The 288,358-nt window shown below is 45.0% G+C and overlaps 7 protein-coding genes, 1 long non-coding RNA gene and 1 pseudogene across 33 annotated transcripts; 4 read left to right on the top strand and 5 right to left on the bottom strand.

Annotated features, from left to right (window-relative positions):
* Positions 1 to 5,854: 5,854 nt before the first annotated feature.
* OR1J6 (olfactory receptor family 1 subfamily J member 6) lies at positions 5,855 to 6,790 on the bottom strand. Its single transcript, NM_001391774.1, is given in 1 exon segment — positions 5,855 to 6,790. A coding segment is annotated over 1 exon segment (936 nt).
* Positions 43,887 to 44,819, top strand: OR1L12P (olfactory receptor family 1 subfamily L member 12, pseudogene; annotated as a pseudogene).
* On the bottom strand, positions 69,509 to 91,556 carry PTGS1 (prostaglandin-endoperoxide synthase 1). Of its 5 annotated transcripts, none has more exon segments than NM_001434768.1 (11): positions 69,509 to 70,646; positions 71,933 to 72,080; positions 75,389 to 75,675; positions 78,099 to 78,345; positions 80,552 to 80,635; positions 80,761 to 80,942; positions 83,262 to 83,405; positions 83,604 to 83,744; positions 84,186 to 84,302; positions 90,525 to 90,611; positions 90,705 to 90,759. In NM_001434768.1, coding segments are annotated over 11 exon segments (1,800 nt in total). In that variant the 5' UTR covers positions 90,712 to 90,759; the 3' UTR covers positions 69,509 to 70,290.
* A 25,681-nt stretch (positions 91,557 to 117,237) lies between these two features.
* LOC111770586 (uncharacterized) lies at positions 117,238 to 122,389 on the bottom strand. Its single transcript, XR_002803874.2, has 3 exons — positions 122,255 to 122,389; positions 119,333 to 120,376; positions 117,238 to 118,074 (listed from the first exon to the last, which is right to left on the bottom strand). It is a non-coding gene; the product is annotated as an uncharacterized lncRNA (long non-coding RNA).
* A 5,547-nt stretch (positions 122,390 to 127,936) lies between these two features.
* On the bottom strand, positions 127,937 to 183,210 carry MRRF (mitochondrial ribosome recycling factor). Of its 14 annotated transcripts, none has more exons than XM_070251422.1 (9): positions 183,017 to 183,061; positions 182,263 to 182,480; positions 181,705 to 181,796; positions 178,175 to 178,386; positions 170,192 to 170,347; positions 164,329 to 164,447; positions 158,511 to 158,602; positions 136,956 to 137,115; positions 127,937 to 128,887 (listed from the first exon to the last, which is right to left on the bottom strand). In XM_070251422.1, exons 4-9 carry the CDS (start codon positions 178,356 to 178,358, stop codon positions 128,810 to 128,812), a joined length of 789 nt encoding a protein of 262 aa, XP_070107523.1. In that variant the 5' UTR covers positions 178,359 to 178,386; positions 181,705 to 181,796; positions 182,263 to 182,480; positions 183,017 to 183,061; the 3' UTR covers positions 127,937 to 128,809. The 14 variants fall into 14 exon arrangements, with proteins under 14 accessions (XP_070107523.1, XP_070107524.1, XP_023484580.1 ...); XM_070251423.1 differs by having other exon boundaries at positions 178,175 to 178,383; positions 183,017 to 183,058; XM_023628812.2 differs by lacking the exon at positions 181,705 to 181,796 and having other exon boundaries at positions 183,017 to 183,064.
* Positions 183,102 to 205,309, top strand: RBM18 (RNA binding motif protein 18). Of its 2 annotated transcripts, none has more exons than XM_014736021.3 (6): positions 183,102 to 183,240; positions 186,173 to 186,301; positions 194,746 to 194,872; positions 198,070 to 198,156; positions 199,849 to 199,934; positions 203,271 to 205,309. In XM_014736021.3, exons 2-6 carry the CDS (start codon positions 186,189 to 186,191, stop codon positions 203,428 to 203,430), a joined length of 573 nt encoding a protein of 190 aa, XP_014591507.1. In that variant the 5' UTR covers positions 183,102 to 183,240; positions 186,173 to 186,188; the 3' UTR covers positions 203,431 to 205,309. The 2 variants fall into 2 exon arrangements, with proteins under 2 accessions (XP_014591507.1, XP_005605826.1); XM_005605769.4 differs by having other exon boundaries at positions 183,103 to 183,240; positions 186,183 to 186,301.
* A 9,654-nt stretch (positions 205,310 to 214,963) lies between these two features.
* LHX6 (LIM homeobox 6) lies at positions 214,964 to 239,287 on the top strand. 7 transcript variants are annotated; one of them, XM_023628809.2, is made up of 10 exons: positions 214,964 to 215,242; positions 216,409 to 216,480; positions 216,873 to 217,055; positions 217,413 to 217,534; positions 226,409 to 226,629; positions 228,551 to 228,651; positions 228,865 to 228,960; positions 229,176 to 229,350; positions 232,497 to 232,600; positions 237,128 to 239,287. In XM_023628809.2, the coding sequence occupies exons 1-10, from the start codon at positions 215,159 to 215,161 to the stop codon at positions 237,146 to 237,148; spliced, it is 1,179 nt and encodes a 392-aa protein (XP_023484577.1). In that variant the 5' UTR covers positions 214,964 to 215,158; the 3' UTR covers positions 237,149 to 239,287. The 7 variants fall into 7 exon arrangements, with proteins under 7 accessions (XP_023484577.1, XP_070107519.1, XP_023484578.1 ...); XM_070251419.1 differs by lacking the exon at positions 214,964 to 215,242 and adding an exon at positions 215,377 to 216,091; XM_070251418.1 differs by lacking the exon at positions 216,409 to 216,480 and having other exon boundaries at positions 215,020 to 215,242.
* Positions 239,288 to 241,535: 2,248 nt separating this feature from the next.
* On the bottom strand, positions 241,536 to 274,498 carry MORN5 (MORN repeat containing 5). 2 transcript variants are annotated; one of them, XM_001501458.6, is made up of 5 exons: positions 274,298 to 274,498; positions 270,876 to 271,023; positions 269,066 to 269,177; positions 265,341 to 265,472; positions 241,536 to 241,735 (listed from the first exon to the last, which is right to left on the bottom strand). In XM_001501458.6, the coding sequence occupies exons 1-5, from the start codon at positions 274,342 to 274,344 to the stop codon at positions 241,656 to 241,658; spliced, it is 519 nt and encodes a 172-aa protein (XP_001501508.2). In that variant the 5' UTR covers positions 274,345 to 274,498; the 3' UTR covers positions 241,536 to 241,655. The 2 variants fall into 2 exon arrangements, with proteins under 2 accessions (XP_001501508.2, XP_014591505.1); XM_014736019.3 differs by lacking the exons at positions 241,536 to 241,735; positions 269,066 to 269,177 and having other exon boundaries at positions 265,347 to 265,472; positions 274,298 to 274,453.
* Positions 274,499 to 274,535: 37 nt separating this feature from the next.
* Positions 274,536 to 287,809, top strand: NDUFA8 (NADH:ubiquinone oxidoreductase subunit A8). Its single transcript, XM_001504714.4, has 4 exons — positions 274,536 to 274,688; positions 280,373 to 280,536; positions 283,640 to 283,805; positions 287,490 to 287,809. Exons 1-4 carry the CDS (start codon positions 274,638 to 274,640, stop codon positions 287,625 to 287,627), a joined length of 519 nt encoding a protein of 172 aa, XP_001504764.1. The 5' UTR covers positions 274,536 to 274,637; the 3' UTR covers positions 287,628 to 287,809.
* Positions 287,810 to 288,358: the final 549 nt, after the last annotated feature.

Here is a 288,358-nt window from a genome sequence, read left to right as displayed (position 1 = left end):
TAAAAAAGAACAAATCAGAAATTAAGAATACAATACTGGAAATGAAAAATGGCAGAGCAGATGATACAGAAGAATGGATCAGCGAGCTGCAAGCAAGACTAGAGGAAATAACCCAAGCTGAACAGATAAAATAAAAAAGAATTAGACAGAATGAGAACAGTCTAAGGGAACCCTGGTACAATATCAAGAGCACTAACATTCATGTTGTAGGGGTCCCTGAAGGAGAAGAGAAAGGTAAAGGGACAGAGAATTTATTTGAAGAAATAATAGCTGAAAACTTTCCTAACCTAAGGAAGAAAAGAGACACCCAAGTACAGAAAGTACCAAACAAGATGAACACCAAGAGGCCCACACCAAGACACATTATAATTAAAATGTCCAAAACTAAAGATAAAGAGAGAATCCTAAAAGTGGCGAGAGAAAGGCAACAAGTGACATACAAAGGAAAGCCCAAAAGGCTGTCAACAGACTTCTCAGCCAAAACCATACAGGCTAGAAGGGAGTGGCATGACATATTTAAAGTGCTGAAAGAAAAAACCTACAGCCAATAATAATCTATCTAGCAAGATTATCATTCAGAATGGAAGGAAAGATAAAGAGCTTCCCAGACTAGCAAAAATTAAAGGAGTTTATCACCAAGAAACCAGTTCTACAAGAAATGCTAAAGGGACTTATCTAAGTGGGAAAGAGAAGAACACAAATAAGGATAAGAAAATTGTCAAAGAAAATAGGTGAAAAAGCACTGGTAAATGGAAAAATATAGTAAAGGTAGCAGATCAACCACATATGAAGTTAAAATGAAGGCTAAAAGACGGAAGTCCTAAAATTACCTATGTCAATGATAAGAGAGTAATGGATAGACACACACAAAACAAGAGATTAGATACGATTTTAAAAACATAAAATGTGGGAAGAGGGATTACAGTGAGAGCTATTATAGAAAGAGGTTCAAGCTAAAGAGATGATCAACTCAATATAGATTGCTATATACGTAGAATATTATATAGGAACCTCATGGTAATCACAAACCAGAAACCTATAATAAGTAAACAAATAAGACAGAGGAAAGTAATCAAACATATTACTAAAGAAAGCCATCAAACCACAAGGGAAGAGAGCAAGAGAAGAAGAAACGAACAGAGAAGAACTACTAAAACACCCAGACAAAAAGTAACAAAATGGCAATAAATACATATTTATCAATAACTACTTTAAATGTCAGTGGACTAAATGCTCCATCAAAAGGCATAGGGTGGCAGATTGGATAAAAAAAAAAACAAGACCTATGTATATGCTGCATACAAGAGATGCAATTCAGACCTAAAGACACTCACAAACTGAAAGTGAAAGGATGGAAAAAGATATTCCATGCAAATGGCAAAGAAAGAAAGCAGGGGTAGCAATACTTACATCAGACAAAATAGACTTGAACACAAAAACTGTAACAAGAGACAAAGACGAACACTCCATAATGATAAAAGGAACAATCCAACAAGTGAATATAACACTTGTAAATATCTATGCATCCAACATAGGAGCACATAAATAAATAAAGCATTATTAACAGACATAAAAGGAGAAATAAATAGTAACACAACAATAGGAGGGGACTTTAACACTGTGCTTATGCTAATAGATAGATCATCTAAACAGATGATCAATAAGGAAACGCTGGCCTTAAAGGACACATTAGACCAGATGGACTTGGTAGATATATGTAGAACATTCCATCCAAAAACCACAGAATACACATTCTTTTCAAATGCACATGGAACATTCTCCAGGATTGATCACAGATTAGGCCACAAAAGAAGCCTCAATAAATTGAAGACTATCGAAAAAATGCCATGTACGTTTTCTGACCACAAGGTATGAAACTAGAGATCAACTACAGGAAGAAAACCAGAAAAGACACAAAAATGTGATGATTAAACAAAGTGCTACTGAACAACAATTGGGTCAATGAAAAAATCAAAGGAGAAATCAAAAAATTCCTGGAAACAAATGAAAATGAAAATACTACATGCCAAAATCTGTGGGATGCAACAAAGCGGTTCTAAGAGGGAAGTTTATAGCACTTCAGGCCTACCTCAACAAACAAGAAAAATCCCAAATAAACTATCTAAAAGCACATCTAAAGGTACTGGAAGAAGTAGAAAAGAGAAAGCCCAAAATCAGCAGAAGGAAGGAAATAATAAAAATCAGAGCAGAAATAAATGAAATAGAGACTGAAACAACAATAGAAAAAATTAATGAAACCAAGAGCTGGTTCTTTGAAAAGATAAACAAAATTGACAAACCCTTAGTGAGACTTACCAAGAAAAAAGAGAGAAGACTCAAATAAATAAAATCAGAAATGAAAGAAGAGAGATTACAACGGACACCTCAGAAATACAAAAGATAATAAGAGAATAGTATGAAAAGCTATATGCCAACAAATTGGATAATCTAGAAGAAATGGATAAATTCTTAGAAACATACAACCTTCCAAAACTGGATGAAGAAGAGAGAATTTGAATAGACCAATCACCAGTAAGGAGATCAAAACAGCAATCAAAAACCTCCCAAAAAATAAAAGTCCAGGACCAGATGGCTTCCCTGGTGAATTCTGCCAAACATTCAGAGAAGACTTAATACCTATCCTTCTCAAACTCTTCCAAAAAATTGAAAAGGAGGGGAGGCTTCCCAACTCCTTCTACAAAGCCAACATTATCCTGATACCAAAACCAGACGAGGACAACACTGAACAACAACATTACAGGCCAATATCACTCATGAACATCAATGCAAAACTCCTCAACAAAATACTAGCACATCAAATACAACAATACATTAAAAAGATCATATATCATGATCAAGTGGGTTTCATTCCAGAGATGCGGAGATGGTTCATCATCCACAAATCTATCAACATGATACACCACATTAACAAAATGAAGAATAAAAATCACATGATCATTTCAATAGATGCAGAGAAAGCATTTGATAAGATACAGCATCCATTTATGATAAGAACTCTAAATAAAATGGGTATAGAAGGAAAATACCTCAACGTAATAAAGGCCATATATGACAAACGCACCGCAAATATCATTCTTAATGGAGAAAAACTGAAAGCTATCCCTCTAAGAACAGGAACCAGACAAGGATGCCCACTGTCACCACTCTTATTTAACATAGTATTGGAAGTCCTAGCCAGAGCAATCAGGCAAGAAAAAGAAATAAAAGGGATCCACATTGGAAAAGAAGAAGTGAAGCTGTTGCTCTTTGCAGACGACATGATTTTATATCTAGAAAACCCTAAAGAATCCACTAAAAAACTTTTAGAAACAATAAATGAATACAGTCAAGTCGTGGGATGCAAAATCAACAGAAAAATCGGTTGCGTTTCTATACACTAACAACGAAGAAGCAGATAGAGAAATTAAGAATACAATCCCATTTACAATTGCAACAAAAAGAATAAAATACCCAGTAATAAACTTAACCAAAGAGGTGAAAGAGCTGTACACTGAAAACTATAAAAGATTGTTGAAAGAAATCGAAGACACAAAGAAATGGAAAGATATTCCATGCTCTTTGACTGGAAGAATTAACATCCTTAAAATGTCCATACTTCCTAAAACAATCTATAGATTCAATGCGATCCCTATCAAAGTTCCAAGAACATTTTTCACAAAAATAGAACAAAGAATCCTAAAATTTATATGCAACAACAAAAGACCCCGAATAGCCAAATGATTCCTGAGAAAAAGGAACAAAGTTGGAGGTATCACACTCCCTGATTTCAAAATATACTACAAAGCCATAGTAACCAAAACAGCATGGTACTGGCACAAAACAGACACACAGATCAATGGAACAGAATCGAGAGCCCAGAAATAAACCCACACATTTATGGACAGCTAATATTTGACAAGGGAGCCAAGAGCATACGATGGAGAAAGGAGAGTCTCTTCAATAAATGGTGTTGGGAAAACTGGACAGCCACATGCAAAAGAATGAAAGTAGACCATTCCCTTACACCATGCACAAAAATCAACTCAAAATGGCTTAAAGACTTGGATGTAAGACCTGAAACCATGGAATTTCTAGAAGAAAACATAGGCAATATGCTCTTTGACATCGTTCTTAGCAGCATATTCTCAAGTACCATATCTGACTGGGCAAGGGAAACAAAACAAAAAATGAACAAATGGGACTACATCAAACTGAAAACTTTCTGCACAGCAAAGAAAACCATCAACAAAATGAAAAGACAACCTAACAATTGGGAGAAGATATTTGCAAGCCATATATCAGATAAGGGGTTAATATCCAAAATATACAAAGAACTCATACATCTCAACAACAAAAAAACCAACAATGCAATTTAAAAATGGGCAAAAGATCTGAACAGAGATTTCTCCAAAGAAGATATACAGATGGCCAACAGGCATATGAAAAGATGTTCAACATCATTAGCTATCAGGGAAATGCATCAAAACTACAATTGGGTATTACCTCACTCCGGTCAGAATGGCTATAATTAACAAGACAGGAAACAACAGATGTTGGAGAGGATGTGGAGAGAAGGGAACCCTTGCACCCTGCTGGTGGGAGTGCAAACTGGTGCATCCTCTATGGAAAATTAAGAATAGATCTACCATATGATCCAACTATCCCACTGCTGGGTATTTATCCAAAGAACTTGAAAACACAAATGCATAAAGATACTTGCACCCCTATGTTCATTGCAGCATTATACGCAGTAGCCGAGACTTGGAAGCAACCTAGGTGCCCCTCAAGGGACGAATGGATAAAGAAGATGTGGTATTTATACACAATGGAATACTACTCAGCCATGAGAAATTATGAAATCCGGCCATGTGTGACAACATGGATGGTCCTTGAGGGTATTATGCTGAGTGAAATAAGTCAAAGGGAGAAAGTCAAATACCATATGATCTCACTCATAAGTAGAAGACAAAAACAATGACAAACAAACACATAGCAACAGAGATTGGATTGGTGGTTACCAGAGGGGAAGGGGGGTTGGTGGGCAAAAGGTGTGTGTAGGCTCACATATGAGGAGATGGACTATAATTAGTTTTTGGGTGGTGAACATGATGTAATCTACACAGAATTTGAAATATATTATGATGTACACCTGAAATCTATATATTGTTATAATCCAATGTTACTGCAATTAAAATAATAATAATAATAAATCTTTTAAAATATAGGGAACAGAAAAGGGGTAGGGATCATGGAAATCAAACAGTTTGGAGAGTATCAGGAACAAGGGCAGTCAGTATAACAGTTAGCTTTTGCTGCATAGCAAACTATCCCAAAATGTAGTGGCTTAAACTACAACTACTTGTTTATATGACAATAATGTGGGCTGGCAATTTGGGCTGGGACTGTGCTGAGTTGGATGGTGCTTCTGATCTGAGCTAGGTTCAACTGATCTCAGCAGGGGCTTACTTGTGCTTCTGCAATCACCTACCAGGTCACCTGGGAGCTGGTGGATTATTAGCTGGAGCATCTTGGTTCTCCTCCATGTGGCCCCCCATGCTCATGCAGTCTAGCTTAGGCTAGTTCACATGGTGGTGTCAAGGTCCCAAGAGCAGCAGGGACATAGTCTACCCAGGCTTGGAACTCTCCAACATCACTTTCACTAAATCTATCAGTCAAAGCGAATTGCAAGCCCTGCCCAGATTCAACGGGTGGGGAAATAAACTCCATACTTGCAAGGAGGGGCTGCAAAGTATTGTGATGATTTTTGCAATCTACCACAGTCACCTATGCAATTTTTCAAGGAAATGTCTCTGGAAGCATCACTAGGAAAATTAAGAATGTGAGTGAATATCTGTTACGTGGCAAAAATAATTCCCCTCCTATAAAGTACCCCCAGAGCCAATTTCATGTCTCTGTTCCTCAGGCTATAGATAAAGGGGTTTAACATGGGTGTCACCACCGTATACATAACTGAAGCAATTATGTCTTTGACTTTGAAACTGTTTGATGAAGGAAAGAAGTAAATCATCGCAAGAGTCCCATAGTACAAAAACACCACAAACAGGTGGGATCCACAGGTAGACAAGGCTTTACAGATCCTTTTGATGGAGGGAACCCTCAGGATGGTGACCCCAATGCAGATATAAGAGCCCAAAATAGTAGTGAATGATAAGAAGGCAAACACTCCCCCCTCAATGAAGATAACTAGCTCATTGAGGGAGGTGTCTGAGCAGGTCAACTTCAAGAGCACAGTGAGATCACAGAAGAAGTGGGGAATGGTATTGTCGGCACAGAAGGACAGGTGAGAGAAAAGGACTGTATGCAACAGGGCATGGGCACAAGAGAAGAACCAGGATCCAGCCACCAATAAGACACACAGCTCCTTCCTCATGACAGTGGTGTAGTGGAGTGGGTGACAGACGGCCACATACCTGTCATATGCCATGACTGCAAGAAGGAAATTGTCAAGACAAACAAAAAGTATGAAAAAATACATCTGGGAAACACACCCCACATAGGAGATGGATAACTGCTGAGTCTGCATGTTCATGAGCATCTTTGGGACAGATGAGAAAGAGACATGAGAGAGGGCCAAGTGGCTGACGAAGAAGTACATGGGAGTGTGGAGGTGAGAATCCAGCCTGAGCAGCAGGATTATGAGCAGGTTCCCCAGCACTATGGTCAGGTACATGCCCAGGAACAGGGCAAAGAACACACTCTGCTCCTCTGGCCGGATGGGGAGCCCCAGGAGGAAGAATTCAGACACGCTGCTTTGGTTCTCGCTTCTCATTCTCTTCTCAGTTTCTGCTGGGGATAAAGGGGGTAGGAAATGTCAGGGACTGAGATATGGCAGTTATCATCACCATGTGTGCATTACAGTCACAAGCTGTTTTTTTCCTGGAAACTGTGTCAAAATTCAAACAAACTGCACATTTTGCTGTCTGATTCTTCTGCCTGCTACATTCTAGTCACAGAGTGCATCAGATTTCCAAAGGCAAACAAGATTCCCCTCAAAGGAGATCAGTGTTAATTTCTACACTTATTCAACCATGTCCCAGATGCTGCTCTTGGCACTGCGCGTAGAACAGAAAATAAAATATCTGATCTGCTTCCCTCTTGGAGCTCACGTTCTATGAGCACATTATAGAGTACTCACCAAGAGCTGGGGCTTTGTAGCCAAGAGGCTTGCGTTGTATGCCAACAATTTACTACCCGGATTGCCTTGAGCACTTTCTCTATGTACCTCGGTTCTTCCTCCATAAAATGAGAATAATATTATTACCTAGTTATGGGGATGTTGACAGTATTAAATGAGTGAATGTATGTAATAAATTTAGAACACTGTCTTGCACACAGTAGGTACTCAACAATGCTAGCTCTTATTATAGTAGGACATGTTCAACAGATAAATCTGGCATCAAACTCCAGGAACTCAATAGAACAGAAAAGTGATGAGCATCAGACAAGACCCAGATGCTGGCCTAGAAAAATTGTTAACCTTCTGGACTTTCCCACTCCCTGGGAAAGGGGACAGGCTCAGACCATGGGCCCTAGGGAGTAATTTCCTGATGGCAATGATCTTAAAAATATAATTTCTTCTTCACACCACCCAACTCAGTTATTCTACGTCTCCATCTCCCTCTCCCTCCCCTTCTCCCTTTTCCTTTTCTTCCTCTCTCTCCAATATAAGCATGCGTAGGCAATCAGAGGCTTGAGAATTTACCCAGGGACCTTCCCAGAGCCCTAAGAACTTGCTGATAATGTAGAATGTGAGATGTCTGTTAGAATTCATAGTCATCTGATTAACTATGACTAATTCCCAAAATTTACCTTAGCATTGAGCAAGGTTAATATTTAATGACTTCCTACTAGGACATAGGAATTAATAATGGTAAATTTGGGTTTCAGGACACAATCTTATGGTGGTTACATAATTAGGCCAAAGTCACAATAGTAATACCTGATGCAGTCACAATTCTAATCTATGTTTGTGTGAACAGAGGTCCTATTCTTCACCATTCCACTAGTCTTGCCCCTCTTTCATTTGGAGGAAATCTCAGACCTTGTTTGAAATTGTTTCAGGGCTTCCAAATTACCCCAGCCACCGGCTTGATTATCAACAACATTCATACTTACACATATGATGACTCTATATTTTATTATACAAGCCAGGACACTTCTAAGAGTGAAAGAGAAGTTATATAATAATCATACCAGGACAACAGATCTACAGCATGACTTTCCTGGGATAACCAGAAAGCATGGTCACCTACTTACACTACACTTTCTAATGTGCAAAGGACTTTTACATGCATTTAATTACATTAATTATAAACATTTATTGAGTGCCTACAACTCCTTCACTGGGAGTTAAAGAGTTAGAGGTCACATACAGAGGCCCTAGAGAGGGAATCCAGTGAGAGACATCACTGTAAGGCATCGGTATCTGATAGAAGTGCCTCTTCAAAGAACAGAGAGAAGCTCAGCCAAGCAGGTCAGCTCAGTCAGTGGGGACCAGGAGGAGGGCAGTGGCTTAACCTTCTGTTGAGACTTGGCTGCCCACTGGCATTTATCAGATCAGACTTCTCCTTGGAACTTAAGAATCTCTGGGGGGAAACCCAGAAGTTATGTGTCAAGTAGGATCTTCACATTCAATGACTGGATTGGGAGGAATAGAATCTTGATGCAAGCCACCATCTACATGAAAGAGGCAGCTGGATACACGCTCAGGAAGGAAGAAGGGAACCTGTCAGCTGGAGTTTGAAAGGGACTCTTTGGATGATTCCTCTGTGTTCACACAAAATACTCTGCCTTGAGCAGTCAGTAAATGACTAGCAAGTTGAGAATTTCATGCATTTAAGGAATAATCATGATGCTAGCACTCATTTAGTACATGCTTATAACATGCCACACACTGGGTTAAATACTCTCATCACATATAACAGTTCAGGCTTCTGAGCCTCATGAAGGTCGAGCCCAAGGTGACAAAGCTATGAAGTGTCAAAAATAGGAGATTTGAATTAAGATGTGTGTGACACCAGAACCTAAGCACTTAAGCACTGCTGTATTCCCAAGAGTAGAAATATGGCATTGTTGAAGGCCAGTGTAGACAAGGGCCCTCACAGCACTGTGGGACCTTCAGCCCACATGGACAAATGGTTTACAACTTGGCTTGAGGAGGACCCTGCACGGAGCTGCCTGTCTCTGTCTGAAATAAGAGAAGATAAGACATAAAAGGAGAATGTAGATATGAGTCTATTTAGCCAACATACACACACACATATGTATTGTCCTACCATGGTTTTAATTTCCTCTCTTCTATACCCGTTCTATGTTAAAATAGTCAGAGTGTGAGTGTTTTATACATAAAAACACACTTGAAGCCACACACACATACACACAATCATAGACCTCAGACCTATACTCATTCTCTTTAGGACCTATACTCATTCCAGGTGAAAAAGAAGTGAAGGTTTGTGTTATCTTCACACAAATTTACATACAACTGATAAATAAAACACTGTCACATGCAACACAATACATAAACAACACACCTAGTCATCCAGACAAAACAAAACCCACATGAAAAGGCACATACTATATACACACAGACACACATGCAGCCATGCACTCAAACACAACACACAAACATAAACCTAAACAGCACATGCGTGTACACACACACACCCTACAAAGAAGAGTTTTCCAGCCCTCCATAATCTATCTAAACCTTTCCTACACGAAGAGAGTCAGTACGTGAGTCAATTGCCTACTAAATACACTGGGTTATACAAACAACACGAAAAATACACACAGAGCCAGCGCTGATGGCCTAGTGCTTAAAGTTCAGCACACTCTGCTCCAGCATCCTGGGTTCAGTTCCCAGGAGTAGAACCACACCACTCATCTGTCAGTAGCCATGCTGTGGTGGAGACTTACACAGAAGAACTAGAAGGACTTCCAGGTAGAATATATAACTGTGTATTGGGGCTTTGGGGAGGAAAAAAAAAAAAGAGGAAGATTGGCAACAGATGTTAGCTCAGGGCGAGTCTTTCCCAGTTAAAAAAAATGAAACAAGAAACCCACGTGTATACACATTCTTGCACCACACATCAGTGCCAAGTGGTGATTCTCCGTCTTCCTCTGACCTGAGACAATCCTTGGTGAGCTCAGACAACTGTGATCAAGGCTGTTTCCTGAGTCTCCACTTTCTGTTCAGGAGACCTGGTATCCAAGGAAAGAAGAAGTTCCAAGGAAAGAAGAAGTTCTTGTGACCTAAGGGTCTTTTGAACGTTTCATGCCCATTTTTAAGCAGCAGAAAAAATGGGCAAGAAGATCCCCACTTACCAAGCTTAATACCCAGAGGAAAACAGCCCAGAGCTTCTGATTAGAGAAGGAGCATGCATGATCTAATTGCCCGATTTCTTGCCTTCCCCTTGGGAGGTAACCTGAGAAGGGACTAGAGGGGCCGAGCCAGGAGTCCCAGGAGAAGGTGTCCTCGATGCTGATGTTGATGTCATGGAAGGCAGAAATGACTGTGGTTACCTTGGCTTCTGAAGTAAGCATAGCATGGAGTTGGCCTCTCCACACATCACAGAATGGCCCAGATAGGGTAAGGCCTGGCCCTCACAGACCCCCACATCACTGACCCTGACCTCCAATAGAGCATATGTTCCACTGCCTCCTGAGAGCTTGCAGGTCTGCCCACTCCTCTGAGATACACTGCAGAGCAGGGGTTGAGGCTTGTTCAGGAAGTATCAAGTGGTGAGGTTGATCCCAAGGGTATTAGACACAGACTGACCTGAGACCAGAACTAGCTCTGCGACTGGGTTCCCTAAGCAAGGGGCTGAAGTTCTATTTCCTCAGATCTATGGTGGGTGGTAATAGTACCTTGCTATTAAGGTTATTGTGAGGGTTAAATGAGATACTGTATGTTAAAGCACTAAACCCAGCCAGTTTCCTGAAAACCTGTTGACCTAAGGGACTAATATCCTAATCAATTTGGCAAATGAAATATTTGCTTTAATAATTGTTCCAGTAACTACTACTGTAGAACACACTAACCCAAGTCTTCACCTAATTTTAATTTATGACTATAACTAACTAAAAGCACACAATGGATGGAAATAGAACGACAAGACTCTTACTCTTCATTTTATACTTTTGATAGTGGTTCTTCTTTCCTCTGTAAGTCAGACTGATGGTAGGACATGCCATCACATAACTCAGCTCACTGATAGCAATGAGAATGACAGAGTCCAAGGGACAAACCTAAATCATAAGAAACCAAATAGATCCGACTTTTGTAATAAGCGGGGTATCAGTCAGGGTTCTCCAAACAAGAGAAGAATAGGAGGTAGGTAGATATATAGATATACAGATATCTCCTATTATATACATACATACATGTATGTGTATATTTTTATATGTTTATATATTTTTATATATTTATATATGTATGAGAGAGAGAGATTTTAAGAATTGGCACATGCAGTTGTGGGAGCTGGCAAGTCTAAAATTCACAGGGCAGACCTGCAGGCTGGGAACTCAGGCAGGAGTTGATGCTGCGATCTGGGATTCAAAATCCATAGGATAGGCCAGCAGGCTAGAAACTCAGGCAGTCTTGAGACAGAATTTCTTCTTTTCCAAGAAGCCTCAGTTTTTGCTTATGCTCTTAAAGTCTTTGATTAGATAAGGGTAATCTCCTTTATTTAACATTACTTGTTTTGCTTACACTATTTTCTACTTTATAAAATAATATATTTTTACTTTATTTACTTACTTTATACTCCATTACTTACATTATCGAGGGTAATCTCCTTTACTTAAAGTCAACTTATTGTAGATGTTAACCAATCTGCAAAATACCTCCACCGCAACACCTAAATTAGTCTTTGGTTAAATAACTGGGTACTTTAGCCCAGTCAAGTTAACACATTAAATTAACCATCACAAATGGTGAGGTCAGAGTGGCAGTACAGGAATCCTTACCTGGAAGAATTATGGAGATGGTGTTCCTAGGGACAAGTAGATCAGCAACCAATAAGCGGTACTGCTCCATCTCTATGAACAAAGGAGATCAAGGATGAATGATGGAGAGACTAAGTGTAGTCACTCCAATAAACATTCTAATTCCTTGCCCAGTTTTTAGACCTGAGATAGTTTTCAGACCCAGAATTCACTGACTGATGGAGAGGCCAGGTCCCAAGGAGGATGGGCCATGCAACTCCACAGAAAGTATACCCATAATGATTCCCACTGTCCTTCCCCAGAGGTACCTACGGCCATTTACTTGTGTAACTTTACATGGGAAAATGTCATCATGGCCCCATCATGAGAGAGGATGCATATGGGGACAAGGTATTAAATGAAGTATGGCCCAAATCTGTTACACAGTGGGTCCAGTTAATCTGCAGACCTTCTGTGAGATCATTTCACTAGTCTCCAAATATATCATTACAAAGATATGCTTGGCAGTTCACACAACCCCAACTTTGGATCCCTGGCCTGTGGGAAGCCTCTGAAACTGCCCATCCCCCAGCCAGGATAATAAATGAAAAACAATATCTTATCCCAGGATAATGGCAGAGAAAGCATGCCAGGGTGAATGCCCCTGTCATATCTCTCCTTAACTCACCAGTCAAGTCCCTCCAAAAACCAGACAGGTCCTGGAACATGACAGTGGACCACTGAAAATTCAGCCAAGTAGTATCCTCAATCTCAGCCATCCTGCCAGATGTGGTATATTTTCTTCAGAAGACTAGGATGTGGCCACAGGTGCATGGTTTGCAGCCATTGATCTGGTGAGTTCATTCTTTTCTACTCCTACTTCCACATAAAAGGATCCGAAACAGTTTGCATGCACTTTGAATGGAAAACAGTATGTTTTTCCCAAGGGATATGCTGAATTTGTTGAATTCCATCATAATTTAGTTTCAAAGATGGAGACAGTCTCAACATCCCACTATATGAATGGCACTATGGTTGGACCAGGTAACCAAGAAGTTGCTGTCAAGTTGGAGCCTTAGAAAGACACAGACAAACCTGAGGGTAGAAAGTAAACACTACAAAGATGCAGGGGATCCTCTACATCAGTATCATTTTTAGGAATCCAGTGATCTAGGAGAGGGATCATAGAATATTCCCTATAACCAGCTGAAAGAGTAGGGAAAAGGCTGAGCATGGTTTACAGGTAGGTCAGCTCGCTGTGTAAGTGTAGGTCAAAAGTGGGTAATGGCTACACTGTAGCTGATCAAGGGCTGCCTTGTAAGACAGTCCTCAGCTTTAAGCTTTCTTTGGAGATGGCCTCCACTAAAAGATACTACTTCAAAAAGCATCCTTCCTTACAGGGATAGCCTACATCCAATGACCAACATGGGTGTATAAAGAACCATCTCCCTTGACATCCTAGCTCCAGAGTTCCCAGTAGAGTCCACTGAGACCTTCTTTGGGACAGTACCACAACCCAAATTCTCCCTCTGCCCAACTCTTCTTCCTTCCTCTCCTTCCACAGATGTTTATCCCAACAGCACTCCCTAATACACATCTTTTAGGCTAATCTCCATCTCAAAGTTTCCTTCCTGGAGAACTCAAACTGCAACACTCCCTGTTCACCATACACACACACACACACACACACACACACACACTCTCACACACACACACTTTTCCATCACCCTTGATTACCCACAGTTGAGGAAACTAAAGCACGCCCTGGAGATGTTATGGTAAGTTTGAAAGGCTCCGAATATAGCCTCAATCTTCATAAGGAGGCTTCAGGAGTTCCCTGCCTCCTTGAGGGCAGCTCCACTCAATTCTGCTTCCCATTGTGGTTTTTCTACCTAGAGAGGTCACAGAGAAAACTCTCTTGAGGGGTGAGGTTGGAATGAGCACTCCATAGCTCCCTCAGCCCAGCAAGGATCTGAAGGAGTCAGGAGAGCAGAGCTCAAATCCATGATAAGCTGACAGAGTTTCCCCAACCAAGGTAGTTCCTGCTGCAATGAGTCTGGGCATCTCTGCCTTCTACAATGGGAAGAAGAGAAAAACAGAATAATTATGAGGGACAGAGGTTGAGAAAGAGACAGAGATGTGAGGCAGTTTCAGGAAAATGCTTTATCCCTCTAGAAACTAAAGCAATCTATCTTCTCTTTCCTCCTTCCTGCCAACTCTTCTTGCTTATCACTGACTAGAAGGTCAAAAAGGTCAGCTTTGACTGACATGTGAACTTAACCAATTTGGAGAAGCAGTTCAGGAAGGGGAACAGATTTCTTAAAAACTGGGAAAGATGAGGAGGTATATGGATATGGAAAGTGAACATCAGTACTGGCTGCCCACCTGACCATCCACCTCAATCAGGTACTTATTTCTGCCTCCTTGGCAGTTCCAACAGTCACACGGGCACAGTATATCACAGAGTTCAGCCTAACATTTAAGTCTAGCTTTGTATTTTATGACCACCCTATTTGATCACTGGGCCAGTGTGTGTCATCCTACAGTTTTTGAAGAATCAAATTACCAATAAGTGGATGTGGGAAACTTAGTAGAAAAGGCACACATGATAAAAATTCCCCCAACCCCGACACATTCCAGGCTTTTATAATTATTCCCTCAGATTCTCGTTCCAAAAGTTCCTTCCATTTTCCCAAGTACTCAGCATAGATGAGACACAGGAGGATCCAACCTTACTTGATCACTTCAAATCTTCTTCATCTCCAGGCATTTTCTTCACAAATTGTTTACTTTCACTGATGTGTGTTTCACAAACTGCACTTATACATGACATATTCCATTAGCTCTTTAGAATATCTAAGATCACTCAGTGAACGAGTAATGGAGATCAGGTCCAAACCCACCCCCACTTCTGCTTCCAAGTCCAGTACACCTTCTACCACAGTCTCAACTCCACACACACGTAATGCCCCAGCCATCCGAGACAAATCTCCCTTTATTGTTGCTAGTGAATCAGGTATATTAGAATTTTCAAATTCTAAAATCTGTTCAACCCAGAAAAAATAGACATCCCCTTGTAACAACAAAGGTTTGTTCTTAGCGTGAGAGGAAAATATATAAGGAAAAATTGTGTGTGGGGGGTGTGTGTTAAAATAGAAAATGATCAAATTGGAAAAAATAATAGATCCTGTGCATGATTGTTCCAGACATACTTCTATAGCTTTACAAAAATATGAGAAGATGCACAGTGGTTAAATCTTGAGATTCAGAATTAGTCCTGAATTTGAATCTTGTTTCTGCTATTTACTTGATGTGTGACTTTAGCAAATTGTTTTAAGTCTCTGTATCTGTTTCCTCATCAGAAAAAAAAAAAGAGAATAAAAATAGCTTATGCTTCATAAGGGTGTCGTGAGGATTAAACAAGGTACTGCCCATATAAGGTAAGTGCTTAATTACTGATTAACTCTCTGATTACTCAAAGAACAGACAAATATTCCATCTAAAAAAGCTTTGTAAGTTCATAATAAGGTTAATTTGACCATAAGAGCATTACAGTGTGAGGGCTAAGGTCATTTTAATATTCAGATTCATTACTCTTAAGAACATATACAAATACCTGTTTCAGGAAAAAGTCATTGGCAATGATGATGACAGGCAGGAGAAGATAGTGATATCAATTATTTGCTCTGTCCCTGGAACAAATTAATGCTTTAAGTATCATGAAAATCTCATAAAAAATCTTCTAGGGTAAATAATAGTATACCCTATTCACAGATGAGAAAACTGAAGTTTAAAGATATTTAATAACCTGCCTGATGTGAATATAGGCAGTACACTCTTTGATATCAAACTTAAAAGGATCTTTTCGAGTTACCATGTCTACTCAGACAAGGGAAACAAAAGAAAAAATAAACAAGTGGGACTTCACCAGACTAAAGAACTTCTGGAAGGCAAAGGAAACCAAGATCAAAATGAATGGGACAATTTTGTCTTTTTTATGGCTGAGTAGTATTCCATTGTATATATATACACCACATTTTCTTTATCCAGTGGGCACTTGTGTTGCTTCCACGCCTTGGTTATTGTGAACAATACTTCAATGAATATAGGGGTGCATAAGTCTCTTTGAATTGTTGATTTCCAGTTCTTTGGGTAAATACCCAGTAGTGTGATAGCTGGATCATATGGTATTCCTATTTTTAATTTTTTGGGAGATCTCCATACTGTTTTCCACAGTGGCTACACCAGTTTACATTCCCACCAGCAGTGGATGAGGGTTCCCTTTTCTCCACAACCTCTCCAACATTTGCTGTTTTTTGTCTTGGTGATTATAGCCATTCTAATGGGTGTAAGATGGTATCGAAGTGTAGTTTTGATTTGTGTTTCCCTGATGATTAGTGATGTTGAGCATCTTTTCATGTGCAATAGGCATCTGTATGTCAAATAACTTTCATCATCTGTCATTTGTCTTTTTACTCTATGATGTCTTTCGATAAACAGAAGTATTTAATTTTAACATAGTCCAATTACTATTCTTTTCTTTTATGGTTAGTGCTTTCTGTCTGTGTTTTATTTGAGAAATATTTTCCTACCTCGAGGAGACAAAGATATTCACCTATATTATTTTCTAAAATATTCATAGTTTTTGGTTTTCATATGTAAGTTTATAATTCAGCAGGAGTTAGTTTTTGAGTATGCTAAGTGGTTGGGGTCCAATTTCATTTTTCCATGAGGATTCTCAACTGTCATTTCCATTTATGAAAAGATGTTCTCTAGTGCCTCATTCATAAATCACTTGACAAATGACAGATGATGAAAGTTATTTGAAATTCATAAAACCAACAAAAGGCTCAAATTAAGAATACATATAGGACCAAAGACTTGAAGGTAAGACCCGAAACTATAAAACTTCCGGAAGAGAATATAGGCAGTACACTCTTTGATATCAAACTTAAAAGGATCTTTTCGAGTTACCATGTCTACTCAGACAAGGGAAACAAAAGAAAAAATAAACAAGTGGGACTTCATCAGACTGAAGAACTTCTGGAAGGCAAAGGAAACCAAGATCAAAATGAAAAAACAACCCACCAACTGGTAGAAAATATTTGCAAATCATATATCTGATAAGGGGTTAATCTCTATAATATATAAAGAGCTCACACAAATGAACTACAAAAAAACAAACAACTCAATCAAAAAGTGAGCAGAAGACATGAGTAGACATTTTTCCAAAGAAGACATACAGATGCCTATTGCACATGAAAAGATGCTCAACATCACTAATCATCAGGGAAACACAAATCAAAACTACACTTCGATACCATCTTACACCCATTAGAATGGCTATAATCACCAAGACAAAAAACAGCAAATGTTGGAGAGGTTGTGGAGAAAAGGGAACCCTCATCCACTGCTGGTGGGAATGTAAACTGGTGTAGCCACTGTGGAAAACAGTATGGAGATCTCCCAAAAAATTAAAAATAGGAATACCATATGATCCAGCTATCACACTACTGGGTATTTACCCAAAGAACTGGAAATCAACAATTCAAAGAGACTTATGCACCCCTATATTCATTGAAGTATTGTTCACAATAACCAAGGCGTGGAAGCAACACAAGTGCCCACTGGATAAAGAAAATGTGGTGTATATATATACAATGGAATACTACTCAGCCATAAAAAAGACAAAATTGTCCCATTCATTTTGATCTTGGTTTCCTTTGCCTTCCAGAAGTTCTTTAGTCTGGTGAAGTCCCACTTGTTTATTTTTTCTTTTGTTTCCCTTGTCTGAGTAGACATGGTAACTCGAAAAGATCCTTTTAAGTTTGATATCAAAGAGTGTACTGCCTATATTCTCTTCCGGAAGTTTTATAGTTTCGGGTCTTACCTTCAAGTCTTTGGTCCTATATGTATTCTTAATTTGAGCCTTTTGTTGGTTTTATGAATTTCAAATAACTTTCATCATCTGTCATTTGTCAAGTGATTTATGAATGAGGCACTAGAGAACATCTTTTCATAAATGGAAATGACAGTTGAGAATCCTCATGGAAAAATGAAATTGGACCCCAACCACTTAGCATACTCAAAAACTAACTCCTGCTGAATTATAAACTTACATATGAAAACCAAAAACTATGAATATTTTAGAAAATAATATAGGTGAATATCTTTGTCTCCTCGAGGTAGGAAAATATTTCTCAAATAAAACACAGACAGAAAGCACTAACCATAAAAGAAAAGAATAGTAATTGGACTATGTTAAAATTAAATACTTCTGTTTATCGAAAGACATCATAGAGTAAAAAGACAAATGACAGATGATGAAAGTTATTTGACATACAGATGCCTATTGCACATGAAAAGATGCTCAACATCACTAATCATCAGGGAAACACAAATCAAAACTACACTTCGATACCATCTTACACCCATTAGAATGGCTATAATCACCAAGACAAAAAACAGCAAATGTTGGAGAGGTTGTGGAGAAAAGGGAACCCTCATCCACTGCTGGTGGGAATGTAAACTGGTGTAGCCACTGTGGAAAACAGTATGGAGATCTCCCAAAAAATTAAAAATAGGAATACCATATGATCCAGCTATCACACTACTGGGTATTTACCCAAAGAACTGGAAATCAACAATTCAAAGAGACTTATGCACCCCTATATTCATTGAAGTATTGTTCACAATAACCAAGGCGTGGAAGCAACACAAGTGCCCACTGGATAAAGAAAATGTGGTGTATATATATACAATGGAATACTACTCAGCCATAAAAAAGACAAAATTGTCCCATTCACAACCACAGGGATGAACCTTGAGGCAATCATGTTAAGCAAAATAAGCCAGACAGAGAAAGACAAACACCATGTGATTTCACTTATATGTAGAATATAAACAAACTTACGGACAAAGAGAACAAATTAGTGGTTGCTGGGGGAAGGGGGGTGGAGGGTGGGCACATGGGGGTACCCCTGTGAAGTATACCATACAAGGGAAGGGGCATACTTCACTTATATGGTATATGACAAACGATAATGTACAACTGAAATCTCAGTATGTTATAAGCTATTATGACCATGATAAAAAAAAATTAATGAGAAAAAAAAGCAGATGGGACGCAGGGGGGGAAAAATACATATAGATCCCCAGAAATCAGTGAGGAAAAGACAGACAGAGCCAGGATGAGAAAAACTATGAAAAAGAATTAAACACTTCACCAAAAAGAAAGAAATCCAACTGACCAATAATTATATGAAAAGATGCTGAGTTTCATTAATAACCAGGGAAACTCAAATTAAATCACAATGGGAACCTACTGCACACCCACGAGATAGACAAGTGCAGGCAAAGATGTGGAGAAAAGGAACCCTTTTGCACTATTGGTGAGAATGGAAATTGATGCAGCCACTATGGAAAGCAGTATGGAGTGTCCTCAAAAAGTTAAATATAGAACTACCATAGGATCCAGCAATACCACTTCTTGGTATATATCCAAAGGAAATGAAATAACTAGCTCAAGGAGATATCTTCACCCCTATATTCATTATGGTTTTATTTATAATAACCAAGATGTAGAAACAACCTAGGTGCCCACTGGTGAATGAATGAATGAATGGAGAAAATAGGAACTATATCTCGAGATATACATATATATATATATTCAGCCGTAGAAAAGAAAGAAGTCTTGTCATATGCAACACCATGGATGAACCTTGAGGACATTATACTAAATGAAATAAGTCAGACAGAAAAAGACATATACTGTATATTCTCACCTATATGTGGAATCTTAAAAAACAGCCTCATAGAAAGAAAGAGTAGATTGGTGGTTGTCAGAAGCAAGGAGTGAGGGTTGGGAGAAATGGGTGAATGTGGTCAAAGGGTAAAACCTTCCAGTTATAAGATGAACAAGTTCTGGGGATGTAATCTATAGCATGGTGACTATAGCTAACAGGACTTTGTATATTTCTCTTGTAGTGTATATTTGAAAGTTGCTAAGAGAGTAGATTTTAAACGTTCTCACCACAAAAGAAATGTTGTAATTCTATGAGGTGATTGATGTATTGACTAAAATTATTGTTGTAATCATTTTGCAATATATACACGCATCAAATCATTGCATTGTACACCTTAAACTTACACGATGCTATATGTCAATTATATCGCAATAAAGCTAGAAATAAATAAATAAATAAATAGATACTTGAATGAATGAATAGAAAGAAAGAAAGTCACATTAATAGTAAGTGGAGGAGGCAGGACTCAAACCCAGGCCTTTCTGTATATGTAGAACTTACTATTAATATAGATTTAAAATTTAAAAATTACACTCAAGGCTAAGGAAAAAGACACACGTGTTATGTGAGACGGCGGTTTACACTGAGGGCAACAGCAGAATGTGTTCGTATTTCCGATAATATTGCTGTGGATGAGGTTCACCATAATACACAATATTCTCTCTATAAAATTCAAAAGGACATTTTCTCTCTGGTTTCAGTGCCAGGAAAAGTTGTTATCCTCACTTTTCAAGTGAAGAAACTGAAGCTTCTAGAGGCTAAGAAACTTTTTAAAAGCAACTGAGTCACAAGGCCAGGAATCTAATAAATCTTTCCTTGCTCAACACCAACCCTCAGCACACTGCTCTGAGCCTAAACACTGAAAACACATACATTCTTTTTCCAAAGCCCCTTTGCTAAATATGACAATAACCTCTGCCTGACCCTGTGCTTTAAACACGCACAAACTAACATTAACCTAATCCCACAGAGAAAAAATCTAATTCACATGCCTCCCCAGACACTGGAATGCACGTACATACCATTGATTCATCCCCACTTAATCCCCTGAAAACTGCAACCTCCTCATATTGAGTTATGACCTGCTCAATTCTAGAGTACACCCCAGTCCACATCTGAATCACCAATCATAAAAATATTCACCCACATAAATATTTGTCCATCCTTGATAACCCATAATTGGCGAAACTGTAGCACGCTCTTGAGATGTTGCAGTGAGGTTAAGAAGATCTGAGATTAGCCCAAACTTCTGAACAGGAAGCCTCAGGGGTCCCCTTACCCGCTTGGAGTCAGCTCTGCTAACTGTGATTCCCATTCTACATTCTCTGCTTAGAGAGATCACAGGACAAACTCCTCTCAGAGGCCATCACACCACAACTCCCTCCACCTAACAAGGACCCCAGAGGCCAGCAAAGCAGACTCATGAGAAGCTGCCTGGGCTTCCACAATCAAGAGAGTCCTTGCCACCGGAGTCAGGGCACCTCTGCCTTCTGAGATGCAGAGCTAGGAGAGCATCACGCTGGGGACCAGATGTTAGGAAAAAACAGGGATTAAGGCCAGTGAAGGGAAATGTGTTATCCCTTTAGGACAATGTATCAGTTCCTCCCTTCTTTCCTATTCCTCTCCTTGTTAATCAGCCCAGCATTTCATGGAAGAAACATGAGAGAGTTGAGCTTTGTCTGAGAAGCAACTTGGAGCTGATTAGCAGATGTAGCACAGATCAGCTTCTGGAGAAACTGGAAAGGAAAGAAAAGCATCTGAATATGAAGATGAGCTTCAGTAAGCTGGCCACCTGCCTGGCTACTCCAACCCAGTTTGGTACTTGCTATTTCCTCCCTGATAGTTTCAAATATTTCTTGGATTAAGAAATCATAGGGTCCAACTAAAACTTCCATCTGGCTTTTGGTTTTAAGTCCATCCAGTTTGACCTCTAGGCCATCTACTCCAACTGTTTTTGGTGGACACAAAACTCCATCAGTAGAAAAGAAAACAAAAACTCTTGTATTCCCAGTCTCATCCACTCATCTGGTGCTTTAGAACTTTTTTTCCTGATTCTCAGATCTAAAACTTTCTTCCCTTTTTTCTCATTATCAGAATGGGTGATCCACGTGTCTACAACCAGGAGTATCCAACCTCATTAATTAGCTAAGGCATTAAGTAACTAAGGCATAATTAATTAATTAAGGCAGCTCTTTCACAAATGACTTAGTTTTGAATACTGATCTGTGACTGACATGGTATCTCACTTGTTATTCATATAACATCAAGAATCTGTTTGTGAGCAGGTGATGGAGGACAAATCAAACCCCCATCAAAAGTCTTATGTCCAAAGCATTGTCTGTTGCACAACCACAACTCCACACACCAGACACACCCCAGCCATGCACTGCCAATTTTTTTCCACCTGATTTTGGCCAGTTAATCATGAATATTCAATTTTTCAAACTCCACCATCTGTACATTACAGAAAGATAGCTCACCTCTCTTGCAATTACAAGGACAGATTCTGAACATGGGAGAAGAACGTTTGTCATTAAGGGGGATAGAAGGGGAGTTCATGCAGGAAATTATCACAGTGAGGAAGACAATACCTGTACACAATTGTGATAGACAATACATATACCAAAACAGGAGGTGAAGCATAAGGGTTGAGAGCATGAGCTTCAGAGTGAGTCAGCATGGGGTTCAAATCCTGATTGCTATTCACTTCCTCAGTGACCTTGAGCAAACCACTTCCCCTCTCTTAACCTCAGTCTCCTGATAACAACACATGCCTCATAATCCCTTATCATGGGATTTAATGAGATGCTTAGCACAGGCTTGACATGTAATAAATTTTCAATAAATATTGATTATTATTAGTTTAAATTACTGACTCACTCAAATCATTCAGTGCACAAATCAATATTCCTTTATTAAATCTTGCAAAATCATGAAATTAGTCTGACAATTTGGCAGTAAAGGACATGATATTTTAAGCATGTGAATTAATTGATTTTGAGAACATTCAGGAATAGAAGGTAAGAGAAGATGACACTGGGATTGATGAGGATCAACAACTACTCCTGAGTGTTTACATCATGCTTGTCTCTCTTCCAAGTGTTTTAAATGCATTATCTCACTAAATCTTCATGAGACTGTGGCTATTTGTGTCCAATATTACACACGAGGAAACTGAGATTTAAAGATGTTTCGTAACTTACAAATAAAAGGTAATCATTTAATTGATAAGTGAGTTAATATATTAATATATACAATAATATAGATATAAGATTTTTTTAAGTGCATGAAAATTCCAATGTAATAGACTCATTCAAAATGTGTGAAAGAATACACTGCCTCTAAAGAAATTATTTTAAACACTTTGATGACATGAGTATGTTCATTGTAGAGATTTTTATGGTAACCAAGAATATATAAATAATCAACATGTCAAAATGTTTGAAAATATTTAGATAATATGTCCATTCACAAGATATCGATGAATATACTGACTATAAAAAAAATCGGGTTTAAAACACTTCACTGGTACAAGCCCTCTTGTTGCAGAGTTTTTTGTAGTAGCACTTACCCCTGAGAGAGAACTGAAAACTGCATAAAAAGAACCCCCACAACAAGGGACAGTGCTGACTGAGGTGGAAGTGGCAGAAATTCCTTTCAGGAGAGAAAAATGCCACCTTCTAACTATAGTACTTCATGGCTAACAGGGAGCAATCTTAAGGTATGAAACCTTCCCTGAAGGAGTGGGGGATCTGAGTGAGGGAGCATTACCACTATAAGCAGCTTTGGAACTTAGCACAATGAAGACAACTGTCATAATATCTGGGTTTTTTGGCTATTAACTACAATGGGGTATACCCCCAGAACAGCTATTGGACATGAGGGGAGGGGAAAACCAGTTCTTAAATGGCCCACACACAAATTCACCTGTTTCAGAAAGCAACCTAAAATCACCAGAAAAAAAGGTGCATAGGCCTTTGGTGAAAAGAGACTCACTTGATTGGCTCTGGGCACATCTCAGTGAGAGGTAAGACCCACCCCAGGCTGGGACCACCTCCCCAGGGACTGAGACATTAGCAAAAGCCACTATTGTTACCTAGTACAGGTATGCTGACTCAGATGCTGGCAGACACCATAAAGTTCTTCCTTTGGCCTATTAGCACAGGGGTCTGCCCCACCCACTAGTGCACCAATTTAATCCAGCTCAGTCAGGGCTGGCAGCTCACCCTAGGGATGGGCCCCACCCAACAGCAAGCCCTCAGGCAACTTGTCGGCCACATAGATAGGGTGCCTGGAACCTCTGCAGCAGGCAAGTGGGTCCCCCTTTGTGAGGCAGGGCATACGCAAGGGGTGGGCCTGCATTGGTGGAGTGTGTGGGGCCTCTGTAATGGGGCAACTTGGTCCACTTCAGTGGGTTGGGACGTGTGCACTGGGAGGACTATGTTGATGGAGTATGTGGGCCCTATGGGCATGGGGGGGGGGGATGTCAACTTCATCAGACTTGTGCTTCTCAAACAGCCACATAGTGGATTGGCCCAACCTTCCAAAGCCTGAAACAATTGGGTGCTCCCATGCCTGGGGATGGCCCCATTCAACTGAAATCCTGAGAGAGCTGAAAAGCCTTGCAGGCCAGAGGCCTACAGCAATTCTAAGCCCCTGAGCCTAGCAGAGTGAGCCCCATTCTGGGGGCCTACTCACTTAACAGAAAAACAGCAACAGGAATGTACCATTTGACCTTGCAGCAATGGTGATGGTGCACCTGATATCTGATGAAGTGACTGAAGGGATCATAGCAGACACACACAGCTAAGCATTACAACCAGCCAGCCATGAGGACAGCCTAGCCTCCCTGGGCAACAAGAACAACACTGCCACAAAAGAAGGAAGCAAAGACCCCACACAGGGAATCCTCCTAGAATATTCAGAGCTGGTGATGAGAGAGAAGAACACTGCTGGGCCTCATAAAGCATCTCTTACATTAAGCCACCCTCACAGATCAGGAGACAAAGCTGACCCACCTAATACATAGATATAAGCACAGAGAAAAAGACAAAATGAAAAGACAAAAGAATATGTTCCAAGTAAAGGAACAGGAAAAAAAAAAAAAACAGAAAAAGAACTAAACAAAATAGAGATAAGCAATCCACACAAAATCAGTACAAACTAATAGTCATAAGGATGCTCACTGATCTTGAGAGAAGTATGGATGAACTGTGTGAGAACTTCAACAAAAAACTGGAAAATATAAAAAAGAAACAATCAGAATGAAGACTACAATGCTGGAAATTAAAAAATTCACTAGAGGGACTCAATAGCAGAGTAGATGATACGGAAGAACAGATAAGTGAGCTGAATGAAAGACTAGAGGAAATCACCCAAGCTGAATAGATAAAAGAAAAAAGAATTTAAAAGAACAAGGACAGTCTAAGGTACCTCTGGGATAACACCAAGTGTACTAACATCCGTGTTATAGGTGTCCCAGAAGGATAAGAGAGACAAATGGGCAGATAATCTGAAGAAATAACAGCTGAAAACTTTCCTAACCTAAGGAAGGAAACAGATATCCAGGAAGCACAGAGAGCACCAAACAAGATAAACACAAACAGGCCCACAGCAAGACATGTTATAATTAAAATGTAAAGAATTAAAGGTAAAGAGAGAATCCTAAAAGCAACAAGTGACACATAAATGAAACACCATAAGGCTATCAGCTGACTTCTCAACAGAAACTTTACAGACTGGAAAGGAGTGGCATGATATATTTAAAGCGCTGAAAGGAAAAAACCTACCTGACAAGGTTATCATTCAGAAAGGAAGGAGAGATAAAGAGTTTCCCAGACAAGCAAAAACTAAAAGAGTTTATCTCCAAAAACCATCCATACAAGAAGTGCTAAACGGACTTATTTAAGTGGAAAAGAGAAGACCACAAATAGGAATAAGAAAACTACCAAAGAAAAACAATAAAATCACTGGTAAAGTAAATCTACAGTAAAGGTAGCAGATAACCACCTATGAAGATAAGATGAAGCTCAAAAGTACCAAAATTATCTATTTCCGTGATAAGAGGGTAACAGATCCACAGGCACAAAAAAAGAGGTTAGATAAGATGTCAAAAACATAAAATGTGGGAGAAGGGGAGTAAGGGGCAGAACCTTTAGCAAGAGGTCAAACTCAAGAGACCATAAACTTAATATAGATTGCTGTGTACATAGGTTATTATATGAAGCTCATGGTAATCACAAACCAAAAACCTATAATAAGTACCCAAAAAATTAAGAGAAAGGAATCCAAACATAATATTAAAGAAAGCCATAAAACCACAAGGGAAGAGATCAAGAGAAGAAGGAATGGAGAAGAACTAGTAAAACATCCAGAAAAAAAGTAATCAAATGGCCGTAAGTACATTCTTATCAACAGCTACTTTAAGTGTCAACATACTAAGTGCTCCATCAAAAGGCAAAGGGTGGTGGACTCGATGAAAAATGAGATCCATATATGCTGCATACAAGAGACACACTTCAGACCTAAAAACATTCACAAACTGAAAGTGAAGGGATGGAAAAAGATACTCCATGCAAATGGCAACAGAAAAAGCTGGATGGCAATACTTATATCAGAAAAAAATAGACTTTAAAACAAAAACTGTAACAATAGACAAAGAAGGGCACTATATAATGATAAAGGGAACAATCCAAGAAGAGTATACCACACTTGTAAATATCTATGCACCCAACATAGGAGCACCTAAATATATAAAGCAGTTATTAACAGACAAAAGGAGAAATAGACAACAGCACAATAATAGTAGGGACTTTAACACTCCACTTATGTCAATAGATGGATCATCCAAACAGAAGATCAATAAGGAAACATTGACCTTAAATGACACATTAGACCAGATGGCCTTAGTAGATATATACAGAACATTCCATCCAAAAACCACAGAATACACATTCTTTTTGAATGCACATGGGATATTCTCCAGGATAGATCACATATTAGACCACACAAAAAGTCTCAATAGGGGTGACATCAGCATCATGGTGGAGTGAGCTTGCCTGGGACTCTCTCCCCTCCAACATACAACAAAAAGGAGCAACCATATTCCAACAAAAAATATCCTAATGGCACAGGAATCCTCCGAGACTCACAGCAGCCAAACGACGGAGGGTTGAGAGGCTGGAGCCCCCCTCAGAGGAGCTGGAACAGGGTAAGAGAGAACTTCGCTCCCTCCCCTAAAGACTGAGATCATTGCCGTGGGAGGCTCCATGAAAGAAGGAGTGGGGAGGGGTCACACATCTGCAGGATCACCAGGAATCCCTAGCACCCTTGCAGCCTAGAGGGAAGCCCTCTAACAGAGCGAAAGTTTTTGCATGGGGTGACCTCATCAAGCCAAGACCCCAGAAGACCAGATAGCGAGAGCTTATCGGGAAACCCAGGTCTGCACATAAGAGAAAGCACCAACCCCCAGGACCCGTGCTGTGCCGCTCCATCTCGGCTGAAGGCAGAGGGCTCAGAATACGTGGCTCTTGACCCCCAACTAGTGGCAATAGGCTATAACTGCAACCTAATAATATCACAATGGGGAAAAATCATACTTCCCAGGTGTGGACATGGCACCGCTTGGCAAGCCATGCTGTGGTAGGCATCCCACATATAAAGTAGAGGAACATGGGCACAGATGTTAGCTTCGGACCAGTCTTCCTCAGCAAAAAGAGGAGGATTGGCAGCAGATGTTAGCTAAGGGCTAATCTTCCTCAAAAAAAAAAAAAAATGACCATACTTCCTAAAGGAATCTTAGATTCAATGCAATCCCCATTAAAGTTCCAACATTTTTCACAGAAATAGAAGAATCCTAAATTTACATGAAACAACAAAAGACCCCAAATAGCCAAAGGAATCCTGAGAAAAAAGAACAAAGCTGGAGGTATCACACTCCCTGATTTCAAAATATACTACAAAGCCATAGCAACCAAAACAGCATGGTACTGGCACAAAAACAGACACACAGATCAACGGAACAGAATTGAGAGCCCAGAAATAAACCCACATATTTATGGACAGCTAATATTCAACAAGGAAGCCAAGAGAGTACAATGGAGAAAGGAGAGTCTCTTCAACAAATGGTGTTAGGAAAACTGGACAGTCACAAGCAAAAGAATGAAAGTAAACCATTATCTTACACCATGCACAAACATCAACTCAAAATGGATTAAAGACTTAAATGTAAGACAAGAAACCATGAAACTTCTAGAAGAAAACATAGGCAGTACTCTCTTTGACATCCGTCTTAGCAGCGTATTTTCAAGTACCATGTCTGACTGGGCAAGGGAAACAAAAGGAAAAATGAACAAATGGTACTACATTAAACTAGAAATCATCTTCACAGCAAAGGAAACCATCAACAAAATGAAAAAACAACCTAACAATTTGGAGAAGATATTTGCAAACCACATATCAGATGAGGGGTTAATATCCAAAATATGCAAAGAACTCATACAGCTCAACAACAAAAAAACCAACAACCCAATTGAAAAATGGGCAAAAGATCTGAACAGAGATTTCTCCAAAGAAGATATACAGATGACCAACAGGCATATGAAAAGATGTTCAAAATCATTAGCTATCAGGGAAATGCAAATCAAAACTACCATGAGATATCACCTCACTCCAGTCAGAATGGCTATAATTAACAAGACAGGAAACAACAAGTGTTGAAGAGGATGTGGAGAGAAGGGAACCCTCATACACTGCTGGTGAGAGTGCAAACTGGTGCAGCCACTACGGAGAGCAGTATGGAGAATCTTCTGAAAATTAAGAATAGATCTACCATATGATCCAGCTATTCCACTGCTGGGTATTTATCCAAAGAACTTGAAAACAAAAATGCATAAAGATACATGCACCTCTATGTTCATTGCAGCATAATTCACAATAGCCAAGACTTGGAAGCAACCTAGGTGCCCATCAAGGGACGAATGGATAAAGAAGATGTGGTATATATACACAATGGAATACTACTCAGCCATAAGAAATTATGAAATCTGGCCATTTGTGACACCATGGATGGACCTTGAGGGTATTATGCTAAGTGAAATAAGTCAGAGGGAGAAAGTCAAATACCATATGATCTCACTCATAAGTAGAAGATAAAAACAAAGCCAAAAAAACACACAGCAACAGAGACTGGATTGGTGGTTACCATAGGGAAAGGGGGTGGGGGGAGGGCAAAAGGGGTGATTAGGCACATGTGTGGTGATGGTCTATAATTAGTTTTTGGGTGGTGAACATGATGTAATCTATGCAGAATTCAAAATATATTACAATGTACATCTGAAAGCTTTATAATGCTAGAATCCAATGTTACTGCAATAAAAATATTAAAATAAATAAAATTAAATAAAATAAAAATAAATAAAAAAGAATGTAAAATTATGCAATCACTTTGGAAAACAGTTTGGCAATTCCTAATAAAATTATGTATACAACTAACCCAAATGTATAAAAAAAACTTGTACAAAAAATTCATAGCAGCTTTATTCATAACGGGAGAAAGTAAAAACAACCCAAAAGTTCATCAACAGGAAATAGATAAACAAATCATCAGTAAAAAGCTATACACTTAAGATTTGAGTCATTTTACCAAAAGCAAATTGTGCTTCAGGTTTAAAAGAAGTTGGATGACCTGGAGATAATGAGTAAGGCTTTTGGAGCTATTCAACACTGGTGCACAATATAGATTAACACCAGGCAAACATGTGCCATCTGAATATAAGGGCTAGTATAAGGGGAACATAGTTGGTAATTTCAGGAGGTGCAGAGGTGGGAATGAAAGGTACAGGGATGATGCTACCTTTCACCTCACAAAAATTATCTCCAACTCACAGAATTTCTTTTTGTCTTGTGAATCCAATTGACTTGAGTCTAGGATAACACTTGCATATCCAGACAGAACACATTGCTGCTCAGAATTCTATTTAAATTTCTCTAAATTTGACTGTACCTATTCCTAAAGGAAAAATTGACTGGCTAGTGACTTTTCCTCATGGGGCTAAACTAAGACAGACCATAGGTGATGCCTCACTCCCTCCTGGTAGAGATGCCCCCACCATCCTTTGCCTTTCTACTTCTTCCTAGAAATGAATAAAGCCTAATCCCGCTACATACCTGCAGAGGGCAGTGTAGCTAAAGCAGAGACATCTATCCAGAGAAGCCTAGCCTGGGTTGAGGAAGGAACTAACTGGAAAAAGCGGGAGAACTGTGGCAGTTGAAAAGAGAATCACATAATGGAAAATAAAGGCAGAAAAGGGAGTCGTCATTCTTTCTGTAAGAAACTACTTCAGAGCAAGAGAGTAATATTCTTTTTCTTTTTTTTAAAGATTGGCTCCTGGGCTAACAACTGCTGCCAATCTTCCTTTGTTTTGTTTTTTTCTGCTTTATCTCCCCAACCCCCCCCCGTACACAGTTGTATATCTTAGTTGCATGTCCTTCTAGTTGTGGGATGTGGGACGCCATCTCAACGTGGCCTGACGAGCGGTGCCATGTCCGCGCCCAGGATCCAAACCCTGGGCAGCCGCAGCGGAGCGCGTGAACTTAACCACTCGGGCACGGAGCCGGCCTCGAGAGTAATATTCTTAGCTGTTTCTCTCATATAGGGTGCTGAGTTATGGTCAATACAGGAAGATGCCCCAGGATTCATTTTCCTCTGAGAAGGAGAATTGGACCAAAGCTACACTATAACAATTTCTTGAGACCTTAAAAATACAATTTGGAAAGAAGACACCAGAGTTTCTTAATGATCTGCCTAGATAATAGTAGGTTGGGATTATCATTTTAGTCACATTTTGTTGTTATGTTTATCATGCTGATTCTCTGTAGCCCTAAGAAAATTCCTGCCTTTGAGCCTCACTGGATATATTGTGACTGTCAGCTAACAACTGCCAGCTTATGTTTCTGTAAAGCAGGATGACACCTGGTTAAAGCAAGTACCTGAGTATGAGGGAGATGCATTGCTGTTGTCTGCCAACTATGTTCGAATCTAATTTGCTCCTTTAACTACACCAGATATGAATGTAGAGGGAAAACTATACCAGCAGGATTCAAGGAATCACAATGATGTCCAAGAGGGGAATATTGGCATGAAAGAGTTGTCGCATATTAATGATGATTTCACTCTGGAACTTCCAAGAAATAATGATTTGGGGAAGGCTTTGGGATACTTGAACTGAAGTGCACCTGCTTAGTGAATATGCTCACCTGGCAATCTCTTGAGGAACACAACACATTTTTGGTGCACATGGTGTGCTTGAATTAGTCTCACGCCACGAATACTCAGGGCAACAATTTTGATCACATAACATTGACCTAGAGGACTAAGAAGGACTTAGGCCATTAGGAACTTGATCAAGTGTGTTGAGTTAAGTAGAAATTACTTTCCTGGAGACTCACTATTATAGTCTAAATGGCCACTAGAGGGAGTCCTCTTCCAGGAAACTGGCTGAACTTGGCACCTGGCCCAGATATATGATGAAGCAATATTTGAATGGAATATGCATTTACTAAACTAACTCAGGATCTTCCTTGTCAATAACTATTGGAGAGAACGTATATCCTCACCCAGGGAGGAACAAATGCAATGTTGATAGCAGTAGCATCTGATATATTTAAATAACAGTGGCCAGTTGCCTACAGGTGCAGCGAAGAGGAGATTCATTTGTGGGAACACCATGGCCAGTCTAAACTATGCAAAGATTTTACTGGTAGGCATGAGATTTACTGATACTCCTTTAGAGCCACAGTGTCAAAAAGTAGAAAGGAACTTAGCTTTCTGTGATACAATTGGTAGAGTTTGAACAGCATAAGGATCAAGCTTGGATCATCCCCATGGAGACAGATGGGCAATGCTCCACAATGATACCGAAATCCTGAGTTAATATAAAACTTGTTCTTTGTTGCATGAAGTACAAGCATTCCCCCAGACCAGATGGGACCTAGAGTTTACGGAGCAATGACCTTTAGTAATTATGCCAATAATGGGAAATAGATGGCAAACGAGAAAGTGGTATTTTTGCTGGGAAGGTTAGGAAATTGACATTGTTATAACTCGTGTGGATGTGTTAAACATTATTTAGTCTCTCTGCCACAGTATATGGCATAGTAAAGAATTTTTAGACTGTTATAAAGATAAATGAAAATGGAACATAGGTACAAAGTGGTTGCCAGAATTAAAAGATATTTGGGGAAGTCAAACTAAAGTTTCTGATTGATATAATACCCATGGAGACTTATCGACCAGAAAAAGAAGTAAATTTAGCTTTGGAAAAGTTACAGATGCAACTCAACGCCTCTGTTGAAGCCTATAAAAAATGCAAGTGATAGTGAAAAGGAAAAGCCCAGCTGAAAAAGGTGTATTAGAAATCTTGTGAGGCAATATAGTGATAGTTCAATGTGATTATTGGGAAGGAATTTGAATTCTTAATTGGATGATAGAGGTCCTAGTGTTTCAGAGTTCTGAACGTCTATTTTTGTACATAAAATAATGTAGAAGTTACTATATTAATTACTTTTAAATGTCTAAGGAATGTATGGCAAGGAAGTATTGACAACTGTCTGAGGAAACCGGAAGGAAGAATTAACAGGTGGACTATAATCATTTCTTCATCCTCCAGAAAATCTGAGGATTTGACTCCTGGTTCCACATCTTGCAACAGTAATTCAAAGAATGTATAGAAGGCTACCAGATCCAAAACAAATTAGGATCCTACTGTGTAGTAAACCAGCAGCTGTGCCTATTTGTTAAGATTGACTATTGGGTAACCAGTGATTGACAAGAGGCAGCTGCACAGAAAAATAGGAGCTAGAAATACATCCCACAGAGGGCTACATGATAACCAAGATATAAAAGCCAAAGAGATCCCAGATCTGGTGCAATTCTTGACCTGAGATAGTCCGGCTCATCTTTCACCACCATTTACATTCTAGTGTGAAATTATTGTGGACATAGGAAGATGCACAGAGGATAAACAAGACTTCTACAGCTCTCTTGCAGCGCATGATATATTGTCCATCATTTATCTTATTGTAAAGCTTTGTCAATTTGGTGCTGGGTGAAGCCTCTTGTGGGTCACAAATTTGATTTCTATCTAAGACCCCACCATGGTGGTCATGCAGAATAGGCATTGCAATACTAAAACCTGAAAAGTGCATTACAAAAAAGGAAAATTAGAGCCCAATGTTTCTCATGAACATCCTAAACAAAACATTAGCAAATGAAATACAGCAAGATATAAAAATTAAAGTATATCATGGCATGTAGATTTCTTTCAATAAGGCATGGTTGTTTAAACAGTCTAAATCAATCAATGTAATTTACCGCATTAATAGAATAAAGAAAATAATAAGATTATCTAACAAATGTAGAAATAACATTTGATGACATTTAATGTCAGTTTATAATTAATAGAAAGCAAAAATAAAAACTCTTAGCAAACTAGGAAAAAAAGAGAACTTCCTGTATTTGATAAAGAGTACCTACAAAAACTATAACAAACATCACACTTAGATGAAATATTTAATGCTTTCCCCCTGAGATTTGGAATGAGACAAGAATGCCCACTATTACAACTTCTACATTGGAATTCCTAGTTAAGGCAACATGGCAAGGAAAAGAACAAAAGGCATAAATATTTGAATGGAAGAAATAACTGCCTTTATTCACAGGTGATATTGTTATAAATTTATTAAATCCCAAAATTTTGCACATGACTCATTATAATTAATGTGAGTTTTGCAGAGTTGCTGGATACAAGGTCAAGCTACAAAAACCTATTATATTTCCATTAAAGCTACAAAGATGAGTTTTTTAAATATATCATTTTAATTAGCATTAAAAGTCAAATACCTAAAGATAAATCAAATGAAGATGTGGAAGACTTCTACACAGAAAATTATAAAACTTGATTGAGTGAAATTTAATAAGACATATATGGATGGAGGGATATACACAAAAGTTCACAGATTAGAACATGGAATATTTTAATGATGCCATTCTCTCCAAATTAAAGTATAGACTCAGTAAAATCCCATTCAAAACCCAAGCAGATATGTTTGGAAGCATTTGTAGGCTAATTCATAAACTTACACGAAAAGGCAAAAAGCCAAGATTAGCCAAAACTGACTTGAAAAAGAAGAACAAAGTGGGAAACTTATTCCACAAGATATCCAGACTTATCATAAAATGACAATCATTAAGTTAGGGTGATAATGGCTCAAAGGTAGTCAAATACACCAAAGGAATAAAATAGGGACACCCAAAACAGACCCTCACATATGTAGATGCTCAGTCATGACAAAGGTGGCCCTGCAAAGCAACGGTCAGAGGACACCTTTCCAAGAAAGGGTTCTGGGTTACCTGGATATCCATGTGGAGTCGGGAAGAATCTCTATCTCACACCATATAAAATAATTAATTCACACTTGTAGACCTAAGCATAAAAAGTAAAACAACAAATTTTATAGAAAATATCAGAATATCTTTATGACCTTGGAATAGGAAATTTTTTCTTAAATAAGATACAAAATGGAGTGACGACAAAGGCGAAAAAAATGATAATTACTCTACATTAAAATTGAGAAATTAGGGACCAGCCCCATGGCCTAGTGGTTAAGTTCGCGCGCTCTGCTTCAGTGGGCCAGAGTTTCACCGGTTCGGATCCTGGGCACAGACATGGCACCACTCATCAGGCCATGATGAGGCGGTGTCCCACATGCCACAACTGGAAGGATCCACAACTAAAATATACGACTATGTACTGGGGGGATTTTGGGAGAAAAAGCAAAAAAAAAAAATTGAGAAATTCTATTCGTCAAAAGACATCACTGAGAAAATGAAAAGTCAAGCCACAGAGTAGAAGAAATTATTTGCATTACATATAACTACAACACCGTTGTGGATATATTTTATCCACTACATATTTTTTTTTAAAAACTCAACGGTAAGAAAAAGACAGGCCACCCAATAGGAAAGTGGGCAAGGGACTTGAACAGGCTCTTCACAAAAGAATTTGTGAATGGCCAAGAAACAAACGAAAAGGGACTCAATCTCATTAGTTTTCAGAGAAATGGAAAGTAAAATCACATGTGTTGATGAAGAAAGAGCACTAGAACTCACAGGCTACTGATGGGAGGCAAATTGCAACAAGTCCATTGGAAAAATGATTTGGCGCCATCTACTATAATTGAGTACATGCATATCCTATGACCATGGTATATGCCCAACACCAAGGTGTAGAAATGTGTTCCAAACATTTGTAAGAATGTTTATAGCAGCATTACTCAGCAGAATCAAAAACTGAAGACAATCCAAATGTCTATTAACAATACCATCATTAATGATATTGAAATATATCAATACAAGGGAATACTATAAAACAATGAAAATGAACTAGCTAGGGCTACATAAACCAAAAATCTGAAAAAACTTTTTTTCTACTAAAATCTCTGAAACATAATCTTGAACAAAAGAGGCCAGGCACAAAAAAATGCATGTGATATGATTTCATTTATATAAACGTCAAAAATCGGAAAACCTAATCTGTAGTGTTAGAAGTCAGGATAGGGAGTAGAGCAAAGGACAGTGATGAGAAGGGGGCATGGGAAGGAGGAGCCTCTGAGGGGCTGGCAAGTGTTCAGTAGGGGTTAAACGGGTGTGCTCATTTTGTGACAACTCAAATCTCCTGTGACTCGCATGATTTTCCTTATGTGTATCACACTTCTATAAAATCTTTTTAAATCAACAAATTATTTGGAAATTATTAAAATAATTTGGCAAAGTATGTGCCCTCCAGCTTGTAATGATTTGTTAAGCAGTGCTGTGATATTTATCAGGGTTCAGCAAACTTATTCTGTAAGGGGCCAGATAGTAAATGCTTTGCAAGTCATACTGTCTCTGTCACAAGTATTCAGCTCTGCCGTTATAGTGCAAAAGCAGGTATAGACAACACATGAGTGAATGAGTGTGCTGTGTTCTGATAAAACCTTATTACAAAAACAGGCAATGGACCTGATTTGGCCAGCAGGCCATAGTTTACTGACCCCTGATGTATACAGTTTAGTTGAGTTATAAACTAAATGGAAATGTATTTTGTTTTTATAAATTAATTTATATTAGTATTCTAGTGGTTAAATATTTTTAATATCAGTGCTGTCTATATACACTGATACAATATTCTATAAGCGGAAAAAGTTGCAGAACAATACAAATAGCACAGTTTCATTTGTGTATGTACTAATTTGTGTATAAATGAAAAGTTCTATTGGGATTGGGAAGAGAGACTTTCACTTTTACTAATTAAATATCTGAATTATTTGAATATTTTACAATGAGCGTCTACTACTTCTGAAATTTAAAAACAGAGCTACAAAAGGAAAGTTCTAGGCTAACATTATGGTGGCCCTGCTCTTTGGCATAGAAATTTTGTGGCCTTGATCATTTGTTAGAGCAGATTCCAGAGTCCTTTTCTATGGGAGGCTTGGTTTTACCAGGGGAACTTTCCAGGCTCACAGCCAAGCAGAGCTGAGCTAACTTCCTAAGTTGGCAGGGGTGCACTGTCCTACTCCAGGATGCCAATCACATTAACTAGAACGTGCAAAGTCCCCTGTTCTCATTAGGCTCCTCAACCTCCCCAGGCAGATCTCATTCCCAGCCCAGTATGGCTGATGGCAAAAACTAATTGCTCTGCCCTTAGAAAACACTCAAGGAGTGACATCTGAGCACTTGCTAATCCAGAACTCATCACCACCAACACAACTGTCAAAACCTAATGGAGATAAATGACACCCATAGAGGACATCCTAAGCACCAGTCCTCTGCACAGATGGCTCAATCTATTTTAGGATCCATGTGAGAATCTACTGAAAACACTGTCTATCATCCCCAGAAGATAAAAGCACATTTCTACATGTATACAAAAAGTGCATTCCATGTCAGAGGGTACACAGTGCCCTGTAGCCCATCTGACAACCCTCTGGGAAAGTCAGGGGCATCGCTACAGTAAGAACCACTGTCCTAAGTAAAGACTAACACTGAGGTAATCCACGTCATCAGAGAGCTGCATACCTGCATGTTCTATGGGCTCCTTTACGATCACTTGGGCTAAATTGGATCTTGGCAGGATGCCCCCTAGGCCTCCACTGAGGTCAGAAGAATTTGCTATGTTTCCTCTAAGGACCTTGTTGAGAAGGCTTTTCTTTGTATTGCACAATACTCTCTTCATGAAAACCCACATGAGATAATTCTCTCAGATCACAGAGCCAGAACTGATGATGTATCCTAAATAATCTATTTGTTTTTATGTCTTGGATACTGAGAACCATACAAATGACCTTCTCACCCCTCCACTTTGGTTATTACTGAGCTCAGAGTTAAATGAGCTTCTAACAAATGTGTCAGAACTGCCGACTGATTTTCTGCCCTCACCTCAAGCTCACCATCATCTTCTTCCTAACACTTTGCCTTTTTTCCTTCTTGTCCCTTAGCTATTTTTAATTTATTTTATCTCCTTTGTTATATTTATCTTTCTAAACAACTCCATTCTTTTTAGAAGAGGATAAGGTAGAAAAAAGGAAAAGAAGAGAAGGAAGGGATGAAAAGAAGGAGAGAGCAAGGAAGGAAGGAAAGAGGAAGAAGGAGTGGAGGGAAGAAACCCAGCCAGCCAAGCACTTGGCTAGTTCTTTTTCATGTGAAACTGGGGTGTCTCAGAGTTCAACTTTCAGGAATCTTAAATATAGCTTAACAGAAAGTCTAGCCTCTCCTGAATATGACCCACTTCCTTTGATATGTACAGAAATTCTTGTGGCTGGTTCCCATCATCATATGTGCAAGAGCTGCATTCTCCTCCTTGACCTACGAGCCAGAGGTGCTCCCTGGAGGACAGATGACTCCACATCAGTTAACAGAGGCCAGCAACTAGAAGGAGCTGCTGAGCCACCATTGCAGCTAAAACTGGAACGATTCTAAATGCTTCCTCAATGGATAAAACATATAAAACGTCATTCTTACTCTATACTGAAAATCCAACACTAGTGAGGCCCTGACATAAACATTCCTTAAACCCAAAGAACCTGATACTGCCTCATAAACCAACTTAAAACTCTAATCTACCTTTATCACTTGCCCCTGGGCTAGCACGTAAACACACACACACCACAAACCACATCTTGCCATTGCCTCAAAACTGTCGTTCCCCCGTATTAATCTATCCCAACCATACCAAAATAATAATAATAATAATAATAATAACAATTCACCGCTATTGACACCACCTTCTTCCAAAATACCCACCATTGTTCCTCAACCCTTAGTTCCCTACAAATGGGGAAGTTGAGTCGCACATATGGGACATGACTATGAGTCCGAGGAGACCCTGGGAATATTCCCAGCACCAAGTATGACGCACCTGACATTCTCTATCCCCTTGGGCTGTGCTTTGCTTTCTAAACTTGGAGAATACAGAGAAGTGTTCCTTGAGGGAATAGCAGGGAGAGAGAACCACCTGTTCCCTCAGAGCACAAGGGGTTCCAAGGGGGCCTGGCAAAGAGAAGTTAAACTATTACAGGCTGGGAGAGGTCTCAGGACATGTAAGTCCTCAGCTCAGTGACTCTGGGTAGCTCTGTTTTCTGAAATGAGAAGTTAGGATGGGGTTAGAGATCAGAGGTGGGGAACGAGAAAGGAATTTGAAAGAGTGTTGGGGAACTCTGTTGCCCCTGTTGACCGTGTGTGCTGCCCTTCCTTGTTCTTGGTTTCCTCTGGCAGAGATGAGGGGGCAATGGAAGGAGGCTGGAGCATTTAGCTGAAGTATGGATTCTGAATAAATTTACAGACATGATGCAGACAAGCCTTCTGCATCTGGAGATACAGCAGTGGAGAGAAAACATCTGGAAGTAGGAAGCCACCAGGACTCAGTAGTCCATGTTTACCATCCACACCTATCAGGTATGGCTTCCTCCCTGCCTGCCGTCTGAGAACAGTGAGTTCCAGAGTGTCCATAAATCAAAACTTGTCAAAAATTATTTTGAGCGTTTTGATAGCATATCAGTGAATCGGGAAAGGGTTATCCATATGTTATTGTCAAAATTAACACAATGAAATAAGTTGCTATCTATGTTTACAAAACGGAATGGGTGGTCACTATGACTAAGCCTCCGGTTTTCACTTGTTTGGTCAACCTAAGTGCATATCGGGCAGACTTCCAAAATTTAACCATGTGTGGTTACTTCACCAAAATATTTTTCTCTGCTTCATAGTATCAATAGCTAACTTTGGGGGGCGAGGGGGTGCTGACCCCCTGCCAGGCATTGTGCTCTCACATGCTTTAGTTCCTTAAGTCCTCCCAACAAATCTGTGAGATAGGTACTCCTATTACCTCCACTTAATGGATGGAGAAACTGTGTCACAGAGAAGTTAAGGAACTTGCCTTAGACCACTTACCTGATAAGGGACAAGATTCCATACCTAGAAAGTGGGCCAGAGCCCATGCTCTTAGCCTCCATGCAGAGTGACCTCCGTAATGGACAAAACATTTCTTTTCTTCAGGGAGAAAGCCAAGAGGCGTGGGTTCTAACAATAAAAATGTCATGATAATTAAGGTCCTTCTTCCCACCAGGGCTCAATTTCCCTTCTCTTTAAAATAAGGGAATAGGATTACATAATCTCTGAGAGTTTCTCTAGCTCGGAGTTCCTAGGGGTTATTTTAAAGTTGACCCAATAAGAAACCAAGAGTCACCTTCCAGGAGAGAAGGCTCCTGCCATTCCTGGCTGGTCTCTGCCCCACACGCAGTGAATTAAATGGAGTGCTGCTCTTGAGACAGCGGCCTGACTTCCACCGCATTTCTTCCCTACATCTGTTCAGAATCCTAAGTGACCATTCAGGCATTCTTTCATTCCACAAATATTTATCAAGGGACTATTATGTTCCAGGCACTGGGCCAGGTGGGATGGTGTAACAAAGAACCAGATGCAGTCCTCATACTTGGGCAGCTCAAGTAGGGAAGATAGCTTTGTAAGTACTAGGATTCACTTCCATACTGTGTGTGCAAGAGAGGCACCTAATCCAGAACTTGTGGAAGAACAGCAGGTCAGTCTTCCAAAAGGATGTGATGTCTATTGTGAGCCTGAAGAGTGAGGACTAACCACCAGGGCTAACAGACAGGGTGAACGGGCATTTCAGAGAGATGGAACAGTGAGTCCATAAGGCAAGAAGGAGCAAGAAATGTTGGGATGCAAGAGGGCAGGGAAGGAGGCAAGAGATGGGTCCTAATCCAACATGACTGGTGTCCTCAGAAAAAGGGGAAATTTGGACACAGAAACATACATGCGTAATGCAAGAGGATGTGATGAGACAGAGGGAGAAGACTGCCGTTTACAAGCCAAGGAGAGAAGCTTGGAACACACCGTTCCCTAAAGCTCTCAGAAGAACCAACCCTGCCAACACCCTGACGGTGGACTTCTAGCCTCCAGAACCGTGAAAGAATAACTTTTCGTTATTTATGTCATCCACTCTGGGGCACTTTGTTACAGCAACCCTAACAAACTAATATGGTGACTTCTTCAAATTCACATTTTAGAAAAATTGATCTGCCTACAGTGCAAAGAATAAATTGAAAGGGGACAAGAATGAGTGCAAGGAGGCTATCTTGGAGGCTGGAGTTGATATAGGTCTTGGTGAGGGCAGTGATGGCAGCGACAGAGAGAGGCTAACAGGCTGAGAGATTGGTAGAGGCAAAATCTCCAGAATGTGATCATAGGTTGAGGTGTGAGATATGAGAGAAAGTGAGGATTCAAGGGCAGTGTCTGGCCCATGTTTGTAGCTCAGGTGAATATGTGGCCAGAGCAAAGTTTAGTCAACCATTTGATAGGGAATCACAGGCACAAATTCTATACCTACACGCAACTTACAGACATGCTGCGGAGTCACCTCTTCCAGCTTAACACCCAGTTCTGACTTTTATCTTGAGGTGTCCCCAGCTTCAATGCCAGATGTGATTTAATTTTCCCCACAAATATTTATTGACCACTCACGATATGCTGGACAATGTACTAAGCTCTGGGGATATAATGGTGAAGTAAAGGAAACAGGATTCCTGTGTATTATGTCAAGAAGAAGACAAATATTAATCACATAAGTAAATGAATAATTACAGACTGTGATAGGTGCTATAAAGGAAGGGAGAAGAGATCTATAAGAGCATAAAAGAGAGTGACTTGATCCAAGAAAGTATTGGCTGAGCTGATATCCAAAGGACAATAGACATGGAAGAAAAGTGTGCAGGACGAGGGCCATCATGAGCCAATGCAGGAAGGAGCCTGACACAGTTGAGGAACTAGATGAAGCCCCTGGGGAAAGTAGACATTTGAATGGCCAGAGAGGAGTAGTGACTCAATATATTAAATGAAGAGGGACTTTGTGCTGGGTTGAGCAGTGTCTCCCCAATATTCATATTCACCCAGAAACGCAGAGTGCCCTTCTTTGGCAATAGAGTCTTTGCAGATGTCATCAAGTTAAGATGAAGTCATACTGGATTCAAGTGGGCCCTAATCCAATGCCTGGTGTCCTTATAAGAAGAGGGGACTTTGGACAAGGACAGAGAGAGGAGAATACCATGTGAAGAGACAGAGACAGACACAGAGGGAAGACAGAAGAAAGACAGCCTTGTGAAGACAGAGACAGAGACTGAAGAGATGTGTCTACAATCCAAGGAACACTGAGGATCGCCAGCAAGCACCAGAAGCTAAGTGAGACACATGGAGCAGATTCTCCCTCAGAGCCTCCAGAAGGAAACCACCCTGCCAACACCTTGATTGTGGACTTCTAGACTCCAGAACTGTGAGAAAATAAATTTCTACTGTTTTAAGCCTCCGAGTTTGTGGTACTTGCCCATGGCAGCCCTAAGAAACTAACACAGACTTTAACCTAAAGAGTTAGGTGACCAAATTTTTACTGTTTGAAGATCACTGTGACTGCAGTGCGGAGACGGATGGAGGAGGAGGTCTCAAGAGGGGATGTGAGAAGCAAACACATCATTCGGACGATCCTGTAATAGTCTAGGTGGGAAATGATGGCTTTCATCAGGCTGCTGGTGAGGAAGATGAAGAGTTATAAGGTTCGAGAGATATTTAGGAGGTAAAACCATGGAGGTGTTTGAAGAAACAAAGCCCGTGCTGATGGATACTAGATAGAATGGGAAAAAAATGGAAAAATCATTCCGATTCCAGCAACACTACCCTCTGCATGCTTCTATCCCTGGTTCCCTCTATCCTCATAGCCCAAAGTTCTTTCCCTTACGTCTGCATTTAGGTTTCCCCTCTCCTTCCCCACTGCTAGCTTCTTTACCAGACATTTCTTAGTCATCTCTCTGATATATATTGTTTGTGGTTTACAAACTTCTTTAACATATATATCCCTAGCTTTTCTCTTGAGAGTAGGTTTTATTTGGCCTTATGTATGAAGAAAGTGAAACTCAGAGCAGTGAAGAGATTTTTCCAAAGACACATTGTGAGTAAATAGTGGAGCCAGGATTCGAAGCCACATCTTCTGTCTGTATATCTGGAATGTTGTCCTCTGCCCTGCCCACAACAGCTCCAGGAAAACACAGCCCTTAGTCAACACGAGACTTGAGACAGATCCTGTCTCTAGCAATTAAAGTAGGGGACTACACGCAACATTGATTTTGAAAGCCTGTCAGTCCTGAAATAAAGATTTTAAGGTAGAAAATTTCCACAGAGAAAAATAACGTCTCTGCACATTTGATTCTGGCATAAACTTTTGAAGCTTTATTAAAGTGTGAAGAGGTGCTCTTTTGGTTTAAAACCATCCGGGTTTGGATCCAAGATCTGGCTCTTCCAGGCTGCATGATCTTGAGAAAAGCATTTAACACCTTTAACCTCAATTTTCTTATCTGTTTAAAGGGAATGCTATTGAGAGCCAGATCAGAGATGTTTTTTGCACAATATTCATAAAGTATGCAGCTCAGCGCCTTATACGTAGCAAGGGCTCAATATGTCTTAGGCATGACTATTATTTGCCTTAATTACATACTCATTTTCAAATCATCCAAATAAATACGTCTCCTACAAAATCACAAACTCAGGCAAAGTGTGGCCAAACAATGAAAAGTATGAAGGCTATTAGGTTTTGCAAAGAAATACAGAATTATTGCTTTCAAGAGCATCCAGGAATACCTGAAAGAGAAAAGGATTTGGGTGGGAAGTAAAGGAATAAGTACAGCATTGGTGGTGAAGGAGGAGAAGGAGAGGTGGGGCAGGGAGGTATTTACTATCCCTGTATTACAGACGAGGACACCGAGAATCAAAGGTCTTGGTAGTCAGCCCAAGACCACACAGCCCGAAAGTGAAGGAGCTGATTTCAAAATGTGTGCTCTGAGCAAAGACACCACACTGTGCTTGTTACTTTCCAGTGCTTCTATCCCCACACCTGTAGCAGTTCGGGTGCATTTATTTGTTTAAGTTTGTCTTCCCCACCACACTGTAACCACCTTCAGAATAAGAACTGAGAGCCATTCAACCTCCTAACGTCACTGTTGGGTTCCTGGTGAGTATTTAATACAGGAAGATATTGAATAATTGTGAGAGCACAAATCTCCAGTGTCTGAGGGTTTTAATAAATAGGTTCTTATGTAATACAGCTTTTTTCCATGTTTTAATGAAAATGTTGGCTCTGAAACGGCAACTAAATACAGTGTGGCTGTGTCAGCATTCGTCTTATTTACCTGATCCTCTTAGTTGTTTGAGTTCTTTGTTTATTTGTTTTGTTTTGTTTGCAAGGAGAGTAGAGAAATGAGCCTCAACCTGACACATTTGAATAAATATTTATGGGGAACTAGAGAAATATGCATCCCTGAGGTACACCTGGGGATCTTTCTGAAAGGAAATCCACTCCCTGATGTCCCCACATTTAACACAGGTTAAACTTTTATTGTTCAATTTATTTTTATAGACTGTGGAAGGGAACAGAATCATGGACCATTTATAGGAATCCTAGGGGAGACAGGAATAAATTTAAAATTGTTGAATTGAAAATTCTAGAATTTTCTATATTCATCAGTGTATGTAGGGTCATGGAGAGAGTCAACCAAACCAGCAGTGTCTCTGAGTTCATCCTCCTGGGACTCTCCTCCCGCCCTGAGGACCAGAAGCCTCTCTTTGCCCTGTTCTTCATCATATACGTGGTCACCGTGGTGGGAAACTTGCTTATCATCCTAGCCATCCACTCTGACACTCAGCTCCAGGCACCAATGTATTTTTTCTTCAGCATCTTATCCTTCGTTGATGTTTGCTACACAACAACCATCGTTCCCAAGATGCTGGTGAACTTCTTGTCAAAGAAGAAGTCCATCTCCTATGCTGAGTGTATGACCCAGATGTATTTCTTCTTGGCTTTTGCCAACACAGAAAGCTACCTCCTGGCAGCCATGGCCTTTGACCGCTACGTGGCCATATGTGATCCCTTCCACTATGTCACCACCATGAACCACTACCGCTGTGTCCTGCTGCTGGCCTTCTCCTGGTCCATCTCTCACCTCCATTCCCTCTTACTGGTTCTCCTGATAAATCGCCTTCTCTTTTGTGACTCTAATGTTATCCACCACTTCCTCTGTGACATCAATCCTCTGCTGAAATTATCCTGCTCCTCTACATTTGTCAATGAAATTGTAATTAACACAGAAGGATTGATAACCTTGGTAACCCCCTTTATATGTGTTATCATTTCTTACCTATGAATCCTCATTACTGTTCTTAAGATCCCCTCAGCTGCCGGGAAGAGTAAAGCTTTCTCTACCTGTGGCTCCCACCTCACCATGGTGGCCCTCTTTTACGGAAGCATTATTTACATTTATTTCCGACCCCTGTCTACTTATACTATCAAGGACCAGGTGGCAACAGTCATCTACACCGTTTTATCCTCCATGCTGAATCTTTTTATCTACAGCCTGAGGAACAGAGACATGAAGCGGGGCCTGAGGAAGCTGATGAGCAGGAGGAAGTCCTAGGCAGTACCTTCACTGGCATACTCAGGAATGAGTCTTTTCCTGTAAGCCTTTGTTTCTGCTGATTCCTGGTGTATATATCAAGCTACTAGAGGTTAGTACACCTAAGCCAAGTGTTCACAGAAAATTGTATAGATGATGAGACCAGAATATGATACCCAGTCTTATATATTTATAATATATATGGTAAAAATGTCTTATATGTATACCCACCAATTAAGCTCACCTTATTAGGGCCCCCTTATTAGGACCCAGGGTCTTTGCACCCATTCTTCATTCCTCCTTCTCATTCTCTTTTCCTATCAACTCCTTTCAAGTGCAGCTGAAAACTAATATTTTTCATTAATTTTTCTTGATCAAATTTTCCTTGTTCAATAATTTTGAGTTCCCAGTATCCTTACTTATTTCAAATAACAGCTTCAGTCAGTTATTCAGTTTGCAGTGGTTCCAATGTCTCCACAATTACTTAAGGTGGTAGTGTGTCTGTGTGCATGTATGTGTGCATGTGTGTGCAGGTAGATATACATGGCGTCTTCCCCATAAGATTATGACCTCTCTAATAGCAAGGACAGTTTGTTACCCACCAGGCAGAGAATAAATGTTGTTTCCTCCTTTTTTTTGGAATCCCTCTCAACTACTGTGTCCTGGGTCCTGAAGACAGCATATAATCAAGAGTTGGCGCTCAGGAGCTAGTTGACTTAGCAGTTCAGGTCCAACACTCCAGGTGACCAGCCATATGCAGTGGAACTAAAGTCTACTTCTGTATCTCTGCCCTGACTTCCTTCCCTTTGTCCCTCTGACAGCTCTTGGTCTATCACTCTTCCTGAGCTCCTTTTTGGTGTCATTCACCCTAGAAGTATCTATATTTCCAACATTGTTCACATCCATCAGTCTGCCTATTTTCTAAGAAGAGAAGACCATTTCTCTGTAATGACGTTTATTCTGAGTGGCTTTTGAAGACATAACTAGCCCCAATATGAGTATGAATTGGGAAAGTAATTCCTGGAGCAGGATAAGGAAGAAACTCAAAAGTCAAGAGTTTCTGAAAGGTGACATCCTCCCTCACTAGAGAAGGGTATCGCAAACACAGTTCATATATGAGGCAGGAATTGAACTAGATAATATTTGAAGTCACTTCCAATTCAGAGAAATTGTTTAATATTAAAGAGCTTCAGATACCTTATTTTCAAAACTGACAAGAGCAATATTTTGCAATAAAGTGTATGTCCAAGAAGACAGACCTTAGAAAAGGCACCAGCTTTAGATATTTTGCTATCATTTTATTGGGCCATAGGTCTTAACATAAACGTCATTCTCTCAATTATCTTGGGAAGGTATTGATCATGCGGCAAGAAATGAAAATTCAGAATATAATAGAAAAAATTTGATATTATAATTGAGCATTTAAAAGTAGAAAGTTAAACATCAATTGTTTAGTGGTAATGCTTCTTTCTCAGTCTCAATCTTTCCTTCCACATGAAGAGAGTCTAGCCAATATAATACCTTCATTTTTTTTTACCCTATTACTATTTCTGCCCCAGGGAAGATGAGCGTCTTATCTGACTGGTAAATTTGGTGCACATATATTAGACATGTATCAAAGAAAAAATTGCACCAGGAGAAGTTAAACAGGCAAAGAAGACTTTATTCAAAGCTATTGCAATAGAGGAGAGAGGCCAGAATGCAGTCTGAACTCAAGTCTGGCAGATAAAAGGGTGGGAGGGCTTTTAAGCACTGGGGTGAACTAGTGGAAAAGTACTGGAGGACATTAGGGTGAAGTCATAAGACATCTGTGTTTTCCAATTGGCTTTATCCAAAGGTAAAATAAACTTCTCATAAATTTATGACAGGAGGTAATTTCGCAACTTGGAGCAAAGCACCCACAGAGCCTGGGAGACACAAGAACTACCTTCCTTAATGATCACATTGCAAAAGATGGCTCCCAGGTCCTTGATAAAGATATCCTTAGGTTGCAAAACTGGTAACAGATTTTTTAAAAGATTTAGACTCCAAATGGCAGAAAAGGAATTTACAATTATAAGTTTTCCAAGAAAAGGGAGGTCAGGGGTCTGGAGTCAGGAAGAAGCTTAATGTTTAGTCACGCTGAGGGAAATGTTAAGGCTGTCTTGGTCACCCGCTTGGCTCAGTCCTCACTCTTCTCTGATTCTCTGTGCCTGGGGATGAGACAGCCCAATTTTGGCTCTTTGGACATTCACTTTAAGATATGTCCTCCAGTGTTGTCTCTACCAGTGTGGCCTTCATCTGTCACCACATTGTCCTAGTTCGCATGCCTCCTCAGAGAACCCCATAATCATGACTAACCCCTCCTAGTTACAGGGAGCTTCTTGCAAACTTTTCCTTGAGACAGAAGCATACTTGCCCAAACATGTCTCCAGGAGCTTTTCAAAGTCCAGCTAGCCAGGCTGTGAACTTTCTAGGCTGTTTATTAGAACATATTTCAATTCTAGAATATAAATTTTGGCATGAGTTTCTGATAATTTGTTGAATTTCTTGTCATGTCTTCAGATGTTTATAAATTCTACTGATGAATTGTGAAACTTGTAGCTGGTTGTTTACCTACATATAAATCTGTGCCTTACAGACTCCTTTCAGAGACTTCCCTCTAGTCAGCCTCTAATCCTTCCCTCAGAACTGTAAGAAACTGATCACAGGCGTGTGTCAATTAATGACGGGGCTATGTTCTGAGAAATGCATCGTTAGGAGATTTTGTCATTGTGTGAACATCATAGAGTGTACTTACACAAACCTAAATGGTACAGCCTACTACACATCTAGGCTATTTGGTACGAATCTTATGGTACCACCATCTCATATGAGGTCCATCATTGACTGAAAAGTCATTATGCGGTGCATGACTGTGTAGATGGCTGAGCACATGGGAATGTGGGGCCTAGAGAGAGATAAAAGGAAAACCTTCCCCTTCTAGGGGTCTTGAGAGCCTTTTCGGCTCTGACCCTAAGGCTTGAAAAGGCCTCTGTCTCTAGGGTGGGGCATCAAATGTCTGTCTACGTGGAGACAGGCTACCAGCTGGCCTGATAAGAGTTTTCTGGAAAGTTTGGGCCTGAGCTATACTCGTAAGTTAGTTTCTGTGGTGTAATTCCCTTTCAGTATTCCTGAATCTTCAATAAAATATTATTAACAGTTATAGCCTTTTCTTTACTGTACTCTAGCCATCAGGGAAATGTTCTGTGCCCTTACCTGAAATGAAATGGAGTGGGATACAGAAGTGTTTCCTTCCTCCTGACCAGACTGGGAGGTACCAGCAAAAGCCACTGGCCAGGTCACATGTGTCAGAACAGCAAATCCATGAGGATCAGTCTCATCACTCAGAGGCCTCGGCATAGAAGCATGTCCCTCATCTATGGGGCAGTACCAGCAGAAATAATCAGAAAGATCTGGAAAACAGAGAAATGCAGACTTCTGGATCCCATCCTGGACTAGTTGAATTGAAATCTCCAGGGGAGAGGCTCAGGGATTTTAGTAGTCTTCTCAGGTGATCTGAGGCAACTGGCTCTATTCCATGTTGTGGAACAGCATTTAGGAATGACAACTCTGTGCCAGGACATCTACAGCTACATGGGCAAGGGAAGGAGCTCTGTAAGATACAGAAAATAGAAGGTATCTGAACTCAGTAGCTTTAACTCCACCTTAATTACCCCCCAATAGCCCCCCCAATTGCTGTCACAGTGTAAAACTAGACCTGGATACACCTCCCAGCACCCAGGGGACATGTCCAGTCTCCTCCCATTTGCCCTCCCAAACCTGCCTTCTCCATCATGATTTCTTCTCCTTAGATCCATTTTTTACCCTATCCTCCACTGGGGCCACTCATTTTAAGTGCAAACAGCCCAAAGATTACATTCTATTATGCCCTGAAGAAGGATGGGCATTCATAGACCTTGACTCATCAGAAAAGTCAAATTATATTTAATACCTGCTCTTTCAGAAGAAAAAAAAATCTATAAGTCACTTTACAAAGATTGTTTACAAAAAATAGTTATGCTCGTGCTCAGGAGTAATTAGGAAAACAGAAATCAAAACCATATTGAGATGATATTTCACACACAACAGATAGATGAGAAAAACAAATATTTCTGACTTCCAAGTGTTAGTGAGTGTGGGGAACAATGAAAGTTTCCAACAGTGGGCACAGGAGGGTAATGTGGTTTAGTCACTTAGGACAACAGCTTGGTATGTTTTTTCCATACTAAAATGGAATATGTACTCACATAGTGAAATGACCATTTGAGCTCTAGGTATAACATAATAGTTTTACTGCCCTAAAAATGCCTTATATGAGCCAGCCCAAGTGGCCTAGTGGTTGAGTTCAGTGCGCTCTGCTTTAGCAGCCCAGGTTCAGTTCCTGGGCGTGGACCTAAACCACTTGTCTGTCAGTGGCCATGCTATGGCAGAGGCTCACATATAAAAAAAAAAAAAAAAGAGGGAGATTGGCAACAGATGTTAGCTCAGGGCAAATATTCCTCAGCGAAAAAAAAAAAAAAAAACAAATGCTCTGTATGATTACCTATTCATCTCCTCCTCCCACCAGCAAAAAAAAAAGAACCCTGGCAACCACTGATCTTTTAACTGTCTCTATAGTTTTGCCTTTTCCAGAATATCCTATAGATGTAATCATTGAGTATGTAGGCTTTTCAGACTGACTTCTTTAGCTTAGAAATATGCATTTAAGTTTCCTCTATGTCTTTTCATGATTTAATAACTCACATCTCTTTATTGCTCAGTAATATTCCATTGTATGGATGTACCACAGTTTGTTTATCCATTCTCTTATTGTTTCCAGTTTGGGGAAATTGTGAATAAGGCTTCTGTAAACATTCACATGCAATAAACTTTTGCTTTTAATAGTCAAAAATTAGAAACAGTCCAACTGTCCATCAGCAAATGGATAAGAAATTGTGGTATATCTATACAATAGAAGACTATTCGACAGTAAAAAGAAATGAACTAATGATACACTGAACAACATGGATGAATCTCAAAATAATTAAGCTGAGTGAAAGAAGCCAGACCCAAAGAAGGGTACATACTCCAGGATTTCATTTACATAAAATTCTAGAATATGCAAACAAGTGTATAGTGACAGAAAGCAAACCAGTGGTTGCCTACAGAAGGACATTGGTCAGGAAGAAACTACTGGGGCGATGGAAGTGTTCATTATCTTGATTAGTAGGGATAGTTTCATGGATGTGGATGTATTTCAAACCTCATCAAATTGTACACTTTAATATAATATATACAGTTCGTTGTCTGTCAATTATACCTCAAAAAAGCTGGGGAAAAATTTATGTGAAAGTCACAGCAAAGGTAGTAGAAAAAGTTCGGAATCCCTCCCTCCCAAAATCAATATAATTACTGAGTCTGGCGATAGGTCAGCCCCTTTGTAGAGGATTTGCAGTCATTCTCACACACACTATGCAGCTAGTGTCACGTATTTGTCCCACCTAGTCTTTTTCCCACATCCTAAATTTCTCTTCCAGATCAGAGCATTAAGCTCCACCTTGAATCAGAGGAGATAGTGGAAACTATGCCCTGAGCCCAGGGCTCTCTTTCACTTCCCTGAGCCTGTGGTGGCTAATTAAAAGATCCATCACCTAATAGTTATTTGTTTTGTGCATGTGAGAACAATTAATATGTACTCTCTTAGCAAATTTCGAGTATATAACACAGTATTATTACATTTAGTTATCCTGCTGCACATTTAGTTCTCCAGAACTTATTCATTGTGTATATTTGAAACTTTGTACCCTTTGACCAACGTTTCCCAATTTTTCCCACCCCCTAGTCCCTGGCAACCACCACTGAATGGTTTCGTTTAAAACACTGACACTACCAAGCATCGGTGAAGATGTAGAACAATGGAAACTCTTACATATTACTGGAGGGAGTATAAATTTATTCAACCACTTTGGAAAACTCTTGGGAATTACCTACTACAGTTTAAAACAGTCATACCCTCTGATGCAGCAAACCCACTCTTAGGTATACACTCAATGAAAGTGGGTACATGTGTACATTTTTCACCAAGGGATATGCCCAAGAATGTTTAGATCAGGATTATTCATAATAGCCAAAAACTGGACCTACCAAATATTCATTAACAAACAGGTGAATGGATAAATAAATTTTGATACAGATACACTTCTGTATACTCTGCAGCAAAGAAGAACAAATTATAGCTATTTGTAAAAACATGAATGAATCTCATATTGCTGAGCAAAAGTGGATATATGTATTTCTTCAGCTTCAATCCACACCCACTGTACAATGTAGGGCACTGTTTTAAGCCCTTATATAGCAAGTAGCTAGAAATATATTGAAAACAAGTTGACCTTGCTTTATAAAACTAGGAGAAGTGAGCCACCTCGATATTAGCTGAGACATGGGCCCCTATCAAGTTCATGCCTCAGATAATGCAATGAACTGAATGATTATGTCCCCTCCCCAAATTCATATGTTGAAATCCCAACCCATAACATGATGGCATTTGAAGGTGGAGCCTTTGGGATGTGATTAGGTGATGAAGGTGAGCATTCATGAATGGGATTAGTGCCCTTATAATAGAAACCCCAGAGATTTTCCTTCCCCTTTCTACCATGTGAGGACACAGCAAGAAGATAGCCATCTATGAACCAAAAGGTCAACATTCTTGGACTTGTCAGCATCCAGAACTATGGGAAATGAATGTTTGTTGTTTAAGCCATGCAGTCTATTGCATTTTTGGTATAGCAGCCTAAATAGACTAAGACAGAAAAGCATCCCTAGAATCTGTCCATGCCCGATATTTCTGTCCCAGCTGAAGAAAGCTTGAAAATCTGAGAGAGAACCCCCGCAATGGATCCAAACAGCTCAATGAAAACCAAGTAGGATAAACATACAGAAAACCATATGTAGGCATATCATAAACTGCTGAAAACCAAAGATACAGAGATAATCTTGAAAGCAACCAAAGGAAATAAGACATGTCCCATGCAAGGAGAAAAAAGGATAAGAAGATAAGACTAATTGCTGAGTTTTTATCACAGACATCAAGAGTCAGAAGACAAGGGATTGTCAACTTTAAAGTGCTAAAAAAAACTTTCAACCTAGAATTTTATATCCAGCAAAAATATCCTTCAAACTTGAGGCAAATGAAGAGATTTTTTACATGGACAAAGGCAAAAATTATTTGTTTCCACCAGACCTGTGCTACAAGAAATGCTAAAAGAAGTTTATTAGGTCAAAGGGACATGACATCAGACAGACACCTGGATATATAGGAAGGAAAGAAGGGCCCTAGAGGGAATAAAAAATGTAGAAATATAAATAATGAACTTTTTTTAAAAGATATAATTATATAGAGGTAAATTATAAATATGTTAATTATATATAAAGTCTTTAAATCTCTCTTTAGACAACAGTTGACTGTTGAAAGTCAAACTAATAACAGTGGATTATCTGGTTTACAGCATCTGTAGGAGTAAAATATACGACAAGACTACAAAGGATAGGTGGAGGAATTGGAGGTATATTATTATGAGGTTTTTATGTTATTTGTTAAGCGGTAGAATGTCTTTGGAAGGTAAACTGTGGTAAGTAAAAGTGCATATTGTAATCTCTAGAGTAACCATAAACACAGAGGCATAACTAACAAGTGAAAGAAGGAAAAAAACCAGAATACTAAAAAATAATCAATCCACCCAAAGGGAGGCAAGAAAGAAAGAACCAAAGAACAAATATGGGACAAATAGAAAACAAACACCAAAATGGAATGGTGGTTTTAAACCCAAAATTATCGATTACTTTAAATGTAATTATACTGACCATCTCCTCCCAGAGATTTAAAAGACAGAGATTGCCAACCTGGTTTTAAAGAGAGCCAATTAAATGCTTTTTACAGGAAACACACTTTAAACATAAAGATAGAGAAAAAATATAGCCAATGCAAATATGCAGGGCTTTTTTTACTTTTTACTAAAGACCCATGAATGCTTCATCATGGACCAATACTGATCTACAAGCTAACATTTGAGAAGCATTGGTGTGGAATACATCAGAACCTAGAAGGTAGTTCAAAAGTTATGTAGTCTAAGGGGAAGATTTTATGTTTGTCCTGGAGCATGTATGATGGGTGCTACCTCAGCTCACCTCGAAGCAGATGTCTGACAACATTCTTTTCTTGGCACAAGTCCTTGTTAAGCCCTTTGGCTTTATAAAGGGATAATAATAATTACTAGCATTTACTGAGCATTTACTATGCACTAGTTATTGTGTTAAATATATTATGTATTTTATCTTTTTTAATTTCCACAAGAACCCTATAATACAGGTACTAATGTTATTCCCATTTTACATATGAGGACCCTGAGACTTGGTGAAATTTTATAATTTGATTATGACCACACATTTAGTTGAGTTATGGAGCTAGGATTTAAAATATCTGTCTGACCCAAAACCCTGCTCTCAGTGCTACCATGTGTGACTTGATTGCCAACTCTAAACAGGAGTTATCTGTACTCAGTTGACCATAAACACCAGTCATAGCTGAGACACTAACCAGGGAATAATATTTGGAGTTCACAGATACCCAATGTTTATCAAAAGTCTAACTAAAGGAAAAATTATTTAGAGAAGGTTACCCAGAGGACATGCATGTCGACCATATTTCCCTAGAAATCTAAAATCCTATATATTGTCAACACAGGTCCCTGGAGACCTGAGCACCTGGACAGCATTGTTTTTGCCTCCAAATTATTGCTTATGGAAATTTTTATGCACCAATGTGATTGCCAAAAGCCTATTTTCAGGCTGGTTAAAAAAAGCCCATGCAACGTGTCTGTTCTTCGAAACACAGAAGTTAGTATTTCACCTAAGCAAATGGTTTAATTCTATCTTTGGTCATAGTGAACTCTGTGACTGACCAGAAAGCTTGGAGCCAAGTCTGAGGCCCACCCATAATGAGGGTCACTGCAATCTGCATTTTCAGAGTCATCCCTGCCTCAATTTTATGGCCCCACCCTTGTTTATTCCTTTTTATGTTCTTCTCTAACTTCATGTTCAGTGTATCCTATCTTGTATTTTATATGTTCATCTAAGCTGCCTTAAACTCTTCAGAAATAAAACTTAGAATAAATATAAATAATTTTTAAGTCACAGAAGAAAATCTACCAAAATGTGGAAATAATGATTATCTTTGGGTAGCAGAAATATAGGTTATTAAAATTTGCTTCTTCATGAAGAGTCTCAACTCTCTGACCATAAACATTATTTTTTTATAAGTATGAAAATATATTTTTTAATTACAAACTGTAAAATTCTATTTATTTTTTTTTTGTTTTGAATATTGGTAAAAGTGTAGATCATTTGTGAAGGGTGAAGGCGAAGATGGAGATATTTGTGGGGAGGGGGATTGTGATGTTAATTTTATGTGTCAGCTTGGCTGAGCCATGGTGCCCAGATATTTGGTCAAACATTGTTCTGGATGTTTCTGTGAAGGTACTTTTTGGATGAGATTAATATTTAAATTCTGGACTTTCAGTAAAGCAGATTATCCTCCATAATGTGGGTGGGTCTTATCAAATCATTTGAAGATCTTAATAGAACGAAGACTGACCTCCCCAGAGCAAGAAGGATTTCTGCCAGCAGACTAACTGCCTTGGACTAGAACTGCAACTCTTCCCTCAGTCTCCAGCCTGCCTATCAGTAGAAGGAAATAAAATAAATCAGAGCAGAGATAAATGAACTAGAGACTGAAAAAAAATAGGAAAAAATCAATGAAACCAAGAGCTGTTTCTTTTAAAAGATAAACAAAATTGACAAACCATTAGCTAGACTCACCAAGAAAAAAAGATATTCTGTGCTCTTGGATTGGAAGAATTAACATAATTAAAATGTCCATAATTCCTAAAGCAATCTACAGATTCAATGCAATCCCTATGAAAGTTCCAACAGCATTTCTCACAGAAATAGAGCAAAAAGCCCTCAAACTTACACGGAACACGAAAAGACCCCAAATAACCAAAGGAATCCTGAGGAAAAAGAACAAAGCTGGAGGTATCACGCTCCCTGATTTCAAATATACTACAAACCTATAGTAACCAAAACAGCATGTTACTGGCACAAAAACAGTCACACAGATCAATGGAACAAAATTGAGAGCCTAGAAATAAATCCACACATCTATGGACAGCTAATTGTTAACAAGGGAGCCAAGAACATACAATGGAGAAAGGAAAGTCTCTTCAATAAATGGTGTTGGGAAAACCAGACAGCCACGTGCAAAAGAATGAAACTAGCTCACTATCCTAAACCACACACAAAAATTAACTCAAAATGAATTAAAGGCTTGAATTTAAGACTTGAAACCATTAAACTTCCAGAAGAAAACATAGGCAGTACACTCTTCTACATCAGTCTTAGAAGTATATTTTCAAGTACCATGTCCGACCAGGCAAGAAAAACAATAGAAAAAATAAATAAATGGGACTACATCAAACTAAAAAGCATCTTCACAGCAAAGGAAACCATCAACAAAATGAAAAAACAACCTAAAAATTTGGAGAAGATATTTGCAAACCATATATCAGATAAGGGGTTGATATCCAAAATATACAAAGAACTCATACATCTCAACAACAAGAAAACTAACAACCCAATTAAAAGATGGATAAAAGCTCTAAACAGACTTTTCTCCAAAGAAGATATACAGATGGCCAATAGATACATGAAAAGATGTTCAACCTCACTATCAGGGAAATGCAAATCAAAATTACGAGATATCACTTCACTCCCATCAGAATGGCTATAATTAACATTACAGGAAACAATCAGTGTTGGAGAGGATGTGGAGAGAAGGGAACCCTCATACACTGCTGGTGGGAGTGCAAACTTGTATAGCCACTAGTTTGGAAAACAGGATGGAGACTCCTCAAAAAATTAAAAATAGATCTACCATATGATCCAGCTATTCCACTGCTGGGTATTTATCCAAAGAATATGAAAACACGAATGCATAAAGATATATGCACCCCTATGTTCATTGCAGCATTATTCACAACAGCCAAGACTTGGAAGCAATCTAGGTTCATCAGTAGAAGATAAAAACAATGACAAACACATAGAAACAGAGATTGGATTAGTGGTTACCAGAGAGGAAGGGAGGAGGGTGAAAGGGGTAATTGGGCACGTGTGTGGTGATGGATTGTATTAGTCTTTGGGTGGTAAACATGTTGCAATCTACACAGAAACACAAATATATAATGATGTACGCCTGAGATTTATATAATATTATAAACCACTGTTACTGCAATAAAAAAGAATAAAAAATCAAAAAAATTGATAAATTCAGCTTCATCAAAATTTAAAACTTCTGCTATTTGAAAGACACTTTAGAGAATGTAAAGATGCCACAGTCTGGGAGAAAATGGTTGCAAAACACATATTGATAAGGACTTGTATCCGTAACAGATAAAGAACTCTCAAAATTAATAATAATAATAAGACAAACAACCCAGTTAAATAATGGGCAAATGGTCTGAACAGACACTTAATCAAAGAAGACATACAGATGGCAAATAAGCACAATAAAATATGTTCAACATCATTAGTCATTAGGGAAATGCAATTTAAAACCACAATGAGATAGCACTACACATCCGCTAAAATGGCTAAAATTGAAGAGACTGACAATACCAAGTCCTGGTGAGGGAAGCATCTGGAAATCTTATCCATTGCAAACTGGAACGGCCACTTTCCATTGCGCAGTTGCTTAAAATGGTTTGACAGCTTCTTTAAACATTTGAAATACACCTACCATACAACCCAGCAATCCCAGTCCTAGGTATGTACCCAAGAGAAATGAAAGCACACGTTTATGCAAAGAACTGCACGCCAACATTTACTGCAGCTTTGTTCACAGTGGCCAAATATTGGAGACAGTCCATCAACTGATGAATGGATAAACAAATTTTTGTACATCCATACACAGAACATTATTCGGCAACAAAAAGAAATGAACAACTCATATATGCAATGACTTAGATGAATTTCAAAAACAGTATGCTAAGTGAAAGTAATTAGATCAAAAAAAAGGCTACATATTGTATGATTCTATTTATAAAACAATCAGGAAAAGGGAAGAGGAAATCAAATCAGTGTTCTCCTGGAACTGGCAGTGGGAAAAGGGTAGTGGGAAAATGACTACAAAAGGGCAAGAGAGAAATTTCCAGGGTGATGGAAATGTTCTATATCTTGATTGTTATTGTTACATAACAGTTGTCAAAACTCGTTGAAGAGAATATTTAAAACAGATAAATTTTACTATATATAAATTAAACTTTCTGTACAATAAAATCTGACCTTAAAAAATAAAACACTTTGTAGAAAATAGAGGTAGTTATATTTTAGACCTAGGATTAAGGAACTGTTTCTTAACTAAATGATTAACTAAAATCAAAATACATTGACAAAAAAATATTGATAAAGCTCGTCATTAATTCCAAAATCTTTGCAATGGTCTACAAGGCCCTTCACAAACTGGCCCTCTGACTTCTCTGGCCTCATTTCCTGCCTCTCTCTGCTCATTCAGTCCAGTCCACTCGCCTTGTTCTTATGCCTCAAACACATCAGGTACACGCCTGCCTCAGGGCTTTAGCCTATCCCATTTTATATTGTATCCCTCCTTCAACACAAAGGACGTTACTAGGGATGACTATAGCCGTACAAGACCCAGCCTGGAACTTGGTGCCTCAGTTCCAGGTGTAATTCCAGACCAGACCCGGGTAGGCCCTGCTCGTCTGATTGGGAAGTGGGGCCGATGAGCCTGAGAAAGGATCTCTGTTCCTACACTACTTTGAGTTGGTGACCAGGCCTAATTCATAATCACTGCTCACTTAGGAGAAGCCAAACTTTTAACCACAGATGTCACTTAATTAAACCACAAAGAACTTCTCCAAGTGGCTAATTAGTGCCAAAGCAGGGGAGCCAGGAGACCCACCAATGGAGATTCTCTGGGGCCTCATTTACAAGGTCATGGAATAGACCAGGCCCCACAGAGGCAGCTCTTAAAGTGCTCAAACTTTTCTGATATTTCACACTTGAAGGCTCCTGGCTTCCTCAAGAGGTTATGATCGCCGTCGCCATTATCAAAAGCATCTTCCCAGCCTGGGTCCTGCCTAACTCCCCAGCCTCATTTCTCTTCATGACTTATCATTCTCCCTACTCCCAGAATAACAAATAGGTTTCATGACTTATGGCACCACTATCTAATTAAGAGTAGCTGTTGAGAGTGCCTACTTGAGAATGATTCAAAGACTCTGCTCAATCCCAGTGAGAAATAATGCTCTGTGATAGACTAGCAATGTCTGCCATGGACAGAGAATGGGGGAGATTGTAGCATACAAGCTATATATTCACCATCCACGCCTATACCAAATCCTGAACCATGCTGCATTCCCCAAACACTTACCACTTTTTCATACACCCGTGTCTTCCTAGGTGATTGTAATATCTTTGCCTGTCTTCTCTGTTTAGTTAATGCCTAATCGTCATCCTTCAAGGCCTGACTTCTCTGTATCTTTCTCTGAGCATTCTTCTTTATCCTTGAGTCCAAATGGGATTAATAACTCTCTCCACTGTGCTTTTAACATCAGTTTATCATTGCAATTATTGTGCAGATCAGGGTAACTGGAGTAGCTGTGCAAGAAGAACTTCTCTAGAAAAGTTCTTGGTGGATGGGCTGAGAAGACAGGCCACAAAGGAGACTGGTAGTGACTCTGGTGAGAAAAAGAAAACAAAAATAATAGAGATATTTATATGGGAAGGATAGGTTGACAAAAAATAGAACCCATAAGAATAGTCAAAACAAAAAATTGAGAGACCCTCCCCCTTAAACATACCAATGAGGGTTTAGCTACACAATAGCCCAGGATATTGATAGCAGAGTGAGCAATCAGTGAGGAGAAGAGCATAATTATACATTTCCAGAAGTCCCACACCAAAAAGAAACATTAAAAGGAGAAGGAAAATGATCCAAGATGAAAGCACAAAATGCAAGAAGAAGTGAAATGCAGTAGAAAGGGTAAAAATATGGGTAAATCTAAGTGAATATTGTCTGTTTAAAGCAATAGTAAGGATGTCTTAAGAGGTTTAAAATGCATGTCAAATTAAAATATATTACAACTACAGCTCAAAAGGCAAAAGGGGGAAGGAAAGGAGATCAAGTGTTCTAGGGTTCTTGCCTTTACAAAGATATGGTAAAAAATACTAATATACATTGGACGTTAGTAAGTAAAGGATGTATATTGTAAAGTCTAAGGTAATCACTGAAAGAATAGTTTAAAATCTATAATTAATAAGCTAATAGAAGGGCAAAAATTAAATTAAAAAAATTATTAGTTTAAAAGAATACAAGGAAAGAGATAAAAAGGAACAAAAAACAGTCAGGACAAATAGAAAATATATAACAAGATGGTAGAATTCTGATCCCGGTAGTGGCAAAGCAGCTTATCTCAGATTGACCCTCTTATGTTAATAATTATAAATTATTGAGAAGGAAATTCTGGGAAAAACATATTTGTTTAAAGGCTTTGGAAAGTGAACAAAAGCAGGTAGAAAATGAAGAGAAATTAACTTTGCAAGAAGGGACCACATTGGGTGAGATTCATATTTAATTGTTTTTTCTCCTAAGAGCACTCTCCAGATTGCACTAAGCACTACGACAATAACCAGAATGATGGAGGAGACATCACTACGTGTCCTACAGACGTTAGAAGTAGAGTAAAGGAAGATCAGGAGCAACATTATGCTGACAAATTCATCAACCTACGGACAAATTCCTTGAAAACACAAATTATGAAAACAAACTCAAGAAAAAAATAGTAAATCTAAATAACTCTGGATCTCTTTTAAAAGTTAAATGCATAATTTAAAACCCTCCCAAAGTAAAACCTCCAAGACTAAATGACTTCATTGATAAATTCTATCAAACATTTAAACAGGAAACAATACAAATCTTACATAAACTCTTTCAGAAAATAAAGATGTGACCACTTCCCAATCTGTTTTATGAGACCAGTATTATCTTGATACAAAAACCAAAGATATTACAAGAAAATAAATCTGCATACCAACATCTCTCATTAATAAACACACAAAAATCTATATAAAATATTATCAACTTGAATCCAACACCATGTAAAAAGGATAAGACCTCATGACCAAGGTTGGTTTAACCCAGGAATGCAAATTTGGTTTAGCATTCAAAAATCAACCAATGTATTTCCCCATATCATCAGAGTAAAAAAAGAAAAACATGATCATCTCAATAGATGCAGAAAAAGCATTTGACAAAAATAAATTCAATAAAAGAACTCTCAGAGAGCTCAAAGTAGAAGGGAATTTCTTCAAACTGATGAAGGTCATTCCACAAAATACTTAACAGCTTACCTCACACTTAATGGAAAAGATTAACTGCAATCACCCTAAGATGGGGACAAGGGAAGGATGGTGTCCTTACAGATTCTATTAAATATTGTACTAGAGGTCCAAGCCATACAGCATGGCAAGAAAAAGAAGCAAAATAAAGGAAGAAGTAAAATTCTTTTTATTCAAATATAACACTATTAGCGACAAAGAAAAGCCTACAGAATCTGCAAAAATGTCTACTAAAACCAGTAGGTGAATTTATCAAGACTACAGAATCCAAAAATCAATTGGATTTCTATACACTAGCAAAAGGAAAATCAAGTCATGCCTTTTTATTCTCTTAATGTGTCATTTCTAGGCATTTCTGTCATTTAAGACAGTCCAACTCAATAATCTTTGTTTGGTGGTGAATGCTTTTGATATGCTGTTCAAGATAGCTTTCCTTATTCAAAGCTGTGCAGATTTACCTTTCCTGTTTAGATCTGCAATCTACCTGGACTTAATTGTTTGTATACGGTGTAAGGTATGGGGAAGTTCCGTTTATTCCATATGGATGTACAATTGTATATTGGCCCAGTATCGTTTATTACAAATACTGTCCTATTACCACCAACCTGTAGTACCAATTTTGTCATGAATAAAGCACATATGCACGGGGAAAAAATCCAACCAAATTAAATCTAAAAAATAATTCCATTTAAAATATCATCCAAATCTTTTAAATACTTTGGATGAATTTAACAAAATTGTGCAAGACCTGTACATGGCATGGTATAAAACAATGCCAGAGAAATTAAAGCCCTAAATAAATGAAGAGATATACCATGCACCTGAATTGGATGGTACTACATTATTAAGACGTCAGTTCTTCCCAACCTGATCTATAGATTCAGCACTATCCCATTTAAAATCCCAAATGGATCTATAGAAATTAACAAGGCAACTCTAAGATATGAATGGAAATTCAAAGGACCTAGAGAAGCAAAAACAATCTTAAAAAGAAAAACAAAGTAGGAGAACTTGCAGTAAACAATTTCAAGACTTACTATAGAGCTGCAATCCAGTACAATGTTGTCAGAAGGATAAATAAATCAGTGAAATCCAATGGAGAATCCAAAAATAGACCCACACGTATGCAGTCACTTAATTCTTTACAAAGGTGCCAGTGCAATTCAATGGGGGAAAGAATAGTCTATTCAACAAAGAATGCTAGAAGAGCTAGATGTCTAAATGCAAAAAATAACCCTTGACGTTATCTCACATGATACACCAAACAATTTAAAATGGATTTTAGATCTAAAATCTGTAAAGTTTCCAGAAAAAATAGGAGAATAGCTTCATTACTTTGCTGTAAGCAGAATTTCTTGGATAGAAAAAAACATTAACCGTAAGGGGAAAAACGGTAAGTTAGACTTTCTCAAAATGTTTTAAACTATGTTCTTCAAAATTATATTAAGAAAATAAAAGGGTAAGCCACAGATGAGGGGAAAATATTTGCAAAACCTCTAATTTAGAATGTTAATAAGAAGACAAACAACCTAATAAAAAATGAGCAAAAGATTTGAACAGACACATCATAAAAGAAGATATGCAAATGACCAAAGACCAACAATCTTCAACATCATTAGTTATCAGAAAATGAAAATTAGAACTGTAATTTTAGTTAATACCCACCGGGAGAATGGCTAAAGTTAAGAAGACATGATAACTAAGTGTGGTCAAAGATGCAGAACAACTAGAACGCTCACACATTGCTGATGGGAATGCAACAAGTGTAAATCACTTTGTAAATCTATTTAGCAGTTACTTATAAAGTTAAATATACACTTACCGTATGATCCAGAAATTCTACTCCAAATATTTATCCAAGAGAAATGAAAACATATATCCACAAGAGACTTGTATCAAACGTTCATGATAGTTGTATTCATAATAGCCAAAACTAGAAACAAGCCAAAGGTCCATCAACAAGTAAAAGAACAAACAAATTGCTGTGTATTTACACAATGTGGAATAGAATGCTACCCAAGATTAAAAAAAGAACAAAATACTGATAAACGTAACAACATGGATAATCTTATGAGACATTACATTGAGCAAAAGAAGCAAGAAACAAAAGAGTACATATAATATGATGACATTTATATGAAGTTCAATAACAGGCTAAATTAATCTATGATGCTAGAAGTCAGAATAGTACTTACCTCTTAAGGTTAAAAAAAATTCAAGTTGTACACTGAAGATTGGTCCATTTTAATTTATGTAAAATATACCTCAATTACATACTGTAAAATAATTTCTAAACCACCAAACTATAATGTCTTTGATGATTTATCTGTCCCTGCTTCTCCGCTAGCAAGGTTATGCCCACAGGTACCCCTCTATTTTGCCAACTTTTATACTGCTCAAAGTCCATTCAGTGATGAGATTCCCTACTTTCTCCCTCATTTGACAGCAGTGAGAAGTGTCCAGACCAGCTAATGAGTAAGATACAGCTGCCATTTTGAATGGAAGCTACCAGTTCAGCTATATTTATAGAGCAGAATATGTAAATGCATTTCATTGGAGACACTTAGGTGGGTAACTTATGTCCATATTTTTCCAAATGAGCAGAGGACTCACCTCTGATCTGTCCGCTTGTGTGATAAAAATGGTCAGATTCAGACCAATGAGAAGAATGCCACCCAACAACGAGCTGCAGAATAATCCAGAGAGGCCCACAAAGCCAGGTTATTCAATAAACCCTTAGGCACAGTGCTTGATGGTCACTGAGCTTTTCAAGGGCTTATGGAATTATTTAAGACGTGGAAGAAATAATGTATTCTCCAAAGTGCTAAAATGAAATGATAAAATTATAATTACAAATGTTTAACTAAATATCTACAAAATGTAATATGCTACTTAGTCAACTAAAACCCAGCTCAACGTATATGTAAATTAGACATATGCAAATTATATTAAATGTGGTATATGGATGCGTTTTAATATGTTTGTTATGATGTATGATAAGGCACAAAAAAGATGTGCCTTAACAGCATGAAGGCCAAGAAAATAATGTCTTAATTACATGTCGTGCTGTAAGTTTTCTGTTAAGTCTAATAATCCTCCCTTTCTTTTTGTGTACAAGGAGATTGCAATTGCTTCTTTCATTTCCAGAACCACAAGGGAAGTCAGTCTACATGGTCCTGGGAACCAGGAGCCCAAGCTCTTGAAGACAGACTCCTACATGACCAATGGACAAGAACCAGGCATCTGCCTCTTATTAGAGCCTTTCCTTTCGTGAGACCTCTCAGCCTGGGGTACATCTGGAGTCACTCCATTTCTTCTGATTCTGCTGCCCTGCATGCTATCCCAAGATTTGTGAAGGCAACCATTGGTGCCTCGGGTCACATTAGCTGGGCTCTTGCCATCAAGCTACTTCCCTCAAGCCAGCATCCCAGATCCCAGAAAATTCCTAAAGCGTAAGTCATTTGAACATGTGCTAACTGTATTCTTTCAGAATGCCATCTTCATCACAGGAAAGGCTCTTAGACCTTGGTCGTCAGTTAGCACAGGTTGGACACAGCGCTTGGCTATACGTTCTGGTCCAAGTTTTGCCATTTATAGGCTTTATGAGCTCACAGAAGGTTTTTCTCTCTGAGCCTCAGTCATCTCATCTGGAAATGCAAGGAAGAACCCCGATTTCACAGAGCTGCTTTCATGATGATTAATAAGATATTGTGTATAATAGGATTATCACAATGCCTGGCATGTAGTGAGCTCTCAAAACACCGTCAAATAAAGAGTAGGTGAATGGTTGCCAGGGGCTGGGGGAATTAGGGAATGGGGAATGACTGTTTAATGGGTGTGGGACTTCCTTTTGGAATGATGAAAATGTTCTGGAACTAGATATCGGTGATGGTTGTACAACATTGTGCATGCACCGAATGTCACTCAACAGTAGGCTTAAAAATGGCTAAAGTGGTCGACTTTATGTTACATGGATTTTACCACAATAAAAAAACTACCAGACCCCTTTTCCACCCCATAGGGTGAACAGGGAGGAGGAATAAACTAGGAACTGTCTTGAGTTCCTCCCATGGAGGCAAGAACTGAAAACCAAGACAAGAACAGGCACTTGAGTATCTCCATGGTGGCGGAGGGTGGAGCTCGGGGTTGGAGCTTCACTGAATGTGGCTAGAAGGGAGGGAGGGGAGGAAGGCAGCAGCAGATGGGGAGATAAATGGACACAGCTTTTCAGACCTCAGAAAACTAGTTTTCAGTGAACATCATCGTGGTGTACAGAGTACAAATCATAGATCAGAAAAGAGATGACAAGCCGGGGGAAAGTGAGTCATGAGGAGAGGAAAGAAAATGTCACTCATCTAAAGAAGAAAAGAATGATCAAGAGGCAGCACAATGATGCAGAAGTCTCCATCTGAGGCTTATCAACAGAATCCTCCGGAAGTGTATTAACATCACCAATGCCCACACCTCACTGCATCCTCCACCCGCCACTCCCCCACCCCCACTGTGATTCTGCCTCTGCAGGTCTTGATGGGGCACATGGTGGACACAGGCCACACTTTGGAATTTCACTGCTGCCTCCTACCACTTTGTGGCTATATGACTCTGGACAAGTCACCTAATTTTTCTGCAACTCAATTTACTCCTTTGTGAAACAGGAAAACCTACTCATAAGTTAGTAAGAGTTAATGAAGCAGGCAGGTAAAGTACATGCCACAGAGGAGGCTCTAACTGATACACGTTCGCTTTCCCGTTCTCTAATGGTGCGTGTCACACTCGTGAATCCATTTTCTCTCTCCATCAGGCCATAATGCAAGAGAGGACATAGCAGGGGATTTTCAACAGAAAACAAAAACCATTTCATAATAAATGCATGTAAAAGGTGACATTTTCAATAGAGCCCTGGTTATAAGGGTTAAAATCTGCCATAGAGGCAGCCATACTCAGCCAAAAAAATTGAAACAACCCAAACATCCATTGACACTTGACTTAAATCAATTCTGATATACATTAAGTATGTATACAGCAATAAGAACATCAAACTGCTGATACACACAGCAACACGGATCAAAGGGCTGGGAAACATGGATGGTCTACCTCGGCGGATCTGAGTTTTTAGTTCTGTTTTGCCTCTGTGGGCCCCAGCCCTAGAAGACTGCAGAGAAAGTCACCATGGCACCACTGTTGACCTGGCAGCAGCTCAACATAATTGCAAGCAAAGAACATAAGAAGTGAGATCACTGGGGCTGGCCCGGTGGCGCAGCGGTTAAGTTCACACATTCTGCTTCTCCGCGGCCCAGAGCTCTCTGGTTCAGATCCCGGGTGCAGACATGGCACCACTTGGCACACCATGCTGGGGTAGGTGTCCCACACATAAAGTAGAGGAAGATGGGCACGGATGTTAGCTCAGGGCCAGGCTTCCTCAGCAAAAAAGAGGAGGACTGGCAGTAGTTAGCTCAGGACTAATCTTCCTCAAAAAGAAAAGAACTGAGATCACAACAGACATATTGAGCAAAGAAGCCAGATACAAAAAAGTACACACTGTATGACTCTTTTCAAATGAAATTCATGTGCAGATAAACTAATCAATGGTTACAGAAATCAGAAGTGTGGTTATATTTCGGAGGGTTTTGACCGGGAAGGGGCACAAAAGAGCCTTCTAGAGTGCTGGAGACGTTCTTCATCTTCATTTCTTGGGTGGTTACTTGGGTTTATACACATGTAAAATTCATCCAGGTATGCACTTAAGATTGCACACTTTGTTGTACGTATGTTATGCTCCAGTGGTGGGCGGGGGGCTGCCACAGAAGTCTGCAAGAATGTCCTGCCATATTGTCCTGAAACCCAAAATACCACACCTGAAGTTGTGCAAATGATTCAAATTCCTTTTGACCAAAAGTATAGAGATTGGGAGCAAAAAAGTATTTAGACCTAGCCTGGAAGGAAATCAAACAAGAATAACAGGTAGGACAGTGCGGAAAGTGTTTCACTGTAATTTTCTTAATAATGCTCTAACATTTTTGACAGTTTTACTCACACATTCTTAGAAGAGTGGACTATGTGGACTCTACAGTCTTTGCATCTCTGCTATTCTGTATTTCTTAACTTTACTTCTTAAGTTCTTTGCTCGCAATTATATTGAGCTGCTGCCAGGTCAACTGTGGTGCCGTGGTGACATTCTCTGCAGTGTTCCAGGGCTGGGGCCCACAGAGGCAAAACAGAACTAAAAACTCAGATCCACTGAGGTAGACCACCCATGTTTCCCAGCCCTTTGAACATCCTTCCCATGTATGGAGAATTTCCCTGTTATGGGTCCCTCCTCCCCAAGGTGCAAGCCAGAAAACTCACTTTCCCACTTTCTCTTGGAGCTGGAGTGCGGGCACGTGAGCTAGGCTCCACCAATCAGACGTGAAATAAATATGACTTTAATTCTAAGTAGAGAAAAGTGGAGAAGCAGGCACCATGCAGAATGAATCCATTTTCTGGCAAAGGTGGCTGTGGAAGCAGCCAGCTTTCAGGGGCAGCAGTAGTGGGGTTTGAGCAGCAGAGGTGTAATCTGAGATGCCTGTGTCCAGTCTCAGTAGCAGAGGCGTCTTCACGGCGGCGGCAGCAGCCACTGTGCCTGGGCGTGAAGCCCCCAAGCCTAATTCCCTGGTTCTGCCAATGTTTCCATGAGCTACGCAATATCCTAAAATAGATTCCTTCCTGCTTAAATGGGCTAGAGGGAGTTCTGTTGTTTGCACTAAGAGCCCTGAATGAATTATCCACTGTATCATCTCACGTTCTCCAGCGAAACAGAACCAATAGGATACATGTATCTGTACATAGGTACGCACATAGGAGATATATGTATACATACATATATATATAGCTTTATTTTTAGGAACTGGCTCACACTATCGACAGGGTTGGCAAGTCTGAAATCCATAGGGCTGGTAGGCTGGAAACTCAGGCAGGAGTTGATGCTGTGGTCTTGAAGCAGAATTTCTTCTTCTCTGAGAAAACTGTTTTTACTCTTAAGGCCTCTAAGTGATTAGATAGGACCACCCACATTATCAACAGTAATCTCTTTTTCTTCAAGCCAACTGATTGTAGACGTTAACAATGTCTGCAAAATACCTTCACAGCCACACCTAGATTAGTGTTGATTAGATAACTGGGTACTGTAGCCCAGCCAAGTTGACACATAAAACTAACCATCACATCTAACTAAATCAAACTTCCTGGAACGAGCATTCACATTGTGAGCATTAAGATCCTTCACTCCGAAGGAGACTTCTTGGTGCATTTGACATAAATTTCCATTTGCAAAAATCTCATGTACAGCTGCTCATACAAAACAAAGTCCACCTAATCCAGGCACCTGCATTCGAGAGGAGACTATCCTTAGAATCCACGCCAGTCTCCCACCCCGAGGGCCCTTCATCTGGCCCCAGCTGCCATCATGTCTCAGCTGGACCACGGCCACAGCCTCCTCATCCTTCTGCCAGTCTCCAGTCCTTCCTGCTCTAGTCTGCTGTCCATCGTACCCAAGGGTACTCTTTCTAAAGCACTAGTCTGAGTGTGTCTCCACTGATTAAAATCCGCTCCAGAGCCACTACAGTGCTTCTGTCACCTCAGGTCAGCAGCCATTAAGGTTCGGTTGCAAGGAACAAATCCAACTTTGACTGATTTATGTGAAAGAGAAATTCATGGAGCAGCCCCCAGGATGGAAGGAAAAGCTAAGGTCTTGAGAAAGTCAGAAATCCAGGCTTCCCTAGTGATCTGAGAAGCGGGAACTAATGAACAGTCTTTTCAGAGCTCAGCTGTGGGGATGGATCAGTCAGTTTTCTCAATCTCCATGCAACTCCCCTCAGGGGCCAATTTATAAGGAGATGGTGTCTGATTGGCTGAGAATGACTCACAGGCCCACCCCTTGGCCACAATAGGGCCCCTGATGAAACACCATGACTGAAATTAACCAGAGAGGGAAAGATTCTCAGGCAAAGTAGGGGGATTAGCGGCAGAGGGGAAATAGATATTAGACAAGCACAGACAAGACACAGCCATGCCAGGCCCACTTCCGGCACCTGAAGGCTCCCTCCACATCAGAACAACTTGGGGAGCAGGGAAGCACTGCATTCTCTGCATTCAGCAGGGTCAGGAGTGGTGGAAGCAGTCCTCAACCAGCTAAGGAGAAACAAGCACTTTCTGGACCGTAAGACAAGACACCCAGGCCCAGGGACTTTTCAGCCTGGACGCCAATTTCCCCCAGTGTTTCTGGGCCATCATTCTCCCAAGGAACTCTATGCCCACAGAGGGGAGCATGAAGGATCCTTAACAGCCCCATACTTTACCCTCTGACCACTCCTCTCTCTTTGCTAGGTATGAGGGTCTATGTGGCTGGAAAAAAAGGTCTCAAGGCTCAGGAGTCAAGCAGGGGAGGACAGAGCAGAGGAAGTTAGAAGGGACATCACAATTCACCTTGCATTTCTCTGATTCCACTGTTTTCTTATTTATCGTCTGCTCTGTCCCCACTGGAATGTGAGCTCCTTATAGGCAGAAGCCTTGTCTGTCTTGATCACTCACTGCGGTAACCCCAAGCCTGGGACAGTAACTGGTATATAGTAAGGAGTTAGGAAAATAAATATTTGTGACTGAGGGAATAGCATGCACGTACGGTGGAGACTGCACCCCATCTGCTGCCTTTGACTCTGAGCCAGATACACAAAATCAGGCCTGGAACTGAGTCAAATCCGGAAGCAAGAGGAAAGGGCACAGCTCTAGACTCAGCCTGACTTGGGTCCCAATCTGCCTCTGGGGATGTCACTCGGCCACCCTAAGTCTCAATTTCCTTGGTTTTGAAACACAAATCATACCACCTACTTCACACTGTTGAGGTGAGAACAAATGAGAATTACATACGTAAAATTGGCACATAGTAAGCGCTCTCGTCCCCAGATGCCCTTCATCTCTGTTGTACACCCTGCAATGGAGGAATTTGTTTTAAACGGTGGGAACTGAATGCTACATCTCCTGAGCCTGGGGAGTCATGTGTTTTAGGAGAGTAGGCTGGAAAAGGCAAGGTCTCACCCACAGGGGCCGTGAAGCATCAGTGGAGGAAGATCCAGACAAGGACAAGCCCCAGGGATCCCAGTGGAAAGTCTCATGCTGCAGTCTCTAGCATATTTGCTTGTGGCTGGGAGAAAGGTCCCCTCAGTGTTGCCACTGCTTCTGGGGATGGGATCAAAAGACATACATAGCAAGCAATTTGCAAAAAGAATTTTATTAGCTTTATGAGAAACAGCTGCCATGAGTCAAGACCTGGATGGGCACAAAGCTCTGGTGGCTTCCAACCAATGGCCTGGTAAAAGCCCACCTGTTCCCTCTAGATCCTTGGAACAAGGTCTAAGTTGGGGTCCCACGAAGAACATCTCACCTCCTTGCCACCTCAGAGCTGGCACAGATTCAGGCAATGCATTTTTGTTAGATTATTAGGTTCTCCTGTTCCATGCATAACTCACTGAACAGGAAAATGAATCAAATCAACATTCTAGACATTCAGATCAGGACCGATCTGGCATACCAGCCACTGTTCTGGATCAGCGACCAGGAATACAACATTCTGAATTTCCAATCAGAAAGTCAACATTATAGAGAGCCTCCCAGAATTCCAAATGCAAAATGAGAACCCCCGAACTTTCTAGATGATTTCCTCAGGAGCTTCACATTTTAGAATGTCTATATTCCAAATCAACCAGAAATTGAACATTCTACCTTGTCAACCAGGAACCCAGTGTTCTGGCATGCCAAATGAGACCCATTCCTAACATTCTGGATGGTTAACCAAGAATTCAGCATTCTAGAATGACAAACAAGGCTACAATATTCCAGATAATGGGTGAGAGATGCGAAGTTTTAAGTGTCAACCCTGATACTCTCAACGCCAAACCAGGAACCCAACATTTAAGACCGTCAACCCTGGCCTCGGCATTCTGGAATGACAAGTGCAAAGTTCTACCCTCCAGAATACTGTGGCCCAGCTGCCTCAGAGCTCTGTGGAAGGCCGCTCCACACCAGGCCCATCATCCTGGGGGCGCTTGGGAACACGGAAGGAAACATAGGGACAAGTGTTGGTGTTGAGGCAGACCAGCTTCTTCAGCGTAGCCGTCTTGACAATGTTGAAGCCCATTTCACCACCAAATGTACTCGGTTTCCAGTACTCCGGAGAACAGATGGGATTGCCTAGGAGGCCCTTAAGGGAGAAGGGAGCTCCAATTTCTATCATACTCTCCCCAAAGATGGAGTTTGGATGGCACTTCTCGAGAAGCAGCCCAGGGTAGAACTCCAAGGCATCGATGTCTCCATACAGCTCCTCCAACTCAGCTGCCATCTCCTTCTCTCCTACAAGGGGGAGAAGCTAGAGTCAGAATCGGGATGCCGTCTATTAGGGTTAATCTGGGGAGGGAATCTTCTAGGTCTACCTTTTTCTGGAGAGAATAAGGGACCTCAGAAGAGCAATCTGAGCACAGAGCACATGCCTAAAATCTAGCCTAGCTGACTGACCCTTCTTCAGGGCTGCATCTAGGAAAGGAATTTGCTACTGAAGAGGGTGTCAAGGCCTGGATCTACCACCAAACAGTGTGTGACCTTGAGCAACTCATCTCACTTTTTCTGTGCCCTAATTACCTGATCATTACAACAACATTACTCATCTGGCTTCCTTCACAGGCAGGTTTCAAGGCCTTATCCTGGTCCAGGCCCCTGCATTCTTCTGGAACTCAGACATGTATGTAGCTTGTTCAAGCTCACACAGAGGTTTAGCAACAATGCTCTTTCTGGCCCTCTAGGCTGTCACGGGAGACAGACATTGAGCTTCCCTACCAGCTTCCTCAAATCCACCTCCACAGGCCACCAGTACACAGTCATGGGTCATGTCTCACCCTGGTCAAAACACTTCAGTGGTTCCCCACTGTCTGTGACAAGGGTTCCCAAACTTGACTGCCCAACAGCTGGGGATCTTGAACAACAACAACAAATACATATATACACAGACACACACATAAATATATATAAATATATATGTATATATGCTTATGTACATATGTACGTGCATATACACATGTGTGTGTGTATATATATATATACATACACACACATGCAGATTCCTGGGCACCACCCAGGCCTACTCAATCAGAATCTCTGGGAGAGACATCCAGGATTTGCTATTTTTAATCAGTTTTCTAAGTGATCCTTAGGTAGCTGGCACATAAATGGGTATTTAGGAACCACTAGACAGAATAAAACCCAAATCTAGAATCCAAGATTCTACACAATTTGGTCCCAACCTCCCATCACTACCCTCTCCAGATAAGCTCCTTGTTCTAGCCACACCAGTGACTGTTTTCCCGAATAGGCTCATTCTGCACAACCTCTGTGCCTTTGTACTTTCTGATTCTCTACCTAGAATGCTCTTCTCTCTTTTCTTCACCTGGAAAATTCCTATTTATCCTTCAAACTCAGCTGAGAAGCCACCTTCTCCCCACAACAGGGGTTATCCAGCACGGTGCTCCCACACCCGTTATAATCCCACAGTCACTGTGCTGGCCACGTGTATGGCCCCATTCTGTTTCCTCGATGTCTTCCTCACTTGATCATGAGTCCCTGGAGAGCAGGAAACAACTGCTCACCAGTGAGCTCCTGGAAAGAGGCGTAGGGCTTCATGCCAAACCTCTTGCGGTACTCATTGAAGGGCTGCAGCCGCAGCTCTCGGGATTCCTTGATGACGTCGACAGCCACGTGCAGGACATGGTGGTCCAGGTTCCTACCTCCACCGATCTGCCAAGAGAGAAACACAGCTGTGGTCTGAGAGCCAGGCCACCTTGTCCTGGAAGTGAACTTCAGGTCAGGAGTCCTTCCTCAGCTAGGACAAAGAGCATGGCTCAGCCTAGCAGCCACCATGCTGGGAACCTGGCCCTAGGTCTGCCACTTCATGCTCTCTCGGGGACCCCCTCTGAGTCTCAGCTTCCTCATCTTTAAAGTGAGGAGTGGGCCAGGAGGACCTTTCTAATGGCTCGCAAGCTTACACTGTTCCCCAACCCTTTGAATTTAGGTGAGAACTCCCAACATCCTATTAAGGAAGGTTCTAGAACTATTAGGTTCAGCAACTAGGACTCTGCAGAGGAGACAGCCAGCATGGCCACAGTCAAGACCTCCAGCAGAGAGAAAGGGCATCCCAGCTCTGGAAATGAAATTTGGAGGGGCAGAAGGGTTTCTGAGCCGGAAAGTGATAGAAACAGAAGGATGGAGGAATATTAGTTTGGGGGACCAAAACTTTATGGCTTTCTTAAGATATTTTTTAAATTATACCTAGAAGAACTGACATGTACCTGTCACTCTCGAAATCACTTCTTATAGAACAGAGACGTTTAATCTTTTAAGGGATCCTGTTACGGAACCTACTTTTACTGCTTTTCATTCCCTGTATCTTAGTTGAGATTCAACAAAATTTACTGAGCATCTAATATTAAAAAGTGAACCTCTAGTAACCAGCCACCATTAGGAAAGAGGAACTTAGAGCTAGAAAGTAGGAACACAGGGTATCAAGTCACCCCATTCAGATCAGATAAAACCCCTCACAAAAGCACAGGTGACTGTGTCTGTTCTTTCTCCTTCCTTCTGCCAAACCTCCTGGGAGGGGAATGGTCATAAGCTAGCAGGGAGGAAGCTAAAATCTTGCCATGAAAACTATAATATATACACAAATTTAGCTTAACTAACCGGGAGTTTAACTCCAAGACCAAAGGGTGGCGTAATATCCTCTGAAGAGAGGGAAAATAGGGTTCAAAGCCCAGGTAACCTGGTGAGATGAAAGAAGACTCCAGAAAAAAAATTCTGATTCATAACAGTTAAGGAGTATTAGTCTAAAGAAAACTTTATTGCTTGGGATGAATTGATAATGTTAATGCTTAAGAAAGAATTCTGTGTGTTTAGAACAAATATAATTGGGTGGGAAAAAGGGAAAAGCATAGGTGGGTGAAATCATACCCCTTGGAGCAAAGCGAGCACAGGCTGGTGCCAATCTCAGCTCAGCCTTTTACAAGCTGTGGGGCTGTTGTGAGTTGACTTGTGTTCCCCAAAGAAGGATGTGGAAGTCCTAATCCCCAGCACCTGTGAACGTGAACTTATTGGGAAATAGAGGTAATTGAGTTAAGATGAGGTCATATCCCATCAGGGTGGGTCCTAATCCAATGACTAGTGTCCTAATCAAAAGAGAAAAAAGAAGACCATGTTGGAGTGATGGTTCTACAAGCCAGGGAACACCAAGGATTGTCAGTAACAGCTAGAAGCTAAGACAAGGCATGGAACAGATTCTCCCCCGGAGCCTTCAGAGAGAGCACCACCCTGCTGAAACCTTGATTTCAGACTTCTATCCTTGAGAAATGTGAAAGAATCAATTTCCTCTGTTTAAAGCCACCCCATTTGTGGCCTTTGTTACAGCAGCCCTAGGCAACTAATACAGGGACTTTGGGCAAGTTACTCAAGCTAAGTCTCAGTTTCCTCATATGCAAAAATGGAGAAGATAAGAGGATTCACCAGATATCTTTGTGGGGAAATAAGTGAGATAAAGCATGCAAAGCAGTTACTGTAGTGTTAGTCACATGGTGACCCTAAGATGGCAGCCATGTGTGGTGATTATCAGGGAGAGCCCCATTTTATCACTTCTCACATTCTTTTTAATACCCTAAGAGTCAATACACTTCGGTTGCCCTCCTGCCTTGTAGCATAAACACCAGGGCTTTTCACGCACATCATCATGGTCACTCCTTGAAAATGCTTTGGAAACCATATAGCCCCATCTGAAAGCTATTGTCTCTATTCATGTCTGTGTCCTCACAGAGAAGAGAGGCCATAAACCAGCCAGCAGCTGCCCATTGGTGGCAGCATACACTAATTTCAGTCAAATTACCAGGAGGAAACCTAAATCCATCTGGTGCCACATCTTCATGATAGAGCTTAGGGACAAGGATTAGAGAGAAGTGGGGGACTAGGGAGTCAGAGAGCTGGGAAGAAGGAGATGGGAGCTTCCAAATGGGGGGAAAGGGAGATTCAGGAGGCAGTTGGTCAGGAATTCCAGGGAAAGAGGCTGTACTCATTTGCTAGGGTGGCCATAACAAAGTACCACAGAGCGGAGGGCTTAAACAACAGGAATTTATGTCCTCACAGTTCTGGAGGCTGGAAATCCAAGGTCAAGGTGTCAGCAGGGTTGGTTCATTCTGAGGCCTCTCTCCCATGTCTTCCCTCTCCATGTCTCTAGCCTAATGTCCTCTTCTTATAAGGACACCAGTCAGAGTAGGGACCACCCAATGACCACACTTGACCTTAATGACCTCTTTAAAGACCCTGTCTCCAAATACAGTCATATTCTAAGGTACTGGAGGTTATGAATTTGGGGAGCGGGTACAATTCAGCCCATAACAGAGGCCTATGATTTAGTAAAGAGCTATTATATGCAGGCACTTTCAATATATTACCATACCCTCAATGTCCTCCTGGTCCTCAAATTGCCATGCTCTCTGACCTCCAGGCCTTTGCCATGCTGTCCCCTCCATCTGGAACACAATCATCCCTTGCCATTAACGCTACCTCTTTCCCTGGGAAATCCCTACCCATCTTTCAGATCACTGTTCAGACATCACTTCCTTATCCACAGCCCCCAACTCTGGGTCAGAAGCCTCTCTCTGAGTCCCCAGGGAATTGTGGACTTTCCATATTGTGGTTCTTAACATGGTTTCACAATTCTGATAACATCAGAAAAACACTTGGCAGGGTGCCTAACATCTGGTAAGTGCTCAGATGATTTTAGCTGTTATGTGACTATTGTTCCTTGCTAGGGTGTAAGTGCCAAACGGAGAAGGACCCAAGAACCTCATTGATCTCATTCACCACTATATTCCAAGGGCCTGGAGTAATGCCTGGTATTGTTGAATGAACAAAAGAACAAGAGGATGAATGAAGGAATGCTCACAATCACCCTAGAGCAGTGACACTATCCCCACTTTACAGAAAAGAAAACTGGGATGTGGACCCAGGTCTGTTGGATCCCAGATCCCACCTGCCCTCAGCCATGTTCCTCTGAGACTTACCCGGCCAGCGATCTGGCGAGAAAAGGCGTCAACCAGGGCCTCGACCCCGTAGTCCACCAGCATGGAGGTGTTGAACAGGAACTGCTTATAGCTGTACTCCTGGGAGCCCACTCTGAAGGAGTCAGGCATGAGTGGGTGCCAGTGGTAGAGGTGGTTGAACTCCATGGCAATGCGGTTGCGATACTGGAAGTGGACGCCGAAGAGCAGCTCCGGGTCAAACTTCAGCTGCAGGAAGTAGCCGCTCAGCTGCTGCACGTACTCCTCAATCACGATCTTGATGGTCTCCCCTGGGAGGGAGGATTGGCAGGAGGGTCAGCACAGCACAGGGCTCGGGAAGCAGGCCAGTTCATGAAAAGTATTTGCTTTTTGCTTCTTTATTGTTGTTATTGTTTCATTTTATTTGGCCACTTTCACTTTGTTTGTAACGGGGTGTGAAAACGGAACTTTCTGTCTCAAGTCGGACTGACGTCCCGAGACAGGAGCCACCAGCTACCCCAACATTCCAAAGGAAGGCGGTAGGCAGATAAGCAGGTCATGCAAAGGAAGTATCCGGGAATTGGTTCTGTGACCCTTGGGTGACCCCCATCTCCTAGCCCACTAAAAGAGGTTGGAGAGGCCACAGAAGATGGAAAAGTGGAGACTGACAGCAGAGGCTCTCGGTGTGCTGACACCCTCAGTGTGTGAGGCGGGCTTCAAAGAAACCACTCTGAGAACTGTTGCAGCAGCAAAGGAGGGGCACTGAGGACAGAAAGTGAATCTAGTCCCAAATATATTTCTTATTTGTTCTCATACATCAGAATGCTTAACACTAGATTTTCGCTCTGTCCCTCAGTAACCAGCTACAAAGCAAAGAGCCAGGAAGAAACACACTGAACACGCCACTGAAAAATGAAAACTAGTCAACCAGATATTAAAATAAACTGATATTTTGGCCAACAACCATTAGACAAATTAGCTTTTAGCAAATTGATCTGGAGCCACTGGATTTGCAATCAGCAGACCTGAGTCTAAATCCTGGCTTCACCATTTCTGGTCCCCTAAGCTCAGGCTGTGTTACTTAATCTCTCTGAACCTCACTTTCCTTATCTGTAAAATTATACTATAATAATATTAGTATAATAGTATCCACAGGGTCGATGGGAGAAATAGATGATGAATGCATCTAAACCACTTGGCAGAATTTTGTTGTTAGTGTACAGCAAAGCGAAACCCTGCCCAATCTTTCTGCGCCATCCTCTCACCGTGCAGTGCTGAATCAGACAAAGCTCTGCTGCTATTCATAGGGTTTTCATGGCCAATTTTTTCAGAAGTGGGTGAGCTTCCTAGTCTGTCTTAGTCTGGAAGTTCCGCTGAAACCTGTCCACCATGGCTGACCCTGCTGGTATTTGAAATACCGGTGGCATAGCTTTCAGCAGCACAGCAACAAGCAGCCGCCACAGCATGACAACAAACAGATGGGTGGTGTGGTTCCTTGACCGAGAAATGAATGAACCTGGACCGCCACAGGGAGAGTGCCGACTCTTAACCACTAGACCACCTGGGCTGGCTCCTGGGATAATAGTGAGGGTGGATACATGTAGGGGAGAAGCAGGAGTATTAAGTGTAGGCATGAGGGAGAAACCCTTCCCCACACTCGCACATTACGAAAGGTCAGACTAAGGCTTACAACCTCTCCCCACTCAGGAAACAGCCCCCTCGTGATGTGGAGGAAGTAGCATGAACTTTGGTGGCAGCCAGACCTCATTCAAGTGTTCCTCAGCTGAGTGGCCTTGGAGATTTCATTTAACCTCTCTTAATCTCAATTTTCACAAGAGTTTTCATATCTGTTTCATGAGGTTGTTGGGGAGTGTGAAAGGAGGCACTGGATGCGCAGCACCCTGTGAGTTCTGCCTTGGTCACAGCTTCATCACCAGCCAGTGCTGGACAGCCTGCAGCCACAGACCTGCCCTCTCTGGCCAAGGTCTCTGCAGTGCTGGGACTTCAGAACTGGCTCCTTCTCCTTTAGACTGTTCCTGTCCCTCATGCATGGCTCTTCCAGACTCCAGGGAATCAGACACTATAATTGAGACCAGCCATGCCCAGTGATGCCCAGAGGCAAGGGGAGGGGGTTACTGGTGACTCAGAGTGAATACAGTCTGGACAGGGGTATCAGGGGCCAAGCTCCCAGGCAGGAAACCATCTGACATTTTAGGCTGCAGATTCGCCCCCGTAGGGGACACAAAAATATCCTAGCCCTGAGTCACCCAGAAGCTACCAAACTCCAGGAAGGCAGATACATGCAAGGTAGGAAACACGAGGATTCCCGAAGGCTGGGCAAGCCGGGTTTGACCTGCACATGTGGAGGATATCACTGTGTGCATCTGGGTGCAGTACAATGGGGAAACTGAGACTTGGGGTGGCTAATCAAATTTTCTGTGAGTCACCCAACTAATCACCAACCATCACAGCCATCCATTTTCTGAGGGCCTACTATGTGCTAAGTGCTTTCTCATTCGCCATCTTAACAAATGCTTACAACCATCATTATCCTCCACGTCCGCATGTGGAAAGTGAGGCTCATATAGGGGAAGGGGCCTGCTCAAGTTCTCATAGCTAGTAAGCAGAAGAGCTAGGATTCTAATCCCAGCCCTCTGTCCCCAAGCACTCCACCCTCTGCTTCTCAGGATGGAGGGCATGAGCTTCCAGGACAGGGCTGGTTTGGAGTCCTCACCGATGAGGATGAGGCGGGCCGTCTGGAAGAGCTGCTCATCATCCCAGGTGGGGTGCTCAGTCTTCAGCAGGTCGCACACACGGTTGTGCTCGCGTAGCCAGAGCGTAGCATAGAGCATGAGCCCAGGAAGCAGCCCAAACACCTCCTGGCCCACGGCCATCTGGTTCTGGGGTGGAATACCCCGTGGGTAGTGCATCAACACAGGCGCCTGTTCCACCGTTGGCGGGTACATCTCTCCATTCAGCATCTGTGGGATGGGGCCACCTGGCAACCTGGGGATACCTGCCACAGCTGACACCCTCTTACTCCTACTTACAGCTGCCCATATCAGGCAGGGCAACTGCCCACCCTTCTTAACTATGGCCTGTTGATTCTACCTCCTAAATCTCTCTTAAAATGAGTCCCTTTCTCTATCCCCACTACCACCACCCATTTCCAACCCACCCTCATCTTCCACCCTGACTCCTCTTGTAAGCGGCTCCCTGCATCTACTCCTGCCCCCAGACAGTCCATTCTCGGCTCTGCAGCCAGAGCAATCCTTTAAGAAACCCAAATCTAGCATCACACTCTGGCTCAAAACCCTTCCAAGGGGCCGGCCCGGTGGTGCAGCGGTTAAGTGTGCACATTCTGCTTCGGCGGCCCGGGATTCACTGGTTCGGATCCTGGTTGCGGACATGGCACTGCTTGGCAGGCCATGCTGTGGTAGGCATCTCACATATAAAGTAGAGGAAGATGGGCACGGATGTTAGCTCAGGGCCAGTCTTCCCCAGCAAAAAGAGGAGGATTGGCAGATGTTAGCTCAGGGCTAATCTTCCTCAAAAAAAAAAAAAAACCCTTCCAAGTACTCTCTCTCCTTTTGGCAGAAATCAGAAATCCTTAACATGGCCCCGCAGAGTCTCCACCCTCACCTGGGACATGCAGGTGTCCAGCAGCATCTCCCTTCTATCTTCCCTTCATGTCCCTCAGGCTGCTTCCCCTCTCCAAGCCCTGGCACATGCTAATCTAGAGAGCCCTTTCCCCTTCTTGGCCCCCCAATTCTTCCTCATCCTTCATGCAACTCTTGGTTTATTCATACTTCCTGATGAAGCCTTCCCACACTCTGAACACTCTCATGGCTTCTCCCTGGTGATAGTTGTTGTGAGCATAACTAATTGCATGGCAGTTTCTTCATCATTCAATAAATATACACCAAGGACATACTATACGCCAAGTACTGTGTTTAGCCCTAAAGAGTTAGCAGCGAACTTTTTGTTTTGGTTTTTGCTTGTTCAGATTTTCAGGGTCCGATATGGTAGCCAGTAATAATGTGCAGTACTGAGCCCTAGGGATGTGGCTAGTGTGAAGGAAGAACTGAATTTTTAATTTAATTTAATTTAGATGTAAATTTTAAAACTGATATTTCAGCTATTGGAAAATCTTTAAGTACACTTAGAACAACTTGGGCATGTAAATCTATTTTTTCAGCTAAATTTTATGAAATCTAAATATAGATCAGATATCTTCAATGAAAATTTGGCATCCAAATTGAGATGTGCTATACATTTAAAAGGTAGAACAGATTTTGAAGATTTAGCATGAAAAAAAGAATGTGAGATATTTTATTAATGATTTTTGTACTGATTACATGTTGAAATGATAATATTCTGGAAATATTGGGTTAAACAAAACATATTATTCAAATCAATTTTACCTGTTTCTTTTTACCTTTTTTTTTTTTTTTTTGAGGAAGATTAGCCCTGAGCTAACTACTGCCAATCCTCCTCTTTTTGCTGAGGAAAACTGGCCCTGAGCTAACATCCATGCCCATCTTCCTCTACTTTATACGTGGGATGCCTACCACAGCATGGCTTTTTGCCAAGCAGTGCCATGTCCGCACCCAGGATGCAAACTGGCGAACCCCAGGCCGCCGAGAAGCGGAACATGAAAACTTAACCGCTGCGCCACCAGGCTGGCCCCTCTTTTTACCTTTTTTAATGTGGTCACTAGAAAAATTTTAATTACATATGTGGTTTGCATTGTATTTCTCTTAGACAGTGCTAGCTCAGACATAAAGTCCTCATGGAACTAGCATTCTAGTGTTTATATCTGTGGCCTCCCAGGCTATGAGTTCCTTGAGGGCTGGGCCCCTAATTATGAGGGTCATGCTCAACCAACTGTGCCAGACACATCGTAGTGACCAAATAACATGGAGGAATAATTAAATGAGGAAATGCAAATTGGAAATGCCCATCTCCTGTCGAGTCCCAAAATCTGCCTCCCAGGAAGACATGAGAGGTCATGTCTGCTTCTCTTGCCCGGCACCTTCTCCCAGAGTTTATTGTCTCTCCTCCTTGCACGCACCTCCAGCTCCTGTAGCTGGCCCTCAGGAAACCACCCAGCCTCCCCCAACAGCCTCTGCCAGGGAAGACCGAGGAAGGCCCTTCGCAAAGCCCCATCCCCATGCCCAGTGCTACCTGGTACTTGAGTTTCCCATCCTTAAAGAGCCGCAGGTGATACTGACGTTCCAGATTGTCTCCATAAATGTGGCCGAGGTCTACCTGAGGACAGAGAGAGGGGCCACTCAAATCACCGGATCCTGCCCCACTGGGAACAACCTACATGTGCCAAGTTAGGTCCTGCCAAGTTAGATTAAAGACACCCTGAGCCTCTCCGAGTTACTCACCCCATGGCCCAAGGCCTTGGTGAAGCCAGGACCCATCTTGCCAGAAGTTTTGAAGAACTGGTGGGTGAAGTGTTGTGCAAAGAAGGCAAACATGAGGTTGGTGCCTTGGGGGTCAGGTATGAACTTCCTCCTGAGCAGGAAGCGATCGCTCAGGAGCTGGGCATCTGGCAGCTGCTTCTTCCCTGGTTGGGGAGGTGGGAAAGAGCAGTAGCTGCCTCCTGTCTGAATCTTCCTACCCAAGGGCCTTCTGGGCTCACCAGACCAAACTGGTCCACACAGGAAGCCCAGAACGGCCTCAGCAGGGCCACCTCCCTCCCATCAGATGGCCCCTTGTGCCTTCTTTACCAAAAGACCCTAGAAGTCCTTATGGGTGAAATGGCATGATATTTGGAATTTGCTTTAAAATACTCCATAAAAAAATAAGGTGAGAGGAGATAGATGACATACAATTGTAAAATTGTGGACAAGTCTTGAAACTGAGAGATGGATACATAGGAGATCATTATACTTTCCTCTCAACTTTTGTGTATGTTTGCTACTTTGAAAAAGCTAACCAAAAAGAAAGAAGAAAGAAAAAAAAATGAATTTGGACTCCCCAGCCCTGGAGCAAAGTAGCCTGTTTGAAACTGGCTATGCCATTTACTAACTGTGTGAACACAGAAAGTCACTTCATCTCTCTGAGCCTCAACTTCTTCATCTATAAAATAGGGCAAATGATATCTATTTCATGCAGTGGATTTAAGGAGTGAATGAGATAATGTAAGCATCACAGAGAACTGGTGAGGTGGAATCTTTTAAATCAAAGGTCAGCAAAATTTTCCTGTAAAAAGCTAGAGAGTCAATATTTTTGGCTTTGCCAACATATGATCTCTGTTGCTGTTATCGCAAGAAAGCAGCCATGGATGATAAGGAAGAATGTGACTGTGTTCCAATAAAACTTTATTTACAAAACAACAGGTGGGCTGAATTTGGCCTGTGGGCTGGAGTTTGCCAACCTATTTTAAATGATGCCAGTGTTTGTCTGCCTGGGTTAAAGACAAGAAGTCATCTTGAAGCATGTGTCCGTCATTATGAGAATAAGTATTAAGAGGCCTTTCCTCATTATGTCAATGTCAGATGAATGGTACCCAATGGTCTCACAGAAAGAAATAATTGAGGGGGCTGGCTCCGTGGCTGAGTGGTTAAGTTCGCGCGCTCTGCTGCGGCAGCCCAGGGTTCAGATCCTGGGCTCGGACATGGCACCACTCATCAGGCCACATTGAGGTGGCATCCCACATCCCACTACTAGAGGGACCTGCAACTAAGATATACAACTATGTACCGGGGGGTTTGGGGAGATAAAAGCAGGGAAAAAAAAAAAGATTGGCAACAGTTGCTAGCTCAGGTGCCAATCTTTAAAAAAAGTAAAATAAAAAAAAAGAAAGACATAATTGAATTTTTGTGTTCTGGTGAAGGTATCCTTTCACACTAGCTCGTGTGAGGCCCAGTGTTGAAGGTTTAAGATGAATAGAATAGCATTATGGATTGAAATGGCTGACTGGTTTCCTCTAGCAGGAAGGGTCATCAAGTACCCCAAAGAGAACTCACCAAAAGGAAAGTTGGAGAGAGTGATCTGTACCCCATGACTTGGAATCATCACTCAGAGGCACACTGAGCAAGGACGGGTTCCACAAAGTGTTGGCAGAGTCCAGAAGCTCTATGAGACCCAGCTATCCTGACAGCATAGTTATGCTTTGGGAATAGTAGCTACACACGTGCATGCGAACTGTCAGTGTCCTTCAGGCCCAACTAAGGACATCAATACATATGCAAGGTTCTGAAGCTGTAAGAGCGCACAACCACAGGGCTGCACAGGACCAGTGTTCCGTGGCAGGAACAATGGTGGCAGTGGAGGACTGATGCCTCTCTTGTCCTCTCTGAACTTGAAGCTGAATGGATGGCTCTGGACTGAGCGAACCCCCGGATTTTTGGACAGTCAGGAATGCAGTGGGAAGAAAGCCTCAGGAGGAAGACCTTTGCCAATGAGACCAAGTGGGGTCTTAGGCAACTAAAGAAAAAAATCTGACTTTTTGTGTAATGCACATTGATGAAGCATGTAAAACTATTTACATTAGTAAAGAACCAAACACAGAATCAGCACCCAATAAATAGCACATTATCACCCCCCTACATTTCAACTTTTAAGCCACCCCATCCCAGCAGGATCCCACCCATTCAGTAGACAAGGTTAAGGCACAGAGGCATAGAGATATGGAGACACTAATTTGACTCTGCGACTGACTTTCTAGGTGACCTCAGGCAAGACCCTCCACCACCCTTTCCTGTCCTCATTCTCCAGCCCTGACTTCATCCCTGGTTCTGGAATGTCCATATGTCCTGCCTTGGTCCCTCTGTCTGTGAAATGGGTCAATAATTGCTTTTCTGCCTGCTTTTTCCCAAAGAGGAGAACTGAGCATCTCCTGTGATCCCCAGGCCCAGCCCCCTCACCCCATCTCCATTACCTTTGGTCCCCATGGGCGTGGGACAGTCTTGGGGCACAGAGGGCAGCACACGAGTGTAATAACTCACATTGGAGAAGGACTCCCAGCTGATGTAGTCATGTGCTACATTGTAGGTGGGGGGGCTGGGGATAAGGTTGGAACGCACTGCAAAGGGCGAAAATAACGGAGACAAGTGGATCCCCACCCACAGATACACCCCCTTCCCCACCTCCTCTTGGGTTAGACTTGTTTTATCTGGCATCATAGTCTCCCCACCCACTGCCCTTATCAGATACCAAGAATTGTAAGAGCTGGCAGCATTTCTTGATCCCCCAGATTAGGGGAGCCCTTTCCTCCACTCACCTGTGAGTACTAGGCGCATGAGCATGTCACGGATGAAGGTGGCGTTGACAAATTCCCAGAACCAGCGCCCATGTGTCAGCAGGAAGTGGAGGAAGGAGGGGCTGGGCCGCAATGAATTCCGGAGCCAGGTCCATAGCTCAGCTGTGGGGACAGTGGGGCCACTCAGTCAGTGCCTCTTGGCAGGACCAAAAGTAGCCAGAGTGGAAGATGGGGATCGGGACAAGGGCCAGGATGGAACAGGGTAGAACCCATGGGGTTGGGATGAGGGCAGAACCGTGGGGGTGATAACACATGACAGAGACAGAACCAGGTGAGGACAGGGACAGAATGAGGTCAGGTCGGGCAGTGACTCGCCGCAGAGCCCAGAAGCAGAGAGTGAGGTGTGCCAGGAGTGACCGCTTGTGCTGGAGCCAGGTCAGGGAGAGAGTCAGAGGTCAGAGCCAGGCAAGAAAAGAATAGGGCTATGACCAGAGACAAGGGCAGGAAGTGGGGGGGGGGGGGGGGGGGGGTGTCTTGGAGGACAAGCCCAAGGGAGCAGGAGGGGCCCAGGACAGAAGGAGTGGGGCTGGAGGCCCAGCTCACGGATGGTGCAGTTGGGGCCGGAGTAGCCCGTGCGGGTGCAGTCACACTGGTAGTGGTCAAGGCCGAAGCGGACACAGATACCCTTGTGCTGGCATGGGTAGTAACAACAGGGGTTCACTGTGGGTGAGAAACAGAGATCACAGACCACCCTAGGCTGTCCACTCGTTGGGGGCAGAGGCATGAACTCAAGTCGCAGCTCTGACCTAACCCACTGGACTTCAGTGTTCCCCTAAGGGCCTCTCCGTTCCCACAACTGAGAACAGAAAGCACCCCCGTCCTTCTGTTTCCAGGCTTGCTCTGGAACTCCAGCCTTGCCCACATGGGGCCCCCAGAGGAAGTTCCCACTCCCTCCCTGATACCACCAAAGAGGGGCAAGGGAAGAGCACAGGCCCCAGGCTGTGACATTGAAGGCTAGGAAACAGCTGATAAGGCACTGCAGCCACAGGCTTCTTGAGCGTTCACTTCCTGCCAAGACAAAGCCCAGCACCAGGGGCAGGGTTTGTGGGGTTCAGGAAAGGGACCAGGATGGGGGATGCTCTCAGACCAGCCCCCAACCTCTGGGTACCTGGACACTAGGAAGATGAGATTGCCCATCCCTTCTGCTCTTCCTTGAGCAGGTATCCTAACAGACACTTGCAGATGGGGAAACTGAGGCCAGATAAGGGAAAACCCAGACGGGCCATCCAGCAAATCACACCAGACCAACTGTTCATCCCTTCACCTCCGCCCCATCCCTAAATAAGTCCAAGGAAAGAAGGTTCCCAGAACCCTGCAGAAAGAGTAGGGTTTGAGGGGACTCTCAGCTGTCTCAGCTCCCACTCCTAATTGGCCCAGCCTTGGCACGTGTTTCGGTGGAGTCTGGGCTCTAGGATCTTGAGAAAAGTCAGGGACCAAGGGAACAGGGGAGATGCAGCTGGAAAAATCTCCTGAGGGTGAATGGAACTCTGGCACCAGCTCCCAAGCCTCCTAGAGAAACCCCCATGAGGAAGTCCCTCCCTGTGTCTAACCCAGATCTCACTGCTTCAGTGACTTCAACAGCAAAGTCAGAGACTGCTTAGAGTTCACTCAGCACTCATTCACTGCTCAGCAAGGGCGACCAAGGTTCAGGGAGAGGTGGAGGCTTGGCCGAGGACGCAGAGCAGAGGAGGGCCTCCTGCAGACCAGGACTCCTGGCTCCTGGCAGGGGCTCTTTCCCCAGCCTTAGAAAGAAAGCACCAGGCTCCCCTCTGGGGACAGACTCCCTTATCTGGGCTTAGAGCCAACATTACAGTGAACTCCTATTATAGGAGGTCGAGAGGGTAGCAAGAAGCGTGGGAAGTCATCACAGGGTACTGTGATCAGAGGGCACGACCCTGGGCAAGGCCCGATCCCTCTTGTTTCATCTCCTCACTTCACAGCATTGGGCCTGGGCAGGAGGGTCCTCTGGGCCCCCACTTTGGAGGGGGCCCCCAGCACCACCACACCCACACTCACACATACACAGGGAGCAAGAAAGCAGAATCACAAAAGTCATGCAAATAGTTTTGCTTAAGCCTGGTGACTCCCAACAGCCCCACAATGGAGTCTTTGTGGCCCCTGAAGGGATGTAAGAAGGAGGGGCCAACGGGAAGAAGGCTAGACAAAAAGGCCTTATCGGACTGACACAGGCAGGCAGGACCCAGGCTGTGGCCCAGAAATGCCAAACAGCCTCAGGACCTTCCCCATCTTTCACCCAAACTGCTGCCGCTTCTCCCTAATAAATTCCCTCCAAATTCACGTGACCCTCTGGCCTGAGCCCATGCCTAGCGTCCACCAGAAAGCCTCCCCCAAATGTCCACACTCTAACTCCTCTCGCTCTCCCTCACCCCAGCTCTGTGTTCCAACTCAAACACAAGCCCCCAAGAGCAGGGGTGAAGCTTTCCCCCACTTTCTCCTCCCTAACACAGGCCATGCACACAGCTGGGGCTCAACCCAGGTCCTGGAGAAATCCAGCCGCCCAGGGGGCCAGATATAGTGGCCAGAGCGCAACAAATGTTAGTGGGATTAATAAACTGAAGTGAGGACACTGGCCACCCCAAGCTTGGCCAAAATGATCCCTCATCTTCCCAGCCCTTGGCAGCTGGCTCCAAGGGCTCAGTCTAGCCGGGAGGCTTCCTGCTGAAGCCTAGGGCTCTGCCCCAGCAGGCAGCAGAGAGCCCGCAACCCTCTCCTGCCAAGAAGCTGCATGCAGGGCGGAGCAAGGATCCTCCCTCCCAAACCAGCTGTCCAACTTTCCCTCCCTCTTCCTCCCAATCTTTCCATAAACACCAGCTGCCCCAGGGCAAGAAAAGTTCTCCCCAGCAAGGACAACAGCTGCGGCTGGGGCCCCAGGGTGTCAGGGTGGGCAGAGAAGGAACTGCATGCTGCTTCCCCAGGGGCAAGCCTGCCCATGGGTGGACTGTCTCTGTCGGCCAGGAAGCCAGGGCTCCAGCTGACCACTCCACAGCCTTGCATATCCACCACTCATTTATCTTCTCCGCACTCCTAGGAGCAGCGAGTGAAACTCCCCAGGGCACGGATGAGGAAGGTGAGGCTCAGAAGGCAGGAGACTCGCCCAAGCCCCACAGCTTCGAAGCTGCAGAGCCAAGACTTGAACCCCCTTTGCTTCCCCTCCTTTGCTCCTCCTGGAGGTGCCCAGGCGTGAAATTGGAGAAGGGATGGGGAGGGGAGTCACTTTGACCCATAGGCTGGGAATGACCCCAGGTGAGGTAGGTTTGTCACCCTTCTTTCGAGGTGGACCTGAAAATCTTGAACAAATGAAACCAGGACCGCAGAGGGATCACCATCCCATGTCACAACCAGAGTTCTGGGAACTATTCACAAAGGAAGGCCTTCCTTCCGTCTAACTGAAATACCACATGCTTTCCTGCCAGCCCAGTTCTGTGCTCAGTGGACACCCTGTATAAGACACCACCAAGAAAGAAAACCGGGGAGAAGCAGGCACTGAGTCTAACGCCTCTTGACTTCCCATGCCCAAGCACGAGGCCAGGCAGCAAATAGGTGCTGGGAAAAGATGTATCAGAGAGTGGCTGCTCTTTACTGGCTCTGTGTCCTCGAGCAAGTCCCTTGCACCCTCTGGGCCTCATTTTTTTGTGTGTATCCCAGGAAGAGGATGGAGCAGACGGGCTCTAAGGAGACCCTCTCTGCCTCCCCTTCCCCTCCCTCTGGATGGAGATCATCTATCCATTAGTTATATCAATATGATTCCCCAGCACTAGCAACAGAAAACCTCGCAACTTGCTTTCACTCAGCCTTCAAGCCACCTCAGAGGTGGGGTGGATCGGCATGCCCATACTGCACACATTCCCACAGACGACTGTCCAGGACTGCCTGGCTCCACAATTTTCTGAGTATTCAGGCAAGGAATGTCCCCAAGCCCAGAAGTCAGGGCTCCAGGCGCAGTGGGCGAACATCAAATCCTCTAGGATGCACAGGCGCCAGGCAGCAAGAGGGCTCGTTAAAGAGGTTGGACTGAAGTCTCATAAGAATAATATTTAGACAAGCTTCAGGGCCTTGGCAGTCAAAGAGAGAAAAAGGAACCTTAGTAGCAGACCTGGGCCCCAGCCCCTACAGCAAGCCAGGGCAGCAGCCAGATGCCAGGCACCACCAGACCAGGTCCTGACAGCTGGGCCCAAAGCTGGAAGAGCTCAGCTGGAGAGGAAGCTCCCTCTCGGCCCACAGACCCAGCTAGTGCTGCAGATAGGAGGTAGCAGGAGGCGAGTGGCAGGGAGGCCTTGGCCCAGGCTGGGTTCCCATCCCATGTGCCAGGGTTCGTTGGCCTTGGGCCCTCCACCTCATATGGAGCTCTGACTGCCAGATCATGCCCCTATCCCTAGCCAAGGAGAGAGCATGAAGCCAAGTCCAGGAGCTGGAGGGGATGAACTTGAGCATTAAGGAGCCCTTGGTACAGCCTTGCCCTCCAAGCTAGACTTAACCTCTTCTCCGACACAAGACGCAGAAGCTACATTCTCCCCAGCCACCTGCCCTCAGATAAGTCTGCAGCCATCATCTCCTAGAAGATTGGCCTTTGCTGCCCCTCTGAGGTCAAAACACAAGCTTTGGCTTCCCAGGGCAGATGCTCAGGTATCTTGGACCTCAGTTCACTCACAGACTTGGAAGTACAGCCCCTGCACCCAACTTGTCATCCTTTCTTCCCTTGACCCTTACAGCAGCCTCCCTAACGGTTTCTCATCTCCAGTCTCACCCCCAAGTCATCCCTCCAACCCACTCTCCTGCTCCCAATTACCCTCAGGCCCAGGTCCAGGCTCATCATTCTGCATTCAAAGGCCCTTGCTAACCAGCACCTGCCCCTCGGCCGACTGCTCCCAAGGCTCCCGTATGCCGCCTGCGGTTCAGACTAGGCTTCAGCTTCTACCAGAAAGACCCTTACAGAGTTTCACAGTAAAGTCTCACAGTATTTCCCCTCACTCACCACCTCCTCAGGGTCCACATCAAATATCACCACCTCCAAGAAGCCTCCTCAGTTCCTCACACTTGACAGGTAACTGCTTCCCCCAAGCCCCGCACACCCCTGTACTGCCCTCAGTCCAGCCCTGACCCCCTCGGATGACGGTCTGTTAGCATTCTGTCTACCCCATCAGACTGTGAGCTCCTCTCAGCTCTGTGTCTCCAGGCTCCAGCCAAAAACTAGCATAAAGCAGCCCTTGGGAACGTTTGTGCCGTGAGAGAAACAATTCCATTGAAACACTTAATGATATAAAGATAAGTAGAAAAGGCAAAAAAACAAAATGGCACAGACCATGCCTCACTGGGCATTAGTGAACAGACACAGGAAGACAGATGGGTGAGGCCTGGGTACCCCAGGGGGCTGGAGGGGGCCAACTGGGGCCTCAGAGGGACTGCTGGACTGAGCCAAGGGCTGGTGCGGCTGGTCACCGGGGCAGCCCGGGCAGCCCCAACTCTGCTATTGGGGTCTCAGACAAATGAGCTCACCCCTCTGGGCCTCAGAGGTCTGTAGAATGGGTCCATCACATCTCCCTGGCAGGGCTGTTGTGAGCACCAATAAAGTGGATGCCCACAGCCGGGCTTTGCAAACTGTAAAGTGCTGGCCACATGAGTCTTCCTCCTTTTCTTCTCACAAACTAGGCCTCTGCTCACACCCAAACTCCTGCCTGGAGCACCCTCCCTCCTCTCCCTGGCTTCCCCAAATGCCACCCACTCAAACTCTCTTCTCCAGGCAGCCTGGTCCAATTCACAGTCCACATAGATACCTTTCCTCTCTCCTCCTTGAATCAAGCCCTAGAGCATCAGGGAAGCTCAGCCCCCTCCCTTCCTCTCTTGCCCCCATTTTACACAAGAGAAATGGAGACCCAGAGAGGGATGGATCCCACAGCTAGGTGGTGGAGGAAGCTATGTCCAGGCCTTGAGCACGTGCACATGCGCGCGCACGCGCACACACACACACTCACAGAGAAGCAGTAAGCTGGGGGAGGGAGGTTGGTTGAGGGAGGAGCTGAATTCCTTCACCTGGAACCTGGTACATGCATGGTGGGGGGTGGGGGGGGTGGAATTTTACAGGATCTGACTTTCTCCATCACCTTTGGGGTGATGAAACCAGGGTCCATTGGGGGGTTGGGGAGGGGGACAAGGGCACTCTCTGTGGAAAGACTTTGCAAAGTGCCTAAAGTCTGATAGATCCAAGTTCAAAACCTGAGCCCACCATGTATTGCGTGAGCTTGAGGGAGTTATGGCATCTATCTGAGCCTCAGTTTCCGCATCTGCCCCATGGGGACCTCATCGGTAAGGATTTAAACCCCAGAGGAAGCAACCTGGCTCTGTAAATATATTTCCACTCCCAGTCTTCCCAGGCTAGTGCACAGGGGGTCCTCACCGCAGATCTTCTCTGCTGGGACTAGGAATCCGGATGGGTCCCCAGCAAGTTAGAGGCTGGAGAAAGGGAACTCATTCGCCAGCCGATTTTGCCTTCGGTAGGGGCCCCCACAGGAAGCAGGGGTGTTGGGAATGAAGGGGGCTTGGACAGCTGGGGGCCCAGATCAGGTGAGGAGGTTAGAGAGGGGCTGTCCTTTCTCCCAAAGGCTGCACAACATGTCAGTCTGCCCTTTCCCCAAAAAAGAACCCTATAGCAACCTCGCCGAGGCCACACACCCCACCCCCGCCCCCGCCCCGCCCCGAGAACCATCAGAAAGCCCCTGTCCCATCAGCAGACTCAACCCCCTCCCCCTTCCCAGGCACTGTATGCAGAAAGGGGAAGCAGGGCTGCTGGAGAGGAGAGGAGGGAGAGGGGCCAGTCAGGGGCTGCAGGACCAGGGGCTTCCCTGGGACAGGGACGGGGCCGCCTACCTAGCGCCGGCGCCCTGGGGTCCGCGGGCAGGACTAGGGACGGCAGCAGCAGCAGGAACAGCGGGAACCGGAGCCAGAGACTCTGCCCTGCAGAGGGAGAGCGATTAAGGGGTAAGCCTGGCATTCAAGGCTCCACTGGGAGGCAAAGAGCATTCCTGGGGGCACTGGGGTCGGACTCACGGCTCATGGTGCGGGGACGGCTGATGGGTGCGGAATACGGACAGCCGGCTCCTTGAGCGCGTCTCTAACTCTACCCGCAGCTCTGGCCCGCCTGGCCCACCCCCTCCCCACCCATTCCCTGGCTCCACCTCTCCAGCCAGCTGTCACCTCGGCCGCCGCCCACTTACTTCCTCTGCTCCGGCCCCAGCCAAGGCATTTTATTAATTATTCGACGATTGCCTCTAAGACAGTTTTTCACCCGAGATCCTGACGCACTGAGCTTTTAAAGCCCAGTGGCACCGGAACTGTGTCCGTTTGGTGGATAGGAAACTGAAGCCTAGAAAGGATGTGCAATGCTGAAGTTACTCAGGGCTTGGGAGTAGAACTGAGAGTAGCATCTCAGGTTAGAAGGGATGGTCTGAACCACACATCCTGTCCCCCCAGAGAGAAAGGGGGCTCAAAAAGGAGGCTTCCAGGCTGGCTTGCATATCCTTTCCTGAATGGGAAACCCACCACCCTCAGACAGATCCAACAGGGAAGACTAGTTTCCCCCTGGGGGCTGGGCTCTGCCCCCCCGAGGCCACACATCTCTGCAGGAGCCTCTACTGCCAGAAAAGAAGAGCACAGGCTCCAAGTCCAGGAGACCTGAATTCAAATCCAGACTCTACAGCTTACTAGCTGTGTCACTGTGCACCGGGTACTTGCCCTCTCTGGTCCTCAGTATTTTCATCTATAAAATGGACGTAATAATAAGAACCACCCCAGAGGATTGATGTAAGATTCAATGAGATAATGCACACAAATCTCCTGATGCAGCGCCTAGCACATAGTAGGCGCTCAGGTATGAGGAGGCATTTTTTTTTAAAGATCTCCTAACTCAGATTCCAGGGCTGGCCAGGATCGATGCTCTAGCTGGACTCACATCCACCTGCTGACTTTACAGAATCCCAGCATCCAGCTCCTTTTTTGATAGCTGGAGAAACTTATCTCAGAAGGGGGATGGGTCCTAGGACACTCACACAGAGTCTTCTGGTCCCCACACCCTCAGGTTTTCTCCCTCAGTTTCCCCAGCACACCCAACCATCCAGTGGGCCCCAGAGTGGGGAAGGCAGGGCAGGAGGGCTCAGAGGTCCTTGTGCCAGCTCCCAGGTATCCTTGGGTGTGGAGTGGGAACCATGCCAGGTGGGAAAGGTGAGGCCTGCTGGGAGCCCCTCCTACATCCCCACCTGAGCTGTTCCCATGCTCCACTAGGACAAAAGCCAGCTGCCCCATGGAGTCAGAGCAAGCCAGGGCAGACCTGGGGAGGGCGTGGGGCAGACAGAGGGCCTGGGGCCCTGGGGTGCTAGGACAAGCTTCCGCCTTCCCCCCCCGCAGCCCCAGATCCAGGGCCTCCTAGTAAATCCCCAGACAGGGCGAGAAGACATAGTCATGGATTATCAGCAAAAGAGATGGGATCAGGGTGGAGATTTGAACATCCAGTTACCCAAAGAAAAGGGGACTTTCTGGTGATGAACAAAGGAGAAAAGGGCTTGGATGGGGCCCCATCTTCCATTCCCGGGTTCTCCCTGCCTTTGGGCCCCAAAGTTAGCATACCTGTCCCTCCTGCTGACTCCTTCTCCCAAGCCACCCACCTGTACTCAAAGGAGCAAGCACTTGTGTGGCCCTGGCAATGGGAGAAAGAGCCTTAGGCTAGGAGTCATGAGAACTGAGTTCAAGTCTCAGTTCTTCCATAGGTGACCTGAGACAAGTCTCTGCACCTCTCCAGGCCTCTGGCTCCCCATTTGAACAATACAGAGGTCAAACCAGATGGTCTCCGAGAACAGGTCCAGCGTGGAGTGATTGAGCCCTCTCTGTGGCCAGGCTCTGTGACTGGTGCTGGAGATCCCGAGATGGATGCCATGAAGGAGAGGCCAGAAGCAAGACGGCAGACAGGTGCTAGTGCCATCCTCCAGGGTTAGGACCGCATCAGGAGGGTGGAGTAGAGGAGAGGAAGACAAGAGAAATGGTGGTTGACAAAGTGCCAGGGCTTGGGGGCTAATGGGCCCTGGAGCTTTAGGGAAAGAGAGGTGCTGAGGAGGACACCTAGGTTTCTGGCTTGATGCTGCTGATAATACCCAGGGAAGGAACCAGGGATGGGGAGCAGGCTGGGGTAGATGGCACTCGAATCTGGACTCATTGTGTTTGGTTCATCTCGGCGGTAGGGTCCAGCCTGCAGCTGGATACACAGAGGAGAGGTCCGGGCTAGCCCTCACCCCAGCCCTGGGAAAGGGCCCCAGCACACCTTTCCCTGCCCCTCTACTCCAAGCCTGCAGCCTCAACATCAAGGGGTTTTCCTAATCCTCAGGATGGTAACCTGCCACTCGTTGGGCAATGCCCAGCCCCAGTGTCCCCTGGGAAGCCTCCTCTGAAACACCTCCTGGTCTTTCTGTCCTCTGAGGAAACTCCTGCGCCATCCCTGGTCACCACAGGCAGCACAGTGGATTGTGTTGTCCCTCTTTCTCTCTTATTAGGTTTTGAGCATCTTGATCACTCTTGTATTCCTAGGGCCAAGTGCAAGATCTGACATATAGATGTCCGGCAAATGCTGGTTGATTGAAGAAATGAATGTCTGTATGAGTGATTGAATGAATGAAAAATATAGACCTTCTATTAGTGAGTGAGGGTCCAGGGCCAGCCTCATTAAGGTGAATGCCACACCATCCAGCTGATGTGACAACCATCAGAAGTGTATCAGTGCCCTGCCTCAGTTTCCCTGTCTCCCCTAGCTGGGCCCATCGGCCAGCACCCCCAACACTCTCACAGGTCCAGCTCCACCCTAGGGCCTGAGCCCCTCCCAGCCAAGGCAGCAAGGACCTTCTTCCCTATACTCGATGGCTGACATGGGGTGGGTTTTCTCTCTCTGCATACTCCCACCCCTGGCTCCACACCAATCACATGCCCTCCTGGCAATCCTACCAGAGGCCCTAGTTAGGGCCTGGAATTTAATGCCCCTCAAAAGGTCTCAGCCTTGCTGGGTCTCACCCACTATTTGGAAATCCAGAGCTGACTCTCACCTGAATCACTCAGGGACCCAGCCCCACCCAGTCCCACCTCTGGAGGCAGCTTCACAGCCAGGCAGGAAAGCTCTGAAGTTAACCCAACATCTCTTCAAATCCCAGCCCCCGCCACTCCTGACCAGCTCTTGGTGTGACCTTAGGCAGCCAACTGCCCCTCTTGGGCCTCAGTTTCCCCATCTGTAAAATGAGGTTCACAATTCCATTCTTGTAAGAGTTATTGGGAGGACAAAATAAGGTCTATACAAGCATGCCCAGCCTCCAGTAGGAGCTCAGTGTTAATTCTCCACCTGCTCTCCCTTCCGTTCACTACCCAAGCAGAACGGTTTCATACAAAGTTCTCTTCCTCTTCCTCTTTCCCTACTCAGTACCAGGCTAGAGTTAGGCATTGGTGGTAATAACAATAATTGCTAAAATTTCAAGTATCTACTATGTGCCAGGCAAAGTGCTGTGCATTTTATATGCACTATCACATGTAATTTTCTCAACAGCCCTATAAAGTATTGCCACCTCCATTTTACAGAGAAAGAAACCAAGGTCTGCAGAGCTGAAGTGACTTACCTAAGGTTGCACAACTAAGATGGACAAGATTTCAAGGTCCAATCCCTTTGTTCTGATATGCCACGTACAGAGCCCCAGAATAGCCAGCCAGTGTTTGGAGTTAGTTAAGAGGAAACAGAAACGAACTGTGGTCAGCTAGGGGTGGGGTGGGGGGCCAATGTAAGCCACATAGTTCAGCTGACAAGCTAAGAACTGAGACTCACAAAATGTTTTTACATCTCTTTCTCATCGAAATCCTCACAACGGTTCCAAGAGGAAGGAAGGTATCATTATCTCTATTATGCAAAACAGGAAACTGAGGCTCAAAGATTTCCCTAGACCGTGCAGTGAGGAGGAAGAGGAGAAGGAGTTATGACCACCGCTGGAACACTGGCTATGTGGCAGACATTATACTAAGGGGTTTTGGTGCATCATCTCTTTTATTACTCATAACAGTTTCATGAGATAGATTCTCTTCTTGTCCCCATTTTTGTAAACAGGAAAACTGACCTGGTAAAGGCCATGGGCTAGTAGGTGGTAGAGCTGGAATCTGAGCCCTGGTCTGTTTCATGTCAACATCTACAAGCTTAACTTCTTGCTACACTCCATCCCTGGCTCTCTTGGATCCCAAACTCTGAATCTTGAAAACAAACACCCAAATTCTGCCAGAGGCAGGTCAAGAAGGCAGATAAACAAGCAGGACATTGGCAAGAAGAGAGTCCCCAGGCTCATCTGGAGAGTTTCCTCTGCAGGGTCTCCTGACCTACAGACCTCACCACTAGGCAGTTGACACCATCTGATTGGCACAGAATGGCCTAGTGGTCATGCCACTGGCATCCTCCCCCGCCTACCCCCACCAGCAGCGTAATCTGCAGAGCATGAGACATGGGCTTCTGGGATCTGGGGGCCCAGCTGCCTCTGACAGAGGAGGCGAAGCCAGGGAAAGAACCACTGTCTTGCTAAGGGACAATAGTTGCTCTAGAGGTTGCTGGGGCTGTAAAATGTCAGTCCCCGCGTCCCCCTCCTCCTCTACCACAGTTGAAGGAGGAGGAACTGTTTCCATGACCCTCCTCTGGTATGTGAAATACCCTCCTAACTCTGCTCGGAACCTTCAGTAGCTCCCACTGCCCCCTGACCTGAGCCTGACCTTCAAATCTCCTCATCCACTGAGCAGCAGGATGTCATAGAAAGAGCCCTGGAATGCCGGCCCAGAAGATCTTTTAGTAACACAACCCTTTGAACTCACTGTGTGACCTTGAACAAGTCACTCTCCCTCTTGGACCTCAGTTTCCCTACTTGTTAAATAAGTCTGTTGAATTAGGTGTGCCGGCAGTAGGGAGCAGGGTTTTGGAGTCAGGCAGATCTGGATTTGGAGCCCAGCTTCAATAGTCTAACTGTATGACTTGGAGCCAGTCATATGTCATCTCTGAGTCTCAGTTTCCTCATCTGAAAATAAGGGTAATAATAATATCTATTTCCTGGGACCATTGTGGGGATAAGACTACCACTCAGCTCAATTCCTGGCATCCAGGAGGCACTTGGAAAATGATTATTACTGCTGGAATTATCATAATTAATAATTATATAATTAATCCAATTCTGTCAGTGTGGTCCTAGAGGTGAAAACACTTGTACTAGACACCAAAAGAGAATGGTTGCAGACAAATGCTAGCCTAGTGCACCAGGAATGCAGTTGGCTCCATATATCAAGTCCCAAACATGGAAGCCTAAATGCAAGAAAATGAGGGGGAATTCTTCTCAAATGACAAGTCCAGAGGTCAGCAGCCCAGGCCTCTGCGGCTGCTCAACAATGCCATCAGGAGACCAGGCTCTCTCCATCTTTCTGCTCGATCACCCTCAGATGTGCGGCATCCTCGGGCCATTGTTTCAGGCAGGAAAAGGATAGGAAGCGAAGAGGCAGCCTCAGCAGAGTTCCACTACATCTCTTTCACCAGCACTGTGTCACGTGACCTCGCTTGGCTACAAAGCAGATTGGGAGATTGAGTTTGGGATTAAGCAGAAAAGAACAGGGAACTGGAAATGGAGATTGGGCCAGCCGACCTCCATTGTCTGCCAGACTCCGCAGAGTCTCTTTGTGGTGTGGGCTGTGGTTTTGATGTGTGGCTTCTCGGGAGAATCCAGGAACAAGTATATGCTACAGACTCCAGAGGTGAGCAGACTTTCCTTGTCCCAGGATAGGGTCTGAGAATTTCAAGACCACAGCGGGTCAGAGCTGGGAGCTCCCTACTGGAAGGTCCAATCCAGTCCCTCAGGTGACAGACTCAGAGTGAGGCAGAGACTTGCCCAAACAGGCCAGGATCTTTCCTCTGTGTCCCATGGCCTCTTGTAAAATGACCAACCTTGGAACAAGTCACATAGGAAAGAGTTGTGCCCCAACGCAAGGACATCTCCTCCTTCGAAAACATGCACCCAGTGAACTGAAAATTTAGGGGGCAAGAATTCGCATTTCCAAACAGCTCTTCAGTGCTCAGGCAAGCACCTTCAAAGTCTGCTTTCTCGAGCCTCTCAGATAGAACTGGACTGACTCATCACTCGTGGAATGTGTGTTCCTGCTTTAGGGTCTGATTAATAACTCACCGTCATTCAGCCACATACAGTTTAGAAAAACATTTTCCCTTACATCATCTTCTCTTTTGATCCATACAGCAATCTTTTAACGTAGGTGTTTTTAACCCCTGAATAAATTAGGATTACTTCCATTACAAATGACAGACAACCAATTCCAACTGATTTTGGCAAAAGAAGGCGAAGTGTTGGCTGCCAAGCTGAAAACTGGGAACAGGTATGGCAGCATCCAGGTGTCAAGTTCTCTCTCTCTCTGATGTTTTTTCCTCTTGCTGGCTTCACTCTGAGGCAGGTGGAGGGGCAGCTCCAGGCTTACAGCGTCCTGGTGCCCCAATCCCATAGGAAAAGAGCATGCCTCTCTCCTGGACACTTCTGATTGCTCTGGCTTAGCTCGTGTGCCCATTCCTGAACCAAATGCTGTGACCAGGAGGATGGAATGTCCTGATTCTGACTGACCAGTCCCAGACCGTGTGCCCAGGTGAACTGAGAGTGGGAGAGGAATGTTCCCCTAAAGAAAACTGGGTGCTGTTTTCAAAAGAAGATGGAAGGGACACAGGGCAGGCAGAAACAATTGATATCACCCAGCGCTGCGTTTCTCCATTTGGCAGACAGGGAAGCCACGGCTCAGAGAGGTGAAGTGGCTGTTGCCTCAAGCCTCGGGGCTGGTGGGAAGAGATGCTCTCTTGCCTCTGGCTGTGCTCCTGGATGGAGAGAAGAGGGATGAGAGGGCTCCTGACTGTCTGGAGCCTCACAGGCATCCAGAGCCTCCCCAAGAAGGAAGAAGAAGGGTCTGGAAGGATGCTTGAATCCGAAACTGCTGCCCCCCGTGCTTCCTGGTATTTGCCTGAGCAGGAAAGGATGCTCGTGTCTGTCGAACAACCAAGGCACATGCCAGATACTGCTGGGCACTTCACAGACAGTCTCTGCAACCATGTTTCTCGGAGGTGGAAGCTGAGGCTCAGAGTGGTGAAGCTGCTTGTCCAAGTCAAGCAGTCTTAGAGCGGCAGGGCTGGGATTCAATCCAGGTCTGGAATGACTCCAAACCCTGTGCAATTTTTTTGAATGGTTTCTCAATGGGGCGCTATTGACATTTTGTGTGGGATTACCCCACACAGAGCAGGAAGTTTAGCCGACTAATAGTAAGCTCAATCCTGGCAACAACCCAAAATTGCCCCATGCACTTCCCAGCTACCCGCTGCAGGAGGCTACCTCTGCCCCTGGATGAGAACCACAACACCACGCTGATCAAGTCTGATTCCTTTCTGTGGGTCCAGGGCCTGACATAGAGAAAGCACTTAGCAAATGTTTGACAAATGAATGAATGAGTGAAATACTCTAGAGTCAAACAGGACTAGACGCAAATCCCAGCTCTACGTATTACTCACTGGATGGCATTGAGCAAGTTATTTAACCCTCTGTGCCTCAGTTTCCTTATCTGTAAAATGGGACAATACTGGTACAATCCTCCTAGGGTTGGTACTGAGGACATTGACTGATGCTTAATAAACACTGTATCAGTGTTGCTTAAATAAATGAGCCAATAAATGAATGACTATCGTTTATACACACACACATACATAATCAGGAGTTTACAGTTTACTAACACTTTCATGTTTCTTTTCTCATTTGACCATCTCCATTACCCTGTAAGAGAACCTCACGCCCATTTTACAGATGAGGAAACTGAGGCTCAGAGAGGTGAAGTGACTTGGCTAGGGTCTTCTGGTTATTCAACTGCAGCTCCAGAATTTCAGACTCTGCCTTCTCTGCATTTTCCATCTCCTGCAAATAAACATTTTTAAGCCAAGAATTAATGAATGAAGGATCTGCAGGGATTCTGACCTCTCACAACCTGGTAAGGGAGGGACTGCCCTGATCCCACAGCTGGTAAAGAACCAATCTCCCCTCCATCCAACCCAGGGCTCTCTCCTGGAGCCACCCAGTGCTATGTGGGACGTATGTGTCAGTCACCAAGGGACTGGGGAGGGAGGAGGCGCAGCCATGCAGCCAGGACCACAGAACCACAAGAATTAACTGAGTGGTGAATGAGGACTGGTCAGCTGCCTGCCCACAGCTTCCCACTCTCTGAGAAGAGGAGCGCTGGCTCTGTGGGCACCCCAGAACTGCCAAACCTGAATCCCTGCCCGAGGTCACCCTCAGGATAGGAACTGGGTGTCTCCTTGGGGCATGCAGCACCCAACACACAGGAGTGACCTCACTGCTCTGTGATTCCTTTCAATTCCACCCCACCCATCCTGCAAATACTTGTGAGATGGCATCTTGGCCAACCTCCAGACAGGCTGCTGGAGACCTCTGCTCTCAAGGAGCTCTCAGACCATGCGGTGAGCCTCAGAGGAAAAGAACACAAAGGATGGAGAAGGAGTGCTGGGAACCTCCTTGCAAGCTCCCACCTGCCCAGATCCTTAGGAGGATCCCAATTCCCAAATGCTGGAGGCCCACAGGCCAGCGCCTGTCCCTGCTGCCTAGCTGAGCCTACAGGTTCCATGACCAGGCTTTGAGTAACATGTTCATCTCTGGGCTGCCCACTCCCTTAGCTTCTCACCTTTTCTCCGACCCTTCAATCCACCTTGTCTCTCCCAGCCCAACCTCCTCTGACCCTCACTCTCAGTCCCAGTATATCCCGCACCTCTGCTCTTGTTCCTCACTCCCTCTCACCTCCTTTGCTCATCCAAGCCCTTTAGAAGTTCCCTCGCTCTCTTGACATAAAGGAAAACATATGGACTTTAGAGACATACTGACCTGGGCTTACATCACACTAGCTGTGTCACCTTTGCCATGTTGCTTAAATTCCTTGGGCCACAGTTTCTCCATTATATAATGGAGGGATTTCGTGAGTGTTTAATAGACTGATGGATGTGAAAATACTTAGCATATAGTAGGTACTCAATAAATACTACATTTCCTTTTCCTCAAAGGCTGCCTTCCAAGAATTGGGCTAAGAGACTACAAGAGGAAACCTCTGACCTTTGCTCACCTCTTTCATTCTCCTTAAAAGATCTTCATCCCAGGGGTTTGCCCAAACAGAACTCCTTTGCTGCAGGATTTAAGATTCTATGGGTTTACATATACACAACGGAGCATTATTCAGCCATAAAAAAAGAAGGAAATCCTGCCATTTGTGATAACATTGGGCATTATATATTATACATCGTATGATATATATACATATATATTATAATGTCCAACTGAGAGCATTACACTAAGTGAAATAAGTCAGACACAGAAGGACAAATACTATACGATTTCACTTATATGTGGAATCTAAAAACACTGAACACATAGAAAGGGTAGATTGGTGGTTGCCAGGGGCTGGGGGTTAAAGAAAATGGGTGATGGTGGTCAAAGTGGACAAACTTCCAACTCTGAGATGAGAAAGTTCTGAGGATCAAATATACAGCACGGGGACTATTGTTAATAGTACCATATCGTATACTTGAAAGTTGCTAAGAGAGCAGATCTTAAATGTTCTCAACACACACATAAACGGTAACTGTGAGGTAAGGGATGTGTTAACTAACGTTGTGGTAATCATTTTGCAATATGTATGTGTATCAAATCATCACGTTGTACACCTTAAACTTACACACTGTAACATGTCAAATACATTTTAATAAATTTGGGGAATAAAAAAGATTCTGTGGGATATTGATTCTCACCTGGAGCATGCTCTAGCTTGGGAGGCATCTAAGAATCTCCTTTAGGTATTTTTTCGAATTACACTCCCCTTCCACACACACACACACACACACACACACGTGAGCACATGCAAATGAGCAAATGAGATTCTAATATTCACTTCTTCCCATCACAAGATGCGAATCACAGCCATACTGAACCTCCATACCAGTGGAAGTGTAGAGTGGTAAAAAGACGGAGAAACACTGAAACAGATCATTTGTTTGCCAAACCATCTCCGACTCAAAGATCTGTTTAGATCTCAGCCTTGGACATCTCCCCTCAGCAGGTCTCTCCTTGTTGGTATCTCACTCCATCTTCCTTCCCTGGCAGCATAATTTGGATTATGCTGGATCTGGGCTCCTCCTTACTCCTGTCTTCTTGGAGTCTTATAGCTTTCTTACTCCAGAGCAACTCAACCTAATTAACTCAACTCAACCCACCTCAATCTTCCTAAATCCAACTCAAGTCAACCCAGCTTATTTCCACTCAACCTACTTAAATCCAACCTAACTCAATTCAATCAAACTCAACTCCACTTCATTCAACCCAACCCAACCTTTCTCAACACAACCCAACTCAGCTTAACTCTACTAAATTCAAGTCAAATCAGTTCAACTCAGCTCCGCTCCCAAATCCAACTCCAGTCAATCCAACAAAACTAAATTTTATTCAACCCAACCCACCCCAACATGACGTAACACAACTCCACTCCACCCCAACCAAACCAACTACGTTCAACATATTTCAACTCAACTAAACCCATCCTTGCCCAGCTCAGTTCTTCTCCTTTTGTATCTCCTCCTTCCATCCAACACTAAGTACCTGGAACCCTCCCCCCACTGCCAGATTCCCTATCATTCCCTAAATAGTGAGACACAGAGTTAATGCCTGAGCTAAAGAAAGATGGGGAAATTTTTCTTTGAACTTTCCACCTCCTTGCTTTTCTGCCAACCCTAACCACATCCCCCTAAAGGTAATAACCTTCATTCATCTCTCACTCCTCACCATTTACCCCTACCCTTTAACAAAACCCCAAGGCCAGGAAGCCTGTGAGGCCTCTCATCTCTGCACACACTACCCCCAGGGAGGTGAGGTCTGGAGGACATTTAGGTTGTGGAGCAGGAGGGTCCCAGTCCCAGAGGAAATTTGATGAGCAGAAGAAGGACCACCAGATCCAGGCACCTTGCAGGCAAAAGCAGGATCTAGCTTGACCCCCAGAGAGCAGAAGGCTCAGTTGCTGGCTTTTCTGCCCCATCCAACTAGTCTCATTCTACTGTATTCTGGTCCCGCCCTCCTTTTCCTGCCTTTATCGCTCAGTCTGGGTCTCATCTCTCTGTTTCTCTCTTTCTCTCTCCCTGGCAGTCTGTTATCTCTTCCTCTGTCTGTGGTGGCCCTGTCTCTTCATCTCTGTCTTGGATGCTCTCTTCCTCTTTCAGTATCTCTGAGTTGCTATCTCCCTCCTGCTGACTCTGTCCCTCTCCATCTCTGTCTCTATTTCTGGCACAATCTGCTTCATGTTCCAACCTCTGGCTGGGGAGTTATCTCTGCTGAACAGAGATGCCTCCATCGCTTCATCCCTTCCACCTCTTCCCTCCCAGGAGAACAACAGTCACCGCCTGAGAACCACCCTGAGGCTGATAAACCAGGCCTGAGGCCTCCTGAGCCCGGGAGTTAAAAATGTTTCCCCCATCAGGAAATCGGAACGATACACACCAGAGCTGGGAGGGAATTTAGGCCAATTTTCTCATTTTATGGATGGGGAAACTGAGCCCCACAGACTGTAGGGAGCTTGCCCAAGGTCAGAGTTCGTGCAGTGAGGAGGAGGCCTTCCTGAGGTGGAGGCTCCAGACTCTGAACCTGGAGCAGGAAGGTCTGGGTGTCTGGGAGGTGGCTGGAAGAACACCTGCCTCCAGAAGCCAAGTCCATTACCAAGAGAAATACCTGCCTGGCCCCAGCATCTCAGAGCAGGGCCTCCCTGTCTCCGTCTGTCTGCTCTCTCACAGTAAAATGTATTCTCTGTGGGGCAGGGAGGGGGGGAGACAAGAAGCATTCTGGGTACCCCTCTGGTGAGGGTTATTCACCACTGACCCTGACCCTTCCCACCTCTTGAGGTCAGGACCCAACATGTCATGGAAGCACAATTCTGAGAGCACAAGAGGGAAGCCCTTGCAGGCCCAGGGGACAGGAGAAAGCCAGGGTTTGGCCTCCTGCAATAGAGCCGCCTGCCTGTGCGGGACAGGGCTGGCATTTTAGCCAGACTGAATCCAGAATCCAGCCATGGAGCCCTTGGCTGCAGGCTCTCTGCCCAGCCAGGCACGGCCCCCAAGACTGTCCTGGTCTTGGTCAGGGTGAGCCTTCGGCCAAGGGCCAGGACTGCATTCCCTCTTTCTCTACCCACCACCAGCCTCCTGGTCAGTCTGGGCTGGGCCAGGGCCAGGCCCTTCTCCAGCCCAGAGTGAGGCCCCAGCTGTCTGCTCCTAAGCCCATCAAACTGACTAACTGCTCTGGAGATGCCTCCCTCAGCAGCCCAGAGTTCCTGGGCAGGCGCCAGCCTGGGCCTTCCTCAGAACTCTAGGATGTCTGAAAATAGAAAGGAGAAGAGAAGGCTGTGGTCTGTGTGGTGGACAGAGGAGAAGCTGGGAGGGGGTGGGGTGGGGGAGGAACTAGTTTCTAGGCCCATGGACAGATGCCCGAGACCAGTCCTGTCCTGACCTCCAGTACCGCCCACCCCTTCTCCAGCCCCTGCTTCCTGCCTCTCTGGAGAAGGGCCTCAAGTTATTGGGCCCAAATCTCCATGTAACAGATCAGGAGACTACGGCCCAGATAGGGAAGGAATTTGCCCAAGAACACACAGTAGAGAAGCTGCTGGAATCCAGGGCTTCTAGCCCTTGACATGGGTCCTTCCCCAGCAGTCTCTCTGGTTGTAGTTCTTTCGGGGCCCTGAGCCTGCCCCATCTGCCCGAGAGGCCAGATTCAAGCAGTTCACTCCTTGCATGAATTGTCCCCACCCTGGAATGGATCTGTTCCTTAGAACCCACAGCTTGGCCTGAAGCCCAGCTCCTTCCCAGAGGCCTTGGGAAGGCAGAGCCCTCCTGCTCCTCCTCTGCTGACCTCCACCTGAGCTGGCTCTTCCTTCCCCTTTCCCCAGCACCCCTCTCCCGACCCCACCCTGGGCCCAGCAGAGCTGGAGGCAGACAGGGAGAGGGGATCTGAGCCCCTGCTTCCACCCCCTCTCCAGCCCCGCCTGGACCTCCAGACGGGCCAGGTCCCCATGGCTGTGGCAGACCTTGCAGGGCTGGAGCTCATTCACACCCATCCCACAAGCATCTTCATTCTTGGAAGGTCTTTGGACACATCAAACTGAAATCTGATCCCCTGGCTTCCCCGCTGGCCCTGCTGCTGCCTCCAGGGCCGCACACAAAGGTCACTTCGTCTGCCCCATGACCCCTCTGAGATGGGCTGACTGCAAGCACGCTTCCTGGCAGCACGATTGCTTCAAGCGGCTATGCGTGCAAGTTCCTCCAGTGGGCGCCAGTCCCACCTCAGCCCTCGCTCGCTGTGTGACCTGTGTAACTCTGCCCTTCCTTTGTCAGATCCTCATCTGTATCCTTTCCCAATAATAAACCATAAGGGGAGTATAAGAGCTTTCAGTGAGTTTTGTGAGTCTTTCCAGTGAATTATCAAACCTGAAGGCAGTTTGGGGCACCTCCGGAACTTGCAGGTGGTGTCAGAAGCAAGGGCGGTCTCGTGTGCAGGCTGTGCCCTCTAACCTTGTAGTTGACCTCAACTTATAGCAGCTTCATCCATGATCCTTCATTTTATCTTCACAATAACCCTCTGAAGTAGGTACTATTACCAACCATCCTGTTTTAGAGATTGGGAAACTGAGTTAAATAACCTGACTGGGGTCGCACATTTGGCAAATGACAGAAGTGAAATTTGAAACCAGGTGGGCAGGCACTAGCGTCGGTGCCTGTAACCACTGTGCTAGGCTGCCCTCCCAACCAGGAGAGGTAGGGAGGCGACCAAAAGAGGTGGAGCTTGGGGGTTTGCAGGGACAGTCCCCAAGGGGTTCCCAGGTAAAAGGCTGAGCTTTGTCCTGGGGTCAATGGGGAGCCATTGATGGTTTTAAGCAGGGAGTGATGTGAGTAGCTGTGGCTTGTAGCAAGGTCCCTCCGAATGCAGGACAGAGAGTGGATTGCAAATGGGCCCGAGAAGAGAAAAGACCAAATTTGTGAGGCTACTGCAGCAGACCACATGAGGATAGTGGGAGCTGGACCTGAGCCGTGGTCTTGGGGATGGAGAGCAATGAACAAGTTCCAGTACCTAAAAGGGAGATTTGACAGGACCTGGGGACAGACTGGATTTAGGACATAATGGAGTAGGAGGAGCTGAGGGTGTTAGACAATTAGGGTGCTAAGTCCTTGGGACAGGGGAAGACAGAGCAAGAATAGACTCGGGGTGGGTTATACCACCATTAATGGTCCCAGAGTCTCAAAGTGGTCAGTATCTCAGATCAGGGCCGCCCTTACCCAAGGCCGCAAGGTCCCTCTTCTGGACCAGGAGAGTGCAGGCAGCTCCAGAGCCAGGAAGTGGCACCCTCACTACCTCAGCCTTGCCACCAGGTGGCAGCATAGGCCGCCTTTTTCCAGGAAGGTTGGCTGGCCGAGGAAGAAGGGCAAGAGCTGGGGAGACCTCAGAAAGCGAGCCGGGGTCTCACGCAGGGGCCTGAGAATGCAAGTACCTTCAGGTACCGCATCAAAAGAGCCCGATGTAGGATGCAGGAGTCCTGGGCCCCAGATACCGCCTGAGACCCAGAGCCAGAGCCGAGCCCACCCCTCTCTTGGAGACTCAGATTTCTCCCCTGTAGAGAGTGCAGGCCCTGCCGGGGGGCCAGAAGCTGGCAGGGGGACTTTTAACCCCTTTTCTGGCTTTCCACCCCTAATAGCTGTGGCTTTCAAACATTTTTGGAGAGGAAACATGTTTTTTTACAAACAAAATCCTAAGTGCTCCCCCCCCCCCCAACCCCATGAATGAAACAAAGATCAGATTTACATGGATCTGCTCTAGCTGGCATGCAGGTTGGGGACCCTCCCAAGCCCACAGAGAGGATAAAACACAGACTCCTCACCCTGGCATTCAAGGCCCTCACTCCCTACCTTTCCAGTACCTTCCACACTACGCCCCCACCCCCATTCTCCCATCCAGACCACACTTCTAGTTTCTCTGTCTTTGCCCATGCTGAACTTACCCTTGGGAGCGCCTTTCCCCTCCCCTCCTGATTCAAACTCTCCTCATCCCTTAATGTCAGGTCCTTTCTCACCAACTCCGAGAAGCTTTCTCCGAAGCCCCCAGTGGAGGTCGCACACCCATGGAGGCACCCGTGAAGTCTGTGCACTACACCAGGGGTCTGAAATCCAGCCAGCCTGCACCCAGGTGTGGGGCTTTGTCTGCCAAGAAGATAGTGACCTTTTTCTTCACTCAAGGGCACTTCCTGATGGTCAAGCTCGGGTCCAGAAGCAAGGCTGTATCCGCCCAGAAGAGAGTGCCTCTTCCTAAGTCACGCAAAGGGGGTATTGGCCAGCAGCTGCCCTGCCCAGGTTCTCTGAGATTTCATAGCCCTGGCATGTGAAACACGCTCCTGGACTGCTTGTCGAATGAGGAAAGGGGACCAGAAATCGGACACAGGAAACTGGAAAACAGGGATTCGATGGAAGCCTGGCACACGACTGTGACCCATTAATAATGTTTGATAAAAGAGTGAATGATGGCCAAGTGAACGCTTAAGACCAGACCTCTAAGTAATGGCATTGTGGAATTACGGAGCTAAAAGAGACTGAGAAATCATCGAATCCAGGGTTTTCAAACTATGCTCTCCAGCTGTAGGGATCTTCAAAGGTGTTTTGGGGACAACACTAGGGGACACAGGAAAAGCCAGGCACTCAAGGGTCAGGCCCTCTTCCTGCCTTGCGCCCTTTTATCTGTCATACACTGGGCTTCCCATGTAAGCTTTTGTTTGAAGAAGAACTCTGCTGGCTCAGGAAGGGCAAGAGACCTGCCTAAAGTCACACAGCAGAGGCTGGAGAAATGAGGGCAAAGAAGAGGGATCAGAGATGTGAGGTCAGAGGAGCTCCCAGTTGAGAGCCTGAGGCAGTAAAATGCAGGCTGAAGAGTGAGCATCAGACCAGAGTTTTACACCAGACACGTGAAATCAAGGCAGAGGAGGCGGGATTAACCAGAGGGCGGAGATCAGAGATGGTAAATCCCAGTTCAGAGCAGCTCTGACGTCAGAGGCCAAAGGTGGGGCCCCACCCATTGCTTTGTTCGTCCAGTTGGTATTTACTGAGCACCTACTGAGTGCCAGGCACAGTTGCAGGCTCCAGGATACAGCAGTGACAAAACAAAGTCCCTGCCCTCACAGGGCTCACATTCCTGGGGGTACAGGACAGTCAGGAAATAAACATTCTTATAACAAAAATAAAGAACCAACCAACTAGCGATAAGTGATATGAAGAACATTACACAGAGGGAGAGGGAGAGACTGCCTGTAGGTGGGCTAGCTCATATAGGGTGGTCAGGGAGGGCCTCCCTGAGGAGGTGACATTTGAGCTGATCCCTGAATGAGATGGGGCTGCTGAAGTCCCAGCTCAGGGGGGTGTAGTGGTGGCAGAGCTGCGGGCCTGGAGAGCTGCAGACCCACCCTGCAGAGCTGGGCGGGCTTGACAGGAAGTCTGGCCCCCTGTAACCGTATCCCCAGGAAGGAGGAAGCCAGGAAGGTGCTTTCAGCAGCGGATTCATCAAGGCCGGCTGCCCAACCCCGGCCAGCACCAGAGGCTCCTCAGGGCCCCTATCCACCTTCAGCCGCCCGGGGAGGAGACAGCCGGGGAGGGAGGGGGCCTAGAACGGGCCCTGGATTCTCTTCCAGACAATAAATGCTTCCAGGTTCCAGGGGAGCATTCCGTGGGTCACAGCCGCATCTGATCTCAATTACCCCCGGTGTAGGGTTCCCAGGCTGGGCAGGGGCAGGGGTGGAGGGAAGGCCATTTCTCCATAATCAGAATCTCCTGGCCCAGTGGGTGAAGCCACCCCAGGACAGGTCCCCAAAATTTCAGGACTCAGGGAGGGGGTTCTCTCCAGAAGGAGACGTCTGGCTGTGGGTGGAGGGCCTCTGCCTCATAGATACTTTGCTGTGTGAACTGCTGTAAGTCACTTAACCTCTCTGGGCCCCTATGGAAATGGTGAAGATTTTCCTTTTCCTTTCAATGGAGACAAGAGCATCCTCCTGGCCTACAGGGCTAAACTCAGTGCTGTGGGCTGGGGTGGGCTGGGCAGAACCAGGTGGTGTTGCTAATCCTTTACTTTTCCTGCCTTGATTAGATTGGGATCCTCCCGCAAATACATCCCCACCCAAGATTATGGTGCCGAGTTGTCAGGCTTAACATCTCCTAAAACAGACCAGGGACAAACCCCTGACCTTCCCCAACCTGCTTGAATAAGACACTTTACCTCTCTGGGCCTCAGTTTACCCATGCCCACTTCCAGAGAGGATGCGAAGATCAAATGAGCAACAAGTGTAAGGCCAGCTTGAAAAGATACACACCAGTCACCGTGTTCATTTGATCAATTTTATGGTCAAGAAGCACAAAAATGGCGGTACTTCTAAGCACAGGAAGAAAAAAACCTGAATTTGTAAAAAGTCTGCATGATACGGTTTCTGTGATTGACGACATTGAGCAAGTGGTTCCCTCTCCAGGCCTCAGTTTCCCCATCCAGAATGGAGCCTGCCAACATAGGTCCACCCTGAAAAGGGTCTTTTGGGGCCACGGGCAGCCCCGTTGGCCCACAGGGGTGTCGCTCCAGGTACACTGGCGCGTTTCCAGCAGTAGGTAAAACACTCCCCCTGCAGCCTGCATGTCACTGGGTCCCTTTTCTTCTCTAGGGACTACGGCGCGCGGGGTTAGGTTTTTAATGGGACCAGCAAACTGGAGAGGGTGCAGGATGAAGGGGGCGGCGGGGCTGTGCCCTGCGCTCGGCGTCCAGCGGCCTGTTTAATTTGACACGCGAGGAAACGCAGGCGCGGCAGGCGGCGAGCCGGGACTCGAACCCGGGCTGGCGGGCGCAGGGGCGGGCGCCTTCCAGCTCCCCGGGCTGCCGGCCGAGCGGATGCCGGGGTCAGCGGAGCGGGGCGCGGGCCGGCCGGCCGCTCGGCGGGCGCTGCTGCCTCCTTTTATGTCCGTGGGGGCCCGGCACTCCCCGGCCCGGCCGCGGCCCGCGAACAATGCGCCGCTTCCTGCCGCCCGGCCGCCCGCGGCCCCGCTCGCGCTCCCCGCCCTGCGGCCGCCGGGAAATGGGCCGGAGCCCCGCCGGCCGCGCGGGTACACCGGGTCGCGCCCCCCGGGAGACGGCAGGGGCCGGGGAGGGGCCTCGGGGCAGACCCAGGGCCCGGCAGGGGCGGGGGTGCCCCAGCGCTGGCCCGGCAGCAGCTGGCGTCCGCCCGTCATTCACACGTGCCCAGAGCACACGGCTGAATTCAGCTCGTGCGGACGTGTGTCCGCCATGCGTCCCCGCGCCCCGGGGTGGTCACCCTGTCGCCTGGCTGTGCCATGCACCTAAGTCTCATCTCAATCCCGCACGGGCTCCCACAGAGCTGCTTCGCCTGTGCGCAGACATCCACTTGCTGACTCAACAAATTGTAGTTGGGCATCTCCAATGGGCCGGGCCCTGGGCTAGGCAGGGGGATTCGCAGTGAACAAGACTGAGAAAGGCCCTTGGCCTCCCGAGGCTTAGGTTCCAGAGAGAGAGAGAACGACATCATAAATTACTGAATTATATGGTATATTAAAAAGTGACACTTTTTTGGAGAAAATAAAGAAGGGACTGGGATGGGAAACTGGGTCTTTTAAATAGGGTGGTAATGGGTGTTTTAACTGAGAAGGTGATATTTGAGCAAAGATGCACAGAACATGAATCACAAACAAATACATACGTCTCAAAAGGATATGCAACATACCCCCAAAGTACATGCATGACACACACACCACTGTTTCCATCAATGTGCCTATACATACCCCAGGCACAAGCACTGTGCACACACATGCACGTAGCAGACCACATACACTGCATTGTATACGTATGGTATCTATAACCACTCTGTGCATATCTATATTGTTATTATATGTATCGCCCCTATGCACACACAAATGTGTCGTGCTGTGTGCACATGTGCATATTCATGACCATGCCTGCACCTCCAATACCGATTATTGCCCCATTTACATAATATTCTTCAATTCCCAAGTATAGAGCCCTGTGCAGATTCAAATATCTCACCTACCTCAAGTATGTTTCTTCTAATTTCATAAGCCATTCGTCAATATATGGTACATCCTAATACATTTGTTTACGTCTTGTGTTGATTATGAAAAATACATCACATATGCATATACCCAAGCACATGGATATAAACTTTGTGTAAATGCATGCCTGCCCTACACACGCCCACAAAAACCTACACGTCTCTCTTTCTCACACAAATATGTGCCCCCTTCCCATATATTTCCTTGTACCTGTTTTATACATGCCATACACATGTGTCATGTGCAAATAAATAATAGCAATGACACTTACAGAGTAATTACTATGTCCCAGACACAGTACTGGGGGTTTCACATGGATTATCTCATTCAATCCTTAGGACAACTCTATGCAATAGGTCCTATCCATTTAGCCTGGAAGCTAAAAGCTTACACTGCAGGCAGACTGCCTGTGTTTGAATCCTGGCTTCGACATTATCTAACCTCTGAGAGCTTCAGTTTTCCCATCTGTAAAATGGGGCGAGAGTAGTACTTACATTCAGGGTTATTCTGAAAAGACAGTAAGATAATAATGCTGAAAAGCATACAGTAGAGTACCAGGCACAGAGTAAGTGCTCAGTAAATGTTAGCTGTGGTTATTATAATTATCCATTCTACAGATGAGAAAGTCAGGCTCAGAGAGGTTTAGTGATTTGCCTGAGGTCACACAGTCTGTAAGCAGAGGAGCCAGGCCTCCAGCACAGGTCTGTGTGACCACACAGTACAGGCCCTAGAAACATTCCACTGCTCATGCCCCTGTATCACACAACAGAGACAAGAAACACACACACACACACACACTAGGCACATTCCATGCAGACTCCATACGCTCCTACCTTTCATATATGCATCGCGTAGCTCCCAGGTACCTATCACACAGACATAAATTCACCCCACATTTATATAATCCACACCCATCCACCCAGCCAGGAACCCAGCTAGGTGCTGGGGGTACAGCAGCCAGCAAGGAGGACTTGATCCCTGCTCTCGTGGCACTTAAAGACCAGCACACACAACTGTGAACACACACCACATATAACCTGCATACCCACAGCCCTGCTATGTGCACACGTGTACCACAGGTACGTGTACATACAGCCCCTGTGCGTGAGCCACCCACACCTCACTGCTGGATCAGTGGCACATAACCCACTAGACGCAACTTGTACCATTTACATATACCTACTATAGCCACATCACGTGTACCACACAAACGTCCTGTGCACGTGTCACTCCACGTGGTCAGTGGACATACTTTCCTTGATCTGTGTCCACATATTACACACACCCAGCCATCACTCATGTACCTGTTCCTCTTTCTGCCCCATATGGGCAGCTTGGGAGGCCCAGGCCAGACCCTCTGGTTGGGTCTGGAGGGGTGGAGGTCAGAGAGGCAGGGCCTGGACCCCCATGGCAAGGGAGAGAAGGTGGCCCCTGGCTTCACGGCTGGCGGCCAGGAAATTATAGTCGACACCAAACCAAAGCGGCCCCTTCGCGGGCCAGGTAATCAGGCCTCTCCCGGATTCGGCCTGACAGCTTAAATGTTCTAATTCCGCTGCCAGGGGCCCAGCTCCCCACTCCGGCCGCGGCCCAGGCCTCGGCCCTCCATCATAATTGGACCCACGTTTTCATTACCCTGAGATTAGACAGGTCCCCTCCGGCCAGGGGGACGCCCGCAGCTGCATGGGAACCATCCCCCACACGAACGCATTTACCTGATTATGAAGTTTATTTTATAGCAATTGCTCCAGAGTGCTGGAGGCCCCCTTCGCCCCGCCCCCTGCTCCCCAAGCCCCAGAGGCCTCCACCAACCCCGGACAAGTGGTTTCTGCCTAATGTACTGAAGCCACTTCCCCCAGGCCCTGTGATCCTGGAGGCCCCACTGGCCCCCTGCATGGAGTGGGTCCCTTTTTTCAAAAATCACTTAAGGAATTTGGAGAGGGAGAGAGGGAGGGAAGAACATTCCAAGAATCTTCTCCTGGGGTGCCCAGGGGGGTGAGATCCTCCTTCCAGAGCTGTGTGTCATCTGTTCATTCAACAAATGTGTATTCAGGCCCTGAGCTAATGGCAATGCCATTGATGAGTGAGGACGCTCATTCATTCAACACCGACTGTATGCCACAGAAGAACAGACACATGGCCACTGCCTTCCCCAAGATCACAGCGTAGCAGGGGTGACTAGCAATTTTCCTAGCCCGTGATCTAAGCTCAGGTGAGGGCTGTGAGACCTGTAGGATGAATCAGTGAAGAAAGGAGGTTGGGGAAGGGGAGCATTTCAGGCAGAAGACATGGCAAGTGCAACAGCCTGCAGAGAGAGAGAGCCTGGGGTGTCTGAGGAACCGAAAAAAGATGAAGAAGTTTAGGGTGTGCAGAGCAGAGGTAGGACCTGAGGCTGGAGTTAGGGTCCCAGTCATAAAGGGCCTTGGCAGAGATTGCTTACACTCAACCCTGAGGACACGGGAGCCATGGGAGGGCTTTGACCAGGGGTGGGACCCATCATATGGCATGTACGTCTTGAACACTCACTGTGCACCAGGTGTGGGTCTGAACGCCTCTGTGTAATAACTCATCTTATCCACATGTCAGCCCCATGAGGCCCCAGTGCCCTCTCCACAGTGCTGAATCCCAAAAGCTTCGGTGCCCCAAAAGATTTTACATAAGTTGGTGTCAAATTATTTGGTGCCAAAACTGACCTGAACTAAGAAGATATTTTTGGTTTTCATTTCACTATCTGGTGTGAATATTTGTACGTTTGGGTGAAAAATTATATATAGGAATGATTTTTGACTGTAAGAAATGTCCCCACTGGGAGGTGGTACAGGATATGGGATATGTTCTGTATCAGACTTTAGAATCAGAAAAGCTCAGAAACCTTCCGACGTCACAGGTCTTAGATGAGGGACTCTGGGCTTGTGCCATATCCGTATTTACAGATGAGGAAACTGTACACAGCTGGGGTAAGTCGTTCGCTCAAGATGGCACAGCAAGATGAAGTCAGGCAGTCTGGCATCAGTCTGACCACTGCAGCACACGTCCTGTCTTGTGATTTTTGATGCTCTGAAATGGGGGTCCGGGCCTGCCTCAGGTGTGTGGGGGCCCAGGGGAAGAGAGAAGGAGCTGACATTGCTCAGCACATGCTCTGAACCTGGCCCTGGGCCAGTTCTGCTCACCTCTGACCCTCAGCTGCACCGAGCTTGTGGGCACTGTTAGCCCCATTTCACGGGCGGGGAAAGTAAAGTCAGAAAGGGCAGTCGTCTTGGCCAAAGTGCAGCCGCAAGAGCACAGCAGAGCTGGGAATGGGGCTCAGGTCTGCAGTCACCGGAAACCTGCCCTTCCCACTTTTCTGGGGACTGACCAGAAGAAGGCACTAGCTGGGCTAGGTGGGGTGGAGGAAACAGACCCCAGTAAGAAGCAGATCCAAGTCAAGTGCCCCAGTACCCAAGTGTCACTTGGGGGTGACAACCCCCACCCCACCTCTACCCCCACCAGGGCTGCCTCAGCCTCACCTCTGGGCCTTGTCTCTCCCTCTGTGCCCAGCCCCCTCCAGGAAGGCTTCCCTGATTCATCTGAGCCAAGTTTCTATCTTATTGACATTTGGGCCCTCCAATCGTGCCTTCCCTACTCTCCTTCACTAACCAAAAGTGTTTTCAAGCCAGTTATTCACATGGTACCACCTGCCTAGAGATTATGGGGGGTCCTCCCTGTGGAAGGGGACTGAGGAGTGGCTTTGGAGCCAGACTAGACCAGGGTTCAAACCCTGTCTGGGACAATTATTAGTTGTGTGACCCAGGAAAATCACTTTACTGCCCTAGGTCTCAATTTCCTCATCTATAAAGTGGGAATAATAATAGCATCTCCCTCACAGGGCAGCTGGGTTGCTGTAAAAATTAAATGTGATAATGCCTGTAAAATGCCTCAGCAGGGGGCTCTATTCCTGCTGGCTGCTGCTACAATTACTCTTAGCTGCCTGGTGCATCGTCGACACTCACTAAGTTCCTTATCCTCTCACTGTTCCTTTCCCTGCTAAAGGGATGCTCAACTTAAAATGAAAACAAACAAATGGGGCCAGCCCAGTGGCTTAGTGGTTAAGTTCACATACTTCGCTTTGGCAGCCTGGGGCTCACAGGTTCAGATTCCAGGGGTGGACCTACTCACCACTCATCAAGCCATGCTGTGGCAGCATCCCACGTACAAAGTAAAGGAAGATGGGCACAGATGTTAGCTTAGGGACAATCTTCCTCAAACAAAAAAAGAGGGAGATTGGCTACAGATGTTAGCTCAGAGCCAATCTTCCTCACCAAAAAAAAAAAAAAAAAGCCCTGAGCCTGCCCCTTGAGACTGTCAGCCTCAAGCCTTGAGACTGTCTAGACTCATCTCCTGAGACCTCTCTTTGGGTTCCAGACTTTGCATTCCTATTGGGCGCTCATGGCTCCCTGTTCCCCTCCAAGATTTCTTAACTCCACACTCTTGTTTGTGTCATTCCTGACACCTGGCATTCCTTCTCCATGCCCCATTTACACATCTAAATTCTAGTATTTGTTCATTATTTACTCACTCATGTATTTATAACAAATGCTTTATCCCATGTCTACTTTGTGCACAGCTCTCTGCCAGCTACTTTCACCTAAGTTAGCTCACTCAATCCTCACGCCAGCCTTGTAAGGGAAGGAATTATCTACATTTTACAGAGGAGGAAACTGGGCTCAGCGAGGTTAAGTCACTTGCCTGAGACAACCCAGCTAGCAAGTGGCAGAGCTGGGATTTGGCTCAGACCTTCCAGCCTCTGGAGGCCAGCTCTTAGCTCTCTACCCTGTGGATGCCAAGGAGTGAAATCAGAAATCAGGGGAGCCAGAGGAAAGCAGTGCTTTGTGCCTGGTGAAAGGGGTGAATAGGGACCAGATTTCAACTGGGTTAGGGGAACAGGTTCATTCTGCCAGGAGGAGCTGGAGGGAGGGTAGGCAGGAGGGGGGCTCCCACCAGGGGAGCCTGCCATGGACAGCAGCAGGTTTGGACCCAGCTAGAAGACAGGGGCCTGGACAGGATGATCCCCCGCCTGCATGAGGAGTCGATGGGAGCCCTCTTCACCCCTGCCCACCCCCACTCCCAGCCCCCTCTTCCAGGCCGCAGTGAGATTGGTCTGTGATGAGAGATGGTTGCTTTCCTGCTGTCCTTGACTCGGGGAGAAAATGGATGGCCCAGAGCTGCCCACGGCAGGAAGGCTCCGAAGAGTTCAGAAACCAACCCCCACACCCAACCTCCTCCTCCCAGGGGCTGCAGCTCTTAGGGGTGTGGCCCTGCGGTCTCAGATCTCCCAATCCCAGACAGAGGCCAGCTCTGGTACCACAAAGGAGTGCTAAGGGGCAGATGTGGCCAGGCAAAGGAGAGGCAAAGAGAGGGAGAAAGGAGAGGAAGGGACATACAGACAGAGAGACAGACTCAAGGATGGAGACAAGGAGAGACAGGGAAGAGGAATGTACACGAGATGCAAACAGAAAGAGGAGTGTGGGGAGGCTAAGAAGCAGCAGACGGCAGTGCACAGGCAGTGATGGGTGGTCCATTCAGCTGGGGAAGACAGGACCTTCAGGACTGCACACGGAAGGACAGAATGACAAGGGAATGGTCCTCAGGGACAGCCAGAGGAACAGGGAATCAGCTCCCAGACTGTATCAGGAGGCTCTGGCTTCAATGCTGTGTGGCTCTTTGGCAACCTTGCCCTCTCTGGACCTCAGTGGTCTCATCGGCAACATGTGGGCAATAGCCAGCGCCCCTACATCAGTTCAGATTCCTGGATCTCTATAATCCTGATGCAGGGAGCTGAGGGCAGTGAGAGGCAGGGGCCTGAGTCTGGGGCTGTGCCAGCACAAATGGGTCTCATTCATGTCCATGGCTGTAACTTTGGCTCTACCCTCTGGCTTCAGGGTTCTGATGTGTCCATGATGACAACTGGAGCTCGGGTCACATCCCTGATGGGTCTCTGACTCCTGGTGCATCCACATGTCCCTCTCTGGGTCCCTGACCCACACTGTCTGTGTCATGTCTGTGTCTACATGGGGAGCTTCTATAAAAAACCTGCCTAAAGGAAGTGGTTTGGGATGCACAGACCCTTGTCCTAGCAGACTTTCAGGTCTAATGTCTCCATCCCGGTGCCCCCACCCTCCATGAGGTGCACAGCTGTTAGCCCTGGGGACCCTGACCACACACAGCTTACTCCCCACATTACCCTCCAGCCTCATGCCTGGTGTTGGGTCCAGGCCTGGACTACGAACATTGACAGCCACCAGGAGCATCTGGAGCACAGACACAGGGGAGGGGCTGGAGGCTACTTCCTGGGAGGAGAAGCTGCAAGGATGGAGAAGACCAGCCCTAGGAAAGGAAACTTGGGAGAGAGCAGGCCCCACTGCTGACCTCAGGGGCTGTCATGGAGCCGAGGGAGCAGAGGTGGACTGTGGGGCCAGGGCCCAGAGCCCAGGGTCAGGGCAGGGAAAGCACCTGTCAGCAAGGAGCCAAGTAAGCCAGAAGAGACTGACTGCAGGGAGGGAGCTCCCCACCCCCAGGGGAGAACAAGCAAGGGCTGGTATCTTCTCCACAGGCATGTGGTGGAAAGGATTCAGTCACCAGATAAAGGAGGGATTCGGAGCCTTCTGAGGCTCAATTCTGAGAAGATCCTGCCTTTCCACCCAAAAAAGAAAACAAGAAGGTGATGCAACAGCCACTGCCCCAGGCTCCAAACTGTCCCATCTGCCTTGGGCTGGCTTTTGACTTTTGTTGATCATCCTCATGGCCATAGCTCAAGCCCTCCAGAAGAAATAATGATGATGATTATGATAATAATAATAACAGTATTCGTTGGGTCAGAGCTAACATTCAGCAGGAAGGCACTGTTAAGGCCCTCCCAGTTGTTAAAATATTGAAACACATCCACACCAGTTGTTAAATAGCCACTGCCCCAAGCGTCCTGAGCACACCAGGACTGGCCCAGCAGCCACCGCTGACACTCCACACTCCTTTCTCTGCCCAGAGACGAAGCCTGCCCCACTCTGAGCATCCCTCTGCCTCAGTCCACCTGCAGGAACCCCATCCCGAACCAGGGTGCCCTCAGTCAGAGAAGCTGCCCTCTAAGCGGCGCCGCCTCCTCCAAGGCCCCTCTCCCAAACCTGAGCAATCAAGGCTGGCTCCCTCCCTGGGCTGGTACAAGTGCCCGCCTTCTCCCGGCCCCTCTCGGTGGCTGCAAACCCGGCTCATTTGCATGTGGATCGCGCCTGCCACCATGGGTGCTGGGGTCAATTGAAACTCAAGAAAAGAGAAGAAATTTATGCAAAACTGTTGATTGCATTTGTATGTAATGAAATCATCCAATATTCATCTGACTATAGAATCTAATCTGAGAAGAGAACTGAAGGACATGAGTGTCACTGCAAAACCGTAATGAGCCACTGTAGTGATTAAAAAAGCTCTTGAGCCTTCTGAAAATCCAGGCAGAAATAGCGTCTAATCAACTCTGAATATAGGAGGCGAGATTGGGCTGGCGCGTTGCGCACGGCTCGCCGCGGCGCTGGGGGTGCACGGTAAACCCTGGCGGCCGCGGTCTGTGGGTGCCAATTGCCCGGCCACAATCAGCCGAGTCCTCGCTGCACAAAGCAATCGCCGCCCCGCGCCACGCAGAAACAGCCCAATCACAGATGTTGTGAAGAGCAGCTTCGGGCCTTCGCACTCGCCTCAAAAGCCTCGCCAAAGACTTCTTCTGGGCTCCTTGCTCCCCCACCCTGGGAGGCAGGCAGGGAGGGTTTGGGGATCGGGAGACTGGCATGCCTGGACACACCTAGGACCCAGTCAGCCCAAGAAGGAGAGAGGGTCTGTGTCTTTCAGGAGTCCTGGCCCAGCACTGAAATGTCACCTCCTCCATGAGACATGCCCTGACTACCCCGTCTAAATCGGCACGCCCCCTCCCCCACCGCGCACGCGCGCTCCATGCTCCAACCCCTTACCCCTGCTCCTTGTCCTTCAGAAAGCTTAGGTACGCCTAGCATTGTGTTATTTCTCTATCCATTTAATGTAGAGTAGACTGTGAGCTCCATGAAGGCAGGGTCTTCGAGGTGGGTTGTTCCCCACTGTGGAGTGTGGAGAACCAGGCTTGACACTTAGTAGATGCTCCATAAATATCTGTTGAATGAATAAATCAATTTCAATGAACAACCAAATATATTTAATCATTCCACACAGTGTGTGCCAGGCTGCGTTCCGGGCACTGAGCTCCTGATGGTGAACAGGACAGCCCCTGCCCCCTCGGAGCTCATAGTATGGACAGGAGACAGACACTGAAGACGTTACACACAGTCAAATGGGACAGTGCAGTGCTGGGGGCAGTCCGGTGGCTGTGGGAACAGCTGACGGAGGGTGTCAACCCAATCTGGAGAGGTCAGGGAAGGCTGCCTGGAAGCAGTGACATTAGGTTGAGATCTAAAGGATGTACAAGTGTTAGCAAGGCAGAGTAGAGTCTGGAATGCCCCAGGCAGAGGGAACAGCATGTGCAAAGCCCCTGAAGTGGGAACTTGAGAGAAGGCAGTGTGGCTGCAGCCAGAGGAAGGGAGAGGCTGGCATGAGATGAGGTTGGAAAGATGGTCCAGGTCAAACCCTGCAGTTAAAACCCTGAGGTAAGACTTTGGTGCTTTTTCCTGGGGGTGATGGAGAGCCTCTGAAGGGGAGTGTTGTGATTTGCAATTTAAAGAGTTCACAATGTGGAGAACGGCTCAGAGGGGCCAGCTACGGAAGGAGACTGTTCAGTTAGTTATCCAGGCAATGGGGAACTCCTGGGGGCTGCTGAGCAGAGCCATGTCCTGGCAAAGGCTGTTTGAAGAGAATTAATCTGACAGCAAGAGATGGAGCAGAGGAAGGGAAACCAGGGGGGGAGGCAGAAATGAGCCTGGCAGCCATCCACCCATCCATTCATTCATTCATTCATTCAACAGACAGCTCTGTGTGGAAGCTGCCCTTCTCCACATTCTAATTTATAGTTTCCAGTTGGCTCTGGGTTTGGCTACCAAGTTACCTAGTATTAAAATCGGTTCTAAAGTTGGAGCCAATAGGTTCCGAGAATCCAAGGGACTCTGGATCAGGAGGCTGCTTTTTTTGGGCTGGACTTCCTGACATCAAAAGGGCCTTGTGAGTCATTTGCCTTCTTTAGGCCTTAAATTCCTCAACACTACAAAGAGGGAGCCCAAGGAGATGATCTCTAAGGTCCCACCCTGCTCCCCAAAGGCTACAGTTTTATGTCCTATGAAGGCGTAAGACACCGCAAAGCCCAATGGACTAAACATCCCGAGATGAAGTCTGCCCTGCTAGGTGGTAGACTCTGCTGGGCGGCCAGGGGAGCCGGAAGCAGCCTGGAAATCTGGGTTCACGTCCCAGCTCTGCCACTCACTTGTTACGTTGTCAACGGAAGAGTTGTTCCCTTCTTGTGCGTCAGTATCCCCTTTTGTGAGACAGAGGAGTTTGCCTAGAAGTAGGGAGAGCCGTGTACCCCACCACCCAAACCCAAGAGACACCCTCCACCTAACAGGTCAGCCTGGGTCCCAGTTCCAACAGTTACTGCCATCCTGTGACCTGGAGCAGTCACTTAGCCTCTGAGTCCTCATCTGTAAAATAGGGGCTATTGTGAGAGTTAATTAGATAACATAGCTCAGGGGCTGAGCATCCTGTAAATGCTCAGTATGTGGTGGCTGTGGCTCTGGATGGGCCAACACTTGCCTGGATCGCTGGGCCAGGACTGACGTACTTCTTCCTTCCACCTCTGCAATGGCTCCATTTTACCAGCAACTGGGATGCACTGGGGGCCAGTGGGATTCAGGGGTTCTTTTAATAGGTAGATTTGGGTGGAAGGAGCTACATGCCTCTCTGCCCCACTGGGGTGGGTGAGAGGAACTCTGCTGGGACTCTAGCTAGAGGCTTGTTAGCAATGTTGCCACAAACAACCAGGTACCCAGCAATGGGGCAATTTCCTGGACACGGCAAACAAGATCCTCTCCTTCCTCCCTGAACATTTTTGAATAGCAGCTGCCATCCGCCCCACACCTAGATCCCCATTCTGGAAGCCATGCTTTGAATTTCAGGAGCCCACTCCCCCACCCCCCAAAATTACAGTGTGTGTTGGATCTGAGATGTAATCAGAGCCTTCGCAGTTTGCCTTCTACAGTGGTGGAATGGGAGAGGTAAGTTCAGTCCCATAGACACCCCTGGGCACCACCTCTGTGCCAGCCTTGTGCTGGAAGTCTCTGCCCTCGAAGGGAAGACAATCCATGAACATTACAAAGGGAAAAACATGGGAGAAAGCGCTTTCAGCCCTGAGAGCTTGGTACCAAGAAAAAGGGAAACCACATCTGACTGGTGGATGGGTTCCTGGAAGGCTTCCCACAGGAGGTGGCATTTGAGCTGGGTCTGGAGGACAGCTAGGATGTCTCTCTCTCCTCTGGAAAAGATTTTAAAGCACGGGGGATTAAAAAACAAAAAAAACAAGGTAACAACCACTCCTATTTTCACAACCCGAAATTAACATTTTGCCAAGTTTTCATACATAGAAATAGACATACAGACGTATGAAATGACTTTAGGGTACCTTTAAGTCCTGCCCCCTCCCCGTGGCAATCACTATTATGGTTTTGGTAAGTATCTCTTTATAACCGCCCCTTTGAAGAAAATAATTTTATAATGCAAAATATAGGCAGGAATAATTTTTAAAAGAATCGCTTTGTGCTTGTCATTCTAATTTACGTAAGTGGTGTCACACTATATACGACTCCACGTGCTTTTTCCATTATGTTTTGGGGGCTCTGTTCTTGTTGAAACATATGGCCCTGGCTCACCATTGCATTGTATGGATGCACCGTATTTATTTACCCCTGGAACGGGTAGGGTTTCCAAGGATGGAGATAATCAAGGGGTGACATTCCAGGTAGACGGAGTGGCAGCAGCAAAGGCTAGGGATGCATCTGGGAGCTGGCAAGGGGCCAGAGTGGAGGGAGCACGGGGTATGTGTGGGGGAGCTGGGACAGGGCCCATGCCCCAGGCCAGGAATCTGCAGTTGGCATGCTGGACATCTGGGACTGTGAGGAAAGGCCCCCCCTTAGAACCACCCGCCCGCCCACAAGCCCTCCACAATAATTCCACTTACCCACTCTCTGAGTCCTCCCTGGGGAGGCCTCTGTTACTCTTTCCATTAATTGTCTCATTAATGACCCACTGAAGTCAAGTACCCATTGTTCTCTGGGCCTGGGGCAGCCTCCCTGGCTTTCTCCCCCCAGGGATTTGTAAACGTCTTTCCTTCCCCTGCTTTCCTTTGGCAGGCGTCCTTATCTGGTCCCTGCAGCCCTGGCCCCAGCTGGTGCTGCCTCTTCCTCCACCCACACCCTGCGCCCCCTGCAGAAGCTGGGGCTGTGCAAAGCCACCCGCCTCGCTCACTCTCTGCCTCCATGTCTCTGTCTACCTCCCTCAGTCCTCGTCTCAATGTGTGTCTTTCCATTTTTCTTTTCTTTCTTGCTTTCTTTCTCTCTCTCCTTTCTTCCTTTTTTTTCAGGTCTTAAAAAATATTTTTATTATTAAAGAACTAAGCTATGTAATATGAGGAACTCAGCATACTTACATTACCTCCCAACATCTTTACTCCTTCCAAAATTTTGCTATATATAGTTTCTACACAGTCATGATTACATTGAGTCTATTTTTACAGCCGTAAGTTTTACAATTGTTTTAGTTATTCATACAATTTTTAAAAATTTTTTATTCTTTTTTATTGTGGTAACAGTGGTTTATAATATTATACATTTCAGGTGTACACTGTTATATATTTCGATTCTCTTTCTGCCTTTTTAAAAACTGTGTGTGTCTCTCTCCGGATTTCTGTCCCTTTCTCTCTGTATTTTTCTATCTCCTCCTGTGTCTCTCTCTCAATCTCACTGTCCTCTTTCTAGGTATCTTTTTCGGAATATCTCTCCAGAATAACTGTCTCACTGTCGCCATCCGTTTGTCTCTGCGACTGTCTCCATCTTTCTGTCTCTACCCGCTGATCTCTGTGCTCGTATGTGTGTATGCATGTGTGCGCGTGTGCACATATATTTCTGTCTTTGTCTCTGATTCTGCCTCTTTCTCTCTCCCTCTCTCTGGCCCTGTGTGTATCTCTCTCCCTCTCTGTTTGTCTGTCTCTGTCTCCCTCTCTCCTCTCTGACTCACCTCTCCTTACCCGTCCCTCCTCCCTTGTGGGTCTCTGAACCCTCCTGATTGACTATTGTCCTGTTTCCAACCCCTGCCTCACTACCACCGCTTGCTCACCCACCGGGTCCCTGACACCCACCAGGTCAAACCGCCTCCCTCCATTGCTTCTCTCCCTGGTTACAGCTCCAGCTTCCCTTGGATGACAGCCTCGGGGGCATCAGCACTAGGAGTAGGCGTGAGGTCCCACAGCTCACAGACTTTGGGATTCATGCATCTGTAAAGTTAAAAAGAATGGAGGGCCAACAGAAGGTGACCAACTTTTTATCTTTCTAAATGAGGATTTCTTTTAGAATCATCAACTTATGATTTCATGATAGAAAGAATATTTTAATACCTAAAACAGAAATAGGAAGAGCAGGATATAAGAATATAGAATAGTCCTTTAAGTTAAATAATTTTATGAAAACATTTGCTACACTGCCTTTATTCTACTTATTTTGCCCCAGATGAGTAAAGATGCTGTCATGAACCAGCAAAGGTTCTCTGGCCCAGTTAGAAACCAGTGATCTTGTCCAAGCCCTCCTTGGTACCCATGGGGAAATGGACTGACCTTTATTGAGGAGAGAAAGGACAAAACAGGACCTACCTCTCACTGGCCACTTCAGCACCTCACAAGGCCCTTTCTAGCTCCCTGGTCCCTTAGTTAAAATAACTTATTGAGGCTTTCTAGTTGAGGGTCAGACACCAGACCTCCTGCGTTCCAAGACTTCCTCTGAAGAGGGGGCAATTTTGGAAGGGAGTAGAAAGCACGGGAGCCCTGCCCCCTGGGCCACCTGCGAGCCCCATCAGCGGCAGTGGTCAGCCTGTGGAGGAGCCACTGTGCTAGGAGACTTTAGGGACTTGGACCCCAACAAGCCTGCTCTGGAGCTCAGGTGGCCAAGGGTGGCATGGGATGAGGGAAGAGACCTTTGCCCTGCTCTTCAGGGAGCCCACCCAGCACGCTCAGGCATTGCAAGCCCAGGAACCAGGACTTTTGTCACAGACACTGACACTCAGTAGGAGCAGAGGCAAATCTCCCTCAAGAGGCATTCATGGCCACAGACGCCAGTGGAGCCCGGGTGGGAGAGGAGAGTATGGCAGATGCCAATGATTGTGGACACCATGGGAGGTAGCCTTTAGATGCCCAGAAACTCCTGAGGCTGACTTAGCAGATGAGTTTGGAGGTCTGAGCAAGTAGGTGAGAGTAATTAGAGAAACTCTGGGTTATTGATGTAAATCAACTTCATTTGTATTCAAGGCCTGGCAGGTCCGTTGCAACTGGACAAACACTTCCTTGACACCTGCTCTGCACCAAGCACTGTGCTAGTCCGGTGCAAAGAGTAAGAGTAGGGGATTTTTTCACGGGACTTCAACAAGGCTTATCCAGTGCTGATGTTCTGCCTCAGAGGTGAGGCCAGAGACACTGACAAGGCCAGCCTGAAACATCTGCCACCTCTGTTCCCTGGTAAGCACCACTCAAGGGTGTGCCTGAAAGGGGAGTAGAGCACTTTGCAGGTAGAACTGACAGGACCTGGTGACTTATCGGATGAGATGAGGGAGAGGAAAGCACTGGTGGCTCCCAATGTCCTGCACCTGGGTGGATGGTGACGCTACTCTAAGAGAGGAGATGCAGGAGGGTGAGCAGGCCTGGGGGGGACACAGAGTCCAGGCAGGGCCAGCTGTATGGGGTGCTTGAGGCACATCCAAGTGGAGACACTCAATAGGCATATGCAGGTCTAGGCATCAGGAGAAATGTCAAGATAAGGAAATGAATGAGTTAGTTCAAGGAAGGACGTGGGACCAAGAAGGGCTTTGACGCTAGATAAATTTTGCCTGTCAGGTGGGGCAGGGATTTAAAGGAGCACATACCAGGCAAAGAAAACAGCCTAAGAAAAGACACGGAAGTGAAAGAAAGCAGCACAAAACCTCAGAAAAACTAATAACTCCATTTAGCTTAAGCACTGGTTGCATGAGGGTAGTTGTGAGAGATATATCACAAGTAAAGAGATACAACAGGCCCAGACTGCAGAAGTTATGGAATGCCAGGATGGAGAGTCTGTATGTAACTTAATAGATGTAAATGAGTTTGTCATCTATTAAAAGAAAAGGAGTTTCATGTATATATACAATGGAACATTATTCAGCCTTAAAAAGGATGGAAATTCTGACATATGCTACAACATGGATGAAGCTGGAGGACACCACGCTAAGTGAAATAAGCCAGTCACAAAAAGACAAATCCTGTATGATTCCACTCATATGAAGTACTTAGAGTGGTCAAATTCATAGAGACAGAAAGTAGAACGGTGGTTACCAGGGGCTGGGGGGAGGGGGCAATGGGAAGTTGTTTAGTGGGCAGTTTCAGTTCTGCCAGGTGAAGAGAGCTCTGCAGACTGCTCACACAACCACGTGAATGCACGTCACGCTACTGAACTGTACACCTGAGAACGGTTAAGCCAGTAAGTTTGACGACATGCGTATTTTAACACAAAGATAATTTTTAAAAGGAGTTTCTGAATGGTTCATAGAACAAAATTCAACTTTAAAAAAGAAACATACCTAAAACATAGTGATTCGGAAAGGCTAAAATAAAAGAAGAGGAAAGACAGACTAAGCAAAGGCAAACAGAAAGCAAGCCAGCCAGGGCTGTGATCTCGATATACAACAAGACAGAATTCAGACTCCGAGCACCGAATGAGATGAAGAAGACGTCAAGAGTCAGGCTGTCTATGCATCCAACAACACAGCAGCACTTTCACAGAGCAGAAATTACAGGAAATGCAATGAGAAACAGAAATGCTAGTAACAGAAAACTGAAACATACCACTTTCAAACCAAGACTCATCAAAGGGTCAAAAAATAAGAACTACAGGAAACCTAAACAACATAATCCAAAAACTGCATTTTGTGTGTACCTATCAAAATTTGTACCCCAAAACTGAGAACATACCTTTTCATGCACATCATGAAAATTGGCTGTATTAGGGCAAAAGAAATTCAAAGCTTCACTCAATGGTTTTAACAGGATAAAGGATGTAACACTTTGAAAACTAAAAATCACCAGCCAATATTAGTTTTTGGTGCTGTCAACACCATTAGGGTTGTTGTTATCATTATTCACTACCGGGTGGTCTTTCTGCTTACTCCATGGTTCCGACACATTCTAGAGGAGTCTGCCAAGCAGATGAGGTATAAATATGTCATTTTTACTGTCTCCGTAAAAGCTGCCTCCTCTTCAGTGTTTACTGTGCCAGCTACTGTTTTCCATGCCATCTTTATTAGAAATAGCTTTCTAATTGTTTTATGAAAGTGAGCTGAGCTTTCTGCTTCTCTTATATTACCTTCAGGGAACAGAGTAGTAGTAGGTGCATTTTGAGTAAGTGCTCAATGAAGACTTCAAATCCAAAGGACAGTGATTTAAGACCCACTTCAAGGTCAGATCTGAGTTTCAAACTTGATTCTGGCACTTACTAGCTGTGTGACCTTGGGTAAGTTAAACACTCTTTTTAAACTTGTCTCATATGTAAACACAGATAGTAGTAACACTACATCAACTAGGGTTGTTTGGAAGTTTGGATGTAGTAACACACGTAAAGTGTCCAGCATGGTACCTGGTCCACAGCAGGCATTCAATAAATATTAGTCTGAGACTGACGAAGAGTAGAACTTACCAAAGAGAGAAACTTAGAATAGGGGTTCTTTCTCAAGAAAAAAAATCCCTTTAAATAGAAACATCTTCCAACGCATTTGAAATGACTTAATACTGAATGAAATATTGCAATGAAAAGGGATGAATTCTATCTACATCTTCACACACGGACAGATGGCCAGGATATGTTGTTGCGTCAAAAAAAGAAAGCTTCAGAATAGGAACAGAATAGTTCCCTCTCTGCTTTTTAAAAATTATGTATGTATAGAGAAAGGTCTGGAAGGATATACATCTAATTGTTAACAGGGAGTAAGATAGGGAACTCGTGAGAAGTGTCTCAACTTTTCTCTTTGTAATTTTTAACACACACACACACACGGAAGAAAGAAGAAAAAAATTAAGAGAAAAAAAGTTCTTAAATTCTCTTTGGCCTGTGTTTTTCATGGGACTTTGAAAGCCGTTAAACTGAACAGAGGAGGTGGCTGATTCTTCTGCCAAGTGTGAGAAGTGCCATACTCAGCTTGTCTTTTTGAAAGAGAGAGAGCCTGAAGGAGGGAGACTGAATTGCCCCAGCATGACTCATTACTCAGCACATCCAAACAGGTAGTCTTATTCTCGTCCCTGCCACCACGGCAGCCCTGACACACAGAGTAACAGAGAAACTCTTTGATAAATGTCAACTGAAATAGAGCAATCAGCTGAAAGCCATTTGCTGAGCTGTCTGACTGCCCTGGGCTCGAGGTTTTCCTTTATTCATTTATCATGATATACGGCTTTGGCCAACATACACACAGGAGAGAAATTGTTGACATGTGGAACCCAAGTACAGAAAATCTTTCATTTTCCCCCCCGTCTGTTCACCAAATAAGTTTTTGTTTATTTAAAGACTACAGAGGATTTGGCTGTTAAGAACCAAATGCCTTTGGAGTGGAGTTACAACATAATTTATCATTTCCTCTGTTTATTAAAAAATCCTGCATCTTTGAAAAGCACATTTGGAGTGAGTGGGGGATTTCGGCCACTCACGAAAGACTGTTGCAAAGCCCCTGCCATGTGGCTTACCCCAAAAAAGGCTCCTTGATTGCTATTTCTAGCCCTGTTCTTTCCCAGCTGACTTCGGATCGTATGATGGCTCCTCAGGTCTGGTGAACAGGGTTTGACTGAGGACAGGTAAGCAGGGCAGGAGACTGTGCTAGCTTAGTTCATCTTCGACCTCATTCTGACCTTGACTCCCCACTGGCTGTTGTGCAGTGTATTCCACCAGTGCAAGCACAGGGAGAAGCACAACCCTCATTACCTCTAGCACAGGACAGAACCTGAGAGAAGTCAAACAGCAAAGAGAAGTTGGATGCTGCCTTGAAGGAACGCAGCCAGGCCCTGCCGCTGCCAAGTGGGTTCCATGCTAAAGGCAGACATCTGGCAGAACTGGAACGAACTTCCTACCTTCCACCCAAGACACTACAGATAGCAACTTAGTCCAGTGTACCACGCGCCCCTCAAAGACAGGGATCACATCTTACTCATTTTTGTATTCCCAGCACATAGCACAGTACCTGACACACAGTTGGTGCTCAACGTTTGTGACGGCAGCAGGAGGCATAGGGCAGAGCACGTGCTTTAGATCAGGCTTTAATTTGAATCCCAGGTCTGCCATTTGCTAGCTGTGTAACCCGAGGCAAGAAACTTAACCTCTCTGAGCTCTTCCCTTTCTATAAAATGAGACTGACAATGAATAATGAAACCCTCTATCACTTACTAGCTTTGTTACTTTGGGCAAGTTACCTAATATTGTCAAGTCTCAGTTTTTCTATTTGTAAAATGGAGGTAAGACACATCTCACAAGTTTACTATGAAGATTAAAAATATTGCCTAGAACTGTATCTAGCTAAGATGGCTCTATTATATGTGAATGAATGAATGAATGAACAAATGAGTGAAATAAAAAATTATTGGGGGGGGAAAAAACCTAACTTAACCCAGTAACCAAAGATGAGGCACAACAAACCACTGGTCAGTCAATAACAGGCAAGTCCTGGGGGACTCATTACCAAGTAAATGTTGAGGACAAAGGCAGGAATAGAAAACGACAGAATGATCCTTTTAAGATGGGAAAGAAAGGAAAAGAAGCCAGCATTCATTGAGTAGCTACTATGCGCACTTCATTCACACCACATTTGAATGCCTGCCGTGTTTCAGGCATTATGCCAAGTTCTGAGGATCCTGAAGATATACAGACTAATTATCAAAAAGAATTATTACGGTTCATATAAAAGCAGTACACAGTGCTATGACAACCAATAACAGGGGTCCTAGGCAGGGGGGAAAAGGAAGACTTCCCAGAGGAAGTGCTATCAAAGCTGAGACCGGAAAGACGAACAGGACTGGCCAGGTGAGCAGCGGAAGAATGGCCCAGGCAGATACAAGAGCACATGTGAAGATGACTCAGAGGCAAAAGTACTGTTCTGGATGCTTTATATACAGGTCCGGAGAGATCATTAATCCAGACTGACTCTATCCTTTCCTTCGTGGTTGTTATTCTTTCCAATTTATTTAGACTTTATTGTTGATGAAAATGGGCCTCTTGCAAAGGTATCCAGCCACAAGTGAATGCCAACATCAGCCTCAGCAGAGCTCAAAGTTGGGGACAGGGCCCGACTAATTGTTTGAAAAGGAGGCTCCCGAGATGAGGACCAGGTGGTGCTAAGTCTGCCACTGGTCCTGTCGCTTGGTGTTGTCACAGTCAAGGCAAATGCCCCAAGTAAAGGTCAGCAAATATTCTTCAAGGGGTACCCATGGCAGAAGGCCTAGAGCAGAATGGGGTGGACAGGGGATAGGAGGATGAGAGTGGATAGGTATGAGTGTCCCACTGGAAGGGCAGCCCTCAGAAGGACTGACAACTGCATGGTGACGGCCTTCCGTGTGGATGGGGCTGCGAGATGCCACTTTGTCACTCATGGGATCCATCCCAAACTGGGCTCTGGATTACTGCTGGCCCCTTGTGGATTTTCATCCAAGGAGTTCTTTGGTCTTCACTGCCAGATACCTGTCCAGCTCTGCAACTGTGTCATCGGCCATTTGGCTGATCTGCAAAAACACAAAATGAGACAGCCTAATAACTGGGCTGGGAAAAGGCAGAGGGACAAATATTCCAGAACTATGGAAAGGTCATCGGGGAAATAATAGTGGTGACAAAAGTTCACACTAATTGAGTCCCAGCCAGGCACTGTACTAAGAACTTTACATATACACTCTTACTGATTCCTAACAGCAACCCCATGAGATAGATACAATTATTATTCACACTTCACAAATGAGGAAACTGAGGCAGTTAGATCACTTGTTCAAGATACGCAGCCAGAAAGTAACAATGACAAAATTAAATCCCAGGTAGTCTGATTCCACAGCCCCAAATTCTTAACCACTATTATAGAATGCAGAGAAGCCAGCCTTATCTGTCCCTTAATAAATCTAGAATTTCCTATACGTCAGATACCCTGGTATATAAAGTCCTCATACTAATTGATAAAAAGAATATTAAGATCTGCTAAGCAGAAAAAAAAGTCTTGGAAAATGATGAAGTATAGCTGGTTAACAACATGGGAAATTCAATAGACACCAAAGAAATGCAAATTAAAAAAAGATATAATTCAGTTATTGTAGTTAATAAAATGTTATTGTGTTTTTTAATTACAATATTCAATGCCAGAAAGCCACAGTGAAATGGATAAGCTCATATATCATCGATTGGAATTCAAATTGATGAAATGTTCATACCATTTTTTAACCCCAAAATCTCTCAACTCGGAAATTATCACATGAATGGAATCTGAAAAAATTTAAAGTTCTATAAGCAAAGATATTTATCTAAGCTTTATTTTTAATAATGAAAAAATCAGAAAATCCAAAGTGATAGAATAGGGAACTAGTTGAATACATATAGCCATTAAAAATGGTTAAGATTGTGTATTTCTTATGGAGAGGGTATAAATATGAGTAACATTCCAGTATATATTTTTGAAATATTTCAATATTTTATAATAAGCACGGATCGCTTTTGTAATCAGAAAAAAAAAATAATGTTTCAAGATATTATTTATAATATCACAGAAACATGCTCATGTTACCCTTGAATTAAAGAAAAAAAACAGGATACAAAATTGTGTATACATGCAGTAGAAATTATCTCAAATGTGTAAAAAAAGGAACCATATTTTTTAAAACTGGAAGGAAACATGTCCAAATATTAATAGTGATCATCTTTTAGTGATGGGAAGACAGGTAACGTGTTATCCACAACTATACCCATCACATCCAGCATAAGATCTAGCACATAACAAGTGCTTAGGAAATATTTACTAAATGAATAACTGAAGTTTTCTGTGCTTTTTCTATATTTTCCAAATTTTCTGCAATAAACATGTACTTCTTCTAAGAATGAAAGACAAAACACAATACCACTTAGTAAGTGTTGCAGCCTCCCTCCCTCCTATGTCTAAATGGGACCAAAGGCAGGAGACCTTCGACAGAAAGCTTTGAAGAGGACAGCACTGCGCCCAGGACCTGTGTGTTCAGCAGCACAGCTGCTGTTTGACATCTTTATTTACAGACCACAGGCCTTGGACAGGAACTGGGAACTAAATGCAATGGAAAGGGTAGAAACTAAAAAGGATTTGGAGCAATTGATCCCAGGCAGGGAGATAGCCAGGTTCTCGCCAGAGAAACAGCTGCACATTTTTCAGCTGGGAAAGCAAAGCTCTTGGGGCAGCTGGGCACTCTGGGCAACTGGGCTCAGAAGGGCTGCCTGGCCCCTCCTCACTCAGGAGGTACAAACCCTTGGGGTGTTTCTTTTGCCCCCAGCCCTCCAGCAGCTGCCTTGCACGGCATGTGGCATGGTGCCCAGCAGCACTACCCCAGCACCTGCAGGCTGGCAGCCAGGGAGAGCCAGGAACGAGGGCTGCAAGCTTCCTCTGGAAAAATGGCTGTGAGGGCAATTTAGGGACAGGGACGGGGGAGGAAGAACACCTAGGGTAACAATTTGATATCGTGGGTTCTGGGTTAGATTCTCAGTGGGGTGATAATGCACAAGTCATTTCCTCACCTTAAGTCTCAGTTTCCTCATCTGTCAAATAGAGATGCTAGTCCCTTCCCCAGAGAGTAGTTGTGAGGATTAAACAAAATCATGAATATGCAAGCACATTTTAAACTGGTTATCTGCTATGCAAATACTGCTTGTGTTACTCTCATTTTTATTACTACTTCCTGACTTCTTTTCAAATTAATCAATTAATGAAAATATTTACTAACTTTCTCTCATATTAAAGGCACAAAGTACCGTTGGGGACAGTCTGCTTGCAAATTCATCTTTTTCATCTATATCAGACTTCTTCAAATAATGATGATTAACAATGATGACAATGATACCAACAACAGCAACTACTTACTGAGCATTTACTACATGCCATACACTGGGCTAAAAACTTTACATGCATTAATTTACATAATCCTCAAAACATACGAAATACTATTATCTCCCTTTCACACATGAATATTTAATTATTTCACCTGCCAGTTGCATAGTAGTTCATACTGTGTGCAAGTGTCTTGTCCTGTTACTTCACTCAAATCCAACCACCTCACATAACCTCTAGAAGGCAGGTGGGACAGGTATTATCCTCAGTTTACAGAGGAGTAACGCAAGGCATGACATGTTGACCTAATCTGCCCAAGACCACATGGAAAGTCAGTCGTGTGACTGAGCCAAGAACTCACCCACCCTGACAGCCCCTCTGGGGATTCCACGGCACCTGGCCTAGTTCTTCCCCACTCCAGGCAGAGGGTGTTAGGGTCATTAAAACAGTCAACCCCAGGCCCCTATTCAGAGTCACAAGGTTGGAGAGAGTAGTGGGATGAGCAAACAGGGTGAACAATTACTGAGGACCAACAACCACACATGCCACTTTTAAGTACGCTGAGTCATTTGGTCCTCTTACCAATCCTATGAGATAGGCATTACTGTCCTACTTTACAGATGAGGAAACAGAGGCTCAGAAAGGTGAAGCCATTTGCTGACCTTAACAGCTGAGAAGTGAAACAGCTAGGATTTGAATCAGTCGGGCCTGTCTGACTCCAAAGCAAGTGCCCTTTCCATTACAATATGCTGTCTCATAAAGATTATAACATCATCGTCATCACTATCATCATCATCATCACATTTGTTCCTTACCAGTTCAGGAAAAGGAAAGGCAGAGGCAAAAAAGGGGGATGGCAGGAGCACACAGTACACACCTGGGGTAGACCTGGGTAGCAAGTCAGCCTTCCTGAGGCCTGGCTCAGAACACCCATGACGCCACCGGGTGCTGCTCCATTGCCTCACTCAGTCCAGCCTCCCCGCCTGCCCAGTCTGCTGGGAGCCTTTCCCTCCCTCAACCCCACTAGCGTCCTTCAGAGCAGCTCTGCTTCTCAGAAAAGGGCAGCAGTGAAAGGATCTTGGCCAGATTTACTGGTGGTTTCTGCCAAGTGCTTTAATGTTCAGCAGGCCCATTTATAGGAAACTAAAGAGAAGGTGTAACAGCAGGCTGGCAGATGTCAGAGGCCCGAGTGGGAAGGCGTTGGTCCTTCTTCGGCAGAGCTGGCCTGGGCTGGGGATGGGTTGGGGTAAGTTGGGGGAGTTAGGGTCAGACAGGACTGCAGGGATAGACCCTATGACTGAATCATTTCATTCTAACACAGCACAGATGAAACATCTTTATAATATAGTTTTTAAAAATCTGACCTCAAAAGAATTTTGGAAAATTAAAAAAAGAAAAAAAAAATCATAAAGAATAAAATTAAAATTGTTCATAATCCCATTACCTGAAATGACCACATTAACGTTTTGAAGTGGATAAGCTGCTAACCTTTTTATGTACACGAAAATTTTCATATTTACATGAAAAATGGAATCATATTACAATATTGCTGTCTAACCTATCTTTGAAAGAAAATAAATTCCTCCCAAAATTTACCATATATGAAAATATTTTTAAAACTGTCTGTATATAGAGATCCCAGTGAATGGATGTAAAACAATTTATTTTCCCACTGTCAGAAATTTAGATAGTTTCCAGTTTTCTATTATTATACATAAAACATCGAGAGACGTCTCTAGATAAGATTCTTGACCATTTATTTTGGATAAATTCCTAAGTCACTGAAGTAGAAATGTATAGATTTGGATATCACTGCCATACTATCCTAGAAAGGCTGTATGGATTTACACAAGGAATAACTTACTCTTTTCTGTTCTGTGTGGAAGTAAAAGCAATACTTCCCAGATAAGCAACATTTTGAGCTCACATTAAAAACTTCTAGGTTCAAATGTTAGGGATTAGAAAAGCCAAAGTTTTTAAAAACACACATATTCTAAAAACTCTGCAAGTAATTTAGGCAGTATGTACCAAAAACCTTAAAAATATGCATTCCCTTTGTGCAGTAATTCCACACTTGGGACTCTATCCTAGGAAAATCATCCCAACAAAGATTTATGTATAAAAATATTCATTGCAACCTTATTTATAATAACAAAAAAGTTTAAACAAACTAAACGTCCAACAAGAGGGCTTATGAAAGTAAATTATGGTATAACCACAAGATGGACTATTTTGCAACTAGAAGAAATGGTTGTTTACAAAGGGGTTTTTAAGACACAAGAAAATGCTAATGGTTTTAATACTAAACAGAAAATAAAAAGCTGGATACAAAACTGTATATATACTACATGTTCACAATCATGTTAAAAACTATGTTAAAAAAAGGGAGGAACAAGAAATATTCCAAAATGTTAAGAGCAGTTGCTTCTGCAATGTGGGATTACGGGGTGAAATTTTCCCCATTTTTAACAACATTCTTCTGAACTCTTACATTTTCTACAATGAGACTACATTACTTTGATGATCAGAACAAAGTAAACACATTTTTAAAAATTATTTGATAAAGCAACAATCAGCCCGTCTTTTAAAAAAACAAAAGCAAAAAACACACACCCAAAACTCCAGATCAGTGCCTTCTGTTGGGGAAAAAGAACAAAATGAAGTGTGCACAAGGCTCTCTTGAGCATTTTCTTACTCAAACTTAACCATATGACAGTAAATGAAGCTATTAGCAATAATGGTAAGAACAAATATTTAAACGACAATGTATTAAACAGTAAAGATTACTGCACTGGATACATCATGTAATACACTAGCGCGATCTTTTCTCTTGTAATGTTACATATATGCTTACAGAGACAACTTGAAGCTCTGCACTAAAATGCTAACAATGGTCGTCTCCAGGTGACCAGATTTCAATTACTTTCTTCTTAATTTTTTAAAAAATTTATACTAAACATCTATTAGTTTAGTATCAGAAAAACTGGTAAAGTTATTTTCATTTTGAAAAACAATAACAATCAACAGTAACAAGCACTGAAGAAAAAAATCTAATCTGAAGACAAAGGTGAAAAGCCAGGTGCTAAAGGCTTCCAGCAAGGTCCTTCCCCAGCGGGTTTTATTGAGAGTGCGGTTATCTGATCATTCTTCCTTTTTCAAGGAGCATGTGCTCTGGTCCCTGAGGCAGATGCCTAGACTTGCTAAGTGAGGAGTGCCTGGCAGGCCCCCGAGGGCCACAGGCTTACCACCAGGAAGCAAGAAAAGGCCAACGGTTAACTGCAGAGATGGAATCCCCTGAGAGATGGACAAGAAGCTGCTCCAGCTGGGGCCAGGGACCAGACTCTTATGAGTCTGTCAGTGCTCAGAAAAGGCCAACCTAGTCTACAAACCTCTTTCAGTTGCTGTGGGGGAAGAGTAGGACACAAAAAAGACAACAAGGGAGCTTTGAGGGTCCCGGTGTCAGATATTCTAATGGTGCTTCTAGCATCCCCCAGGCAACCCTTCAAGGTAAGAATTACCAATCCCTTTTTACAGAAGAAACAGACTCCAAGGAATCAGGTAACTTCCCCAAGGTCCCGGGACATGAAATGCAGAAGGACCTCTTTCTAACTCTGGTGCCATTACAAGGGTTCATGGTAAGGCTTGTAGGTCATTATCCTCCATGTCTGTTTTTGCAGAATTATCTGTGGTGCTTTTAAAAATACATATTTGGGAAGACCTACTGAATCAGAAAATGTAGGAGCAGGCCCAGGAATCTATTAAATTCTCCCCTGGGTGATATCTTACACAAAAACAGATGTTAAGTAACTTGCTCATGGGCTTGAGTGACAGTCTCCAACTGGCCTTCTAATTGTTGGCGCAGAAGTGAGCAGTTAGTCAATTTATGGCCTCCGCCAGATGTCTCCACTAACAACTCTCCTTGCCTCCTGCTTCTTCCCTCTTTCCTCCCCATCCTGTCCACGCTCCTGTTCGGTCTTCCTAAAATAATGCCTTTATTGTGGATGAGGTGATTTTGGGCAACGCCTTTATAATACATTAAATATTATAAATTCTATCTCATAATACTGGTAAATTCTTCTATCTTAATTCTACTGGCGCTGCTCAAGTTCAGGCCACCACCGTTTCCCTGTTGGATTTCTGCAACAGCCTCCCTGGCCTCCCCACCTCCAGTCTTGCCCCCTACAATCTGTCTTCTACCCAGCCACCACAGTCATCTTTTTTTTTTTTTTTTTTTTTTTGAGGAAGATTAGCCCTGTGCTAACTACTGCCAGTCCTCCTCTTTTTTGGTGAGGAGGCCTGGCCCTGAGCTAAAATCTGTGCCCATCTTCCTCTACTTTATGTGTGAGACACCTACCACAACATGGTGTACAAAGCAGTGCCATGTCTGCACCCGGGATCCAAACCGGCGAACCCTGGCCCGCCAAGAAGCGGAACGTGTGCGCTTAACTGCTGTGCCACCAGGCCAGCCCCCACAGTCATCTTTTAAACACAGATATGATCTGCCCACTGTCTGGAAAAAAAGCTTTCAAGCGAGTTACTGTATCAGAATCACCTGGGGAAGATTTTAAAATGCAGATCCCTAGACCCACCTCAGACTCACTGACTCAATCTCTGGGAGTGGGGGCCCACATACCTGTATTTTTGTAAGCTCCTCAAGTGATTACGATGCTGTGGCAGATTAGATTATTGTTTAACAAACATTCACTCCCTCCCGCACACCTCCATGAACAAATACACTTCCCAACCCAAGTGACATTGGGCTGGGCCCACGGGACTTGCGTAGCTGAAGAGATATGACAAGATCAGGTGCTTAAAATATACTTGAGTGGTTGGGCTTATGCTCTTGGTGTCTGCTGCTGCCATGAAAAGAGGCCCTGGGAAGCTTGTTGACTCCAGAAGATTGAGAAGACAACTGAACCTAATCCATAATTTGGAGCCAAGCCCACTAAGCCCAGCCTAGAACAGCTACATCCCAGTGGACCCAGAAACCAGAATAAGAAATAATGCTTGATACTGTAAATCACTGAGTTTTGAGATAGTTTGTTATGCAGCATTACTGTGGCCACAGATGACTGATAAAGATGCACAGCCAATGTGGGAATCTCTGGACTTGTCAAAGTTCAGACTCCTCAACCTGGTGTACAAGACCTTCTATGAACTGGTCACTCTCTCTGCTCTTTCCATTCCCTAGGCTCATCCTAGGTTCAAACCCCAGGTTTCCCTCTTTTCTCTCGCTGTTTTTACTCCAGTAGTGCCTTTAAGACTTGTTCAAGCGCCAGTACTCAGCATACTGAGAACACTGTTAAGTCCTCACTGCTCAGCACCCAGACAACCAACCACAGGCAGGAGAGGATTAGAGTACAGGCTCTGAAATCAGTCTGCCTGCGCTGGGATCCCATTTCTACCATTCACCAGCAGTGTGATTTGGAGCAAGTTATTTAGCTACTTTGAGCCTCAGTTTATTCATTAGCTACCTCACAGCTTTGTAATGACAAGGATAAACAAAAGGATATAAAGTGTCCAGCACAGAGCCTGGCACACAGTAAAAGGTCAAGAGCATCTTCTCCTCCTCTATATTCCCAGGGTCCAGCACAGGGCTAGCCCAGAAGAGACTCAATCAATGCTGATCACATCCATGTCAACGAAAGAACCAGGGGCATTCTGTTTTAATTTTCCTCGCTTCAGACATGAACAAGTGATTCCCCGGGTCAGATACATAAACACTCATCTGTTGGCAACACTACCTGTTTCTCTATGAGCCTAATGGTGTCCTCCGAGGCCTTGTCCTTTGATTTCTTCAGCTTGTTCATTGCATTGGTACGAACCTTCCGTAAAGAGTCTTTGGCCTTGTTGGTGTTCTGTTTGGCCAGTTTCACCAGCATTTCCCTGTGCTCTCTGGTTACTCTGATAAAAGACAAGACAAGTTCAACAAAATTGTCCTATACATTAACTGCTAGCCAAGAATTAACATCACTCTGTCCACTAGCTCACCAATTTATAACCATACTCACTGTCGGTGGATGACCACATCCTGACACATGCCCATGGGACACTCAGGATCAAGTCAAGTTCCCAGTGAGTTAGCTGAGGAGAACCAGTAAGAGTACTACTTAAAAGCACAAGCCAGGGAGTCTAGGCAGACCTGGGCTCAAACCCTAGCTGTGCCACTTACTAGACACATAACTTATGGCTTATGGTTCATGACCCTCAACTCAATGTGGTTCTTGCTTAATAAGGACATTCCCAAGCCCTGGGTATACATTCTGAAGGAGGTGTTGAAGATTTAGCGGCATCTACCGGACTTCCCCTCCTCCAGAGTTCCCATCCATATAATGGGGATTATCAGCACCTGTCTGAAGAGGGTGGTGTGAAGATCATACAAGATGATACATGTAAATTGTTTAGCACTGACCCTAGCACATTTTAAGTGCTCAACAAAAGGAAGCAATTATTAGCTATAACTATACCCCTTTCTTTCCCACTAAAGAAAGCAATGCAAATGAGAGATACTATAAAAATAGCATCCTCTCTAAATCTCTAAATCACCCAAAACAAATAAGCAGCAACTTCAGACTTAACTATTATTATAGTAAGTTACTCATGAATCACTTCAGCACTGCCCAAGACACAACATGAGTCCTGACACAACATGTGAGAACCACTGCACCAGTTAACTTTTACAAAGGACCCCTGAGCGTCTGGCACATTCTAAATGCTTAATAATTGTCAGTTATTTTGACTGTTAACATCATCATCCCAACAACAATGAGCACACTGAGGGCCTACTATAAACCACTGGGATAGGCACTTTGTAGGTTAATCCTCACAACAACTGTGTGAGGCAGTTATTATTACTCCTATTTTACATTTAATCATCACAACAACCCAGCATATTTGTCTTGCCTTCATTTCTTCACTATGTACACATTGAGTCCTCTCAAAACCAGTGTTGGGCACTGAGGGTATTTACAGTGAACATGACAGACCTTTGTCCTGCTCTTAGGGAGACAGACGAGTAAAGACACATTTACAACAGAGCATGAGAGGTGCTGTGGTAAGGGAAGTGGGGAAGTACAAGGTGCCATTGGAGCACACAAGCAGCTCAGCTAACTAGCAAGAGCTGTCCCAGTTTGGGAGGGGACAGCAAGGGAAGACTTTCCTGAAGAAATCATACCTAAATGTGGTGGTCACTAGGTCTGTTCACTAGTATTCTGGCTCTTACTCCTTCCACTAGGAATGCCTTTCCCCGTCCCCTCTGAAGTTTGCTGTGGCTATACAACTTGCTTTGGTCAATGAAATGTAATCAGAAATAATGGGTGGCCCCTCAGGGCAGAAGCTTTAAAAGCCAATATGTGCTCCACTACATTTGTTTCTGTTGGCCGCAGTACTAGCTGAGCTGGAGCTTCCGTCCACTTGGGTTCCAGAGTGACCATGATAAACAGCACCCGTCACGCAGCATGAGTGAAAAATAAATTCTGTTGTTTAAGCCATGGAGATTTGGGGGTTGCTGGTTACTACAGCACAGCCCGTTCTAGCCTGACTAATACACCACACAAGGATCTGAAGAATGAGTGCAATTTGCCAATACTGGGGGGCAGATTTCCAGGAAGAAGAAAGAGTACAAAGGCTTTAAGCTGAAAAGAGATCATGTCTCATCCGAGGAACTGATTGGAGCACAGCTAACAAACAAGGGAGTAACAAGAAAAGAGGCTGGAAAGCCAAATCACAGAGAGTTCTGGAAGATCATGAACCCCTTTTACAGATGACGAAAATGAGGCACAAAGAAGTTTGATATCTTACACAAAGTCAAACCCAGGCTGGTCTGTCTCAAAAGCCAATGGTCTTAGTACGACAAAACTGCTCTGCCCCTGGGGTCCTAAAATGGACATCACTGGCTTATGGTTCATGACCCTCAACTCAATGTGGTTCTTGCTTAATAAGGAGAATCCCAAATTCTGGGTACACATTCTGAAGGGGGTGTTGAAGATTTAGTGGCGTCTACCTGATATTTTTCCCCTGAAAGGATCAGAAAAAAATTAAAGAATTTTGAGAAAGGATAAGCTCTGAAGACAAAGTAGACAGCAATGTTATACATAAATTCTAGATTCAGCTATTTGAAGGTATTCTCAAGATAAAAATGATCCTGATTACTACCATTATTAAGCCTTATGCCAGGTGAGTACTTTAAGTATATCACCTCACTGAACCGCACCACAACTCTCAAACTAGATTCTAATACTCCCATTTTCCCATGAGGAAATGGATGTGCACAGATGTTAAGTAACTTGCTCATGGGCTTGAGCGACAGAAGTGGGATTCAAATCCAGATCTTTCTGGCCTGTATTCTTTCCACTACTCCATGCTGCCTGCCCCTAGTAATCTATTTCAAATAAATTATGCGCTGCTGCCATTACTTCTGCTTCCAGGCAGAAAGCTTTTCAAAGTCGGTAACATGAATCTTGGGACTGAAAAGGACAAAACCACCATGTCAGGAGTTTAGGGATTTGGATCAGATCTTGTTACTTTTATGGTTTTTAATTCATTGAACAAAAATCATGCTGACATGTTTAGGTCTCTTTTTTGTTCTGCCAAAGCATATGTCAGTATAAGGAAGGAACAGGAAAATTAAAACTTGATCCACTGATTCAGAAAACTTAATCCTGCTGAAATACTAGGAGGGGAAGAAAAGAAATGAATCTAAATCTGTAAGAAACCTCTTAAACTTCTCTAATAAGAAGTATTTCAATCTTATGTTTCATATATAATTTGAAATAGGTATCCCACTGTTTAGACAATCTTTAATAAAAAAAATCTAACCAACTCTCTTTTCACTACATTGTTTTATTTATACTTTACATGAAGAAAAAACCCACACACTTTAAAAAATATAAATTGAGACCCAAAAAAATCTTAAGAGTAAAAGGCTTATAAAGAAAGCAAAATCATAACATATGATTTGCCTTAATAAAATGTATTATTTTATGTTTATTAAAGTAAATGTGACATTACTATACTATTAACACCAGATAGTTTCCATACATAACAGTATCCAATTATTGACACTGACAAAAATATTTCTGTTTCAGGATGCAAATACAGAGACAATAATCAAAAAGATACTTTAAGGAAATGGAGCGGGGGGTGCAGTGAGGCGAGGAAGGAGGGTGGGGGGGAGAGATGCCAAGCACAGGAAGGGCTGAGGGGAAGAAGGGCATATGCATGCTGGTTCAGGGTGTTGAGCTGGAAAGTATCTAAAATATAAGTTCAGAAGCAGTTAGGGTGATGGAGAGGCACTGGTTTTTAAGTCAGCCAGAGCCTATTTCATTCCCATATCTATCACTCAGAAGCTGACTATCCTTGGGCAAGCTACTTAATCTCTCTGAGCCTCAGTTTCCTCATCTCTAAAATGAAGATAATAAAAACACCTTACAGGATGATTAGGAGAAGCAGCCACGGCATATATAAAGTACCCATAAAGATAGCAGCATATAGTAGCCTTAAATAAATGATAGTGTTTATGAATGTTTTAATCAAACATACTTAATTACTTCCTCATGAAACAACAAGGGCACATCTGTTTCGGAAAAGAAACACACTATATTATGGAAATATTTTAATTCCTTTCCAAACCAGTGATTAATACATCTGATCATCTCCATCTCACATTCATGGAGTTCTACAAGGACACACTAGTTTGTATTCTAGGCTTCTGGACTCAGCTGGATGGTCTGAGCACCCACACTGCACTTGGTGTGCATTCATGCATCAAGCACTGGCTGAGCCCCTGTATTCCAGGCCAGATCCTGGGCCAGGCTGAGGAGCTCCAGAGAGGAAGCAGGCCTGGTCCAGCTTCTCCAGAGGCTCAGTGCAGTGGTGGAAACAAACTTGTCAACCATTACTTAGAAAGAGTATGACTGCTACTAGGACAGAGGGATGGACCTTCTGTGGGAGGAGCATGCAGAAAGCACAACTCACTCTGCCTTGAGATTTGGAAAATGCCTTAGAGATGCATAGTAACTTGTCAGCTGCAGAAGAAAGGAAAAGGCATTCCAGACAGAAGCCCGGCAGGAGATATAATTGCAGGAGGGCATGAGGCTGAAAAGGGTCCATCAGGGTCAAATTTGTTCTGCAGGCCTGGAGTTTTCAAATTCTTCTCTGGCCACAAAACTCTGGCTTCAAAGAAAACCAAGAGAGAGGCCCCATTTGTAAAACAGACAAAAAGAGAGCTATTCCAGTTAATGGGGAGGGGGAGCACTCTATCCCAGGTCTACGAAGCTTAGCTCCACTCTGACTCCCCTCCACTTCTACTTACTGGCTGAGTGACCTTAAGCAAGTTATTTAAACTCTCTGAGCCTTGGTCTCCTCATCTGGATATAGAAATTGAAACAAACAAACAAAAACCAGCATTAACCTTTCAGAGTTCTTGTGAGGATTAGATGAGATAATACATAGAGAGTACACAGTACAGAGCCTGGTAAAGAAAGAACATTCGGAAAACATAAGCTGCCTTTGTTGCTGTTGTTGTTAACGTTTTGGCGACACTGAAGGATCTTCAGATAATGAAGAGTTTATTCGTGAAAGTTTTTATCAACATAGAAAGGTCAGGGCAAACAATCTATGCTTCAGCAAGATGACTTCCTGAGACCTGACTAGTAATATAAAATCTCACGTACATTTCAAAATGCAAATGGTCTCAGCACACAGCCCTGAAATCTTCTCTTTTCAGTCTTCATTCACTCATTTAGTCTGTAGTTTCATTCTACAGCTATTTACTGGGCACCTACTATGTGCCAGCCACTATGCCAGACACGAGGGCTATAGTATTGAACACACAGGAGTTTACAGTCTGGCAAGGAAGGCAGTCATTAAGCAAACACACACACAATTAATCATAAGTTACAGTCATAATAAGCACAATAAAGACATAAAGAGTCCTATGAAAATAATTAGCAGGGGCAGGGAGTCTGACCAAGCTCTCCTGAGGGATAGAAACTAAACGTGGAGATATTTAAGCTAAGTGATATTTGGGTTAGGATGAATAAGAGTGAGAGGCTAGGGGAAGAGCGTTCCCACAGAGGGGACTGCCTGTGTAAACTGAAGATACTTTTGCAGGAAAGAAGGAGGGTATTGTTCTTGAGGGACTGGAAAAAGGCACTGTGGCTGGAATACAGAAAGCAGAGGAGAAAGAGTCTCCCAAACGAGGAGGCTGGAGAGGCTGGCAAGAGCAGGCCCTTTAATGTCACACTGAGTCTCAGGAGATCCATCGACGGACGAATGGACACACAAGCTTTACAAAGGAATGAAATTCTGACACACGCTACAACATGATGAACCTTGAAATCATTATGCTAAGTGAAATAAGCTAGACTCAAAAGGACAAATACTGCATGATTCCACTTATATGAGGTATTAGAGTAGTCAAGTTCATAGAGACAGAAATTAGAATAGCGATTACCAGGCACCTGGGAGATCAGGGAACAAGGAGTTATTGTCTAATGGGTAGAGTTTTGGTTTTGCAAACTGAAGAGTTCTGGAGATTGGCTGCACAACAATGTGAATGTACTTAATACCATTGAACTGTCATTTCAAAATGACTAAAATGGTAACTTTTTAATGCATACCCTACCATAATAAAAAAAGTTAAAAAAAAAAGGAGTCCTAGTAGATTGTTCCTAGGAACAATATGGAATACCATAGATGTTTGAGTGAGGCCAAGGAAACATGATCAGATTTATATTTTGTGTAGACAGCAATATACAAACCAGATCTAAGCGCATGGCGAAAGTCTGCCCAGGAGCCTGCAGGCAGGCAGATGAGGCGCTCAGGACATACTCTATAGTAGCTTCTTGGCTGGGTGATGAAGACAGCAGCCTTTTCCGCTAGGGTCTGAGAACCTCTCAGCATAAGACAGAGATTTTGGCTGAGCTGGCAGGGTCACACGTTGTTTGTACAAACTCTACCAGGCAGGTCTTCCAGTAACATCCTGAATGGGGGCCTTCCTGCAAAATTCCTTGAGCACATTCCCATGAACAATAAGCAGAGGGCATGCCCCGCTGGTAACTCACACAGCAGAGAATCCCACTGACTGAAATGATACTTCCTATTGTTTCAGTGACAATGGGACACATGTACAAAGCCATTCACCAGGTGTATATGAGAGGAAGCTCTGCTCAGCTCAGGCAATTACAATAAAAGCCAATTACAATATATCAGACACTCGACTTCAAAAGAACTTTTGGTCACTTAGAGGGGACTTTAAAAGGTGAAAGGACATGCTTTAAAGCCAAGAAGATCTGAGCTGGAATCCCAGCTCTGCTACTTGTTAGCTTCAGAACTGTGAACATGCTCTTCAACTTCTCCAGACTCAGTTTCCTCACATACAAAATGGGAGTAAGAATGATACTAACAGGGCAGAAGCAAGGATTAAGTGAAAAGATGGTGGCAAGTGCTTGGCACACTGCCAGTTATATGCACTTTGGATGCTAAATACAGGGGGGCTGCATTCTTATTCTTAGGATGTGAGTGGCGAGGGAGAAAACAGACACAAAGAATTTAGTCACTTGGAGCTTGGGCTACTGAGTGGATGGTGAGCAGGGAGGGAAAGAGCAGGAACAGAGGGGAGCAGCAGGCAGTGGGGGCAGTAGGAGGCAGGAGTCCTGTTCTCGTAGCTGGGCAAGACGGGCTGAGGAAGAAGGAAGCTGCACTTCCAGGGAATGGCCCATCAAAACACACCTCTGACAGCTCCACTGAGGGAGACAGCCACCTCCTTGCCGGGCTTCTGGGAGACTTCCCTTCAACAGGAGCATCGCCTGCAATCAGCAGCAGACACATGCCCTGCTTTATTGTTTGCTGGTGGGCGCTGCCCAACGCCTTGAGGCCTCTGGCCCTGAAGGAAATGTTATTGTTTATATAGCCCAGCCAGACTTCCTACGCTTCTAGGTACACAATTTCCCCCTCCCTCTTTTCCTTACCACCCCCTCACCCCAGCTCACCCACCTGTCTTACATACATTAACGTCTCATAAAGATATGAGGTATCCTTTTAGCCCAAAGGAATTCATACACGTGCTTTGGAAGGACTTCTACCAGCAGCAGAAACGTCAGTTCTCGCTGGGGACACACCTGGCCATCTGCTTTCAAAGGACTGTCCTGTGACTGAGGTCTGGCTAACCCAGTCACACCATCCTGAAATACAGCCCAGCATGATGGAAAGAGAAAGGAGGCTGAGGTCAGGGACCACAGCTCCACATTCTCAGTTAAATGACCTTGATTAAGCCACTGGTCTTCTCCTTCCCTATCATCCAAGAAGGATGGAAACCCTAGCCCAAGGATAAACTGGAGAAAACTCTCACCTCAACTCTAATGCACAAGAGAAAGAGCAAAAGTGTGGTGGTCAAGGCAGACCTGCTTTCCAATCCCAGATCTGCCACTTATAAGCTGGGTAACTGTGGACAATTAATTTTTCCTCTCTGAATCACAAATAAGGATGTCTAGTGAAGCATTTAGGAGAACAGTCTTTGAAGCCACACTGCTGGAGTTTGAGGCCCATATCTATCATTTCTTAGCTGTATGGACCTGGGCAAGAAATGTTACCTCTTTACCTCAGTTTTCCCATCTGTCAAATGGGTATAATAGCATTAACTTAATGGAATTGTTGTGAGGATTAAAATAGTTAATAAATGTGCTGGCGCGTGGTGATGTGCTCAATAAATATTATCTGTTATTATTTCCTCAACTGTCAAATGAAGGGGGCTAATAAAAATGTTATCTTTCTTCCACACTTATTGTTAGGAGCAAATGAGAAATGCTGGTTAAAGAACCTTGCATATGTAGGTACTATTTTAAAAACTGCCAATGATATCAGTAATAAAAACAATGGCGATGTCTCCTACTGAGAGAGGGCATGGCATTGTGGCTACAAGCCCAGGCTCCAAGAAAGACTGCCTGTTTCTCCACTGATTAACCATGTGACATTGGGCACAAAGAACCCCATTCCCCTGTGACTCGGTTTCTTCATCTGCAAAAGAGGAGTAATAACATACCTACTTCAAAAGATTGTTATGAATGTATCAGTTAATATACAAACAGCACCTGGAACAGCAGTAGGCACATAGTGGGCACTCACATTCCTTATTTCACAAACACTGAGCACTTTATTGCACACCCACTACATGCTGGGCCCTGTTCCAGGGGCTAGGGATACAGCAATGAACGAAACTGACACAGCTCCTCCAATCCACATTCTAGCAAAGGAGAGAGTAAAGAAATAAGTATTTAAATGATACATAAGTGCTATGAAGAAAATAAAGCAAGGTAGGGAGATAAGGAGGGACCTCATTATTATCACAGTAAGGGCCCATGTATATTTGCCTACATATCTGACCCCAACGTCATCTGCTCCTCTTCAGTAACAATAATGATAACTAGCATTTACAAAGCTCTTTCCATGTGCCAGGCTCTGAGCTGATGCACTCTCTATGCATTACTTCAGGGAATCTTCAGAACACTCCTGTGACACTAGTGGTATTATTACCTGGATTTTACAGATTAGAAAAGGGAGGCTCAGACAGACCAAGTAACCTGTCCAAGACCACCCAACAAGTTCCTGATAGACCTCAGATTTGGGCCCAGTGCAGCCTGACCCGTGAATTCCAGACCTGCTTTGCTGGTGCTAGACAACTCTAGGGAGCTATTCTTACTCATGGCAGTGATCAGAATAGCACAGCTCTTCCACTAGGGCCTGCTCAGATATACAGTCTGCTCCTCCAATTCCCCTACAAGTCCAAGCACAGTGGGGAGAAAGGAGATAGGGAATCTACCGAGGACTGCAATGGAATGGTGATTTGAACCACAGCAGTCAATTGCCAGGTTCTGTGAATAGGTGCAGGGCACAAAGAGCGGAGAATAGAGCAGGGACAGGGAGAGGAGGAGCCTGTCCTTTTGGGTGCAGCTTTTGCACAGGCGTTGGTGGCAACTTTCTCCTTAGCCCACACTCCACTCTTGATTCCTCATTGCTCTTACTTATGTGTTTCAACCAAAAAGTACATGCTGGGAGGCAGCCCCCATTCCAAACACTTGGGTCTGGAAATAGCAGGAGGCACTCCTAAAAAGCTACAGGCCGAGTGGGAAGCAACACTGAAGAGGTGAAGGCAGGCATCCTAAGACTACAAGGAGCTTCGCCCAGGCCTGGAAGGCAGAAAGAACAATGTCCTGGAACTCATCCAGCAGAATGAATGGCCCTGCGAAAGCAGCGATGGCAAGCAGGCGGTGGGAACGAAAGGGCTGGAAAAGCAGCTGCAGTTGCTCAAACGCAGTTCGTGGCTGCCCTGGCCCAAATGAGGTCATTAGGCATTCTCCTCTGATTTTTTTTTCCTTTCAAGACTGCTAAAGGTCTGTACACATGTGGGTTGTGTAAGAAAAGGGTATTACCAATATTTCATTGAATGTGTACATTATACACATCACCCCTGGTACAAGAACCCCAAGGCGATACGGCAGCTAGACAAGGAGGCCACAGAGCTAGAAGGAGGTGGGTTCCAGGTCAGCAGCCCTTAGAGGAATGTGATAGTGTGGCAAGAACACGGGCTTTGGAAGCAGACAGATTCGACCTGAATAATGACTCCTCCACTTACTAATCCATGACCTCGAGCCAATTACTTAAACTTTCCGATCCCCCATTTCCTCATGTGTATTATACCCATCTCAAAAGGGTATTTCTCTGCAGCCACAAAAACAATGAGATCACCCTGAAAAGATGTACACAAGTCGTTGTTAAGCAAAAGGAAGCCGTAGTACTGCAGATATTTACTCCCATTTACGTAAATTAAATATGTGTGTGTGTGTATATATATACATATAGGTATGTGTGTATATATATATATATATATATATATATATATATACACATATAGGTTTGTATATGCATCTTTTACAATCTGGAAGGATATATACTAATCTTACCAACAGTTACTTCTGGGAAGAACACTTGGGGAACTGTAAAAGAACCTTTTATCTTTTGTAGAATTTTAATTTCTGCAATAAATGTGTTGTTATCTTTACAATTAAAAAAAGAGAGAGATGAAAATCATATACCTGATAAGAATCTAGTATCCAGAATATATAACAAAGTCTTACAACTCAACAAAAGGACAAACAACTCAATTAAAAAATGGGGAAGGACTTGAATAGAAATTTTTCTAAAGATACACAAATGGCAAACAATACACAAAAGATGCTCAACATCATTAGTCATCTGGGAAATGCAAATCAGAGCTATAATGAGGTATCACTTCATACCCACTAGGACGGTGGTAATAATAATAAAAACTAAAACAACAAGTCTTGGCAAGGAGATAGAGAAAATGGAACCCTTGGGGCTGGCCTGGTGGCACAGCGGTTAAGTGCGCATGTTCTGCTTTGGCAGCCCAGGGTTCGCTGGTTGGGATCCCGGGTGTAGACATGGCACTGCTTGGCAAGCCATGCTGTGGCAGGCATCCCACATATAAAGTAGAGGAAGATGGGCACGGATGTTAGCTGAGGGCCAGTCTTCCTCAGCAAAAAGAGGAGGATTGGCAGCAGATGTTAGCTCAGGGCTAATCTTCCTCGAAAAAATAAGAATAAAATAAAATACATTTTTTTAAAAAAAGATTAAAAAGAAAATGGAGCCCTTATAAAATGTGCAGTCCCTGTGGAAAAGTTGGGCAGATCCTCAAAAAGTTACACAGAGTTATCATATGCACAGCAATTCCACTCATATATATATAATATATATATATATACTCAATAAAACACGTTTACACAAAAACTTGTGCAATTATGTTCATAGTAGCATTATCCATAATAGCCAAAAAGCAAAACCAATCAAAATGTTCACCAACTTATGAATGGATAAAAGGTGGTATATCCACACAATGGAATATCATTTGGCCATAAAAATGAAGGAAGTATTGATACATGCTACAACATGGATGAACCCTGAAAACATTACGGTAAGTGAAAGAAGCCAGTCACAAAAGACCACATGTTGTGTGATTCCATTTATATGAAATGTTCAAAATAGGGAAATCTCTAGAGACAGAAATTAGATTAGTGGTTGCCTAGAGCAATCCCTGGGTTGAAGGTTGTCGAGGGTAAAGCAGGAAGTGACTGCTAGTGGGTACACAGTTTCTTTGTGGAGTGACGAAAAATGTCCTCAAATCGATTGTGGTGATAGTTGCACAACTCTCTGAATAGACTAAAAAGCACTGAATTGTACACTTTAAATGGGTGAATTATATCTCAATAAAGCTATCACGAAACGTCCTATGCCTACCTGGCTTTCATCACGGAACAGCACTTGTGGCCTGGAAGGAGGCGCACTGACAGGCCTCTGTTTCCTCACCTGTGGACCAGCAGTAACTGTCCCCCAACAGTTAACAAGCACCACTCAGAAAAAGTCATAGAAATGCTCAGTAACAACAGCCAACCTGATAATGGCAATTTTAAAATAACATTATGTCTCACTTATTGAATTTCTCTCCTCTCTTCATGGTGTGAGACCTGCGTCATGGTCTAAAGGATCTCCCTGTCTGCTCCTCTTCCTCTCCCCTTATCCTTCAGAGGAGTTTCTCCCAATAACTCTTCACAAAAGTACATATTGCTATTATCCCATTTTACAGATGAGGAAACTGAGACTCAGAGATGAAATAACCAGCCTAAGGTCACACAGCTCTTTTTACTGGTTTTCCTCTGGGAGTTTCTCTGACTGTAACCTTGCCTCCTCCAACTATCAATTCTGGCTCTCCCTGGCTGCACAGCACTACCCTCCCTGTTTAACTCAGCCTGCCTTAGCCAGTTCACCCTCCCTGGGAAAACCTGGTCATCGTCCATGAGAAACTGTACATCAGGGTATGGTGGGAAAAAAACACTTGAGAAGATAATTCAGGGTAGGAGAAGTATAACTTAGGGTTTTTACTGTTATCTGGTGAAACTTCCTGGTCTGATCCTAAGTTGAATTCTCCTCCATGCTGTCCCCTTGGAACCAAGTGTGAGGGAAGGAGCCTCGTCTAGGCATAAGGTCTATCATCCCTGACAACGCCCAGAGGAAAAGTGGGAGCTAATGATGGTAATTATCCAACTATTGCGAGGCCTTGGGGAGCAGTTCAGTGGGCTGAGGGTGTGTAGAAGAGCCAAGGTCCCTCAGCCTTTCCAGAAACACAAAGCAAACCTCACCCCACAGGCAGGACTTGTCATCAGATTTTCTTATTTGGGATATACCTTCCAGGAGGTCTTGTTCATCATAATTCATATTCAGAGAACAAACCAAGTGCTCATTAACAATCAAACTACAGTGTTCCTGAGCAACTTAAATTCCAAGATAATTACAACATAATGACTCAACTCCTCCCACCCCTAAAAATGGAGGAAAAGATAGGGAAAAAATGAACGTGGGGTTGGGGGAGGGGGCTAGTGAGGAAGAGAGGGAAAGAGACCGTTAAGGACTAAAAGAGAAATCAGCAAACAGAAATAAAATATCATTGGTTTTACTCCCAAATAATCAGAAAAAGAATGTTTCCAAGAACTCCTTAACCAGGAGAATTAGATAATAAATGCTATAAGAAAAAGGAATTAAAATTTATTAAGCATCTGTAACACGCCAGGCCTCACACTAGGAACATCACATATAATATCCTATTATTCCTCAAAACCATAGAATTTATTCCCATTGTACAGATAAGGAGGCTGAAGCTTCAAAAAATTAAGCAACCTGCCCAAGGTCACTGCAGAGGGCACATTCCCCAGGCTGCGCCCAGCCAATACCATACACAGCAGAGACTCCTTAAGCGGGCAACCTTGGCTCAGGAAAAGCCTGGCTGATGTTCTCAGAGGTGCCCTGCAAGGTGAGTCTCCTTCTACCCAATCCTCCTCTTTTCCTCTCCTCACCAGCGGCAGACCTGCACCCTGTTTCTTTCACAGGCCTTTCCTCCAATAAATCTCTTGCACATCTAATTCTGTCCCGGCATCTGCTTCTCAGAGGACCCAAGCTGACATACCCAGAGAATGACAGAACAGGGATTCGAACCGGGGTCTGTCTAACCCCAAAGCCCTTGTGCTTCCTCACACCCAGTGATTAAGTGATAAATAAATTAGGTTGCTAAATCCAATGATCAATTCTCAGATGTTCTCTTCCTTGACTCATCAACAATATGAGTTCCACCCCTCAGTACAGCTGATGGCTCCCTCCTCTTTGAAACACTTCCCTCGGTTTCTAGGACCCCACACTCTCCTAGTTCTCCAGCCACTTAGTTTCATTTGCTGGTTCCTCCTCATCGCCCTGACCCATAAACCTTGAAGTAAAGTGTCCAGGGCTCAGTTCTCAAACCCCCCCCCCTTCATTATCTACATTTACCCTCTAAAATAATCTCATCGAATTCCAAGCCCTCTTCTACATGCCCACGTCTCCCAGATTTCTCTCTCTAGCCCATACCTGTCCTCTGAACTCTAAACTTACATATCTAACAGCCTCTTTGACCTCTCCACTTGGATGTCCAGTAGTATCTCAAATAAATATGGACAAAACCTGCTCTTCCCTCACGCCCAATCTGTCCTCCCACAGTCTGCCCTATCTCAGTAAATGGCAACTCCATCCTTCCAGTTGCTCAGGCCAAAAATCCTGGAGTCATCTTTGAGTCCAATCCACAACTAATCCGTCAGCAAATCCTGACAGCTTTACCTTTAAAATGTATCCAGAATCTGACTTCTTTTACCAACTCCACCATCACCACACTAGCCCAGGCCACCATCATGGATTACTGCAATAGCTCTTAACTGGTCCCCTGCTTTCACCCTCACCTTCCTACAGTATAATTCTCAAAAAAGCAGCCAAAATGATCCTTTCAAAATCTAAGTCCGATCACGTCACTCCCTAGCTCAAAACCCTCCAGTGATTTCCTCTTTCATTTCAAGTAGAAATCAAAATCCTTATAATGGTCTTTAAGACTATGATGGTTAATTTTACGTGTCAACTTGACTGGGCCATACGGTGCCCAGACATTTGGTCAAACAGTATTCTAGGTGTTTCTATGAGAGTTCTTTTTGGATGAGTTTAACATTTAAAGCAATAGACTGAGTAAAGCAGACTGACCTCCCTTAATGTGGGTGGGCCTCAGTCAATCAGTTGACGGCCTGAATAGAACAAAAGGCTGACTCTCCCCTGAATAAGCAGGAATTCCTCCTGCCTGACTGCCTTCAAACTGGGATGCTGGTTTTATCCTGCCTTCACACTCAAACTGAAACACTGGCTCTGCCTGAGTCTCAAGCCTCCTGGCCTTTGGACTTGAACTACACCATCAGCTCTCTTGGGTCTCCAGTTTTTGGACTGCAGGTCTTGAGACTTGTCGGCCTTCATAATCACATAAGAAATTCCTTATAACAAATCTCTTTATATATAGATATACATACGCATTTATATCCTATTGGTCCTATTGCTCTGGAGAACCCTAATACAAAGACCTTACAAGATCTTGGCCTCCCCATTTCACTCTGACTTTAAATCCTATTTCTTGCCCCTCCCTTGCTCTGCTACAGCCACAGGAGCACTCTTGCTATCCCTTGAACACCCCAGGCAGATGCCCAGCTCTAGGCCTTTGTGCTTACTGTTTCCTCTGCCTCAGTGCTAGAAATAGGCATAGTTCACTCTCTCACATCCTCAGCTGTCTGCTCAAATATCACCTTCCCCCTGAAGCCTTCTGTGAACGCTCTGCCTAAAATTGCACCACCCCTACTATCCCCATCCACAATCCTTTATTTCTTTTCACTGGCTTATTTTTCTCCAAAGAGAGAAAAATATGACTATCTGACAAACACACTGTATGTGTGTGTTACTGTCCATCTCCCCAGTAGAAGGTCCATAAGGGTGGAAGCTTTGTCTGGCTTATTCACTGCTGTATGCTCCATGTCTGGAACCATGCCTGACAAACAGTAGGTGCTCAATAAATATCTGTTGAATAAATTTATGAATGTCTTAGAAGTTTCACATTTCAACATAAAAATTTTATATCCTCATAAAAGCAGTTCAGTGGTTGGCTGGGGCCAGAGGAGGAGAGGAGACTGACACAGGGGAACTTTTAGGGTGACTGAATTGTTCTATATCTTGATTGAGGTAGTGGTTACAGGGACACATATATTTGTCAAAACTCATCATCATGTACACTTGAAATGGGTTTATTTTTTGTATGTAAGTTACACCTTAATAATAAAGGTGATTTAAAAAAAAAAAACCAAAACAAATACCTTATAGTCTAGACTGCCTCTCACACCAAAAAGTGGCACACAAATTCACTTTCAGCTTATGCATCCTGATTTGAGCTTTGGAAATTATGTTCCACATGGTTTGGATTGACATATAATTAAATTTTTAAAAATACCAATTGCTGCCCCTTATTACAAAAACAAAAAGTGCTCTTAGAAGTCCACAGATGTAGGAACAGACTTTGAAGTCAAGCACACCCACATTTAAATCCTGCGCAACTCTATCTTTACTAGCTAAATGAACTCGAGCAACGTATTTAACCTCTCTTAGGCTTACTTAGTTCATTTACAAAAAACAGGGAATAAGAGAATACAATAAGTTAAATAATACAGCATAGAGCCTAGAAAATAGTTTACACTTAGTAAACAGTCACTTTGCTTAATATTACATTGCCACAGTGAGCTAAGAAAGCCATTCAAATACCAGCGGGGTTTCCGAAGAGAGTGATATCAAGTTTGGGTCTGAGGACCACTGGAGGGGTCACTCAGGAGTGCAGCAGATGGCTGTCCGGCCCTGAAATGTCCACGTCTCTAAGAAGCTCAGCAATATGCAGTGTGCTGTTGTAAACAAACACTGAGATAATCAAGCAGCAACAGCTACACCAAGGCCCCCCACATTCCGCTCACTTCTTCCCAATTATAATCACCCCTCTACCACTTCCCACTCCCAACAGAAGAACAGGAAGCAAAGCCTTAGAGGACCATTATAACACTTTAGTAAAAGAGAAAATTCTTAAGGACCAAGATATTCAACAATTGGGAACTAGTTAATGCTATACATCAAATGCAAACACTATGCATCCTGTAAAAGGAGTACGGAAGAATTCTCATCAGAGAGAGTAATGATACAATGTTTTAAAAAAGTGCATTACAGTATGTATAATATAATCCCGTATCATTACAGGAAAAGTGGAAGAGATATAGACATGTGTTTGAATTTGCATAGAAAAAAATCCAGAAAATCAAGGTGCTAAAAGTGGTTCCCGAGGGAGACCAGGACAGAGGTGTTTTAATTTTTTAATGCTACTTAAAATAAACCCAATGCAGACATTGATGAAAAATAATGAAAAAGGCAGACAAGCAAGGAAGAATGCAACCTCAGTGGGGAATGAGTCAATCACATGTACTTCTGTTTCTTCAGTGAATTCATGATTCCTTACACATTTATTTAAAGTCAGACATGAACTCAGTGCTCTCAAACCAAAGCAGCCTCGTTCTGCTTTGAGTGGTTTTCTCATTGACGTTTGATAAAACAATGAATAAGGGAGTGTTTGTTTATCTGGGGGCATAATGAAGATGTGAATGGGGTGTGGGCAAAAATCTGGCCAATCAAAATGAACTCCGGCTCAAAACTTTTCAGCATCCCTGATTACGAAGTGAAAGACTGATATTCCAGAGAGACCTGCCATTGGAGAAGAACAGGGGAAAAGGAAGTAAAAAAGACCTGAGTTCTAATCCTGCTTCTGTCTCTTGGTAGCTGTATGGCTTTGGGCATTGACTGCTGTGAGCTGCAGGTCCCTCGTCAGTCATCGAGTAGAAGAGTCTCCTGACCTCCTGGTAGTGCTGCGAGAACTCAGGGAGAAACTATAAGCATTCAGCATGGCCCCTCCAGGCTCTACACCTGCAGTGTAGGTGCTTCACAGTACTCAAATTTGATTACATAAAGAGGAAAGAAAAGTACAAGGAACTATTTCAGTGAATCTTGATTAACAGGAATGTTCAAAGAATCCATCCAGTTGACTGACTTCTCTAAATGAAAGAATACTGGCCAGAGAAGAAAACAAAAGCTATGCACATTGTCAGTGGGGACAAACAAAACTCAGAGTTATCTAGGATTCACGTTCCACCTACTTCCCAAAAGGATCAGAGGCAGATTATAGTAAACGTCATATCCTCAGTAGACTCATTTAAATAAGAATCTAAGAATCAGAGGAGTGCAAAGAGGGTAGGGTCCGAGCTGAGATCTGCTGCAATTGCAAATAAAATTTAGCTCTGGGCATCCAGGGTTAAGGCAAAAAAGCAAACCTGCAGACTATCACCAGGCAAAGGAAGAATCATGATCAATCAGGAAAGGGAAATTTTCCTAGAACTAAATTTAAAATTTTATAATCAGAAACTCATCCTAGGAACTTATGCTTCTGATTCCTGCCTACCTCCCAAACTCCTAACACAAGCTTTAGGGTGTTATTTTCCTCTTCACAGCTCTGCCAATTCCCAGCTGTGTGACCCAGACCCAAAGCCTCACCTCTGTGAATCTCAGTTTCCTCACCCTTAAAAGGGAATGATGCTCCTACCTTTACGAAAAGGAAGGAAGGAACATTTGCTAGCATTAATGGTGTGCTTGTTAAACATCAAAAGCTTTGTGTACAGTATCTCACTGAAATCTCCCAGTAATCATAAAAGGCAAGTCCTGTAAATATTTTATAGATGAGCTCTCTGAGATTCAGAGAGGTGGAGACAGTTGCCATTGTCACACAGCTAAAAAGCAGAAGAGCCAGAACTCAATTTCATGCTTTTGTGACACCAAGGCACAAATTTACCATTATACTTTTCCACTTTCCCCGCATATGTCGAACACCTAACAGCTCCTGGCAGATAGTAGGTGCTCAACATATTAGTTCCCTTCCTCACTCCTTCCTCCTAAAGTAAAACTATACATATCTAGAAAATTAAAAGTTCACTGAAATATTAGTATCTTATATTTATATAACTTCTTTCCTCTACGGAAATCATACTAATTAATCTATTTTCTCTACTGATCCCACCAAATCTCTATGTATCATTACATGTTATTTCACTTATCTTACAAATAAGGAAGGAGAAGACAGCAAGTCGCTAGGGTGGCGTACCCAGAGTCATACGGAAGTCACTGCCAAAATCAAATAGAAACCTTGGTCCTCTTTACGTCTGAATCAACATTTATCCTCTCACACGACACAGCCTCCATAATATAGAACAGATCATTCATTTTTTATCTGGAAACCTACCAAATGTATAATTCAGTAAGGGGCCTCATGACCTTACCACCTTGTCAAAGGGAAGAAAGTATATAAAAAATGAGGTTTGCAGGAGCAGACGGTTTTGGTCCGTCAACTCTCTCTTGGATTACGCCCAGTAACCAACATAAAATAATGTAAAATATAATGTAACAGATCTCCAAGTCTTTGGAAGTTCAAGTTAAACTCACTGATCCTTCAAACTTAGATACAATGCACAAGGGCAATCATTAAGTCCTGTGGGGCTGCAGAGGTGCATATTATGTCAACTAGATCTTTGAAAGAAAAATATGGTACACAATCGGGCCACTCTAAGAAGAATCCGAGTCAGCAATGAGTATTTAGCGGCATAAACTCAAGCATCACAGAATTTTGAGCTCCAGAAAGAACCTGCAGGCCACTGAGAACAACTCCTTCATCTGGTATATGAGGAAACCAAGGCTCAGGGAGGTTAAGCGGCTTTTCCAAGATTTCACAGAGACTGGAGAGCAAGAACTAAAAAATAAACCTGCTGACTACTATCCATTCCACTTCCAAGTCTTGCTTCTAATGTCCATGAATACACTTAGGACTTTCCAGAATTTCTCATCTATACAGAGAGCACTGGAGAAAGAGCCTGTACTCTGGTAACAGAAAAACAGGATTCAAATCCTGACTGCCACCTACCAGCCATGGGATCTTGGGCAAGCCCCTTAATTCTCTGAATTTCAATCTTTTCATCTATAAACTGTGGGTAATAGCAAATTCCACAAGTCAGCTGCAGGTACTATGAACAACGAGCCTGGCACAGCCTACGCCACAGTCACGACGGCAAACATCAGGTCTGTACACCCTCAAGCACCCGGCACAGAGCCTGGCACATGATACACTTGTAGAAAATCTACTGAGCAAATCAACAAACTAACCAAGCAAACAGGTACTTGACTTGAATCCAGGCCTACCTGGTTCTTAAACATGAGGTTATATTGTTCCCAATTCATATGATTTCAAAGCAGAGTGTTAATTCTGACTTATAGATACCAAGAACACAATGGAATAAGACGGCCATTTTCTGGCCACGAGGCAGGAAAACTTCAGTTGGGAAAGTTCCTTAACTCTCAGTGTTGGGATTAATTACTGTTGCCAGCATGGGTGCATCATGAGGCTTTGGAATCAACTAAACTTGGGTTTAGGTCCCAGCTTTAGCGTAAGCTGTGTGACCTCAGAGATATTACTTACCTCTCTGAGCCTAGATTTCTATACTCGGAAAATCCCAACTTGACAGGGATTGTGTGACAAATGAGGCGATATATGTAAAGGATTACATGGTGATGTGTGGTGCGAAAAAGACTCTTGACTAGTGTTACACTCCACTTTCCTTTTAGTTATTTGGAAGCTTCATTCATTCATTTCACTTTGGTCTTTGCTCAAATGTCACTTCCTTCCTGAACTTTCCTGTCTACAATAAAACCCCTAGCTCTCTCTATCCCCTCTTTCTGCTTAGTTTTCTTCATAGTCCTTAACATCACGTGGCATTACATTATGTATTTATTTGTTTTTCTATTTGCTGTGCCTGCTCAACTATAAGGTAAGCCCCAGAAGGACAGGGGCTTTTTGTTAGCTTTGTTTATAGTTATATCTCAACAAGTAGGAAAGTGCCTGGCGGGGGCTGGCCCCATGGCAGAGTGGTTAAGTTCACACACTCCGCCTCAGTGGCCCATGGTTTCACTGGTTCGGATCCTGGGCGCGGACATGGGACTGCTCATCAGGCCATGTTGAAGCGGCATCCCACATGCCACAACTAGAAGGACCCACAACTAAAATATACAACTAGGTACTGGGGTGATTGGGGGAGAAAAAGCAAAAGAAAAAAAGGAAAGTGCCTGGCATGTAGTTAGTGTTTTATTAATATTTGTTGAATGACTGATTGAACTAATCCAACACTTATTTGGAACTTGCTATATGTGAGGCACTGTGTAGGGATAAAGACATAAAGATAATTAAGAAATGAGACTGCAGAAGGAGAAACTAATTCTACCTGCAATGGAAGTTGGGAAGATTTCTGTCTCACTTAGACTACTGCAGGCACCTCCTGACTATTCTCCTCGTGTCTGCTCTGTCCCTCCACACCCCATTTGTTACTCATCTGCCAGAGAGACCCCTTAAAAGTCAATATCAGATCAGGTCACTCCTCTGCTTAAATTCCTCCAGCAGCTTCCCATTACAATTAGAACAAAACCCAAACTCCTCACCAGGGCAAGGAAAACCATTAGCCTCCACTCACCAGCCCAACCGTCTCCTACACTTTCTCCCTCCTTCACTGAGTTTCAGACACACTGCCTTTCTCTCTCAAACATGCCAAGGTCTCATCATTTCTTTCCTTTTTGAATTTAAAAATAAACATTCATTCTTATTCATTTAAAACTGTAAGTTCTATTCTGTTCTTATGCTTAAAATTCTTCAACAAGCAAGGACTAATGTAAAACCAGCTCTTCAAGAAACATGGGTTAGAGATTACAAGCATCAAGGTCTTTTCTGACGCAGGGCCTTTGTGCTTGCTGGCTGTTCACTGTGCCTGGAAAGCTCTTCCCCCAGGCTGGTGCTTCCTCATCATTCAGCCCTCAGCAAAAATGTTACCTCCTTAAAGAGTCCTTTCATGCTAAAGTTGTCCCTGCCACCAGCACCCTCAACCAGTCACTCTCTATTGGATCCCACCGCCCTTTCTTTCTTCATAGCATTTTGTTATCTGGAATGATTTTATGTATTTATGTGTCCTATCCTCCCGACCAGAATGTAAACTACAGGAGGACAAGGACTTTGCCAGGTTTACTGCTGCATCTCCAGCCCCTAGTACAGAGTAGGTACTCAATAAATATTTCTGAATCAGTAAAGTGGATCTTAAAAGATGTCAGAGTTTGCCAAGATAAGAGGTACAGGTACGGCATGCTACTGGCCTAACAGTACCATTGGGTGTTAGTTTCCTTCAAAGGACAACTGCCCCACTGCATCAAAATATGTGAATTTCAGCCAAACTTACTTGGGAATGGGTACCCGAATTAGTGTCCCTTCTACTTCTGGGTTCAGATTCATTCCACTTTCTCTTATAGCCTTGATAGCTGCAGCTGTACACTGAAAACCAGATCAAAAGGTAAACAGAATTAGTAAATAATTATTACCAGATGTAAGCCCTCTGTCGATAACTGGCAACCCATCTTGGCAGAACATGGAAACATTTAGTTCTGTTACCAGTAAGATCAGGAAGTTACATTGGTGTAGAGTGCTTTGATCAAGCTGAATAGCAAACTATGTCCACTCCTGGTACCAGTGTACTGCGGGAGGAAAAAAAGCAAAGAGAAGGAAAAAATAAAAGAAAACAGCTCTGCTTCTTTGAAAAGATTTCAATGGTTTGAGGCAACACAGATCAAAACCACAATAAATCCTCAAGGGAGGGGGGCTGGTCTGTGCAAAGATTGGTGTAAAGACAGATGAAAGATTTTATACATTAAAAATTCCAGTTGACATTTTACACTCAAAATATACCAGTGCCGATTTGGAATAAGTAAATAAATTTAACTCATTCGCATCTACACTCACTTACGTTTTGGAAGGAGGAATGAGTCTCTGCTGGCGTGTGCTCCAGGAAAGGTAGTACAGTGTACTAGTTAAAAGCATGGGCTTTAGAGTCAGAAGGCTCTCAGTTCAAATCCCTACTTTGCTAGCCATGTGACCCTGGGCAACAAGCTTGACTTCTTTGAGCTCCCATGTCGTAATCTGACACCATGTGGTACCTATACCTCAGAGAGGATTAAATGAGATAACATGACCAATGCATCTTGCTCTGTCCTGGCACATGGTAACAGCCAGGCAAGGGGTGTTATCATGTAAATTTATTATATAAAGGTAAGAATGCACAAACCCGCAAAACAAGACTGAGCTGAAGTCATCACTTAGCCGATGCACTGTTGTCCTGCCTGACATCTTCCAGGGTCTTCTCTGACACAGTCCTGTTTGCCAGGCAGCACAGAGTACATTGATTTCCCAAAGTGCCTCACCTCAAGCAACACTGTAACCACACCTGGTATACAATACTGAAGGATAAGGATAAAAGAAAGGAGCGCGGAAGAGAGAAACTTTCACTGGCATAACAATGTGGAATTCATAAAACAAGGCCTCTGACATTTTCAAAAGAATTTTAGGTTTGACCAGAGCCAGCCCACATCACTGAGATTCACGGGGCCAATTCTTGGCCTTGAGCTCCTCCCTGAACTTTCTGGTTTAAATTAATGAGGTTTGTTGCACACCTATTTTACTTGTTTTGTTTTGTGAGGGAGTGCCTAAAAAGCTTATCCTTTCCTTTTTTAAATTACTTTAACTCTACAAGGACATGAAGCGTTACCATTAAGGTCAAAGAACAAACTGGAACTTATACATGCAGATGAATCATCGCCTTGGGAGACTGCAGACCCACTGCTTAAAACAGTAAATCCCTAAAACCGTCCCTCTGACCACAGACTATTGGAGCTGGAAGGGATCTCTCACATAACCAAGTACAGTACCTCCCTTATGTAGACAGGGACCTATAAGGTCACATCTCTAAGCACAGACAAGGTCTTCCCTGAGAGCCAAGAGCAGTGGAGGGAGGGCCTCACCCACCCTGCTTCCAGTACTGGCAGAGTTAGGAGACTCTAGGCTCCTCAACTCTCTGACGAATGATGTTATTTTGTCTATATTTTCTTTCAGATCCACTAGCTCAAAGTATTCAGAAATTGTGGCAGAAGGGATCTGATTTTTTTTAACATAGCTAAAAATAATTTGGAATTAGGTCTGGTGTATAAAGGGTATGGCCAAGGTAAATAAACGAGGTGGATAAAGAAATGAAATTTTCCTGTGCAAAAGAACTGCCATCTTCCTTAATACAATGAAACGCAGATTTCTAAAGCATCTCCACTTTGAAGGGGTGGCCTGATTTGAAGTCCCCCAGTCGTCCTCTTCTGAAGCACCTCACTGAATGACTGATAACTCACTGCTCACCATGCCTCCCTTGCCCAGTCTGTCCCAAAAGTCTCCATACGATCTTCCCTTGTAGGCAGGGGAGCACCCACTGCCGCTACCAAGCGGGGCTGGAACTTTGTCTCGATATTTACATCTTCCCAGTACAAGGTTAATGCCGGGTACATGTTAAGTGCTCGGTAAAAGCTTGATGAATGAGTATACTAATGAAGTGGCTCAGATCTGTTACAAAAATTCACCTCCTTACTCTATGTACATAATCCCCAAAACTTATTTTATACTTTACTTATTCAATGTCCTTTCATAAGCAGAAAAATGAAAATCAAGAGAGGTTTCATTTTGCAAAGAAACCTGCTAAAAGAGGAAGTTCTTCTAAAATATCCTAAATATGTATATTTTAATTTGATGTGGTAGGATACAGGGTATTAGTCATTTTCCCAACATGATTTCTGAACTACTCATGGTTCAGCCAAAAAGGCATGTATTTCTATTAATTTCCATCTCTTATCTTAGCCTTTATCCCCTCACTGAGGGATGCTCACTAGTACCCCAGAGTAAATAAGGCTGTTCTCAGAAGGCAACACTGACAACTGCTTGTGGCTGATGGAAGTACTGTGTTGAGAAAGATCAGAGACTCCACCTGGGGGCAGGCAGGAAAAAGTGCTGTGATCAATTAGCAATGTCTGCTATCGCTATTCTTTAGCTAATCTATGCTAAAGGACAAAAGATGATAAAACTTTTGTACACAAGTGAACAAGTCCTTGGCAATTTGGGTTCAAGTCCACTTGGTTAGGGCCATTTCAATTACTGGCCTTCCATTTTCTTTAGAGCCCAATGAGTCCCTAGAATGTAAGCTCCATGAAAGCAAAGACCTTGTCTGTCTTAATCATTAATGAATTCCAGCACCTCAAATAAAAACTAATAACTTGCAGGGACTCAAAAAAAGCTATGTTGAATTAATGAATGGTAAAAGGAGCACAGGCTTTAGTGTCAAACAGCCGTATGTTCAAATCTTGGCTCTATCACAATAGTTGAACCTAGAAGAGATATTTTATTTCTCTGGGCCTCAGTTTCCTTGTCTAAAAAATGGACTAAATAATGCTTAATTTTAGAGAGTACCTGTGTTGATCACATGAAACAAAACATGAGAAAGTAGTGCCTGGCAACACAGTAGACACTCAATACACATTAGCTTTCTCCCTTCCACAAGTGTAATAATGGAGCCTGCAGAATTTTTTTTCATTTGCCTTGTTCAAATCATGCTGTGGTTTTTACTCCCTTCTTTTCTTTCCCATCATTAACTCTAGCTGCAGGCAAGTTTATGGAAGGCAGCAACCGTGTGTATCATTTATCAAGCAGGACACATGTTAAACAAATGCAACACAGTTTTCTGTCTTCAATGCATTTGAAAAGATTATGCATGTAAATCTGTGTCGTGTCACTACAGCATGACACAGAAATGCTCGGGTTTGGAAAGAAAGCCAAGTGCATGTGAAACAGAAAGGAATTACATAAACACAGAGAGGATTAGCTCAGCATTTTGAAGCTATGAACCTGGGTACTCTATGGACAGCTTCTAAACCGGAGGAAGGAAATGTTTAGTTAGAGCTCTTTGTTTAATATATACACCAGATGAGATAAAGGAATTCAAAAGACAATGTAACTCACACTTCCTCACCCTGTCCTTGTAAAGAACCTCTCTACTGAGATGCGTGTAAAGGTTTTTTCCAAAACCCATAGAATTTCAACTTGGAGAAAGAGTAAAGATGCTTTGGTTGAAAATGAAGATATACTCCAACTTCCTGAGAAAAAATTAAGCTGTTAATACCTCCTCCTGCCTCATAAGATGCTCTGGTGGCCAATCAGGTGCTTCTTCTGTGAATGCCATTTGCCATTTAATAACAGAAGTGGCTGGCTCTGAAAAGCAATCTGCCTGATGAGGCCTTCAAGCTGTGTAATTAGGAGGCTATTCCCTAAATTGGCCCGCAGTGCCTGTGGGATTAGATGAATAAGGTGGAGAGGCCTCAGCAGTTCAGAGGGAGCCAGAAAGGGAAAGAGTTAATAGTTCCCTTTTTCGTTCATTTCTCTGCTCCTCAGTAACACCAGGAATGAGTGCCCCGCTTCCACCAACCTAATGACAGGTATTCATCCATTTGAGGAAAATTTACTGAGTGCTCCCATGTGCCAGGTACTGCGTTAGGTGCTGGACACAATGAAAAAATTAGATATGATTTCTACAGTCCAAGGTTACAATCTAGTGAAAGTGAGATGGAAAATAAAGATATAAATAAATGTATAATTATTAATGACAAGTGCAATGAAGAAAAAGAACTGTGCTGTATAAGAGATCAGTGTGATGGAATAATTTAGATTGGGTAGATTAGGGAAGACTTCCCTGAGAAAGGCACATTTAAGCTGTGATCCAAAATATGAGTGGCAATTAGTCAGGCAAGAGTGTTCCCGGCAAAGGGAACAGCATATGCAAAGGCCCGGAGGATGCAAATGGTGTGGTGTGTTTGAGAAACTGAAAGGCCAACATGGCTAGAGAAGTATGCAAGAATGACAGTGACATGAGACTGGAGAGATTGGAGAGACAGGCAGGGGCAATATCATGCAAAGCCTTCTAGGCCACAATAATCTTTCTCTTAAAGATTACTTGAATTCACTGATAAATTTAAAGCATGGGAATGACATGATCCAACATATATTTTTAAAAGTTCACTCTGGCTGTAGTATGGAGAATGAAATGGGAGTGGGGAGGAATAGTCCCCCACAAGTGTGCATGGTACACTAGCTACAAGAACCCTCTAATTTGAAACAATCTGTTCATAGCAAGAGCTTTCCCTTACTCATCTCTCTAACCTAGTTTGTCAAATCCAGCAGGTTCAACTTTGATCTGTGTCTTTGGGATAGAACTCCAAAATAGACAATCAGAACAGGAAAGGACTTCAGATTCCTTCACCTCATATTAACAGATGAGGAAATGGATGTCAAAGAGCTCACTGGCAGTAGAGATGGGACCAGACTCCAGGTTCTCTAGGACTCCCAATCCAGGTCAATTCCTACTAGACCAATAAGGAAAAGCCCATTTATCCTCCTCAACTAGACTGGAAACCATCGTCTCAAGGTTGCAATGATCTAATGCAACCCATCTTCCAGGCCTGGAAGCACTGTGCTCTGTGCAGTATTCTGCAACGGTCAGTCCAGTTTGAAAGGAATGTGAATTCTTGGAGGGTCTGCTCCAAATGCAAATGAAGAGGGCAAAAACTGGTGGCCCACAGTTTTAATACCTCCTCCTGCCCCATAAGGTGCTCTGTGCAAATATGGCCCATTAATACATTCTGTCTCACGGTCTTAAAAAAAAAGTGAATTACGTATCAACATTTAACAAAGATCTTACATAAAAATGGGGATCACTGGCTTCTTCTGGAAATAAAAATCATTATCTGGCAACACTGACTACCAGGCCTACATTTCTGCCTGGCAACGATCGGCAGGAGCTGGGCAGAGGCTGCTCCCTTCAGACAGGGCACAGGCCTTCCAGTTTACCACAGCCCCCTCCACGTTGGCCAAGTGCCCATCACTGCATTGCCACTATTGTTTTTCTTAGATGGGGCCTATTTCAGTATTCAAATTACTTGCCTGGCCTTTACGGTGTTTGAGTTTTAACACAACAGGAATTTAGAAACAGGAAGAGAGCTTTTCCTTATCCTTAAGTTCCCTTTACTATGCCTTCTCTCCTGTTACATCCCAAGCTGGAGGGAATACTTCCTCCTGACTCGACCCAGCCTCCTCCATTCCAAAAGAGACCACGGAGAGGAACCCTTTCAGCAAAGCCACCTTACCTCTGGGAAACTGGCCATATTCACCAAAATCAGCTGTGGCGACTTCATGGAGATCTGGCCAATCTGGTTTAAAGCAAGCTTCCCATCAGCAGTTACCACAGTGATGTGATCAAGGGATCCTAAAAGAAAAATTAAAGGGTCTTTTATTCTTCCTGGAAATAGAACAAAGAATCCTAAAGTTCATATGGGGCAACAAAAAATCCTGAATAGCTAAGTAATCCTGAGAAAAAAGAACAAAGCTGGAGGCATCACAATCCCTGACTTCAAAATAGACTACAAAGCTATAGTAATCAAAACAGCATGGTACTGGTACAGAAATAGGCACACAGATCAACAGAACAGAAGTGAAAGCCCACAAATAAAACCACACATCTACAGATAGCTAATCTTCAACAAAAGAGCTAAGCACATATAATGGAGAAAGGAAAGTCTCTTCAATAAATGGTGTTGGTAAAAATGGACAGCCACATGCAAAAGAATGAAAGTAGACCATTATTTTTGCCATACACAAAAATTAACTCAAAATGGATCAAAGACTTGAAGATAAGATCAGAAATCATAAAATACAGGCAGCAGAAAATAATAGGCAGTACACTCTTTGACATCAGTCTTAGAAGGATCTTTTTGAATACCATGTCTACTCAGACAGGGAAACAAAAGAAAAAATAAACAAGTGGAGCTTCATCAGACTAAAGAGCTTCTGCAAGGCAAACGAAACCAGGAACAAAACAAAAAGATAACCCACCAACTGGGAGAAAATCTTTGCAAATCATATATCCAACAAGGGGTTAATCTCCAAAATATATAAAGGAACTCACACAACTCAACAACCAAAAACCAAACAATCCAATCAAAAAATGGGCAGAGGACATGAACAGACATTTTTCCAAAGAAGATATACAGATAGCCAACAGGCACATGAAAAGATGTTCAACATCACAATCATCAAGGAAATGCAAGTAAAAACTACACTAAGATGCCACCTGACACCCATTAGAATGTCTATAATCACCAAGACAAAAAATAACAAATATTCGAGAGTATGTGGAGAAAAGGGAACACTCACACACTACTGATGGGAATGCAAACTAGTGCAGCTACTATGGAAAACAGTATAGAGACTTCTCAAAAAATCAAAAATAGAAATACCATACAACCCAGCTATGCCACTACTGGGTATCTATCCTAAAAACCCGAAATCAGCAATTCCAAGAGTCCCATGCACCCCTATGTTCATCGCAGCATTATTTTTTTTTTTTAAGATTTTATTTTTTTTCCTTTTTCTCCCCAAAGCCCCCTGGTACATAGCTGTATATTCTTCGTTGTGGGTCCTTCTAGTTGTGGCATGTGGGATGCTGCCTCAGCGTGGTTTGATGAGCAGTGCCATGTCTTCGCCCAGGATTCGAACCAACGAAACACTGCGCCGCCTGCAGTGGAGCGCGTGAACTTAATCACTCGGCCACGGGGCCAGCCCCCATCGCAGCATTATTTACAATAGCCAAGACATGGAACCAACCTAAGTGCCCAGCAACTGATGATTGGATAAAGAAGATATGGTATATATACACAATGGAATACTACTCAGCCATAAAAAAGGACAAAATCGTCCCATTCGCAACAACATGGATGGACCTTGAGGGTATCATGTTAAGCGAAATAAGCCAGACAGAGAAAGACAAACTCTGTATGACTCCACTCATAGGTGGAAGTTAACATATAGACAAGGAGAACTGATCGGTGGTTACCAGGGGAAAGGGGAGGGTGGGGGGAGGGCACAGAGGGTGAAGTGGTGTACCCACAACATGACTAACAATAATGTACAACTGAAATTTCACAAGGTTGTAAACTATCATAATCTTAATAAAAAATTTTTTAAAAATCTTTAAATAAATAAAAATTATAGGGTCTTAGAATTCAGAGGGACCTTAGTAGACCCACATCTAAGTCCCTCTCTAATTCAGATTCAACTAATATTTAGGGATCCCTCATCAGCGTGGCAAGACCATTCAAGGGGCTTTCATAGAAGTGTCATGTGATGGCAAGGGCTTTGAAATGTTGGCAGAACTAAGTTGGAATTCCTCACCAGCCATTAGGGTGGCTTTGCAGGGACCTGAGTGGTTTCCTGTAACACAGAACTTTCAGAGCTAAAACTGGAAAGAGTTGGTCACCTGTCCAGCAACTTTGCCATTTACTATGAAACTTCAGGCAAGTTACTTATCTTCTCAGTAACTTGGTTTCCAACTCAGTCAAAAAAAAGAACTACGTTACAGGATTATGGCTAAATATAAACAATCAAGAAACAAGAGGCACCAAAAAATAAGCATAAAAAAAGTACTTCCTATTAGCATTTTCAGTTCTTACAACTACCCTGGTAACATTCTATTACTATCTCCACTTCACACATGAGAAAACGAGACTTGGGGAGGTTTAATGGGCTAAGATCATAGAGCTAAGAAAAGAAAAAGCAATCAAGAGCCAAGCCCCAAACTCAGGTGTGCTTAATTCTGATTCCAATCAAGCCTCTTTCCCATACACCAGTGGAATTCAAATTTGGCTGTGTGAAGAATCACCAGGGAGCTCTTTAATTTAGATGCCTGGACCCCACCCCCAGAGATCCTGATGCTGTAGGGGCTAAGGAGCGTACGATTTTGAGGGAGTCTGCAATTTTTTTTAAGATCACCACATGATTCTGACACGTAGCCAAGTTTAGAACTATTCCCTAATATCACCTTGATTCTGGGTGTAGATCCCTTTTAGAAAGAACAAACAAACAAAAACACCAACTATTAACATTTCATTGTTATGTTGGATCTCATCTCCATCCACATCTGAATTCTGGAAAACCCTGGGCAAAATTTTCAGAAACCCAAGAAGGTAAGCAAATAAAGCCACAGTTACAGATGGAAAACGGGCATTATTCAAACTCCTTGACTTCCTATGCAAACAAGAACTAGAAGAAAAACCTTACCATTCACAGTAGGAACCACTCCAGGATGGTTCACACTGAGACACAAAGAGAAAGTGGTGGGGAGTGGGTCTCTGACACAAATTGGGAGTTGTCCAAGCAAGCTAATATTGCAAAAATGCAGTATCATGCTATGGCCCAAAGATCTGATTTGAAGTACTCAACCAGATTCAATGTCATGACAAGACAGAACGTCGTTGACATCACTGGCTTCAATCCGTAAAAGTTCAGGAGGCATAATGGTGAAAGTCTCCATGATTCTGAAGACCAACGACCTGGGTTCAAATACTAACTCTGCCACCTCCTGATTGTGTGACTCTGGGCAGATCCCTTCAAACTTTTGGGTGTCTATTTCCTGATCTCCAAATGGGGCATAAAAATTGTACTTATCTCATAGGGTTGTTATGAGAATTAAACGAAACAGTTTATGGAAAGCACTTATGACTGTGTCCTGGCATATACAAGTGCCCAACAAATGTTAACTATTATTATTATTTCTTGACTTTCTCCTATGTCTTAACCAAACTAACTGACTTACACTTTCACCAATACAGTCTCTTCTTTCTTGCCTCAGGACCATTAGTGTATATTTTTCTCTCTACTGAGAACATCCTTCTCTGCTCAGATAACTCCTGCTCATTCTTTAACACTCAGCTATAACAGCATCTAATCTCAGAAATCTTGTCCGATCTCCTAGACTGGATTACAAACCACCTTCTGAGCTTCCAAGCATCCTATGCACGTTTCTGTAATAATGATAACGGTAACTAGTCTTTGTTGAACACATCCTATGAGCAAGACACTGTGCTGAACGCTTTCTATGATTTACTTGCTTTCACTATCACAATAACCCTCTGAGATAATTCCACCATTTCACAGACGAGGAAACCAAGGTACAGATAGTAACCTGCCCAAGGTCACAAGAGCTCTTAATAAAGGGGCCAGAATTCACACCCAAGTCTGACCAACTCCAAAGCCACAGTCTTCACCACTCTGCTTTGCTATATGGTTTTATACACATTGCTTTACTTGTCTGTTCCTTCTCATTAGGCTGTAGGTTCTTGGAAGGTGGGGACAATGTCTCTTCTCTCTGTATCTACAGCACCTATTAATCAGCACAGAATAAGTACTCAATAATGCTGTGGTGAATAAATGAATGTATGGATGGATGGATGAAGGAGAGAGAGGGCAAGAACAAACAAATGAATAAACTCGTATCTCAGACAACTATTAAAAGTAATCAACAATCTTGGAAATAGAAATTGCTGGTAGACAGACGAAGGTGTAAGAGGAAAAGTGCCTGCTGGTTCACATAGTAATGAAAGATGATATGGAAGAATCTGGCAAAAAAAGACTGTTTCACCCAGTTTCCTCCTGGCCTCAGTTCTACATAGAACATTACAGAAACACTACACTGAAAAGAAAGCAGCAAAGAGGAAATACCAACGGGAGGCCTTTTGAAAATAGATCTTAATTCAGCCTTCCCGATTTGCCATAAGACCCTTTGCCCAGAAGTCCCAATATGGGCTTTTCAGTATGCAATTGCGGTGGTTCCCATTCCCTAAATCCATATCGACATAATGCATCAAATCCTTTTCCCTCAATCTGTCCCCAGCGAGAATCTCCCTCAGCCTCATTCCTGCCCCTCATTTTCTCAGAGGTTAACATTTAACAAATTACACTCCCAACCTTTTTCCAGGCCCATCATCTTTTTAAGTTCAACAAGAGTGGAGCTTGCTGGCTAATTTTAAGTATCACATTTCTCCCTGAGCTCCTCTCAAACTGCGCTCTGGTTTCGGCTGCAGAATGTTAACAGGCCAGAAAGCACAGGGGAGACAAAGCACTTTATCAGTTTCATACCTAAAATAATAAGCAAGTTTAAAATAAACAGTTGGGAGAGATTGAATGGCATGCTCTACTGTCAGCAAAGGCAGAAATGCCCCAGTCTAAAGGTTGACAAATGACGAAATGGTTTTCTGGCTTCACATTGGACCTCGTCTCTGAACTCAGTAAGTTTCTGCTGGTATTTATAAATGCAGCTGTATATTTTCCACTTGGTTTTCTTAAGAACAAGTTCATGAAACATTTTCTAGTTTCCTTATGAACTATCTCAACCAAGATGTGAGTGGGAGCAGTCCAAGCTCCCAGAGATACCTTCAGAGGGGGTCCCAGGCTTGACTCTAGGATGATGACAATTTCCAAAAGGCCAATTTAACAGCAATTGGACTTTTCCTGCCTGCCTGCACCATTAGCTGACAACTCACTTCTTCCATCACATCTGCAAACAGTTCTCCTAGACAGTTCTGACATTTCCCACTTAGAAAAGCCACTCTCAGGAAGTTATTAACCCAAACGGAATCTTCCTGGTCAAGCTCAGAGGTAAGAAATGTCTCAGGTGGGCAGGTTTGCAGCCACTTGGTTTCCAGTAATAGATAACCATGGCCAAATAGTGCAAATTGGAAAAATCACACCAAAGATGTCAGTTACTGAGAGACTAAATACCTAGAAAGTGTTTATAGTACAGTCATAATGTAACTCCCACCTTCTGAGAGTATAATTCCATGAAAGCAAAGACCATGCCTGTTTTTGTTCACCATTGTGTACCAGCACAATGCAGTTCATAGCAGGCAAATATTCGCTGAATGGATAAATAAATGTTGTGTTAAGTATGTACCAGGCACTGAGCTAGAACCATTACATAGGTTACCTCACTTATTTTAACACCCATCCCAAAGCCATAAGATAGGAAGTAGACACAGAAACTGAGGACCATAAAAGTAAAGGAACAGCCCATGGGCACCAGCTAGTAAGTGACAAAGCTAGGAGTAAAATTCAGATCTGCCAAAGCCATGCTTTTTTCACTACACCCTTCTCAGAAACATTGGTTCAGTCACTAACCTGGTGAGGTCCTTATATTGACAGTCTTATTGAAATTATCCTTGAGTGCTTCCATCACAGACTTCATTTCTTCATCCACCTCTTCCAAGCTGATTATATCCTCAACCAAGGCAGTGTTAAGATTCACTCTAGTTTGGGACTGTCCTTTCCCTTTGGCTAGAAAGTCAACATTCAGTGAATAAAACAACAGCAGCATAAACAAAGACAATAAACAATTAGTGAATAAGTACCTACTATGTACAGGGCAAAATGCCAAGTGCAGAAAATTATAGAACATTATCACTGCCCTAAAAAAGAGCCTACATTTACTGAGTATCAACTATGTACCAGCATTGTGCTAAACACTTTCCCAGATATTAGTGAAGGCACAGGCTTTATAATGGGTGAAAATCCTGGCTATGATGGATACCAGTTTGATGACCTTGGGCAAGTTACTCTACTTTTCTGAGTCTCGGGATCCTTACCTGTAAAACAGGGATAATATCTATATTGCCACGTTGCTACAAGGATACCAATTAAGTAACTCAAATATCTAAAACATCATTATCCACATGGTGGGCACTCCATAAGTGAATTATTTGCTTATTTTTCAGAAAAAATAAACAGGAGATGAGAAAGATAAAGTGACTTGTTGAATATCACAAGGTCATGAAACAGTAAAGCCAAGATTTGGTCCCAGCTCTGCCTAATTTTAAATCCATGAACTTTCCGTTAGACTGTATCCATAAAATCTAATTGGAGACACAGGAAATATATTAATTCATTTTAAAATGAATACTAAGACAAGGATATGCAATGTATCTGATGGCTGGTACAGACAAAAGAGACAACAGTTGTTTAGAAACATTAAACACCACCAATGGTAGCAAGAATGGCTTGTATTTTAGAAAATCAACAGCACCAGGAGCTGAGTGAAGTTCTATTTTACGTCTAAACCATCATGGCAATTTTTCATATACATTCTATAATGTGCATATATAAATCACTCCCACGAATAATACAGATATTCTTGCATTTCTTTATGGAGGGTGGGGGAAGGAGAAAAAGAACAAAGATGGGCATGGATGTTAGCTCAGGGCCAGTCTTCCTCAGCAAAAAGAAGAGGATTGGCAGTAGTTAGCTCAGGACTAATCTTCCTCAAAAAAAAAAAATGTTTTGCCCAATGTAGCCAACCAGTAAGCAGCAGAGTAATTTTTTTTTAAACATTTATTTGCTTGTGTTACCCTCACGCTTGAAACCTCACTGCTCTTAAGTTGACAGGCTACTAGCTTAACATTTTCAGAACTGATCAAAAACGTGAATCTTCAGATTTAGAAATACTAGGTCCAAACAGGATAATAACAGTAAATTCATACTTAGACATCTTGTGAATGCAGAAAACCAAGGACAAAAGTTATCCACAAAGGATCAAAATTTAGAATAAGAGCACACTTTCCATACTTTCCGAAAGCAAGAATAGAAGCTAGAAACAAGGGAAATAATATCTGCAACTTTGGACTTTGTAAACCAAGTATGCATGTTAAAAATTTTAAGTTATGCTCATCAATATCAGAATGGATAAAAAGTAGTAGGGAGCCAGTTCCATGGCTGAGTGGTTAAGTTTGTGCACTCTGCTTTGATGGCCCAGGGTTCATCGGTTTGGATCCTGGGCACGGACCTACACGCTGCTCACCAACTATATACTATATCTATACTATACTATATATACTATATATATATACACTATATATATATATATACACACTATATATATATACTATATATACTATATATATACACTATATATACACTACATATATATACTATATATACTATATATATACGATATCTATATACTGAAGTACAACAGACAAAACTCATCCATGCCATTAAAAGTGAGAACAGTTACCTACAAGAAGCAGAAGGTGGTAAGCTATTAGAAGGGGGCATAAAAGGGACTTTTGACGTGCTGGGAAAGATCTGGGTGCTGATTACACAAGCGTTTTCAGTTTGTGAAAATTATCAAGCTGTTTTCTTATGATAACTGCATTTTTCTATACGTGCTTTTTTATTTCCATAAAAAGATAAAAAAGAAATTAAGAATAACCACCAAAACAGTAAGAAATTGAAAGTATAACTCCCAAATCAGCAGGGATAAAAAAGGAATACAGAAACTTGATTAATCCAATAGAAAGGAGGAAAGAAGAAAAAAGAAACAAAACCACAATAAAGTACAAAATAAAATGATGGAAATACAAATACTCAGTAATCACAATAAATATAAACAGACCAAAAGGACAGTTAAAAGATAGAGAGTCTCAGTAAGAATTTTTTTAATCTAGTCATATACAATATATACAAGAGGTTTTACAAAAACATAAGATCACATAAAGTTTAATGTATAGGAATGGAAAAATTATAACCCTGGCAAGTATTAACCAAAAGAGGCTTGTGTAGTTATATTATCAGACAAAATAGATTTTAAGACAAAATCCATTATTAGAAATAATGAGGACTTGGAAGGACCTTGAGGGAACTATGTTAAGTGAAACAAGCCAGCTAGAGAAGGATAATCTGTGTATGACTCCACTCATATGAGGAATTTAAAATTATGGACTAAGAACAGTTTAGTGGATACCAGGGGAAAGGTGGGGTGGGGGGTGGGCACAAAGGGTGAAGTGGTGCACCTACAACACGAATGACAAACATTAATGTACAACTGAAATTTCACAAGATTGTAACCTATCATTAACTCAATAAAAAAAAAAAAAGAAAGAATGAGGACTACTTCATAAAGATAACGGAAACAATTCACCAAAAAGATCTGAGCTTAAATATACTCAATAACATAGCCTCACAATGAAAAGGAGAAACTAATGAATCTACAATCATACTAGGAGATTTTAATATACCTTTCTCAATAACTGATAAATTGAACAAATGTAAAAAAATAAAAATTTGATCAACACAATTAGCCAATTTGATCTAATGATTACATATAGAACCACACACCCAACCATAAGAGAATATCCATTCTTGGGCTGGCCCGGTGGCACAGCGGTTAAGTGTGCAGGTTCTGCTTCAGCAGCCCGGGGTTCACCAGTTCGGATCCCGGGTGCGGACATGGCACCGCTTGGCAAGCCATGCTGTGGTAGGCGTCCCACGTATAAAGTAGAGGAAGATGGGCATGGATGTTAGCTCAGGGCCAGTCTGCCTCAGCAAAAAGAGGAGGATTGGCAGCAATTAGCTCAAGGCTAATCTTCCTCAAAAAAAAAAAACCATTCTTGTCAAGCACTCTTGGACCTTTATATAAAATGACCATGTTCTAGCCTCAAAGCAAATCTTAACAAATATCTAAGAGTCTATATCATACAGAACACATTCTTTGACCATGGTGGGATTAAGCTAACTCTCCAAGAAACATACGTTTGAAAAATTTTAAACACTTCAAAATAACTCACAGACTAAAGAAAAATACATAATGGAACTTTACAAATATTTAGAAACGACAATAATGAAAATACTATATAGCAGGGGGCCGGGCTCATAACCTAGAGGTTAAATTGGGCATGCTCCACATCAGCAGCCCAGGTTCAGTTCCTGGGTGCAGACCCACACCACTTAGCAGCAGCCATGCTGTGGCAGCAACCCACATACAAAACAGAGGAAGACTGGCAAAGGTGTTAGTTCAGGGAGAACCTTCCACAGGAAAAAAAAAAATACTATATATCAAAAACTTATAGGAAGCACCTAAAGCTGTATTTAGAAATTTACAGCTTTCTATGCTTATAAGAAAAGAAGAAAGGTTGAAAGTAACTGTCCAGCTCAAAGGATAGGAAAATAACAAGATAGGAGAAAGTAAACAATAAAGAGCAGAAATTGATAAAATCAAAAAAAGAGAGACCAACAAAATTAAAAGCTTTTCTTAAAAGGCTTATAAAATTGATGAACTTCTGTCAAGAATAATTGAGAAAAAACTAAGTAGACACAAAATAACTATTAAGAAAGAAAAAGGGGACACAGTTATCAAAACAGCAGAGATTTGAATAATCTTAAGAGACTTTTATGGACAACTATGTCAACAATTTTGAAAACTTAGGAAAAATGAAAAATTCCCTAAAAATATAATTTACTACAACTAACTCAAGAAAAAAGAGAAAATCTAAGCAACCTCATAATCATTAAAGAAATTGAAGCTATGATTTTAAAGTCTACCCACACACATGCACACACACAAATACTAGGTCCAGATGATTTTACAGGCAAGTCCTACCAATCATGCAAGGAATTGATAATCCTGATCTTATACAGACTATCCCATTAAGACAGAAAGAAAGAGAGACAGATGAACTCCCTAACTCACATGATGAGACTAATATAGTCTTGATGCCAAAATCACACAATAATACTAGAAAGTTATGCCTATCAATATCAGAAAGTTACATTAAGGCTAATCTCACATACAAATATAGACTCAAAAACCCTAAATTAATATTAACAAGCCAAATCCAGCAATGTATATACAGATTATGTATCAAGAGCAAGTAGGGCTTACACCAAGAATGCAAAAGTGGTTTAACATCAGAAAAAGCTATTGATGTTGAGCTACCACATTAAAAGATTAAAAGATAAAAAAAAAATGATCATTCAATAAATGCAGTAAGAGCATTTGATAAAAATTTAATATTCGTTCAAAACAAAAACTTAGCAAAATAGGGATAGACGATATTTTGATAGACTACCGAAAATTAAAGCAAACAGAATTCTTGACGTTAACGTCTAAAAAGTGTTCCTTATAAAGTCAAGAATAAAACAAAGATGTCTACTATCATCAATCACATTTATTCAAATTATCTTAGAGTTCCTAGACACTGCAGTTGGAAAGAAAGACAGAGAAGAAATAAAAGGTATATAGATTGGAAAGGAAAAAACAAGCTATCATCATATACATGTATTATAATTATCAACCTAAAAAATCCAAAAGAATATACAAACAATAGATCTAATAAAAGACTTCAGCAAGGTTGCAAGATACAAGATCAATGTATAATAATCAAAAGTGTTCCTATTCACCAGCAACCAAATAAAACAAATTTTTTTAAAGATATAAACTTGAAATAATAAATCTTCTATAAAATAACAAAGTAGAATATATGCATGACCTTAAGGTAGGGAAAAATTTCTTAAATAGAAAACAAAAAGCACTATCCATAAAGGAAAAGATTGATAAATTGGGCTACATTAAAATTAAGAACTTCTATTCATCAAAAAAAACCATTAAAAGTGTGAAAAGGCAAGCATATCAGCGATACATACATACGACAGAAGTCTTGTCTTTAGAATACATAAAAACTCCTACAAATCAATTTTTTTAAATGGCAAAAAGACTAGAAAGTGGATATCCAAATAGCCAATTAACAAAGGAAAAGGTGCTCAGCATCGTTATTCATCAAAGGAATACAAATTAAAAGCACAGTGAAATGTAATTGCACACCCTCAGAACAGCTGGAATGAAAAAGACTACCTATACCAAGTGCTGATGAACATGGGGAGCAAACAGAAAGCTGAAACACTTGTGGGAGGAGCGTGACCTGGCAGGACCATCTGGGAGAACCGTATGTACTGAAACTGAATACATGCACACCCGAGGACAACCCCTCCTCTTGGTGTGCACCCAATAGAAAGGCACACATACGGGCACCAAAATAATGTACAAGAATGTTCAAAGCAGCATTATTTATTTTAGCTCAAAAGTGGAAGCAACCCAAATGTCCATCACCTGTAGAAAGCACAGATAAATTGTGGTATATGCATTCAGTAGAATACTACAAAGAAATAAAAATGCACAAACAACTACTACATGCAAGAACATGGACAAATCTCACAAATAGATTGTTAGCAAAAGAAGCCAGGCACAAAAGAAGCCAACCTGAGCTCAAAAAGGGCAAAACTAATCTATGGGTTATCTTTTAAAAGGTGACACCTGGAAGGGACATGAGAGAAGCTTCCAGAGTACACGTGATGTTCTATATCTTGATCTGGGTGATAGTTACACAGTTGTGTTCACTTTGTGAAAATTCACTGAGCCGTACACTTACAATTTATATACGTACTTTTCTATACATCTGTTATAACTCAAAAAATTTAGTTTAAAAAATATATCATACACAAAAGTGATAAAAATGATGACAGCGTAGAAATTAATCTAATTAAAGAACTATGCAAGATCTCTATGAAGGCAATCTAACAATGTGATTATAAATTTCATATAGAAGAGCAAAAGGTCAAGAAGAAGAAAAAGAAAAAGTGTGCACGTGGTGAGGGGAAAGATTTGTAGCACTAGATTCAAGACTTTATGACAGTGATTCAGGCGCTGATAAAGTGCTGACGCAATTTATTACACATATAGAAAAGAAACTTCAAATTAGATTCCCTTGCTCACATCATGTTCAGAAACAAACTCCATATGGATTAAAAAGCCAAATAGGAAAGTAAAAACCTTTAAAATATTTAGAAGAAAATAGAGAATGGCTTTATGACCTTGAAATAGGTAAGGATTTGTTAGATAAGACACAAAGCACAAATGATAAAGGAAAGGACTGAAAAATACGACTATATTAAAACTTACGCTCAACAAGACACCATAAAGTAAAAAGCAAAGCAGATACTTGTAACATATATAATCAACAAAGGCTTAACATTCCTAATATAGAAAGAATCCAATAAATATAAAAGAAAAAGTCAAACAACTGACTCTTCAAAGAGGCAATCAAAGAAGACAAAAACTGAATAGCCAATTAAATATGAAAAGACGCTACTTACACGCTGTAGCTAGTGTCTAGTGTACCAGGGGACTGCAGTTCTGCGGGCACCAGGGGCCCCTGATTTCCAGCTCTGCCACTAACTAGAAATGACTGTGGGCAAATGTCTTATACAGGTATCTCAGTTTCTACATTTGCAAAATGGTGATATCTGTACTTCTCTAGATAACTATAAGAATTTCTTCACTGGACAATTATAATTCCTTCAATGGATAATTCTAAGAATCAATTAAATGTAAAGTTTTTTACAGAATATGTCTTCTAAGCATTAATGCTCTTTCAGCAACTAGTTAAATTTTCCTATTAATAGAAAAGGGAAGGTTTGCATGAAACCATAAAAGGAAAGTCAGTGGAAAAGATATTCAGCAGTATATTTCTAGCACCATCCTTAGGAGTGGACTCCCTGACCCACCAGTGCAAACAGCAGGTCCGCCTGACAATTTTCTGTCACTCATTCACTCATTCAGCAAAATGTTTTGATACACACCCTGTGTTGGGCGCTGTTAGGAACTAAACAAGAAAAACATAGACCTTGCCCTCATAGGGTCCAGCACAGAAGACATACAACAAACTATAATCAATCCCACAGTTAATTAATTAATTAATGAGCGCTGTGCTAAGTACGTCAAAGGTAAAATAACAGGGCACACAACTGCAAGTAACAAGGGACCTGACCCAGTCTAAGAGGCCAGGGAAGGCTTCCCTGGCGAAGTGACATTTAAGCTGAGACCGGTGGTATATCAAAGTCTCATTCTTGGATGACACAAACCATTAAGATCATCCATCTAAATTCATGGCTCTAATACCCTCATACTCAACAATCTTCTGGTTTTAATTTTACTTCCAACACAGATATTCCTATAAGGAGAAAACATGTTGATCTCTGCTGCAAGCATTCTGGTTTGCTTGGCACTTACACCTCTAATTCTAAATCTGAAAGAAAGAAATTAGGCATTTTCCGAGCCGTGGTAACATGTGAGGCAGCACGGTAATCAGAAAACAGACCCTAGGTTCTAATACCATCTCTGTCACTGTGACTTTTAAGCTAATCAATCGAACTCTCTGAGACACCATTTCCTCACGTGGCAAGAGGAGAAATTCAGTACATCTCTGAGATCCCTTCCAGCTATGATAATTCAAGGGCTAAATATAAGAAAGGGGTGAGGAGGTCATATGTCTCTACCTTTGGCTTTCTTGGTAGCAAAATGACGGACTGGTACAGCGGGACAGGCCACATCTTGCCCATGGTCATTTTGTCTTCTGCTCACTGTCTTCAGCGGAACTTCTGAAACAGGTCTGGTCAAGGCTGCGAGGGAGTTGCACAGGGCAGGCGAGACCAGGCGGAAGCACTTTAAACCCAAGGCCATGACTGAAGACAATCCTTGTGAACATCTACTAAAAATAAGACAAAAAAGGAGATCTAAGTACAACAGACTCTATTACCACTTCGGAAAATAATCTGTACCACTTATCAAGCAACTCGTATCAACTGAGCTATGCGCTAGGCAATTTAAATACATTCTCTCTAATCCCCCTCCCAACAGCCAGACAAGGAAATATGATTTGCCCCATTTTACAGGATGAAGAAAACGAGGTTCACAGAGATTGAAGGAACCTGCCCACAGTCTGTAGGACTCCAAATCGCCATGCTCTTTCCACTACACCAAATGCCTTTAGAACACAAGGAACACAGAGCTAAGCAAATGTGCAGCAGCCTAAATCTTTAATGATGCTAATTAAACCCTTACATAAGAAAAGGCACAAAATCTTGATAAAGTTACACTATAAAGAGGGAGGGGAGAGCACTGGAAGAGGACTTTAAACTAAATAAAGCTATTTCAACAGGCATAAAATGACTGGAAAATTCACACGACAGCATTTAATTAAATTTTCTTTGGTTCCTTATGCACTGATTACCAATTAGGATGCACTTTAATGTGAGTCTGAAGCATGGCTGAGGTTTGAGGTCTTCCATATTACAGAACTAAAGCTCTGGAAAATGCCACCCTCTTCTGTGTTAACACAAGTTACACATCAGACTTCTGAGGTCTTTGACCATGAAAAGATGCTAGTGTCTACAGCTACCCCTGGGATAGAACACAGTCCTAGCTAGCTGACAAATGAAGCGCTAATAGCTTCTGCCAGGCATCTGGGTATTATTCAGCAAAAAAATTAAGAATAATTAGCATCAAATACCTGGAAGCTACTATCTTTGAAAATCTCCGACATCTCACTAAAAAAAAAAAATCCCATCCTAAAATTTTGATGCAATGTAACAGATTGAATAAGAGTAGAGGCTTTGCAGGCAGGAAGATGTGGAATCCAATCCAAGCTCCACCACTGACTAAATGCCCCTGAACATCTCTGCACCTTGATTTCCTCAACTGTAAAATGGAGATAACCATAGTTATTTCTTGGGGTTGGGAAGAAAAAATGAGTTTACTCAGGTAAAACACTTGGCAGAGTGCCTAGCAGACAGCAGGAGCCTCCAGAAAAGATCTGTATTGACAGCTATCACCCTTCCTTTCAAAGACTTCCATGACAGGGGGGTCAGGCACAATAAAGGAATCTTGCACCGTTGTACAAGGTAGCCTAGACTCAGTGAGATCTGGATGTAAATTTCAACTTTGGGCAATTCACTCCACCTTTCTGGGCATCACTTTCCTCATCTGCAGAATGAGAAAAATAATCCTGATCTAAAAATAAAATCAGATAGTGAATGCATGTGAAACACCTACCACAGTGCCAGGAATATAGTGCCTATTTAATAAAAGCTGGCTATCATTATCACTATTTTTAGAAGCAAATGAATAGCACAAAGGAAAATAATGTCTTCTCATGGAATTTTCAATAGCAAGGGATGCTAGATGTCAGTGATCAGTGTACGAAGTCAGTAAAAACAGATCTGGATTTAAAAAAATGAAGGAATATTTTTTCCTCTTCTTTAACTATTATTAAAAGCTACTATTAGTTGAGGTCAGGCCTGGGTTGCTTGCTTTCCTGATATTATTTCATTTAATCCTCTCAATAATGCTACAAAGAAAATATAATAATCTCCATTTTACAGATATAGAAACTGAGGCTCAAAGAGATTGTCAGTGTCCAGGGCCTAGTCCAGAGCTAATAGCTCTGCCTATTTCAGCAAAACTGTTCACAAAAGTTTGGCTCTAAGTGAGGTTTCTATATCCAAGTTTTTGCCTAATATAGCCAATGCTTAACACACACTTATATCCAAATATGGCTGTATAATAACGTGTAGTGTTTTGGTTTTTTTTAATCTACAGGGTCTCAATCTGGCTGCTCCATTTGTGTCAGGTTTCCTGGTGTTCCTGTTGCAGGTCATAATACCAATCCACAAAGCAACAGGAAATCAAAATGGGTTAGAAATAAACAACCTTTGACAGAAAACGCGGCACCCAAAAGCATACCCAGTACACGTGAACCGGAAGACAACTCTATAAATAAACCACATTGCTGAAGCGCTTAAGGCGTAGATTGTAATTGCACAGAAGTCAGGAAATTTCAAAGTGGAAGTTCAATAAAGGCAATAAAGGTAATCCCTTGGACCCTTTACCTTAAGGACATGTATATTAACACAGCTCAGCACAGAAGTCAAGTTGAGGAAAGGAACTGTTATGCGAGCCCAAGTATTAGCCAACAAAATTAACCCATACTCTGAAAAAATGTGGCAGGAAGTATTTGGGCTTTGGATGCAATCTTGACCTGGAATCTCAGTTCTCCCATTTACTAGCTGTGTGACCTTGGGTAGATCACTCAGCCTCTCTGAGATACAGTTTCCACTGCACCTTTATCATGGTGATATTAATGAGCCTTTAAAAAGATAACAATAATAATGAAACAATAGTTAATACCTATATAGTTATAACTATGTGCCAGAAACAATTCTAAGTGCTGTACTGCATATATTAACTCATCTGAGCATCACAATAACCCTATAAGTACTATTTTTATAGCCATTTTATGGATGAAGAAACAATGACACAGATAAATAATTTGCCCGAGATTTGACTTCAGGCAATCTAGCTCCAGAGTCTGTGCTCTTAACCACTATACTTCACTGTGTACAGTTACTGGCATTATTATTCAAACTGTTGAGATATTTTTTAAAACTACTTGAAGCGCATATTCTTTTTCCAAACTTGACGTTCTCAAACTTGAATTCTCCTGTTTTTCACAGAAAGTGCATTTTAATTTTGGAAAGACTTAGATGAGGAACACAAAGTCCTGGCTTATCCACCTGTCCCAGCAACCTGTCCCAATCCAGCCGTATACCAGCTCATAACATGTACATTTTTATAAACGTGGGCATGCACACACACAGGCCCTTGCATATAAAATACTCTCACATGTACTAGCTATTTCCCACAATAACCAGAGTCATGATTACCACCCACATTTTACAAATAAGCAATCTGATCTTTCACTTCCTTGACTACTCCTCCTGCTCCAGGGTCTTGAAACATACTGTTGAATCTACTTGGAATAATCTTCCCCCACCTCTTTCATAAACTACTTTCCACTTTTCTTTCAGATTTCAGTTTAAGCATCATTTCCTCAGAGGATGCCTTCCTTGGCCATCTTCTCCAGCCCAACTTCTAGGTCAAATGTCCTGTAGCCCACTTTCATAACACCCTTTACTATACTTTTTCACACACTTACTTTAACAACATCGGTTAATATTTGTGTAGTTACCTGATCACTTCCCTCCAAAAGACCAGAAGCACTAGAATGACTGTTCTATGCTTATCCTGCTCACTGCTTGTCCCCAGTGCCTGGCACAGTCCCTGAACAAAGAATACATTGAATAAGTGGGATGAATACAAGAATGGAAATCTAGAAAGATTAAATCCTTGCCCAAGGTTACAAAGCTGGCACCAGAATTGGAATCTAAGCCTCAGAAAGTAGGTCCTGGGCTCTATTTCTCAATACTGCTTCCATTATCTCTTGGTTTGCCAGACTTTCACTTAGAGATAGTAAGGCATGCTCTCTAAATTCAGTGCCATGGAAGGGTATTTATAGTATCTGACTATGCACAGAATTATGTCCCTGGCTCAGCCAAAGGAGGGATGAGACACTTTAACAGGTGGAGAAAGGGCTTTGCCTAAGAGCTGGGAGGTCTGGATTCCAATATTCCTATCCCATCACTCCCTGCCAACCATTCTCTTCAGATTCATCACCACCCTGTATTCAAAGAGCATTTGCGGCAGCTCTACCACTGACTTGTGACTGGTATCAAACCATTTCTCCTACCTGGGTTTTGTTTCCTCAATTATAAAATGAAGAGTCAGACCAGGTTTTCATTCTTTCCAACTATAAAGCTCTCCAAGATTCTGAGAAACGCAATTGAGTGTGGTGAAAGGAAAAAGGCGGAAAACTCAGAGAAGACCTGGGAAAGAGTCCTGGTTCCAGCACTTGCTAGGTATGTGACAGACGGGTCAAGCTCTCTGGACCTCAACCGCATCTGTAAACTGTAGACAATACTATTTCAGGGTTATCGGGACGATCAAATGAGATAAGCACTTTGTAAATACAGAAGGGCTATTGAAATGACAACTGTTTTGCCACTGGACGGCACAAAGTAATGGCTAAAAGTCGAGGCTCTGGAATTTGAGCTCCATCTCTCACTAGCCGCGTGACCCTGGTAAAGTTATTTCTCTGGGCTTCGGTTTCTTCATCATGGGGGATAATAATGCCTAATCCCATTGGATTGTTCTGAAAATTAAATGTTCCTGCCAGGTAGTGGGCTACTAAACAGCGGTTACCATTTAGTAAGCCCCCTCCCATCCTTGAAGTTCGTAGCTGATGAGACGAGCCCCGCCCCCAACCCGTGAGACTCGCTCCGAGGCGTCAGGTCCCGCCCTCAGCCTTAAACGTCAAGCCGGACTCGAATGGAACGCGTCGAGGACGGAGGTCAGGCCCCCGAAAGTCCCCCAGAGGTCCTTGAGTAGAGGTCTCTGGCACCCGGACCCCACGCGCGCCTCGAGGCCGTGCCAAGGCCACTCACCAGCTATCGCCCAGGTTACTAGCAAAAGACTCGCGCGACCGCGGCGACGGCGGCGACGCGGACGTCGTGACGTCACGGGGCGGGGCGGCGGCGCAGGCGTAGCACGTCACCGGCGGCCTGGCAGCGGGCGGTGTTAAGGCGGACGTGTCTAGAGGGCCGTTGCATCGCGGAGTCGGGACCTGCTTTGGGGGCATGAGCCGAGGGGAAGACGCCGTGGCCACGAGGTGAGTCCGGCCGCGACGTGCCCCTGCACCTGATCGCCGGTCCGCGAGGGTTCACAGAGGAGGCTGCTCTAGCAAGACGGCTTCTCAGGCCCCGCCCCGGATTGTCCCACAGCTGGCCCGGAAATCACAATCCGAGTAATCACCCATCGCATCTGGGAATTCGCAGTCAGGAATCGGGAAGCCGGGGTTCCAGGCTTGACCCCGCCGTTACCGTTAGCTTTTAGGAACAAGTGCCTTTGCGTGTCTGAACTTCAGTTTCCCCAAATGACTGTTCCTGGCTTCCAGAGTTGTTGGAGCCCAGCAAGGAGGATAGACGAAAAAGCCTTTTGTCAGCTCGTTAATCTAAGGGGTTGTCGCCATTGCAAACCCAAAGGATTCAGATAGTCCTATGCCATCTTGATCTCTTATTACACTTTACTGTTCCTCAAAAAGCGCCGTGCTGAGCTGTCACAGATATTGTCTTATTTCATCCTCATAACGACCCATGAGATAGGGATAATTGTGCCCATTCTAGGAAGGAAGAAGCAACTGAGGCTCCGAGTAGAAAAGTGGCTTGCTTCACTCGTTCGTAACTATTGAGCACGAACCTTGAGCCGGGCAGTATACTAAGCGCGAGGGCTGGAACCATGATCAAGGTAGAAAAGGTGCTGCCCTCTGGTATTTTACATTCTAGTGAGGGAAACAGAAGATAAAACAGTAATTAATACGTTGAATTTGTCTTACAGGGAAAGGAAAAAGTGGCTGTGATAGAGACTAACAAGGAGCTCTATTAGGGAAAGCTTTTTTGAGGAGAGGACACGTAAGGGGGGATCATGACTTACTAAAATCACGCAATAACTGGGTGCAAAAGCCAGGATTTGAATGCAGATGTTTTGGCCCTGTCTCCCACACTCTTCCCGGTAGAAATGGTATCCTCCTGTGATATTAAGTAGCTGTTGGTATTATTGCTGGTTTTAGACCTGAGAAAATCAGAAGGCTCTGTCATTCAAGTCTCATCTCAGATGTCATCTCCTTTAGAGGCTTTCCCCCTCCACAAATTCTAAAGTAGTCCAACCCCAGTCTCCTTGTCAAATCACCTTCCTTCGTTGTGTTTGCAGCACTTATCACAAATTACATCTTGTATTTATTTTGCTTTTGTCTTGTCCTGCCCCTCTTCCAACTCTAAGCATCCTGAGGGCAGAGACCTTGCTTGTTCAGTGCTCTGTCCCCAGTACCTAGACAATGCCTAGAAAATAAAAGCTCGATATATTGTTCTTGAATGAATGATCCGTAAGAAAGTAGGAGGAAAGGAAAGCAGGGAGAAGGCAAATGTTTCTCCTCCCCTGTTTCCACTCCTGGGGTTCTGTTTATGCCTCTTTCACCTTTCTCTCAGGAAGTGAGAGCAGGAGCTGTGGCTGATTCATTTTTCTATTTTCGTCACATAGCCCAGGGCTCAGTGGTTAGTATTTGTCACACAGTGCTGAACAGACTGAACATGTAAGTGGGAAAGAAAGATAAACGTGCTTGTGTGGGGGTAGACAGACACGTTCAGCAGTTACCTAGGGGCTTCTGTGTACTAGACTTTCTAGGCTCTACTGAGATGAGTAAGAGGTAATGGCAGTGTCAGTATATGTCAGCTGCTGTTATTAAGACACGGTTCCCGCAGCCCTGATCTCTGAGGCACTTCTGGTTATATAGGACACATGTTTTCTCCAGCAGGAAGTTCTGAAGTCTAACACAGCCTGACATCTTCCCAGCCCTTGTATCTTTTCTTTCTCTACCCCATTATACATTTATAAAAAGCTTTATCTTACATCTGTCATCTCATTTTTGGCCCTCTCAGCAACCATAAGTGATAAGCAGGGCAAGGTTTATCATGTAGAGATGAAGAAACTGAAGCTTAGAGAGAAGTTACTTCCAGTGGAAATGCCAAAATTTGAAACCAAGTCTTCTGACACCAAAACTTTTGCTCTTGCTACTACTGTCTCCGTCCTAACTCTCATCCTCCTTTTTTGGTTGTGAGATGAGATATTTCAGGAACTAAGACTTGTAATAATTGAAGCTAACGTTAATTGAATGCTTCTTAGGTGCAATGCACTGTTCTTAATGCTGTAGGTGTATTAATTCAGAGAATTCACACAGCTCTTACAAGATATTATCCCCAGTTCTACAGATAGAGAAACTGAGGCACAGAGTGGTTAAGTAACTTGCCCATGGTTACAGAGCTATTGAAGGGTAGAACTGGAATAACTAAGTAGGAAGTTAGTGTCTTCTTCCAAGTATCTCACAAAATATTAAACATGATAATAGCTAATATTTATTGATTACTCACTGTTGTTAGATGCAGTGTTTAGTGATTTCTCATGCATGATCTTCACAACAGCCCTGTAAGATAAGAACTGTTACCTCCTTTTACATATATGAGGAATCAGAGGCCTAGAACATTAAGGTAATTCACCAAGTCACACAACCTGCTTTCAAACCCTGTTCTAACTCCAAAATCTATGATCTTAAATTTCCTATATTGCCTCTTCCATGAGGAAGACATGTGCTGCTGCTCTGTCCCACCCATCCCCTTCAGTGTCATTAAGACTCTCTTTCTGGTGGTTTCCAAGGCTTATTTTGGGTGACAATTGTTGAACTGGAGTATCATATAGTAATAGAGACTTTGGCCTCCTGCCCAGTCAGCCTCTGGCTTCAAAAAAAGGAAAACTTTAGTTTCTCTGCACAGAACCACACCCCTTTCGCCTTAAATGGAAGCTTTTGCCCTCTGGCTGCCGGAGGAGCTGTCCCAAGGGAACTGGTGCTGGGGCCCTGGTTGTGGAATGACTGAGGCCTTTGAAGGACTGCCCAGGGCATGCCCTCCTTGAATAAACGTTTCTTGAATTGAATTTGAAGTCTTGTGTTCACGAGTGTTGCTCCTCTCCTGCCTGAATGTTCACATTTCCTTTAGTATTTCATAGAGATTAATGGAAGCAGAAACCAAAACTCTTCCCCTGGAGAACGCATCCATCCTTTCGGAGGGTTCCCTACAGGAGGGGCACCGGTTATGGATTGGCAACCTGGACCCCAAAATCACAGAGTAAGTCTAAATCATCTTAATTCATTACCTACAAAATTGGGATGTTTGTGGTGATGATGCTCAGAAAAATTTTCGAGGGATGTAGGATATATTTTGACCCTTTATTTGTGTTTTGATTATCTTTGAAAAGGATGTGATGTTGTTAATAGCCTTTTATCTTGTCATTATTTTTTACATTTGGGCTCTTCTCCTGCAAGGACACAGACGTAGATATCCTTGAAACCATATACTACTTTTTCCTGCTGCCAAAGATGTTCTCCTATTTTCAACTGTTTGAATCCTTGTACCCAGTGACTAGGAAATTATTTTCTAGAACAGCATACTTTTCTTCCTCAAAATGAAGGAACAAGCAGAAGAAGTCGCGGTACCTTCACAAACAGGCAGAGAGGTACCGCTTGACTCTAATTCATGTTAAGCGGCCATAGAACTATAGAAGGTCAGAGCCAGAAGGGATCTTAGCGATTACCCCAGTTCCTTTGGTCTTCATTGATTCATTAAATGATTTGACTGGCTACTGTGTGCCAAGTGCCATGCTAAGCAGTTTTCAAACTTTAAATCTGACGAACTTTGTCTTAAAGTAATCAGAACCTACGTATAAAATGAAAGCTCAGAGCTGCTCTGATTAAAGGGGGAAGAGGTGCACCCAAGGCCTTTTGGCAACTGCCACCCTTTCTTTGGAAATCACTTAAGGGGCTCCATGGAGCACACTTGAAAACCTCTGATATGTTCCGGCTCTCCTATCCCATGGTAGAAGAAACTGAGGCCCAAGAGAGGTAAGTACCTTGCTCAGGGTCACAAAACTAATTGAATTATCCCAGCTTCCTATTCTTTGCATTGAGGACATTATACAGTCATGTGTTGCTTAACGACGGGGACACATTGTGAGAAATGTGTCTTAAGGTGATTTTGTCATTGTGCAAACATAGAGTGCACTTACACAAACCAAGATGGTATAGCCTACTACACATCCAGGCTTTATGGTACTAATCTTATGGGATCGTTGTTGTATATGTGGTTCGTCATTGACCAAACATCGTTTGCGGCACGTGACTGTAGTGAAAAGGAATTTCTCAGCAAAGAGAATTGAGGGGATTTTTCTTCCCCAGCTGTTCATAGGGGCAAGGTGGGGATTGATGGCAGGAGAGTAAAAGGTGAGTGGATTGAGCTGTATGGGGTCAGTGCTTAAAGCGAGCGTGGAGTGGATCGTCAGTCCTAGAAGTTCTTCCCTTTTGAATAGTGTTAAAGGCAAGGGGAGAGGAGACAAGGGAACCTGCTTGTTTGAGTCTGGGATGAGAGGAGGTATACATAAGGGTTGGGATTAGGAGAGAGGAAAAGAGATGTGGACTAAAGTATCATGACAGAAAGTTTATGTCATGACATAAAGTTCAGTTCCTTAAACCTGCTAAAAGCTCAAATCTGCTAAATGTAGATACTGTTGGGTCCCTCTAGAAATTATGATGATGTTTATGTTGCCCCCATATTATGTTACCTTGGTCACAGGGCCCAGGAATGTAGACTGTGCATTTATTTTGGTTCTCTTTATGGCTTACGGCTTTGAGGATGAATGTGTGAATCTGCCCAACCTCTCAGTTAATGTCTGTTGATCAGAAAAGCTATTTCCATTGTCTAAAACCCAGGCTATGAGGGGATTCTCCCAGGAGTGGTTTCCATTCCCACCTCTGCTTGTCTGAATGGAAATCTGCAGCGTGGAAACTATGTTCATTGTTTTGGCTGCAGTTTCTCAGAATGTGTCCCCATCGTTAAGCAACACAGGACTGTATAATGTCCTCAATGCAGTGAGACTCACGTTCTAATTGTGTCCTGCTGGTTGACAGAAATGTTCAAATAGGCATCTGCCACCTGAGTTTATGTCATGAGTTGGAGTATATGAATGTTTTCTTCTGTTAGAGCATTAACAGGAGCAGTGAATCAAACTTTCCCACTGGTGTCTCTCCTCTTTTTACGTCATGTCAGAGGTAGGCATCAAGTTCTAAACCACAGATCAGGGCCTTGTTGGCTCTACCTGTAGCTTCCTACCTCCTTATCGCCAAGGATTGTTTTTGCTGTTTTTCTTCTATGGATTCCTTATCTTAAAACATTTTATCTATTAAACAAACCAATTTATTAATTAGTAATAAAATTCTTTTTAAAGGCATAACTACCAATCGTAGCTGCAGTTAGCATGAAATGCTTAGCATGACCTCATTTAATTTACTTAACTACAGCAAAGAAATCTAACGTTTTAGTAAGGTAGGTCCTCTTTTGTGGAAATATGTCATTTCCTTCTCTGTCTTTGAAGTACATGAACTCCTGGATCCTGTTCCTCTCAAAGTAGGTAACGATGGGCCTGGACTAATTATTAAAATAAAGTCATCCCTGAACATTGAAGGATTACCTGATGAAACTGATGTGAACATGTGGTACTTGGCTTGTAGTCCAAGCTCAGAAAGTCTTTGAATTGAAATCTCTAACTTCAAATGACTCTTGACAGAAGTTTGCAGAGCACCGTCCAGTTTTCATAATTAAACTGACACCCCACCCACAAATTGCTGCTATTTCCTGCCGTTTCCCCCTTCAACAAAACCCTTCTTATCTCTCTTTCCTATACTTATCCATACTCTTTACCATCCCTCCTACTGATCTCTTTTTATAAACTATACAAATGCTCTCTCACCTCTTGTTAGAAGACAAATTATACTATGTGTTTACTGTCATGCATGGTTATAGGGGTATGTAAAACACCAGCAGTTAAAAACTTTTCCACTTAATTTTTCCAAGTTTATTTTGTAATTCTAGTCACTCTCTCTGTGCATGCTTGGTAGTTATTAATCTGAGTCCGGCTCAAGTTACGGTAAGATGTCCATCAACAGAATATGCATGCTAACTGACTGTCCAGCATTCTGATGTTCTGCTTCTTGTTTATTTGTGTTCACTTTGGTTGCAGTACTGGCTATGTTAGGGCCGTGCTAGATGCCAGGAATATGGGTGACTAAATAGATGATAGGGATTTGGATGTAAGGGAGTGATGACATACTCTTGTTTATGGAGGTGGTAGATGCCAAACCCACGTTCTTTCTCTATTCTGATTCCTCTTAACTACATTATACCTCATATTTCTTACCTATAAGGAAAGAATGTTCAACCAAAGGATCTGAACATTTCTTCTAGCTCTCATACTGCATTAGTTCCTCTTATTTAAGCTCTTAACAACCTTGTGAGGCGAGTGGAACACATATTTCCCTACTTTATGGGAAAAGAAGAGTTGAGTTGACTCAGTTTCCTGAAGTAGTTGATGATAGGACTAATTTCCCTCTGCTTAATTTAGTGCTTTTTGCACAAATATTCTCTTAGTCCACGTAATTGAACAGTCATAACTTAAAGTATCCTATTCTAAATTTTGAGATATAAGGACATCTTTTAAATTGTTATGGGACCCAATCTAACTGTGAGGGTAAGACAGCACCTCTAAATGTCCTTACTAGCTCCTTTAGCAGAGACACTGGAAAAGTTAATGTCCTTAGAAATTATCTATTTTCCACACCCTCATTTCCTCTAAAAGGGTTAGTACTGCTTTCTTTTTCAAATATTAAATGTGCTATGTAGAAAGCCAAATTAATAGCCACTGCATTGTGCATAAGGAGAAGTATGAGAGAGAAAAAAGCCAGTAGAAATTCTAAAAGAAGGAACAGTCTAAATGGAGGGCAAATCCTAAATAAAAGTATAAGTAGGAATGTGTGAGCAGAATATCAGGAAGACCTTTTCAACTAACAGAGAGGTTGTGTATTAAATGATAATGAAAATAGTAGTTGGATAGATAGAATTCTATCAGATTAAGACAGGGTCTTTAAAATTTATTCAGGCAAGTTTGAATTTCATGTAGAAGAGACTCATTTAGTGTTTAGCAGGAGATTGACATCATGAAAGTGATGTTTTAGTAAGGAAATTAGACATCAATAGGTAGGATGAATTAGAGGGGGAAAGATTGAAGTTGAAGATAAGCTACAGACCTGCCATTAATATCATCTAGACAGAGGCAATGAACTCGGAAACCAATGGGTGAGTCTGAGAGATGGAGAAAGTGATTGAAGAGAAGAGGAGAGTTGAAGATGATCCTAATGTTTCCCGCCCAAGAAATGTAAAAGAATCATGTCCACGCTGACCAGTGGGATAGCTGGAAGCGGGCCTCAGTTTGTGGAGGGGAGGAGGTTAGTTTGTGGTATATTAAGTAAACTTACAAGTAGTGGAGAGCCATCCAGGTGGAAATGTCTTTCCGATGCAGACTTTCAGGGATAAACTAGGATGCAAGGGAGAATGAATACATGAGCATGTAAGAACAATGTATTTAGCCCTGAAGAAACCCGTTTCTCTCTCAGCCCGTTCCTTATTTTTCCGTTGTTGCCCATGCTTCTTTTCATGCCTTGGTTTGCATGAACCAGCCTTTACTGTTTGCTTACTTAAATTTGAGACACAGTAAGACCGTTTAATAATGTACAGAGCATAGCACATAAAGACTCACCACATATGATTTCTATATGTTGATAAAGAAATCTTTCTCTAAAACAAATTGTGCACTAACAACAATCTTTTTTTTAATTGAGTTAATGATAGGTTACAATCTTGCGAAATTTCAGTTGTACATCAATGTTTGTCATTCGTCTTGTAGGTGCACCACTTCACCCTTTGTGCCCGCCCACCCCCCACCCCACCTTTCCCCTGGTATCCGCTAAACTGTTCTCTTAGTCCACATTTTTAAATTCCTCATATGAGTGGAGTCATACACAGATTATCCTTCTCTAGCTGGCTGATTTCACTTAACATAATTCCCTCAAGGTCCATCCATGTTATTGCAAATGGAATGATTTTGTTCTGTTTTGCACCTGAGTAGTATTCCATTGTATATATGTACCACATCTTCTTTATCCATTCATCTGTTGATGGGCACTTAGGTTGCTTCCATGTCTTGGCTATTGTAAATAATGCTGCAGTGAACATTGGGGTACATAGGACTTTTGGGATTGCTGACTTCAAGGTCTTTGGATAGATACCCAATAGTGGGATAGCTGGATCGTATGGTAGTTCTATTTTTAATTTTTTGAGGAATCTCCATACTGTTTTCCATAGTGGCTGCACCAGTTTGCATTCCCACCAGCAGTGTATGAGGGTTCCTTTTTCTCCACAACCTCTCCAACATTTGTTACTATTAGTTTTAGAAATTTTTGTCATTCTAATGGGTGTAAGGTGATATCTTAGTGTAGTTTTGATTTGCATTTCCCTGATTATCAGCGATGATGAGCATCTTTTCATGTGCCTATTGGCCATCCGTATATCTTCTTTGGAGAAATGTCTGTTCATGTCTCCAGCCCATTTTTTGATTGGGTTGTTTGATGTTTTGTTGTTGAGTTGTGAGAGTTCTTTATATATTATGGATATTAAGCCTTTGTCAGATATATGACTTGCAAATATTTTTTCCCAGTTAGTGGGTTGTTTGTTTCAATCCTGTTTTCATTTGCCTTGAAGAAGCTCTTTAGTCTGATGAAGTCCCATTTGTTTATTCTTTCTGTTGTTTCCCTTCTCTGAGAAGACATGGTGTCCGAAAAGATCCTTTAAATACTGATGTCAAAGAGTGTACTGCCTACGTTTTCTTCTAGAAGCCTTATGGACTAACAACAATCTTAAATGCACATTTCATTGGCTTTCCATTGCCTCCAGCATCAAATTAAAATTCCCTCAGTAAGCACACATCATCTTCAAAACCTGTCCCCTGCCTGCCTTTCAGCCTCATCTCTTACTGCCTACCCCACTCTCTTCTAGTGGATCAGAATCTGTTTCGCCTTTATGTCTTTGCACATGATCTTCATTAACCACAGACTTCCCTGCACAGTTGGTCCTCTTCATCTGTGTGCTCCTATGCATACCTCTGCGTGCAAGCATCACACTGTTTTGTAATGGTTTGATTACATATCTCTCTTCTCTAACCAGAATGTGAGGTCCTTGAAGGCAGGGCCTTAGGGCCTTCACCAGTTAGTTATGGACCTAGTTGTATTCATCTGGATGGTCCAAGTGCCTGATACAGTTCTTGACACATAATAGATGTCTGTTTTACCATTTGTGTAGATCAGTCACTTCTGTGCCATTAGGCAGGAAGGCCATTTTAAAGACCCATTGCTGAAAGCACTGATTAAGTTGCAGAAATATGTATGGGACTGGTGTACTAATTCTCTAGCTCCTGGAGGCTGGAGGGCCCACGTTTCGTTCAGTGAAGCGAGGCTCGGATGAGTAGTGAGCTCTCCCGTACTTCAGCAGCAGATGAAAGTGCTTGCAGATGTGAAAGCAAGATTCTTCAGGCTTTTTTCGCTATCAGAGCTTGCAGGCCCCATCTCCAGGAAGCAAAATAGTACACATTTCATTCTTTTGTTTCGGTGTTCCGATAATTTCAAGAAATTATCAAACAAGAAAAAAAATCCTGGAGAAGTTGAAAGACACAGACCTAAGCAGATGTTTCTGGAATCTTAAGGTCGCACTTCTTGGGCAGAACGTATTTGTTAGCTTTTCAAAGAATAATCTGTCGGCTTTTTTTTTCCTGAGTAAATTAAAATTCATTTCCTAGGAAATGCCGATTGCCTTACCTTCCTGCTATTAAGCAGAATGGAGCTAATGAAAAGATGACCAGCCGACAGTAGCCCTTAGATTGCTTTTTAAAAAACGAGTTTGACCCACCATTCATGGCAACTGGTGCAGTCTTAAGTTTTGAATGGGTGTAGTAAGTGGAAGATGCAGCTGTGAATTAAAGACCATGGGGAGACTCTTCTAGCCCATCTGTCTGTCTGTGCATTTGAGAGACTCACCCTTGCTGTAAGCCTTATTCAAAATATCGAGTAAAACCAGAAATTTACATTTGAGGTGTATCCCTTTCCCCTGAAGAATCACCTCCTGCATTCTCACTAGCAGTTGAGGTCTCCTGGTGGGAGTTGAGAATTTGGAAACTGGAGAATTACAGTTGTTTTCCCTTTCAAGACAGGTCTAAAGACCAGATTAATATCCACAGTATGCCTTGGGATCCTTGCATCCTGCCCAAGTACAAGACCTGTATTATGTCTTCCTTACTCCGCTGTGTCAGGCACCTGATCCAGGATAATGGGCTTTCGTGTTGATGTGCATTAGTTTCAGGTTTAGTGTAGCATATGATCCATTTCATATCTTTCTGCCTCCCAAGGGAGAGTCTTACTCAAGAATAAAATCTTGATGGGTTTCTCCCAGAAAACAATGTGAATATAAATGTGGCTGTAACGACAGCTTTGCTGACTCCCTGTGGGGTAGAATTCCCAGTAATAACAGATTTAGCATGTGGGCTGATACCTTTTTAGTATCACAGGGACAGCATTGTTTAGAGAAAGCCTTGACTCCATTTGAATAGTGCGGAGGATGCCAGGAGGAAGGCCAAAGGAAAAGGAAACGGGAGAGCTGTTGGTTTGTCTCACCCTCACATCAGATGACAGGAAGTCGGAGTTGAGATTGGCCACAGCAACCTGTTAAGGCCACATCTGTTTGAATAACTTAGAAGCTCTATAGAAACCAAATAGGTTTTAGAGAAAGGAATCCAAGGAGGGGTTGAGGGTAGAGGGGCAAGCAAGAGCTTGGGGTGAACCTCCTGCCAGAGATAAATTTCTTGCTTGGCCATCTGTAGTCTTTATTCCAGTGTGCTCCAGAGTATAAACTGTGTTAGAGCAGCTGAGACTGGTTAGTTACCCATGGCTGGATGATTTCTAGGACTGGCCAGATTCCCCTGTCCTGTGTGAAACCAGCCTCAGTCACGCTGTGGCTGCACATTGTCCCAACGTTCAGTCACATCAGGGATTGAAACTCTCAAGCACTTATGGAAGTGCCACTAGCTGTGGTTTGGTTTTGGCAGTTTCTCACAAGTGCAGTTTGGGGCTAATGATTAGCTATGGCATCTAATAAGGAAGTCTTCCAGGGTTGTTCGTTTGTGTGAATGTGTATGTGTTTGTTACTTTATTTTGGGGCTAGGATAGGCTTTGGCTTTTGGGGTATGGGTGTGTGTTTGTGATGGAGTTGTAGTTATTCACAAATACTATTTCATTGCCAAGAAATTAAAAACAAATAAATCAACACTATTTTTGAGCTTTTCTCCCAAAGAAAAACAAATGGTGCTTGTGGGCCAGACAGCTGTTTGTTAGGTGTGGTTTTTTCTTTGGTGTTTTTGTGCTGGACAGACGCATAGCCGTGACAGTTCTAGTTCCCATTCCAAATAGAGGCAAACAACTCTGTTTGCCAAATAAACTGACACTGCAGTATAGAGGAAGGCAGGGGCAGGGGGGCGAGATTTTATCCCTGGGGTAAATTGTCTCCTGCTTTTATCTCACACTTCAGGCTGAGTGGCCAACAAAATTTCCAGAGTGTTCTCATCGGCCATTCTGTCTCCACAGATACCACCTCCTCAAGCTCCTCCAGAAGTTTGGCACGGTGAAGCAGTTCGACTTCCTCTTCCACAAATCAGGTGCTTTGGAGGGCCAGCCTCGAGGATACTGTTTCGTTAACTTCGAAACTAAGCAGGTAATTGCATTCCCCTGGCACAGTACTTAGGATCCTCTCTCGTGGTTATCCGTGCATCTCTCTTGACTACTAGAATAGCAGTTCCCTGTGGGCAGGACCCATGTCTGATTCATCTCTGTGTGCCTCGCTCTGAGTCCTAAAGGAAGTCCTCAGCAGACAAATGGGTTGGGGAACAGCTTTCAGAATCTACCCTCCCTAGGCTCACGGTCTGAGGAGATTGACCTACTTTTCTGACCAGATGTTTTGGGATGCCCACATGAAGCACGCGGACATCCTCCTTCCTATTCTGTTTTGTTTGTTCCTTTAGTGGCCGGCCAACAGAGCCTCCTTTTCTTTCAGTAGTCTTGCCCTGTGGTACAGAATCCCTCCCTCTCTGTGGTGAGCCACCCACAAACTCTTTTATTTTGATTTCTTAAAAACGTACGCTTCTTCTCAATGTCTCAGAACAAATGCGTACAAATTTGGATATATGTAGAGGAAGAAAATACTCAGCTTCAGCCATGATATATACATATATCTTCTCGTATTAAAAATTTAGTCCTTGGAGTGGACATTTATGGATAAAGAAATTGAATTTGAATGTTATTAAATATAGAGATACTGCTTAGTACCTCTGTAACTATTAGTCCTATGTGAGAACATTGTCTAGTTATTGTTTTATTAATAATAACTGTATTTGGATGTTTTTCTTATTATAAAAGTAATACATGTTGATGAAAATGTAAGATAAGTGACTTCACTTAGCCCAATACCCAGAAGTAATCACTGTTAATATTTAGTTATATATCTTCTAGTCTCTTCTTCTTTCTTCACATTCACACACCCATAAACACATGTACAACTTATAACATATGAATTAGATCATATTATCCTGTTTACCACTCAAAGTATATTAAAAATTTTTGTCATTTCATACACATCAAGATAACATCCTGAATCATGATATTGTAGTTTCACCAGTGTAGCTATATATATATATATGTAAAAATTCACTGATCTATATCTTTACTATTTATGCGTTTTTTATGTGTAATTTAGACCTCAGTTTAAAAGCTAGTCAACATCATTTCCGATGACTGCATGATATTTGATTATATGACCTTATGATAAGTTATTTGACTCATTCCCAATTGTTAGCTGTTTAGGATGTCCCCAGTGATTCACAAGTGTAAACAGTACAGAAGTGAATATTTTTATAGTTCTATGTGCATATTTACTACGCTTGTGGAAATGGAGTGATTTCAACAAAGTGTGTGCATATTTTTTCTTAATATAACTGCCAAATTGCCTTCAAGAAATGGTGTATCAGTATGAGAAGGTTGTTTGTCCTTACCAGTGCTGGGTTTTTTTCGTGGGGTTTTTTTTCTTTCTTTTTTTGCTGACGAAGATTAGCCCTGAACTAAGGTCTGTGCCAGTCTTCCTCCGTCCTATATGTGGGTCACTGCCACAGCATGGCTGACTTAGTGGTGTGGGTCCACACCCAGGATCCAAACCCTCGAACCCAGGCCACTGAAGTGGGACGCACCAAACTTAACCACTATGCTGTGGGGCCAGTGGGGATTTTTTTATTTGCTCTAATTTTTGCAGATGTGATAGGCAATAACTGATACAGTGCTATTCTAATTGTTCAAGTGTTTTTGAGGGAACTAAAAAAAATGCCCTATATGGTTAGTATTTTTAAATACTTTATTCTTCCTTAATGATAGTATGTGATAAGGCTTCGTACAGACATCTAAAATCAGTGGTCATGTTGGGGCAGATGTTGGTTTAAAAACACTGGACTAGAAGTCATAAAGCCTAGCTTGTATTTCTGGGTCTTATTATGAACTTTGGGCAAGTCTCTTAACCTCTTTTGGCCTCAGTTTTTATCTAAAAACGGAGATTAAAAAAGACATACCCTCCTTAACTCATAGGAACTTGAGAGACTAGATGAGGGTACATATGAAAAAAGTTGGCATTTAATAATAGTATTGAATACATGAACTTTGAAACAATGTACAGAGATAGGAAATTATTTTTTAAAACATCCCCTCCTGGTATCTTATTACTGCTGATGCTACAGGATTAATAGAGAGTGCCATGTGAATTCTCACTCACTAAATGAAACTTAAAAGAAGAATAAAATGTCTCTTATCTGTCCCTCTAACTTTGTGTGCTAGAGTGAGAGAAAGATGCCAGTGACTATCTCGTGCCTCACATACAGCGGGCACTCAGTAAATATTTGTTGAATGTCATGATGGCAAGCTCCAGGAGAATAAGAGAATCACTGGGCAAACCAGACTGGAGTGCCTGCTGGCATTACGCTGCAGTCTCAGATAGACCTCCTTGTTCCTCTTCCTGTTCCTTAAGGGCTTCTTCACCCGCAGTAAACGTGGGTTAGACTTGGCCGGATGCCTCATGGCTACAAATGGAGCAGAGAAGGTTTGGCAGGATGGAAAAGTACAGCCAGGCTTCCTGGGAATGTCCTAGAGTGCCTATTATCCAGCTTCAGGAATTCCTTTCAACCTTGTTGCTCCTATATCTGATGGGGAAAGGGTCAGGGAACTTTGGCTCGGGAAGCCAGGTGCGTAGATTGGCTGGCACAAACACCTTGCTCACAGTTTCTTTGACTCACTCCTGCTTTTTCCGGCCTAGTTTCCTTCATTCCCATATCCTGTGAAACCATTACTGTTTCTCACTTTGGATCCAGGGAGTATAATGCCTAGTTTGGGATATAGTTCCACAGTCCCTGGAAGGAGGACAAGTTCTGGACATGGTAGGTGCTGCCGTCTCTAAGAGAAGTGTGTAGAAAGGTCTCACTAAGGAGAACAGAACTACAAGCTAACACTGGTTGGACGCTTACCACGTGCTGCCTGCTCTACACGCATTCTGACTCTTCACAACAACCAATGAGGAACAAGTAGTATTGTCCATGTTTTACAGGTGAAAAGCTAATATTCAGAGATGTTAAGTGACCTGCCAAATATCACACTGCCAGTAAGGACAGAGTCAGGATTTGAATTTTTGTTTGACTCATTTATAAAATGCATACCCTTTTCATTATTTGGCCTTTTTTTGTTGTAAACTCTTTACCCCTTGTTGACCTAAAGCAGTTTGGTTAGAAATGCAGGCATCAAACCTAGTGAGGCCCTGTGAGAATACACGCAGCTAGTTAGGCATTTGAATTTTTGACTAACATTTGTCCCTTTCCTGGACAGGAAGCAGAACAAGCCATCCAGTGTCTCAATGGCAAGCTGGCTCTGTCTAAGAAGCTGGTGGTCCGATGGGCACATGCTCAAGTAAAGGTAAGTCTAACAGGCTGGAAAGACGACGTCAAGCTCGTCCTACATGAGTCTGCTGAACGACAGTTGTCCGCTTACCCATTTGCATCCCAGCCTCTTCACATCCAGAACAGCCGTACTTTGGTCTCCTACTTGTTTTTACCGTGTGTGTTGCCAGAATTTTCTTTTGAGAAACATCTCAGGAGGGATTAAGTTCCTTCGTTGTTTCCCCTACGTACCCACAGATTCTGTTTTTGATTGATCTTTCCATGTGGTTGATGTGTATACTCAGATCTCTGTCATTTTTTTGGTGGGGGTTGCTCTTTGGAGGAGAAAATATATTTATTTTAGAAATTAATTGCTTTAAGCATTATTAGATGCTTCCCAGCCTCCCAGTTCTGTAGAGTGTTTGAATATGTTTATTCTCAATGCTTGAGAAATGGGTCATTTGTGTGAGTGCTTAAAGCACTGACATCTTACTCCAGAGATTTTCGAGAGTAATTTGTGGGACTTTGCAGTGTCTGTATTATCCCCAAGGACCGAGAAGTGGCAAACTGCCTTGTTCATCTTGGAGTTGTTCTGTTGGGAAATGAACTGGAAAAGCCACAACCATTAAAAAAAAAATGAATGGCCTTCTATTATAGCCAGCACAGAGGTGGGAAGTATGTGGAACCCCAAAGTTGCTGCTCTTCCTTTTGCGATGGGGTCTTGACAGACCTGCCTGCAAAAAGATTTGTGACAGTTAAAATTGGAGCCTCAGTCTTCAGCTACATGAGCATGATTTTTGATCAGACACTCTCTATCCAACAAGCTTCCCGGTAAAGAGTGACAGAGATTAAACATTTGAGCTCAGCATCCAAGCTGAAAAACCGAGCTTGGACCCTTTGGATGCATATGAGAATTTCAGGTAATCACAGAGCCTTCTCAATTTCTAGGACACATTGCCTTAAAAATGGAAACAACAAGGAGAATTACCAAATGCTTTTTTTACTCAAAAGAAAATCGAGTCTCATTTGCCAGACTGGCTGTCATTTTCTCGTTCTGCATCTCACTGAGAAGAGGCGAGAGAAATCACCCTTCGTTCCTGTCTCATTTGGGAATCTCTGTGCCCCACAGTTCTCTTCTCCTACAAGTCTTTTTGACCAGAGGCTCCTAATTGCTTTTTAATATTATATTTACTTTTTACAAGAAGTATATAATTATCTAACATCAAATTAAGCTACTCTTTTACTGAAGAATGTTTTCTGTATCAGTGGCTGAAAGCTGTTATGACTTTTTTCTCCACTCGGGCGTGTTAAGAGTTGAATATTATGCTTGGTACTTTCCAGAAATCTAGCAAAATTTTAAAGTGTTTTGAGTAAAGCTAAATAGATATTGTAAGAGGTGATATGTGACAGTTAGAATAAGAAAGTAAGAGGGAAATCCTGCTGTGTATTTTTACCATCTATGAATTTGAAAGTTGAAATTCTTTCCCTACCAAATAAAGAGGACTAATGGCTAGGTGGCAAGCCTCTTCTAAACTTCTTTTTCTAAATTTATAGCTTTTAGGTCAAAATTGTATGGAGTTTAGCATTGATTCTAAATGTAAAGCAGTCCTAAATTGTCTAGAAATGTGCTGTTGATGCACTGGTGGGGCCGGAGTTTTTGAAGCCATGCACTGCAGAAGAGGGCTGGGCTTTGCCCAAGTGAACGTATTTCCCTTTTTCTTACTTTCAGAGATACGATCATAACAAGAATGATAAGATCCTTCCAATCAGTCTTGAGCCGTCCTCAAGCACTGAGCCCACCCAGTCTAACCTGAGGTAAGATGGTGTGCTGGGGAAAGACACAAACAGGTGTTCCAGAGCTTGAGCCATTTCTCCATTCCCAGCCTTCATTCCTACCCTAGCAAATCTTCAGACTCTTAGTTGAGAATAGAATCTGCTAACTTTTGACATGTTGACAGATGTATGCACTTCATCTCCAGAATGGATATGTTTGCTCTCCTCCCATACCCCAAAGATCTGGTACTACCCATTTATAGAGTTCATTCACTCAAAAAGGCCTGATGTACTTACCTCGTACCAGCCATTGTGCTTGGTCCTGGAACACAAAGGTAAGTCAGACACGGTCCTTACCCTAAAAACAGGCATTTCATAAGGCCTTGAGTCTCTTCAGCGTTTGTCTTTATACACTCATTCCTCCCCATCTACAAATTCCTTTGTGGAAAATTTTAGTCTGCAGCACTTTAATTCTGTGTACCATTTCAGCAACTATGACAGTTTTGGTTCTAGTACATATAAATTGTCAGTTACTCCTTTGGAGTTAATTCAAAACAGAAGGAACTAAGGGTTGGGTAGAGAAAGGGGAAGTTAAGTGAATGGTTGAATAGAATTAGGATTTTTTTTTGCACTGTAGCTTAAGGAGAAATTTTAACAGTAACAATAGCCAGGATTTATTGAGCTTACTGTGAAGCAGGCACTGTGCTAAATACTTTACATGCCTTATGTCATTTATTTATAAAAATGCTGGTAAAACTACTATTAGATTCATTTTACATGTGAGGAAACTGAAGCTTAGAGAGGCAGAGTACGCTGGGCAAGATCACACAGGTGGAAAATAGCAGAGTCCAGATTCAAAGCCAGGTCTACTGGACTTCAGAATTCCAATTTTTGTTACTACTTCAAAGAAACTCCATGCTGTAAATGCAGGAACACGGTTCTAAAGCCTATTCCAGGGGAGGGGGACAGACACATAAAGGAGCCTCACCGTTTTATAGGGATTAGAAGTCAGCTCTCGCTCATGAAATCAGGAAAGTGATGCCTATTGGGATGGAGGGCCAGACAGAAAAACAAACAAACGGAAAACCTTTCTTGTATATTATCTGCACCAAACAAAACAGATTTACAAACATCTCATTAGCACTGCAGGGGAATGTAATCCTGAAATGTGTTCAGGTGTGATAAAATTGGTCAATTAAAATTAATTTTATAGTTACTAATTTACTTTAATACCATTGATATTTCTTAATTTTGTGCTGCTTTACTGTTTTGTAGTCCCAGAAATTAAAAAGAAAAATTATAATGACTTCTGTAGATTCGCTGTGAACGCATACCCACTCTGCTGTTTTCCCGTAAGGCTGCACCTCCTTGATCACAGGGTGGTTTCTGTGCAGGTTTCCATGAATCTGACACCCAGTGGGAGGGGACGACTGCATTTATACCTGGTGATCCTCACATTACAATGAACATGTCTTTAGTTTCTTATTTTCAGTGTTGGCACTTTTTACCAGATAACCTCGTGTTTTCCATTTATTTTTTAACTCAGAGAACTTCAGCATACATCTTTCTATTAACATCTATGCCTAGTTAGGGAGGGTTGTTTCTCTGTGACTCATACAGAATGAATGGCTGGCTGTCCCATTAATGGAAGAGGTGCTGGACTGCATCTCGGTTAACGCCTCAGTGTTCTTTTTATTGTAACTTAGTTTTTAATTTTACATTGCCCATGTAAAATTACGAGTAGGTACAGCAGATGTATATCTTTTGGGGATCTCTGAAAGGCCGTGTATACATTCCCTTGCAAGCTTCTCTCCGTGACTGTAGACCATTGACAGCATCAAGAATGGAAAATAAAGGGACCCTGGGCCCAGAAATACCACTGCCTGTGCTTTGCATTTGGTCCAGGGAAAGCAGTGACCTCCATCAGGGGAATTCCTCAGGACTTCTGCCGTGTCTCCTCACCACATCTCTCTGCTACAGGGCTGCTCAGCTCCCCGCCTGATGGGGAGGGAAAAGCAAGGGCTTTGGTGATACACAAACTGGGCCTGAATCCTGACTCCACAGTTTGTTAGCTCTGTGAACCTTGGGCAAATCACTACCTCTCTGCATTTGTTTCTCTATCTGTAAGATGTCGATGATAACCATTGTGATATTATTGTAAGGATTAGAAAGAAACAATATAAGTAAAATGCTGGGCACAGTGTGTGGTTCTTCATAAGCACTCTGTAAATGATGAGCTTTATGAAAACATATTTGCCAATAGAAAGAGACTTTATAGGAGTTCCAGGATGTTTTTTCCGTTATTGTTCAGTGATTCAAAAGGTGGTAGTGTAGTAGTTAATAGCATGGACTCTGAAGTCCGACTGTATTCCACTCTCAGCTCTGCCACTTAGTAGCCATGTAACATTGGACAAGTTAACCTTTCTGTGCCTGCATTTCTTCATCTGCAAAATGAGGAATATAACCCACTTTATAATGTCTTCAATCCTACACAAATTATTTCTTCAATTGTTTTTAGTATTGTAAGATATGTGTAACTTAACATTTACCATCTTAACCATTTTTAAGCGTACAGTTCTTTGGTATTACATACATTTATAATGTTGCACAACCATCAGCGCTCTCCATCTCCATAATTCTTTTATCCTGTAAAACTGAAACTAACCCCATTAAACAGTAACTCACCATTACTACCTCCCTCCAGCCCCTGGCAACCACCATTCCACTTTCTGTCTCTCTGATTTTGACGACTATGACTACCTTATATAAATAGAATCATATGGTATTAGTCCTTTGGTGACTGGCTTATTTCACTTAGCATAATGTCCTCAAAGTTCATCCATGTTGTAGCATATGTCAGAATTTGCTTCCTTTTTAAGGCTGAATAATATTCCAAAATAGTTTTCCAAAGTATTCCAATATACCACTTTTTGCTTATCCATTCATATATCAGTGGACACTTGGGTGGCTTCCACATTTTAACCATCATGAATAATGCTGTGGACATAGGTGTACAAATACCTCTTCCAGACCCTGCTTTCAGTTCCTCACGAGTTATTTTTGGTGCCTGCTGTCCGCCAAGCACTAAGGTGCCAAACAGTGTTTATGTCTGAGGATTAAATATAATGATATGTGAAGTACTCCTAACAGTGTCTGGGCTTATAGTAAAGACGTAAGAGATGGTTTAGAGTTGATCTCTTTCTTAAAATGAGAGCATTAGGTATTTTTGTGTGTGTTTAATATGAAATGTTCGCATGGTCGTATCTGAATATCTTGTTGCTTCTCTGATATACGTAAGAGGCACAAGGACAATGAAATATACAAGTGTGTTCTGAATGTACCCAGGCCCTCTCTGATCCTCTGCTATCCTTTTTCCAGTGTCACTGCAAAGATAAAAGCCATTGAAGCAAAGCTGAAAATGATGGCAGAAAATCCTGATGCAGAGTATCCAGCAGCACCTGTTTATTCCTACTTTAAACCACCAGATAAAAAAAGGACTACTCCTTATTCTAGAACAGCCTGGAAATCTCGAAGATGATGGTTATGAATTACTGTAGCAGCAAAAGCAAATTGGTCTCCACACTTGAAATCCTCTGCCTTTGTACTTTGTAGATGTGAATGGTATATCCAACAGAGCACAGTCACACGTTAGAGTTTGGTAACATAACATTTTTGGATGTTCTTATGGATATTTCTTCCCTGAAGTATGTGTGGAATTGAGCATCATCCAGAATAAATAGGATTCTCTCCAAAATTGTGATTTGAACGCTGGGATGCTCTAGTTGGCTGGTTTGTTTGGATTTGTAACTCCAGAAACATTATATAGTGTGCCAGAGAGAAAGGCAAGCGTAAAATTGTCACTATTTAAATCAGGAAACTCAATTTATTAATGTCCGTCTTAAAAAAAAATAGAGCATTTTTCTGTGCTCAGATATCTTTACAACACAAAGAAAAAATAAGAGATAGGGAGGGAAGTGAGAGATTTTGAATCATGTTCAGAACTTTTGTTCCGGAATTTACTATGGAAATCCCTCCAACTGGACTAAAAAAAACGAGTTCTTGGCAAAAAAGGAGCTGGTTCTTTGAGCAAATATTGTGGTAATCTGTTTAAGAATTATGCTTATTGTTTCAAAATCCCAATTAGGAAAACATGGTGTATATCTTAAAATGGTTTGCGTGGACAAAACTGTAGAATCAAATTTACCATTTTATACCACAATGGAAGTTCTATTTGGAAGTCCAACTTATATGCTATAGTGATCATTTTTTAAAAATCTAAATAATCTTGCCTTCTATAACACCACATGTTGTTATTAATGTGGGACTTTTAAAATTGCACTTATTGCATGAGATGTTTTTATAGCATGAGAATGTTCTATTTGGAATTCTATCATGGTCAATCTAAATAGAAAAGCAAAATTTCTTTGAAAACCTAAACATTGCTGTATTGATCTCTATCAAACATGCTATGTATTAATAATAGTGTAGGGGTCTGAGTAGAAGAAATTGAATTGTCTTGTGCGAGGTGAGGAGGGGACATGCAGTGGACACAGAAAGTTGATGGAGCAGGTACTGCTCTGGCACCAAGATTGTGATGACCTTGTGTTTTATGTCTTTTTTAACAAAGGCTTGAAAGACTGCATGACTTTAAAATGATTCTTCGTTTGGAGAATATACTTCTTCCCAAATATTTTTTGCCACTTTGAACATTCTAAATATAACAATACAGAAAAATAAATCAGCAGACTTGGGAGTGTGTTTCTGTCAGCAGGTTTGGTCATTTTGGTGCCAGGTTGACCCACTGTTTCATTGGGCAACACTGTTGCTTCTTTACCAGGTAAACCACTGTGTTACCCTAGGGCCATTCCTAGCGGTTACAGACTGTTTACCGTTGTCGTTCCTAGCAAGAGGAAGCTTTCATTGTTGGAACGTAGTCTTCCTATGAGCATAAATGGATTTAAGACACTGGAACCGAAACTTCAGCATAGTGAGGTTTCAGAATTCACAGGACTGGTTCAGAGAAATTCCTATCACCTTTCCCAAGGTCAGTCTTTTTAGAAATCTTTAGATATTAAATACTTTCTGCGTTTATTAGCTCTGTCTACGATACAAGTAACTCTCTTTCCATTTGGGGGATAGTTCGGGGAGGTGGGAACATTGTCTCCCCTTTTTCTGGTGACTTCTTAGAGTTAGAATTCACCATTTTATCCTTAAGTCCTCAAAGGGTTATGGTGGAGTAGGACTTACTTAAAGCAAAAAAGTCTTCTATTTTTAATAGGAACTTAGAAAATACCTAACTTTGAATTATCTAGAGTTGTTTCCTTTAGAAACCAGAGCTATTTATTTGTATTTAAGCAATGTTTATTATTTGTACTGATTCTTATTCCTCCGTGTGAATAAATGCACGACAGCGTCTATGTGTTGTGTCTTCTCTCGTCCAGTTCCTGGAATAAAGACTACAGCTCTCTGGTAGGCTTGCTTCCTCCCAAGACTCGGGCCGGTGTGTCCAGGCGGGCTGCTGTTTCTAAGTGCCTGCTCTGCAGAAGGCTCTGGCTGGAGGCGACCTTGGCGGCAGTTCTGTCCCCCCTCTGCGCGGGCCTGCTTCTCTGGTTAGAGATGAGGAAAGAGACCAGCTGTTCTCACAGCAAATCTAACTCCTTAAAAAGAAGTTGTTAATGGAAGCGCCTGAAAGCATCATACTGTGTTTAGTCCCTCTTTCAAAGTAGAGATTTCAAAAGAATAAATGTATGTGTCGTAAATCTGCCGAAAGCAGTGTGGCCAGAGGTTTCTAAGACACAAATGTTAACTTGGTTGACCCTTTATTACAAAGTTATCTGTACTTTAAAATTATATGTTGGTTTACTGTTTTGCTACAGTTATATCACATCATTTTGATTTACACAAGAATGAAGAATGGAGGGAAATATTCAGGAGAGAAGCATGAAGTGTCTTCTTAATCTCAGCTCCTATTTTATCAAATGCAAAATGCAGCCCCATCCAGTTGATTTTCTATAGTTGGCAGCATTGTGATGGGGAAGAGGATCACATGAGGAAAGATTTTCAAAGCATGTCAAAATTCAACAGCAGAAGTTTTTTTTTAAACCAAATATCCTAGAATCCTGTCTTGTGTTTATTGAGGTGTATGTACAATTAATTTCTGAATCAGCACGTATGTCTGAGTTTTTAATACTACTATATAAAAGAATAGGATTAATTCTTGCCTTATAAATGTTAAATATTTCCTGTTGTAATCATCATGTTCCTTAAATATGGTTCACTCCCACCGTATTTGTCCTTAATATTTCTTGTTCTCTCCTGCGACTATCCAGTCTTTCAACAAATCCTGTCAACTCTACCTTCAAAATACGTCTTGAATCCAGCCTCTTCTCACCACTTCCAGCGCTCCCATTTTTGTTCGAGCCAGTGTCATCTCTTGCCTGGACTTCTGCAGTACCTTGCTGGTTATCTCCGCTCCTCTAGTAGTGCCTCCTAGAGTCATTTTCCACATGGTAGTGAAAGCAACCCTTATAAAATCTGGGCACATTGTTCCCCTCTCAGTCGCTTTCCATCACACGTGGAATAAAATCCGAAGACCTACCGGGCCATGAATGACCTGTCCGTGACTGCCTGTCTAACCTTATAACCTCCTGTTACCCCTTTATTCACTGCGCTCCAGCCACATGGGCCTCCCTGCTGTTGCTCGGATACAAGGGGGCTGCCATTTCACAAGGCCTTCATGTTGGCTGTTCCACAGAGCCCACTCCCTCATCCATTCCTGTCTGTGTTCAAATGTCAGTGATCAAGAGGCTGCCTGACCTTCCTAAAATCACAGCCCTATCACCCCCAATCCTTTTCCCCTTCATTTTCTAAAGAGCACTTCTCACTACCCAGCATTGTATATAAATTTATCTTCTCTTTTTTTCATTAGAATGTAGGTTCCATGTGAGCAGAAACTTTTACTTATATCCCCAACATTTAAAACATTGGCTGGCTTGGTAATAGATGCTCAATAAATATTTGTTGATGAAAAATCAGAATCGTGGTACTTGAGAGATGAAGGGCCTTGAGAGGCTATCCCATATAGGCCCCTGGTTGTCCAGATGGAGAAAAACAGAAACCCGGAGAGACAGAGTGACTTGGCCAGGATCACACAGTTTGTGAGAGAGCATTAGGTAGAACCCAGGTCTGCAAACACTCAGCCCACCTGTCCTGTGCTCTCTCTCTGTACAGCCCCCAAAACTAAGAATGTTTTTTACATGTTTAAATGGTTGAAGAAAAAAATCAAAAGAATACTATTTTGTGACACATGAAAATTACATGGATTTTGAATTTCAGTGTTCATAGATAAATTTTTATTAGAACAGAGCCACCTCCATTCATTTACATATCTGTGGCTGTTTTCCCACTACAGTAATAGAGTTGAATAGTGCAGCAAAGACTGCATGGCTCACAAAGGCCAAAATACTCACCATCTGGACCTTTACAGAAGAAGTTTGCTGACCCTTGCCCTAAATTATATTCCATTAGTGGAAATGTCTTTCTAAACCTTTGTGGTGTCAAAAGTGATGGTGTTAACTGCAGAGAGTGAAAGCCACACAGGTGATAGAATGGTGTGCAGTGGATGCTGTCAGTTCCTTATCAGATCTCTGACCCCTTCTTCATGTGTTGCACTAGAAAACTGGCTTTCCAAGCCTAATAGCATCACTGTGCTGAAAACTGTACAAGTGCAGGCGGAATCCCCTCACTGTGCAGATGAGGAAACCAAGGCCCAGAGACCTTTGGCCTCAGATATGCCTGAGTTAGATTTCTAGCCCTGGCTGTGTGAGCAGGCTAGTCGGGACTCAGTTCAAGTGACAAAAATCCTACGCCAACTACCTTATAGTAAGAAGTTTATTGGCTCAAGTAACTGAAAAGTCCAGGTGTTCGAATGATACGGTCAGGAATCTGTCTCTCTCTTGATTGTGTTTTCCTCTGGGTTGGTTTTGTTCTCAGGCAGGCTCTCCTTAGTGGTCTCTGGAGAGAGACTTGAATCCCAGGTAAAAAAAAGCAGATCTGTCAGAATTTACCCCAACACATGGGGCTGTATCTTCCCTCCTCTGCATTCAGTCTTATTTGGCTAGGATTACTGATTACACGGAATGGCATTTTATTTTCAATACGCCCTGTGAGCTTTCTGAACTCGAAGTAGAATTAAAAGTTTAGCCTTAAAAAATAAAACAAATTAAATTTTCCTCTTCTGAAAACAGGCTTCTCCCTGTTGAGAAGCTTTCTGGTGGGTGACCTCATCAAAAGGAAAGTTATTCATTCCTCAGACACATACTGAGCATCTGTCCTGTGCCAGGCATGGAGGGTGTAAAGATGTTTAGACATGGTTCCTGTGCACCACCGTGTGTCATGATAAAGCGAAGATTCAGGAGCTGCGGGAGAGCAGGAGATGGGCACATAAACCAGGCTGGAAACAGAGGTGAGAGTATAGATGATTTCCCAGCGGAAACAACACCTGAGCTGAGCACTGAAGGATGTTTAAACAGAAACCAAGGAAAAGGTTTTGGAAAAGTGTTGGAGGAAGAACAAAGCCCAGTGAAGTGAGAGAGCTGATCACAAGAGGAGCTAAGACGCTTCCGAATACCTATACCACAGGATGAGGCCGCCTACAGTCTGCTCCAATATACATTCTCCCCCCAACTGGACTTGTACACCCCAAACACAATGCAACCTCCCAGATCCCCATGTCCTTTTACAAGATGTTCCTTCTACCTGGAAAGACCCTTCTGCACACCTCCACCCATTTGTCTAACGGACGTCTTCCTACCCAACCTCATTCCCCCAAGACAGTTAATTGCCTTGCTGCTTCCTATATACCTGGCTCTGTTTTAGCACTTATCACCAGATATATATGTTTTATAATTTAGTTTATAATTTAAAGAGTGATTCTCATTGAAAATAAAATGAGCCTCAGGGACAAGTTGCTTCCCTGAAATCAGAAAGCAAACAAGTCAACTCTCTTCTGCATGTGGAGTTAATCCTGGATGCCGTAATATCTCAACTCCTGTGGCTTCAACTGCCAGCCCTGCACTGAGGTCCCTGAAGTTCCCGCCTCCGTTTCCAGCCTCTCTTCTGAGCTATAGACATATATATAAATCCAGTTCACTCCTGGGCACCCCACCTGAATATTCCCTAGTACTCTGAACCAAAACTATTAGCTCCTTATTCCCCCTTGCCCGTCCTCAACTGCTCCCAGGTTCCATGGCTTTGGGAACAAGATAACGAAGAAAAAATAAATAAAAGATTAGAAACCTGCAAGTTATCTTTGACATTTCTCGCTCCCCTACTCCTCATATCCAGTCTCTTAAATAATCAACTTTATATATTAAAATTATATATGATGTTATACAGAATCATAGACTATATATATATTATATATTAGTATTATATATTATGTGGTATATGACATATAATAACATATATATAGCTTTAATACATAAAGATTCTTTAGGAGACTGGATGTGTTATACATACAGTTACGAATGTATATAATATATGATCATATATAACATATTAAAGTGACAGGTAACCATTAACTTTTCATTGTATTCCTTCTTTCCATCATCCTTGTCCCTGTAGCTCCCTCATCACCTTCCTTAGCTTATTACAATATCTTCAGGATGCAGTGAAAGACTCATCCCCTTCAAATCTATCCTCAAGCCACTGCTTAAGTCATCTTTCCAAACCCCCAATTTGACCATGTCATTTTCAGCTTAAAAGCCTTTGATGGCCTGTCACAGTCTATATTTTGAAGCTGAAATTCCTTAGCATGCTATACAGGCTTATCCCAGTCTACCCTAATTTTAAGCCTTATCTACCCTCTGCTGGAAAAAGATTAATAGGAGAGATTTACTTCAAATGGTGTGGTCAGGGCGGAATTCTCTGAGGAGGGGACATCCAGCCCCTTGAGGACTCCCCGCTGAGCTAGTGCCTCCTATGATCTATTGCACCCGCTTATTACAGATGACAGTGGCACTGCGTGACTGAGTGCTTACTCGATGTCAGGCCAAGCTCTTAACTTGGAGATAGGTCTTGGTCTCTTGGAATCATCACAGTACTTGTAAATGGGTTCTTTGTTAATGCCTATTTTGTGGCTGAGGAAACTAAGGCTCATAGAGTTTGTCAGTCGCCTGAGGTCCCACAACCTGTGTGTAATAGAGTCAGGTATCGACTCAGGCTACCTGACTCCAAACCCAGAATCCCTAACCACTGAGCCATGCTGCATCTTCAGAGACGAAATGCTGCTGCTTGTGGATCCATAGCTTTCAAAACGAATCTAAACTCCTCAACTCAGCCCTCCGCCCTCCAGGAGCTGGCTCCTACCTACTTCCCCAGCCTCATCTCCTGATGCTGCCCCAGCAAACCACTAACTGGGCACCCTCTCTCCAGCCTGATCCAACTCCCCTCAGGCCTGGCCTGCCTCATATTTACTCATCCTTTAGGACTTCGCTGAAAGGCCACCTCCTCTAGGAGGCCTTTCCTGATACCTACCCTGTAAGCCAGCTTAAATGACCCTCCTCCTTGCTTCTCTGGCACCTGTGCTCCCCACTCTGTAGCACCTGGCACACCGTGCTGCAAATGCTGGCTCTCTTCTCTCCCAGTAGACTGGGCTCCTTGTGGGCAGGGACTAAGACAGTTTGTGCTTCCTGTGCCTTACCTGGAGCCTGGCACACAGTAGGTGCTTCATAAATGTCTGCCGACGGGAACTTACACAGTGTACGTCAGAACTGGAAAGGGACTTTGGGTGACCGGAGTGGCTCACAGTCACAAGACACTCTGAAGTCTAAAAAGCCCTTTCACACTGATTATCTCGTTTGTTCTTCTGAGGTTGATATTCTTCCCATAGTTTAAGGAAAGTGAGGTTCAGATAAGTCACTTTTCTAAGTTCACCCAGCTGGGAAGTGGCTGGGCTGGGATTTGACCTCAGGTCTATCTGACTCCAAGGCTAGTGCTCTCTCCATCACTTCCCCAGTCGTCTGATTCAAATGACATGCACACATTTTACCGATGAGGACATTGAGGCCAGGAGAGGTAAATTGTTTGCCTAGGGCCACGCAGTTTTAACCTCCTTCTATGCTCTTTCCTCTACTCAAACAGGAAATGCCCAGGAAGGTGACAAGGTGAGGCCAGGGTCCTGAGCAGGGGAGGGGTGTGCTGCCTGTGTCTCTTCCCGTTGCCCCCTGCCCATCTGTCACAACCTGGGTTTAAGTTTTGTATTTAGTATTTACTCTGAAATGGCTTTCATCTGATTTTCCCTCTTGCTCACCAATTTAGCTGTCAGAGTAAATAAATGTGAAGCTGGGTCTCCAGCCTCCCCCAGCTCACATTACCTTCCTAGAATTACTCCCCGGCAGGGCAGAACCGCTGCTGGGGGCGCTGCCACAGAATTATCCAGTTACTAATGAAGCCTCTTTTTAGACCCAAATCTTGGACCTAGACTCAGAAGATGAGATGACTACATCCTGCTTAGTGACCATGTCAGAACTAGACATTACATATGTAGGGTACTTGGGACATGGTATATGTAGGATGCTGATGGCATTGTATACATAGACTACTTATGACATTATACATGTAAGGTGCTTATATGGTACCAGGAATAGAGGTAACACTTTAAAAATATCCATTTTTAATATATAGTTATTTGTCACCACAATCCTGAGAGATATTATTATCCCCATTTTGCAAGTAAAGAAACCGAGGCTCAGAGAAGCTGAGTGACTTGCCCAGTCTCCCACAGGAAGAAACTGAATATCCTGACAGAATGAAATAAATTTGCTAATCCTGATTTTGCCAAGGTCTCTCCTATCTGGACTCTTCTTCCTGCTGGAGTTGCTGGAAGGCAGGAGTTGGAAGAGAGATTTCTCTTCCAAAGACATTTCACTTCTGTCCTCTTTGAAGTCAGGCAAGCCCTGGGTTGGAATAATGGTTCTGCAGCTTCCTTAGGAAAGTTATTGAGGAGAATATTCAATTATTTGGGTAATTTATGCCCTGACTTCCTTAAAAGTTTGATGTGGCACCTAGTAAATTAACTGGGAAATGCAGCCACTCCATACTGTAATGATGGCTTTGGTTGCCTTCTGTGTGCCGGGCATGGTTCTGAGCCTTTTTATATGGATCGTTTGCTTAATTCTCACAAGGACAGGAAGTGGACTCTATCATCCCCACTTTACAGATGAGGAAATGCGACTGAAGAATGGCTGAACAGCTTGTCCATGGTGACCCAGGTCATAAGGGGCAATGCCAAGGTTGGCACCATGGCAGTCTGGCTCCAGTCTATGTGTTTCACTACTGAGTTTAATGCTGCTTCTTCCAATTTTGATTTTCTGAGCAACTAATCAGAATTCAGGAGCAGAGTTGCATAGTCAGGTAGGGTGGGGGTTCTGGAATCTGAATGATAGAGCTTGAAGTAAGGCTCCTGTAAGCTTGTTTCCTCAACTACAAAATAAGTATAATATAACCTCCTTGCGGGATTGCTGAGAGGATTAAAGAAGATAATGCACGTAAAACAGGGTTTGACACATCAATGTTCAATAAACGGTAGTTCTATTGTTATTATCATCACTCAAGGAGCGCACGCCTCACATTCCTTCTCATACGAGTGCATCGGCTTGTTTGTCTTGAACCCTTACAGTCATCTCCCTACCTGGAATACTTTCTTCTCTCCCCGAAATCCACCCAAATTTCATCTGCGCTTTCATTTTCAGCTCCAGCCTCCTCCACATCTCTTGCCTGAGAAGTTTTGCAAAGCCAGTACCATCCTCACGGGCTTCTTCCTTCCTGGAGTCCCTCTGCCCTCCCAACATCTGACACATGTGCGGCATTGTTCAGTGTTCAATGACCTCCCACTTCCCCCAGCCACCCAGAAGGGAAGGAGAAGAAGGAGATAAAGGTCATCCTATCATTATTCCCATTTTGCAGATGAGAAAACCAGCTTAGCCCATAAGTGGTGAGGCCAGGAGTCATATCCAGGTCTTTTGACAGATAATCCAGAAAATTCGTGTGTGTGTGCGTGTGTGCACGTGTAGAGTGGACATTGTCATGTATGTGGCCTAGAAATCAAGAATATGAGCTCTCATGTCAGATAAATCCAGTTTTGAGTTCTTGGCACTGGCAATTATTAGCTGTGTGGCGCCATTTGGGACATATTACATGATCTCCCTGAACCTCAGTTTCTTCTTCAGTAAAATGAGTACAATAAGAGACACTACCTCATAGGGTTGTTGTGAAAAGAATATGAAGCCGTAATTGTGAAACACTGACCTCATCATGGATTGAAGTAGGAGTAGTAGCTGGATTTATTACATGCAAAAGAGAGATTTGCGGGGGAGGAGGTTGTTTGTCTGTGGTCATGTGGATGTTTGAGGGGATGTTTGTACGTGCGTGCACATGTGTGTGTATATGCACACACCTCACCAGCTTTCACATTACAATTGTGCTCTTAGTGTAAAAGATCAGGGTTCAGAGAGAAACTTTCCACTCTGAATTTCTGTGTCTGAGAGCAATAAATGACTGGACTGCAGGGGGTGGGAGATGCCATTAGCTGGGCCTGGGCCCGTTTCTGGGTACCTCAGTGTCTGTAAAGGAACAGATACTTGTACCCATCAGAGATACAGGAGTGGGTCTTTAGTAGTATGTTGGTGTGCAGACCTCCTTGTCTGTCTGTGTCCAGTACGATGTGCCTGTATGTGTCCAAGACCTAGGGTGTGACTATTGGGAATCCTGTGTCTGCAGTGGTGTGTGTGCTGTTTCTGCCTATAAATGGTTATTTCGCCATCTGTAGGGATGTATGTGCATGTCTGTGGGTGTCTGGGTAGAGGATATAAGGTTTTACACAGGTTTGGAGCTCTGAGGGAGTCTGTGCTCTCTTGAGTCTAGATGTGTGTGCAAGTGTAAGAACAGTGTGGGGGGTGTTTACATTTGTAAATGAGGTCAATTAGGGAGGTGATGGTATGTGTGATGGTGTGGGGGTGGGGTATTGTGGTGTCTATAGGGCTGGATCCAAGTCTGAGCGTGCTTATTTGTTTTTAGAAGAGGATGTATATTTACATGTGTCTCTCTAGGCTGTTTGTGTGTGGTGAAGCGGGCTGAGGCTATGTCCACTTGTGTGTGTAAGTTGCAGGGTATTGGTGTGTGTGTGACTCTGTCTTTGAGTTTGAGGATTTGGGGGTCTGTGTGTTTGGGGGCTGTGTCTCCTATCTAAATGCCTGGGCCTCCCTGCCCTCCCCACCTCTCTCCCTATCAGTAGACCCCTAAAGAAGGTGAGATGGGCATTAGTCTGGATAGTTCAGCAAATCCTGAAGGGAAGGGGCATGTCCCAGACAATCCCTCCCAGGAGAATTCAGGGAAACAATCTATCCCCCCACCACCCCCAACCGCTTTCCCCCACCCAGTCCAATCCCATTCAGTCGTTAGGAGCCGGTGCACTGTCTGCTTGTTATGAGCAGAGGTATCGGTGCAGATGTGTGAGAGTATGTGCGGATGCCTTATATTCGGGTAAACGATGTGAACAGATCGTCATTTGCATCAGTATGTACACAAATGTCCCAGGGGTGAGATTGCATCGACGGAATATAATGTGTGACTTTATATGGAATCCATCTCGGCTGATGACCACGAGTCCCTCCTGTACCTGTGAGTGGGGCTGTCCCTGAGGGCTGTGGGTGCCCCCTGAGGGAGGGGCAGTAGTGAGAGCTGTGTGGATGTGTGCCTGCCGGTGCCTTTGTATGTCAGCGCGTCTCTGAGGCTCTCTGTCAGCAGCTCTGAGTTTCTGTGTGTCTATATGTCTGTGTGTGTGTGTCTCTGGGTCGCTGCCTCTCTGTGTGTGTCTCGCTCTCCCTTGGCGGGGAGGGGATTGGTCACGCATGACTCATCTTGAACCGAGCGGGGCTCCAGCGGCAGGGCGGCCGCCGCCGCAGCTGGAAGGGGAGGAGGACAAGGAGGAGGGAGAGGAGGAGGAGGACTACGAAGAGGGGGAGGAGGAGGAGAAGGAGGGGGCGGGGGCCTCTCCAAGTTTGTCGGGACCTTCTTCCGAGGCAGCGGCGGCTGCAGCCGGGGAGGCCGGGGCGGCGCGCGGGCCGGGGGCGGGGGCTGGGGCCGGGCCCGGGGCAGCGGGGCCGGCGCCTCCGCTCTCCTCCTGCTCCTGCTTCAGCCTCTGCTCCCATTGCGGCCGTGGCCCCCCTCCGCGCTGCGCGCCCTCTGAGTCCGCCGCTCCCCGGCCCATGTACTGGAAGCATGAGAACGCCGCCCCGGCGCTGCCGGAGGGCTGCCGGCTGCCGGCCGAGGGCGGCCCCGCCGCCGACCAGGTGAGCGAGCGAGCGAGTGGGCGAGCGGCCCGGGCCAGGGTAGGGCAGGGGCCGGGACCCAGCCGGGCCGGGCCGGGTGGCGGGCAGCCGCAGGGAGGAGGGGTGCGGGGGTGCGCCTGTGAGTGTGTGTCTGTGAGTGTGTGAGCGCGCGCGCGAGCGCGAGGGGGGGTCGCGGAAAGCGGGAACACATTATGCAAATGTTGGAGGAATTTCTCAAAAAGCGATTTAGCAAAGACACAGGCGAAATCAAGAGGAGGCGAGGCGGGTATTGTCCGTCTGAATAGGCGCTGATAGCGCCGATGCGCCGGGGGTTGTGCGGCCGCAACGCTGAGGATCCCGACGCGGGGCCGGTCCCGGGCGCGCCGAGGGGCTGGAGGGTGCTTTTTCCGCCTTTTGGATGCCTCTGTTTTCTCTTTTTGGTCGCGTTTCGCCCCCGACCTGGCCCCCATTTTGTTCTGGGTTTCCCTCCGATTGGCCCTCGAAAGGTGCCTGAATCCGTGTCAGTATTGCCGCATCAATTTCTCGGCGCGCGCCCGGCCCGTGGGCTGATGCTCCCAGCGCTCCGGGTTTTATTTTCTTCAAACGCCTCCCACCCCCCATCTTTTTCTTTTCTTTCTTTCTTTCTTTCTTTCTCTCTTTTCTCCTTTTTGCATTTTCTGCCGAGAGGAGGAGAAGGGAGCGAGGAAGGGGGGTGGGTGGAGAGAGAAAAAATTCGATTTTTAATTACTACCATTAAAAAATCAAATTTGCAATTCTTTGGGCGGCCTGATGGATCTCACTGATTGACAGTTGGAATTGACACTCTGGCTACCTCTTATCTTGGGCATTCACGACAATTTCTAATTGCAGGTAGTTTGTGTGTGTGCGCGTGTTTTTTTTCCCCCTCAGAGGCTTGGATTGCAAGGGAACTAAGCGATTACTTCAAGAGCCACGGGTTAAGTGCAGGGAGAGGGGGAGAGAGAGGGAAAAAATCCAATCCAAATTCAAATTGCTTCATTAGAGAGACACCGCTTTTGTGGGGAAGGGCTTTAAATGCCCACTACAAAGTTAGGACTCATTGTTCCGCGCCGGTTTATATAACAGGCGCGGGGAGGCGCTGGGCTCAGGCTGCGCCGAGCCAGTTTTGCAGCCGCCGCCGCCTGCGTTCCCTCCCCCCCCTCCCCCAGGTGATGGCCCAGCCAGGGTCCGGCTGCAAAGCGACCACCCGCTGCCTTGAAGGGACCGCGCCGCCCGCCATGGTGAGTTTGTTCGGCCCTGCCTTCGGTCTCAGGTGCCCCGGCGGCCCTGTCCTGGGGACCTGGCCCGGCTTTCGGGCCCCGAACCGCTGTCCATGCGCTGGGGCACTCCCGGAGGGCGCCGCCCCTCTCTGAGCCTCAGTTTTCCTGCCGGGAATGTGGGCTTTGACCACTCCTGGCACCTAGGACGCACGTGTTAAAAGTAGGGGCCGTCCCTTCCTCTCCAATGGGCCCTTCCATTCTTGTCCTCTTGCCCATGGCGCGGCGTCTCGGGGGAATTTCGTTGTCAGTTGGTGCGCTGGGGCCCCAGACCTGTCTCTGAGGCGGCGCCAACGCTGGGCACTGGGCTCAGCGCTCGGCTTAGCGCTCGGCTTTCACTCTTTCCCCCACTGCAGGCTCAGTCGGACGCCGAGGCCCTGGCAGGAGCTCTGGACAAGGACGAGGGTCGAGCCTCCCCCTGTACGCCCAGCACGCCGTCTGTCTGCTCACCGCCCTCTGCCGCCTCCTCCGTGCCGTCCGCCGGCAAGAACATCTGCTCCAGCTGTGGCCTTGAGATCCTGGACCGGTATCTGCTCAAGGTGAGACAGGAGTGGGGTGTTGCCCGTGTGTGGCGGGGTGTGGGTTGCAGCCCATTGGGCTGCAAGGAAGCAACGCCGGCACCAGGTCCACTTAATTCCGAATCCTGGCTCAGCCGCTGCCTGATTGCGTGGCTTTGGGCGAGTCTTAGCGTCTCTCTGCGCCCCCGGCTTCCCGTTTGAAAAACGGGGAGACTTTATTTCTACCTCCCCGAGCCTCAGTGTTACAGAAGAAAAATGGGGAAGTCACATGCACCTTCAGAGCTCCAGCATCTCTGTCTGCAAATGGGTCCGGGGAGGCTGGGGCCGGGCGTGAAAAGAGGCCCGCGCTGAGCCACCTCCCACTCCGCCCCCTCACAGGTCAACAACCTCATCTGGCACGTGCGGTGCCTCGAATGCTCCGTGTGTCGCACGTCGTTGAGACAGCAGAACAGCTGCTACATCAAGAACAAGGAAATCTTCTGCAAGATGGACTACTTCAGGTAGGCTGCGGCCGCCGGGCCAGCAGTGTCGCCGCAGGCAGGCCCCCCAGGCGCGCGCGGTGGCCGCCTTTGCGGCGGGCGCGTAGTCTCTGGCTCCGTCCTGAGTGCGCTCCTGGCGCGCCGCGCCGGCCCAGCCCGCCGGCTCTCAGCGCCACGAACCAGGAGCTCCAGGCCGCGCCCGGGTGCCGGCACCAGTCCGGGCCCGAGATTTGTTTCCGATTCCTGCGGCCCACTCGGTTTCAGTCGCGTCTCTGGCTCCGTCTTGGGTCCTGCCTGAGTCTCAGGCTCCAGTTCCGACCTCCAGCGCCTCGGTCGAGTTCTGATGTCCCCGGCTCCGGCCCCGACCGGTTCAGACCCCAGCCGCGATCTGGCTGCATCTCCAGTGCGCTTCGGCTCTGGGTTCCAACCCTACTCCGACTTCAGCCGTGCCGGCGTCTCTCCCGGCCGGACCCTGAGCTGGGCTCCAGACTCTTGCCCCGGTTCTGACTTCGGCTCCGCTCTGGGTTCGGGTCTGGTGCGGCTCCAAGCACTAGTCTCGCATCGGTCTCAGATGCAACCCCACATTCAAGCGCCTTGTCCTAAGCCCCAACCTCGTTCTCCGGCTCCGCCTCAGCTCAGACACCGGCGTCGCTCGAGGGTCGCATGTCGAGTCTGCTAGGGTCCTGCCTGGGTCCCAGGCGCCCGTTCCAGTCCCAGCTCCGTCGTCGTTTCCGGCACCGGCTGCAGCCTCTCCCCGGTCTAGGCTCGGACTTTGGGGCTCCGGGACAGGAAGGGGGAGAGTCGGGCGCGGAAGCCAGGGCCCTGAGTAGGACCACCCTGGGCTGCGCTCTTTGCGCCGCGTCCCCGCAGCTCTCGACCGCAGCTCGGCTCATCCTCCCGCCGGCGTCTCAGCCGCTTGCGCGCGCCTCGATTCTAACCAGGCGGCTGGGGCCTGACCCGGTCATGAGGTCGAGGTCACTGCGAGGTCAGAGGCGCAGCCGCCCAGTCCGTATCCTGGCGGGAATCTTGAACCAGGCTTGATGCGGGCCAGGGGACCTACGGAGTCCAAAGAGAGTGGAGTGGGATTGGTTCCTGGGAGGGGCGCCTGTTCCCAAGGGACTTTCTCAGGAAATGGAGAAAGCTACTGCCTTAACCTCCTCCCCCCACCCCCAACCCACAGACATCCTTCCCATCCTTGCCTCGGGGGAGGTCATGTCTTCAGTCTTCCTGGGAAGACTGGAGCCCCAGAGAGTCCCCCTGAGAGCCAGGGAATGTAGTGGAAGGCGATGCCCACCTCGCTATCACAGGCATTGAGTTTTTGGGGACTTAGAAAGAGAGGACCTTGAATCTAGGTGGAAATTTGCAGCATTTGGTGCTGGGGTACTCTGGGGAACCCTAGGAAGCATGGTTCAAGAAGTGGGCTCTTCTTTTGTGTATGGGTGTGCAGCTGGGGTGTGCATGGGGAGGGGGGTCTACCAGGTGCCTAGGACTCAGCGTGCAAGGAGTGTATGTAAGTCTATCTCGGTGGATCTGTGCAGTGGCTCTGGGGAAATGTGTCACCGAGCAGGGTCGGGGTGTGTGGACAAAACGTGTGTTCCTTTATGACCAGCATTTGTCTTGAAGTTCATGTGTGAGTGTCCAGAGTGTGTGTCTATGTGTGAATGTTGGGACTTGGTGTGTGTGTGTCTCTGTGTGTTTTGTGCAAGGTGGTCAGGACAAGATTATATCTGGACAGGGATCCAGAGGTGAGAGGGTGAGGATTCTGAAATCTTGTCCTTCTTCCCCATCCCCCCAGATGGCATTCCTGCTTAAGGCCTTAACCCAGGCACTGAGGGCTCAAGGGTGTGGTGTGGACGTGGGTTTGTGGACCACTGTGTGTGTGTGTTAGAGCCAAGTTATCACTGTATGGTGTGTAACCAGAGTGCGATATCTCCTCCCACTGTCTCATCTGACTATTGGCTAGCCAGGGCAGGAAATGGAGGTTAGAGTCCCTGTCTAGCCACCTCCCTGCTCTATACCTGACTCCAGTTGATAAAAAAAAAAACACAAGCCAGCTGCCATTTAGGGACTCTTTGGGCTCCTCAGCTAGCCAGGGACAAGGCTCCAGCTTACGGAACCCAACATGATGATATTTCGGCCTCCTCCTGGAGAGTAAGACAGGGGTGAACCCTCTCCTGGCTCTCCTGGCGGCGATGGACCTGGCAGCCCTATGAGTCACTTGCCCACCTTTCCTCGCTACTTCTTCAGTCCCAGCTCATGCCCAGGCTGGACCAAGCCTCCTTGGATGCTGTGCTTTACTAGACCTTCAAGGATGGGGCAAAACTCACATCCTGACCCCACTGTTCAGAACCTCCACTGGAGTCCCCCTTCCAGAATGAAGGATGGAGTGAGGGATGGGATGTGCAGTTATTGTGGGGAGAGGCATAGACCGGGCTTCATCAGGCCAACACTGAATCACTGTGTGACCTTGGGCAAATCACTGCATCTCTCTGCCCTCACTGTCTTGCTTCCAGAGTTATCTCTCTAAGCTGCCAAGGAGGCCAGTGAAGGGAGGAAGGCTCAGTAGTGCTCCCTAAATGGCAGGTACTGTGGGTGCCAAGATGATCACTATTGTCACCACTGTCAGTAGATTCCGGGCACAATCCCCTGTTGGCATTTCCTCACGCAGTTTGGGGAGCAGGGATGGGGCCAGGCCATTTCTGGGCTGCAGGTTCTGAGCATTAACCCTTTTGCAGTGACAAGAGCCCCCAAAGCAAAACTAAAACAGATTTTTGGTTAAGAAAATGAAGGAAATAAAAGCTCACATTCCCTGGGATGAGGGAAGAATTTTGGCTCTTCTGAGCATTTCTCTCCCAGCCAGGTTTCCCTGCAGGCATAACCCATCCCTGGCAGCCCCACCTGTAACAAAAATAATAAAACCCACAAAAAGGGAAAGAAAAAGCCGGCGGATTGCCAGGCGGGGACTATTGTCTGCTCTGAGCAGCAGCCCATGCTCTGGGTGGCTGCTGCAAGGGAGCTCTTCCAGGAGAAAGCATGAATGGTGGCGTGGGAGGCAGAGTGCCCCTCTCCAGAGCTGGGGCTCAGGGAGGGGCCACGCACTGGGTTTCTGAGCCCTCTGCTTCCTGAAGCCCAAGGCCAAGGATCTGGTTGGATACAGATACAGACCCGAGCACTTTGTCCAAAAAGAGGTCAAAATTTCTCAACGGGGTAGGGGGAGGGAGGAAGTGATCAAGATCCCATGGAGGATGCATTGGGGGCTCCCATGATCCTGTGGCCTCTGGTCTTATCCCCCAAGGGAAGGTGTCTCCCCAGTTCTATCCCTCATCTTGCCCTCCTGGACACCCTCCTGGACACCCTCCTTCAGTCTCCTTTGGCAGAGCTGGCAGCAATGGGGACTCAGGAAGTTAGAAGTTTAGGAAGGCACTCCAAGCTCACCAGGGTGGGAGGCTGCAAAGCATGGAGGGAGTCCAGAGGACCAGTGCTGCCCCTGCCTCATTTGCATTATTGAGAGGGGTTGGTATTCCACTGTCTGTGCCCTTGGCAAGGTCACTGGACCTCTCTGCCTCAGTTTCTCCAGCTCTCCTTCCAAACAGGGACCTTACCAGCCCTTATGGGTTTGATGAGATTCCCACCTCCCCTCACACCCCGAGTCCTAGCAGAAAAAAATTACCACCAGGGAAATGTGCTGTTGCTTTTAATTTCTTTACTTTTTTTGTAAGACCATTTTTCTTTCTATTTCCTTCCAAGAAGTGAAGAAAAGTCCTGGGGAAAAAAATAGTGTTCCTTTCTGGGGCATTCACATCTCCACTGTGCTCAACAATCACCATCCCAGACAGCTTCCTGCCGCCCACCATCCTGCAGCTGCTGCCCCCCAAAGGGGGCGTGGGCTGATCTGCAGTGCCCTCCTGGCCCCCTCAGCCTCCCAAAGCACCCTGACCATTGTATAGTTGGGGAGATTGATGTCTGGGACAGTGGAAAGTGATGTGCCAGGGTCACACAGTGAGAGAAAGTGGAAGAGGGGCTGGCAGGCTGTGAGGACCCCCTTTCTGAGAATATGTGGAGCTCTCCTCTAAGCCAGAAACTGTGTTAACCCTTTAGATGTTTTATCTCATTGAATCCTCAGGTCTACCCAGTCAGTATGATACCCTCATAATCACTACATTATAGGAGGGGAAACTGAGGCCCTGAGAGGTGAGGTCACACAGCTCATAAGTGGCAGAGCCCGGATAAGCCCATGGCTGCCTGACTCCCCCATCCCTGTGTCTAATCGTTCAGTACTCTCCTTCTATATGTGAGATATGTCAGCAGCCCCTCTGTAAGGTGGAGCCCATGGAATGGCAAAGACCCCCTCTGCTGGCCCTAAGATTCCCTGCCCTGTTTGCTTGGCTTCACACAGGGAGTACGCACTGTGTGCTCTGACATATGACTCTCCCTGGGGGGGCCCTGGGAACACTAGTGCAGGAGTGACTTCCTCAGAGGCTGTGACTGGAGCAACTTTGCCAGGATCAGGTCACCATGGTCCCTGGCCTGCTTGCCTCCTGGCCATGGGAGTGGGGAGTAAAGGGTTAACTACCTCTCCTTGTGTTTATGGGGGTGGGCTTCAGAGAGTGCCTTGGGTTGGGCTATGGGGGGTTTGCCGCCTGGAGTTCCTGTCCCCTGCGTGGCCCAAATGACTTAGGGCAAGCCCCCAGCCTTCCTCCTTCCGCCTTGAGCCTGAGCTCCAACCGAGGGCTCAAGCGGGAGAACCCCCACCCCCTCCCCCAAAGCGAGGGTCCCCAGGGAGGCTCAGAGCTGGGAAGCGGCCCCCCACCGCGGCAGAGAGAAGCCCAGCGGCCGCCAGCTGTTGGGGGACAGATGTTGGGGGAGCTAAGAGGGGAGTTTGGGGGAGGGGCCTCGGGCCAGGACCTCGGAGGCGCCGGGCGTTTTAACCTCTTAATTGCTGGTTCTGTTTTTTTCTGGCTTCTTCTCTTAAGGGTTTGCCCAGAACAGAAGGAGCAGAGGGGATGGGAAGGGCTCTACCTCTGAGCCCCCTTGTTTGCCTCATAGAATCTCTCTAAGGCCGTCTAGGGAACGTCCTGAACGCAAAGCAAAGTGAACCTGGTTTGAGTTTCGGCACTCTGGCTCGCTAGCTTCATAACTAGCATTGGTCTTCCCACTCTGAGCCTCAGTTTCCTCATGCAGAAAAGGGGTAGGTTAGTAATAGGGAAAGGGGTCATACTGAAGCTCCGATGAGCTCTTTCGTTGAGGCTCATTCATCCAACAAATAATTACTGAGTGCCTACTCGGTATCCAGGGGCAGTAGGCCGAGAGAGCGAGCCTGACTTGGTCAAAGGCACTCAGTTCCCACTGCACAGCCAAGGGTACCCAGTTACCTCTGCTCCCTACTGAGGGGAGAGAGGGCAAGGAGGCGCGCGATGCCGACCCTATTCCTTTCAGTAGTTGCCAGGATGCGCAGCATCTGTCGGACACCTCTCCATGCCCAAAGCGCCACTGTTCTTTGCGCCTTTGCCCCACGGGCGCACGCCGGCACTCAGGAAGGGGCGCGCACAAGGCTTGGGGTGGGGGACGGTAGCCGCGCCCCCTAATCCCTTTGGCGCTCCCTTCGCAGCTCCCGAACACCCCTTTCTTGAAGTTTCGTTGTCTTCGCTGCCGATTTCGCTGCTTCCGGAATCCGGCGGCTCGGGCCTCGCAGCCCGCCTGGGAAGGAGTCTGTCGGTTTGTCAGAGCCTCGATCCGTAAGCCTCCTCTTGCCCCTTGTTTGTGCTCCCGACTCCTGCCCTGGGTGGGGGACACGCTTCAGGAGAGGCCCGCAACGCATTCAAAACTGCATAACGACCTCCTACCCCCATCCAAGGATCCAGCGCGAGGATGATTTCGTTAACTGGGCTGAGCCACGGCGAGCGCAGGGAGATCCTAAGGCTGGGGACAGCTCCTGGCATTTGCGGTGACGCGCGGAGAGTGAGAAAGTTGCTCAGAGGTCACTATCGGCTGCTGCCTCGGAGCAAGGGGGTAGAGGCACTGTGAGCGGCCAGTATAGGTGCAAAATGCGCCCGGGCGTCGGGGACTCGTGGAGCCGGAAGATCAGGGGTGCACAGGGAGTCTTGGACGGGTTCCCGGGCGAGGACGATGAATCTCGCAGAGCCAAGCGCAAGGACTCGGGAACGTACCCTCCAGCGCAGTGCACCGGCCCGGGCGCACGGAGACCACAGGCAAGAGACGCAACTGCTCTGACTTGGCGTCTGAAGGCTGGGACCTTCCTTTCCCCAGCTAGTCCCGCTCTTTGCATTCCCCTCCTTCCGAGCCGGCTGGGCCCCAGGCCCCGAGCGCTGGAGTTTCCAGGACCCGCGGCCCAGAGTGGAGACGCGACGCGGTCAGACGAGGCCCCTTTCTTGTTCATACACCTGGGATTCAACTCTACTCATCTCCCGTCCGGCTGCTTCCGCAGGTTCTAGGTCCTTTTGGCACCTCGGATAAAAACTCGGCCCGGGCCCCACACACTCGGTGTGGTCCTTGGCAAGTCACTTGTCCACTCGGAACCTCTGATTCCACGTGTGCAAAATGGGTACCATAGTCCCCACCTTACGCGGTTGCGGCGTAGCGGAGGGGGTCCAATAAAGGAGTTGCAGCCCAGGACTACGGACCGCAGCGAGGGCTCCGCTCACAGCTGGCCCGAATTCTCCCTCTCGGAGGCCTGAAGTGCTCGCAATCCGGAGCCGGGCATCGGAACCGGTGTCAGCCCCATGGCGGGAGGAGGCTGAGGTGGGCAAAGCGGTTTCCTCTTCCCTTTACTGAGGGATTGGGAACAGAGACCACAGGCTGTGCTGGGCTCTCACCTGGGGAAGCCGAGCTTCCGAGGTCGGGAACTGCCTCTGTTTAGGGGGCGGTTGACGCGGCAAAGGCCCCCCCAGCGCGTCCTGAGCGAACCGCGCCGCGGGCGGCAGGGTCCTTGCGCTCCTTGGAGGGAGCGGCCTTGGGGTCAAGTCTGGGAGCTGGGGCTGGCCGAGGCCTCTGCGCTCCGCCCTCAGTTCAACACAAGAGCGTTTATTCAACCGGCAGTTGCTTGCATTTCCAAGGCAGGCGAAGCTGTAACCAGAGCGCGTTTGCTGGTCTGCTTCCTCCACATACTCACAGGCGTTTCCCAGTGCTCCTCTAGGTGGAAGTGTGCCGGCCCTGGGGACACAGAGGCAAATCTTCTTGGTCCTCTCCCAGGAATGCCCGGGATGGAAGAGAGAGCCAAGGAACCAGACGTCTACAAATCGCTGTGATCAGCGCTGAGAGGGTGGTGCTGGGAGTTGTGGAATCTTCTGGGAGGGCGTGTGGGAAAAGGGAACAGCCCCTCAAAGGCCTGGGGTGGGAAAGTGCTTCAGAGGGGGCCATAAAGACCTGGGGAATGAACTTCCGTTGAGGCTGACTGGGACTCACGCTTGGGTGTGGGGTGGGGGATCTTCAGGAAGGTCAGGGAGTAGATGAGCCTGAGAGGATGTGGTCTGCTGGGCTTTGTAAACTCCAAGGGTCTCGGGCCAGATCCAGATCCAGGCTCCAGAGTGGAGCCATCAAAGGACTTTAAGCAGGGAGAGGACAGGATTCAGTGTGCATGCTGGAAACTTGGCTGTGGCAGCTGTGTGGAGGATGACTTGGCAGGGGTGACACTGGGAAACCAAGGTGGAGACTGGCAGTGAGGGGTTCATGATGGGAGCCCAGCCCAGGAGGGCAATGGTGCAGAAGGAGAGGAGGAGGTGGGTCCCAGAGGTACTTAGGGAAGGGAACCAGCAGCACCTGATGGTTGTTTGGATGTGGGGTTGAAGACAGGGAGGAGTGTATGATTTAGGTTTCTAAGCTTGAGGGGCTGGATGAGTGGTGGCACCATTCCCTGAAACAGAGTGTGCACAAGAGGAGACTGAGGCCCCAAACGTTGAGACAGGGTCACAGGGTGAGTCATCCACTTACAGAACAAACCTACCCTGGTGCTCAGGGGTCAGACCTTGGGCTGGCTTCTGGCACAAGGAGAACTAGACTCTGCTGCTTCCTGGGGGGGCTCCCAGTCTGGTGGTGGAGGCGGCTGCTCCCTAATAGCCACACCACAAAGCCGGAGGGAGAGGGGAAGAGGCCGAACCAAGGAAGTCTTAAGGGAGAAGGGGGAATTGGATTTGGGATTTGGGTTTTTTTTTTTTTTTTTTAACATTTCATGTTAGAATGTCACAGGCCTCCAGAGTCTGGGACTATCTGGTTACTTAATAGGACTACAAAGCACTAAATAGTGGTTGTCATTGCTGCTGTGTTGCTGCTGTCACCTAGTTCAGCTCAGGGCAAGAACAATGAGAATTCAGAGGGGCTCGACAATTTGCCCAGGGTCACAAAGCCAGGAAGTGCATATCTGTCTATGCTTCCAAGAAACTGAGAGCTTATCTACAGCTGGGGGACAGTTCATTCATCTCTGGAGACAGACCAGCTAGGGTTTCTATGCTTGCAAGCTGTGTGACCTTGTGCAAGTTACTTTACCTCTCTGGTCCCCATTTTCCTCATCTGCAAAATGAAATTGGGCACATGCTGGGCATGTGGTAAGTGCTCAAAAATTTGCCTATTATTAATATTTTTATATTTTCCCTAACACATAAAATACTTTAAAGAGCCGATTGTTACATATAAATGTAAGTGATCATTGTAGAAAATTTGGAAAACTCTGAAAAGCACCAAGAAGAAAATAAAAACCATCCACCAGCTCACCTTCTAGGTGGGACTTGGCTGCAGAGGGTGGTGCATCCAGACAAAGGAAAATTCGTGACCCTAGGCCCTGAGGCCAGGCCCCTGGCGCGGGTGGGCCACTGGGGTTTGGAGGGGGATACGGATGGCTCATCTAAGCCTCGCCACCCCCTTCCCTGCCCCGATGTCCCGCAGTCGATTTGGGACCAAGTGCGCACGGTGCGGCCGACAGATCTACGCCAGCGACTGGGTGCGGCGGGCGCGCGGCAACGCCTACCATCTGGCCTGCTTCGCCTGCTTCTCGTGCAAGCGCCAGCTGTCCACGGGCGAGGAGTTTGGCCTGGTCGAGGAGAAGGTGCTGTGCCGCATCCACTACGACACCATGATTGAGAACCTCAAGAGGGCCGCCGAGAACGGTACCCAACCCGCCCCGCCCAGCACCCTGCCGCACCTCCGCCCCCAGCCCTCACCTACCCCACCCTACCCCAGCACCCCAGGAAGCATCCACACTCCACTAGGGACTAGCGTTGAGTTTATCACCTGGAGGAAACGTCGGGGGGTGGGGCTGCGCACGAAGCATGCGCTTCTGGCTCCACCGTCTGCTCCCTATTCTCCCAACTCGTACTCCAGCAGCTCCAAGTCAGAGGTTTGAGGATGGGGTTTCATCCTGGACTGTAAGGAGAAAGGCCTTTGAGTCTTGAGATCCATGCTCCAGTTTTGCTTTTGGCATGCTGTGCTGACATATGAAGTTACCGTTCCTCTCTGGGCCTCCATCTCCCTATCTGTGCAAGATGGATGTTAGACTAGAAAGATTCCTAAATCTCTTCTGGCTTTGATACTGTGATTCCCCAAAACACATAGGCCCAGGGATAGGGCTCAGGTCTTCCAGGGATTGTGGGGGCTGAGTCACAAAGTATCTGCCCCATCCCCAGAGCGTCTGAGGAGGGGTGTGGACCACCTTGCCTCGGGAATCCCCACATTGTTCTTGGCCATGGCCACACCAGGGCCACCACTTTCTCCTGCCAGGGCTGATCAGGGCTAAGTGGACCTACGTGGGGAGCAAGTGAAGCTGGGGTTCTGTGAAGTTACCTGCAAGTAGCTGAGTAAGTCAGCAGGAGAGCTGAGATGGAAACCCAGAGTCAGAGCTTCCCCTACCCATGCCCCATCAGTGACCCCAGGCTCCTTCCAAACTTGGACCAGCCAGGACCACTCCTGGCACAGCCTTGTCAGTTACACGAGCTCTCACAGCCAGGTGAGACCCCAGACTCCTGCCCTGCGGGCAAGCTCAAAGGCTTGAGATCTCCTTTACTGACCAACCCTCAGTTTGGGCTACTATTTGACTTTTCAGACTTAAACACACACACACATTCGTTATAGGAAATTGAGAAAAGATGGTTAAGCACAAAGAAGAAAATAAAGATCACTCCAAGTGCCACCACCCCTCTTTTAGTGTATATCCTCCCAAATGTTCTGTGTATGGATGTTAGAATGTTTTTCTTACAACATTGTATTTTTCCTAATTAAAAAAAAATTGTGAACTGCGGTGGAATTACTGGTATTTTTTATTTTCTTCTTTGTGCTTATCTGAATTTTCTGAGTTTTTGATAAGGAGCATGTATTACCTTTGTGTTCAGAAAAATGAGGTATTAAAAATAAAATGGGAGTATGTTTAGTGTGATTGTACAAGTAATATAAGTGGAAAGAGAAAAGCTAACATATACTCCAGTTAACAAAATTAAACCTTAGAGAAATAAGATTACATATGATTGTTGTAAAAAACTCAACAGTTGCAGGCGTATTAAAAGTAGAGTCTCCGTAATGGTACTCGTCAGTGTAGCTCCACTTCCAGCACTTTACTGTATATCCTTCCATCCTTTTTGCTTCCATCCGTTTTACAAAGTTAGGATCAGAGTTCTGTAACCTGCTTGCTTCTATCTCCACTGGCCTTTGGTTTCCCCAGTTTAGCTACGAGGGGGCCCAGTTTGGGGCGCGAGCGTTAGCCAGCTGTTAGAATGCTAGTCGAAAGGTCCGGGGCAAGGGCTTTCTTCTCTCTGAGCCTCAGTTTTCTCTGCTGTAAAACGAGGATAATGTCGCCCGTCCTCAGGGCTGTGAGACATAAAGGGCACACCGAAAGAGAAGCGTCGGGTACTGAGCGGACACTCAGAAGTGGAAGCCCCTTCCCCAAAGACTGAGCTCAGGGATTAGGACCCTGGGTCCCCGCTCCCGGCCAACTGCGCTCCTGACCCTTCCAGGGACCAGCTCCCCCCACCCCCGTCCTTTCCAGGCTGCCACTCGAAGAGATGGGGACGCGTGGTCAGCCGCTTCTGTCGCCCCCAGGGAACGGCCTCACGCTGGAGGGGGCAGTGCCCTCGGAGCAGGACAGTCAGCCCAAGCCGGCCAAGCGCGCGCGGACGTCCTTCACCGCTGAGCAGCTGCAGGTACCCGGGAGGGCTGCGAGGGGGCGGTGTGGGCGGGGCCTCGGACTGGGCGGGGCCGAGAGAGGCTCCTGGCTCCGCCCCCTCTGCCCGGACCGCGGGTGGCGGGGAGGGGCTGTATTTGCCTGGGGCGTGGCCTCCGAGCCGGAGCCTCTGATTGGCCCGGGGCCTTGGCGACCTCCACTCTCGAGCCTCACTGGCCCCCGGCGCCGGCAGGTTATGCAGGCCCAGTTCGCGCAGGACAACAACCCCGACGCGCAGACGCTGCAGAAGCTTGCGGACATGACGGGCCTCAGCCGGAGGGTCATCCAGGTGGGGCCGGGGAAGGCGGGGCCTTCGGGTCCGGGGCGGGGCCTACGGGCCTGGGGGCGGGTCCTCGAGCGCGTTGCTAGGCTGCGGAGCAGCGGGTCGGAGGCGCACGCGGCCGCCCTTTCTCAGGAGCGGACGAGGCAGCCCTGCCTGGGGTCCCCCAGCCGCGCGTGCGACCCTTTTCCACGAGGCTGAGGCTGCTGAGGCTGTCGTTCCAGGTGTGGTTTCAAAACTGCCGGGCGCGTCATAAAAAGCACACACCGCAGCATCCCGTCCCGCCCTCTGGGGCGCCGCCGTCCCGCATCCCCTCCGCCCTGTCCGACGACATCCACTACTCCCCGTTCAGCAGCCCCGAGCGGGCGCGCATGGTCACTCTGCACGGCTACATTGAGAGTAAGTGACCGCGACACCCAGGCCGCCCGGCCTGCGGGAGAGGGGGGCACGGAGGAGCGCGCGCGGGCTGCGGAGGCCTGGGGAGGCCTTACCGAGCCTCATGGGTGAAGATGTGGGCTCCGCAGTCACTCAGACCTAGGAGTTGGGGAGAGGGGTTAAGTTCCTGGGCTCTGCCTCAGTGGGGCTGGACCCTTAGTAGAATGTAGCCATTCAAAAAATACCTTTCAAGCACCCACTCCGTGCCAGGGCCCGAGGACTAGGGAGAGCACCTGCCCTGGTGGTGCCTGCGTCCTGGTGGGAAAGATGACATGGAACAATAACCAGATAGATAAGTGTGTGGTTTTAATTGTGATGATTCCTATAGCAAAGGTGCTGGATGGGAGTGTCTGGAGATGCTACCTCTCAGCAAGCTGCGACCAGAAAGATGGGTGGGATTAGTGAGACACGGCGTGGGGAAGTTAGGGTGCAGGGTGGCAGAGGAAGTGAATGTAGGCAGACCTACAGCCTGCCGCAGAACGCATGGCACCAGTGCATTTGGGGTTGCAGAAAAAGGCCAGTGTAGTTGGAGGACATGGGGCTGTGAGGTCATGGGCAGATCACTTAACCTTCTTGAATCTCAGTTTCCTCATCTGTAAACTGGGACATTAATAATGGCTAGCTCATAGGCTTATGAGAATCCACTCATGTGTTTAGTAAATATTTTTTGAGCGCCTTCTGTCTCCTAAGCACTGGGATACAACATAAAACACAATAGACCAAAGCCTGTGTGCTCTTGGGGCTCACATTCCAGAGTGGGAGGTGGGTGGAGAGACAATAAACTAATAAAGGAGGGAGGGCAAGCATGTCAGTGGGGACTGAGCACTGTGGGCAAGGTGGGGGGCAGGTCATGGTGGACTGACCTTTGAGCGGAAGAGAGGGAGTAGCCTTGTGCCTTTCTGGGGGATGAGCATTCGGTGAATCTGCTGTTGAGCAGGTGCTGATCACAGATTTTTTTTTTTTTTTTGCTTTGAGGTTATTTCCATTGATTGTTTCCTCAAAGCTAGGCGTGAACAGAAAAACAGAAGTGGCTACGACATACCCACAAACTCAAATTCTCCCTTCTCTGGGTCCAAGGAAAAGGAAAAGAGAAGGGGGGGTCAGAGATACTGCTGCTGTGTAGAGTCCCTGCCACTTGCCAGACACTGTACTAACCATGTTTCTAAATGTCAGAGATCACTATCCCATTGTACAGATCAGGAAACCAAGGACCCACAGTATGTTAGCGGGAGCCAGTATTCCTTAATAATCGAGCGAGTGTGGGCTTTGGTGTCATGCTGCTGGCTTTCCAATCCCATCCCTGCTGCTTACTAGCTGTGTGACATTGGGCAAGCTTCTTAACTTTCCTGAACACCAGTTTCCTGATCTGTAAAAATGAGGACAATAAAAATGCTTGTTTCAAAGTAGCGTTGTGACCATCAAATGAGATCATTGACTTAAAGACTTCAGTATTTGGTGAGTGCTGGATGAGCATTAGCTTCTCTTGTGATGGTGGTGGTGGTTCTGGTTGGCAGAGCTGGGAGTGCACGGTTCTGCCTACTGCATGGGGCTGCCAGTTAGAAACCATGTCTCTTTGTTTTGTTCCGTTTCTGAACCATCTGCTGAGTAGGAGGGACTTTTTCTCTCTTTCTTTTCTAAACAATGACTTATGTTCAGGCTGCACAGAACCCATTGAAGATCTAGTTCCTCTATTAAAGGTGCTAAGGACCAGGAGCTCTCTAGGCACCAGGAGCCTGGGCTACCAGCTAGTGCTAGCTGTGGAGTTAATAATAACAGCTAGGTGACCCCCTTGGGAGTGGGGCCATGCCCTCCGGAGTCATGCCAGGACTCTGCACACATACTTTGTTGACCAAGCCTAGGTCTGTCTTTGATGCCTAGAGAAGGGGCTCAGGTGCCCGCACCTCTTCCCCTTGAGGTGGAACCCGTCTTGGGGCAGGAAGTGCCAAGGGCGTTTGGACCCACTGCCTCTTGCTTCATAACTGACAGTCATGTCAGCACTTTACTTTGCAGTTAACTAAATGGACAGGATCCTGAGTTTCCTGGAGCCACAGAGCTTGGAATTTGATAAAAAGCATTGGAACCAGACCCCAGAATAATGCACGTACACACAGAGTTTTCCATGTAATAATCTCAGGCTGTTCATGGCCTCCTAGAACACCCAAGATAAAGAGTCCCCCATCTTATACAATTGCTTTATTCTATAGATGAGGGAACGGTGGCTCAGAAAGGCACAGTGACTGGTCCCCAGTTACATATCAATGTAAGTCTCTGTACAGGGCTCTTTCCCCTGTGACCAAAGAGGATGAAGCACAGGGAAGAGAGAGACCATGGACTTCTCCACTGTAATGGTAAAGAGTCTGAAGCATGAGAGATTTGGGTCAGGCGTAAGGAGGGACTTCCCTCCACAGTTTTAGATGTTGGAATAGGGTACGGAGATTCATTCAACAAATATAAAGAGTACCTATTAGATGTTATGCCTCATTCTATGTGCTGGGAATCCACAAGGATCTATAATTTGGAAAACAGACAAAAATTCCCACCCTCATTGGAGCTTGCCTTCTAGTTGGCAAAGACAGATGATATCGAATAAACAATAGCAGTATACAGTAAATCAGATGACGCTAACTGTCAAGGAAGAAAAAGCTGAGGAGGGCTGGGAGGGTGGAGCTGAGGGTCTTGGGTTGCAATTATAAATAGGGTGGTCAGGGAGAGCTTCATGACGAAGGTGACATTTGAGTGCAGAGTCCTCTAGGAGGAATGGGGGCAAAGCCGTGGTGGTACCCGGGAGATATGAGGGTACAAGGCACCAAGGGAGGATCCTAATAGGTGGATATAGCCTTGCATGTAGGAGGTGTTCAATACATACTCATTTATGAGTGTGTGTTTATCAGTGAGCTGGAGAGTTATCATATAGCACTTTATAGATTTTAAAGACTTTCACCTAGAGCATTGCAACCGACGCTATTGAAATTTTGCCCAGGGCCACCCAGCTGGTAAGTGGCAGAGGCGAAACTGGTCCAAGGGCCCCACCCTATCAGGCACGAGCATGGGCAGGTGGGATCCTGCATGGAGGCTGGGGGATGGGCTCCAAGGCATCCTCTCCTCCACAGGTCAGGTACAGTGCGGGCAGGTGCACTGCCGGCTGCCTTACACCGCGCCCCCCGTCCACCTCAAAGCCGATATGGATGGGCCGCTCTCCAACCGGGGTGAGAAGGTAAATGGAGCCAGATTGGGTCTGATGGGTCCAAGCCACCCCCCTGGGGATGGGTTTCTGGCAGCGTTCCTCATCACTTAGCAGGCACCACGCTGCTTTGGGACCGACCCTCTCTGCCCAGCATCCTCAGGCCCGCACTGGGCCCCCGAGGCAGTCACTGGAGCAGGTACCAGGGTGTTCTATGGGCATGGCCACTCCAAAGGCCTTCCTGCGGTCCCCCCACCAGCAGCTGGCCTTCTTTCAGACTTGTGAATTTAGTTACTTTGCTCAAACTTTGCGGTTCCAGGGTGGGCTTATATCACATACCGCCTTGCCTCCCACCGTCTCCCTGCTTCCTCCCACTTCCTCCTTTTTATTCCTGTCTGTTGGGAGTGAATTTCCTAAGCCAGTGGGGGTCAGGGGATAGCAGGTCAGCAAGTGACCTTGGTCAACGGGCAAGGCCTCCTTTGTGAAATTTAGATCTCTGATTGTCTCAAGCATCAAGACCTGAACATCCAGAAGGGTGCTGAGACATCACCAGTCTAGTGGCTTGGAAGCTTTGTTGTTATGCACTACAACCCTTTGTTTAATCTTTCCATCACCCATAATGCAGATGAAAGAGGATGGAGCTGCTGTGGGTGAAACCGCAGAGGGACTGGGACCTCCACCTCTCTCTCAGCCCCAAGACACCTTGCAGTTAGCCTTGAAAGCCACTGCTCTAAGGCACCCCCTCACTTTAGAAATGGAGACATTATGCCCAGGTAGCTCAAGGTCACAGAGCCTGAATGAGAACCTGCACATTCATTCATCCACTTATTCATTTATTCAGCCAACGTTTGCCATGTCCTATCTGTGAACAGGAGCCCCGGGGCAGTTGCCAGTAGCACAGGGATGAGGAAAGCATAGACCTTGCCCTTGATGAGGCCACAGTCTGAAGGGGGAGACACACCCCAACAGTTACACCACAGTGTGGTCAAACTGTAATGGGGGAGCCAAGGGATCTGGGAGTCAGGGCGCAGCTCAGGATAGACACAGGAAGACTTCCTGGAGGAAGGTACCATCTGAGCCCAGGCCTGAAGGCTGAATCAGAGTTCATCAGGGAAGGCATGTACCACCATGGCTCTCAGGCAACCCTGAGCAAGTCAGTGTCGATGGCACGCAAGCTTGGGAGGCAGAAGAGTGAGAGGTGGGGCCTCAGCTGCCAGGTGGAGGAGTGTGGCCTCTGTCCTGGGGCAGTCGGAGGCCCTGGAAGCCTCTCTCAGAAACACCACTGTAGCGTCCTCAGAGAGGCAGGGAGCCCCGGGAGTCAGCAGGTATGGGACCAGGGAGAGAGGGCCAGGGCCTTCGAGCTGGAAGGGCCCCCAGGGCCCCTCTGGTCCAGCAGAGTGGAGTCTTGGGTGTGCCTCAGAATCACCTGGGCTGCTTGTAAAGATGCAGACTTCCCCAGCCTCATCCCTAGAGAGCTGACAGGGAGGCCTGGGATGGGGCCTAGGGATCTGCAAGTGTAATACCCAGCCCATGTGACTCTGGCAGACAGCCAGGGGTGGGGACCACTCCTCCAAGACACCCCTCTTACTCCATCTCCTGGTTGAGCACCTACTGTGTACTGAGCTTTGTGCTGGCACCATGGGGGAAGATATATGCTACGCAAATACAAACAGCCTAGTTGGACAGATAGGTTTATAAGTAAATGGTAGGACTCAATGCAGAACCCCACAGAAGCTGGTGGTGGGTGAGCACACCTCAGGCATGTCTCCCCCGAGATTGTCATACTCACAGTGAGAGCTGCTGTTTGTTGAGCAGCTCCTCTGTTCACTGCAGGCACTTTACATATGTTGTCTGACACCTCTCGGTTGCTTCATGGATATGAGGATGGCATTCTCATGGTAAAGATAAGGAAACAGAAGCTCAGAGAGGTGACACGACTTGTCCAGAGATGCAGGAAGTGGGTTGGACTCTGAAGTCTGCCTAGTTCAATAATCATTTCCTTTTGCACAGCACTTTACAGTTTACTGTGCTATCTCTGACCTTACCCTTCACAGCCTCCCTGGGGGAAAGATTATGACTGACTCCGTTTCATACCTGCGGAAACTGGGGCTCAGACAGGGCAGTAGCTCACCTGGGGTCACATGGTGAGTGCGGGCAAAGCTGGTCTTGATCCTAGGACTACCTGCCTCAGAGCTGCCCCTTACTGCAAGAGGGCGTTTGTCCTGTCTGACCTGGCACAGGGACTGCAGAGACAACCTGGCACGGTCCTTGTCCTCAGGAGGTATGTAGCTGAGAGCAGGAGGCAGCTACACCCCAGGGTGACAGGGCAGGTGAGGTGAGGGATGAATATGGCTTTCAAGGACCCAGAATAGGGAGTGATGAGTTCTAGGGGAGAAGCAGGGGACAAGAAGAAGAGCGTTCCACATGGAGAGAAGAGCATGTGCCAAGGCACAGAGGCATGCGGGAGGCTGGCTTTGAGGGACCACAGGGTGTTTAGTGTGGCCGAGGCCCAGGGAGGTGGGAGGAGCTCACAAGGATCACATAATGAAGGGCCTGGACCCTTGAGTGAGGGGCTTGGGCGTTATCTGGAGGGCGGGGGGAGCCTTGGAAGTGTTTAGGGCTGGGCTCGGGGGTTGGCGACAAGCCCTTGTCTCCTGGTTGCTCAGCTAAGCTTGTGGTTATGTCTCATTCAGCCTGAGGGATGAGCTGGTCTGGGGTCTGGCAGCTTTGGCTGTAGAAGGTTTCTGGCCCCTGGGTTTGGCTGCTGAGCCAGAGTTCTCTTGTGCTGGGCCGCATCCCCAATTTGATATCCAGCAGCTCTGCAGGAAAATGTCTCCTGCTCCTTCATGACCTTCTGCCCTCTCACCGTCAGGCCTTCCTGCTGGCTCCTGGAAACCTTTTTTTGTCCACATCTTGCCAAACCCATGGGGCCTGGTGGGCTGCGTGTAGTCAGTCCATGTAGGACTGTGTGCGCTTTCTGCTGAGTCCCTCCAGGCCGGAGCCAGCATAGCTCTGAGGAGACTCAGTGCCCCCTGGGCAGCCCCCTGAACCCACTCATCAAGACCAGCACTAGCCTGGCCAAGAGAACGGTGCTCTGAGCATTTGGGGGTAGCATTCTCTGCCTCTCTCATGTCATCATTTGGCCACACATGCCTGTGAGTTTCCAGAACCATATTTCTTCCTGGTCATGGCCCCTGATCCCACAATTTCAGAGCTTGGAAGTCTCTTAGAAATCAGGACAAAGCTGTCATTGATCCGATGGAGACTGAGACCCATGGAGGGGAGGGATCGTACCAGAGTCATCCTTGTTGAGAGAGCTTCTCTTAGTGAGAGCCCCAAGCCAGGCATCCCAGAGACCAGAGGAGAGCATTGCCCAGGAGAGTGGTGAGGCAGTTCAGTGCAAGCTCTGGAGTGGGCGGACTCTGAATCTCAGCTCTGCCACCTTCTCACTTCGAGACCTAGGAACACAATTAGCTTCTCTGAGCCTCAGTTCCTGCATCTACAAAATGGGGATTATAGTAGTTCCCACCACCTGTTGTTGTTGATAACAAGTGCGATAATGTATGTAGAGAGCCTCGCACAGTGCCCGGTACACAGAAAGGGCTCCATAGATGCTGGTTACGACTATGATTACTCTCGTGGAGATCATCACCATGGCTTTCCTCCACCTCCTCCTCATGGTAACCGATCTGGGCAAGTAGCATTCCTGATGGAACAGCCATAAGGCTGTACCCACTTGATGTCCCTGGGCCCCTTGAAACCTCCTCCTGATACTTCATTATGCAAAAGCACATCCCATTGACCAGATAGCTGGTAATCCTTGACCTGAACTTCAGAGGACTGGCTGTGTTGGTGGCACTGAGAGGCTTCAGGTGGAAGAGGGAGAGGGGAAGGGGTTGTTCGTCCCTGATCACCCCCTGTGCGTGTCAGGCACCTGCATGTCTGAGCCGCCTGCCTCTCGGCTGTGTGAGGACTGAGTGCATGTGAAGTACTTGGCCCATTGCCTAGTGTGCAGTAAGCATCAGTGACTGTGGTGGCCTCAGAAACGTAGAGGCATGTGGTGTAATGAAGAGAGCTTGCTCTAGAGCCAGGCCTGGGTTGCAGTGCTGGGTCCACCTCTTCCTAGCTGTGTGATGGTGAGCTTGCTGATTTCACCTCCCTGAGCCTCAGTGCCCTCCCCTGTAAAATGGAGAGGATGGCGGGATGCCCTCGTGGGGTTGAGGCAAGGCTTCCGTGAGATGATGCACCTATGGCACTTTACCCAGTGCCGGCTGCAGGGTGCACTGCCCACGAGACATTTGCTGCTGCTCTTGTATCTCACTGAATCCCCCCATTTCCGAGAGAGAGGTTTTGCCATCCGCATTTTACAGATGAGGAAACAGGCTCAGGGAGGTGAAATGAGTTGCCCACGGTCCCACAGCAAGTAAGTGACAGAGCCAGGATTTGAACCCAGATCCGGGCCATGAGCCACCCTCATTCTCCAGGCCTTTGAGGACCTCTGGGGGGCTGCTGGGTGGGGCAGGCCCTCTCTCAGCCACCTTCCATGCCCTCCTCTTGCAGGTCATCCTTTTTCAGTACTAACACTGCCGGCCCTTCCGCATCTGGCCGTGGGCACCCCACAGCTGCCACTCAGCCGCTGAAATCCAGTGTCCGAGCTGCTGCCGGGATCCACCCACTCCGCATCCACCCCATCTGCCATCCTGCCCACCACCAGCTGGGCCCCTGGGCCTGGCCTTCCCCTCTCCTGCTGAGAACCAGAACCCCCCAGGAGCACCGCGGAGTCCTCCTCTCAGAAGGCAGAGCTCCCTGAAGTTTGGAATCAGTGTGAAAACAACAGCCCATTTTTTCCCATTTAGACAAGAGTCATCTTCAACTTAAGCTGATAATGATAGCAAAAGGCCGAATTGAATTGTGCGATGCCAACAGCCTCCTAATTTACAGGTTTTCTTTCCTCTCGTATTGGCCTTTATTTACTACTTCCTTGGAACCATCTCTGAATTCTGAATAGCCGACAACCCCCAATGTTATCCACTCTGTTTCTTTTGTCTGGAAAACTCTACAGTGTTTGTGGGATGTCCCCAAAGGAAAGCTATGTTCTAATTTTATCATTTCCATCTGTCTGGTTATGTCAAGTTAATTCAGAGAGAGAAGAGACAGTGACCAACCCTGAGAGGCCCAACAGGGCAGAGATGGAGGCCTGCCCAGACCAAGAGGCAGGGGGATGGGTGGGGGCTGGGGAGGACAGAGACCCCCAGTGGTTTGTTTATCAAGGCGAAGGATGTGGCAGATTTTAAGGAGAGGAAAGAGAAAACTCGGGGTGTGGGGGGGTAACGCCCACCTGGTTATCCAGCATTTAACTGGAGACACAGCAGAGAAGGTGTTTGATCTGTGTGATGACATTTCTGAATGTTTGGGCAGGTTAGAATTGGGGGCCCTTGTTGGCTACTTGTTGACTTCTGATAGGGGTGCTGGGGCCACTTCTTTGAGGGAGACCACTCACGGGGGTCTGGGGAACAGAGCCCAGGGAATGGCTGTCCGAATGTTCATCCTGGACCCATCTTTGAGTAGGAGAGGGTGCCTGCTGTCTAGGTGAGTGTGCCAAGCCCAGGATTCCAGCTGGCTCTTCAGGCTTCCCGACCAGCCCTGACCAGAGCCAGCCCCACCCACTCCTGAGAACGGAGGCCAGGCACAGCTGTGCTCACATCCTCCCTATATTGCTGCAACTCTTCCACCTCAAACAAAAGGGCTTGGGCTGCACAAGACCATGATTTATGTTTTCAGGGGACGCCCATTTGTCCCAAGCTTATCCTGTAATTTTAGAATTACTTGGTGTCCCGATGCATTTCCCACTAGAGGCTGCTCATAAGCATGTTTTAGCCCAAGTCCTCCTTCCTGCTTTGGTTAACCTGATAATGTTGCTTTTGGAAGGAGACTCTAGGACAGGGAAAGCAAGCTCATGGTACATATGTATCTGCTGTCCCTGGTTTCACCCGTGGCAGACATCACTAATCGATTGCAGCACTATCTCACTGAGTCTGAACAAGGTTTCAGAATCCAAATTCTTGAAGCTGGCACCTAAAATGAAAACCTATCTGCCATTCTTGCTCTGGGACCTGGGGGAGGGCTAGGCATGGGTGCAGCCCAAGAAGGGAACCCGCTTCCTTTCCCTGCTGAAGATGGTTTCAGCTGACTCAGGGCAAAGAGAAGGCATCACTCACGATGTGGTCAGTGCAGCTCCTTCCAGAACTCATCCAGTGAACCGTTCCCAGGCCCTGCACTGGGTGCTGACACTAACAGGAGCAACTTGGACCTGATCCCCGGTGCCTGGGGGGCTCTAATCTTTCCTTTGATTTCTGCTCCTGATGATCGAAGCCCCAAGCTCAACCACATGGTCAGTCAGTGGCCAGCCGAGTCCTGCCTGGGGTCACCCAGTACCCACTCTGCCTTGAGCCTCCCCCAGGGTCTGTTCCTTGCGTGGATCACGTGGTCGTAGCATGTTGCAGTTCAGACATGTCTCCACTAGCCTGTTAGAGCAGCCTGGGAATGTACAGGCCATCAAGACTATTTATTTAAATACAAAACAAGAGGGGAAAATACACACACACGGAAAAAATTGTAAGCACTTTTTTGTAAAACCAATGTCTGTTTTGTTACATACCTTTCATGTTGTGCTTTGTAAATGTCTTATTTGTGTAATAAATAAAGTTAATGCAAGTAGAAGTGCTGGCACTTAAATCCAGAACGCCATGGGATTCCATTTCTTTCCTGCTCTCTGGTTAAGGCCTTGGGCCTGGCCCCCAGAGCATCTGGGCTACTGGACAGCGCACACCTCTTCCAGGAGAGCTGAAACTGTTTCCCAGTTAGTGACCTGGGCGTTGTGAAGGCACGATGGTGGGTTTCTTCTCCAAGCTTCGTAGGAAATCAGAGTGGCTGCTGTTCTCTGGCCACTGCTGAACACATGCTCTCTGCTGGTCCCTGTGCTGGCTCTGCAGGCTCAGAGAAGGGCCCAGCCAGAGTCTGCCCTAGGGGACTCTCAGTCTGGTTGTAAACAGATGGATCCCGCCAACATGCTGTGGGGGAGGGGGACATTTGAGCTGGATCCTATCAGATGAGGAGTTCACAGAATAGGTGCAAAAGAGGAGATGTTGGGGGGCCAGAAAGGGAGGCGCACAGGAGCCCACTGGAAGATGGGGGAGAATTTGCTATGGTGAAGCAAAGGGAATATGGGATGGGAGACAGGGAGACAGGGCTCCAGCTTCAGCACAAGTGGCTCATATTGGCCTTGTTGGGTACCAAAGCCACTACATAATCTGAGGAGCGAGAGAGCATCTTTCTGCTGCTTGCCAAATTTTTCTTTCAGCAGCAACTGTTTGTACAAGCCAAAGCTTGAGAGGAGGGGAGTGGAGTGTCTCTATCTGATGCAGAGGCTTCCCCAGCGCTCTCCACCCCCTGCCCCATGGACCTGCAGAGAGCAGCTCAGCAGCCTCAGCTCACGGTGGACATGGTCATCGCCTCTGCAGGGCCCCCCTCTTTTCTTCAGATGTTGCATCCCCCATCTCTGCCCCCATCTCTGCCCCTCCCCGCTCCATTCTTCCAATCCATTTATCAAATGTTGATTTACATGTAAGGTATCTTTGAAAATAGTTTAGTTTCAGGGGTGTGTGTGTGTGTGTGTGTGTGTGTTTCTTTACATGAATGTACCTTCTGTTTTCAAACACAGTTTGGAAACCTCCAGTGGAGCTCAACTCTGTCTTTCTGCAGAGGTGACTATTGCCTCGGAGGGGAGAGGTGACCCCGCAGGACCCCTCCACGCACAGCTGAGTGGGCCCAGGCATCCCTCTGACTCCTGGCTCCGCCCCAGCATGCCAACTCTGGATCTGTAGTTTGAGGGGCAGATCCCTGGCCCTGCAGAGCCCGCCCAGGCCTGACTTCCTCTCTTGGGCAGCTCTTAGTGAGCCAGGGGACAGGGCCTGAGGGGCTGCAGGATCCAGCAGCCTCTAAGGAGGGACAGTTATGGAGCGAAGACCCAGGATGCTGTGGCCCAAGTGTAGCCCTGGAACATGTCACCACTTCCTCTTCAGGTTTCAGCTGACACGTTATCTTGGGGGTGATTTTGAGGAATAATTACTCTGTATGCACAGCTAACTAATTATTCTTTAAAGCAAGCACATATTGAACACCTGCTAAGTGCCAGCCAGCTCCTTTACTTATCTCAATCAATCCACACAGCTCCCTTATTGTTTTAAGCGTTTTACCCATTTTACAGATGAGGAGACTGAGGCTCAGAGAGGTGAAGTAACTTGCCCGAGAGTACATGATACCTGTGGTTGAGCTGGGCTTTGAACCCAGGTGTATATGATGCCAAAGCCACATTCTTTCTATGGCCCCACACCGATTCTACGCTCAGGGTATGAGGCTCAAATAGGGGAACTTCCAAGAGGGAGAGGCAGTCCTGGGCCTGCAGAAAGGTACCAGCTATGAGTGTGGGCACAGTCATTCCGTCCTCCTGGCCTGTGAGATCAAGACCGGTAAGGCCAGCAACTTGCAGTAAAAAAACAGCTGGGCTTTGTCTTTGGAGGGACTTGGATTCAAATGCTGTGTGACTTAGGGCAAGTCACTCACTCTCTCTGAACTTCAGATTCCCCATCTGTAAAAGGTGATGCTGAGCTCTCTCTTGCAAGGCTGTTGTGAGGAGCTGGGATAATCCATACATACTGCCCGCACATATTAGTCACTCATTGAATTACCTATATCTATTATTGTAAGGTGATGCTTCCTAAACTTCCATGTGCATATGAAATATCTGGGAAAGCAAATTGCTGACCCCCTTCCCAGAGATTCTGATGAGCAGGTTCAGGGTAGGGGCTGGGACTATCTAGTTCACAATTTTCCCCCAAGTGATTCTGATGCGGGTGAAATAAGGATCCCTGTTCCAAGAAACAGTCTAAGGAAAGTACACTTGGGCCACTGACTGCAGAAAGCCTTTATTCCTGAGTCAAAAGTCAGGTTCTACAAATACAGCCTGCTCTGTGGGCCAGCCAGTGCCAGCCGTGCAGAAGGAAACCTCTGGCGGAGGCGGCTGCAGAGCTCATGGCCTGAGGCTGTGACCCACGATCTCATCCCAGCCCTTCCGGCACGTCCGGATGATCCACTCGTGCTCGTCATCATCTGCAGGAGAAGAGGAAGAGCTGGTTATGCCTGGTGCCCACTGGGCCTTCCCTGCCTTGGGAGACCCCCAGGTGGGGTCTCGGGTCTGGAGTGCATTCCAGCACAGAGGGATGGCCTTGGTGCCAGTCTCTTTAGCTCTATATAATTCACTAAAACCAAATCCTTCGGTTGCCTGTGAATGCCTGGTCTTGGGGGAAATTGAACACAAGAGGGTTTACAGATGGTGGATGTTGCTGGTGGAGGCAGGCATGACATTGTCTGGCCACTCTGAGCTGGGCAGCCCTGACAGGCACTCAGAGAGCAGCTCGCTCGGGCACTTGCCCAGTCCGACATCCACACACCCAAACAGCACGCCCAGGAGAGCCAGTCCAGGCCTTGCCGGTACTGCTAGGAGCCAGAGCCTTCAGATCTTAGTTTCCTTTCTGGGCGTTCCATTCAGGACCCTTCAAAGAACCCACGGCTCCCTAGGGGGCTGATGGCCTCTGTTATTTAGGTCCCTTCAGTGGGAAATAGAGAGGAGGAGCTGATGTTCCTGTAAGCCCTACACTCACGTATCTCCGTTAGTTTAATCCTCGTGACCACCTGACGGAAGTGATCCCACCATTCTCCAGATGAACAAACATACTCAGAGAGGTCGAGTCGCTTGTCCACAGCCACAGGGCTAGTACGTGGGAGATACGAGAATTTGAAGCTGGGGTTGTCTGACAACAAGGCCTGTGCTGTTTTATAAACCTCTGAAAGACAGAGTTGAGTGAAACACATTCTTCAGCCCACAGCACACCACCGTCATCTCTCTGTGCCAGGCCCCTCTGTGGACTGACTTTATTTTTGTTTTTCCCCTTTATTCCCCAAACCCACACCCAGCCCCGCTCCCAACCACGACAGAGACCCACTCTAATGGTGGGATATATACCCCTAAAAATGCATGTAGCTGTGTAAAATATGTAGTGTTGTTTTGTGTGCAAATGTGGTTTTAATTTACATAAATGGCATTGTGCTGTGAATTTCATTGTGTCTTACTTTTTTCACTTAACACTACATTTTCAAGATCTATTCTTCTTGCTACATGTACATCTAGTTCTTTGCTGCTTATTGCTGCCTAATATTCCATGATGGGCTTCTGTCACATTTTACTATCCATCCTCCCAGTGGCGGACACACAGTTACCAGGAGTAAAGCTGGGACTAACATTCCTGGGCACATCCCTTTGTGGATTCGTGTGACAATTCCCCTAGGGTTATATTCCAGTAGGATGGTCACCTAGTCATACACATACTTCATTCACCAGGACTCCTGCCTAAGCCAGTGGTCTTTTTGTGACACCCACTGCCGGCCTGCCATCCCTCCCTCATTTCTGCCTTCCCTCTGTGCCGTGCCCTAGGCACAAAAAGGACTAGCCCAACCCCTGCCCTCAAGGAGTTCTCCTGCTGGAGGAGCTCTTCCCTCCTCTCCTCACCCAGTGCCTCCCGCCTAAGAAATGGGAGGATGGGACTATCCACCCTTGGGTGACAAACGGCAATGGCAGAGGAACAAGGGGACTCCCTGAGAGCTGAAACGTGGAGGGCCAGCAGAAATCCTGCCCTCTGAATCAGATCCCCGTGCCCAGGAACCCTTTCCTCTTCTGTGAAAGCCCGAGGCCCAGGGAGATGGCGGCTTATTGACAGCCTCCCGTGTGCTTGTGCTTTACAAACCCACGAAATCTCAGAGTCTTTGTGATAGCCCAGAAGCACAGGGGAAACCACCCCCATTTCATAGAGCCGATGAGCCTAGCCCCATGTCCACAGCCAGTGGAATTCAAACCAAGGTTCATCAGACTCTGAAGCCTGACTTTCCACATCAGTGCAGATGTGGAGCATGCCAGAGGTGAGGCTGCCCCTACAGAGCGAGCCTCCTCCGCCCCCGCCCCCACTACTTCTTTATATGTGACCTGAGGAAAAAGGCTTGCTGCCTGGCACGCTCTGGCCTCTGAGGACTGCCCTGAGTAGCCAGTGGGCCTCAGTTTCCCCTCGGGAGGCTGCCTGGGAATCTGCGCGTGGCTGCCAACCCAGGGGTGGGGAGAGCGGCGGCACACAAGGAGTTAAGCGCTGGTGAAGCCCACTTTTGCCACACCGCGAGCAGCCTGGTTGATAATTACAGTTCTGAAGTCTCCAGGCTATTCGAATCAGTGCAGCTGCAACCTCTTCAGTGGTAACCCCTGAAACCAGACAAACCGGGTTTATTGTGCTGAGCCAGTCCTCCGGCCCCTCCCTGATCGTCACAAATTGACAGCAATGGACTTAACAGCCCTCTCCACTACCCCTTTCACTCTCTACCTGGCTGCACAGCCACCAATTTGAATCACAGATGCCTCCCCTTCGGGCAGCTGCTCACAACCCTCCCTCCACCTCCCCTGCGCTGCGCGGCTCCCCTGGCCCTGCCAGGCCAGGGTGAGGCTGCCGAAGCACATGTCATCAATATTTAAAATGGAATTAAACCTGCAGCTTTGATTAATGCCTCCCAGATCCCGGGAGTTGTGATTACTATTTTGCAAATTGCGATTGTTGGAATATGTTAATATGATTGTCTGAGAACGTCTTCACCTTCTGGGATAATTTCCCCCCTTTTTGGCAGGAGGGGAGGGGAAGAGGAGGGGAAAAAAAGATGGGGAAGAAAATCACCCCACAAACTCTTTAATCAATTGTAAATTATTACCCTCCGCACAATTGCCAGTGGTGCAGAGGCAAAGGGGAGGCAGATTTCTGGGTTGGTGCATTTATCTTGAAAAGTTTTGGCCCCTCTTGGCCCAGTAATTCCAGTCTGGGATGCTATCCTAAGGGAATAATCTATTTGTCTCAGTACTATTTAGAATCAAGAAAACTGAAATAACCTCCATTTCTAAAAACAAGAGTGATTACTTTGCCGTATATTCATTCATTTAACAAATAATTTCTAAACATTGACTATGTGCCAGGCATCCTGCTAAGTTTGGGGAGGACGACACTGGGCCACGTGAGGGGATGTTTAGCAGCTATTGAAAAAATATGGTTAGGAAGTCTGTAAAGCAACATAGGAGAAAGGATTTTGATATGATAAGCAAAAAAAAAAAAAGGTAGAAAGAGACAAGAAACCTACATTATATATACACAGTATAATCTGTGCACAGAAGAAAATTTAAAATAAATTGAATGTGAATATCAGCTCTGAGCAGTGGGACTAGAGAGGTTCTTCTGTTTTTGCTATGTCCCAAATCTTTCATTAATGTGTATCGACAACAGAAAAAAGTAAAAGTAATTAGGTTTTTTTCTGCCCTCCAATGTAACACATTGGCAATTTCATGCATTTTAGTAATTGAAATAAAATATTTCTCGGTTCCTAGAAACACCAGTAAAGTTCTTGAACTTCTAAAAAGTAAAAAGATCCAGCATAAAAATAGTGGTTAAAAATCAGAGAATAGACAGATCTCCTGTGCGGAAGAATTCTAAATAATTTTTGTGGATATTCTTCCCTCAAGGAGATGGAGCATAACTCTCGACACCTTAGGTGTGGGCTGCAGAGTGACTTCCTCCCAGAGGGGACAGTATGGAAAGGAAGTGAAAAGAAAAGACCCCACAAGCACCCCTCATCCGGGTGCTCAAAGTCAACATCAACAGCGATCAGTCACGTGGATGGTCTGGAGCCTTCAAGTGACGGGATGAAAATGGCACTTTACCTCTGTGGTCCTCCTCCCCCAAACCCACAACCCCAGTCTAATCATGAGAAAAACAGCAAATTCCAATCAAGGGACATTTTACAAAATACCTGACCAGTCCTCCTCAAAACTGTCACCAAAAACAAGGAAAGTCTGAGAAACTGTCACAGCCAAGAGGAGCCTCAAGTGATATGACAACGAAATGTATTTCCAGGTGGGATCCTGGATCAGAAAAAGGACATTAGGTGGGGGGCTGGCCTGGCGGTGCAGCAGTTAAGTTCTCACGTTCCGCTTTGGCGGCCCGGGTTCGCCAGTTGGGATCCCAGGTGTGGACCTACACACTGCTTATCAAGCCATGCTGGCAGGTGCCCCACATATAAAGTAGAAGAACATGGACACGGATGTTTGCTCAGGGCCAAGCTTCCTCAGCAAAAAAGAGGATTGGCGGCAGATGTTAGCTCAGGGCTAGTCTTCCTCAAAAAAAAGGAAAGACTGGTAAAGTCTGAATGAAGTGTAGGCTTTAGTTAATAACAGTGTATCAGTACTGTTCATTTATTGCGACAGATGCACCACACAATGTCAGATGTTAAAAACAGGGCAACTGATGTGAGGTATACTGGGAAATCTGTACTATCTTTGCAGTAATTCTGTAAATCTGAAATTGTTCTAAAATAAAACATTTATTTTAAGAAATGCATGAAAATCCAGTGTGCCCCCTAAAAGGCGAGATAATCATGTTCTCCAAGAGGAGTGGAAGCCTTTTCACACACCCAATCATCCGAAATAAACTCTTTCACACCTTTTTCTCTTTCCTGATCCCACATCTCACAATTGATGAATCTCTACATCCTCATATGTTTTTCTCTCCCAATAGGCTGTAAGCTCTCAACGCAGGGACCATGTCTGCTTATTGACCACTGGACCCAGCATACAGTAGGCAGCCAATAAATGCTTTGCCAGTTGAAGTCTGAGATAAGCCTGTTTGTTCTGAATTGCCTTGATCACCATCAACAAACTTTCCCTGAGTATCTATTTCTTGGCATCCAGGTCTCTACTCAATGTCACTTCCTCAGTGGTCCCTAATCTAACTGCCTTCACTCCCAGTCGCTCTGTTCCATCTTCATTTTATCTTCTTCATAGCATATGCCTCTCTCTGCAATTTTCTTGTTTATTTACATGTTGTCTATCTCCTCCATCCAAATCACAAGCTCCAGGGAAACCAGGAGCCTCATCTGCTTGTTCAGTGTGGTATTGCCAGTGCTTAGATGAGGGTCTGGCACATAGGGGGTGCTTAGCTATATCCACTGAATGAATGAATGAATGACTGGATGGATGGATGGATGGATGGGCCAACCAGCCCAATCCTTAGCCAGCCCTGTGCCCAGTGCTGAGGGACAGAGGGGACTGAGACCCAGGAGGGAGCCTGGTTCAGAGGCTTGACTCAGGCACTCCAGGTTGAGGTCTGTAGCCTTTGGCAGATTTCTTAATTCTGGTTCTGAAGCTTTGGAAGTGACCTTGCTGCTTCCTGCATACCCACCCCCGACCCCCACCCCCAGCGAATCTCACCAATCACGAGAGCTGGGCTTCCTACAGAGAAGAAAAGGAACTTGCTGCAAGAGAAGACCCACATCTGACCATGGGCTCCCCGGCTGAGAAGCCTTCCCTGAAAAGCTTCCCCTCTCCTTCAAGGGGACTTCGAGGGCCTCTAGAGCTTCCTGCCTTCCAGCCTGCTCCCTCCCCAGCTTGCCTCGCCCTGTAAGAGGCAGCTGTCCTGACACACTGCAGTGCCCGGGGCTGCGCTCACAGTGCCTCTGTGCTTCTGTGCACACTGTGCACTGTGCAGGGGACACCCTCCCTTTCAGGACCTGCTCCAGGCCGGGGCCTGTCAGAGCACTTCCCCTTTCCGGGCCTTAGCCTACAAAAGTGAAGGAAGGCCTAGCCAAGAGGATAACAATTGCCGTGTATTTTAAACACGTACATTTGACAAATTAATGCTTTTAACACAAAGAACCAAATGTAATATGTGTTATTCCAGGATTTCTCTCAAACAAGTATAAATCCACAGTGCACTAAAGGTGGTGTGGTCAGGAAAGGGTGGTAAATCAGAGTTGTCTGAGGAACATAGTCTTCTTTCTGTCCTGTCACAGTCTAAGCTTAAGGCCTCTCATGCATGTGTGTTACCGGGGCCCAGTGCCCTCCTGGCTGCCCTCTACTCCATGGGCACTGCCTGGATGTCACCTCCCTTGACCCAGGCCAATGTCATGGTGTTGGTCATGGTATCAGTCAAGGTCACCCCCCACCCCCTGCTAACTGCCAGCCTGAGGCAGCCACATCCCACTCACTTCAGGTCTTCAGGGCCCAGTGCAGATCTGTCACTTAAAAAGTATTTAATAAATATACAGTGAATGAGTGAATCAAGAAATGTAAATTTGGAGACTTAAAGGTAATAGGTTTACCCTGTGGGATTTGGACAAAGGGGGAAGGATTTCTTCCCCACCCTCAGTAAACAGAGCTCCTGAGAGGGCAAAGCAGATGTGCCAAGTGCAGGGCCAAGGCCGCCGGCTGCTGTGTCCTTTTTTGTCTTGAGGCCATAGAATGAGCAGCCTGACCGCACGGAGAGGATGGATTGTCTGGGCTCATCCCGGGCGCCAACCACACTCAGAAAGCTCAAAGCCCTGACTGGCCTGGGGCCTGCCTCACAGTGAGGGCAGGAGGGGCAGGCCTGCACAGGCCACCGAGGGGGCCCAGGTCACCGAGGGTATCAGTGGTACAGTCTGCAGGTCACGCAGTGCTGGGGGAAGCAGGGATCCTGAACGGCTCACAACAGATGCCAGGCAATGCCAGCTCCCCAGACAGCTGGCAGGGAGGCAGTATGCATGACGGTTAAGAGTGTGGGCTTTGGAGCTCGGCCACCACCGGCTTGGAGACCTTGGGCAAATGGCCTCGCACCTTTCTGGTCTCATTTCCTCATCTACGAAGGTGCCTGCCTGGAAGGTTTCCTGTGAGGATCAAGTGAGATCACTCCTGAAAAGTGCTTAGCACAGTGCTCGGTGCATGGGAAATGCCAAAAACCAAAACCAAGCCAGAAGCTGTCTTTGCAAGGTGAGACTCCAGGACGCATGTGACAGCACATCAGTCTGGAAGGAGTTCTGGGTCTGACGCTGATCCCTGCCACCAACTTGCTGGGTGATCTTGGACAAGAGGGCTGGGCTCCTTGTCTTACAGCAGGTTTAACCAGACCTCCTACAGAGGGCAGACTGAGGACCAGCCAGGACAAATGGCTCTGGCTGGGCACCCAGGAAGTGGGAGCTATGATCATCATTTTGATGGGTCTTTAATTCAGTAACTGGATGGCTTCAAGGGAGCGTTCTTAAGGGACTCACTCAGATCACCCTTGGGACTTCTGGCTCCCTGCAGGGGTGGAGGGAGGAGCCGGGGGAGGTGGAGGTCTTTACACAAGGATCAGCATCATAAGGATGCCGAGCCCTAGCTCAGGTAATGACTCTTGTTCAAAGCGAGGTGGGCAGGCTGGGGCAGGCGAGCCCAGAGAGGGCAAATGGGTGGGTTCGGGTTATCGGCGCCCACAAGCCAGATTCTGCTACCTCCTGGCACGCCCTTGGGCCAAGCACACCTGCGGTCACCACTGCTATGCAGCTCCCACCCTGTTTGGGGGGCTGGGGTGGGGACTGGGAACGGGAGGAGACCAAGATGAAACAAGGCGTCTAGCCTTGGGAGAGGGGAAGACGCTCACTCTGGCCAAGCACCTAGGAGGCGCCTGGCTCCGCAGGAAGAGGGTCATGTCTATCCTCTCCTCAGTGAGTGAGACAGGGCTGTTCCCATTTAAGATGAAGAAACCAAGGCTTAGAGGGGTGAACCGGTTTGTCCCACTTCATTCCACCAGGGCAGAGGGAAGGGCTCGGTGTACTCGTGCGAAAGTCACACTCAGGATGTGTGTGCATGGGCACAAATGGGCGTGTTTCTATCCAATCTGGTGAATGTATGTGAGAACATACCTAAGTGTGAGTGTGAACGTGTGTGCAAGTGTGAATAGATGTGTGCTGTGAGTGTTCAGGTGGCTGTGTCTGAGGTGCAGGGTGAAGAGGAGAGAGCACGTGCATGGGAATGCTCAGCGTGCGTGTGACGGGCGGTGTGTGGCTGGGTGAGTGGCGGTGTGTGAGTTCCTGAAGTCTGAGTGTGTGTGGGATCGGATGTCGAGAGAGGAGGCACATGCATCCTGCAGCGACAGGCCAGCGCTCATCTAAAATGCCGGGCCAGGCCGGGCTCTGGGGAAGGAGGCTCTGTTGTGAGAGTTGCCCTCTTTTCCCGGGGTCAAGGCCTACTCTCAGAGGGCTCCTGTGGAAACCCTGGCTCCAGGCTGGGATGGGAGGTGCATGGCAAACCCGGCGGCCCAGCCTGTGGGTGGGCAGGTGCTGACCCCAAAGCCCAGCCACACCCTCTGTGCAAAGGCAGGGCTGCGTGAGCTGGTGGGGCAGGCCCAAGGCCCTGAGTGGAGCCAGTGCCGCAATGAGGGCGGTAACGCCCAGGCGTCTGTGTCTCAACTCTTGACAAGCAAGAGGCTTTGAACTTCGTTGGCAGTGGTGATGGCCAGAGGCCAAGGCCATGGCACTGCCAATAATGACTGCGGGATCATCGCCCAGGCAGAAACTGCCATCAAGCAGGAGGGGAAGCCATGGGGCTGCCCTTGCTCTTCCCTGTAAAGGAGCATCTTCTGGGCTGGGGGGGGTGGAAGGCTTGGGGTCAGGGGGTGGATTAGGCCAGGCTGCTGCCCTCCCTGGGAACTGGAGGTGCAGGGCCCAGCACCCACAAGCTTTCTAAGGCCTATTCAAATGTAAGAGGCTTGGGAAAAAATGACGGACTCTAAAATATAAAAAGAGAAACTGCAATCTGAAATTAATAAATGTTATAATTAATGCATTCAGGCTTAATTAATTATTAAATTTAGAAATTACCACAATTTTATTATACTTGAAATCAATTTGCAGGCTTGGTTTCCTCATTTTGCAAGAATTCTCCAGTATGCATTTGGCTCTCAAGAAATCACAGCCAATTGTTAAAGATTTGTAGTCAAACAACTTACCAGCAAAGCTTTAAAAATCCTTTCAAAGTTTTAACAGCAAAAAAATTATAAGTACTGTGGGAGGATGGGTCCGTTTCACGTTAGTATGTTGAAACGATCAGGGCGAGGCCTCCAAGGTCGGACCTCTGGCTGGATTAGGGCTCAGGCTGGGGAGGGTGAGTCTCGGCAGGAATGTGGCTCCTGGTTCTAGGAAGCACTTGTGTGTGCCAGGCACCGTGGCTTGCACTTTGCATGCCAGATCCCATGCAATCCTCATAAACACCTCTGTCATGTGCACAGCGGGTGTTGTCTCGGCTGGGAGTTCTAGATGCTCCAGTTGGTGGGTAAAGGGAAAAGTGCCCAGAGTCACGAGGACCCCTGGGAATTGCACAGGAAGTCCCCTTGCTAGAGAAGGACATCTCATAAAGTGCCACACAGTCAGTATTCTGACAATGTTGCTACAGTTATTCCTGTTGTTGAGGTCCAGATGGGGTAGCTGGCCTGTGTTCATGGGCCACACTGGCAAAAAACACATATTCTTAAATACCAGAATCATCCTGTGTGTGGCAAGGTGCTCACACGGCAGGAGGCACATTCACATCTCCCACACTCACTCCAGAGCGAGCGCGTGCCGAGGGGAGGGAGGATGCCAAATCACCACCGCCGGTTATATTGCTGTTCTTCTGGCTTCCCCAATCCCCTCTTCTATTTTTCAAGCACTCGTAACTGAATTTGTGTTCACTAAACACATTCATGAGGCCTGGCCGTGGTACCCAGGCAGCACAGGGAAGCAATGTGCCAAGGCCAAGGTCACTCGGTCAGCATGAACCCTGTAGCCTTTGCTCTGACCTCTGCTCCCTTCTGCCAATGGACTGAAGGGGACAAGCCTGGCAGTTGGGACCTCTGTCCTCTGGTTGGCAGATACTGAGGGCTGAATTAAGGCTGGGACAGTGAGGACAGCCAGGAGGGATGTTAGGATGTTAAGGATCTGTAGAACTCAGTGACACACTTTGTTGTTAGTGATGTCCAGTTGATTCTGACTCCTAGCGACCCCGTGTACAGCAGAGCAGAACCCTGCCCAGTCTTTTTGCACCATCGTCTCACCTTCCTGTGCTGTATCGCACAATGTTCCACTGCTATTCATAGTAACAGACTAGAACTCATTTGATCCTCACAGCAATCTTGCAAAAAATCAATGTTACTATCCCGTTTCACAGGGAAGGTTTCTGAGGCTCAGAGACGTAAAGCCATCTACCCAAGCTGACTGAGCCACTGAGTGGGCACAGGGTCATGCCCTAGTCTATCTCCAGAGCTGCAGCCCTCAGCCACTACACACTTCCCTGAAAAACCTTTCTGCAACCGCCACTCACTGTCTGAATGATAAAAGCTAAGCTCCCTAACCTGGCATTCAAGGCTCTCTCCAGCTCACACTGGATCCCTCTGCCTTGAACGCTCAGCTCAGACACACTCCTACACATCTGTCAAAGCCCAGTGTGTCCATCACTGCCTAAAGGAGACCTCCCTTGCCTCTTCCTCCATCCCCCAACACACAAGCCCGTCTCAGGAGCTCCATCTTGAGTACCCTGTGCGCCTGCATCTCTCTGTGCCTTTGCTCCCTGTGCTTTGTTCCTTCCCTTCCATGCAACAAAATCCACCTCTCATCATTTAAGGCCTAGCCACATGGTCTTTTCCAGGACATCATCTTGACCACACTTGGGACACACACGTTCTTCTCTGTGCTCCCCCAGCTCGCTGCTTCTCGCTCCTGGTACCAGCAAAGCAGGGGCACTCCCAGTATTTTTTATTTTTTAGGAAGATTAGCCCTGAGCTAACTACCGCCAATCCTCCTCTTTTTGCTGAGGAAGACTGGTCCTGAGCTAACATCCATGCCCATCTTCCTCTACTTTCTACGTGGGACACCTACCACAGCATGGCTTTTTGCCAAGTGGTGCCATGTCCACACCCAGGATCTGAACCGGCAAACCCCTGGGCCACTGAGAAGCGGAACGTGTGAACTTAACCATTGTGCCACCGGGCCGGCCCCTACTCCCGGTATTTTGAAGAAAGAATCTCTTATCTGATATTTCAAATTAAACATCAACATAAACATTATAGGGAATATAGAGTTATGCTGGACTTCCTTCCATATACTGATTTTTATGGTTGATGTTATGTTATTTCTGAACTATACTTTCAGGGGTGGAGGTTTGCTACAGTTTTTTGAGCACTTAGGCTCCCTAACGCCCTCAGCTTCTGTCCAGAGAGCACCCATCCCAGATCCTGGGATGGTTTATGCATCTGCTCCCCCCGCCCCACACTGGTTTTGAGGGCAGGCACTGATTCTGGCCTCCAAGTGAGACCCTGGTATCCACAGGGGCTCAGTAAGCCTGTGTCTGACGGGAGTCTTAGGCTCTTAGGCTCGAGGTGGATAAGAAATGATGAGGATGATGAAGAACACATCCAGAACAATGCCAAGGGCTGGAGAGAGAGATCAGGGCCTGCAGGCCTCTGGTCTAGTCCTGAAATTGGCATCAAAAGTGGGTAGGAGGAGGCTGGGGGGCAGTTTGTCAAGGTGATACTGGCTCCTCCCTTTAGGGCGTGGACTTAAGGAAGTCCCTACTTCTCAACTCCTCCCACCACCCCCAGGTGTAAAATAATTGCAATTGTGACCATGCATTCAGCTCCTCAGGGGACAAGCGCTGTATCTCGGCCAGGGATCACTGTATCCCCTGCATCATTTCAATAATGCTCACCACAACCCTGTAAAAAAAGTCCTATTTACACCCCCATTTTTCAGATGAGGAAATCGAAGTTCAGAGAAGTTAAGAGACTAGCTTGAGGTCACACAGCTGGCAAGTGGCAGAGCTGGGATCTGATAGCAGATCTGGCTGACTCTAAAGCTGGCACGTAACCTTCCTGCCTTTCCTGGACCTGAGGTTGAGGTCCAGAGCTTGGGCTGAGGAAGACAGAGGCTCCTGGCCCCTGGGCTCTGGCCTTGTATTCACTTCTATTAAAGGAGACAAAACAAGCCTTACAGTGCTGGCCGGGGTTGACTCCAGCCACGGAAGGGGAAGCTGTGTCCTTTGGATGCTTCCAGGAGGCTGCTGTGGGGGCGGGGTACATATTGTTACCAGAATCCAATGGGCATCACGGTTGGAAGGGGAATTTCCAGGGCCTTTGGAATTGGGGTGGGGAGAGAGGGGGGCCATGGGCAATTCCTGCAGGTCAGGGAGAGGCAGCGGGCTTGGGGCAGGCTGTTGTTCCTAGGGCAAAGACCTTGACAGGGGCCTGTGGATGGCTTCCAGGTGGCTGTTCCGCCCTCTGTAGGCAAACCTCTGTTGATGGGTTCTAGTGTAGTTCTCTGGGTAGAAGGTCATAGCTTTGCCTAGATTCTCAGAGAGGTTCATGACTTGGAAAAGGCCACAGCATATCTCACTGGTTCAGAGCATGGCTTTTGGTGTCAGACACCTGGGTTCAAATCCTGATTCCTTCCTTTACTAGCTACATCCGTCAGTAAATAACTTACTCTCTGAGCCTCAGTTTCCCCATCTGCCAAATGGAGAGAATGATACATTCCTCAAAGGATCTGGATTCGCTAAGTCCCTCGTGCAGTGGTAGCATTCAATACTCATAATTTCCCTTCCTACCCCTTTTGCTTAAAGCAGATGCCCAAGCCTGCCAGCAGGGATGTGTGATCTGTGTGGGCATTTTATTTGGCAGTTACAAGTGTGATATTATCCTTCCACAAAGCCTTCATTATGGTGCTGCTAACAATCCCACAGATAAGGCAGGGATGCCCCAGCGTGCCAGCCTCCAGGTGATTATAACATTTGGGTAAATTGCCTTTTGTCTCGCAGAGAGACGACGGCGGGAGGGGACTGTGCAGGAGACTCGCCTGGCCATTTTGCAGAAACCACAAGGAGAGCATCATGGAGAGGCAGCCTGGGTTTGCAGAAGGAGCCCTGGCTGCCAGTGGGAAAGTGGGGTCCAGCCCTGGCTCTACCACAGACTGGCTGTGTGGGGTCGGGCACACCACTGGCCCTCTCTGAGTCTCAGGTTTACCACCTGTTGGGTGAAGGCAGTGGTTTCATGATTAGAGGAGTCTTGGTTTGTTGGTGGCATTGAAAGACTTTTTCTCATTCTTTGTCCAGTTCTTAAGCCAAAAAGTGGGGAAAAGAACCACCACTGCAATCTTGCACTCCTTGGGTATTTCCTTTTTATATCTCTGGGCCACAAGGAAAGCCCTCGGTTCATTCTTTCTTTCCCCAGTAAACTCCAGCTTCTCATTCAGCTCCAGCTTTGAGTCAGCTAGACCTGGGTTCAAATTCCAGCTCAGCCACTCATTACCTGTGTAACTTTGGGCAAAGCATTTTAGCTTGCCTCAGTTTCATTATCTGTAAGTTGGGAATAATAAAGACAACTATTTCACAGGATTACTGTGAGGATGAGAAGAAATAAAATAAAATATGTAAAGTGCTTAAACCAGTGCCTAGAACATAATAAGTACTTGGTAAATGCTGGTTATTATTATTATCCTGCTTTTTCCTGAAATAAAATATGGGTACCTTTGTATATTAATAGATCCATGTCTACACTGCCATTTTAATGGCTGCATGGTATTTTATTGTAAGAACATACAATCAATAATTTAATCAGTGCCCTCTTGTTGGACATGTGGGATGTTTCCAGTTTTCGGCTGTTTAATAATGCCAGAGGAACTTCAGAAGATCAAGTGGGCTTTCATTTCTAGGTGTTCACTATGCAGCTTTTCTAAAGCAATGACGTCTGGGGGCTCCACGCCCAAGCCTCTGTGACGGATGATCTTGGAGCGGGCCTGGCAAAGCGGAAAGAGGAAAACCTCCAGAGGGAGGCAAGCCAGAATGTGGATCCCAGGTCCTGCCAAATTTCCTGGGGAAATTCTTTAACTTCACCGAGCCTCAGTTTCCTCATTTGTCAAACAAGAGATCTGGCAAATACTCCCCTCCCCCTTAGTTGAGTGTCTGGTGCATGGTCAATGCTCCATCAGTGTCAGCTCTCACCACCTCATCATCTTCATCCTCTCCATCCTCATTCTGGTGAAGCCAGCCGTCACCTCCCAAAGACTCCAAACCACAAAGGCCAGGTGACCCTGTGGACCCCAATTCACGCCCCTTCTTCCCATCATCCGTGAACTAAGCATACACTCAGATGAGGCTTGTTGATCTTGATTTTAGATTCTGTCTGGAACCCATAGGTTCAAAAGCAAAGGGGCCCTCTCTGCAAATAATCACTCGTATGTGATATTTTTAAGAAGCCAAAGCCATTGTTTCTGATTGAAGGAAAGTTGGTGCTATTTTGAAGAGCAGCACGATTAAGCGGTGGCGTTATCTCTTTAACCAGTGGGAATTATACGCTGTTTGAAAGATGTGTGAGCTCGAGGACATTTGCCAGATGTGCTTGATTCGACATTTCAGACAACAAAGGGGATAATGTTGGCGGGAATCTTGACGGCATTTCTGATGATCAGGATATTCTTTGAGGATGGTACTGAGACCTTTCGGGGAAGAATTTCAGCTTTTACATCAACTAATTTGGGATGCTCACTCTCTGTCTTCCACAAAGCAAATTTAGTTCATTGTTAGTTGTATATGTTAAAATGGTTATGAGGGTTTTTTCCTTTGAATATTAATAATGTGCCTTTCATCTGAGACACTCGCATGGGTTGTCATTAATTGCGGGGTGGGGGGCGGTAAGGATTAGTGGTGCAGTCATGTTGCAAATGATTCCTACTAGGAACATTGAAGGAAGCAACAGCTACATGAAGAGACACACACACCAACCGCTAACATGGCTCTGGCTTATCCTTCCCGAGAGGAAGGAAAGGACATGCAGGAGGGGGAAGGGTTAGCGTTAATCCCTCAATTTCCCACCATATTAAAGATAATTATATCAGTATCTTCAACTGCTTCCTTATTGGCCCACAGTGTGTAAAGGACCCCTGATCAAAGACGGTTGCAGCCCATTTGGGGGACTGTGGTGTTTTGTCTTAAGACTCTAACATGGACCTTTTCATTCCTTTGGGAACATCACTGAGCTCCTGCTGGGTGCCAGGAACTGTGCTTGGTAGAGGAAGAGCTATAAATGAGACGTGGCCACGTCTAGGAGAGGAGATAGGTGAGGAAAGGATAAATTAGGACACCAAACTGGCAAGAAGAATGAAAAGAACAGAGTTTGGGCAGAGTTGGGTCTGACTCTGACTCCGTCACCAGTTGTGTGATGGGAGCAAGTTATTAATCTTTCTGAGACCAGCTCTCCTCATTGCAAACCGTGGCTCCTAAAAATTATCCACTTGGGATGGCAGGAACGAGCAGATGAGACGAGCAGGTAAGGTGTTTAGAAAGGGCCTAGCAAGGATCCTCCACGATGCTCATTCCTTTGCCAGCTTCGTTTCCCCGAGCTGTGAATGTAGAGGTGAAGCCACATGCCATTCTTCCGGGGTTACAGGTGGAGACTTGATGGGCTTCGTGGCCATGTGCTTAGCATGGAGAGATGAGCAGGACTGTGATAGGTGGAGGAAAGGGGAGGGCATTCTGGGCTGGAGGAACACATGTGGTGACAATAGAGACATGTTTATCAATGGAGGGCAGCTGGTCTGGTTGGGCTGGAACATGGAGTGGAAGAGACAGGAGGGTAGAAGGTAGAACAGGGCTCTGAAGGCAGCCCTAATCAAGAGCCTGCAGGCCCCAAAGTTTGAGCAGCGTTTCATTTCCCAAGCAAAACCCCTGCGGAGGCAGAAAGACCTGGCATATCCAAGCACATGTCTCCCCAGAGCCTTCTTTTCTCTCAAGCACCTAGAGAAATCTCAGCAAATCCCAGGGCCTACCTCTCTCCTCTCTCCTCCAGCCTGAGTCATTGATCATCATGATGATAACAGCTGCAACTGCCAATCACTGGACACGCGCCTTGTGCTGGGTCCTGGGCTATGCACTTTGCATACTTAATCTTTTTTTCCCTGGCCACAGTCCCTTCAGATGGAGTAGTACTATAACGCCCATTTTACAGATGAGGAAACTGAGGCTCCAAGAGGAGACAAGAAGTAAGCTACCCATGGTCACACAGCTGGCCAGTGGTGCATCCGGGACCAGAGGATAGCCAGAGGTGTGCATTCCAGACCCTGGGCTTTTAACTACCATGCCATGCTGTCTTCTGACCTCTTCCACTCTCACACCTCCTGCAGGAGGGAGGTCCTAACTCAGTCTGTTTTGTTTTGTGTCTGCTGTACCGAGTGGAATATTGCCTGCATTGAGTTGCTGTCTTTTATTATTTTATGGTCCCAACAGAGACAGCGGCAGAGTGTGGTGGAAAGAACAATGGACCTGTAGTTAAGATGGGAGTGAGTCTGAATTCCAGCTTCACCATCACCAGTCTGTCATTCATCACTCCAGGACCAAGTTTCATAATCTCAGGATACGCCCATTCCCAGCTCACTGGATGCCTGGGAAGTTCACATGAGGGGCAGGGCTCATGAGCTCAAAGGCTTTAAGGTGAGTCCCAGAAATGACTGATGCCACTGCGGCTCAGACAGCAGGGGGTGGTGGGGACCTGGGCAGTGCCTGCCCCACGGAGCTGCCCAAACCCAAGCAATTTCAAGCACTGGGCCAGCCAAACAAAACTCTGGCTTGAGAGCCACTGGTTTGAGACCTCTGATGCTTAAGCTTTCAAGCTTTTCAAACTTGGAGGTGCAGAGAAATATAATGGATTGTTTCATTATTCAAAATAATAAGTTGTCTATTGTGTGCTAGGGAATGAATTTTGTATAATTTGCTGAAGAAACGTTTAATCAGCTCCAACTCCCAGGACCTGTGCGAGATGCAGGGGACCCAGTGATGAATCGGACATAGTCACATGGTTCCTACCCTCAAGAAGCCACCAGTCTATTGTGGGAGATTGGCAAATAAAGATACTTCTACTGTTGCAGGCTAAGCGCTGTTGGGGGGAGGCTTGCGGGGGCACAGAGGGACACCTAACCCCGACAGAGGAGTGGAGGGGGGCTGGGTGGGAGAGGTTGGTCAGGGGAGGCTGTCTGGAACAATGGTCCGTGAATGGCTGGTCCCAACCCTTAAGAGGGTTGTGAAATCAATTTCGTGCATAGCAACCAGTATTTTAAAAAACTGAATAGAAAATATCCTAGTACCTCGCATGTACAAAGAACGCATCCCTGTGTGCATGTGTCAGTGTGTGTGTTGCATCATGACGTAAATCATTTGTGACTGCAAGCCAGGGTCCAAAGGTTTGAGAGCCACAGTTAGGGAGAATTCTTGCCTGCCTTGATCCCCAAAAGCCTGGCACATAGTAGGCACTCAAAGACTTCTTGATGAGCAGAAGGATGGATTTCAATTCTCACCACAATCCAGCAAGCAGGTACCATCCTCTCCAGTAAAGAAAGGCATTCTTGAGCCAGCCCTGATGGCCTAGTGGTTAAGTTTGGCATACCCCACTTCAGTGGCCCAGGTTTGGTTCCTGGGTGCAGAACCACATCACTTGTCTGGTTCACACAGAAGAACCAGAAGAACTTACCACTATACACAACTACTAACAACTGGGGCTTTGTAGGGGGTGGGGGTAGGAAGAAAAAGGAGGGAGATTGGCAACAGATGTTAGCTTAGGGTGAATCTTCCCCTGCAAAAATTTAAAAAAAAAAGGCTTTCTCAAAAACCCAAGTCTAGCAAACCTGGATTTGTCAAGCATGTTTGTAGTTCAGCAATTTGAAGCTTAGTGATCTAGGGCTTTCCAGTCAGGCCTAAAGTAGACTTCTCTGCTGGGGAAAGAAGTCAGCACAAGACGGGGAAGGAGCCAAGGCAGTTCAGAGAGGCCCCAAGGTGAACCAACGGCGACCAAATGGTGCCCCAGCTCGTGACCTCCTATAAAATGAGCATCCTGGGCTCTGACCCACCCAGGTGGGATGTGCTTCATAATAGCAATGGCTCAGGCCACTGTGTTTACTCTGGGATGGCTTCAGTCACCCACCTCAGGCCTGCATGGCCAGCAGCCCTGCGCCTTGGGGATGCCAACAGGAAGCACTGTTTATAGGGGCAGACTGGAATGCAGGGGAGAGAGGGCCCCCAGGAAAACAGAAGATGGACAGAAGCCTGCATCGGTCCCAGGCAGGGTGAGGTGAGTCAAGGGTAATGACTAGGTGGCCACTAACAGAGACTCCCTCTTAGTGGTTTTCAGGACACTCCGAACTTGATCTGTCCTGTAATATCTGGACCAAAATACCCCTTAGCTACCTTTCTCCTCCATCATAGACTCTTAAGATTGGAAGGATCCTAGAAATTATCCAGCCCAACTCCCTCATTTTACAGATGAAGGGAAAGGGGCCCAGAGAGGGAAGGTACCGGCCTAGGGTCAGCCAGCAGGCAGCCTGAGAGCCGGGGCCAGGACTCGGAACCCAGGTGTCCATCCCACTTCTCTGGGGCCCCTGGTCCTTCAGATGCCCCTCTCTGGCCATGTTGCCAGAAGGATCCCATATCTAATTTCACCCCCTTTGGCCCCTTCTCTATAAGTAACAAGAGGAATCTGTCTAAAGGACATCAGTGAGTACTCTACCTGCCTGGAATCTTCCCTTGCTCCCCCACCGCCCTCAGGTGAAAAGACACCCGTGGTCTTTCCTATGCCCTCATCCTTCCCACCTCATGGGCTTTCTCTCTTGCTCTTCTTCCCCTGACATATTGTTATCTCATGCCCCTGACCTGGTTGTGCAGTGTCCTCCTCCATCTCTAACCCTTTGCACATGCTGTTCCCTCTGCCTTTGACACTCTTCCCAACCCTGCTGCGCTTGTTGGCTCTTATTTAGGTTTCACATTAGATCTTGATTTTTCCAGGAAAGCTCCCTGGCCTGCTGACTCTAGGGTTAGGTACCCCTCCTAGGTTCTCTTACAGCAACTCCACATTGCTACGATCCATTTTACTGTCAGTTTCTCCTGCTCCACAAGAGAAGAGTCGATGACACTGCTATCACCTTTATCCTAACACAAAGCCAGACCCATAGCGAGCAGTCAATAAATATTTGTTCACCAAACAATCATTAGTGTCTGTCCTTCTCCAAACTTCCTAAGAATGGCCTTCCCTTCCCATGATGCATATTTAAACACTTTATTTTTTTAGAGCAGTTTTAGGCTCACAACAAAACTGAGAGGAAAGCATAGAGATTTCCCATATAACCCCCGCCCCTACACATGCACAGCCCCTGGCTTTATCAAAATTCCCCACGACAGTGAGACATGTTACAATTGATGAACGCACACCAACACGTCACAATCAGCCAAAGTCCACAGTTTACATTAAGGTTCACTCCTGTTGTTGAGCATTCCGTGGGTTTGGACAAATGTATAGGGACATACATCCACCGTTATAGCATCATACAGAGTAATTTCACTGCCCTAAAAATCCTCTGTGCTCCACCTATTCATCCCCGGGATGCATTTTAAACTTCATCATCGAGCATGGCTTTTACCCACAGGATTCTGGGAACCATAATTTCTGATCTCCCAGTCATACCAAGCTTTTTCATCTTCCGTGTCTTTGCACATACTGTACCCTCTGCCTGGAATACCCTTCCCCAGCATTTCTGTTATGAAACTCCTCTTCATTCTTTAAGACCCATCAGTTCTCGGACCCTTTTCCTGACTGACACCCTCCATTCCAGCCAGGTGATCAGTTCCCCCCCCCATCCCCCTCATCCTCCAGGGCCTCCCCGCACCAGGGCCCCCATCACTTTATTTTGTGACTATATGTTTCTGTGTCTATTTTCCCCACTGGGCTGTGAATCTCCAGGGGACCAGGACGTCATCTCAGTGAGGCAAGACTGGAATACAATTCAAATCTAAAAAGCTGAAAATGAATCTGTTGCATCGACCACAACTGAAGAAAGACTATACTAATAAAGAATTCCCCAAAATATGCTCCATGGAACCCCAGCTCCATAAAAATGCTCCCTGCTGCCCCATCTCCCAGCTAATCTTGTGGTCAAACAGGTTTGAGAGATGATACAAATATCTCCCTGGCAGAGACCCACAGTATACACTCACTCCTTAATTTCTTTCTTTCATATATACTTAACGGGCACCTACTACGGGCCTGGGCCTGTGCTTGGTGATGGCACTACAGCAGTGTGCCAGTTTTTAAGCAAAATTTTTGCTTCCTTTGCTGTAACTCTGAATTTTTCTGGTCCAAAGGTCTTAGTTGTCAAGGAGAAATGGTCCCACCAGGTGATACAATGATGGTTCAATTGAATTGGAAGTTGAAACAGACACCTGGCCGTTTTGGCTCCTTGTGCCACCAAAACTACAGGCAAAGAGGGCAAATATGTAATGGCTGGAGTGACTGACCCGGAGTGCCAGGGTGAAACTGGGTTGCTGCTGTGCAGTGGGGGAAAGGGGAAGCTATCTGGAACCCGGGGTTTCTCTAGGGCACCTCTTAGTACTTCCACTGCCAATGGGACAAGTGAATGAAAAATGAAACCAACCAACAAACAAGAAGTCAGGACCAGTAAGGATTCAGACCCTTCAAGAACGAGGGTTTGGGTTGCCCTACCAGGTAAAAAAGCAGACCAGGGGCCAGCCTGGTGGTGCAGTGGTTAAGTTTGCATGTTCTGCTTCAGCAGCCCAGTGTTCGCTGGTTTGGATCCCCGGTATGGACCTAGGAACTGCTTGTCAAGCCATGCGGTGGCAGGCGTCCCACATATAAAGTAGGGGAAGATGGGTACCAATGTTAGCTCAGGGCCAGTCTTCCTCAGCAAAAAAAGAGGAGGATTGGGGCCGGCCCGGTGGCGCAGCGGTTGAGTTCGCACGTTCCGCTTCTCGGCAGCCCGGGGTTCGCTGGTTCGGATCCCGGGTGCGGACATGGCACTGCTTGGCAGTCATGCTGTGGTAGGCATCCCACGTATAGACTAGAGGAAGATGGGCATGGATGTTGGCTCAGAGCCAGGCTTCCTCAGCAAAAAGAGGAGGACTGGCAGTAGTTAGCTGAGGGCTAATCTTCCTCCAAAAAAAAAAACCAAAAAAAAAAAAAAAAAAAAAAGAGGAGGATTGGTGGCAGATGTTAGCTCAGGGCTAATCTTCCTTTAAAAAAAAAAATGTAAAAAACTCCACCAAGCCCAGACCAGTTGAAGTGCAGGATGAAAGCAAAGGGAACATGGAATGGATATGGAAGAAAGAATTTCTAAATATGACCTACTGCCTCACGACCTTACAGAAAGCACTGTAGCAGTAACACAATTGTTCTTCCTTGCTTGTACACGTATGTATAGCTGCATCTACATCATCTATCTACATTTTTGTTTTTATTAACTAATTTCTTTTATTTCCTCTTTTCCCATTATTATTTTATAGAAGGATTATTGGTAGTCGCTCATAGGTTACAGACTATTTAGGCAGGACTGTTGACAAGAGATTTTCACATGCTGAGGTATACGGGGTAAGTATTGGGGTTCAAAACTGATTTGACTTGAACTAAAAAGCCTGACTTATCAAACATACATTGGCCTATCAAACATACATTGTACACCTGTTTTAACCATTAAAATAAAGAATGCACTCTCAAGGTAAGAATGCAGACGTCCCCTCCTACGTCATATTGGTAGCCCTACTGGTAACACCCATATTAGTCCCTGTCCCGACATCAGGGTCATGTTGACCTGCTAATTTGTAACTGAATACCTCTTTGAAACTTTGATGAAAATGTATCCTGGGTGTGTTTAATGTATGCTCTTTGTTCTAAAAAGATAGAAGACAGTACTAAAAACCATGCTTCTCCAGAACACTTTCTTCTTTTCGGGAAAAGGCCTTCCAAGGTTACAGTCCTCACTCTGGCTCAAGTAAAACTCATCTTATTTCTCTTATCTGTAGAACGGTTATAGGTTGTTTTGCGTTGACACTGTCAAGGACTAACACCACTCAAAGACGGATACAGTGTCTATCGGGCTTTACATCTCCCCTCTTGGAGGAGAAGGTGAGAGCACCTTCGTATCAGTATGAAGGACAGGTGTAACTTGTTATACAAAAAGGCATGAATGTGTTATGTTTGTAGTATAGAAGGGGGCGTCGTAGAGAAGATGTGGAGCCAGAAAGGGGTGGACTGTGCCAGCTACGAAGCTAGGGACTCTCGGCTCCATGCTTACATTTCTCCACCCTCTTTGCGATGCTGGAACTGGGAGTATAGGATGACGATCCTACTCTGGCAGCTGGCCCTCAGCTAGTTGCTGCAAGGCAGACAGAGGGAGAGGGGACACAGTCTTCTCTGTTTTGCTTGCTGCTCATGTCAGCGTCACCTCAGCAATGGCATGTCACTTCCAGTTTCCAGTTTTTTCCACGCTCCTAGAATCAGCTTCGGTTATCTCTCTCCAGAGGCTCCACTGGGCAGTGCCACCTCCAGAGGTCCGGGTTGCAGCTCCTGGGGGGTCCCTCTATGGACCTTCTAGGTTCTGATCACCCAATCTCTTGCTTTCCCCTGAGTTCTTGAGGTGGTAGCTGCTTCCTGCAGTTACTCTCTCTGTTCCTCAATGTTGTCCTCTTGCTTTTTCAGTTCGCCAATACCTATTTAACTGATTTCCTGATATTTAATTCTTTCTGTTTTTCTAACTAGACTCTGACTGATACAAGTGGAGACAAGACAGATAGAGTCCCTATCTGGGGGTTCACCGGGATCTTACAGTCTGGTGGGAGAGATGGAATTAAGCAATTAATTACACAAATGACTATATAATTACAGTTGAAATAAGTGTTGGGAAGGAAAAGTATAAGGTATATTAGCATATTAAAGGCCCTTCAGTAAATAAAACGTTTAACTCAGTATCTCCTTTGCTTATTTGATCAAGAAACTTCCTGGTGAGCCTATTAACATCCAGCAGAATTAGTGTTTTACGTGGTACACTCTGTTGGTGGAAAATGGGAAGTCAGTAAAGAAAACCACCAGGGGACTTGGCATGGAGCACTTGCCATTTTCCTCCAGGAGCACCCATGGGTTAGGGGTGCCTCGGCTCCAAGATTCCACCACACTCCCTTTGCTCTTAGTCCAGCACCGCAATGGCCTCCTGCCAGCTTGGTCTCTGTAAGTCAGTCCTTCTCAGTCTGATCAGCTTGTGTTCACTCACCAAACTGAGGTTCTCCCCTTGCTGAGGGGCCAGCCAGCCTTCTTGGACCACACGGCATCATTCACCTCTAGCTGGCTGGAAAACCTCTGCCCGTGCCGTGCGGTCAACTACCAAGTATTCTTCAGGTCTCAGCTTGGCTGTAGTTTCCTTCCTGAAGCCTTCCCTAAATCTCCAATTCTGGATTTGGTGCCCCTTCTTTGTGTTCCCACAGCATCACTCCCACCTCTCTGGGACCCCCATATTTTACTTCCCCTTCCCATGTAGGGCCACGATTTTCTCTTTCATTGTGCTGATTCCATGATATAATCAACTGTTAATAGCATTTGTCTGCTACCTGTCAAAACAGAAGCTCCACAAGGACAGAGGTTTGTGTCTAGCTTTGCCCTGCTTTGGAGCCACACCAAGCATAGTGTCTGGCATACAGTAGGTATTCATTAAATACTAGTTGAAGGGAAGCATGCAAAGATTGGTACTGTAATCCTTTCAGTACTACACCTATGTGCTGTCACAGTCAGACCACTAATGTCCTTTACCTCACTCTGTGATGATGTATAGACTTGTTAGCTACAAGAATTCCAAACAGTGAAACATTCAGATAATCAACATTTGTCCTTTATCAGCGAAAGCGTCTTTCTCACCAAATGTATACATGTATGTGAGATATATGCACAAACCCGTATGTGGACAAGAGAAGAGAAAACATGTGCCACAGGTGTCAGAATAACCATACCTGCATTTCTCAGGAAGCGATTCTTATAGTCCTTGACTATCCTCGTGACCGGGTCATAGAAGCCGTCCCCACAATCATAACAGCCTTTGGGGATTTTTCTAGGAGGATCCATATTGGTGAGTTGAGAGATACCTTGAAAGGACATAAAGGATAATTAACTCGGCCTCAAGGTCCAATCCAAACCCAGTTCTCCCTAAAGCCCACTTTTGGCTGGTTGCTCATGCGAACATCTGGCGTCACTGCTGGACTAAACACTCCTATGCGGGGCGCAGAGCAGGGGCAGCAGGAGCAGAGCCCCCAAGGGGCTTCCTGAGAACGGCTCTGTGAGCAGAGTCTTGGGGACTAGACCCCTGTCTTCTTCCTTGACCCCATCCTCCATTTCTAGGGACACCATGACTAGGGCACAGGTTCTGGAGACAGACAGACCCTGAGGACGCATCAGAGCGGGCATGTGGATAGAAAGGCATGTCCAGGACAAGGATGGCGCTCAAGGTGCGGGCAAGGGCCAGAGGCAAGAGACATCGTGCCTCACACAGGAAAACTTGTGGAGCGACGCACACATAAGAAGAACAAGAGGAAAGAAATGGGTCCGGGGGCAAGGGTCAGGGAATGGAGAACTTCGACTCTCACCAAACGACCATATAGCTGCCGTTTACTGAGTGCTTATTATGGGCCAGGCCTGCTGCTAAGTGCTCAACCCCTACTATTTCACTTAATTCTCACAGCAACCCTGTGGCCTTGTTTTATAGATAAGAAAACTGAGACTCAGAGAGGTCAAGTAATTTGCCCAAGGTTATGCAGGTAGGATGCAGCTAGATACCCAGCACTGTAACCTATATGCTAAGAGGCCAATGTCTGGGGAGGAGTGGGCCTGGGCACCACCCCCAGGACTGGGGACATTGGAACCACCAGGACAGAAAGAGGAGCTGGTGGACCATTTATGTTGGAATTCTGGGGCCTGAATACAGGGTACAAGGTTGGAATAAACAACTTCTCAGGTTCCGTCTGAGTTGTGCCTCCTGTAATTCCCCATCCTCTGACTGAGGGCTGGATGCTCACAGCTCAGGGCCCTGCACACAGTGGGTGCCCTTATGTCGGTTAACGATGACAACTAGGTATACTCCTGCCCAACAGTTTCCAAGTGCTTACTCCATGCCAGACGCTTTAGAGCCATTCCCTCGCTGAAGGCTCATGCCGATGCCCACTCACAGATGCTCAGAGTGGAGAAGGGGCAGCCTTAACCCTCACCCTGCCCTATCACGCCAGCCCCCCGAGGCTGAGAGGCGGCTGTTGAGCCGCAAAGTGCTGACTGACTTGGGCAGGAGGTGGGCACTTAGGATGAAGCTGCTCTGCTGGGAGTCTCTGGACGAGAAGGGAAGGCTGCAGGTCGCCACACTGCCTTCGAGACTGGCAGAGGCCTAGCTGTGGCAAAACCAGACGCTGTGTGAGAGCAGAAGGCCTGAGGCCCGGGCTCTTTGCCTACAGGCCTCAGTTGGGGTGAAGAGCCCACAACAAAGTCCAGGCCCCATCATCACTAACCCAGGAGGAGCCATTTTCAAGCCATTTACAAGTGGTATCTAGAGTGGCAGCTCTTTGAAAGCAGAGACTGTGTCCTCTCAGCCTTCAGTCCTCCGGGGCCCAGCCAGTCTGTGACACAGAGTCGGTGCACAGGAAACGTTCATTCATGTCGCTGCCTTAACTTCCCTAAGTGCACCCCGTCACCTCCCACTGCGATGTCAATATTATTGCCTCTGCTTATTGAGCACCTACTATGTGGCAGGCAATGTGCTAGGCACTGGGGACACAGTGGTGAGTGAGACAGAGCCCGTGCCCTCAAGGAGCTCACAGTTGGCTCAGGAAGAGAGATACTGAGCTCTCATGATAGAGAATCTTGCTGCTCTGTGAGAGGGAGACCTTGGTTGGAATTCAGGGATGGGGGTCCCAGAAAAAGGGACATTCAGCCGAGACCTGAAGGATGGGAAGGAGTTATTGGAGGCAGAGAGAGGGTTAGAGCATTCCAGGCAGAGGGAATGGCAGGAAAGATCCGCTCTCTTCAAGGAACAGAGAGAAAGCAAGCATGGCAAGGGAGGAGAAGAAAATCTGAGAAGGGTGGGTAAGAGGCAGGGGACATCAGCAGGAGCCAGAGAATGCAAGTTGTTTCAAGAATTTGGAACCTTATCTTCAGGATAGTGAGGAGGCACTGAAGAGCGCGCGCACGCGCGCGCGCGCGCGCGCGCGCGTGTGTGTGTGTGTGTGTGTGTGTGTGTGTGTGTGTGTGTAGGGGATGGAAGCGACCATAGAGTGGAGAACAGCCTAGAGGGGGATGAAGCGTGGATCTCAGGAGACCAGAGAATCGAGGGGAGAGGATGGAGGTCTCGAACAGGGCGGTGGCGGAGAGGATGAAGGAAACCCGGCTTGGCACATGGGGGTGCTCAGTAAACAACTGCCTAATGCACTAATGAATGAATGTATTTAAGAGGCAGAGTTCACAGGACTGGAGATTGCACACGGGGGAAGCAGACGGCAGGATCAGGCTAACCTAAGTGGACGGGAGTGACAGTCTCTCAGGGAGCAGTCACTGGGCAGGGTGCGCTGGGGGGGAAGGTAATGAATTCAGTGCAGACCAGTTGAGGGACAACCAAATATGGGTACGGAAGAAGCTGGAGGCAGGAATCTGAGGCTTGGGGATTTTGACTTCAGTTTGGAAGTTGATGGTAAATGAAGGATTAGAAGTAAATCAACTTGTTTAGGGAGAGGGTACAGAATGAGAACAGAAGAGCACCTAAAGCCAGAGAGCCCTGGAGAAGCCCAGAACTAATAACTGCTGGGAGGAAGAGCCGGCAAAGGAGAAAAAGGAAGAGGAGAAGGCTCACCTCGTCGAGTAACTGATCCAAGGCCGCAAAGCCAGGGTTTGAGCTCAGGTCTGCTGACTCCAACCCTGGGTGCTTTCTGGAGGTTTCTGTCCTCACAGATGTTGACTTGCCCAGGCTCATCCCACTATCGACAGGGAGCGCTAGGACTCAAACCCAGACCTTCTGGCTCCTTGCTCTGCCAACCACCCTGCATTATCCCATAAATTAGGGTTTATTTTGACAGTTTGCAAAGTCACTTTCCCATCTGTCATTTTGGATCTATTGTCTCAGCTGTGCAAAAGACTATGCTCTCGAGGTTCAGCTGACTTCACATGATTCTCAGAAACACAGATGAGCTCCTTCAGTTGTCGCTCTCTGAATCCAGACTCTGAATCAAGGCTCTAGGCCCAAATGTAACCCTCCTTAATGGAACACGACTTTTGCAGGAAGGTAGCATGACAGAGGGGACCTCAGAAAGGAAGACTTGGGCTTCAACGTGAGTTCTGCCCCTGGGAAATGTGTTGGGACTGTGGCCTCAGCTTCTTCCTCTATGACATGAGACTAAGAAGGCAGACATGGCAGGGCCACCTGGAGATTCTATGAGACAGGGATTATAGAGAGCCTCACTCAGCACCTGAAACGCAGAGCATCGCGCCTTCAGAGTTGGTCAATTTCAGTGTCACAGTTGGTACTACGAGTGACAACCGCTGAGATGTACCGTGTACCTGCTGTGTGCGCAAGACACTGTTGTAAACACTTTAGAAGTATTCTTATTTACAACGGACTTGTGAGGTAGATGACGTTATTGTCCCATTTTGCAGAACAGAAACTGAGGCACAGAGAGGTGTGAAGGAAAGGTAGGGTTTTGGGTACCTGCAGGCTTCAAGCCGTGGCAGATCTCAGTGTAAAACCTCCGATCGTAGCTGTCACAATAATGCCAGAACTCAGCGTCATACTGCAGCCCATCCGAGAAGGTGTACTCGCCCTGGAAGACAGGCAGCACGCACATGGGTCTGAGGAAGCCCTTTTGCCAAGAAGCACAGATGTCAAGGAAAGAGGTGGCTTTCTCATTGCCTCAGAAAAGAAGTGCTAACTATCACAATTATTATGGCTATGACGATTAGAAGGAATGGCTATAAAGCGCTGAGCTCTGGGCTTGGCACTCAAAATATGGCAACTCACTGTGTGACCTTGGGGAGATACCTACCCTTGGTTTCCTCATTTGTGGAATTGGATAATAATGTTATATATTTAATAGGGTTGATTCAATGAGATAATACGTGTAAAGCATTTAGCATAGTACCTGGCGTATAGTAAGCACTCAATAAATGTTATTATTATTCTTTTATTATTATCACAGCTAAAAAAGGTCAAAGGCATCAGTCACAGCCCTTTGTCCAAACACCTACCTTCTGCTTTTGCTGCTTTAACACTGATGGAAGCTCCAGGATGTGGACTTCACATTGGCCTGGGCATCAGGAAACATGGGTGGAAATTCCAACACTATGAATTCACCGTGTGACCTTGGGTAAGTCACTTCCCTTTCCTGGGGCTTAGATTTTCCAAGCTATAGAACAAAGAATGTTTCTTCACCTTTTTTAGGTCATGAGCTGTCCCTCATACACAGCCTTAGTGAATCTGATGAGAGCTGTAGATCTTTCCCCAGAGACAAATAGAGTCCCCTCTACACGGCAACTTTTGTATATAAATCAAGAGGTTTCACTGGTTCCCTGAATTCTGTTGATGCTCCACAAATCCCAGGTTAAGGACCCTTGGATTAGATGACTTACCATGACAGCAGTGGTGGTGGCAGCAGTAATACTAAGAGTGAACACTTATTGAGTGCCTACTGTGTGCCAGGTACTGAGCAAAGTGCTCATGTGTATTGCCTCATTTACTCTCACAACCATCCTAGGAGGTGCCTAGCACTATTGTGGCAGGCTGAATAATGGTCCCCCAAAGATGTCCACATCTAATCACTGGAACCTCTGAATAAGTTAACCTTACACGGCAAAAGGGACTTTGAAGATATGATTAAGTTAAGGATCTTGAAACAGGAGATTATCCTGCATTATCTGGGTGGGCCCAATGTAAGCACAAGGGTCCCTGTAAGAGGGAAGCCAGAGGGTCACAGTGATGGAAGACTAATGATGACAAAAGCAGAGGGAGAGAAGGAGATGCGACGACGGAAGCAGAGGTCGGAGTGATGCATGGCCACAAGCCAAGGAAAGCAGGCAGCTTCTGGAAGCTGGAAAAGGCCAGGAAATGCATTCTCCCATAAAGCTTCCAGAAGGAATGCAGCACTGCTGACCTCTTTTAGACTTCTGACTTCCAGGACTGTAAGATAATAAGTTTCTGTTGCTTTAAGGGACTGAGTTTATAGTCATTTGTTACAGCAGCAATATGAAACTAATACAACTATAGTCCCCAGTTGGCAGACAAGAAACACAAGTCTCAGAAAGGGAAAGTCATGGGCCCAAGGTCACACAGTTTGTTAGTGGCATAACAGGATTCACAGTCATCACAGCCTCTCTAGAGGGAGAGAGGCAAGAGATCCAGAGCCCTGGGAGAGGGAGCAGAGGAGAGAAGAAGGCACCAGACAGGGAGAGCAGGGGGTCCGTGAGGCGTGGCTCTTCTTGTCCCAGGCCGCACCCTCTGCAGCTCCCCTCCCCAGGCTGATCACCTTTACGACCAATCCGTTTTCCCAAACGGCATCGAATTGGCTCCCGCTGGGAAAGTACAGGGTTCCTTGGCCGTGAAACATGCCGTCCTTCATTTCCCCGACGTATCTTGTTTCGGTTGGGAGGATGTATTCAGCTTTGCCCTCCATCCTGTAAGGACACAGGGAAACCACTGAGCCCTGCACGGCGCGGTGGCCGGAGGATCAGAGGCAGGCGCAGGAACCTCATCCTCAGGGTCCTCGGAGGTTACTGTCCCAGCAATATTCTATTCAAAAACAAAATTTTTGTTTTGTTTCCCTCGAAAGCTCAAAAATTAGAGGGTCTGTGTTGTTGAAGGTGGGGGGGTGGGGCAGAGTTTGGTCTGTTTGTCCTCCCCCCCCCACCTAGAGGCCAGCCTGGAGTTCATGCTGCCCCAGGAAACACCCCGGGTAGGCCCAGAGAGGGGAGGGATGAGTCCAAAGCCACACAGTAAGCACTGCAAAGAGACCAGGCCCAGGTTTCCTGGAAGCTGGTTCTGCACCTTCCCTGTCCCCTGTGACTAGCCCAGCCCTGCCCTTTATACCACAAGGAGGAAACTTGGAAAAGCGTGAAATTTTGACAGGAGACATGGGTTAAATCCTACTTCACCATTTCCTAGATGTATCATCTTGGAGACTTTCCTAAACCTCTGTTTGTCTGTTTTCCTTCCTTCCTTTCTTTCTAATCCTTTCTTCTTTCCATCCTTCCTTCTTTTTTTCCAACAGATATTTACAGAGCACCCATGATATACCAGTACTGCTACATGTGCCGAGTCTGTTCTGCTGGATACAACAAGGACGCAACAGTGATCAAGGCAGAAGCAGTCCCTGCCCTCGAGGGAGCCCACAGGCTAGTGGGGGACACAGTTAAGGAGTTATGTAATGTGTGGTAAGCGCCGTGCAGGCGGAAGACAGGCCCCTCCAGAGCACAGGGCAGGGACCCCCAGCTCAAGCACTTACTTTGTGTGTGAAATGTCTGAGATTAATGCTCAAGATGAACTCAGATAACGTATAACGGTTTTCCAGTGAAGGGCCTGACATATAGTGAGTGCTTACAAAATGTGCTTTCATTCCTTCCTTCCTTCCTTCATTCCGTCTCCATTATTCCCCACTAGCTGGAAGCCACCACTCCCAACCCTGGAATTCTTTAGGCTTTTGTTGGTACCTCTGGTGGATGTGAGCACTTTCTGCCTTGCATTGAACTGTATACCTCATCTCCCCTATTTAATCAAAGCCTCTTGAGAGGAAGACCTTGGAATCTTCCGCTCTCAGAATCATGTCTCTTCTTAAACAGGTGCTCCGTCAACATCTACTGAGTAAGGAATGAAGGAAACAGAAGGGCCAGTGAACTGACTGAATGGATGACAGAAGATGCCACTGTGGCACAGGCCCCAAGCAGGGGAGCACTGTGGTTAAGGCACATCTTTTGAGAGATGCAAACCTGGAGTCCAGATCTGGCTCCACCTCTCTGTGCCTGTGTGACCTTGGGTAAGCTCCTTCACCTCTCTGAGCCTGAGTTCCTCATCTGTAAAATGGGGATAATGACAACACCCCATCCCCCAAAGTTGTTGAGACAATTGAATGAAATAATGGCCATGAAACAATAGCAGAATGCCTGGCACATTAGTAAGAGCTCACGGACTGTTTTGCTCTTATTCTGCTGAAGACGTGGGAGGAGACAGAACTCCTCTTCTCCTTCTTCCCTCCACCTCTTTGCCTGAGATGACATCTATCATTTCTAAGCACAGTCTCCAACTAAACCCTTCTTTGAGATTCGACCCAGGCCCCTTTTTTCAAACTGCAAACTAGACTTGATTGCTCAGACCTTCTACAGAAATCTCCAGCTCACCCAAAATGGAACGCATCCTCTCCTCCTCTAAAGGAGCCCCTCCTCCGAGTTCTCAGTTTCCATGAATGGTATCAGAATCCTCCAGGTCGAAGCCTGGAGCTGGGCACTGGGCGGGGACTGAAAGCAGTCTCTGAGTGGGACCAGGAGCCAATCAGTTGCCAAGTCCTGGTAATGAAATCCCCAAACTTCTCCGAAATTTTTCTCTTTCCTGCAGCTCCACTGCCTCTGCCTTGGCCCAGGGTCCTGCTGCCTCTTACTGGGACACCTGCGATGGGCTCTGACCTGGTCTCCCCATCTCCACTCTGCCTCCCTCCCTCCCTGTTTCCTTTCCTCCCGTCCTCTCCCTCGTTTTCACTTTCATTTTCCTTTTATTCATTCAAGGTGAAAAGCCTTCATTCCAAATTCAAAGTAAGTTCAAAAGAACGAAGAGAACTACTCTATAATGAAGATTTCAATCCATAATGAGGATATGATTACCATACCTCAAATATTATTCATTCATTCATTCGTTTGTTCTCTTATTAAATCATTCCGTCAAAATGTACTGAGTGCCTACCAGACATATGCACTATGAGGAGGGACACCAGGATAAAATAAATTAGATTTCCTAATGCCCAGCCCTACCACGGATCTATCACTGGCTCCTTCTGCCCAGAGAACTGTGCACCGTATTCAAATCTCTCTACATCAGAGCACAGACCCATCTTTCTATCTTCTGCCTCCGCTCTCTAGACACAGCCTACACTCCAGCCAAACTAAACTGCCTGCTCTTCCCCTTACAAGCCCCCTGAACTATTGCTCTTTAGTTCCCTCTGTCTAGAAAGATTCTTCATCTTGCATCTCCACCCACCTAAATCCCACCCAACCTTCAGGGCCCATTTCAAATATTATCTCCTCCATGAAGCTTTCAAGGACTGTCCCAACTGGATGCATCCTCTGTAGGAGCCCAGCAGCACAGCTCTGTAGTAGAAAGCTCATGGTCTGTGAGGTCAGACCTGGGTATTGATCCCTGCTCTGCCAAATGTCAACTCGGTGACTCTTGGCAAGGTATGTAATTACTCTGAGCCTCGCTTTTCCCATCTGTAAAATGGGGATGATGGTATCTCTTTCATAGTGTTGCTGTGAAGAGGGGAAGATTCAGGCAAAGCTACAATTTGAAATTATCTTCTCATTTATTTGTTTATTAGCAATACACCAACTAGACTAAAAGCTCCACGAAAGCAAAGATCTTGACATTTTTTAATATTCTTATTCCCATATCTAAAACTGGCAGATAGCAAACACACACACACACACAAATACCTATAAGGAATAAATGTTTCTCAGCTCTGCCACTTATGAGGTATGTGTCCTTGAGGAAGTAACTTTACTTCTCTGGGTCTGATTTTCCTGAACTGTAAGATGGCAATAAACAATCCCACCTGAAAGGGTTGTCCCAGTTTAAAAGGGATAAAGTTTGTGAAAGTGTCTGGCACAAGGCCCTTTGCAAAGGCAAAAAGACTACCGTCTTTTTCCAGTCACAGACGTTCAAGACACAGTGAATCAAATGAGGCCTTACCTCCCATCCACATACTCCCCAATATATTGGCTCCCCGTGTACTCCATGGCGCCCGCCTCAAGCTTCAGCTGTTGCGATCCCGGAGTCTCAGTGTGTCCCCCCTCACCATGACAACCAGCGGGATGGGCGGAGCTGACGCGAAGCCCCGCCCCCAGAGCCCAGCTGTCTTCCCGGCCTCGCGCACACTTCGCGTCTCGCGGTTGGGTGGAGCAGTGCGCCTGCGTGCCGCCGGCTGCGCATGCGCAGGCGGTAGGCAGCCCAAGGCGGTCGAAAGGGGAGTTCAAGGAGACGGGGGAGACGCGGCTGCGGGCGGCTCCTCGGGGTCTGGGCTACAGCCGTCATGCCGGGGATAGTGGAGCTGCCCACTCTGGAGGATCTGAAAGTCCAGGAGGTGAGGCTCGTCCGGAGAACAGGCAAGCGGGGCATAAGGCTGCAGCTTCCTGGGCCTGGGCCCAGCCGTGCTTCGACTCAGCGGACCCTGGGCCCTGGACCCCCACCCCACCTATGCCCCCCAGCATATACACAGGTCGACCACCAGACTCCCCCTCCTCAGCTCCGGGAATCGCCTCACCCCCACCCCATCCTGCAGTGGCTCTAGAGAACTCTCTTCTCCTTTTCCCCTCCCCCACAGCGATCTGCTTCTCCTTTACGTGAATAATAGTACTTTTTATTAAGCACCAACCAGGGCCGCTTTACTTACTTGATGTCACTTAATACTCAGACCTCCCTACGAAGTGAGTATGCAACCTCGGGTGCTCACAGTCGAGGGAGAGAGACACTCACCTTAAAGTAGCATCGTTGAGGCAGAGTACGTTAGAGTGGAGCTAGGAAACCGCAGAAAAAGGAGATGGTATTGGAGAGCGACATTGCTAACAGCCCTGGGAAGGTGTTTGGTAATAGGACATTTAAAGCATTCATTTATTCAAGAGAGAGCATTTGAATAATGACCATATGCACATACACTGGAAAATAAAAGATAATAGTTTTTGCCCTCATAGAGCTTATAATCTAATGGGGAGACAGACATATAAAGAAGCAGTTACAGTACAGTGTAGTTAATGCTGTGAGAAGTGAAGTAAAGACAGGATAATAGTAATTATAGCAAACATGGTCAAGCCTTTTCTAGATGTCAGACGGGATGCTAATTACTTTACATGCATTAATTCATCGAATCCTGCCAGCACCAGTATGAGGAAGGATATGATTGGTCTCTCCGTGTTATAGATAAGGAAACAGGTCCTGAGAGTAGAAGTGATTTGCCCAAGGTCGCATCACTAGTAAGTGACAGAGCTGGAATGTGAACCCAGGTCTGAGTTTAAAACCCATGCTTTTACACTACTGTATTACGCTCAAAAGCCCAAGAGTGAGAAGGCTTAGCAGAACCTTTTGTGTTTAGAGAGAAAGTGCTGTTTGACATGACTCTAGTGTCGGCGGGAAGGTGGAGACAGGACTGGGAAGCACATTCCACAAGGTCAGACTTTATCCTGTAAGTGATGTGGTGGGAAGAGCTGGAAGATTTTAAGGCAGTGGAGTGTCATGGCAGGACTGGGTTGTAGAAAGATCAGGCTACATTGGAGGAGAAGGAGGGCAAGACTAAAAACTGTGCCAGAAGTGATATCCCAGGCACTATGTGGTTTTACCTACATAACTTCACTTAATCTTCTTAGATGCCTGTGAGAATAGCAAGTCTTATTTTCCTCAGATGACATTCTTAGCTGTGTTCAGGGACTTTATAATATAGTGCTGTTTACTAAGATGTGGGGGGTGCTGCCAACAGTCAGTCTTTTGTTGTTTGCCCCACTGTGAAGCTGTGAAGCTGGGTTAGTCTTGAGTTGCTGTCTTTTTCATTGGAACTTTAATTTGGTTCAGCAAACATCTGAGATTCTACCTCCCGCAAGTCTTCAATATCTGGAATAAATTTGCCCTGAGGGTTCACGTAGTTGAATTGAGAAACAGATAATTACATAAATAACTAAAATGCAAGACAGAGTATGATTAGATGCTATGGAAGAGGGGCAGACATGGCTTAAGAAAAGAGAGTGGGATTTGAAGTTGGGTTTAAGTTCTAGGCCTAACTACTTGGTTAACCTTGATTAGTCACTCCTCGCATTTGCAGACACAGTTATTTTATTTGCAAGATGAAGTGATTCCAGCTGTATAATTCTCTGAGGCTACAAAGGGAACAGAGAAAGCACTTCTTGGGCATAATGTGAGACTTGGTACGTGGCATTTGACGAATGGCATTTATAGGCAGAGATGGAAGGAAGAACTTTGCAAGCAAGAGTAGAATCTGAGCAAAGGTAAGGAAATGGGAAAATACAGGAGGCCAAAAGTGGGTTCTGGGAACATGATTCCGTCTTTTGGGAGAACAGGAGATAGTCCCTTTTTGAAGGGTTGTGGGTGAGAAGGCTGGAAAGAGTTTGGATCCAAAAGGCTTTGAATACCCCTTAGGAAGTCTAGGCTTTATTCCGCTGTTAAGGCTAAATCCTTCAAAGGTTTTCTTGCTAATTTGTTTTAATAGAGTGGAATAAGAATTGTCTCTTAGGAGGATCACTCCAGCAGCTCTGTGAACAATGGACTGAAGAGAGGAAAAGAAAAGCACGGAGACTAGTCTTGGTGGCTGTTGAAATAATTGAGGAAGATGTTAAGGACCCCAGCATAATCGATGACTGTGCCTCCAGAGAGGAAAGAACAGATTTATCTAGAATTGATCAGACTTAGCAACGAGTTGGATATCAGAGGCAAGAAAGGTTGAGGAATCTGTCAGATTTGCAGCTTGATGGTAGGGCTGGGGAAGCCAGAAGGAGCAGGTCTGAGAGGCATTTAGACATATTTTGGACCGCACTGACTTTTGAATTATGACACCTCCCTGTGGAAAAATTCGGAAGCTTTGGGTTGGAAACTCCTGTACACATGGACAATTTTGAGTAAAAATAATAGCTCATATTTCTGATGTGCTTTCTGTGTGCTAGCCACTGTTCTTAATAGTTTTATATGTATTAACTCATTTAATCCTCATAACGGTTCTATCAAATAAGTACCATCATCCTTCATTTTACATAAATTAAGTAAACTATAAGTTGTGGTGTAAATTAAGTACTAAAATAAGAGGTGCGGACATGGTTTAAGGGAGAGAGAACAGACTGGAAGATTGGTTGTGGATTGTAAGACTTTTTCTGCCCGCCTCTCCCACCTGCAGACTGTCTAAACCTGCTGGGCACTGAGGCTGTTGTGAGGATAAATGAGGAAGGACGTTGAAATTCTGTGTTCTTTGAGACAAAGGGAACGGAATGAATCTGAGAGGGTATTCGCGGTGAGCAGCTGTGAAAGGCTGTTGTTTCTGCTGGGATTCATCAGCCTCAGTGAAGAGGCAGGTGAGGGCCGATGGTGCCATCTGAAGTTCTTTGCCTCCTCAGTGGTGGGGATGTGATGGGTAGGGGCTTGACTGGAGGTCACAGTCGCTGGATTCCAGTTCTCTGGCTGTCACTGACGTGCTGTCATCTTGAGCACGTCTCTCCTTTCCCTCGGGAAACAGAATCAGTGAGTGGTTCTCATCCTTTGTTTCCCTGTGGTAAGCATATTTGACGTGCTTAACAACATGGGTCTACTTACGTTTTGATAAGACCTTTACATTTGTAGGAAAGTGAAGCAAAGAATGCCGTAGGCACTTTTGGGGCGTGATAGCTCTGAAGGCCTTTGGGTAATTCAGTCAGCTACTTGAAGATGTTCTAAGGCATTTGACAAGGAAGTAAATACAGCTAACTTAATTTTTAAAATATATTAAGCTTTAGAAAAAGATCGAGTCCTGATTTTTCTTCTCTTAGCTCTCTATACGTAATATAGCAAGTGTGTACCACTCAACCTACATAAACTCTTATTATCAAAAACTGTAATACAAAATTTTACAGATTTTTTAAAACAAATTTATTAGAATTGTCATGGCAAATTCCACTTACATCGGAAGTTCACCTTTGCTTTGATAATTATAAGAGTTTATTCTCCTCATCCTGTAGTGTGTAGATGAATTATTCTCTTCATCTTTCCTTGCCTTTTATCATATTAATAATTACCTAAGCTGTGTGAAAGTCATAAAAAACAAAACTATAAAATTTTTATTATAAAAGTAATAATTATAAAATTATTCTTACATAGAAATCCTTAATAAAATATTTGCAAATCAAATCCAGTGGTATCTTAAAGCATCATACACTATGACAGACTAGATTTTATTCTAGATACAATGGGTCAGTTTTAGAAAATTTGTTAATGCTCTACATTACATTTATAGATTAATGAAAAAGAAACCTGAAAATTTCAGTCTTTCCAGAACAACAGTGGAAAACAACAACAGTAAAACAAAACCAATTAGGATTAGAAAGAAACTTTCTTAATGAGGAATATCCAAACAACTATATCCCAGACACCTAGAGCAAATACCATACCAAATTGTGCTTTAAAGTTTAGAAAAAGGCAAGGATGCCCACTACCATCACTGTTCATCTGTGTTATCCTGGAGGTTTTGGTCGGAGCAATAAGATAGGAAAAGAGAAAAAGAAGAAAAAATTATGTAGATATTAGAAAGGGAGAAAGGCAATTTTTATTTGTAAGTGGAAGTTGATCCTCTCGAGTTTTGTATCAGAACTGACAAGAGTTCAGTATGACGACTAGAGAGAAGATCCCGCGTACAAATGAGCAGTAGCCAATTTGAAATCGAATAGAGAAAATATCCTATTAGATAGTGTCAAAAATGTTACAATACCGAGGAACAAACAAGAAATGTGCCAGGTTCCTATATGAAGGAAACTATAATTTTAACCGAAGGACCTAAGAATGAGCTGAATAAATGGGGAAACTACTGTGTTCTGAATGAGAAGGCTAATTCTCTCCTCTCTTGTGACTGTTACATCCCCAGTACCTGCACAGAGTGAGTGCTCAGCAGATACTTGTGCAAACACTATTTTGGGTGCTTGGTGAGCCTAGTAAACATTACAAGTAATTATGGTTTAGTTTGGGAAGAATTGACGTCTTTACAGTGTTGGATCTCTGTTGAAAACAAAATCCCTGCCCTCTTGGAGCCTGTGTTCTAGTGGTCACACGTAGACTGACCACTGATGCTCGCTTATATAAGATGATTAGGGAAAAACTCTGAGGAAGTAAAATTTGAGCAGAGACCCAATATTATAAAAGTACCTGTTCCCTTCTAATTTAATATATAACTGAACAATGCAATTCCGATGCAGATTATTGGAGGGGAGGGGTGTTCATCTGGAAGATAGCCGAGACGATTTTGAAAAGGAAGAATAATGAGGATGGTCCTTCCAGACAACAAAATGTTCTGATAAGTTACAGAATTGAAACATTTTGGCATTGGCCCTGGAAAGGTTGATCCAGAAAGAGGCCGGCAGGACCCTTGCATCAGCAGCTATAAGACAGGCCCTGGACGGTGTGCCGTTCCTTGTGAGCCAGCTGTAACTACATTGTGTTTCTCAAGAAAATGTACTGGAATACAAGTGAGTGAGACTAAGATAGTTACAAGGATGGCTACCTTGAATATACTCTACAGTTTAAAAAATTCACAAATTTTAGTACTTCATTATCAGTAATAACTTGCTGGACAGATGTTCTTACTGATCCCTTCCAGTCTCTCATCTTCTGTGAATCTGTAGTCTTCTGGGGATTCTTTCTTTCTACTATGACTCTTTTCTTGGAGGGAGACTCCTCTAAGCTCCCCAGAGTGGGTTCCTCCCCTTACATCCCAGAAGCCTCCATCTCCCTCCAGAGCTCCACTGTCTCCGGCATAAAGATCTAAGGATTCTATTAGGGCTGCGGTTCCCTTGTGTCTGAGATGGAGATAGTCGTGTCAACCTAAGAAGGTGTAGAAACTCACACATGTGATCTCTCAAGCACTGTAGACCCTGAAGGATTATTGTGGCAGTCCCTGTCTTTAATTTTCTTGGCGAAGTCAGAACAGTGCTCCCTTTGTGTTTCCTCTGTTTTGACCAGCATGGGGTGAAGTTGGGAAGTGATGTCCTGGTCACAAATCTGTGGGCTTTCTCCCATTGTTCCTTTCCGCAGGTGAAGGTCAGTTCTTCTGTGCTGAAAGCCGCTGCCCATCACTATGGAGCTCAGTGTGATAAGCCCAACAAGGAGTTCATGCTCTGCCGCTGGGAAGAGAAAGACCCGAGGCGGTGTTTAGAGGAAGGCAAGCTTGTCAACAAGTGTGCTCTGGACTTCTTTAGGTAAAAATCTTTTCACATCAATGCCTGTTTGGTTGAAACATTAAGCTATATGTATCTTGGTGAACATCCTACTAATTAAATGGAAGGATAATTTTCATGACTAATTTTAGTGAGAAATGCAATGCTTTGAAATCAGATAGACGAAAATAAGCACACAAAAAATATTTATTTCTATTTGTTTTTACTGGTTGGCAAGTTCTTTAATCTCTGTGAATCTCAATTTCCAAATTATAGAATAATACCTATCTTATTTATATAGGATTGTTATGAAAAGTTTGAAAAGGCACATAGAAACAACTCAGCACAGTGCTTGCTAGCAGGTATTCAGTAGATTGTTACCATTATCATTACTGTAGAACACACAATTAGGATGGAAGGAAAAGTATGTTCAGAGTTAAGCTTTTAGGTAGGCCACTATGCTTGATACTGTGAGTGAAGAAATCCAAATTGTAGAAAAATGGTTTAACAACCACATTAGTCAGAACTCTTTTAAAAGGGACAGAGACTCAACTTGAAGCGAATTGGCTCATGTAACTGTAAAGTCCAGAAATAGGCCTGGCAACAGGCAGGGCTGGATTCAAGGGTGTAAATAATTTCATAACCACTCGGTGTCTTTTTGCCTCTCCTTTTCTCCCCCGTCTCTTAGTTCTGCTTCTTTCGGTCGAACTCATTTTCAGAGACTCTTTCCTTGCTGTAGCACAAACGGCCACCAGCTGCTCCAAGCTGCTATGCTCCTTACTTAGCAGACCTAGAGCAAGAGTGCCAGTTCTCCAGGAGTGTGAGCAGAGGGCCCTGGACTGAGTGTGATTGGCCTGGCTGGGTGATTTCATATACATATCTTTGAATCAGTTGTGTTTTGGGAGATAAAATGCTGTGATTGGTCAGGCCTGAAGTGGGAGTAGACTTAGATTCATCTAAACCACATTGATGAAAGAGAGGGAGGGGTTGTTCCCCAAAGGAGAATTAGAAGGATGTTACGGAAGAATGGGAAATAATTGCTGACTGGGTAAAACGCACAGATGTCCACTACAATGACGTTAGAGGAAAAAATCAAATTCCTTCACATAATAGCTGCTTTCCTTCTTTCTTGCTTCTGTCTTTGTCCACATGCAAGGATATTTTTGTGGTTTAAGTTGTAGTGTGTATTCATTTTTCTCTTGGAACTTTTGGGAACATTCTTTCAAGTTGCTGTATTGTCTTTATGATCATCATTTTTAATGGCTATGTAACATTCCATCAGTAGATAAACCAGCCATAATGTACCCGACCAATTCCTGTTATTAAACATCCTTGTTGATTCCAGTTTTGGATAAATCTGCAGTGATTACTTTTGTCTGTAGATCTTTTTCATTTTTTAATTCCTTGGCGTAAATTTCCCCGCAGTGAGATTATTCCATAAAAGGCTTTGAACATTATTTATGGCTCTTGAACCGTAGTCACCATATTTTTGAAGTTGGGTCAGTTTATGCTGTCCTCAGCACTATATCTTGGAATACCTCACCAGCATTGCATATTATTTAAATATTTGACAGGTACAGAATGGTATTTTATTCTTGCTTGAATTTGTGTTGATTTGATGGTTAACAAGGTTGAATGTGTGTTTGTAAGATTTTTCCTTTTCTAAGAGAACTTTGGCAAAGGCTTTCTCCTTTGGCCCAGAGGTGGAATGTTTAAGTGGGAAATGTTTGGATTTCACAAGCTCCCCAGGTGCCTCACTGCCTCGAGGAGAGGAGTTTCCCATTGCTGCCGTTCCTCCTTGTAGGTGTTAGTAGATAATGGTCCATTGGGTGTGGGTGCCAGGGTAACAGGCTCCAGAACAGACTAAGTACTAGAGTTGTGCGTTACAGCCCGTCTTGTGCTGCAGCACAATGGAGGAACACAAAACTCCCATTGGAGGTGGTAGGTCACTACCAGAGTGATTCTCCAGTGGAGGTTAGGTTGGTGCAATTTTGTACCATGGAAATCCAGCTCAGTGAGGCTAGAGGGGATTCAGAAAAGTTCCCAAGGGCGTTGATAGTCCTTCTTCATGTTGCACACCCCGCCACCCCCAGGGTTATACTCGGAATACCTGGGAACGTATATAAGAAGCTGGTAACATTGGTTGCCTCCCAGGAGAGGAACCGAGCAGGAATGGAAAGCAGATTTTCGCTGAGTATTTCCTTCCACCTCTCTGAGGTTCTTCCTGAGGCAGGTTAAATAAGATTCCTGTGTTGAGTGTAGCTAGATTCTTGGAGTATGACAACAAGCACTTCATAATTATTATTCCTTTGCGGGGTGGAGGTGCTCTGCATTTCTTCCACTGCCTCAGATAAGGCTTTTAGATAAAATAATGGTATTCTTGCTTGAATTTGCGTGTATTTGATTACTAGCAAGGTTGAATGGTAAGAGAAGGTATTTTGCAAAATAATTGAGGTTTATCCTTTTTATACACAAAAGCTACTATTTCTTTAACCATTTTTGGTGGTCACAAAATGAATTATATCCTACCTTGCTTCTTAAGAGAGGACCAAATATAATTTAACTTTAATGACAAGGATTAGTCTCTCTTTTGCTGATTACGTTAATAGGCCGAGGACCTTTAGCTTTGAGGAGTGTAGGGCGGTTTGCCTCTCCACTGAATGACCCCAGGATCATCTGCTTGTTAGTTTGTGTGTTTGCTTTTTATAATTCTGTCTCCTCCTTTGCCATTGTCTGTCATCTCTGACTTCCGTCAGCATGCCCATCTCTGATTATGCCTCCTTCTCTTCTCAATTTGCTACGCTGATAATCTTTAGAATTGGATCTAAGGGAAAGAATAGGGCCCAAGTGAGGAGTTCTCCTCTGAGTAAAATGAATGCACCTTAGACCACCATCTTTTGGCATTTCTTTTCATTTATTTGTGTTACTTAAAGAAATTAGGTCTTACTTCTCAGAAATCTTGATTTACTTATTGGTTCTCAACCTGAGGATGTCCAGGTTGTCTTGTAAGTGAGATAAGAGTATTTTCTCCCACACCTTTCAGAAAACAGGGCTGTGTGTTTGAGGTCTGTACCTGTTTTTCCCACATTTTGTCTGGTTTTTGCTGTTTTGCACAGAGCTACCCTAACCTCACCCACTTTTCCAGGCAGATAAAGCTGCACTGTGCGGAGCCCTTCACCGAGTACTGGACCTGCATCGACTACTCCAGCCTGCAGCTCTTCCGTCACTGCCGCAAGCAGCAGGCCAAGTTTGACGAGTGCGTGCTGGACAAGCTGGGCTGGGTGCGGCCTGACCTGGGGGAGCTGTCAAAGGTAACAGAGGCTTCCTGCTGGTGGTCTGCCTCTCTCACTAAGGGTGGGTAAAGGCAGGCGGTGGCAGAAAAGGGTCTTCTATGAGTACAGGATGATGTGAGAAATCCACACTTACCAAACAGGTTAATTAGAGAGTAATTGTACACAATCCAGAAGGGAATTTATTTAATAGAAATATTCTTTTAAGTAGATCTTTCAGCATGTGCAGATTTGCTTTTGGTTAATTAGCTAATAGAAGAACAGAAGGGAGGGGGCTGGCCTGGTGGTGTAGTGGTTAAGTTCACGCGCTCTGCTTCGGTGGCCTGGGGTTTGCAGATTTGGATCCCAGGCACAGATCTAGCACTGCTGGTCAAGCCATGCTGTGGCGGTGTCCCACATAAAATAGAGGAAGATTGGCACAGACGTTAACTCAGCGACAATCTTCCTCACACACACAAAAAGGAGAGAAGCGAGTAGATGAGGATAGCAAAATATTAGGGGACACTGTTGGTGAAACATTGAGGTTATTGTGGAATTCAGTGGGAAATAGGATCAGAGTTGTGCCAGGTTTTTCAGGAATATGCATAAGATAAGAGTACATGCCTGTAGTTTACAAAGTGTGTTTTCATACTCTTTCTCCTGTATATCCTATCTCAGTTGTGACACCACCATCTGTTGAAACATCAGAGTCAGAAACCTCAATGTCTTTTTTCTTCACTTCAAACCCTTTCTTCCTTTATACAGTCAGTAGTTCCTATAGATCAGCATCTCCTGGAATATTTTTTAATGCTCTCACTGTCCCCACTTCTTGGACAGGAGTTCTTAACCCAGGCTACATGAATTTCTGGGAGGGGGGTGGGGATCAGTTTGGATTTTAGAAGGCAGTGCATCTTCTGAAATCGAAGAATTTAGGATATAATTACATCTTCACTATAGGCGTGATCTGTGTGGAATATAGATCAAATACCACTTTGTTTTTAAAAACCTTTCAGGGGCTCCCCATTGTTTACAGGATAAAGCATCCTCTCCATATCACGGCATATAAGGCCTTTTATGATCTGACCCATCCCTGCTTCTTGAGCCTCGTCACCCACCATTCCCTCTGGGACAGCATAGGCAGCAAGGCATGGAGGAGAAAACTCAGGTTTTGAATGGAGAGAGATCGGAGATTTGAATCTTGCTTCCACTAGTTAATTGCTATGGAATCCTGAGCAAAGTGCTTACTATTTCCTATCCCAGCACATCTGCAAAATGAGTGCAGGATTAATCCCTAGTTTTCTGTGAGGATGAAGCCAGATAATCTGTGGAACTCTTCAGCCTAGTACTTGGCACATGGTCCACAATTAGCCTTTGTTCCCTTCCCTTTGTGTATAGTATCTGTGCATAGTTGGGTCTTAAGCTTGGTGTCATAAGTAGATAAACGGCTTAGCAATGTTTTTTGTATCTGCCTTGATTGTCTTAACTTCAGATACCTTCTTTTGCTGTACTAAACAAATTATTTTAAATAGTTGATACTTCTAAATTGGAAAGTGGTGGAACTTATGCATTTAACAATTAAAACTACCTTTTCTCATTTCTGTCTCTCATGAAAGGAGAGTTAACAAATTGTGCTGTTAAGAAAGCATATTTATTCCTGAATCTTTGTATTAACATTTTTAAAAACCTGTAAAATAAAGTATTGTTGTTTAACTCTTTCTAGCATCCAGTCTCTTTCTAGGAAGGTGCTATCAGCTGGATACAGCCTGTATTTTAGCGTCATTCACTTCCTCGTTCTGTTCCCACTGGATTGCCCTCTCTTCTGCGTTCCGCTGGTGAATTCCTGCTCACTCGTCTAGTCTCAGCTGAGATGTCAAGTTCTTTGAGGTTTCTGACTCTCCTAGGCAGAATTGCGTTCTCTCACCCATAACTCCATCATCCTGCTAATACTACTATTGAGAAAAACGTATGGAGCACCTGCTGAACGTCAGGCACCTTGTGTCTATTATCCTAGTAACCTGGGAGCTAATAGCCTCACTTTAGAGCTGGGAGGCGCAGGTGAAGTGGGCTGCGCAGGGTCGTTTGCCTAGCAGTTAGGTTGAGCACATGCTTCTGTTCTTTTTCTCTGAGTGTGGTGCAGAAGAGGAAGTTGTTTTATTGTTCTTTCCACAGTAATTTGTCTTTTAAAGGGGGCTTTTTATTACTTTGAGTTTGAGAAACCCCATTTTTCTAGATTTGTTTCATAGCTATCTTCAGTTCCTTAAAGGAGCTTCAGATACCAGCTGGGGTCCTTTGGAATTACTCTATCAAGCAATGAGGAACCATTAGTGATCTCTAAGTATAGCAGAGAGATGAGACCACTGTTGTAAAAGCAAACAAAAAACTACTCTGGACTTGAGTCAGAAAACTTGGGTTTGGGCTCCAGCTCTGACGTTTACCGTGGATCTTTATCTCAGACAGGTCAACCTCCGCGGTCCTCATCTGTGAACTAAAGATAATAATGCCTCATAGGGCGCTTACAGTAATAATTGTGTGATTGTGTACATGAAAGCTCCATTCACAGTAAATGGTTTTTGAGTTTGTACATATGGGAAGACTAATCTGGTCATACTACATGGAGCAGCTTAGAGTTCAGACCACTAGATAACTAGACTGTTAATAATTATGGCTTGTGTCTTTCCACTTCTCTGGGCCTGTTTCCTCATGTTTAAAATGAGAATAATTTCTGCTGGGTTTCTGATGGAGATTTTTGTGGCCATCAGGGGATAACGTGGGTGTAAACACCTTCCATCTCTCTCCTTGGTACCGCAGCTCACCATCTTGCCTGGCCTGTTGGCTCAGCTCTCCAGACTTGGTCGTGTCCCTCTCCAGCCCAGCTTCTACACCTTCCAGCTTGCAGATGTGTTTGAGTTACTTCCCTGCTTTGTTGGCACCTGTTACCCTCAGGTGAAAACTCAGACACTCTGCATATCGTTCAGTACCCTTCATCGCCTGGCCCCTGCCTTCCAGTGCAGCATATTATTTAAAAGCATAGGCTTTGGCCTGGGCAGATCTGGCTTTGAGAACTAGGTCTTGCCCTTTCCTCGGTAGCCCCAGTGAAGCTCTGTCAAATGACCTCCGAGGAGTGTGAGAATGAGATGGAATAATGTGCTCAGCCTCATGCCTGGTTGGGTGCTTCATCTCCCTCCGCCATTCAGGCAGCCTTTGCCTCAGCCATTCTAAAGACGTGCCTCTCTGTCTTCCTACTACTGTTTGTTTACTTGCAATGTCTTTCCCTCCCTAATCTTCCAGCTGGCTCCTGCTCATCCTTTAAGTTCTTCAAGCTAAATGTCACACCCTCAGAAACAGTCTCAGCCCCTGGCCTTCGGGAGGGGTTAGATGGGCAGAGTCTTTGTTCTCCCAGCACTCAGTTCATGTCTCAGTTACGATAATTCCGATAAGAAGTCGATTTCTTGTCTGGCTCCCTCACTAGGCTGTGAGACCCTGGAGGACAGTGTGTATCTTGTTCCCTTTTGTATCTCTAACTTCTACCACCTGGAATGACACAAAGTAGGCTTTCTTAAATGTTTATTCAAGGGTTAACTGAGTCTAAATGTGATTTGCCGGGCTTCAAAGAAGAGGGTTGTTGGGGCAGCAGGAGCAGAGGAAACATTGGGAGGTGGGTTTATGGTCACAACTGCTCCACCCAACGTTCATCTAACATGCCTCTTTCCTCTTCGCCTCTCACAGGTCACCAAAGTGAAAACAGATCGACCTTTACCAGAGAACCCCTATCACTCAAGACCAAGACCAGAGCCCAACCCTGAGGTAGAAGGTGATCTGAAGCCTGCCAGACATGGCAGCCGTCTGTTTTTCTGGACCATGTAAAGATGGGTCCATGGCCCACACTCAGTCACGCGCCCAGACGACGACGGATGAAGCTCCTGTGCAGTTTGCATCGACCGATAGAGTGTTCTTTCCGGGATCACAAACGTTAACAAAAAAGTTAATTTATGTGACTTGGCAGTTATTCTATACCATTTCCTGGCCATTAAAAATTTTAAAGGAAACAGTTGTATTTTATTATGTTTTATATAACCTTTGGCCTCTAAAGATGACTTCCCTTGCTTTTTCTTGTGGTCCTGCCTCTTCCTCTCTCTCTGCTTTAAGAAGGCGTTCACCAGTGTGGCAGGTGAGCCGCGTTAGATCTCGGAGAAGTGACTGTGTAGAGGAAAGGCTTTGTTACCTGAGAGAGCTCCTTGGGTGTGTCTGTGTTCACACATTTTGAAGTCTCAACCCTTCCCATGCAACATCTCAGACAAATAGATTTCCTAAAGGTCGTACAAGGGAAGCGTCCAGGATAGGAGACGTGGAGAAACACGTTGGAGTCTTGTGACTCAGGCCATGGGAGGGGCCTCCTGGCTGGGTCTTCGGCAGTCTCGCTCACAGTTTCTTAAAGAACCAAACTTCCACCACTTCCCCTTGATATCCCTTCCTCAAGCATATAACCCAGATGTTTTTCCTGATAGACAAGAGAGGTGGAGGCTGAGCTCCCAGCTCCAAAGCCAGGAAGTCGGGAGGTCCAAGTGTCAATTCCAACCTTGGGTGTGTTCCTTAAC

This window comes from Equus caballus, chromosome 25 (genome assembly GCF_041296265.1).
Source record: "Equus caballus isolate H_3958 breed thoroughbred chromosome 25, TB-T2T, whole genome shotgun sequence".
In the NCBI taxonomy this organism is placed as follows: domain Eukaryota; kingdom Metazoa; phylum Chordata; class Mammalia; order Perissodactyla; family Equidae; genus Equus; species Equus caballus.
Note: the sequence above shows the minus strand (reverse complement) of the source record. Positions and strands in the feature narration are given on the sequence as shown.

Excerpts from the sequence above, each read along its gene's own strand:
- PTGS1 (XM_070250353.1), bottom strand. Across the intron at positions 80,636-80,760 it reads CCAAGGCCTTGGGCCATGGG|GTAGACCTCGGCCACATTTA; the intron begins GTGAGTAACTCG and ends CTCTGTCCTCAG. Across the intron at positions 70,647-71,932 it reads CTCTTTCCAGGAGCTCACTG|GAGAGAAGGAGATGGCAGCT; the intron begins GTGAGCAGTTGT and ends TCCCCCTTGTAG.
- MRRF (XM_005605765.4), bottom strand. The coding sequence starts at position 183,210 with ATGCCCCCAAAGCAGGTCCCGACTCCGCGATGCAACGGCCCTCTAGAC. Across the intron at positions 170,348-178,174 it reads TGCTACCAAGAAAGCCAAAG|CCAAAGGGAAAGGACAGTCC; the intron begins GTAGAGACATAT and ends TTGACTTTCTAG. Across the intron at positions 137,116-158,510 it reads ATTCGGGTACCCATTCCCAA|AGTAACCAGAGAGCACAGGG; the intron begins GTAAGTTTGGCT and ends GTCTTTTATCAG.
- RBM18 (XM_014736021.3), top strand. The coding sequence starts at position 186,189 with ATGGAAGCAGAAACCAAAACTCTTCCCCTGGAGAACGCATCCATCCTT. Across the intron at positions 186,302-194,745 it reads CTGGACCCCAAAATCACAGA|ATACCACCTCCTCAAGCTCC; the intron begins GTAAGTCTAAAT and ends CTGTCTCCACAG. Across the intron at positions 194,873-198,069 it reads TTAACTTCGAAACTAAGCAG|GAAGCAGAACAAGCCATCCA; the intron begins GTAATTGCATTC and ends TTTCCTGGACAG.
- LHX6 (XM_023628809.2), top strand. The coding sequence starts at position 215,159 with ATGTACTGGAAGCATGAGAACGCCGCCCCGGCGCTGCCGGAGGGCTGC. Across the intron at positions 216,481-216,872 it reads GGACCGCGCCGCCCGCCATG|GCTCAGTCGGACGCCGAGGC; the intron begins GTGAGTTTGTTC and ends CCCCCACTGCAG. Across the intron at positions 232,601-237,127 it reads TCTCCAACCGGGGTGAGAAG|GTCATCCTTTTTCAGTACTA; the intron begins GTAAATGGAGCC and ends CTCCTCTTGCAG.
- MORN5 (XM_001501458.6), bottom strand. The coding sequence starts at position 274,344 with ATGGAGTACACGGGGAGCCAATATATTGGGGAGTATGTGGATGGGAG. Across the intron at positions 269,178-270,875 it reads AAAACGGATTGGTCGTAAAG|GGCGAGTACACCTTCTCGGA; the intron begins GTGATCAGCCTG and ends CCTGTCTTCCAG. Across the intron at positions 265,473-269,065 it reads CCACGGCTTGAAGCCTGCAG|GTATCTCTCAACTCACCAAT; the intron begins GTACCCAAAACC and ends TGTCCTTTCAAG.
- NDUFA8 (XM_001504714.4), top strand. The coding sequence starts at position 274,638 with ATGCCGGGGATAGTGGAGCTGCCCACTCTGGAGGATCTGAAAGTCCAG. Across the intron at positions 274,689-280,372 it reads AGGATCTGAAAGTCCAGGAG|GTGAAGGTCAGTTCTTCTGT; the intron begins GTGAGGCTCGTC and ends TCCTTTCCGCAG. Across the intron at positions 280,537-283,639 it reads TGTGCTCTGGACTTCTTTAG|GCAGATAAAGCTGCACTGTG; the intron begins GTAAAAATCTTT and ends CCACTTTTCCAG.